At 39.3% G+C, this 288358-nt stretch overlaps 6 protein-coding genes across 11 annotated transcripts in view; 4 read left to right on the forward strand and 2 right to left on the reverse strand.

Moving 5' to 3' along the window:
* The window catches only part of MSANTD1 (Myb/SANT DNA binding domain containing 1), a 20108-nt gene extending 8329 nt beyond the window's left edge, over positions 1–11779 (forward strand). The window contains exons 3-4 of the mRNA XM_054295592.1: positions 1909–2193; positions 10777–11779. Coding sequence (XP_054151567.1) covers positions 1909–2193; positions 10777–11017 — 526 coding nt within the window. The 3' untranslated portion in view covers positions 11018–11779. The remainder of the gene's footprint in view (positions 1–1908; positions 2194–10776) is intronic.
* An 18788-nt stretch (positions 11780–30567) lies between these two features.
* RGS12 (regulator of G protein signaling 12) lies at positions 30568–111383 on the forward strand. Of its 4 annotated transcripts, XM_054290099.1 has the most exons (17): positions 30628–32499; positions 47978–48097; positions 68253–68274; positions 76471–76640; positions 79695–79787; positions 80910–81053; positions 84622–84801; positions 86026–86179; positions 87431–87507; positions 89235–89435; positions 90245–90318; positions 92476–92602; positions 93545–93641; positions 95134–95198; positions 95722–95875; positions 98470–99081; positions 110749–111383. In XM_054290099.1, exons 1-17 carry the CDS (start codon positions 30643–30645, stop codon positions 111108–111110), a joined length of 4509 nt encoding a protein of 1502 aa, XP_054146074.1. In that variant the 5' UTR covers positions 30628–30642; the 3' UTR covers positions 111111–111383. The 4 variants fall into 4 exon arrangements, with proteins under 4 accessions (XP_054146075.1, XP_054146074.1, XP_054146072.1 ...); XM_054290100.1 differs by lacking the exons at positions 95722–95875; positions 110749–111383 and having other exon boundaries at positions 30568–32499; positions 98470–98625; XM_054290097.1 differs by lacking the exons at positions 30628–32499; positions 47978–48097; positions 110749–111383 and adding an exon at positions 57701–57796 and having other exon boundaries at positions 98470–100615.
* Positions 111384–126516: 15133 nt separating this feature from the next.
* HGFAC (HGF activator) lies at positions 126517–165485 on the forward strand. Its single transcript, XM_054295616.1, has 14 exons — positions 126517–126585; positions 128148–128202; positions 130025–130121; positions 135141–135211; positions 139679–139795; positions 140443–140574; positions 141901–142011; positions 153628–153802; positions 156119–156204; positions 156655–156895; positions 159369–159508; positions 161604–161744; positions 162762–162910; positions 165286–165485. Exons 1-14 carry the CDS (start codon positions 126520–126522, stop codon positions 165454–165456), a joined length of 1752 nt encoding a protein of 583 aa, XP_054151591.1. The 5' UTR covers positions 126517–126519; the 3' UTR covers positions 165457–165485.
* Positions 165486–169155: 3670 nt separating this feature from the next.
* DOK7 (docking protein 7) lies at positions 169156–228684 on the forward strand. 3 transcript variants are annotated; one of them, XM_054295773.1, is made up of 12 exons: positions 169156–169256; positions 169383–169428; positions 171524–171769; positions 175628–175828; positions 182262–182381; positions 189833–189940; positions 191417–192291; positions 211160–211202; positions 220403–220468; positions 221537–221608; positions 224466–224618; positions 226627–228684. In XM_054295773.1, the coding sequence occupies exons 1-12, from the start codon at positions 169203–169205 to the stop codon at positions 226752–226754; spliced, it is 2112 nt and encodes a 703-aa protein (XP_054151748.1). In that variant the 5' UTR covers positions 169156–169202; the 3' UTR covers positions 226755–228684. The 3 variants fall into 3 exon arrangements, with proteins under 3 accessions (XP_054151748.1, XP_054151749.1, XP_054151747.1); XM_054295774.1 differs by having other exon boundaries at positions 171539–171769; XM_054295772.1 differs by having other exon boundaries at positions 169156–169428; positions 171539–171769.
* Positions 228685–237533: 8849 nt separating this feature from the next.
* On the reverse strand, positions 237534–247537 carry LRPAP1 (LDL receptor related protein associated protein 1). Its single transcript, XM_054295835.1, has 8 exons — positions 247353–247537; positions 242811–242955; positions 242349–242473; positions 240908–241028; positions 240259–240417; positions 239632–239714; positions 238563–238739; positions 237534–238252 (listed from the first exon to the last, which is right to left on the reverse strand). Exons 1-8 carry the CDS (start codon positions 247530–247532, stop codon positions 238187–238189), a joined length of 1056 nt encoding a protein of 351 aa, XP_054151810.1. The 5' UTR covers positions 247533–247537; the 3' UTR covers positions 237534–238186.
* Positions 247538–249997: 2460 nt separating this feature from the next.
* LOC128950793 (C-C motif chemokine 5-like) lies at positions 249998–250945 on the reverse strand. The gene is made up of 3 exons (XM_054295760.1): positions 250768–250945; positions 250422–250530; positions 249998–250242 (listed from the first exon to the last, which is right to left on the reverse strand). The coding sequence occupies exons 1-3, from the start codon at positions 250874–250876 to the stop codon at positions 250164–250166; spliced, it is 297 nt and encodes a 98-aa protein (XP_054151735.1). The 5' UTR covers positions 250877–250945; the 3' UTR covers positions 249998–250163.
* Positions 250946–288358: the final 37413 nt, after the last annotated feature.

The raw sequence follows: 288358 nt of genomic DNA on the forward strand, positions 1-288358 counted from the left end.
GATGTGGTCACCCCTGGCTTTTGCCACCTCTCCCCTGGGATGACTGACCACAGTGAATGCCCTCCATAATTGCAATTCAGTTTTAAACCTCATAGCTTGAACACATTGAGAGTTTCAACACAGGCAAACAAATATGGCATGCAGGCTTGGCTACTAGCTTGTAGTGGCATAATTGATCTGTTTTTCATGCAAACAGCCTCAGCAATTGAACTAAAAATAATCAATATTAATTGATGGTTGTTGTCAGGCCTGTGTTTAGCTGTTTTCTCTCTGTGCTGGATGGGCGTGCATGTATTTGTAGGCTGTGCTCGATATTCTCTGACTATGAAATTGCAGCAGTAGGTTGTGAAATATGTATGAAATTAAAATTTTGAATGCATAGAGGGCATAAAAGTATGGATGGCTGTGAGGCTCTGCTTTGCAGGACTATGATGTGCATTTCTAAATAGCTGGAAAAGCTCATCAGACATTGCAAGGACAAGGAGAAAAGAATCCTTAAATGGCTTTAAAATCTAAGCAAATCTTACTGCCTTCTTTTCTCACTAGTGGATTTTCCCTTACTCTAGGCTGACAGTTTTTAAGAGGAAGAACTTCAAGTTCTCACTTTTAAGTTTGGCACCATTGTTTTCATGTTTACATGTTATTTAATTCTACCTCTTGCAAGACTGGTGTGGGCAGGATGGATTCTGAGGAAAAACCTGAAAGGCTTTAAGAAAAAAAGGGTGAGCCAGGTGTCCAGGAATAGTGGTTTTTGGTTTTTTGTTGGTTTTTTTTTTTTTTTTTGTTTTGGTTTTTTTTTTTTTTACCTGCAAATGCAAACCTCTAGCCGTGAGAATCAGATTTGGTTCAGCTTTTTGTTAATTTGAATGAAATCTGGTTTATGAAAATGGGGCATTTGTCATTGGTCTTGCCTTTCCTGTTGTGTTCCCTTCCTGCATTTTGATTTAGAGTAACAAGATCTGAACTGGGAGAGGCAAATGAAAAGAAAGTTTGGGACTCTAGTTGGGCTGTGGAATTTCTTTGAGATCTATACTACATCTGTGTACCTCAGTTTCATATTTCTCAGTAAAAGAAAATAAAATAACACTGGGTAACTTCTGGGGTAGCAGTGAACTTGTCTGAGGACTGAATAATAAATCTCATAAGATACACGTGAAAGGGTCATGGTTGATAGTCCACTGTAATGTAATGTTTTTGTGCATGCTGTTTCTAATGCATTATTAACTGTTTTAGGGGTGTTTTTTTGTTTTGTGGGGTTTTTTTGTTTTGTTTTGTTTTGTTTTTTTTTTGTTTTTTTTTTTTTTGGTAAATTAATGAAACTATGTACTTTTCCCTACCCTGATCTTTATTCTGTAACAAATGAACAGATGTCTGTATCTCATGGTTGTTACAAGGATATTTACCAAGGCCTTTCAGGGCTTTTAAGCCATATTAGAAAAAGGATATGCATTATATTTATAGCCACTTGTATTCATTATAGAAAATAAATATTCATTCTTCAAAGCATGAAAGCACAGGGCTGCCCTCAGTTCTGTAAAGGCTGTGGTGCGTTGCTTAGTCCAGTTGTCAGGGACTGCTGTCAAATTGGTTAGTTGGGTATACTTTAAGGGGAAGAAAATTATCCAACCACCAATACAATCCTGTTTCCATTAGAAGTTGTAATGTTCTTTATCTGTATTGAATTTCATTTGGGGGTTACATGAAACTTTTTATAATAGGTCAAACCTAGGAAAAGAACCTGAAAGGCTTCACTGGAAGTTAAAGAAGAAAAGTGTCTAATTTTATTCTCATTAAAAGCATTCAGTTTGACTCCTAAATGTGACCAGAACAAATGTTTTGAGATAGATCTGTATGAAAAGTACTTTTTGTAGGAAAACAAGCTTTAATGTTGTGTGCCTTTTCTTACAGGAAATTAAAATGCATGACTGACAGTGAAACTGTGGCACCTGACTGGCCTTACTACAAAACCATTGATAGGATCTTATCCAAAGTGACAGACCACAGCGATGTGAAAATGCATGAAAATCAGCAGCCAGGTCCTTCTACATCTCAGACAGAGGCCTCGCAGTCTCCATCAGCCAAGTCTACACCCCTCTACTTGCCATATAACCAGTTTACATATGAAGGAAGGGAAGAATGCTTTGAAGATGAACATTCAGAGAGCTCATCAAGCTTGCTTTCTTACAAGCTGAGGTAGCATCTATTTCCCCCTCTTTTTTAGGATTTTGCAGAATGAACCGAATTTGCTGTGTAAAGGGAACACCCTCACACATTTTTCTCTAACAGCTCTTGTATTTTTCCGGTAAATCACAAATGAGATCTGTTCCCCAGTCTCAGTCACTTTGCTGAATTAGGGCATTTTCTTTATTCCTTTATGAAAGACTGGGAGGGAGTAGGAGAACTGGGCAAAAAGTTGTATATTATTGCCAAAACTCAGCATGCCTGTCACGGCTCACATCAGGGAGAGTGTTCATAAAAGGAATACAGGCATGTTCAAGAGAGTCCTGCGGTGCAATCAGAGATATAACATACTGCTTAGATGATTTTTGGCTTGCTCTAGTTCTGCTTTTGATATGACTATGAAATTTCTCTGGCTTCAGTTATTATTAAAATGGTGAAAAGATGCAAAATAAATACTTCTGTGGACACTGAAAAGCTGCTCATGCAGTTTGAAAGCACATTGCATCATTTTAAATACAATTGAGAATGTAATTTTTTTCAAAGTAAATGCTAGTTTGAGATGCAAACATGTGATTCCTTTTTTTTTTTTTTTTTTTTTTTTCGGATATGATTGGAGTTCCCTGGAAGGCAACATTTTAACAAAAGGCAGGGTTGTACTCTTGATATAAATTTCAGACTTTACTGGTCTCATTTTTCACCCAGAGTGGTGTGAAATAAGAGCTGATTACAGTTTTCTGGCAGGAAAAAAGTTGATCCTAGAGATCCTTATCATGAATGTGTGAGGCTTTAACTGTAACAGTAAAATTACCTGTCAGTCATGCAACTGTAAAGATGTTGAGCTGGAAGAAGAACCAACTGAGCAAGTTCGAATTATTGTTTCCAGACCCACTCTTGGATGAATAAACTAAGTTAAATTCAGTCAATCATTCAAGCATATAGTTCTTGGATAACTGATTAATTTTAAAAACTGGGGTTTTTTTTGGCAATGAATATTTACTAGGGTGTATAACTTTTGAACTATAGCAACCTTTTTGTTCACAGGCAACAATTTTTTTATCCTAGTCCATTTTAAGTAGTTGATATTCCTGATACACAAACTTGCTTGACTTTAGGACTTGCAAACTCCACAGTCACATTTCAGATGCAATAACTTTATTCCCAATTGGATTTACAATAACATTATTTAATATTTAATTAGAAGGTCACATTTCCACAAACATTGTGGAGTTTATTCACTCGACGACTTGATAACATCAGGCTTTTTAAAAATATTGGATGTTAAGTTTTTCAGCTTAGGGACAACTCCAGGCCAACACAGATTTTGTACCATAAGAGAGGACAGAGGTTGCTACACCAGGCTTCACTACAGAACATAGACATTCCTCACAGAGATCAAGTTAATCAACCCCAAACCAAATTCTGTTGTGCCCACAGTTTGCAGGTGGACTCTGTCATGTAGATGCTTTCATTTACAGCTAAAATGGAAGTCACTAAAATCAGTCACTAAATTATAAGCTCTGGAAAATTTAGGCTATGATGCATTTTAGTCAACTTCAGGTTCACTGGTTTGTTAATTTATTTGTAACTTTATCCAAGGAAATACCCTAACCTGTTCTAGTAAAAAATATTTTAACTTGGCTGAATTTAGAAACTGCATCTCATTTAAATCTAGCCCCTAGTGGCACAGGCTGGCTTTCAGCTGGCTGCAAGTCTGGGGGGCAATGCCACTCAGCCCCTGCAATGCTGCTGCCTGCTAGGAGTGGCTGTACTGGATGGCTCAGGGGGGTCTGGAAGCTGCAGGGAAGAACAGGACAGCTCTCAGGATGGCAGGACCTCCATAACTTTTAGAAATTCAGCCATGGTCTCACAGTCTCCACTATGAAAGAATTTTGGGCAATAGAATATTGTGCATATCACTGAATAGCAAGAGTTACATGGTCACAAGTTAAAATAGTTCCCCTGTTTTAAAAGAAAAGGAGAAGTTGAGCAGTAGGTGCCACATGAGAGATCAGTGTAATATTCCAGGTGAGCATCGTGATTGGATCAAACATTAGAAACCACTTGTGATAATGGGGCTCATGTCTGGAAGGAGAAAAAGTGTTATTCCAATAGTCCTAGGGGGTTTGAAAAGCTTGTCCAGCTTTGACCTGTTTAATTTAGGCAGATGAATGAGAGCAGAGTAGGGAACCCTTTCTTGGCCAGAAGAAAATACATTCCTTGCTAGTGATACCACATGGGTTAAAACCACTTAGAGCTGCCATGTTAGACAAGGAAGTTAATTATTTTACTAATGGAAAATTATGAACTGAGGAAGCAATTTATAGCTTAAGCAATTAGTGTCTCATCCTGTATTTGAAAAACACTTTGAAATAGCCAATGAGAGAGAAAAAAATAGCATAAAAAATTTGGGTCTATCTTGGCTATTTTATCAACGCCTTTGCCTCTGAACAGCAGACAATTGATCCAACAGATTCACAAAAAGAACAAAAGACAATTCTGGGAATTGAAATCAAAAGAATGTTTTAGGTCCTGAATTTCCCTATTTTGAGAAACACACACTCATGTCTCTATGAAAATACAGATGTGTTTTGCAGCTGTATATTTTACAACTGACATTACAGGGTTTTTTCTTCAGTAATAAAAATCCTAATGTTATGGCAACAACTGATAGGGAAGAAAACTTTCAAACAGTAGTTCTCTCTAAATAACTTTTAAACTTCTGAAAACTTTTCTGTTATTCTTTTAAACTCTCCAACACAGCTTTAGAGTGTCAGCTTGTGTTTTTCACAGTATCTTTGAACATAGCAGGAGTCTACTTGGCTATATAAATTATAGCTTAAAAAAAATTCAATTGAATATTTAGCTTTCATGATAGCAAAAAATGTCACCTTTTGTACTTCAATCAGTACATATATATTGTCAAGATAAAAATAGTTGAAACTCGTTTTCTTTGCATTCTGTTTGAAAAACTTTGAGTTCAAGACCTTCTTACAAAACCCAAATTCTGCTGGTTAGTGATAATACAATTAATGTGAGATGAAATTAACTTGAATTTTTGTTTCAAGTGTGTAGATGAGGGAAACATTTGGAATCCCTTTAAAGGGGTGCCTGTAATTGCTTAGTATTGTTCTAACACTTCTCTGACACTGTTATACAGTACCAAACATCTGACAATAATAGAATTATTCTATTGTGGTCATAAAATATAATGCAATGTGGTGGAGTCTTGTACTGCAGCTTAAGTTTTTAAAATCCAAATTCCTGACACCACAATAAATGACTTTTTATCTAATTGAAAACAGTGTTTTTTCACCCTGTGGATTAATTTATGGTCTTTGTTTTCATAGTAAAATAATGACAGAACATATTTATACAGGTGTGAAAGTACTTCAGACTTCATGTGTTCTGCCATTTCTATTGTACTGAAAATGGGGGTGAAAGAGTTACTTTCATAGATTAAAGGACCGTAATAAAACCACTGTGGTATTTAGTCTGACTTCTTGTTAGATACCACTTGAATGTGATCATTTTTTATGTGGAGCCCAGAAATGTTATGGAGAGGGTCCTTCCCTCAGCAGGGCACTTCTGCACTCAGGTGCCCCCTGTCTCTGCTGTCCTCCACTTCTTTGTTTCTATGATTTGTTTCACTCTGGGAAATACTAAATGTCTGGTCTAGACCTGATAAATTCAGAAGATGGAGAATTCACTCTTCCCTTCTTTCTAGTGATAAGCAAATCCTTGTTTAAACCAGTCCCTTGTTTCTAATGTGAATTTAGTGAATGGAACTTTCAGATGTTATTTCTGCTTACCTTTCTTTTCAGTGTATTGGAGAACCTTTCAGTATTTTTTTCTTTCTGGCAAGGTGGTTGTGTGCCATGATTGTACTGTCTGGTATTTTTTAATTTTTAAATGTAGATGAATGAATTCGCTCCAGAAAGTTTACACAGGAAGAAAAAGTAAGAATTGGTAACATTAACTAGCCAAGACATGGATTAAAAGAAGTGCATTAAAACTTGGTGATGATGCTAATTTGGGAAACAACATATTTGGCAAAGACTTTACTATTTCTAAAATTATGCTATGGCTATTTAAATCTGAATGGGCATCATCTACAAAGAAGTTAGAGCTTTAGGCTATATGCATTATGCAGTGCATCTTAACTCATTATGCGGGCTTGTTATCCTAGCAAGGTGCTTTGCCCAGGCTCCAAGCCATTTGTGGTTCTTTTCTGTGCTTTACTTCAAGGATGTCTCATTAATCCCTGAATGTATTTGAATGATTGAATGAGCCTAGTTTACCAGAGGATCCAGGTTGCCTCATCCTCAGTCCTTATGTTCTGAATATCTTTATATAATCTCTAATATTAATATTGATTATATCCAGACCATTGTTAATTCTTTTACTAAAGACATGGATTACGGAGGTCTGCTCAGATTTATACGAAGCTAAAAAACCCCAAACCAGTGAGAAACAGCTTTTAGGTGCTAAAAGCCATAAATTCCAAGAACTGATGGTACTGCAGACCCGTGTGCCATGAAGTAGTCAGAAATGAGGAATTGTTGCTAGGGTTTTGTGAAGATAATACATTTTGATAAACAGAGAACTCTTTGTATTCAACTCCTTCATTAATTATTCACACATGTCCCTGAAACAAGCTGTATTGTATAAGTGTAAACAATCAATCAAGGAAATTTTAATTGAACAATGAATTAAATTGGTATTAGGTAGGCAGACAGCAAATGCATTTGAGACTTGCCTAATACATTGCCTGATTGCATCTGGAGGTTTTGCTTTGTTCCCCCTCGTGTCCATTACACACAATCATTTCTGCTCAGTCTCCTAGGTGAGATGGAACAATTTCTTTCCCTTGGTTTGCTTCCTTGGAACCCTGCCTGCCTGTTTTAGAGCATAGCAGGGAAATAGGTTCTGATGGAATATGGTCCCAGTGCCAGAGCTCTTCCACACTTGGTTCATGTGGTCAGAGGAATACCAATGCCAATCTCTTGTATACTCTGCCATAGGCACTGGAAGCCCAGCAGAAGAGTACCAGCAGATTGTATTCGAGGTCCTTACTTGCCTAGACTCTTCTTTCCTGAGATTTCCCTCAAAATCTACCTTCAGAGACTAGGCTTGGCAAAGAGGGAGGTGCTCCTTCAGGAGCTTGTGGGTGCTGCCAGGATCTGCTGCACCCCTGTTGTCACAGAGGTGTTGGCTGCACAGGAGCACACCATGGAGCACGGCCATCAGGAACTGATTGATGCCATCATCAGGAGATCCTTATTCTTGTGCCCATGCACTGGCAAAGGAGACATGCTCCTAGCTGGACCTCCTTGAGGATACTGGTGCTGCTTGTGTTACTTGGTGCTGAACCCATATTCCTGCTGCTCTCTTGAATTTGTTATAAAACATTACTGACAGAGAGGGATCTCTGACATGCTGCCCAGGACACCTAGAACTTCTCAAGAAAGATGGCTGAGAATCTGAGGAAACACTTCAATAATCAAATAACTCATCACTGGATGGGCATCACTGGACATTTTACATTGTTTCATGTTGCAAGTGCTCTTTGCTTGTAAATTAGATTCTTTAGAGCCTTCTTTTGTAGGGCCCTTCTCAAGAGCTCCCTTTCAGCAGCAGTTCTGTAGAGGAGATGATTTTATGTGCCCATTCCTTACTGTGAACTTGTGAGTGATCATAGAACCCTTTCAGTATCAGTCAGTGGAGAGAAAAGGAGATTGGGACCATCACCAAAGCTTGGACTTTCTGAAAATTTCTGAAATAAGTATTTCTTTTCAATGAAGGCTAATTATAAAGTTGTGTTTGTTACTGTAAACAAATGTAGGGAGTACTTGGGAGACCTTGAAGAATCCTTGGGCCATTGCTTTTGGGAGCACTTCTCTGTGCTGAAACACAGTTCTGAGCCAGCACTCTTCAGTGAGTATTTTTTAGTTATTAGTAGATTGCAGATACTGCTGACACAGTAAAAATTTGCTGCTCCTTTCTCTCTGGAGCTGTGCAAGGCTGTCTTGGATGTATGGTTTCATGTCCTACAGTTCTTTGATGGATTTAACTGAAAACCAGATAAAATCCTTTACAGACTCTAGAAAAACACGTCAAAGATTCTTTTCTCTTAAAAATAAGGCTTATTTTAGATCTTTCAATCTAAATCATTCCATCTTGGTTTATAATGGTTTTGTTGCTGTTGTTGTTGTCTCAGTGTAAATTGAAATCCAAATGGTGGCTACTGTTACCAAGAAAGACACACAATGCTCAGTGCAGCTCAGTACCATTGACAAGCCTCAGATTTTCTCTCTCATTCCTTATTAAGAACCATCCTCACCAGTGCTTATGTTGGCAACACATAAGCCCTCTTGTGGAGTGAGCTCGTACTGGTTTCAAGACAAGAGGTTTTACCACAGCTATTTTCTAGCACTGTATGGTGAAGAGAACAGAGATTCATCAAGCTTCCAACATTTGAATCCTATGTGTAGACAAGTTTAAATTCAAAAGATGACTTTGGCTAAAATAATATCATCATTTCAGAAAGTTTCTTGCTCTGCCTATCAGAAAGCAAGCATTCTTTGTGATTGTTACTGCAGTGATGGGAAACTTGGAATAACAGATTCAGTGCTGTCCTTAGACAACAGAAGGATCTTTTCCACTTGATTGACCTCTGTGAGAGCCACATTTGAAGTAATTCTGGCCCTTAGAGTTAAAGGAGATAAACAGAATTTAGTGTTATCCAAGACCCATTCTCAGAGGATTGTGAGACTGATAATTTCAGTGACCTGCAGCAAGCTTGACTTACAGTTTGAGCAGACCCACAGTTTGAGCAGAGCAGCATGTATTTATTTTATTCACATTTATTTGATGCCCCAAATCAAATATGCTATATAGAACCTGCAAAGCTGAGATTATTGTATACCTTCCAAAGTAGATAGTATCTCACCCTTTTTGGGTCACTGCACTCTTAAATGTCAAGGGGCTGTGTCTTTTTCTTATATTTGCATTAAGCCTTTCAGGTGCTAAGGATTGTTTATCTCTCCAGCTGACAGATCTGAATGTCACAGTGGCTGCTGCACAAAGCCTGTCAAGTAGGATAAGAACATGAATCAAATTATGATACAAATCTGTCACAGCTGAGTGACCTCACCCCCACTACCCTTCTTCACATTAATAAAAACACATTTCTCAAGAGTTCAAGTTATCCTTATTCAGGGATGTCTTAAAATCTGCAGCATGTTGACATGGCATTCTAGTCACAACTGTACTATCTCATTATTGCTTTTCACCTGGAAAGGATACTGCATTTGGCAGAACATGACTGAGACTGCTGTTTGTGTCAAGGGACTTCAAGACACATCATCAGATATCTTTGATGTTGGGGACTCCAGTCTGGAGTTACAAAAAGTGTAAATGAAGACATGGTCTCTCACTTAAAGTTAGGAAAGGAGTTATCCAGCTCTAACTGGAGGTTTCCCAGATGTGTAGCGCACTTACACATATGCCTTTCTTCCTTTCTCACAGTTTAGCATGGTTCCTTCTTAGGCTGCAGGTTAAGAGACCCAGATCTGTGTGTGTGCTCTCACTTGTGTGCCACATGGGCTGGTTTTGACTGTGTGGCTCTGTCACCCCAAGTTAGAGCAGCCATGTGACGTTTACACCTTGAGAGCACTGTCTTTATTGCCCTGTTTATCTCTCTTCCAAAACAGAAACCCAGCATGGTAAAGCATAGAGGAAATTCTTAAAATGTTCCCCAAATTCCACATGGCAGCTCTGCATATTTCAAATGAGGATGTCCATTGCCCTTCTCTGGACACACTCCAGCCCCTCAATGTTTTTCTTGTCATGAAGGGCCTAAAAATGAGCACAGGATTGGAGGTGTGGCCTCACCAGTGCTGAGTACAGGGTGATAGTCGCTGCCCAGGACCTGCTGGCCACAGCACTGCTGATCCAGGCCAGGTGACATTGGCCTTCTTGGCCACCTGGGCACACCTGGCCCATGGTCAGCCACTCTCAACCAGAACCCCCAGGTATTTTTCTGTCTTTTCATGTTTACAATGTTTTGTGGTGGAATATAAAAAAAAGAGGGTCAGTGCCACTGCTGTGTCTTGGCACAAGGGCAAATTCTGAGGCTCATATTCTGGAGTGGGACCAGCCTTACTGATGCAGTGCTGTAAAAAACAAGCTGTAAGATACCACCACATGTAACCATGCAGCACTTTCTCTGGCTTTACAATTGGAAGTTTCAATGGCCACATAAGCCAAATGTCTCTCCCAGTACACTGTATAAATTCAATTCAAGATTAAAAAAAAAAAAGCCTGGTATTCTCCAGAGAAATTTCTTATTAAAAACAAAGAGATGTAAAATCTTTTCTTTATTCTTTTTTTTTTTTTTTTTAACAATCTGCAACACTATTCAATAATGCATTAAATACTTATGTTTTGGCACAAACTCGAGAGGGAATTTATTGGAGAACACAGGGGTTTAAAAATATGACTAGGTTGTAGCTTGGCCAAGAATATGCTATCAAATTTTGGGTTCTTTCTTTTTATAAATATGTCTCTAATTTCTAACAAATATTCACATTTCAGAGCTGAAGAAAGACCAGTTAAGAAAAGAAAAATGCAAAACTGCAGTTTCCAAAAGAAGAAGCTAAAATTAATGGAAGCCATGTTGGAAGAACAAAAGAAGTTGAGTAGAGCTATGGAAGAAACCTGTAGAGAAGTGCGCAGGATCCTGGATCAGCAGAACATCATTCAAGTTCAAAGCTTACAGTTACAGGAGAGAATGATGAATCTACTGGAGAAAATGATCTCCAAGTCTAATGTGTAGTTTCCTTTGTGAATGCCTCTGAGATAACTATTGCTATTATAGATTACCATTTATTGCACACCATATGTGTGTCTGTCGCCCTATTCCCAGGTTTTCCATGGAAATTAAAACCCTAGTGTAATCCTAGTTCAGCAAAGAAAACATAATGCAGGGTGAGAGCTATCCAGTATGATAAAATTAGTGCAATATATGCCTAAGTTGAATTATTTTTATACAGAAAGGTTAAGGGATAAATAGCTCGGGGAACTGAAGTACTATTTATGCCTAAGTCAGGTATTGTTTTGCAAACAGTGGTGTTGTATATTGCTTCACATCAAGGACTGCAGCTTAATCTGTTTTAGGAGAATGAAATAGTGCATTTCTAAACATGGTTATTGCACCTTGACTTTGCTGATGATTAAACCCTGTTTTGAAACATATGCCTGATTGTATAAGTGACCTATGGTTCTTGTGAAGAGCTAGTTGGGACCATGACAAACATAATTTTAAATTCCATGCCTGATATGAATAGTACTCTAAAGTATGAGGGTAAAAATAGTCTATTCAAATACAATTTTTGATATAAAAACAAGCACCCCAAACCACCTTCCTATATACTGAATACTAAAATGTATAGAAGATACTTGAAGTTGCTTTTGATATTAAACATTTGAATTTTTTTCATTATTAACTGGAATCTGTTGACTTAACGAACAACCAGCAATGAAAACTTTCATTTATTCTCTATCACAAAAGAAAAGTATTGTACTGTGTGTATATACATATATAATGTCTATCAAATGAAATAAAGAAAAAGAAGAAACGTACTGCTTATTGCTGGGCAGATAGTGTGCTTTGGGACAGCAAAGAGACAGAGAATGATGAGCACAGTGAGAGGTTCACAGTCACTGCTGGCAGGGTGAAGATCCGCGGAGCTGGTGCCCCGATGGACAGGGATGCACCACACGAGGGAGCCGCAGGCACGGAGGATGCTACCCAGGGAGCTGAGATGCAGCACCAGCTCGGGATGGCTCCTCCATGAAACGTGACATTTAAATAATCTTTCACTTAAATTCGAAAATTGGCCGGCAGAATTTCCTATATGCCTTTCCTTTTATGTTCTTAAAAAAACCCCATATTTCTGCTGTTTTACTGTGTTGGTAAAGGTTGGATTCCAATATAGAAACTAAAGAATTAGTACAAGGAACTCAGGCCATTTTCCATTTTCACTATTGAATAATGTCCCCTCTTAAAACTTTGTCTTTGAAAGTGTTTGCATTCTCCTATACAATTTAATGTGTTGTTGCCTAAAGGTGAGCTAAAAAATTTTAAATCCCTGACACAACAAATTAATCTCTAATTATGCTTGCTGAACAGGATGAAGGTTATACTCACCAAGCAAATTAATAATATGTGGAAACATTTCTTAGAAAGACCTCCAGGTATGAAGATTAAAAGTTATTAAATATCTAAATGTGGCCCATTCCTACTGATTTTAATTAATGATAACACGATAAGGCAAATGTAGTAGAAGACTGAACTTTGAGAAAATGGTGGCTGCTGAAATATAAACAAAGTAACTGTCCCTCACCCCACCTTTACTACAGAGATTGCATGATTGGAAAAGTGCCAAGTTTCTTTTCTCATTCTGCAAAGATAGTTTTACACATTTCAAATGTAGATCTGTCATGCATTCAGGTAGGCTACATGTTCAGTGCCTCTTGACACTTTAACTTGTTTACAGCAAGAGATAAAGAAATTCTCCCCTGACTCCACAGGAATTAATAGTATTTAACTATCTACTTAAATCATATAGCAATTAAATCCAATTAATGAGCAGTAACAATGGCAGCACAGCTGAACCTTGTACTGCAGAGTAGGTAGCCCCCCCCTTCCTGTTATTACAGCTCCAGATCTGTAGGAACACAAGCATGGAGAAAATCTGATTCCTTGCTTGCTACCACGAGGAACCATGCCATATAATCCCTTTTGTAAATGTGCGAACCTGTTTCTTAAAATGAATTAGGTGTTTTGTCTCCAAAATTATATGAAGACCTGCATTACAAACAGGTAAATGAAGATTGCTATTATTGTAAGATTCTAGGATGCTTCTAGGATTATTCCTGATTAATTTATACCATTTTTTTCTTGTAGCAACACTAATTTTCTTGCTTTATATACCATTTACTCTTGAGAGCTAGAGGTCATGCCCCATGCAACCCTTCTTCTGATTTATAATCCTCATTTATACGGTAGGATTTTGATGACTGTTTTGCTAATTTTGCTCTTTTGAGTTAATCCATTTTAAATGTGAGTGCCCAGAATGACACACAGCATTCCAGATGAGACTCCAAACATTGTCTTACATACTTGCTTTAAAGAAAATGGTGTTTTCTGGTGGGTCTGAGATTTTTTTTTCTATATAAAACATCACTTCTAGTAGTTATATTTAGAAGTTCAAGGTTTAAATCATCATCTCTTTAACAAAAGGCTTTTATCCCATCTATGCAGATTACCTGTGTTCTAGCCCTGATTTTGCCTAGAGAGTGAACACAACAAAGCTTTAGACAAATATTACAAGTTTAATGCATGACAGAACTTTTCTAATGCTTTTTGAATTGAAATTGAAAGGAATTGAAAATTCCCTTCCTACCCATAGTTTCCTTTTGCTGCTATTCCTTTTGTTTCTGTAGAGACTGGAGGTTTACTTGAAAAAACAGGTTGAGTGTTTTTTGCGGAGATTTCTTTATTGTTTTTGTTTAAGGTAGTCACAGCCTTCTCATCTGTATGGGACAGTTAGTTGCAGGTACAGATATTTGAATGTTTGTGATATTCAGACAAATGATAACTTGAAAGACCTGCCTAGGATTAAAATTCTTGGTAGAATTCCTGGTTTTGCAAAACAGAGACAGACACTGCTTCTGTGTCTGTAAGAGTAGGGAGCTGAGTATAATAAGTATTCAAGGGGAGCACGTGAGGAGTTACCCAAGTTTATAATTTTAACTATGACATTGAAGGAACTCCCTCATGGCTTCTAGAGGTGTGCTCAACAAAGAAACTGTAGCATAGGAAAACAAATTTCTTATTTTTAGGGCAGTAAAGGGGCCAACTCAGTTTGATATCGCTTTCACCAAATGAAGTGCTTGTATTACATGTACACACACAGATGGTGCAAATGGAAAAAATTAAATAGGGGAGGAAATACACTGCCTGGAGGCAGGTGACTTTGTAAGTGATGTGACAATAAAGGAAAAGGAACCTGAGGAGGCAGATGAGAAAATGAGACATTGAGAAACATGCAAGCAACTGAGAAGCAGATTTTGATGAAAGATGGGAAAAAGTATGTTGGACAAAAGGGCAATGTGAATGCATCCAAAAAAACCCCGTAATGACAGAGATGAGGGAACACAACACTTTAGAAAGTGAAAATGAAAGAAAAAACATAAAGCTAAAGGAGAAAACTTTGAATATGAAAAGCTAATGCTAGAGAAATTCTGTATGTTTTGAATAGAGAGCCCCTAGAGGTAACTTGAACAAGTCACAAACAGTGTAGAGCAAGGAGTGACAGTTTTTCCCACCAGAGAAAAACAAGGCACTGAGCAAACACTTGGAATCAAGGATATTTTTCACAGAGGAGAGAGGTTAAGTAATTTTTAGGAGAATCCTGTAATAATTAAGCAACATTTTCTCACACTGGTATTAAAAATTTGCTGGGTAAAAATGTTTGTAAATTTTTAAAAACATATTTTTACTCCTTGACTTCAAACTGGAGAAGCATTTTAAGACTTCAGTTTATTTCAGGCCCTGCCAAGTTTAACAGTTATCCACCAGACCAGGAGTTTATGGATGGGGAATATCTTTTATCATATTCTCCATAAACTGCTCTCTCTTGCAAAGAAAAAAAACCAGAACAAAAAGATGTATACAAGATTTTATTTTATTTTTTTCACAGACAGCCTGCCCAAATCGGTGTAGGCAAATAGTTTACAACTCTGTAGACTTACCCCAAGCTGATAGCCTGGTTCTGTGAACAGTCTCCTGTTCTAAAGTCAATGGGACTACCCAAATGAATAAATATATTGAAATCTTTATGTATATGTTTGCAAGATCAGTTCCTATGCTGATAATGTAATGTGAAAGACAAATTTAAAAAAGAAATTTAGGAACATTTGGTGGTGTTATGTCAGCAAGTAAATACTAACCATCTGGTCTCTAGATTGCTAATCTATTTCCCCTGACTTTATGGTAGCATGCTTCCTGTGTCTGCAAGCTTGAGACTACATCATTAAACTTTTGTGTTGATCTTTTTTAATGTTTTAACAGAAACATTTGAAATACTTTGCCATTTTGGGTGCGAAATTTTCTTCCTATGCATATTTCTTCTGGCTGAAAATTTTTCATTCTGTTACAGCTTATTTTAAAGTATTTATTGAACAACATTTCTAATAAGGATGAATAATTTCAGGTATGTTCTTTAAAAAGCAGACCAGTCATCCACAATGAATGGCATCCAGTTATGTAGGGCTGACTAATTACTACCAGTAATTAGGCTGTAAGATCTCAGTTTGATCCTAGCATCACATAGAACCAGGTTGAAGGGACCCTGCTCGGCCTTTCTTGGCTTTCTTTGCTGCAGCAGCAGCACCCTGGTCACTCATACTGAGCTTGCTGTCTACCAGGACCCTCAGGTCCCTCACCACGGAGCTGGTACCCAGCCAGACAGATCCCCACCTGTGCTGCACTCCTGGATTGTATTTTCCCAGGTGCAAAATCTTGTCCTTGTGCAACCTGTGTGCCAAGGAAAATATAGCTTGGATATCAGGAAAACCTTTTTGATTGAAAGAGTCATAAAGCTCTGGGATGATTTGCCTGGGAAGGTGGTGGAGTCACCATCCCTGGATGTGTTTAAAAAAAGACTGGATGTGGCACTTGGTGCCATGGTTTAGTTGAGGTGTTAGGGCTGGGTTGGACTCGATGATCTTTAAGGTCTCTTCCAACCTCATGATTCTGTGTATTCTGTGAACTTCATATGGTTCTTGGCAGCTCTCTATTCCAGTCTCTCCAGGTCCTCCTGCAGGGTGGCTCTCCCTCCCAAAGTGTCCACTTTCCCCCTCAGCTTGATATTATCAGCAAACTTCATCAGGATACACTTGATCCCATACAGATCAATTATGAAGATATTAAACAGATGTGAGCCCAATATCCATCCCTGGGGGACCCCACTTGTCACAGGCTGCCAGTTTGAAAAGGAGTTATTTATTTACCACCACCCTCTAGCTGTGTCTGGCTAGCCAGTTCCCCATCCACTGCATGGACCAGTCCAGATCCTAATGCATCCAGTACTTTAGGAGAAGTCTCTGGGAAGACTCATTGAAAGCCTTGGAGACAATGTCCATTGCTCACCCCACATCAGCTGAGCAGGGCCTTGTGTTGTCAGAAGGTGATCAGGTTTGTCAAGCATGACTTGCCTTTGGTGAATCCCTGCTGGCTTTTCCCAATCATGTGCTTCATTTGACATGTGAGAGCCCCCAGGAAAATTTGTTCTCCAACTTTCCCAGGGAATGGAGTAAAACTCACAGGCCTGTAATTTCCTGGATCCTCCTTTAGGCCCTTCTTGTAAATGGGCTGACATTAGCCTTCTTCCAGTTTTCTAGGATGTTCCCTGATATCCACAACTTCTCCAAGATTATGGAGAGCATCCTTGGAATGACATCAAACAGCTCTGTTAAAACCCTTGGATGCATAACATCAGGACCCATCAATTTGTAGAGGTCAGGCTCCTGTGATAGTTCACAGACAAACTCTTCTTTCACTGACAGTCTGTTGGTGTTTCATAATCCTGGATTTTTGATCCCAGGACCTGTTCCCAAGGTGAAAACAGAGGTGAAGAATGTGTTGGGAATCCCTGCCTTTTCAGCACTATGGGTGACCAGTTCACCTCTGCTGCTGAACAGTGGGCCAGTATTTCCTTCTCTTTGTTGTTCATGTACCTGAAGAACCCTTTTTTGTGTTGTTGACTTCTGGCCAATTTCAATTTGAGCTGAGCTTTTGCTTTTCTAACTGCATCTGCCTACCCTGGCAACGCCCTTGTAGTTCTCCATGGGTTTTCCATCTTTGGTATGCTTCTCTTCTGGTTTTGAGCAGACCCAAAAGCTCACATTTAAGCCAAGGGAGTCTCTTATTCCACCTACTTTCCTTACCCTTAGAGAGCATGAACTGGTCTTGTGCTTCCAGGAGTGTCCTTGAAAAACTGACAGCACTCACAAGCTCCTTCATCTTCCATGGAAGCCTCCCAGGGAATCTGTCCCAACTGAGCTCAGAGCTAAATTTCTTGACTGCAAGCTGTTACCTTAGGGGTAAGCTCTGGATTGCTATGCATTGCAAGAAAAAAAAGAATTGGTGCATACCATTTAAAGGTATAAAATTTCCAACAGGCTGAAATGTTGAGAAGCACTTATCACAGCTTGAGGAAGGCTTGTTTCACTGAGGGAAGCTATAGGAATATCAATTTTCTACAAACTGAAAAGTAAACATATTTTAAAAATTAATTAAAATTACTTTAAAAACTCTCCAGGATCCTCATTCTTCTCCCTAGAGGTTTAACTATAATTTATCTTTAATTCAATATAATCAGATCAAATGCAATCTCTTTTATGAATGCATAAAACCTTGCCCACATGAACTTATGTTAACTATAATGCCTATGCTTTCTTTAAACTTACATGAATAAGATTTTCTGTCTTTCCTTTTCATTTAACTTAATTTACAACTTCACTAAATGAAATATACCAGTGTTAAATCTTTAACAAAACTAACTGTCCACCCAGGGCTTAAATCTACAGCTCATCTATTCAATGATTTAAGCATATTTAGAGCTTGTTCACATTGGTTAACACTCAGTAAATAATGAAACCGAATTTCACCACAGTTGAAATGGCCTAATACAGATTATACCAGAAATGATGCACTTATTTTGTGTCTCCTTGCTGCCAAGTTCTTGTGATTTGGTATGTGCATACTCATGAGAACAATCCAGGGCCTTATTTTAGGAAGCTGGTTAAAAAAGGCATACTGTATGTTGGAGAACTTTATTCTTAAGCAGACTTTCCTTCTGTAAGATTGCCTGGATATGTTCATTCATGCAATGACCTCCATGCAACATCCCACAGGCACTGTGGTTTGCTTGCAGAAGGCACCAGCACCTTCAGCTGACAGCCCTATGCTGAGACACCAGGAACCAGCTACAGCTGTGCCTCTGAATCTCTTAGCTGGAGACACAGCAAATTCTTCTGATCTTGTCTTGCCCACTCCAAACAAAAAGGAATTACTTTTGATGTGTAAGGTATGTGGTTTAAGTCCACTATTAAGATGTATCTTATGAAAAAAAGCATAGGCTAATTTTCTCTTTCAGATGAAATTAGGATGTTATGCTAGGCAATAACTTGGGGGATGCCAGTTATAAGGGAAAGAATGTGAAAATGCTTATAGAAGACCAGCCATGATCACCAGGACTTCAGCAGGAACTGCCTGGGTCACCTGGTTCACACAACTCACAGTTGTTATATACTTAAGAAGGTGAAAGAGGAAGTAGGCTGGCACAGGTTGAAATAAATAATCCATCAGCATTCAACTCTTACCATGGAACTGAAATTTTAATAGGAGGCAAGACCTTAACCTAGTTCTGAGAGGAACTTAAGAAGCGATGTTGAAGGTAGTCAGAAGAATTCCACACATGCTGTCAAGGCCAAAATGACTCTTAACAAATGAACTTTCATTTCAGAAGGTCATTTAGAACAACTGCAAGTCTATTCTTAGATGAAACTAAAGTTTCGGTGAAGCACAAAAAAAAATCCTCTTTTAGGTAAGTATATCTCAGTGCATTTTATATAAGTTTTAATTGCTGAAGTTAATCATGATGGGTTTTACCTGGAATGAGCAAGTATCTTCTAAATTCATTTAAAAGCCATTCAGAATCTAGTTATGAGGTGGGGGAAGATGTGGTGGTGGAAGTCAGTCTGAGCTAAAGCAGATTTGAGTGCCAGGGCAGAATCCTGTCATTCCGTGTTGTTAGGAATGGCTGCTGTTTGTACCAAAACCACCTTTGTGACACTGCAGCCATGTCATGCCTGTCAGCTGAACTTCAGGAGAAGAGATAACCACAAGCACAGCTGTGTCTCTGGCAGGTATCATACACGCAGACTGAACTTGGTCCAACAGGACTTTCTGTCCTCTCCAAAGTTTGGAGGTAAAAAGCTTAGATGAGGAAATGGAAAAATGTTTGGACTTAACTTTGCCACATACTGACTAGAGCAAGGTAAAATGATTCTTGCGTTAACTGCTGAGAGTAGAGGATCCCTTCTCCTCACTTTAATGCTACATAGTTTGTTCTATAGCCAGGGTCCTTTATGTTAAATATGGAGGAATTATGTTAAATAGGAACATGCAAAGTTGATTTCTCTATTACTCATGTTGCCTCTGCAGTGCCTCAGGCTCTTATTTTCCCTCAGTTTCTTTTCCTGTAGTCATATATCAATATGGAGAACTCTCAGCATGTTTTTCCTGAGGTTTAGGGATATGAGGGGCATTTTTGTACTGGCATTTGTCCCTCATCATTAGGACATGAGCTTAGTGATACCTCAGCCAGCAGTCACACTGGAAATGGCTCCAAAGAGAAAAAAAGAGGGAGACAGGTGTCGGATTCCCGGCTGTTTAGATGGTCTGGAAAGGCCCGGGGTGGCCTTGGGCAGCCCGCGCTCCAAAGGACGAGAAGGGACTTCAGATCTTTTCTCGGTGTTTATTAATTGCTTATCTAAAAGATTTTCTCTTGGCCTGACAGAGTTCTGCTCAGCTGTCAGCCATGGGCACACACTGAGAGCCCCCGGGGCGGTCACTTATCTTTATACTCGGAGTTACGTATACAATATTTATCATTTTTCTCCAATACCTTTCACCCTTATTAACCAGTGCACTTTTAGTAAGGTCCGATCCCAAAGTGCCAACATCACCACAGAAGATGGAGGCCAAGAAGAAGGAGGAGAAGGGCACGCCCCAATTCCTCCATCTTACTTCTTTAGACCCCCCTGTACAGAAATCTTAAACCCTGTATCTCACACTCCAATTAACTTATCCCTTCACCATTCACCCCAGTGAAATCCTCCTATCCTCATACTGATGTCGTCTCCCGTGTAGGATCAAAGTCCAGCCACCAGACATTTCTGGCAACATTCCAGGACTCCCGAGCCCCCCAGGGGTGGTGTCGGTCACTCTGCACCTCAGTCCTGAGGGGCTGAGATCCCACAGACAGGAGGAGAACACTGCAGGATATCATGCATGATCCCAATTTAACTTGCTGTTTAGATGCCAGGATAGAGCTTGCTTCCTCTGTGAGTATTGCAGAATAAGACAAAAATGACTTTTTTTGCATGGTACTTAGAACCACGAGGAATAACTCCCTGAGATATCCCTTTCCCTCACAGAACCAAAAATACACAATAGTTCTTCAGAACATGTGAATTCAGCTGCTGGATGATATACATTTTTAAGCCCAATGGAACTGAAGACACACAGCTTACATGAGCTCAAAGGGACAAGAGACACAGTTTTAATGGAGCCACAAAGCCAGGTTAATTAGGCAATTTTGAATTAAAACATTAAAGCTTCAAGGCTTAAAGATCAAATAAACAAACAAAACCAACAATCCCTTTAAAGAAAAAAAAAACACCAGAATTTTTTTTACATTTTGGTGTATGTGTTTTAACAATATTAGAAGGTGAAATAAAAAATGTACACTCTTTTAGACTCAGCAAGGCATTTATCAGGAACTGAGGAATTTCGGGTATAAATCTTTGCCCACAAGAAATAGTGGTGTAGAAGTTTCTGTGCTTTCACTGATGACAAGTAAGACCAAACTCAATTCTTGGGTTTCCAGTTCTTGACAGAAGTGCATTAAGTGTGCTTGTGTCCTTGAAGTAGATATTTTAGCAGATGTTTTGGTTCTATATTTTAGGGTTGCTCATCAGCACTGCAGGTTTAACATGACATCACCTTTAACAACATGTAGCTATACTTAAGGAAAGAAAAATTGACATCAGTGAGCACTACTCTGTGCTTTCAGTTTTTGACTACAGCAAAATGTTTCATTTGAATTCTGTTAGTGAATTTGGGAAAATAAATACAGCACATTCTATTGTAGGGGAATTAATTTTCTTAGGCTATTAAAAATTATATTTATAGTGTGGTGCTTTCCAAAGGCACAGTCAGGACCAGGGCCTGGCTGTGCCTATTTTCACACAGAAAAAATTGTTCCAGACAGTTTACCATTTGAACCTTCAATTTTGCCAGTGGCACCATTCATATATTTAAATGCACAAAAGAACCTTTCCACACAAAATCTATTTAACTATATTTTAATGTTTAATTAAGTATCATAGTAGGTAAGGACACAAGTACAAAGCCAAGTAGATGCACAAGGATCAATCCTTTTAACATTAAATAGAATTTGGGAGGACATGTCCTCTATTGGCCAGTCAAGATTCAACAGAAGCAGTATCCATCCCCCTTTATTTCTACTATTTCACAGCTCCCTGTAATTGTTTTTGTACATCAGCATGCATGGATGGGAAACACTATCATCCAAACCAAAATGCATTTATACAAAAGTATTTTCTTCCATTTCCCACTGCCAGGAGTGTCTCATACCAGGTAGAAAACTACGTTCAAAATAAAAGGAAAAGTTAGATGAACTAGTAGGCCAAGGTAGATCCTGATGGCTGTGTGTTCATACAGTCTTCAAATGTACATGTACAAAACATGATCTTTGCTTTGGAATTTAAAAAATAAGTTCTTTAACAATGACTTTGCTCCCAGCTGTGTATTAACTGGCCAAGCTAACTACACTGTATATGACACATAGTCTTCCCTGCTGTTCAGAACAAAATCAAGCTAGGAAAGTTGGAATCACATTTGTAAACTGAACAAGCATTTGACACTGATCATGTACATTTTTATTATTTTAAACAGGTTGAAAACATTAAAAAGTGATATTTATGTGAGGATTTTTCTGTATGTCTAAAAACCTTTTTAGAATAACCAACACTTCCATTCCTTTAACTAAGGTAATTAAACAATGGTAATTAAAACCACAGACTTTGTGCCAGATGCTGGACTATGTTTATTTTCTGCCTTCTCATCTGGTGCTTGTGACAGCAATGATCACAGTCCATTACAGGATGCATTGTAAACCTCTCCAGATGAAGCCTGACAGGCTGTTTGGTGGCAGCCACCCCTGGTGTGATTGAGACGTCTCTATGCCCAACATTAAGCTACTTAGCCTCACAAGCCAAAGCTTTTCCAGCCCCAAAGCCACAAATCCTTATCACTTTGTTTCACACTTTCTTCCTTTATTGTCTCCAACAGTGGTGAAAACAGTAAGTTACAGCTGAGACCTTGTGTGGATTTTTGAGGGGCCATTAATCACCTTGTTCCAGATTATAACATGAAGTCTTAATCACCATTTCCAAAAGCACTGCAGCAAAGCACCAAATTCATTCTGGATGAGTTGGATTTTTCTGACTGCAAGCAGGGTGTGTGAGCACACCTGTGGGCATGTCAGCCCTCAGCTCTCCCTTCTTCCTTCCTGGGCATGACTTAAATAGGAAATTCTGCTGTGGCACAAAACAACCTTCTGTGAGGCCAGACTAATTACATGCTCCTGTGCTATTGCAAAGTGCAAACAATTCTGTTAATTATCACAAATACAACAGGTTCAGGTATTTGGAAGGGGTAATCTGACACTGACATGGAGCAATTAGTTTAGAGTTAGTAGATTCTGATGGCACATTTTAGCATCCCTCCTCTTCGAAGTAAAATAAAACATAATACCTGTGTATCAACTCCATAAAGATTCAGTGGGAGACCTGCAGTTACTTCTGTGGGATACTTACCATTCCACTTGTCACTTTCCAAAAGATTTCCTTCAGTTTCTTCAGCTGTTTACAAGGTCAGACTGAAATACATCGATCAATTTCCCATTCTATAGGCAAGGAGGTTGTGCAAGCCAGTTCTAGATCTGTTGGGGTAACACAGCAACAGAGACAGTGGCAAAAGATATAAAGTCTCGACAACCTCCTCTGGCAGCTGGAAATAACTGGGCTCTTAAGGGATGGCAACCCAAACCAACACCTTGGATTTGTGGAACAAAATTCTCTACCTGTGACATCTTCCCAGCCAAAAGGATAAAGAATTATAGCTTCTTCGGGCCAACTTAAATCACTGGAGTATTTTTAAAAATTACTATACCTCACCTGAAAGAATCAACTGTGAGGTTTAAAGTCAACACTCAACTTTCTTCCTTGGGTTTTGAATTTTTAGCCTCCCTAAGGACTTAATAATTACTTATATGAGACACAGTACATCTGAAGAAGTTTGGAAATCTGTTACACTGATCTGCCAGGATATCTTCTGTGAGGATGAGAAAAAGACATAATGCTTATTTTATTTGGTTATTTTTTCTTTTCAGAAGCTTTTCGCATAAAACTGGATAAGAGAGATAACAAAACTGGTATCTAGGTCGATCTGAAATGTCTCAGATTGGTAGAAACCTCCTTGGGATGGACTGACAAAGAAAAAAAACCAGCAGAATGAGAAGGTGAAGGCCAGAGTAGAGGAGCAGGATCCTCTGTTTTTCCAAAGAGCTTTTTCCTTTGCCCTGTGTTTTTGTTTTCCCTGAAGACTCTGGTATCCTGTAAGCACTTCTTCAGCTCAGGATGGAATTATTAAGAAACAATTTCCTAGACTGGGTAAGAATTAGACAAATGACTGAAGTTAAACCATTAAGCCACAGTATTACAATTTAGATGCTATCTTACAGACATAATGGCTGTGGGATAGATATACAGCTCTGGAGACTGGGGAAAAAAACCAAAAATCCCCAGAAACAGGTAAGAATTCTCCTTGAACTTGTGCCTGGTAAGTTCAGTGTCAGGTCTCCTGTGTATAGAGAAAAAAAATTAAATACCCCACATACAAAGGATTGCTACAAGTACATGTTAACAATTAAAGATTACATTCTTCTGCTAAGATCACAAAATGCTTTCAGGTTCTGTGGGAAAGTCAAAGAGATTTGGTTAATTCTACCCTTTCTCTGACTCTTACATTCTTTACGAGTTTCTTAACTGATGTTAAATTTTTTCCCCCCTCTTCCTATTTCTCCTATTTAAAATAAGAGTTGTCCCCGGTGTATTTTGAGCACCTGCTGCTTGTGCCCAGCTCCACCGGGCGGTGAAGCTGCCCCCTGGCACACACCTTTGTCCTTTAGGCGTTAGTGACCCCTCAATGCCCGCTCCGCCTCAGGCTGCCGGTGCAGGCAGTGCCCGCCGCCCCCTCGCCCCGCGCTCCGTCTCGCTTTATTCCCGCCCTTCAAAGGCGCGGCACACCTGTCTGAGGCGGCTCCCAGCCCCACCTGCGCTCCGAGCCGCGGGCTGTCGGTCCCTCCCCTCACACGGTCCGGAGCCCGGGCTGCGCTCTGTGTCTCGGGTCCGCCGCGCCCGCGGTGCGGCTGCGAGCGCGAGCCCGAGCCCGGCTCCCGCTCCTGGCCCCGTTCGAACGGCCGCCGCCAGCCCGCGCCTGCGCACTGCCTGCCCCGCCGGAGCCCAGGGCGAGGCGAGGCGGCTCGGGGAGACCGGCGAACTACGCGCCCCGTCATGCCCCGCGCGGCCAGCTCCCCACGGCCGGAGCGAGCGGGCCGCTCGCAAGGCACGCCGGGAGCTGTAGTCCTCCGGCGCGGGGTATTGTCTCTCCCCTTTCTCTGTCCGGGAACCCGACCGCCACCCCGCCGGGCGAGCGCGGTGACTGACAGCGCCGGACAGCCAGTCGCCGCAGCGCCGTGCGGCCGAGCCCGGCGCCGTCTCCCCGGTGACCGGGACAGCCGCTGCCTCGGCGGAGTAGCCGGAGTCCCGGGGGACAGAGGTGAGTGGGTCCGAGCGGGGCAGCGCCCACCGCAGCCCGCCCGGCTCTCCCATCCCCCTCGCCGCCGAGCGCCCGGCCCGGGACCCCGCTGGGATGCGGCGGGAGGAGCGGGGACGGCAGATGGACGGCGGGAGGGGGGACGGGGGGAGGGGAGCGCGGCGGCGGGGGCCGAGGGGAGGCAGGGGGCAGCCGGGAGCCTTGGCCGCCCCTGTGCGCGCCCCTCGGGCTGCGGCGCTGCCCGCGACCCCCGGAGCGCAGCGCGGAGGGGGCGGCGGGTCCGCCCGCGCGGGGTGGAGGCGGGGGGGGGCGCGGGTGCTCCGTGCCCTCCCGTCTTTTACCGCTTGATTTTTCAAATCGTCCCTGCGGGCTCAGGTGCCGCTTCTCCCCTCCCCGCAGCTCCACCCCCCGGGAAGCGGCTGCCCGGGAGCCGGGCAGTTAATGGGTAACCCCGCGGGGCGCTGCTCCGGACCCGGACCCGCCGCCCGCTCCGCCGCCCCCCGGGTCCCCGCCGGTGCCCGCGGGACGGCCCCGCACCCGCCGAGGGCAGCGCCGGGAGCGTCGCCGGGAGCGGGGCAGCGGCGGCGGGGCCGTGCGAGCGGCTGTGCAGAGCCCGCCGGGCCCGTCCCGGTGTCCCCGTCCCGCCCGGGTGTCGCTGCTGCCGCCCCTAGTGCCGCCCCTCTGAGCTGCGTCCCAACAGTTCTGGAACGAATTTGCAAGAAAAGCAGCGGGGAAAATGCCTAACTGCGAACAAAACCTTCCCACCTTCTTGAATACGGCAGATAAATTAGTCTGAGTTGTAGGCGCATGACTGTCTGTACAATAGCTTTAGGAAACTGTGTCCTTGCTCACATGAGTCTTGTCAGACAAAACAGCGAATGTCCTGTTTGTGTTCCTTACACTTTGTACACTGTCTGCAGTGGGAGAAGAGTTTTTATTAACAACAGCTTTTTAGCCTGCTGTTACTAACTGCAGTCAGTATTTTTTGAATTATCACACTAGATACACCTAAAGGAAACATAATGGTCTGTCTTGCCAATTGTGGAATGCTGATGAGATTTTTTTATTAAAACATTGTCCTGCCCAAGTTTTCAAACAACTGGTAGCTGTCTTCTACAGGTTGTGCTGTTACATTTCTTGTGTAACTTGTCTATAAACATGTACCACATTTGAATAGTTAGTGGAATTCAAATGTGACAGCTTCATTTGAGCTTTGTAGGGACTTGGCATCAGCTCTGCCTCAACAACTGGCACCCATGCTGAAGAGTCTTTTGCATTACTTCAAGACCTGTGTGAGAGACGAGGGAACAGTCTCTCTCCTCTGTGTACTTCCACTTTGCATACTTTATTCTCTTGCAGTCCTACTATGAAAAACAAAATAAAGCCAGACAGAATGAAGCCAGACAGTGTCTCTGCACATTAACGTGGATCCTGCAGTGCTGAGCAGCAGCTCATTTCCAGAGGCTTTTTGGGAGGTGGTGGTGGTCAGTCATGTACTCCTGGTCTCCAGGGGCTGCCCCATGCCCTCTGCGGCTGCTCAGTTACAGTTTAACATGGGCTGCAGCAGGAGCGTGCCTCCTGTTTCTGTTCTCTTTGTTGCTATGAGATAACAAGAGCAGGAGCAGGAAACAAACCACCTCTCTCCCTTGGAAGTAAGCAAATACATGTTATTTTCTTTGGAGCAGAGGGTTTGAAAATGACACGAAAAGCTAACATGGATATGCAGCAGCGTTCCATACAGAAATGCAGTGTTTGTGGGATGCAGTACCTTTCAACTGTAACTGGTATTTTTGCTGTATTATACCCCACAAAGAATTGATCCAAATGGTAGACCAGAATGCTGAAATCTTGAATGCTTTGTTTTGTTTTGCAGTTCTGTGTCAAAGCTGATGTGTATGGACAAATTATGTTATTTCAGATACTTGAACAACTCTTAATGTGCACATATTAGTGTTTTTGCCAGAAATGTTCTGTGTAATATTTTGTAGTTATAAAGCTACAAAGCTTTATATCAGTGCAAGTGAATTGGTTTTTTTGTTTCACTGGATATGCTACATGTTTTATAATTTATTACAGGAAAAAAGTATTCAGACAAGTTTACTTTGGAATTGTGGAAGTTTGTGCCACTTCTGTGCCATATCTCTTCAGCTCCAGGTTTCAAGTCTGCAAAGAAATTAGGAGAAAAGTTAGCAATTAGATAACTTGATAATTTAGTTTTGAACTAGTCTGTTAACAGTTTGACAATCAACTAATCTCTGCTTAGGGAAAACATTATTTTCATAATTGTTCTATTTGCCTGTCATGCCATTATTGCAGTAAAACATACTTGGAATGCTGAGGGTTCTTGCAGAAGAGATATATTTGTCCTTTGTCTTGAAGTTTCCTAGATCAATTTAATGAGATGTTGTTTGTCCTGGGTGTAATTAGCATAAAAATTGCACAGTAATATTCAGGTACTGAGGGAGGGAAGAGGTGATCTAGTGAAGTAATACAGTTTTTCTTTGGTTGGTATTTTTTTGTTTTGGGTTTTTTAGATTCTAGACACATTAATAGCAAAAACCCTTTAATGTTGAATTAGTTCCTAATTTTGCACCTACAAAATTTCACAAATATATTAATAGCTGAAAGTCTTTATATCTCTGGAACATCAGTATTAGAGGAAAGTAACATGTTAGCAGCCTGCTGTTTTGTTTTTATAATTGTCAGGTTTTTGAATGACATTTCATTGTCAGTGGCTATCATCTACAATAAATGCTTGATGTGTAAGGGTCATAGGTTAGGAAGGAAAATGGGTAAATTGACTTGTGAACAGAGTTGAAAGGAAAACCTCTCTTAGCAAATGCAGAATTGTGATGTAAGACAATGTTGGGGTTTGCCTCTTCCCAAGAGCAGCCTAACTCTATTTTCATTGTGTGTTTTTATAGTGGCATTTAAGATATTTTTTTATAGATTGGAGAGCTGTATAGATTAGCTGTAAAAAACCTGTTTTTCTTATCAACCACTTCAACATTATGTATTGAATCTCAAGTTTTTTAGTAACAACTGTTTTTTATTATATTTTTAAAAGGAGATTATTTATAATCTCATACTCTCTTAATTATTTCCTTTGCTCTTGGAAGCTAGTAGCACAGTTTTAGGTGCCAGATACTATTGGGCTTTGTGGTGACCAGGTTAACAGCACAGATTCAGAGGGTACCCAGGGGTCACATTAGGCTATTCTCCAGACAGCTGAAAACAGAAATATTCACTATAAGGCAAATTGGAACATGTATGTATTCATGCTCCTAGATAGAAGGTTTTTATTTACCGTTGGGCATTTGTTAGTTCTATTTTTTTTTTTTTTTGAGAACTATATTTTGAAATATTTAATGGCTATTCTCAAAAAGTAATAGACCTAATTAGAGATAGCTGAATGCACAGTGACCTCTTGATTCCCAAGTTTAGCTCCATCAGGAAAGGGTCAAACAACATTTAAGATATGAGACAGGACGCCAATTGATGGGGCTTTCTTACAGCAATGTAAGAGTTGAGTTTGGTAAAATGTTTGCAAAGCACTTCTTATGTTATGATTTCCACTTAAAGGTTAGGTGTGAAGTTTCATTACTTCTTAAAGCCAGAGTGGGTTTTTTTTTTGTCTCAAATTATAGGAAAAGTATTGTTAATGAAGCTGGATAATTGCTATATTAAAACAATTTGCAAAATTCATTCTACACTGAATAGTCACAGCTGCACCATGGAGACATAAAACCCTGATGTCCCTTTGTTTAAAAAAAACCCAAAAAACTAAACCTCAAAAAATAAGGCCAACTGGATCTCTTCTGGTATCTTGAAATCTGTCCTATTTTAGGTTTGGAAGGGTCCTGTGGAATTACATCCTTGAGTATCTAGCACAATATTTGAGAAACAGCAGTGGTTTCTTAAATTTGGTAATCAAGGAGTTCAAATGTAGATAAGTAATTAAGACTATAATTCTAAATTGTATTTAAGTTTTGGTTTGGTTTTTAATTGGTAAAACTTCTGAAGTAATTGCCTTGTTTGTCCTAAGCCAGGCAGAAATACTGTGAAAGTTGTGTGCTGTGGATTTAATCACATTCTGAGTGTGGGTTTTTTATTTTTTCTGTAGCTGAGAGCAATGTCAGTAGGATTTCTTGATCATTTTGACCATGCAAGTAGTGAGTGGGACAACACTAATTTACCACTTTAGATATGATAAAGAAATGTGTTGCCTCTGAGGGTATGTATATTTATATCTTTCTGTGAATGTATTTATCTAAAATGTTGCCTGCATTTTGCCCAAATATGCAAGATACTTGCTTTCAAGTATGTTACAATGTGACTGAGTTAAGGATAAGCCTGTGGACCAACTCAGAGTAATTACTGTCAGATTAGTTCTCACTTGCTCAGATGGAGTTTATTGCAATTTTATGTAGCTGTAGTCCCATGGGTTCTTCTGTCAGTCATCCTCCAGACCCTGGAAATGAGGATTCATATAGTGCAACAAGGAGATAGTTTCAAAAGTTGAACAAGCTGTCGTTTCTTTTATTTGTATTAGTCATTTTCATGCATTTTAACCTGCTTAGTGGGGGAAACCTCTCTAAAACAATGGAATTTGCTCAAGTATATTTAGAACAAGACATCCAGACTTCAGTGCTGACACTAAAATGTAGTGAAATATTCTACTTCTTGCTGTTCATACAAAGCTGTTATATGTTAATTGCAAAGTCATGTCTAGATTAATGCTGGCAGCATGTGTCTTTTTCACTCCTTTTTTTTTCTTTTATTTTTGAATGTTTCAGCTAAACTAAAACACATGGGTGTTGGAATGATGGCCTGAAATGCATTTTTACAGTGTTTGCTATCTGACAAATTGTTTTGAGTAGATTAATTGATGGGTGTAACAGTAAATCTGATCTTGGATCCCTTTGGTCTGATACATGAGTGAATGCCCACTTGTCATTGCATATGTAAGTGAAATGTATGTAAGGAAGTTGGTCAGATACTTATTTTGAGCTGCCTTTACAGTCAGTGGAGAGATACAGGCAACTCTAGGGGTAATTAATCCCTTTTACATGATAGATGTGGTACCTGTTTCTGTATGCTGCATAAAGGGGGTGAGGTACAGCTGAGAAGATGAGCATGAGCTCTCATTTTTGCTTTGCTGGGAAAGGATGTATGAGCTTAAATAAGGATTTTCTCTATGCTGTAAAATGCAGTAGTAGTATAATGGGGCAGTAAGCCAGAAGGAAATTGAATAATAAGCAATGGGGGGGAGTTGGGGAAGGCATAACATGCTTAGTATACAAAAAACACTGACTGTACATCAAAAGACTTGGATCCTGTTCTTTGCCATTCTGTCATGTTGTCATCTTGGACAGCCACTTTATTTACATTTGCAACTCCTTTCTTATCACTAAAATGAACACTGTGGTACCTGTTCTTTTCAAACTGTTCTGAGTATTTTGTTAATTCTCTGGCAATAGTTTTTGGTTAGTTCACTAGCAATTTTTTCTCAACAGTAAAAGGAATACTTGGTGCTAAAAAACCTGAAATATGATGAGAATTAAAATGTCCTTTCTTTCTTTCTTTCTTTAGATCTTCATCAGATGGAGTGGTACTCTTGAAACATGACAAAAAACTGGACTAAATAAAAGTTTTCCTATTTTAGGAAAAAAAAAAAGTCCAAAATGTTCAGACCAGGAGAGACGGTCAAACGTCGGCTCAACATGCATGCTCCTCCACGGATAAGAAGCGTGGAAGTTGCTCGAGGAAGAGCAGGTTATGGCTTTACCCTTTCTGGACAAGCCCCTTGTGTTCTTAGTTGTGTGATGAAAGGAAGCCCTGCAGATTATGTTGGACTTAGAGCAGGAGACCAGATATTTGCAGTTAATGAAATCAATGTGAAAAAAGCCTCTCATGAAGACGTAGTGAAACTTATAGGGAAATGTTCTGGAGTCCTGCACATGGTCATTGCTGAAGGGATGAATCATATGGATTCATGTTCAAGCGATGAAGAAGTTGGTTTTTATGATGGGAAGGGGTGGCTGAAACCCAAACCTGACTCTAAAGCTCTGGGTATAAACAGAGCAGAGAAAGTTGTCGAAGAAATGCAGTCTGGTGGCATTTTCAACATGATTTTTGAGAATCCTGCTCTTTGTGCTGGAAACTCAGATAATTCTGCACCAAAACAAAGATCATTTCCAGTTTCTGCTGCTATGAAATTTGAAACTGGCAATGAAAATGTAAGCAATCCAAATATACTGTCAAAGGAAGAAATAGCCAAAGTTCTGAATGATGATTCAGTTTTTAGAATCGGGCTGGAGAGTGCAGAAGACTTTGGGTTAGATGCAAGCATTTTGAATGTTGCCATGATTGTAGGTTACTTAGGCTCCATCGAACTTCCTTCAACAACTGCAAATTTGGAAACAGAGAGTTTGCAGGCAATTCGTGGGTGCATGAGACGCCTGCGGGCAGAGCAGAAAATCCATTCCCTGGTGATGATGAAGATAATGCATGACTGTATTCAGCTCTGCAGTGACAAATCAGGCGTTGTGGCAGAATATCCTGCAGAGAAACTGGCATTCAGTGCTGTTTGCCCGGATGATAGAAGATTCTTTGGCCTAGTTACAATGCAGACAAATGATGATGCAAGCTTGGCTCAGGAAGATGAAGGGGTCCTGAGGACATCTTGCCATGTTTTTATGGTGGATCCTGAATTATTTCATCATAAAATTCACCAGGGTATAGCGAGACGTTTTGGACTGGAATGTACAGCAGATCCAGATACCAATGGCTGTCTGGAGTTTCCAACATCCTCTCTCCCTGTCCTGCAGTTTATTTCTGTCCTGTACAGGGATATGGGGGAGCTGATAGAGGGAATGCGTGCAAGGGCTTTCCTCGATGGTGATGCAGATGCTCATCAGAATAATAGTACCAGCAGTAACAGTGACAGTGGGATTGGAAATTTCAACCAAGAAGAAAAGAATAATAGAGTTCTGGTGGTTGATTTAGGGACCAATCCAAGTAAACACATTCCTAGCAGCATATGGGAGAATCCAGTAGGAAGGGGACAAAATCAGCCTGCTTCCCATTGGAATGGCTTCTGTCATGAGCAGGAGGGAAACATCCCTTTGGAAGTAATTCAGAACGATAAGTCCCAAAATGTAAGCAAGCACTTGAGCCCTTCTGCTCGTATTGAAGTTCCATTGGTTTCCTCCCGAAATTCAGTGCCCCCGTCCAAGAAAAACGCTGCAGGCCTGGGCAATCAGAGGTGGCTGCCTGTGCACGTTCTGCAGGAGTGGCAGCATGGCAATGCCAGCGACCAGGAGTCCTACACAGACTCCACAGATGGCTGGTCCAGTGTGAACTGTGGCACCCTTCCTCCCCCGATGAGTAAGATTCCAGCTGACAGATACAGGGTCGATGGCAGCTTTGGTCAGCCACAGCTAAAATCTCACAAAAGTGAATGGTCCAAGAAGATGTTCTGCATTCAGAACAAATTTGGCCCTCCACACAGTATCAGGAAATCTAAAGAAGATAAAAAGGTAAGAACATGCTGGTGTTGGTTCTTAACAGTATCAAAAAACCCCACACCCAAACCCATCTGCCTATTGTACTTTTGCACAGTAATATTTGCATATTAAAATTAAAAGGTGTATTATATAATTTACAAAATTTCAGATGAAGAAAATAATACCTTCTGCTCTCGTCTGCAGAGGCGTTTCATATTCCTATTTAATTGAGTGCAGCTCTGGAATTGTACTTCTGCTGGAAGTGTTGTCTGTTAGGGCTTTCTCACTTTTCTTCTTGCCTCTTCATTGTTTCCAAATGTCTCAGTGGCACTGAAATGAAAAGGAGACATGACATTTTAGCAACTTCAGTTTCTTCTGACCTTCAGCTGCAAAAGAATGGAAAGAGTCTGCATCTTTAGTCTGGTTCCTTTTTGTAGAAGGCTGGCTTGCAAATGTTGTTATTTTACTGCCATCTATTTTTATAGAAATGTAGTCTAATCATTAGTCAGAAATCTGGATTATATACTTTTAAGTGAATAAGACTGTTTTATTACAAACTTCACTCCAGCAAACCTCTCAATACAAGTAGCATTAAAAACCGACATAAAAAACGGGTAGTGGTAGGTCACAAATCTAACATTCTGCCAGCAAGCCTCTAATTCAAATTTTATTCCAAATTACTGTTTCTTCTTGTTTTGTCTACTGTTAGACAAAATGAGGAGACTTAAAAAACAAAACAAGGTGTGGGAAGAGTATTCAGGATGATTACATACCCTTTGTGACACACACATTTTGCTGTTGAGGGAGCTAATCTCAGGGGAGTCTGTTGTTGATAACTGGAATTCTGGTAAAGTGGAGGCCATTGTTCTGATACTGAAAGGATCAGCAGCAGTTTTGTATCTGAAATGTTTGCTGACTCCAGGGAAATACAGAATTTTATACTCCAAATTAGCCTTCAGGAAGCTTTGTCATTCCAGTCTTAGTGTTCACCTTAACAATACACCAGTGTATAACTATTATATCTACTAGTTTGTTTGTTTTTATTTTCAGCACAAAAAGCATAAAAAAGACTGTATGTGAAAGTTTTGTGTATTGCTGGTATTATTGTTTCAGATGTCTATTATGCTATCCAAATCTGTTTTGAAAAAAAATGTGTTTTTTTCCTCACTTCATTAAAAATATACAACCACTGGTCAAGGGGATGGCAGTGGAGGTTCATTAGTTGTTTCATACTGTAAGAAACAAAACCTTTCTGGGGATTAGGCTGCAGAATTTAAGAGCATTTTGAGTTTGGTGTGGAAAGAGAGAATATTTTTTATTGCTTTTCCTGCACTGTAAAGCAAGCAGCTTTTGTGTATGTTCTATTGTATGCTTTTTGTGCTGAAAAGAAAAAGAAATAAATTAGTATGTATAATAGTTATACACTAGTGTGTTGTTAAGGTAAATGCTGCTACAGGCAGCAATGTTTTCCAGAGCCACAATAAAATTAAATTTCAAGTGTTCTTAAATTCAAGGTGATTCACACTTTCAAAAAGTGTGAATCAAAAGCTAAACAGCTAAACAGAAACAGTAAATTTGTAAACACTGCCCACCCAACCACTTAAGAGTTAATTGTATCTGCTGCCCTGAAGTCTTTGCTGATGGACCAAGGAAAAGTCCTCTTTTGTGCAGCACCTGGTGCAGGTGCATGGTGGATGCTGGTCCCAAGTGCTGCATTAGATGCTGCTGCAATTCCTTCAGGGTCTCTGTAATAAGTTTGTGTCTGCAGTGTTGTCCACTACAGTAATATGGATTAGATGTTTTTCAGAAACACTTATTTCATGGAAGTCAAGATTTTACTAATTAAAATCTCATAGCAAATTTTACACTTTGAGATGAAACATGCTCTACATGTGGCTAAAGAGTAATAATATTTCACCTACTGTATCATTCAGATCATCATAAACCAACACTAAGTATGTCAATCTTCCCTTTTGAGTCTATCTGATAATAAAATAGGCATTCTGTTCTTTGATTAATGACAAATTTGTTTGCAAGACACATTTAAAATGTTCCTACATGGTTTAGCATTTAATCTCTTCATTAAAGTTACAGACCCTCTTTTGCATTTTAATTTTATTTTTCAGTATTATTGAAGGCTGTTGAAACTGATGAGAAAAGCTCATAAAGAATATTTGGAGTAATTCACAGAGATGAAGTTGTACAATGTTCTCATCTTAAACCTTTCATGTAAATGATCAGAGGACGTTATTACTGATTATCATACCTCTGTTCTTCAGGTGCTGCAGACATAGGGAAAATCTGTATTTGCATCTTAGAGCCCTAGTTCATTTTCATAAGAGAGAAATTCAGACTTTTTTATTATTTTGTGTCAAGGGATGAGGTGAAGCTGCCCATTCCAAACCATTATTCAGGTGGGTTAGCTCCTGTGTTCCAGAAAATTACATGTTCTCAACTTCCTGTGACCTTTTTAAGTGGTAAGGATTTATTTTACACAGCTTGCTCAGACTCATTCCAGTCACAGAATAAAGTGTATAAAGTGGCCACATAGGATTACATTAATATTTTTACAACCTGGTGGCTGAGTCTAAATGCTGTCTTCATTTGGCAGAACAGCACTTTAATTGCTTTTGTCTTTTACATCAATACTGAAGGTAAAACATCCTATGACTGGGAATGTAGAAGCTACTAGAGGGAGAAAAGGTTAGCAGAGGTAGAGATTCTTGTGATGGACTCTGATTTCATATGAAACACTGTCTTCTTCAGAATTTTCATCACACATGAATTCCTGGGTGCAATTCTGCTCTAGCAGAGCTGCTGTGCAGATAAACAGTGATGACCACAGCATGTAATTCTGAAAAACATGCTGCACTGTACAATGCTAGTGGGGGGTAAGATGGGCGTAAACTGCTTCCAGATTTTATGGCTGCACTTACAAAACATTTGTGAATTGTACAGCACGCAAGAGCAGATGTGAGAAAGTGTAAGTGAACATATCTATTTAAAATTGCACTCTCAAAACTGAGCCTGGGAACTGCTTCTTGTGAGTAGGAATAGATATGGCATTTCAGACCTCTGTTACAAGAAGTAAGCACATTCTTTGAGCTGTGTTTCCCCTCTAGTGATGATGTTTTCAGCTCACAGACTAGAATTGTGATTAATTTTATGATAATTGGCAAACCCACTTTTAAAATACTAATTTTCTCTATATGGCGTTTTAAAATTCAATATAAGTGTGAAAATAGAAAATAGTTAAAAGTGCCTAATTTTGTTGTTAGTGGACAGCATGAGGTTTCTTGTTTTCTTTAAAATGTTGTAATTATGAATTATCGCCAAGTTACTGAACACATGCTTTCACAATTGCTGTATTTAGTTTTTTTCTAAAACCTTTTTAAAAGGTTTCTGTGCATGGCAAGAGAAGAACTAAACCAGGGATATTTGGTTCTAGTCCACCTCTTTTGACTGAAACCTACCAGAAGATATCTCTGGCCCTGTGCACCTCTCATATTGTTCCCTGTACTGAACTTCACATTTCTTGAAAGTGTCATGTGAACAGATTTCTGTTGAAGAAATTAGACAAGGAGAATTTCTTTTGAAGAAATGAGACCATCAATATTCTAATGAGAATTTTTTGGTGGCGTCCATGTCTTCTGTAGGTCTTAGATGAAAACAAGCAAGGAGAGGCCTGATGATGTTGCTGAAAAGGCAAATCATGGAAGGCAAGGTGTCTTTTAATCTGAGAACAGCTGAGGAAGATTTCTGGTGACAATGAGCTTCTAAATTGCTCTAAGATTGATGCTGGGTAGGGGTTGGGTATGCTCTGCTGAGGTCTGTGAGACAACATGAGCAGCCTGGTTATGGTTTAAATTGAAATGGAATAATTCCTGCTTTTTTGTTTGCAATTCCAGCTGCACTGTCCTGCCTTTGCTGTTGCATTGCTCTTTGCACCTTCTTTAGCATCCCACTAAGTTCCAATCACTCACCTACTCGCTCCTGTGCATGATTTTTGGGTGACACAAGTGAAAAGCACCATAAGCAATCTGAAAACATCAGGGGATGTTGGAATTGGCAGGGGACTTGAGAAATTGCTGAGCAGGGAAGCATTCCTTTCCCTCTAGACTAAATTAATATAAATATGTTTGATTTTGTTCAACCCTCACTCTCTGTTTTCAGGCTAGTGCCTGGCCAAAAATATGTCTACCCATTACTGTTTTAAATTAAGTTCTACTGGGAAAATACTCTCTTTTCCACTGGAAAGCTTTATAACAGTCAGTTTAGTCCTTGAGTTCTCTCTCCATAAGGACAGAATCCTAGGCATTGACCTCTCACCATTCTCTTTTTTAAAAAAGAAAGTCTGTTTTAATAGTGTGGCAGTGAGTATAACATTGAGATCAAAAGAGGTTTTACAACCTGAGCCTGATAACTGGCATTTGGGTCCTAGGTTTATTCCAAGTGAATATGACAAATCTATTGAAATGTAATTAAAAAGCTTTTTAAAATTTTGGGTATTGGCTTTTAGAAATCCTTTACTGTTTCACACTTATTATACTTCTCTCTCGATCACATTATTGTTTGTGCTGATAAAAAATGTGAATTTGTAGTTGGATCCTATTTGTAGATCTTAGAAGAAGACAAAATAGAAAATCTTATTTCATGAGACTCATTGGACAATAGTATTGCAGATGTGTGGGGTTTTTTAAAGTTGATACATATATATATATAAAATATTTCAACTGCTTGGTAACCTTCATAATTTCAGCTCCTGAAAATATTGTTAAAATGTAGAAGAGAGAAGATAGGCAAGCTGTACTATGGAGTTCACTAAGGCATCTTTCCCTGCTAATCTAGTTCATGGGCAACTATTTTTATTCCTCTGTTCTGTTCAGAAGTTTAACTGTAACTACTTTAGAGTTGTCTTTGTTTCCAAAGCAAGTGTTACTGAAAAAGATATGCTGTTCAAGTTAAAAATGATTTTTCTTTTTGGTGATGAAAATCTGTAATTTGCTTCAGATCCAAGAGTTGCAGTTTTTTACTGTTGGTAACTGGTTGGTGAACTGATTGCAAAGCAGATATTTTAGATGCAGAGACAATGTTGGCAAAGCTTTGTGGTTCCCCTATTTGTTTTTTTGTTGTATAATTACATGTTTTTTTCTCTTTCCTTTAGAATTCTGTTTGCTCACTAGCTTAAATTGTTCCGCCACAGCTGTTTTTGAAGCAGAATTAATGGCAGCTGGATTGCTATTCTTATGCAGTACAATTTAATGTTAACTTTTGGATTTATATAGGCTTTGATCTGATTTGAGATCTACCTCTATACCTTAAAGAGAGCTCAAGAAAAATCCCAAACAGCAAGCTAGATCTGAGAATGTGCTAATGTGAATTAATCTGCAAAGAGGCATCTATAGGAAACAGGTTTTGCTTAGAGAAAATGAAAAACAATTAAATATTTAGTAATTCCATACTGCCTTTTCATATTAATTGTAATATTCTAAAATGATTTTAAAAATGGTTCTAGGATCTTCAAAGTGCATAAAAAAACCCAAATAATGCTGGCTGTGTTTCTTTGAAAAAGAAATTAGATAAAATCTGGACAGTAAATATCAGAGTGATGCTGACTTTTGTGAAATGTCCTCATTTCAAATTTATGTACTAGAAATAAAATGGCATGTAAAATAATATTTAGCACAGAATGAATTGAAATAATGAAAAATGGCTTAATATGTATATTTTAAACATAAAAGCTTTGAGATGGGAAATTATGAAGTTTTTGTCTGTACTAAGAAGAATCTGAATTCCTTGCAGTTGAGAAGATTTAGAGGAGACAAGGAGTTGTAAAATATCCGTTTTTCACTAGACAAGAAATAGGGCCATATAGAATAAAGATCTTTAATTAATAAATATAAATATGGAATTGCTAAAACTTATGTGAACTTGTACTTTTGGCATTCCTGATATCACTTGACTTATATATTCTGCAGTTTAATTAGTGTGGAAAGAAAACACCACATAATTGTACTTTCTGTGTAGTTTCATTTCATACCTGCTAATATTTATCCTGAGAAATACTAGCAGTCTTTCTCTCTACTTTCTCTTAGTGATATCATTTTTGTGTTAAACCTTAATCATCAATTCCTTACTTTCCAATCAGAAGTCAGTTCAGTCTTATCCTTTCCAAAAGTTTTTTCATAATTTTAATATAATTGGTTGCTGTAATTTTATTTTTGAGATGGATTACCAGAGTCATAAGCAGTTTTAAAAATGTGTGGACAGACGATGTATTCATAAGGCTTATTTCTTGTTTGTTTGATCTTTAATTTTTTTTTTTCTTTTATGATGATTCCTGGTCAGAGTTTTGATTGTTAATGATTTTTTGGCTATACTGAATTAATGTTCCCAGCTAATGGCTACCTAATGTTCAAGATGATTTGAAACTAGTTGTTATGTCCTTTTTGTGTATTTTTCTTCACATTTTCCCCTAGTATAGTAAGGTCTTTCTGTGCTTCCGCAATTTCCAACTATCACCTTCCAACTTATTGAAGATACTTTTATCTAGTTTTACTGAGAAAATGATCTTACTTTTTCATATGCATAAATAACATCAACATTTGTGGGGGTTTTTTTGGTTTTTCTTCTTGAAAAGGGATGAGGATGGTACTGAAGTGTAGATGGGTCAATGTTTTATGCCTAATATCCTTAGTACAGGAGACAAGCATTCAATTTCATTTACTTGGATGTTCATGTCAGGACAGTCTCTTTTCTGTGTCCTCCTGGAGTCCCTATAGATTTTATATGAAATCTTGCAACATTCTTCATTGTATCATGGGCCAAACTGGCATATAAAATGCCACTGTAATGATTAGAAGGGAGTGAAATGTGTCATTATCATCTGATCAGCAAAGAAGTATTCTTAAAAGTCATCAAATCTGTTGATCAGCACTGGAGAATGTAGCATTGGAATTATTTGTCGTCCTGGTGTACCCCAACCAAAAAAAAAAAAAGGTAATTAGAGTGTAATTAAAGCCTGCAGAAAAGCTGACACTAAAGTTTGAATGATGATAGACCCATTTAATTAACCCTCTGTCATCTAACTGGGTTTTGTGAGGTGCTGTCCCTCCGTGATGGTGACACAAGTGCAGGGCAGCCTGAAGGGTGTTCCTTCATTCTGGCTTTCTCCACAGCATCTGGAGCCCTGTGTGTGAGCACAGACACACCTGGAGCTCTGTGTGTGTGAGCACAGACACACCTGGAGCCCTCTCTGTGAACACAGACACACCTGGAGCCCTGTGTGTGAGCACAGACACACCTGGAGCTCTCTGTGTGTGAGCACAGACACACCTGGAGCCCAGTGTGTGTGAGCACAGACACACCTGGAGCCCTGTGTGTGTGAGCACAGACACACCTGGAGCTCTCTGTGTGTGAGCACAGACACACCTAGAGCTCTGTGTGTGAGCACACACACACCTGGAGCCCTGTGTGTGTGAGCACAGACACACCTGGAGCCCTGTGTGTGAGCACAGACACACCTGGAGCCCTCTGTGTGTGAGCACAGACACACCTGGAGCCCTGTGTGTGTGAGCACAGACACACCTGGAGCCCTGTGTGTGAGCACAGACACACCTGGAGCTCTCTGTGTGTGAGCACAGACACACCTGGAGCCCTGTGTGTGTGAGCACAGACACACCTGGAGCCCTCTGTGTGTGAGCACAGACACACCTGGAGCCCTGTGTGTGTGAGCACAGACACACCTGGAGCTCTCTGTGTGTGAGCACAGACACACCTAGAGCTCTGTGTGTGAGCACGGACACACCTGGAGCTCTCTGTGTGTGAGCACAGACACACCTGGAGCCCTGTGTGTGAGCACAGACACACCTAGAGCTCTGTGTGTGAGCACAGACACACCTGGAGCCCTCTGTGTGTGAGCACAGACACACCTGGAGCCCTGTGTGTGAGCACAGACACACCTGGAGCTCTCTGTGTGTGAGCACAGACACACCTGGAGCCCTGTGTGTGTGAGCACAGTGTTGGAGATGAAGGGAGAATCGACCATAGTTATGCATCGAAACTCGACTTTATTGATCAATCAATCACCTTATATAACAATACTAACGAACTTCATGAATATTCTGTAATCCAACTCCATGATAGGCTAACAGAGAAAACTGTAACCACACCTTTTGTTTTAGAATACCTACAATTGTTTATCATAAGCAGAAACCAAAACAGAAACCCGAAACTACAACAGAAACTAGTGTTCCCAAAACCTCTGCATCTGTTCCCAGGATAACAGGCCTTCCCAAGGACGGTGTTCTGCTTGCCATGGGAAGACAAGCTGAGAACTCCATTGTTTATAGAATGATGCCTGAGAGAGTCTAATTGTTTACACAAATCAGAAGGCTGAGAGCTGTTAGAAACTGCTTTTACTTTTACCTCTTACTTTTCTCTTAATTGTATGTTTCATGGCCTTTTTCTTTAAGCCATTCTTGAACTAACCTCTCCACAGCACAGACACACCTGGAGCCCTCTGTGTGTGAGCACAGACACACCTGGAGCCCTGTGTGTGAGCACAGACACACCTGGAGCCCTCTGTGTGTGAGCACACACACACCTGGAGCCCTGTGTGTGAGCACAGACACACCTGGAGCCCTCTGTGTGTGAGCACAGACACACCTGGAGCCCTCTCTGTGAGCACAGACACACCTGGAGCCCTCTGTGTGTGAGCACACACACACCTGGAGCCCTGTGTGTGAGCACGGACACACCTGGAGCCCTCTCTGTCAGCACAGACACACCTGGAGCCCTGTGCTCACCACTTGTTGCTTCCTGGAGAGCCCAGGGGATGGGGTCACAGCCAGCTCTGTTCCCAGCTCCCCCCAGATTCCTTTATCTCTTTCAGAACACAAGAAATCCTTACCCAGCATCTCCCATATTTCAGTCTCTCCTGTTCTCAGACCCTCCTTTTACAGAACTCTGAGTTTCAGTGTCAGTTTTGGGTGGGGGGCACGGGGTGCTGGCAGATGAGGGGCAAAGGGGATCAGGACCTGCTCTGCTCCAGAGGGACACTCAGTCAGGGGAGTGGATGCTGTGGATGGGAATGGACAAGAGAGGAGCACAATGCCACACCGTCCAGATCAGCATTGGAGACTACTATAGATGGCAGAATAATATTTATATCAGCTGCTTTTTTTTTTTTTTTCTGTGATCCTTTCATTAATTTTTGCAATTTTGTGTGCATCCCTGTTTCCCATCCCTTTTCAGAAAGGTCTAAATCAGGAACTTTCTTTCTGAAGTCTTAAACCTGCATTCATTATAAAGATGAACTGCCTGTCCAGACCGACCTTCTGCTGAGGGGCTCAACAGCCAGGATTAAATTCAGTAAATTTTGAGTATCCATAAAAGTTTCAAATTATATGGTCAGTGTATCTGGGCTCCAAACTGTTATGCACTTCACCACACAAAGTCACAGAATCAAACCTAAAAACAGTGGGAGTTTTTAAAAGCTTCAAGAGCTGGAAATAGAACACATTAAAATTTGGTGATTTTATAGTTAGTATGATTAAGTTCTGTGACACATAGAACACACCAAATTCTGTTGAGCTCCTTAAACTGAGGCAAGCAGTTCTGTGTGACCATTCTAGCATGTGCACAGTCCTTTGTATTCTCTTAAATGGCCAGGACATAGGGTAGTGTACTCATTCTACCTGAACTGGAGGAAAAACATTTTCTATGAAAATTAGTGCACGCTGGTAATGATGCTTTTGTCTTAGAGCTCCTAGAACTTTCTTCATCACATTAAATTACTTTCTTATGTTTTTTAAATAATTTAAACTTTTATAACTATTTTGCTCAATCTTGTGAGATTAACTTTTTGTTGTGAAACAGTTTTGAAAGCATAGTTCTATAAATGTAGATGATCAGGATTTTTACACATTTTTGATTCGCTTCCCTTCTTATATTTTACCTTTCCTTCTTGCTGCTCTTCCATTGAGCAGGCAAAACCTCTGTCCCATCAGATTTAGTCCCTTTTAGTTTCCTAAACTTAAATTTAGTTTCCTCTCACAATCACAGACCATAATGTGTTTTCCATGAAAAGCTGTAAATTTGCTGGAAGCTGGCCTAAAGCCTCACAGTTTTTCTTTCTCCTTTTCTCCCCTTTCTGGATTCCTGCTGCCAGCTCACTGTATTTTTTTGTTGTCAGGGATGCCAGAACTCCTAACAAAAATTCCCCCCTTCCTGAGTCTCTTGTACTCCAATAGCTGCCTGTCTCCTCCCTTGCTAACCCTTCCTGTACCTCCAGCTTTAGAACTGGTACCAGAGGAGAGGAAATCTATTAGTGATACCCTGGCAATAACTGCAGAGAGGCACAAAGATTATTTAGCACAAAATGGAAATTTCAGGTTCTTGCATTTGTTGCAAAGTTATAATACTGGATAAATGCATTTGCTGGGAGATGAAGGAGCACAGCACAGCTTGTGCTGTAGCTGGTAATTCCTTTAAGCTAATTGAAGATGTTTTCTGAAGGGGTTTTTGGTTTCTTTGTGTTCTGAATAATTGATCAAGTTTCATCAACTTTCTTCTGTGCACTCAGGCTCCAGGTTACAGCCACATACTGGCTGTCATAGTTTCACATTGCATTTCTTTGGTAGTTCCAGCTTGAAAGAGTTCCTGTGGTGCTCAGGCCAGAGTTGGCAGTGAATATCATGAGTTATGCTGGCATGACTGTCTGTGGATCTGCCTTAGGAACAGGATTATTTCATCTTGTAAACTCTAGTTTACTGTTAGTGGAGATGAGGGCACAGCCTGCTGAATTTGTGAGCTTGTAGGAGAGGTCAGGGGTGCATGCAAAACCCTTAAGCTGCCAAAAATCTTATATGGAACTGCTGCCTAACTTGTTTATCTGTTAAAAATACTTTTAAGAGCCTATCCTTTTTTTGTTCTATCTTTAAATAATTAGAGTTGTGCAAATCATCTTAAGTTGGAACATTTTAATTCTTTCTGTCCGTCTGTTTGCAGTCACACATGAGTCACATCCTTCTTTACTCCCTCTGCCTTGCTAATAATGAAGTACAATGTTTTCTGCTTTTTCATTTGTACTTTTCTTGTACACCATTCTTGTTCTCAGAAAGAAACCATTCTCACCTGGACACTTCACAAAATGCTGCTATATCAGTCCTCCCCTGGTGACCTGTTTTCAGTGCTCTCCTTGTCATATTTGCACTTGCCATTTCCTGTTTTCCTAAAAAAAGGTTAACTAGTAATTTATTAGAAAAAAATAAAGGACTCAGACACCATTTAATTGTCCTTATTTTCTTATGATTGTACATTTTACTGGTATTTCAATCCATTCTAGTTTTTACTTTTTTATAAGAGTAGAAAAAGGAATGTATTTTTTTAGAGCATCAGTACCTTAATTCCTTTAATCCTTTGTTGTTTTTCCTCTCCATCTGCCAAATGATAACAGGATAAAGGCTTTTAGAGACATGTTCTTTTATACTTTCACCATGATAGATAGTAGTGGCAGGGTGGCAAGTATCTGCATTGCAAATAGGAGAGGATGTATTGCTGTAGCACATGCTTTTCACTGATCAACTTGTTTTCACAAATTTCTGTGCTTTTTGGTTGGCTTCTGGATTTCTAAAAGTTCTAAGGTGAAGGCACTTAGTAAAATGTCAGGTGAACTTCAGTTTCTAATTCTGTTCTCTGATAGAATTTCTTAGGTTTTCTTGACTATTTAGATACATTTAGAGTTTCACAGATTTAGCAACACTGTTTTTGGAAGAGAATATTTAAGGTAGCATAATAAACAGTTCTAGGGCTTATAGTCAATCTCTGTTAAAAAAAAAAAAAAACCCAAACAACCCTGCAGCCTAATATTCATGCAGCAAATGTCAGTGTTTTAGTTTGGCAGCTAACAGAGAATGTAGCAGCATATTTTTCATAGAGTGGTTTGGGTTGGGAGGAACCTTAAGATAATCTTGTTCCAAGCCCCATGCCACAGGCAGGGACACCTTTCACTGGACCAGGTTGCTCCAAACTGGCCATGTTTTTGGTCATACATGTATTGTTCTGAAATGATTGTGAATAATTTAGTGGGTTTTAATATCTGTTTAATAGTGTAATAAAGGCTTTTAGAAGTACAGAGATTTCTTTATGTCTAACAGACTGCAGAAATGACATTAATATCAGTCATTGCACTAACAATCTCTATGTGCTCAAATACAGTGGATTTCTTTAGCTGTGCTGATTAGTACATTCTAAAAGTTTCAATGGCTGTTTTCTGTTCAAGTCATGGATGCTTTTATTTCCAGCTCATCATAGTCCCATGAAAAACATTTGCCAAAATGGTGCTGTTTGCTTAAGATACGTGATTCTTTCCTTCTTTGTGTACATGTGTGTATGCACAGCCATTTTTTTAATTGATCTGGAGAAGGAGGTCAGCCTTCATAGTCTGAATGTCTGGAATAGAGTCAAGAAAACATGAAAAGGGAGACTTCCCGGGAAATTAAATACTTGTGAATTGCAGTCTTTTTTGGTTTTTTAGTAATGCCCTCCTTAATTTCCTAGATGATTAATTTGATTTTTCAGAGCAAGGAAGAGTTTTTTGTCAGTTGAAAATATTTTCTTAATTGCAATTCTTATCCAGATGGGTTGGGGAAATAGTTAGCTCAGTGCATTTTTCTATTTTGTAATCATTGCTTAAGCATTGTTTTATTCCCAGGGTCTCTTTTTTTTCTTAACCTGTTGTTATCTTTACTGTTCCACCCAGGGCTCAGTAGTCAGTTTTGCATAACAATATAAAAAAACCATTAATAAAAAATTCGATTGGATACTAATTTACTCTCTCTTTTCTAATACCACACAATTTACCACCAACAAGTTGTTTTTTTTTGCTCTCTCTCTTTCTCTTTGTTATGCTTCTGACCACAAATAGGTAAGCAGCATTTATTTCCAAAATGGGACATCTGGTGATAATTAATCTTATCTAGAATCTGCTTCTCAGTGGAATCTAATTAGATTTATCTTTAGGCAGTTGGTTCCTGTTCCTTCAGCTTGTAGTGTTAATGTTTCAAAAAATTTTTGAGTGCATGTTCTTAATCTCCCAGCATCATATATGGCAGTGTCTATATTTAAATAAATGCTGGACAATTTATATTCTTTTTTGGGGATGAAACAGAATGAATAGTGAAAGTGTATTTGTTATTCTGAATAGATATGTCTGCTACTGATAGTTTTTTTCATTTTTTTCCTTTCACCCTTTTATTTTCAATGAAAGCTGAAGTTCTTTCAGGGCATCCATCTACTTTTTAAGAAACACATCAAAGACCATTAAGCATCCGTACCATGTAACTGTTTCATTAGTTTCCAAGTACCAATTAATGATGCCATTAATTTGCTGAGTTGTTGGTAGTCTGATAGTTTTATCACTAATTCTCAGATTAAAAATGAAAAAAAATTAAAAAATCACAGAACTAGTGTGGTCACACTTGACTAGTGGTGAAATTGAGTAGATGTAGATGTACACTCATGTTGTTCTAACAGAAAAATTTATGCAGGAGGAGCCTTGTTGATGTTTTGATCAGCTGTGCAGCAGCAGTAATGGATACAGCAGAATTTAGTCAGGGGTTGGGGTGAAGTTCACTGTGTGGCACAGATTAGGTGTAAGCTTTCCATCCACACAGGAAGGGCTGGTGTGGCTGTAGGGCATGAGGCAGGTGTGAACCACCTCAGCAGCACCTGCCTGGATGAGCAGATGATTTTAAAAGTTGCTCAAAAAGTTGCTCAAAAAGACAGGAACTGTCCTCATTCCACTGGGTGTTGCTTGTTAACATTTACAGAGAGCAATTTTCTTCTCTTCACATTTATTTGATCATTTAGCAAAAGCCACCTAAGCTTGTTTATACTGCACATGTAAATGCTCTCTTAAAACCTTGGAAGCTAATATCCAGCTGCTAGATTTCCAGGCTGCTGTGGCAGAACCTGCCCAATTTACTTCTCAGCCAATAAAAAAAACCAACCAAACCAAACCCTTAGTAAATAGAAAACTGGGAGGGGAAGAGATTTCATAGAAAAAGGGATCACTTTTAATACTGAATGAAGTTGATCTCTCAGGCTTGTTGAGGGGATGAACCCTGATGCATACTTTGGATCCAGCAAAGTTTTGTCTTGACAATTCTTTGAGCTCATAAACAGAGTCTGTTGAGAGCACTGGTGATGGCCAGAGCCCATTGCTGTAAAACAGTGATGTCTCCATGGGAATTAGCAAACAGGCAGACATCTCTGAAGCTGTACAATGCTCTGGATGCTCTTCTCTGCTTTGTATGAGTTGTTGGCATGAGGCTGTGAGGATGTGAAATGTGTGCTTGTTCTTTTGATTAATGTGATGTGTATAGACTTCCCAATGAGTGATCAAAGGGGGACCAAAATATTTCAGAACTTGGAGCACAGAAACTTGCCCAAAGGAAGAAATGAACACAAATAGAAAATGTATTAAATATTACAAATCTGCCAAATGCAGAGCAATTATAAAAGTACTAGTAAATATATTTTTAAGCTTACTGTAATGAAGAAAGATGCTGACATGAAACAGAAGGGAATTTGCTCTGATTTAAAGTCTTTTATTTTCTAAAGCAAAAAAAGCATCAGTAGACAGGGAGGAATTTTCCCCACATTGAATGTAACAGTGAAAGGAATCCAAAATTTCAGGCACATAATCACAAGGTTTTGTAATGTAGTGAGTTTATGTACATCTGCTTAGCACCACTCACCAACTGTGCCTAATTTTAGGTTCAAGCTTACACTTTGCCATTTGGAATAAACTTGATATGTATATGCTGAGTAGCTTAACAGACATCTGGTAACTTTTTAGGGAGAAAGAGTATGATTATAGACATGAGAGAAAGCAGATTTAATTATTGCAGCACCAGTTCTAGTAATGGAACATCCAAGTGAGGGAGTTGCTTTCCTCAGAACAAAAGTTCCTGCAATTTTGTACTGTTGTGATTTCAAAAGTTGGACTTTGCAGTAGCAAGGCTTTTAAAAAAAGAGTAGTGAAAATAAGATTTTTAAAAATGTGGGGAAAAATTTCAAGAGAAGCTGGGTGATATGATTTTAGGATGGTAATTTCCTATAGAAAACACAAATATTTTGGAATTAAATGTTTTTCAGTTAAGACAGGAAAGAGCCAGGATCATCTTGCATTTATTATTGACATGTCTCGTGTGCATTTTAGCAACCTAACTGATGACTCATGTTAATACAGTAAATTAATGTGGAATGTTTAAGATATTTGACTTGAGACTGGAAAAGTCAAATATAATGAATTTTAGTATTTGATTTTACAGGGGCATGGCAAATGACCAGCTTGTTTTGAAATTGTGGTCCTGTCACATTTCCTTACAATTCAGATCTCACTATGATCAGCAATGTACTAAAAAGAAATAAATTAATATATATTTTCTGAAAGGAAAATACATATTAAAGAAATAAATTAATATATATTTTCTGGTTTTTTTAGGGTGCAAAATTTGGACATTCAATGGGATTAAATCAGGCTCCTCCTCCACGTTCCTCTGCTCGAAGATCATTTGGAAGATCGAAGCGATTTAGCATTACTCGCTCTCTGGATGACCTCGAGGTAATTAACTTTCACTTAACATTTAGAAGTGAGTCTTAGAGAACTTATAGTATAGATAATGCTGATAATTGCTGAAAGAAAGTTAATAATGTATTAGTTTAATAAAGTTATTTGCTATCATATGACATTTTTGTGAGGGGAATACAGATTTCAGGTATCAACCTTTTTCAATATTTCTCTAATAGGCTACATCATGGCCATTCTTTCTGTGGAAAATTCCGACTTTATTTTTCATATCATAGTTGGTCCTGTGTAAATCCAAACAACACACTTTTGGTGATCAAAATGTTCATAAAGTTTCAGAAATGAATGTATCATGATATATAGAAAAATCAAATGTTCATCATATTCTGGTTTTTGTTCAGCTGATGAATTTTGACAGCAGTTGACAAAAGGGAATTCCTAACCAACTTGGTGATTTTGACTCCTTTTAAGAGTAATATTATGCTCTTTTACATCTGGTTTAGCATCAGCTGATGTCTGGCTCTCAAAACCATACTGGCTTTGGAGAAAACAAGGAATGAAAAGCCATCCTCCTGTTCTCCTGTAGGAATATGGCTTCATTATATCTTCACTCCTAGTGTGCCTCCTCAGGAAAACCTGAGCCACAGTGATGTGAAGGTGAATGCAGAGATTCTTCCCTTAGCCCTTTACCATGCTTACTTGGGGGAAGGCTGGTGACTGGGGAGAAACAAAAATCTGTGCAGAGCTCTTGGCACAGGAGCCATGCAATGCATTCTGCACCACCTCAGCAAGGGAGGGAGTGTGGCACACTGAGCCCTCCAAATGGGAAGGAGGTGTTTAAGCAGCATTTGAGATGGGAGGAGGGAAGAAGGAGACACTCTGAGTTTTCTGCTGTGGGAAAATGTAGGAAGAACAGCATTTCACTCTGAACTGAAGGAGAAGGGAGCTCAGTGCAGGGGATGTTTAGGGAGCAGAATATATGGAGGAGCTTCTGGCATGCTTAGGGAATGCAGGTAGGAACTGTAATTACCTATTTCTCAGATGTTTTTCTATTTTTCTGTTTTTCATGGTGGTCTATATTCACTGAACCTTTTAGAACCTTTTAAGTGTCTTGCTTTTTTTCTAGTTATAGAAAGTATGTGATTTCTTTGCACTCATAACTTTAATACAGTAACTGCATAACTTAAACACAACAAGAACTTCTGGATAAAAGTGTTTGGGAACCATCCAGCTACATCTTTCTTAATCAGAAAATGGTGATACTTCTAATTTGAAAAAGTTTGCTGTTACATATATCCAGTTTTGACAGAATTTCTGATTGCAGTAAGAGTGAATTCTCTCAGAATACCAAAGACTCTAGTGCTAGCAATTCACATGCAACAGGAAAAACATGGTTCTTTCCTCTTTCCACAGTCTTACAGATCGAAATTTCATGCAGGTTTTTTGCACATCTCATGTTTTGAGTGTTTTAAACATCAAAAATAAAATTTAATTTCTGTTGTTGGAGCTGTTACACATTGTGTAAATATTCATTAAAACAGGCAGTTGGGACTTTCCATTAATTTCAGAAAGATATGATAGTTACTGGCCTAAAAAGTCCCTTTTTGCCCCTCATATTCTAGCTGGTATTCATTAGTGACTGTAAATGGAGTGGCACCAACAGGAGGGATTGGGTCAATCTGTGTCCCAATGTTCTCATCATTACTGAGTTACTTTGGAAGGGGAAAATTTCATTCTAGGTCACACGATGAGCTGGACAAAGGAATGGTCTGAATTCAAATCTGTATTTGGATGAATGCCCTTACTACATGTAGCTGTGTGGGTGTGGACTGTTCTCTGTCCAGCTACTTCTTTGCACTTTGAAATCTTTCTTTTGCTCTGCATGCTGTAAGAGAGTGATATCTCAGATATCCCAGCCACCAGGAGAAACAGCAATCCAGAGAAGAGTTTAAAAAGCTTTGTATGTCAAAATAAAAGAATGTTGGGGTGTTTTAATTTTGGTTCAAACTTCAACACTGCTGCTTCAGCACTTGTCCCAAGTACTCTTACACTATGTGGGGTAGAACATAATGTTGTTAGTACATGTTTAGTTTATTTCAGGCCATCTATTTAGGGGTGGTGGAAGAGGAAATAACAATAGCAGGAAATTCTTAGAGACTCCACCTTTGGAATAATGACCATGAGTGTATTGTATAGGCTGCTTGCTTGCTTTTGTGTTCTTTTCAGTTGTCTTGGCAGACTGGATAAGGTAATAATCCAAACATGAAATTTGGAAGTTAGTATGCTTCTCTGAGCTTATGAGTTTGATTCCTGCTGGCATCCAAATTAATCTTCTAAACTGAGCAGTGTAAGTAGGTTCCATGGAGTTTTTTTATGGGCATTTAACACTGTTCATTGCTTACAGGTCCAAAAAGGCTGTGTTTGGATTTTTTGTTGAAGTATGAGCAGTGTGTGAAACAGCAGCTGTCAGTGTTGCTGACTGCTGCCATAAGGTGGCGTGATTTCTTTGAAATTTGTTATTTATTTATTTTTTTAAAGTATCTGTCAAAGAATACAGTGTATTCATAGATATTTTAATAAATAAAAACATGATTTCATGAGAAAATGTCACTTTTTCTTTTAACTTGTTAGATTACTTCTGGCTATATGTGCACAGACAGAATTATTGTAACATTAGAATTAATGGTATAGTTGCCCCTCCTTAAATATTTTCCTCTTAACTGCAGAAGCTGTATACATAGAAAAAAACCAGACAAGTTTGTAGGATTAACATCTTGGTGCTGTTTTTACTGATAGAAACTGTATACAAGATTTTTTTAAAAATGCAAGGATCAAGATGGGACAAGAGGGGAAAATTAATGGTGCATTTGTGCTATAGTTGTGGTAAGGAGAATGTCTCACAAAATAGAAAATGCACAATTTTATTTCTGAACTGTGGAAATTGTGCTTGTTCACAGCAGGTCTGATTACGATTAATTAGTCTTTAAATTTGAACTGAATTCAGAAAATGAGCATGTCTAGTATGTGCCCTAGTTATGTTGTTTTCACAAGAAATGTATTTAGAAAATTTTCTTTATTGAATTACAAGAAACCTGGTTTTGTTAAGAACAGATTTATCTTTTATCTAGCAATCAATTTTTCTATGTGAACAATTTGTTGTTATGAAGAAGTGTCTATAAAAACCATGTTAACATTCTGTGATTTGTACCAATTTTACTTTTTAGCATATTTGCTGATTCATATTTTCAAGGTGTAACTTAAGCTAAAAGTGCCTTATGATTATTTAATATTTGGCTTAATGAGAGGGTGTGATCCTGTCTTTCTTCCCACTTTTCTTTCCTGTAAATAAATGCCACTACTCTCATCCTCTTGCACAATTCTGTTCTGGAAAAGATGTTTATGAATTTATAAACAAGTTAAAGGTGTCTCTGTGAGACTGCAGACAGTAGAACACTACCTATGTAAAAATTTACCTTAAGCACAGTAATTGTAATTCTTCTATTCATCACCAGTTTTGGTAACACTTTCAGCTGTAGCCATTCCACTCATCTTTTAATTTTTGTTGAAGTCTGTAAAAATGGGGGAACCTTGCAGTATTTTCTCGAAGTCAAAAAATTTAGGTTCCTCCTCACCAAGAAGAACATTCCAAAGCTGTTTTTTCCTGAAAATAATTTTGGTACTTGTACTTTTTGCATTTCTCTGTGGTTAAAAATAGGGCAGAGTAGTATAATGAGAGATATAATCTCTTAGGGAAACAAGTGTCAAATTCTGTAAGTATTGTTAATTGATCATTTAATGCAGAGATATTTTTAAAATTAAAGATGATTTAATTCTTTGAACTAAGTATCAGGACAAGAAAAGATGGCTGCAGCTTTTCTTCTTGTTCTCATCCTGTTTAGGAAAGCTTAAAGCTATGTTTTATATTATAAACAACATTTGTTGTATCAAATTTCTAGAGTTTAGTAATGTTTTCAAAGTTGGAATGTATCATGTATTCCTTTTAAAAATCAGTGTGAGGGCTTTTGTTAGAATGTTCCATCTTAATTATAACCATTAATAATGTAGTATTATTAGGTGTTATTATAGATAATAATGCTTGATTTTTTTTTCTGTTTTGTTAATTCTACTGAATCAACTACTTTTTGCATTTCATCTGCTATTTGAAAGCATACAGCACATCTCTTTGGTATGAGATTTTATACTAATGGATGACATGTCTCTGCTGGATATTAGCTTTGGCATCTGTGGGTGGCAAAACTCCCCCTAAATGCTCATTTGACTTAATAAGGAGTTTTTAAGTGGGTACCTGTTTTTGTTTGACTGATTTAAATAATCAGACAAAGCTTACACAGGGAGATAATAGCTTATATTAGACCTACTAGTATACTAGGAAAATCAGACAAGAAGATCTAAACATGCCCCAAACTTTTCCCACCCTCTCATATGATCTAATAGAAAGTGTTAACTCTCCCTGCAGAGGTTGATTTATTGATGTTCTTAGATCATCACCATGGCCACAATGCCACCACTATGGCAAGTATATGTTTTAAATCAAGAGACCTCTTCATTCCCAGCTTTTCACAGTGATTTCAAAATTTGAAAAGAATTCAAAATTTGAAAAGAATGTATAGCCTCTTGGTTAAAAATATGTTCTACTGTGTACCCTCTTTAAGAACGGCATCTTTGGCAATATTTTGTCCAAATTTTTACCTAAGATACAACCAATCAATTGGCAGTTTTGCTGTCAGCTTTCATGGAAGGGGGAGGAAAGGCCAATTGTGAAATAGCAGTGCACACATGAGAAAATCTCCATTCTTGTATGTAAAAGGCAGTATTGTATTTTCAGCATGCTGATAATGAGTTCCTAAAGGTTTAATCCAGTCTCATGTGTGGGTACTCTGCAGTCTGAGTGCTAACACTGAGCAGCCCCTGAGGCTGCTGTGTTGGAAGCTTCATGGATCTGTGCCCACAGATGAGGTTCTTGTTTCTCTTCTCCCTTTGCACTGCTTCTGGAGCAGGGAGAGGTGTGCTTAGTGATTTCAGACTCCCTCACTAAACTGGCCCAAACCCTCCTGCAGGCCATGATGTCTGGCTGTAAATAGTGCAACTCAGTCATGGCATTACACATGGATGGTTTTACCTTGAATTACTGATGTGCTCATGGAGCTGATCAGTGAGACTTTGAAAACATCCAGTGGTTTGTGCCAGGCATTCCTCTGCTTTGTTCAGGCCCTGTGCTGAGCAGTCCTGGCTGGAGCTGCTCACCTGCTGGGCTGCACAGTGGCCACACAGCTGTGCTGTGCAGTGAAACACTGCCAGGACATGGGGACTGCACTGTCTGGGCTGCCATGCTGTCCAGCACCATTTGGTTTCACATTTGCTTCTCTAGACTGCTCTATTTAGAATTTCAGACTCCCTAGAGGACCATAATCAGGCTTTTACTTTGGTATGTGGGATCTTATCAGGTAGTTTATTTATATCTCTTTAAAGAAGGAAACATCATGCTAGTAGTATACATTTTATTTTTCTTCACAAATTGTGGTCTAGCATTACTGTTAGGTTTTTGTGGTATTTTATACTATACCATAATTTTAAAAAGATTTTCACTATCTGCTCTTAAGTTTACATTTATAGACTTTTTCATGGAAAGTTGTTGTGCTCCTGACACTGTTTTGTAGTATCTGACAAAGATGGGTTGGTCAACAGATCAACACAGTTGTGTGCAACCTCTTAATTGTGAATTTGAGGTACTTATTTCTCTATATAGTCCAGAATGTTAAACTGTGGGGTTTTTTTTCCCCAGACACTGAGAATAATGGGATTTATTTTCTGTTACTTCAATTCGTGAAATGATCATCCTTCAATAATGTTACTGTTTACTGTTTTCTTCTGCTTTTGTGTTATTTTCTTTACTTCAGATTCTGGAGAAATTTGCCATTTAAATTTGCATGTAAGAAGCAGAATAGCCAGAGAATGTGCTGAGAGCTGGATCTCATCTCTGTGTTTTTTGTGAGGTGCATAAGGGCAGTGCTCATCACAGCAGTGCTCACCCCATGCTGTGGTGCTTGAGAAGAAACCAACAGTATTGCCTAGGATGGATTCCTTAGGGAATGAGGTCCCCATCTGTGCAAAGGCAGTTGGAACAGTACAGAGAAATTTCTTCTTGAGGAGGCAATCAGTAGATTGTCTGACCCTGCGACTCAAGTGCTTGTCACTGTCATATTTGCTGAAAAATCCCTTTGCCCAGGATTTTTCTCCTGGGAAGCTGAGAAGCCTCAGAGAAAAAGGAAAACAATATTATCTCATTTGCTTCTCCTGTTTTTGCTGCTTTGGAATGTGGTTGGAGATTGTTTATGCAACATGTGAATTGTTTTTGGCTTAATGACCAATCACGGTCAGGCTGTGTCGGGACTCTGGAGAGAGTCACGAGTTTTTCTTTAGTATCTTCTAGCCTTCTGTAGGCATCCTTTCTCTATTCTTTAGTATAGTTTTGTATAGTATTCTTTTATATAATATAGATCATAAAATAATAAATTAGCCTTTTAAGAACATGGAGTCACATTCATCATTCCTCCCTTCCACAGGGGTCACAGAAAATACCACAAGTGCTGTCCCAGCCTTATTGCCTCCAGGCTTGGCTCTCCAGCACAAGCCCATTTCTGCCACAGAGCCAGAGACACAATATGTGCTTTCAGGCACTAGAGATAGACTTGTATTCTGTATAAATTAATTTTCTTGTAGTATCCAGTACTGCCATTCTCAAGATGTGTGTTTAAAGGGACACAGGTGAATTCACAGGCTGTAAATACCTCTGCAGTTTGTGGAACTACAAGGATCAGACAGAATGAGCAAGTTCAAGTAACCACCTGCAGCTACAGAGGGGTTGCATTCCTTACCTCAGCAGTGTAAGATACTGGGATTTGGCTTTGGCTCTGTTATTTTGGTTCTGGTTTCCTTGAGTAGTGACAGAACTGTCAATGCTCATACAAATGGAGCTCTTGTTAGGTTGGCAATCTCTCAGGCGTGTCTTTCTCCCCAACCTAGCGTTCTTCAAAAATGTGGCTTACTCTCTTTGAACTGAAACTGTTCCCTCTTCTGGGTCTGAGGCATGTGACATTAAGGCAGAATAGTGCTACTGTTTACTGCACTGATTCTGAAATGCAGAACTATTTGCTGCTTAAGGTTGATCCTTACTGCAGTTCCTTATATTGCATTTGTTGATTCAAGGGCATCTTTTAAGGCTCCTCCCAAGAAGGTGAGCAGTGAGGTGATGTTACTCCAGGTAATGAGGATGAGAGCAGTCTCTGAAGATGAGATCAGGCTGCTTTTATAAGTCTGAATGACTGGGCAACAAAATGGCAGATGAAAATGTATGCAGATAAATGTAAAGTAAAACAAATGAGGCAAAATAGCTCTAGCTTCATATAACAAATGATATATATGTTTCTCAGCAGACTGTTTTTTCTCAGAAGTGAGGTCTGTGAGTTATAAGGGAGAGTTGCATGTAAACAACAGCTCAGTACAGTAGCAATGAAGCAAAATCCTGTATTACACATTATTACAGAAGGAATAGATGATTCCATTGCATACAACTGTGGTTTGTTTTTCCATACCTGGTCTCTTTATTTTAAAATGTTCTGATATATTAGGAGAAGAAAAGATTTAGAAAAGTGTAAGGAAGAGTGGAAAATCATGGGTGGCATAGGAAAAGTAGTTGGGATTGATTGCTCATCTCTCCTTTGGGACAAGAAGTCGACACCATTAATTAAAGATAGCTGGAGCCAGGAGCAAAACAAACAGGAGAACACGACTGTTCATGTGGGAGGTGAGCTGGTCTGTGGGATGCCTCACCACTGAGTGCTGTGGATGCAAGAAATTTGCATGTCCTGGAGGGAAAGTGGACAAGTATTTGGAAAAGAGAGCCACTGGGGGTTATTAAGGAGACAAGCCACACCAGGCTGAGGAAATCTCTTGAACTAAAAATACCTGGAGTCTGCGAGAATGTCATCAGGGAAGTGTCTGATATGCTGCCCTGTGCTGCTCGTTGGTAGACTTCCATGTGTGGCCACTACTGGAAACATAATCCTGGCTTTGATAAACCCATGTTCGGACCTGATTGTGTGCGGAGATGTGAGGGTGGGCAGTCCTTTCCCTGCCTGTGGGACTGGGGTGTTCTCTTGGCACAGGAGCTGTGCTGCCTTTCCCTTGCTGGGAGGTTGTTGTGCAGGGCTGCAGTACCTGCTAGTGCTGGTGCTGGTGCCTGCCCTGGGCGCTGGGAGCATTCCCTGTTTGTGCTGCAGTGCTGTGGGGATGGCTCTGGCCACTGCCCTGCCCAGAGCTGCTGCTGCTGCTGCTGCTGAGATTGTCCAGGCAGCTCCTGGGACGAGTGGGAATGAGGAACTGCCTGACTGGTTTGGCGCCGCCGTCCCTGCCCTCCCTCGCTGCTCTTCCTGTTACCTGGTGTGTCTTTTGACATGACAAAATAATAACTAAGGAGGGGTTTTTGCTGTATGATGAGACCTGGTTGATGTTTTTAAGGCTTTACTAAGTGAACTGGATTGGTTTTTCTAGAGCATAATCACAGAATAGGTACAGCACATATTGATAGCATCTGCAAATTGTTTCTGATTCTCTCTCATGCTTAAACTGCTGGGATTTTGGGTGGTAGTTTGTACCACCTAATTTTCACTGTCCTCATGCATTTATCTGTACAGTGAAACTACAGAAACAAAAAGGAGTCAGCTAGAACTTTTACTAGAAGCTTTTTATTTACTTACTAGTATTTCTTATTCACTATTAAATCATTAAAACATTTCACTAGTACTTCTAAAACTTAAAATATACAGCAAAAAACCCATCCGCAACTTCCCTCTGGACAAAGGAATTGCTGAAGGATGATGTTTAAGGATTATTTTTGGGCAGAAAGTGCATGAATTTTTTTTCAGAAAATGCACAGATATTGCAGGTCTGTCTGGAGAGTAGGTGTGGTATTGAAAATTATGAGAGTAATGTTACACTTGGAACATGATCCTCGTAAATGCCAATGCTCTGCTTACTCACAAGAACACGGAGAGTTGTGGTAGGATGAGATAGATTGCACAATCTGCATACATGTGATTGTAATCACTCCAAGACACGTACCTACATGCCAGAAACTGCAAGAAGTTTGCTGTGAGTCTTACATGTTTTAACAGTGTATTTTTAAAAGTATTTTTAGATTACATTTTAATTATTTTTAGTAGAGATTGGTGACTCTGTTCATTCAGGTAATATGCTCATCAAAGGGGAATGTATTAAAAAAGGGAATACTTTGGATGAGAAAACGATGTTGACTCAATGCTGAAACAAGTTTGGACAAACCTTTAGGACAGAGTCCTGTTGGCCCTCATTGAATGCATTTTACATTAGCAGATTCCTCAGCAGGGCTGTTGTCTTTACAGAAGCTTTATTGTTACGCAGGACCTGCCTAAACACCATTTTGGAAGCTGCCTGTTCCTTTTGATGAGAAGATACAGAACCAGTGCTGAGGGCGGGGAATGTGCTGGGGAGGGAGGAGAATGGGAGAGGTGTTGATAGGGCAGCAGGCAGAGAAGCCTCATTTTTTTACTGGACTCTGGAAGAAGTAAATATGTGTTCAGAAAGAGCGTAATAATAAAGTTGAAGGGGCTGTTTCTTAACAATGAGATATTAAACCATTTATACATGGAGAAAACTTTTACTGATAGTCAAGTGTCTGTAAGTATAAAGTTTTGTTTGTCTAAAGCGAGCAGAAAACAGGAATATGGTTTAATGAGTAGCCTTCCGAGCTAAGAAATCTTGCAGTGAAATATGATAAATTATGCTTCTCAGGATTCAATGAGGTTTTAAAGAGACGAAGTTCGTAAGTATAAGTATTTAAGTTGACTTTCTATATAAGCTGTTATAAAATTAAGAATACACCATTTTTCTAGCCATGTTTAAAGTTCTTTTGCATTGTATTGTTTTTAAAGTGAGTGTAGTAGATAAACTGATATTTCTCTAAGTTTTTTTATAAATCTTTCACTTAATTTTTATTATTCTTGCACGTGTTTCCGTAAAGCAAAAATGTCTTTACAGATATGTTACCTTGTAATTGTTACACTGCTTTTTTATAAGTTCTGCAGCTAAAGGGATTTTTCTTCTTCCATCTGGAATTTTATTCAATAAAACAGAATCCAGATGGTGTAAGTTATTAGAATAACTGAAAATAAATGAAAGGTATTTATAGAATACAAAATTTCTGAGGTGTAGAGACTTAGATCAGTTTTGGCTTGTTGTTGCTCAGAAAACATTTATTTTGCAAGTAAACATACTAACTGTTATCAAATTTTGACATTATAGTCTTACTCTTTCTGTTTATATATCTCAGTATAAAATTGTCTTAAATGCTAAAAGTATGGCAGCAAAATTTTCATATTTTAAAATCAGGAGGGAAATAAATAATTGCAAAGCATGGGCAAAATATTATATGCATTATTTACTTATAGTATAGTAATTTTCATTCTAACTTTTACATTGATTTCCTCAAAATCTATTATTTTTTTTTTGGGCTACATCAGTAGTAGGAAATTCAGAAGTGACTAAATGTGTTTCAGTGATCTGTCACTTAATCATATCCTCTTTAATATGCAGTTTAAATTTAGTTTACTGTTGGACTGCAAGTTACCTTCCATTTGGATGTGCAAGTGACGCTGTTTCTGCATGTTTTTATTATTGGAGAGAATTCAGTTGTCTTAAAATGTTGATTAACAGAAGGGGAAAATAAACCCAGGAATTGTTCACAAACATTTTTGCAAAAGTATATTTTTAAAATTTTCATTTAGCAGTCCTGGAGAATTATTTTTCAAACTTTGAAATATGGATCATAGAACCATATATTTTTTTTTAGAGTGGATTTCTGGATGGCAAACCTTGAACTTAATACTTGAGAACGTGCACAGGAGTGTGAGCAGTGTGGCAGACAGCAGAGGGCACTGGAGCAGTGGTTTGCATCATTCCCTTTGCTTTGCAGGATTTGCTGTGGGGGAAGTCTCAGTGTCTGACAAGGCAGCTTGTACTTCACTTATTTATACACCAGCAAGTTCCAGCTAGTTCAGCTTCAAAATATTTTTGTTAATATTGCATTGGAATAGGAAGGGCTCTTATTTCAAAATTCATAGAGGGAATCCACAATGCTGTAAATGAGAGAATCTTTCCTCTTCTCATCAGTAGCGCATATGGGGTCTGTTTATTGTTGAGTAGCTGGCAAATCGTTGATGAAAATATATTTAGACATATTACAGAAAATTTGGAGAATTAGGGGAAAAAACATTTTATTTTATGGCAGAGTTTTCTTAGTTTAAGTATAGGCTTTTTGATGCTTCTGCTTTTTATTTCAGTAACTGGGATCAGTGAGCTAAATCATATTCTTAAAATGTGGCTGTCATGCAAGTAGTTGTTACTTTAATATGACATTAAAAAATCAATACTTGATGAGATTTAAGATTTTTGGTGGTTCATTCTGCCAATGTCTCATTTAATTTAGTACTCTGTGTGATGAGGAGCCGGTCCAGGGGATTGCCTCTTTCTGGTTGCCTGGTGGTTTTTGTGCCTATTTTCTTCTTTTAGGAGTCAGGGATATAATAAATCCCATTAATCTTCTGACAAGTTAAAACTTATCCAGGCTCCCTGTCATTCGGTCTTTCTCTTCAGCTTTTTCTGCTCTGAAAACAAATGTACAAAAGCAAATATGAGCAGGAAGTGGAGGGAGGGTAGGAGAGAAAAACAGATCAACCTTATCTGGGGTCGCTCCCCCTTCCCACAGTTTAGCTCCTAAGCAGATGGATGTGGGTTTACAAATGTCGTCTTTGGTGGAGCTGAATAAGGCTTTTAAAGCTGTTGTACCATATTTTAACACTTCCCATTAATAGCTTTGCAAATTAGCACTCCTTCTGCTTTTGACCTTTGACCTCTGAGTTGCCTGCCCAATTTACAAATATGCTACTCAAAATCCCAAGATTTTATATCTGTAGCTGCTGAAATAAGCTGTGAAAATGTAGAGGGATATGAATTTTTTAAAGGGCTTTCAGTGCCACATGACACTTCATAGCCATGATCATTAAGTGCTGCTGCCTAATTGCTAGAGCTTATTTTTCAGTGTTGGTAGAGCTGCTGTATGGAAAAAATGGGGATGTGTAATGCTTAGTTCAGTGAAACAAAATCAACAATTCATGTCTGTTTAAAGGAAGGGATTATGAGGTTTACAGTGCCTAGAATGTGTAAAACATTGCCCACCCACAGTGTTCCCAACAATGTTCACTGCAGTGGCTCCAGTGAGCTGCTGGTCTTGCAGCTGCATCCCACTGTTGCATGAGGGGTCAGTTTCCTCTTATTCCTTCTTGTGGGTAACATTCTCTCCTGTTAAAATTGTACAAGTACTTTTGGTCTTTCCAGATGATTCCTAGAGGATTTAGCTTGGGTATTAAGTGTAAGTGCTATTGATAAAAGTCCTATTTTGTGTTACCCCAAAGGGATGTTCACAGGAAAGTTCTTCAAGCACTTCTGATTGTGATTATTATGCACCTGATTGTTTGTAATATTGTTGCTATTTGATTAAAGTATTGACAATGAAAATATATTCTGCATCCCACTTGGTTTAGTGTCAAACAAAATGCAGTATTTAAGCAGCTCTGGCATTTTTTCTTTATGAAGTTGCACATTTTTAATACTTTTCCACACACAGTAAAACTGTTCTGTGCAAGAACCATAGGGCACTTGCTTCTGAAATCCTAGAATAATGGAGGGTGTAATTTGTAGTTTTTAAAAGACATTTCTTCCTGTCTACCCAGCCATTTGTTTCCATTGCATTTGTCATGGTATTAAATGCTTGGAGGAGCATTCCAAACTGCAGTGGTGTGCCTATTCAAACAAGTAATCAATCAAAAAATTAACTTTCCATCACAGCAATTGGCTTATGTCTCTAAAATTCTAGTTAGAATAGGCTTCATCTGCAAGGAAATTAAATTTATTCCCTGATCACTCTAAATTAAATGGAGAAGATTAAGTTTTTCTGCTAACCAAGTCTCTTCATCCTAAGTGCAAAATGAAAAGATGTGCAGGCTTTCACATATTGGATGTAGCAAGTCAGTCTCACCATGAAATATTGAGTAAAGGCTCTTCTCTTTCTCATTTTCTCTCTTTGTAAGTTCCAAGTAGCATTTGCCTTTTTCACAGGGTGGTTTCTGTATTAGGGGCTCGACCTGGGAGCTGCATGGCTGTGGGGTGTTCCACATGGTGTACTGAACAAGGGAGAAAGTTCCTCTTTCCTAAATGCACGTCCACCTTGGGCTTAAGGACATCCCACTGGCGTAAAAATGCCCAATAATCTCTCCTGGATTGCCATTCTGGTGTTTATTTTTAGCAGAAAATTGTGTTCTGATTGCTTTAAAAATAACAGCAGTGAATGATTTAGGTACTGTCAGTGTTGTGGACAGCAGCAAACTTCCTGAAATGCTGTACTTTCCATATAGAGTCTCTTGAAGACACCGCTGTCACAGGCAAGTGAATTGCACTTCCCTCTTTCATTACAAGGAGCCTCTTTTGCTCTCTGTTCCTCAGGCTCTGTGCACAGAACTCTCTTGACATCAGCTGAGCACAGGTTCAGGTCCTGAGGGAGGAAGGGCAGAATAGAAGTTGGTTTCTGCAAGAAGAATTTTGTCTTTAGTGACAAGAGGCTACTCCTAGGTTTAATGAAATGTGCCAAGTCTCCTTGTATAGCAGATTTTTATGTGCAGTGTTAAGCACTGAAAAGTTAAGCAGAATGGACTATTTGAGGTCCTATTTTGTTCTGGCTTGCATTATGTAAACCTCTGAAAATAGTGATTTACTATGTAAATGTTTCTCTAACTAATGTTAGGGTGATTAACTAGTGTTTTTTTGGAAACTGTCTTGGAAATCTGTTTTATTGAATACAGGACTACCATAGGGTTCAGCGTCGTTTTATTTTCCTGATTTGTTATAGGAAACGTTCTCAAATACAATCAGCATGATTTATATAAAATGATCGAGCTTTTCTGGTGAGAGATAATTGAGATCTAATCTGAATCCCTGACGAACCACAGCTTCCTGCATTGGCCTGTTGCTATTGGTAACATAAAGGGAGTAAAATAGAACTTCATACGAAATGCCTTTAAACTTTACTGGCATGTACAGGCATGGAACAGCGTTGAATTTTTGAGTTTAATCTTTGAGAAGCCGACGTGTTAAGGAAATGCTTTTTCCATATTAAGTGAAGATGAATTTAGGAAGAGTGCTGCTAGGAAAAATAACTGCTGTTTCTTATGAGGAGCGGGTAAGTGATATGAATTATATTTAGCTAAAGCAAGGCATTGTTGTAGTGAGAAATTAGAATAGGCTATTGTTATTGGCAAGAAATTAGAGAAGAATGGGATCAGCTTCAGAATGCTTTTTGCTTATCCTTTAAGCTTTTTTACTTTGAAGTATTTGAGTTAAAATTCCTTTGTAAATGCAAACATTGGGTTTTATTCTCAGAGAAAAGTAATATTGTTATACCAACTAACACTGAGATTTTCATTTGTATTTATGAACTATGCACAGTATGTATAAAGCTAAAATCCCAGTATGTTTATAATATGTGCCTATTATTTAATTATGTGCAATATATTTTGTATATACTTTCTGTACCATTATATCAATATTATATCTTTAGGTAAGGCTGTATATATTTTGTATATATCTTTATAAAATAATTTTAGGGATGGATTTGGCACTTAAGGTGCTGTGTTTATATGTGCTAAGATTGGTTTTGTTTGGGGTAAAAAGTTGAACATTTATTTCTTAAAGGAATTCCAAATGTCACATCATTTATTCTTCATATGTTGTTTTTATAGATTCAAATATTTGACAAAATTATATGGAATGTATTCAGTAAGGTTATTCTACAGTAGTTGTACAGTATGTTTTTCTTCAGAACTCTTACATATAGAATGCTTTTGTGTTAACTGTTATAAATGCAATTTGGTGGTAGAGAATTGTAAAGTGAATTGTGTAATTGTCCTCCTTTAAGTGGCATTCTGAAGGGGCACTTTTCTCAAAGAATTCTAAATCATTACATTAATTGCAATAACATTATGAAATGGGGATAAAAAGCCTGTAATGTTATGCTACTTTTTAGGTGAGAAGTGCATTTGAGATTTTTTATTAGAAGGAAAAACTAGCAATAGTTGATGAGTAATGTGGCTTTATTTTTTTATTTAAAGTGTTAGAATTGTATATACCATATTTTGAGGCACGATCTCCCTCCCCATCGAGAGTCCACTGGAGTTCATGGCATGAACTATGTTGATGCTGTAATATATCTGAAAATACATATATCTGATGTAAATCCTGGAGTGATATTACTGAACACCTGGGGATCTGCTTATAATTCATACCTTGGCAAAAGGAGAAGTTGATTCAGTTTTTTTAAGAAGTACTTTGAACAAAGCTAGATGCAAGCAGATGGTGAGCTGAGTGATAGGCTTTCCCTGAGATAAGTGACAGAATGGTTGAAAGTTGGCTCTTTGTATTCAGCCTGTAAATCTTCAGATCCCAGCAGATTTCCTAGCATTATCCTCTATACTGAAATCATATGAGAAAATTAGTATAGAAGATTGGTGGAGCTAGGTGTGCTGTTCTAACCTGAAAAGCTTATTTACAGAGGCTTTAAAAAATAGTGTGTGAAGTGATGTTGTGCCGGGTAAGTAACAGATCCTGGCAGCACTCAGAGAATTCTTTGGATGCAGCAAGAAGTCGATGCCTGCATTGCAAGAAAGTGTGCTTTGGAAAGGCAACAGAGAGCTCATTTTTAATCCCTTTTATTCCAAATCTTTCTGGATGCCCAGGAAAAGAATAGATATTTATTTTTAGTCTGTGATTCTGTCATTGTTAGAATAGGAGAGAGAAATAACATCTTCACTCTCCTTACAGATTTCACCCTGTGTGTCTCAGGAGGAGTGGGAAACAGAGATGTTTCTTGGCTCAGGAAGGCACTCACCCCCACTGTAATGGCACAGATGATTTCATGTTGCTCCATTTTATTGCTAAGGCCTGGCATTTCCCAGTATGTGTCACCCCTCAGTATCCCCCTCTTTCCCTTTGTTCTACTCCAGTATTTGAGCATGACTTCGACTTGAGTAACAAATCTTGAGGTGGAGAAGAAGGAAATTTTTGTGTTCTGTTACCTGAGTAGTTGTGCACATGGATTTATGTGCTCAATATAATCTCTGGGCTATAGGTGGGGTATTTTTTGGTTTCTGCAGGATGTTGTTATGGCAGAATTGGACAGTACCAAGTCACTTCTCTGGGACCTGATCCATGTAAAATGGAACATTTAAGATGGAACTAAGTGGATAGGAGTTTCTGTCACCTAAAGATGTCAGCAGACAAGCTTCATGCAGGGGTGCACACATCTAGCAGGTTATAGGCCATGAAAGCTAAAAGATACAGCCTGTTCCAACCTTATGAACTTTCAGCCTTATGAATTATTCTCTTCTATGCCCTCTCTCCCTTTGTTGTTGGTGCAGGGTACTATGTTGTCTACTTCTGTTCTGGGAGAAAAATTAGGCACTCACAAAGTAGTTTTCTCCCTGATAATTACTGTAAGCTTAAAGTATTTTAGATTTGTTGCTAGCAGATCCTGAACACAACATCAAAAGCTCTCAGGCCTTTCTGGTTTTTCCACCTAGCCTAGAGAGATGATGCAAAGGGAAATGTAACATGTTTTCTCTTATTCAGAACTTTGTGCTATCAAATATATGCTGCAGCATTTGCCAGTTTAGAGAGACCTAGAGCATCTTTTATTGAATGGTAACTGGGAAGCCACTCTTCAGCTTGCTGGCCCTGCCACTGAGCTTCCCTCTCAAATCCAGCCCTGAAGTCCCTGGAGCAGAGTTGCATCCCCCAACTTTGTAGGGTGTGTGTCTGTAAAACTCAGCTGCTAATCCAGCTAGATGAGCGAGCAGAGTTCCCATTAAGGGATATACTGGAAGGCATTTTAGCTTTCCTAAATTAGATTTTGTTAAATTTTGGTAATTTTTTGCCATCAGATTGCTGGCATATATCATGGGCTTCTTCCTAAACCAATTTGGTAACTGGGGTAATTGGAAGAACCAATTTCAGTTCTTATCTGGTTGTGAAAGATTTGATGGTTTCATGCAATTAGATTTTATCTCTTGATGATAGCTCATAGGTACATTCACAACATATATGTTCTGGCATTTTAATTAAATGCTTAAATACTTTTAAAAAAATCCTCACGTTAGCCCTGACTGGCACAGAGTCATGCCCTGCCCTTCCCCCTCTTTCAGAAATGGCTGCCTACAGGAGTAATTAAATTTTATAGCCTTCTCATACATATGTTTTTCAATAGGTGGTTCTTAATATGTGTGCAGCGTTACATTTCATCAAATAATCAAACTTTTTTGTGTAGCACATCAAATTTTGTCCTGAAGAGCCTCCAGTGGTGGGAAACATGAGTGCTGAAGAATGAAAAAAAAGCCCCCAACATAAACTGTATTTTTAAAATGAGATCATCACAGTATTTAAAAAAATCTGGTCTTGCAACTTATACCTTTCAAAGACAAATCTAGACAAGTTTCAGCTGAACAGTTTAGAAGAGAAACTTCTTTGTCTGAATGTGGATTGCATGCAATTTCTGACAGGTTTAAACTGAGATTTCTGAGTACTCACAAACATAGTTTGAACATATTACTGTGAATTCTTGCACAGTAATTACAAGCTTTAGTTTCTAGGCTTTATTGAATTAGGTGGATTTAGTTACACAGATGAATTGAAAGAAATGTTCTCAAGATATATTTTATTCTGTGATCTATAGAAATAAGCGGATAATGCCTGGAACACGATAGGTATATTTACTGACTCTGTAATGCAAAATATATTCATCCTATAGGTGCTTTTCTAAAATGGTCTGACATAAAAATTACTAAGGCCCTGCTTGGAGAGATTTTAAGATGCTGATATATGTAATGTAACAAGGCATTTAAAATAAACAAGCAAAACCAACCTGTGATGTGTTGAAAGTTCACTGCATTAACTTATGCTAAATGGATTGAGATAAAACTCTCAGTGTCCATTCGTGATTGAGCTTTTCTATGTAATTGCACCATTTTCTCTCGAACATTATTTTTTATAATTGTTAACTTCCCAGTTTTTGACAGAAGTATTATGAATATTCTTTCTGCTGTCATGAAAATCCTAATAATTTTGCTTCATACCTTTCAAAACCATGAAGAATTTTACTTAGTGTTTGAATCTAGGTTAATGAAAGCTAACAAAGTATATGAACATTCCTAAAATATAGATATTTTGAAAGGACTTTGGGGTTTTTTTTCTGTCTAATGTGTAAACTGATACTATTACTTTACTTTGAGTTGTCATTTTCTTTGTGCTTTTAGAAATGACATTGAAGTTGTTTATTCATTAACTGTACTGTACAGTGCTGTGCTGAGAAATTAAAAGCAATCACATTTATAAACCAGATTTCAGTAATGCAAATTAAATTTTCTAAATTACCAACATTAATTAAATTATGCCTTCTGAATTTATAACATGATCACTAGGCTTATGTGCAAAATAGAAGTAGAAAAGATGTCCTAAGCCCCACTGAAGGATTGTAACCAGAACCATATTTTTGATACCTGAAACAAAGCTACTAAAGGGAGATGCTTGGAGATACTTTTTGTTGTATTATTATTCTTCACAGATCCAGAAGCATTTATGTAGTTATTTTTTAATTTATTTCCATTTTTTCAATTTTTTCTTTATAAATTTTTTTTCCATTTTTTTCATTTAAAAAATCATTTTCATGAGAAGCGTATTTGTGTTTATATGAGCTAGCACCAGGGGAATGATGCCAATAGAGGTTAGTTTAGACTTTGAAAGTCCCAGAATAGCTCAGATCCTCTCCTGGTGATGGGAATGGTGAGGCCACTCCACTTTGTAACAAGTTCTTCAGAGAGTGTTAGCAGCAGGGTTGAGAGCCTGCAGTGAAAGAGAGAAAGAAAGGAGAAGATATTACTAAAGGTTTTGTGGATTTTGAAGAAGAGTGCGAGTGTTTATTGCCAAGGCTGAAAAATACAAACTATGGAGAGGTAGCTGTTAGCTTGAGTTGTGTTTATATTTGTGCTTTTCTTCTTGTGTGTGTTTCTGACCTTGAAGAAGTTTTAGATACTGTAGGGCTTTTTAATGAGCCGTACAAGTGAAGAGAATATTTTTTAAATATTTAGAAGGTTTTCTAAAGGTTCAAGGTCGCTTTCAATGACCAAGAAAAGATTGGCCAAACTAAAATAAAAATACTTTCTATTAGTCATTAAAAAATCAATGCAAACTTAAATCTTAAAAATCATTTGTCCTCCAGACTTCACTCAGCTGAAGCTGAATCCAAGCATTGGAGTACCTAATTGGGAAATGGTCAGTACTTGGATTTAATGAGGTATCAGATGCCTTGAGGCCATTTATGATGAAAGTTGGGAAGTTTAGGGTAGATAAGCATATAAACTTCAACATTTCACTAGAATACTAATTGTCCTTGAAAATCTGATGTACAATAGGTAGAGGTGGTGAGGAGTTCTTACTTATTCCAAGTTCTTGCTTATTGCAAGCACCCTGAACATTCTTTTGGTTCTGTGACAGTCAGAAGTGACTGACAGGGAAAGTTTTCAGTCACCTGACTGACAAAACACTGAATTTTCATTTTAATGCCACGTATTTCCAAATACTACAGCAAATTAAAAATTTAATTAATATTGTTTTCCAGTCTTTGCAGGTCAGTTTTAGGTATCTTCCTTGTCACAAGTACCAACTGATTGTCTCTGCCCCTCTGAGAGGGACTTTTGGGAGCAGTGTAATTACCACAGTAGGAAATGCTTCTTCCAGTGAATATTGGTGGGATCAAGTCCTTGGACAATAGTGGTTTAAAGGGATGAATTTCATGCTGGGGATAAAAAAGCTGTCAGAAATAACAGCTGGCTTCTTTAGATTTACCTCTCTAATATTATCACTTATTTATAAGATTGCAAAAGTAGCTAACACTGCAAATGCTAAATAAATCTCAGAGATTTTTGATACTTGCCATGAAACTTCAGTAACACTTTTCTTTTTTTCTTTTTTATTGCAGTCAGCAACTGTTTCTGATGGAGGTAAGCTGAAGCTTGCTTTTACTTTTATAATAAAAAATAATCAATTTTCCACATTAAGCAACATAATATGTGGTAAATTATGTGATATATTACAAGATGTAAGTCCAAGGTGGTGCAGAACTCTGTGGCTGCTTTAGGAACTGTGCCAGAGAAAATATTGCAGGCTTGTGTTCACATACTTTCACTGGTTTATTTGCATAATTTTTTTTTTGGTACATTTATATATGCACATTTTTATTATAACTAGGCTTCTTCATTCATAATGATAGAGGCAGAGCTGATAGACTTCTGTGTAATTGGATGGTAGATAAAATCTCATTTTCTGTTTTATTGTCCTTTACATACCTTGGTTGCTTTTAAAGAGGTGCTGTAGCTTCTAAGTTGTAAGCTGTGTTGGTGCATTTGCTGAGGTTGAACTTTGTTAAGTGTGATCCTTTTTGAGAAGGGGGTAAGTAATTTGATATTTGTAAAATCCCAGCATGGAGCTTTTGCACTTCTGGAATATTCTAAGTAAACTCATCTTTATTGCACATAAGCTGGTTTGTTTTGATTTTAACATGCCTTTAATGTTTTAAAGGATGTCCACTCTTTGTTAAACATTAGAAAATTATTTCTCTGAAGCTTTGAAGTTAATTGAAACAGTTTAAAAAGGGTTCCTTAATGGAATAAAGGAATTTGTATAGTGGGGGTATAAAGGAGATGGCTTTTGCCCTTGTCTGCTCTGGCAGGAGTTGGTTCACTTGATCCTGCAGAAAAACTCATGTATTTTTGTGTTTGCTGTTCTTTGACAACATTACAAGACAAATTTATTAAATAAAAAGGGCAAAGGGAACAAGATGTGTTGCTATAATCAGTGCAGTGAAATGGAAAAAAATATTTGGAATGCTACAGATAATTTTTTTATATTACATGCAAATGTAAATGAAAATTAGCAATACTATTTACAAAACTTCTTCATATCCTAATTTCTGATTCCTTGCAAGACTAAAACTGCATTTCAGAAAAAGATTGCTGTTTTGGTCCTTTTGCTGGACCCATTCTCCAGTGGCTGACTTAGTCAGGTATTCTCCTTCTCTACTGCTGACACAGTCTGATGCTTTACTGTACTTCTGTCTGGATGAGAAGTAGACTCTGTGTAGTATCTGTCTTGTCCACAAAGTGATAAAACAGCAAAACAGAAAATAATAGTGCTTATTCTGCTTTCTATTTCTAAAATGTAGCCTGTGTTTTTCTGGGAAAAATATGGGGTTTTTTTCTCCCCACATGTTACCTTCTTGACATAAAAATCAAAGCAGACCACAGATTTTCTTATTTTGTATGTAGCTGTTGAGGACCAAAAATTTGACTGATCTTTTTTTAGGTAAAATGCAATATACTTGTGTCTTGTTTCCACAAGGGGTCTTGTTCTGTGTTGTTGAAAGTTATTTTGTTGCCTATCCAGACTTGGGAATTTCTGTGATAGTACTCATACAATAATTATCCTGCCAGTTGAAAATTTATTTTAAAAATTCCACTTATTTTCAGTTCTTCCAATATGATTTGTGTCTAATTCCAAATCTTTAGGTAGCTGTTATCACAATTAATTCTATACAGTTTTTTTAACTCATGAAATCTAAGGGCCATGTAAAGTCACAGAGGTGAAAAAACAGCCAAGAAATTATGTGCTATTTTCTGCTGAGTTGTATTCCCTGTTGTTTTAGCTAGTTCAGAATTTAACATGAACTCTCTCTTCATTGTTAAGTACTGTTTAAGAAGGAGTATAATTTGTGCAAAAAGTGGTAGTTGAACTATAGTGAATAATATCAAATCCATTGAATAATATTGAATCCATGCTTAAATACCCAGATAGCGGGTTGGAAAAATAAGAACCACAGAGACTGTAACCAGAAAAAGTGAAATTAAATTAATTCCTAATTCATCTTTAGCTGCATTGAGTAAAAAGTTGTGATTCATGTGTGAATTATATTTTCTAGCATTTACTTTCATTGAGTATGGAACAGCACAGACATTTTTTCAGTTTTCCTTAATCTCACTAGTACAGAAATAGATCCACAGACTTAGACATTCTAGGGTATGTTTAGTTTAGAGAAATTTTCCCCATAACCATTGGTACAGCGCTGCATACTTCCCTTCCTAGACTAAATCTTTGTCATCACAGAATCACAGAATGATTTGGGTTGGAAGGGACTGTAAAGGTCAACTTGTTCCAGCCCTGCTGCCATCCAACCTGACCTTGACACTTCCAGGGGTGGGACATGTACAGTTTCCCTGGGCAGCCTGTTCCAGTGTTATCATCACTGTCAGAGTGAAAAATTTCTAATATCTAATCGAAATCTACCTTCTTTCAGTTTAAAGCTCTTTGTCTGCTCTTGTCAGAAGTCTCTCTCCAGCTCTCTTGTACCCCCTTTAGGTAATGAAAGGTGCTCTAAGGTCTCTCCTCTTCTGCTTGGTATTATTAATTAATATTATTATTTGTATATGTACCTAGATACTATCAATACTAGTGTTAAGCTTTAGTTTGGGGAGAAAACTAATGTGTAAAAAGCAATTATGTGTTTATATAAATGTCTTCAGTATGGTGGGAGGCACAACAGTTCTTTGTACATTTTCCTTCCAAAGTCAATGAAGTTTTATGTCATATGGCTTTTATTGTGTTAGAGCCTGGCCCTGGAAACCATCTAGCGCGTTGTGTTTATTTTATATTTTACATTCCAGCTTGTGCAAGGCTGGGATGTTCTTATCAGTCAAAACTGCACTTGGGCATTGCAAGATAGCTGATGTGTAAATTAGTGTTGTTTCCAGATGTGCTGACCAGTGGCAGCTCTTAACTGTAATTGATTTGTGTAATGAATTGCAGACAATCACAATGCAAACTGTAATAATGCTTAAATGCAAGATTACTGCTGTAGATCAACTAATCTGCTGTAGGAGTAGCAGGAACCATTTGATGTTACTACAGTGACCTGTAATGAGCAGGTTCTCTTATTTCCCACCTCAGCAGCTGTCCCTGGCTGCTGACTGTGGGAGTGTGTACACAGCACGCAGGCTGTGCCTGATGTTCTGAGCACTGTGCCATCTGAATTGTCACAGGGATGATCAATAGGCCCCTGCTAATGACTGACTTTGCTATTTATACCTGGAAGGCACTTTAGAAAGGAAAAACCTTAAGGTCAAAGGATCTATAACAGAAGTACCATCATCATTCATCTCCCAGACAGAGGTGGTGAGGTATCTGAGCTAGGGAGAATGTCTGAGTCAGTTCTCACCTGCTGTTCCCTGCAGAGATCAGTTCCACAAAGCTGAAATACTTCAGCCTAACAAATACTATATGCACACATTTCTTCCTAAGATAGTACTTTGCTGTAGTTTCTGCTGCTTTTTGCTTTTAGTGTTCATCACTTGGAAAGAATTTTCGTAAGGAAAAGTGTTCCTAAAGACCTTTCTGAAAGGAATCTGATGTTTGCAGTAATAAATAATGTAAAACTGTGTTTTAAAAAGTAACTGAAGAAGGTAAAGCAAAAAATTAGCAATGAAGTGCAAAATAAAGCAAAACACTGTTTATGCTTTTTGCACTATAACTACAGATGGATTGTTTCCTCTAAGAGGTATATGACTTATTTGTCAGTTCTGCTGGTGGTGCATGCTCACTGTAGCTGTGTTCCACTGTAGCATCAATAATTCAAGTTCCTTTAGCAGCAGTGGCAAAAGGTCTTTCCTTTAAATTATTTATGTAGCATTTTATAATGCTTTGTGTTAAGTATACTATTGCTTCCCTCTGCTTGAAGCAGCAAGGGTAAGGAATAAATTTGTTCAGAATAGAAGCTCCCAGGAGTTGCTGTGAGGAACTTTGCTAGCTTCCCTCATCCCAGAATTGCAGAGGAACAAACAATGTGCTGTGCAGTCAGACTAACCTGCACCCAATGGGTTCCGGGACATTGCGGCTGAACTTGGTATGGATTCAGAAGGATGGCTTTCAGTGAAGGGCTTGAAGTGTTTCATTAAGTGGCACCACAGTGGTTCTTACCAGCTTTATCCAGGTAAAGTATTTAGTGATTATATGGTTTGTGTGCGTTCCTATGATTGTGAGGAATGTGCTTAGCGTCTCACAATAAAAAAAAAAGTACTTGTAGGCTGAAAAATACATACAAATGCATACAAAATAACCTTCATTTAATGTGTTCAGGCTTATGGCTTTATATTATCTAAACCAAAACTTCTGAAGCCATCCTGTCCTGAATGCTTTCAAGACGTAGTTGATTAAATGTCTGTATTTTCTTACATAATGCTGTTTTTGTAAAATTAATAAAACCAAGACCCTCCATGGAATGTGTAACCACAAAACGTGCAAAACATTGTATTTTGAGATTTTTTAGATAGCATTCTGTGTCAGTTCTGTATTTCCAAAAGATAATAAATTAAACTGAATGAGTTTGAATTCAAAGTAGTTTTTCCTCAGTAGGTATGGTTGCTGTCAAGCAGAACAAAAATGAAGTTAGGTCCCTGGGATTTGAAATGTTTGATCAAGGAGCCTCCTTTTACAGGTAATACAGGATAAGTCGGTGCTTCCAGCAGTGATGACAAAGGAAGGCAGGCATTTGGAAACTTCCCAGCACTGCTGTAGTTCATGTTGTCCATGCAGAGCTGGGATTTTTCACGTTAAACTCCTCTGGCATCCTGAGATTCCCAACTGCTCCTTTTATTTTTTAAAATATTTTCAAGGGAGAGGAGGAGGAGTCCACTTTGCACAACAGCCCTGTGGTGAGAGCATGTGAGGGTGGGAGTCAGGGCTCTGTGTTTCCTCTGATGACCATCACAGAGGGCTCATTAGATGAAATATGTGACTGGGTTGGAAAGTTTCTCCATTCCTGCTTTCCAAGGTGGGCTGCATGTACCTAGGAATGCATGAGCTGTGAGAGTCAGGAAACCTGATGCTGGAGTCTTTCATTGGGAACATTCCTCTGCAAGAGGAGTGGAGCAGGAATTATGCCTTATACAGTCTTCATTTAAGTGTGATTCGGATAAATTGGGTACTAATGGTAGAATCAGGGATGTGTTTTTCCTTCTATATGACTTTCTTTTTCTCCAGCTCTCAATGGTGTATCTGCACTAGGCTGTGACTTTTAATTGCAACTGATGATCTGGGTGTTAACTAGAATAACCAAGCCTTTTTTGGCAAACAACCTTTTCTGTATTGTTTTCAGCTTGATGGGTACCACAGCAGAAAACTCTACAGATTTTAAAAGCAAACCGACTGCATTTTTTCATTAAGGGAAACCAAAGCTGTGCCAGGGTTAAGTATAAATTAAATAGTTATTTTTGAAAAAAGTCTGAATTACCTAAATTAAATATACCAGAACACAGAGAGTTTACTGGGAATGAGTAATCCCTTAATGCTATGTTAACATATTGGAGGACCTGTGCTAGTAGCTCTTTGGTTGTAGGAAATAGAGTCTTATTTTGGATCGTTTGTTTTCATGGGATCTCCAGAGCTGGGAGTGTATCAGAGGAGGGAGAACCCTGTGCAGTTTAGAGGAGTGTAACTCTGAGGAGCTGGAGAGAGCAGGCAGCTGGTAGCAATTAAAGGTAGTTAGCAGTTCCCCATGGTGTAAACATTGGAGGCTGTAATTGCAGTTGGGTTTCCCGGCTGCCATGGGGAAATTGAACGCCTGCCATGGGAGGGAGGTGATGCTGACTGGCTGATGATGGCTGTGCCTGCCACTTCCCAATCCCTCCCGACTCCTGAGGCACTGTGACTCCAGCATCCAGAGCTGAGCTCTTGGTGTGGCTGCTCCCTAATTCCTCTCTGTCAGCCTAGGAGGTTTCAGGGGCTTGGTATGTGGGATGAGTTTGCCTTTCTGACTTTGCCTGAAAGGAACAAGGAAATTTTCATCACTGGGGATTGAACCCTCCAGGAGTGAGGCAGTATCTGAAACTGTTCCAGATCTATCAAGAAGTGGGTATTTATATCCTGGACTGTAAAATAGAGCACATGCACCTGTGGAGTTAAAGCAAAATACTACAGATAGTAAAGTTAGATATCATCCTCTTCAGATTCACATTAACTTCTTTCACAATAGTTTCACTCTGGTGACAGATAACTTCATTAGAGACTAACAGTTGACTTGGTTATGCTCTTTCACATGTCTTAAAGGAAAAAGTGAATAAATATTTGTATAAGAAAATTTGTCATTATTTGCTGACTGTTTGTAATTAGCCTTGATTAATGTGATTGGAATAATAATTTTTTATATACCTGATTTGTTACTAGTGTCCTTAAAGATTATCATTATTGAAAATACAAAGTTACGTTTTGTTTTTCTCTCATCTAATTTTTTATCTTTGTCTTGTTTTATTTTTGTCTTAAAAAATAGTTTTGCTTACAGAAACTCAGAGTAGTTAACTGTTACATCTCAGTGAATATTTCTGAGCTAAGAATATGTTTAAAAATGAAGTTTTTTACTCTTAAATTTTTTTTTCTTATCTTTACGACTATCTTTATCACTTTTCCCAATGCTTGTATCTGTTTTTGAATGGTGCATTTTTTCAGAGCTCTTACTTCCAGGGGGGAACAGTAATGTTTTGTAACATGAAGTTTGGAAATGCAGAATGCTTTCAAATACTTCTAACATAAAAGGAGACCTTGGGAGAGCGTATAAAGTACCCAGTGTCTTTTTGGTGAAATTACTCATTGCTTTAGTTAGTCTAAGTGATTAACTGAGGAAAATCATAAAAATATCCCCGTGAAGCACAGTCCATTTCTGACTGGTTGTGAATTCAGTTTTTTCCAAGAGATTGCATTTCTAGTGAGCTGCATACTTGCTTTTCCATTGGCATGAAACTGCTGAATATACCATCTATTTAATTTGAGGGTATTATTTTCTCACATCTGTTACTACAAGTTTTCCAAATAATTGAATGTCTGTGATTTTTTCATCCCTTCATCAAAGAATCTCATTCAGTTTGACATCTGTCTGTGTGCAACCTGTCCTGCTTTGAAGCAGGGAGATCAGACCAGGTAGCTCAGGCTTTAGTTGTGTCTCCACAATGAATTAAACCTCACATCACCTCTATGAAGTGTGCAGCTGTGAGTTCAGCATTACCAAGTTTTACATTTGTGTACGCGGGGGGGTGGAGGGACCATCCTGTAAAAGGGTATGCAAGAAGTAAATGATGAATCTGTGAATAGAGCCCTGCTGTAAGCAGTTCCCTCTCTTAGAGCAGCCATTTCTTTCCCCTTTCTACTTCTGTGAACAAATGGTCACTTTTACATTTTTTTGTGTGCCTATTTTGATTACTGACATGACAAAGATGATCTGGGGTTAATACTTGAGATTTTTAGCCTGCTACACGAGGGGTTTTTTTGTGTTTCTCTGAATTCTCCATGGGGTCTTGTTAATTTGTTTCTCAGAATGAAAAATCACTTCTGTTTTTTCAAAATCTAAAGGATCTGTTAAATTCTCATCTTGGGGTCTCTAGATTATTCCAGTATGTTGGCTGAAGTCTGGAAGGGATCCCTGTTTTTATCAGAAACCATAATAAATGGAGGATCTATTGTTAGATGTCTCCTTACTTCCTGTGGATGAGGAAGGTATCCCTTACTATCTAATTTCCCTAATGTTCTTTTCCACAATTGACTTCTCTCCTAAATTTTCAGTATGAATGGGAATCTTGTATTTCCATGCAAAATTTCACAAATTGCTTGTCTGCCAATTGAAGTGTATATGAAATTTTTCTGCCCCCTTTCACCTCATAGGTTTTTGCCCACATTCTGATGAATAGTGGGTGCTCGAAGGTCAACTTTCCTTGGATAACCTTCTGAAGGAGTGCAGTCTATAGTGCAAGAAATATAAAGAGGAAAACATTTTTTTTGTGTGGAACAAGAAAAAAGATTTTGTTTTAGACCTGTCCCTTCTGCTTCTGTCAAGGGACTGCTGTTAAGACACTCATTCAGTTTTCTTTGCAGTAGAACAGAAGAAATTTGAGAGGTGTTTGGGGTGGGTTTTTTTCCTATGCAGGTGCTCTTAATAAAAATGGAGAGGGATATTTAGAAGTCTGCACCACTGCAAGCTTGAGCAGAAGGCGTGATAAACCAAATAAACAATCCTGAAGAGTACAAGTATAATATATATAATAGTACTTAATAATAGTACATATATAATAGTACTTTATTGACAGCTGTGGTTTCCTTTACTGCAGAGCTGAACAGCACTGAGTTGAAGGACTGCATCAGTGAGAACAGCCTCAGCAGCAATGCCAGCCTCCCCAGCGTGCAGAGCTGCCGGCGCCTGCGCGAGCGGAGGGTTGCCAGCTGGGCCGTGTCCTTTGAGAGGCTTCTGCAGGACTCTGTTGGTGTTAAATATTTTTCGGTGAGTTTTGAGGGACAGTGAGAGGCCTTCCAAAATACCTAATACTGCTGCTGTAATTTTCCTGTATTTTTTTTTTATTGACACTCTCCTTGCACAGGGCAAGAGACAGGAGTTCATTCGTGCTCTGTTGTTACCTGAGCATCTTTCTGAGTTTACACAGGTTCACAGTTGAGTAATAGTAATATTCAGATTGCCATGCATCTCTGCATAGCTTCCATTTTCACCTGAAACTTCTGCTATATTTGGCATTGTCTGGGAACTTCTAGAATGCTTCCCCATTTGTAAAATACTTTTTTTTTTCCTATCTGTAGCCTTTGTACTAGAAGAAGGAAGTACTTTTGGGTTGTTTTTTACATCTATCTCCTGAAACATTGGAAGCCACATAGAAGGTGTTTTCAATGATAGAGTGGTTTATTTTCCTGTGAAAAGTTTTTAGAAATACTTTTTGGAAGTAGTTATGGTAGTTAAGAGCGCTGGTTAAAACCGCAACTTGAAGGAGTAATGCTGAGTATTTTCAAAGCATAAATACTTCGCAATACATAAAAAATGTTCTGCACAGCACATTTATGAGGTAGTAAATACCATCATCTCTATTTTGCAAGGAAGCTGAGGGTACACACTTTTGCTTTGTTGCACTGTAGTGTGTTGCTTATTCTGAGTGTGTTACACAGGGACAGTGTGCTGCCCAAGTAATTTTCACATTGGGAATATAAAGAAACGTCTGGTACAGGAAAGGTAGATTATTGAAATTGCAGTAACTCAGAAAGACTCTTTTGCTTGATATAAAAGTATTAAGAGATCACAATGGTCAATAAGAGAACTTCCATGTTAACTGGTGGGGGAACCCAAAACCCATATTAACAGTGAACATCTATTTGTGGAAACAGAGAAGAGGAAAGCAAAATAATACATCCTGGATATTGTGTTCCTTATTTTAGCAGAGTAGTCTGAGAGTTAATAGCATTTCTGCTTTCATACTGAGACTTCTTGTCAGACTGGAAAAAAATTACAGTTCTGATCTGATGTTGGAGTCCATCTAAAAAATGATGCAGTTCTTGGGGCTCCTACTGAAAGTTCAGTTGACTTGGTTCTAATTACTTGTAAACCTTTGGTAAACTTGTGTACACTTAGGAAATTGCTGCATTAAATTTTTTGGCCGCTATGATACTTCAAAGCTTACATTATAAATGTAAAAAGTAGCTCATATAATTTTAATAATTGTTCAGATTAAAAGGTTAAAGGTACGCTTCATTTCAGCAAAAGCCAGCCTCAGATATTCTGTAAGTTTTACTTTTTGCTCACTTTTTTTTCTAATTAGAACTTTTTAAAATGAATATTGCAACATTTCAAGTCTTAAAGAAATACCAACTTTAAAAAACAATTAGGGAATGTTAAAGTTTATTGTGTGCACCACCATTTTCTTGAGGCCCAGGAGATGTCCAGAGCCATTGCTTAGATCTGTTAACCTGGTTGCCATAACCCTGTGCAGTTACAGATTGCTGCCAGTATCCATGAACACTGAAGGCACCAGCATTTAATTTAGGGTTCCACAGCAAGTGTCTTGGTGCATGTGGAATCCAGCATCTGCCTTTCCTGAGGACAGCTTTGTCACAGAGCAGGAATTGCTCTCTCAGATGGATAGATTTTGCATGTTTTGCAAATAGTCACTCTTTGCATAATAGCTGCTGCTTGGAGCAGTCAGCCAGGAGGTGAGAGCTGTTTGCAGGTGCCCCCACAAGGGGTTCAGAGCAGCCTCTGCAGCTTCCCAGGGATGGGTGGCACCTGCCTTGCTGCCTGGTGTTCCAGCTGGGGCACCCCTCAGCCCTCCTGGAGAAGCTGAGATGCTGGACAGCTGTGCCCAAGCCCTGTGGCCACGAGGAAGCCAGGGGAGATGGACTCTGGGGTCACAGGGAGTGTGCCAAGGGGGAAGTAGGCACTTGTGTTCTGGTTCTTGCTCACTCATTTGGTTCTCTTTAGATATGTAATTGCATGTAAAGTGCAGAAATGTTCTCCTGGCTGCTCTCAGGATTGTCTTTTATGCATTTGGTGTCTCAGCTTATGTATCCAAAGAACTTTAAATTCAGAGCTTGCTTGGGCATTTAGATTCCCTGTATTGTAGTTTATCTTAATTGTTTTCTTACAGTGGACTCCCTAAACTCTTATGTAAATCTGAAAAGCATAAATAAACTTAAGTTTATTTCTGTGTAGATTCTTCTTACACAGCTTTCTGAGGCTGCTTTGTACGATAAGGAAGCTTCACTGATACCCCTGTGATGATTGAGTGAAGGTTGTGGTGGATCAATTTGTTTCTTTAAATCTTTTTTTTATTCCCTGATGGTTAAAATTCTTTAAAGATGCTGACAGAATATTGAATTATACAGATTTTAATATGGGACAGTTTGTGATTGTAGGGTTTTCCAGCTGAATCAGTACCAGTGTTCATTTGGACTTTAGGATTCTGTAATATCAAGGTCCTGAGTATTCTGTGTTGTACTGGGAGATATTTTATTTTCCTCTCAATGAGTATTTTCCAAAGAGAAACAATGTGGCCACGTCAAACACAGTGAACAGTGATAGATTTTTTTTTTTTTTATAGTTGCCATGTGATACAAAAATACACTGTGATGAATCCAGGATTGGTTATGGGCACTTCTTGATAAACATCTACTCTGTTATATCGGTAGAACTGCAATTAAAGACATTTACAGTGTCACTTTTAAATCTAGTATATAAACTATTTAAATTTTTATTTAAAGTGTATTCACCAGTTTATGCACTACTTAGCATGACATTTCAAATTTTGTACTTGCAAATGATTTGATTGTAACTTGATGTATTCTTCTAAATGTATACATTAAAAAAGACAGGAGAAAGAGGGGAGCACCAGGTATGTATTGGACATATATTGATTTTTACTTTAGGAAAAAACTGGATTGTGAGACTGATTGAAAACTTACATTTATGCAAACTTTCCAAGCATTATATATATGTTTTTTAAGCTGACAAGTAACTTTTCTTTGAGATATTTATTTATTTGCTTATTTTTTCCCCTAGGAATTTCTACGGAAAGAATTTAGCGAAGAAAATATTTTATTTTGGCAGGCCTGTGAATATTTTAACCATGTACCTGCACATGATAAAAAAGAGGTAAGTTAGTGTTGTATTTCAATACCTTGTGTTGCTTCTTCAAAAATTATTACTCCTTCAAGATTATTGAAATGACTGGAGCTGTGCCTGGTCTGTGTACTGTGACATCACTAAAATAGGGTGGGATGACCTAAGCTTAAGATGTTGGATATGTTCAAACTGCAGCAAAATGCAGAGGTAGCTCTGTGAGAATGAGTTAAAGTATCCTGGATGTTGCAAATGGCCAGCAGTGATAGCCCAGTGCATGGAAGTGCAGAGCGAGTTAATTGTCCATGTCAGGGAGAGGCCTCTTGTACTCTTTGAGCTAAACTGCCTCCACCAACCAAAACTGTGTTTCAAAATAACTTAATAATCTGCTGCTCCGAGGGCAGGGCTCTCGTGTTTGTTCACAAATTATGAGAATCTCCATCTCATCCTTTTGAGGGAATCCTACATTGGTCAGGCAGTTTGGGTGAATTTTGAACTTTATGCAGGTTGGCAACACTTCTGTCTACACCACAGCCAAACCTGGTCAGGTTTATGTGGTGGAAACAGTTTCACCTTCCAAGTCCCTCTTAATTCTTTTGTCTTCTAATAAGGATTTTTTCTTCTACTTTCTTCTGTCTTCAAACAAAGTATTTTCTGAACACCACCCTTAAGGGCTGTGGGCTCTGCTTGGTGGGTTTTTCATTATTTTCATGATGTGGGTGTTTGAAATAAACAAGTTAAAAATAAGTGGTTTTGACTGTAAATATTCATATATATACTTACCTTTTTTTACTTCTAGAAATTTAATCTTAGAGGATGTATTTAAATAGTAACTGTTATGTAAAAGGTCTAAAAATCTAAAAAAATGTACTCTTCTTTTACAAAAATACTTGCTGTGCTTAACTGCTTGATTATTTTTATTTTTATTTGGAGGACAACTACTGTTCAAGAAATATTTGATGAATATTTGTAATCATAAAGAAAAAAAACGCTATTTATGTGCTTAAAACTCACAAAAGCTGCTATATGAAAAATACATATATAAAAGATTCAGGAGTGGCTATCTATTTTTGGGTGGAATGTATCAGTGTAAGAAATGCCTAGCTAAAATTATGGTTTTAAAACCAAGATACATTTAGCATTTCTTTTCTGTAGCTTTCTTACAGGGCTCGGGAGATCTTCAGTAAGTTCTTGTGTAGCAAAGCTACAACCCCAGTTAATATTGATAGCCAGGCACAGCTGGCAGATGATATTCTCAATTCTCCCCATCCAGATATGTTCAAGGAACAGCAACTTCAGGTAACCATAGTAACCATGAATGCTCTGTGTTTATGTCTGTTATCTTTTCCTTTATAATCTATAAAAATAGTTTTACATGCTGTATATTTTAGACTCTGTTAGAAGAATAGAAAAAAGGCTGCTTGGCTGTTTTTCTGTAATGTGGAGAGAAGATTTTCACTTAATTAAAAAATAATCTGAAAAGTACTATTATTGAAATGAGGGTTAAGTGCAAGTAAATATTTCCATGTGTTGCAGCACCATTGCATAGAGGATTTGCATATGGCTGCTTTTCTTTTCTTTAGTGGAGAGCTGAGTACAAAATTGTGTCTAGTTTTGGTTTTTAAAATGTTACTGTATTAAGGGAGTTCTTCTCTTAGGCTTTAAATACTACTGTCAGGCAAGGAGATTTAGAACTGTTGTAGTCTGAAGACCTCTGAAGTGGATGTATTTTAAATTATTGATAATCAGTGCAGCAACATGATACACTTCACATTTCCTGTAGAATTTAAGTTTCTAGCCTTTTTTCCCTAAGTCATCTCTTTGGTAACTCTTCCACCCTACCAGTTTATTAGTAGAAGTAGTTTTGATATCAAAATTTTGGAATCAAGGCCATGGCATTAGTGATCCAGGTCACAGTCTTGGGACACAGTCTCAGACCATGTGCTTTTGGGCAATCTGAGCAGCAGGGCATAGTGTCACCCTCCTGCAGAGTGCAGATAGAAAGGTAGGTCTGGCTGCTGCTCTGGTAGCTCCCAGCTTTATAACTACTCCTTCTGCACCTCCCAAGCCTGAGCCTTCTGTGGGAATTACCAGTCACCACATTCCCAGACATTTTTTCATGCATTTGTCATCCTGGTGTTGTGGAGACTGTGCCTGAATTCCTCCTTATCCTCTCCCATTTTTTTTTGGTGGAGTACAGAGTGTCCTTATGAGTCAGGTGACAGGGTTGATGCAGGTTTTGTCCCTTTGAAAATGCTGTATCCTTGGTAGGAGGGTTCATAATGGGGGAGAAAAATGCTCGTGGGAAGTGCTGCTGGGGGTCCAGTCCCAGCCACAAGGCCTCTCTGCGCCTGACCTCTTATCTCAAATTGTCAGTGCCTCAGTGAGACCCCTCAGTCAGACCCAGTCCTTTCACTGGAAAATGAAGTGAGGCAGGATGAGAGCTCCTTCTGCTGCAGGACATGGCCTTGGAGCCTGGCTGAGGGCAGGGCTGGGCAATCAGCTGCTTGCTGGCCCTTCATTCCTTGGTTTCAGGGAGTGCTTCTGCAGGCCAGCTTGTGGTCTTGGTGGATGGCACCGTATGATAACACACAGCTGTGGGTTGTGTAGTTACTGCAACACACCCACAAAGTTGAGCTCATGGTGGTGACACAACCTTAATAAAGTGAAAGCTCTGCATTTGTGGTCTTTCACAAGATTTTTTAGATTTGAGCACTGACCACAGAGTGGGTGCTGCTCTGTGGTGGTTGTTGAATGAGTGTGGTGCTGGGGAATGGGGAGTGTTGCTGTAAGGCTGCAGAGGAGTGGCAGAAGTGTGTGGGAAAGTGCCTTGGAAACACTTTCAGACCATTCTCTTTCAAGCACTGTCTGTTGGGAATACCCCTGGAAGTTGCTTTCTGTCCATGTCCTGACAAATTTGTCCATGATCTTGTTTTTAGAGGTTGTAATGGCAGTGTGGATGCAGCCTAAGTACCTAGTTAGGATGTTGTTCCTTTTTGTAAATTGAATCAGAACAAGCATTTTCAGTGTTTCTGGATGGAGGACAGTGCAGGTCACTTAAACGTATTAAAATAAGAATAACATAGCATGTACTTCATGAAGATTTGATAATGGATGTAAGTTTTTCTGCTCTTGTTTATCTGAAAATTTCAAATTATGCTTTTAAAATATATGTTTCTCATTTGTAAGTACAAGAACTAGCATCTGTAGCCTTTTTCTAATAAGCAGAAATCATTAAGATATGTAAATATGATAATAATTCTAAATATAGAAAATTGTAGATGTAGTGTGGGCTAGAAACATGGGGCAGATGATAATCAGCTCAAGGTAAATTAGTTACCCTCTCATGGCTCTGTCCTGCAAAGTTAGAAGGTAGTAATTTTTTTTACTGTATTAAATATGTTTAATTTGCAGACTGTCAAAGCTGGCATATACAGAAGTATTTTTCCATAGCTTACCATGTGGAAAACAGTGCATTAAAAGGCAGCACCTAAGCAGGAATGGGAATATACAGAGGGGAAAGTCAAAAACATGGAAATTTGCATTCAGTTTGAGTTGGGTTTCTGTGACTCTGCAGGATCAAGTTCTCTCTGCTCTGTCTTGCTGTTTACAGGATAGGTTTTGGGCTAAAGCCTGTTGGGAAGGGTGTGTCTGCACAGTCTGAAGCATGGTTTTCATCTGCAAATGGGCCACTCAGTCTCAGTGATGGACTTTCCTTTACACTCTTGGGAGTGCCATAACCTGCTCATGGTTCCTACCTTCCTTTGCTTGTGGGGAATTTGTCATGTCCAAAGAAGTAGCCATTCATACTGCTTTTTCAGATGAACTGAATCATGGGAGAAGATATAGAGCTAAAAGTATGGATTCACTTAAAACAGCAAATTTGCAAAAATGGAACAAAACCTTTAAACCTTATTTAGCATTTAAGAAAAAGCTTGTTTTCACTTTCATAAAATTAGCTTTGTTTAAATTTGCAAAAATGGAACAAAAACTTTAAACATTATTTAGCATTTAAGAAAAAGCTCTTTTTTACTTTCTTAAATTTACCTTTGGTTAAATCAGCCTCAGATGTTTGCTCCAGGCCTGGTATAGAGCTGCTTTCTTCCTCTGTGGTTAAAGATAAATGTTGATCATTTAATGTAAACTGTTCTCTTTTGAGATCTACAGCACCTTGATTATTGAATTTTCCAGAGATACTGATGGGATTTTTCCTTATCAGTGGATACATGACTGTAGTTTACTGTTAACACTTGTCAGTTCTGGGTTAATGATGTGATGATCTTAGAGGTCTTTTCCAGCCTAAATGATTCTATGACTATGATTCTATTCTATGTGAACATTTTATTTGATGCAAAGGACTCTCAGCTTCTCCTCACATCAGCAATTAACATTGTGTTTCTTGTATCATTGTGTTATTGCATATTGTGATTATATCATATTTCTGTGTTTTAGAACATAAACTTTTCTTGTTCACAGCTACCTTAAAACATACCTGCATAACTTAATGCTGTCACATACAGTGCCAGTGTAATAACCTTTAAAATGTTTTAAATGGCCAGATTGCTGCATGCTCCACACAGAATGGCATCAGCACATTAAAAAAGGATAGTGTTGTCAAGACTCTACATCATCTCAGCTTGCAGTTTGCACAAATCATAACTTTTTTTCTGAACCTGTAATAAGGGAATAGATCAAATTATATTTCACTTTAAAATGGGTGCAGTGGATTTAGCCAGGTCTAAACAGTGTCATACCTATGCTGCTGATATCCTAAATTTTGTGGGAGTTTCCTGTTGCAAAGTAGCTTCATTTTCTTGATGTGCTACTGGAATGTATGTACCCATTATCCATTGTGGTTTAATTTCAGATATTTAACCTGATGAAGTTTGATAGCTATACTCGCTTCCTCAAGTCCCCCCTCTACCAAGAGTGCATCTTAGCTGAAGTGGAAGGACGTCCTCTTCCTGATCCTCAGCGTGTTCCCAGCAGCCCCACCTCCAAACACAGCGTCAGTTCAGACAAGTCCAACATGTCCACACCAAAAAAGGTGACTTTTGCATTGTTGTTATCACAAAACTGTGGTTTTAAATAATGTTTTTCAAGTTCTTTGGAAAATCAAAGATAACCTATAAAATAAAATGTGTGGATAGAGATGTTGGCAAATACAATTGCAAAATTTTGTGTACTCAGGAATATACTTTGAATCAGTTTTCTAGATATTGAATTGCTGAATATAATTTAAAATCTTCATTATTATTTAACTGTATGTATACAAATAAAAAGTAAGTTTTATTTTATTAATACACCAGTTCAGAAGCTTATTTTGGTTGACTATGGGAATTAAGATGTGATAATTTAACCTTTGCTGAGAGGAGACATTTTATCAGAAGTTTTGGAGAAGGCTTAACCTAAACTAGCTCATTTTGGCAAAGGGTAGTTTTTAATTTCTTAGCTCCTACTAAACTGAGATAATTCTGTGTTAAATAAGTACAGTTGCTTAAAAATTAGACCAGTAGTCTTACTGACTGATCCCTTGACATTATTTAGGGTTTATTTTTTCTTCTTGTAGATAATACACCATGGCATTACATAACTGTATGGGTAAATTATAACTTCTCATTTTTCATGTCAATCACTACAGATTACCCCATCTGCCATTATGTATTCTTATGACTAGGAACCTTTGAAAAGTAGCATTTCAAGGAATATTCTAATAATCTAACAAGAATACTAGCTTGTTAAAAGCAAGTTTAGTTTAATATCAAACATTCCTGACATTTGTATTCTTCAACTCTAATAAATAGTTGATTATACTTGTAAATGTTAAACAGTACTTTGTCATTGTCTTTGAAAGCTGTTCATATTCAAGCCTAGCCTAGGAAAAATACCAAAGTGAAATTCAGTGTTTTAAAAGCAAGGCAAATGGCCTTTCCACATTAACTTAGGCATTACTGGTGAGCCGGGGACAGTTCTTTCATATTTGCTGTAGCTCTCCATGGCTCATTTCCAGCTACTGTTTTGTACTCCCTACCAAGCAGCACATTTCTATCTCTGTATTTCTTTCTGTTGTCACTGGTGAGGTTTTTTTGGGTTATTTTTTTTTGATTGCTGCTGAGAGGGATGCTGGCACAGACACTTGTGCGTGGGGTAAGGAAGGCAGCTAACCTGGCCATCACACTCTTGTTTTGGGAAGAAGTGTGGGAAGGTTTATTTTAGACAATATACTCACACCTGTGATCAAACCAGTGATTTAATTGTGTTTTGGTGATAGCTAAGTGGTAAGTCAAAGTCTGGAAGATCTTTAAATGAAGAGTCAGGAGAGGAGGACACTGAGAAGAAAAAGAGGGGAACATTCTTCTCATGGTCAAGAAGCAAGAGTTTGGGAAAATCACAGAAGAGAAGAGAAAATGGTGATTATCCAAACGGTGAGTATCACATTCTGCTTTGTTTCAAGGTTGTTTCAGCAATAGATATGACTAATCTCACCATGATTAGTTGCTATCTCAGTGCATTCTTGGGAGTGACAGAGGAAAGGAGCTGTCAAGTCAGAAGGCCAGAGTGTGGCTAGTATTGCTGCAGTTTTGTGGAAGATGTACAAGTAAATAGATAAAAATATGACAATATTTAAATTTGTTTTTACTGACTTCCACAAGACTTTTTTTTTTACGTTTTGGAACATTCTGCCTTTCTGTGTGCTGGTAATTGCCTTTTCAAGCAGAGAGCTGCTATTTTTATAGAAAGATAATTTCAAACCTTTACAGAAAAGTCCAGAATCAGTACAGCAAATAGTGCTGTAGTTACAGCTATTTAAAAATTCCTCCATCTGTGTTATCCTACTTTTCTTTCTTTTATCAGTAACACACAGGTATGTTCACTTTTGAACAGTCACCATCTGTTTTCACCTTCCCTGACTAAAATGAAAAAGGAGAGTCAGAGGTGTGAAAGCCCTTGTAACCTGCTGTTTTGTTACTTAATTGTGTTTGAGAGTTTAAGGAAGAGTTCCCTTATGAAAGCACCTGTTCATGGCCTCTAGAGGAGATGAAAGTTTTGCAGTAAATTATGCTGTTGAATTAAAAATGATGAAAAAATTCCAGCAAAGCCCCAAGTTTGGTCCATATTTTATAATGCAGTTTTTGCTTCTGATAAACTCCCAGACCTACAAGATACCTTTGATCATTTGGATAATTTGGGCGTTCTTAGTATATTCATATGTGAAAAGACGTCAGTGGCATTTGCTGTGATCATGGACATTTCCTTCTGAAAGTGACTAGTAATTGTCTTAGATTTTAGTGTTCTAACACCTTACTTGCACTTTTAAAAGTATTTATCTGCCTTGAGAGTATCTGAAGAGGTAGAATAATTTTTTTAAGATGAAATATTGAAATCATGTTGCATCTAGTTAACAAAACTAATATTTTTAAAAAAATATTTTTCCCCTTTTTTTGATGTAAAACAAATGGCTTTATTCAGGGGTTACATAACCAAGAAGCACTTGACCAAAAGTTACTTTGGTTTCCATGCTTCTGTGCACAGTATGAAGATTTGGTGGTTTCTTTCCTTTTAATGAAAAAAGAAAAATTTGTGACTCAACAAGCTGATATTTGAAATAGTTGTCTGTATTAGCATAAATAATGAAATCAGCCTCTTTACTGATTGCTGGTTCTTTGCACAAACAGATTCTTTTCAGTCCAATGGATTGTCCTACAGACGGGAATCTCAAGGCTCCATGTCATCCACTGCAAGTCTCGACCTGGTAATGGCTGCCTCCTGCTCATGGGCTACTGGGGGAGCAGATGAAACAGTGAAATACTGATTTTCTAAGTGGTGTGATGTAGCTTGTTTGATGTAATGCCTTGGGAAAGGGGTTTCAAGTGATGCAGCTGCAGCACAAGATGTAATATTAGGCAATTTCAGAGTGTTGGAAATGCAAGAGAGGTTGTGTTCATATATAATTTCTTATGCTGTCCTTGGATATGCTTTGCATTTTGTCTGTCTTAATATCAGGCACCAGTGAACTACAGAATAAAGTTTCCCTTTTAATGACTGTAGCTCTTTAAAACTAGTTTGTTCTACCTGCAAGGATGAGAATCTGTTTTAAACAACCACAAGTTAAAGCTTTTCCTCTTCTTGGCCTCTGCAGTAAGGGGGATGCAAGTTGCATTAGGTTGATTTTTGTTGTGCCAGTGTCTGTCTTGCTTCTTCTCTGTTTTCTTTAAAGCTGTGTGTTTTTGTCATTATGATTTAATTTGGTCCTAAAATCCTGAGAGGTTTGTTGTGGACACTTTGTCATGCTAAGAAATTAACAAGTGAAGACACTGTGATTTCTAACCATCAAGTTTTGCCTTCACAGTGTAAAACTAATGAGGGGCAAATTTAAAAACAGTATTAATAAAACATAGATGTAATACTTTATTTATCTATGTTGATATGGAGGAAGACTCTAAAAAAAGGAAATTTTCGTTTTTTTGTGCTGTTGGTGTCCCTCTGATAGAATAGATTCTGTGTAATTAACCATCAACTAATAACTATGTAAATTTATCTATGCTAAAAATATTGATCAGGGAAACAAGCATGGTGAAGTCATGTTTATTTCTGTTGCAAAAAAGTCTTGTCTTAAAAAATAGAAAATGCAAAGGCTCCCTAAAGCAACAACCCCTCATATCTTTCCCACTCCCACATGATTTCTATCAGAAAGTTACTGGGATTTGAATGAGAAGCGCCATGTTAAAGAAGAGAGAAAAAGCATGATGAGTACCCTAAAAGGCTGTCAAACCCAGTATTTTTTAGTGTCCTTTTAAGTTATAAGTGAGCTTTTTGTTAAATTCTCAAAGATACTTTTGATATTTAGTGGTAGTGTTGCTATTCTGCTGTTACTCTAGAATAAAAGTTAGTGCCTAGTCTGTAGCATTGTAGTTCTAATTCCCTTTAATAAAAACAATTAATGATTATGAAGCAAATAATTTTAAAATTTCAATTTCTCTGTGGTGTATTTGTGCATAGAATTCGTATTATGTTGAAAGAAGAGGAAATTTTGTGAGGAAAGATTGAGCAACCTGATGTTTAAAGACATTACTCTTCACTTAAATGTTGATTCACAGGATGCCAATGGTAATTTTTACATCAGCAGGACATTATTGAGCACAGACATTTAACTATTTGGATGCTTAATGAGATTTAATTTACTTTTATAGTTTTTACTTAGGAATCCTTTAGTAAATCTTATAACTGTTTTACACACTTGCTGTGTAAAACTTCATCTGTTCTTGAAATAAACTTAGATTTGTGATTTAGATTTATGATCTTTATCTAAATTTTTTCCCCCGAGATTTAAATGTATCTAATATTTGTGGTATTTGGAAGGATTTCTAAAGCATGGTAGAAACTATGGTTGTTGGCTTGGTTTGATCTGGGTGGGCTCCAATAGTTTATACCCAGTCCTCATTTTCCCATTGGGCACTGACCTTTCTTTTTCCTTTCAAGTCTGAAACCTCAAGATTGCCTGCATTTGTGCCAGATAAAGACAAATCCCCCAAGTACTGCTGTGTAAACCTTCCGGATGGCTCATCCAGCAAAATGGCTGTGAAGTCAGGGTTCTCCATCAAGGAGGTGCTCGCTGGGGTCTGTGAGAAACATGGCATCAACATAGCTGCAGTGGACCTGTTCCTCGTTGGAGGTGATAAGGTACTGCGTATTCCTGGGCTTTTTTGGAAGTGTTTTCCTCCCCATTTCACAGATAAGGAATTCTGTTCTCTCCATACTGACACACATCTCCTGGTTCTGCCCATAGCTTTACATTGGCAGTGCTGGTTAATTGAAGGAGAATTGAATTATCCATGAAGAAAGCAAATGTCTGGTAGTAGATGCTACTGCATTAAAGCCCAAAACCATAGTGACATTCGGTTGCTCAAAGATGAATGAGATGCATTAATGGTAGAAATGAGGTACAGGTTTTAATATTGAGGAAAATTTCCAAGACAGCAATCTGTGGGGATGATGCAGTGTGTGTGAGATGGCTCTTAGTCAACAGAAATGTTCTCCAATTCAAAGGGAAGTTGTGGACATGAAGTATTTATTCTCTTAAATTCATGCTTTTGATCCATCTAGATGATTGCAATGACAAAAATCAATGAATGTTCATAGTTATGGGCTTTTAAAGCTTTTAAAGACTGTTAGGTGGCTGTATTTTCTAATGCATTATTCTGTGTTATTTATATAAGTTGAAGAATCTAGGTTTATTTTAACAACCAAGTTCCTGAACACCTGCTGACTCCAGTGGAAATTGAATTTTGGTCATTGTTTCACACCTAGCCAAAAGAAAACATGCTTTAATCATGCTCCATATTGTAAAGGAGCAGTCACTGGAATGAGAGCAGCCTATATTAATAATATTCCGAGTTACCTTAAAAAAAATTTAACAACACAGCTGCTCTTTTTTACATAGTTTAGAATTAATTTGCTCTCTCTTCTTTCATCCCTGACATGTTCTGCAGCCCCTGGTGTTGCACCAGGACAGCAGCATCCTGGAGTCTCGGGACCTGCGCTTGGAAAAACGCACTTTATTTAGGTAAGAGTCAAAAATAAAGCCTTCCTCTGGCCTTTCCCTCCCTGCTTTCCAGTTTGCTTTTTGTAAGTGCAATAAAGGAGATGTTGCCAGTTCCCTGTGCAGTGAAAGAGGAGGCTGTGCAGCTGCAGGAGGGGGCTTCCTGGATTGCTCTTAGGATACAAGTGAGATTTTGATGCCAGTGTTCCAGTTTAGGGACATTTAAATATTATTATGATGTCAAAATGCTCAAGCTGAGGCAGCTCTGAAAGCACTGGACAGATCTGTGGGTCCAGAGGGACCTTCCACATCAGAAAGACATGTTAAGTAGGTTGGAGTAGCACAAGAAAGATATAGAAATTGAACTGTAAGTCTCCTAGCCTTAAACTAAATGGATGTATTTATTGATGACCTGTTCCCATTCAGTTTTATCTGTATATATTTGCCCACCTGGAAAATTACAGTAAGACTAATTGTATAAATAAAAATCCTCTGATGAACCCTGAATCTTAAAGTCAATGTTAAATTATGAGTATGGATATAATATAATGCAGTACATTATACATTTAGTTTTATGTAATATATTTGGTAGCATGTGTTTTTTTCAAAATAACATTTGTAATTTTTTCCAAAATGAATCCAAACTAATGCTATGAAAACTCCTGAAATAATAATTTCAGGAAAAAGTATTGAAGCAAAATGTATTACATTACTGACCTGGACTTTTGAAGTGAATGAAGTTTATTTTGTGAGGCATTCCTTATTTTGGCTCTATATTACTTTTCCTTAGGAAGCTAGGCTAGTTTCTATTTAAAGGTACTTCAGGTTAATAAATACTGCATGGCATATTCAATTTTTAGATTGAGATTGAGCAGTCTTTTATTAGGTGTGAGCTTGTTGAGTCTCCAAGTTAAAAAGGAACTTGAAGTAGGCAGTACCATATGTTATTTGTGTGTTAATTAAAATGTAGAAATGTTCTGCATTATTCCATTCTCTGGGTAGATACTATGTAAGCAAATATAGTCAAATATTTGGAACATTTTCAGACTAAGGAGATATACTATGTGGGTATACTTAGTTACCTCAGTGTTTGCCACTTTTGTATCAATTACCATCTAATGATTAAAATTGAAAATTTCAATTTAGTAACTGTTGAATTAAAAGAAAATATAAAAGACAAAGTTTTAGTTATTCTGGCTTCTTGAGAAAGAGAAAAGTCAACATGACTTACCATCTTGTGTTTGATTTTTGTGAGATAATAATATCTGATGATGATGTACATTTCTTCTGATTATTTTGTTAGTAATAAGCTTGTCCTTGATTTCATACTATAGTAGCATTGCAATTAAATGAGGTTTATGGAGGATTCAGGGCATAGATGGAGAGCATTTAAAAAAAAAAAAAAAGCCAAAACCAAATCAAAGCTGGGCGCAGTTCTGTGCAGGGACATAGATGCTAATGAAAGTTGTTTGGGTTTAATTTTGTAAAAAAAAATTGTATTTAATTATTCTTTTACCATTTTAATAATGCAAAATTGTAAAATATGCTCTGAAAAGAACTGTCTTTAGCCTGTAAATTCTAAGGTAATTACTTTTACACCGTTGGTATATAAGTTTCTCTTATACTGATATTTCATCGTATGGTGGCCCCAACCCAAAGAAGTAACACTGGAATTCCACAGTGTTAGTCTGCTTAAAAATTAAAATATTTGTCCAAATCCATCTCATGTAATTGCATAACAAGTTGTGAGTCTGTCTTGTGGAACTGAGAAGAAATGTTTTTCTTGCATCCAAGTCTATAGTTGAGGCATGGAGTCACTTGGGAAGGACTCCTGGACCAAACTGGTCAGAGAAATCTCCCTGTAAATATGGAAGTGCTGTGGAATGCTTTTCCTTGGTCTGAAATAGACTGCCTCAGGCCTTCACTCAGTTCTGGCAAGCGAAACAGTAGAATTTTTGTGTTAAATAGAAGTAATAATAAATTAAATATAATAATAAAGAAATAAAAATAAAATAATAGATTCGTTGTTGCTTCAGTTAACATACATTCATGCTACTGCAGTTCCAGCTAGCTACTAGCTGTAAATTGTTACAACTGTGTTGTAGATTTGATTTGGCATATTTCTGTTCACTTTATTTACTGGAGTATTTCACACTTGATGTTGCAATTGCTATGTTTCAGGCTGGATCTTGTTCCTATCAACCGGTCAGTTGGTCTGAAGGCAAAACCCACCAAACCAGTAACAGAGGTCTTAAGGCCTGTTGTTGCAAAATATGGTTTAAATCTTAATGAACTTGTGGCAAGACTAGTAAGTATTCTTTGATGTAATTCAAGCAGCAATATTATATTTTCTGTCTGCAGAAGATCATATGATAGTCCCTGGAATGATTCCTCTCCTGAGAATTAGGCATTTAAATATCTACAGCTACATTTTGAGATAAAATGCATTGTAATTATAACCATTATGCTTAGTAGTATAAATATTTAGTCTACATCTGTTTTATATTCTCTTCATAATAAACCCAACATCCAAAATAAGTAAGCCTGAACTTTGCTTCTTTCAGAGCTCAGCTCCCATTATTAGCCAGGGAAAGTTGGTTGGATTAAAGCTTTTGTTCCATTGTCCTGGGAATCATGAAAGTTGCCACAAATCCCCTTGCAGAAATATTTTGTTAAAGCAGACTGATTCAAGTTCTCTACTACTGAACTCTTGGCTGGCATGTTCTCCTTTCTTTTGTGCTGGAATACCTAGGAATGTAAAGTTAATTTTGTGGTATTTCTAGTATGTAAGCTGTCTTGGCTGAACCAGTCCAAGTTTTTAAGATAACTGAAAAGCATGTTGGTATAAAGATAACTTCATTTAATGAAATTACAAAACTAATGAAATAATACAATCAGTTTAGAATAAAAAATAATCTAAAGTGTTCTCTGAAAAACATGACTTGCTGAGCATACACACACTAATGGTGCTAGAGTATTTGAGCACACTCACAAATTGGATGATTTTTTTTTTCTCCGTGCATCATTTTCCCAAATTCCATTCTTCTCACAGAATAGGGTTACACTCATTGAAATCAAGGTAGTTTTGCACCACTGGAATAAACGTTTTTATAACGGTAGAAGGATAGATTGAAGCTACTCTGAAGCATAAAAATGCCTTGCTTGTTTTCTTTCAAAAATGTCAGACTGCATAAATTTGTTCTGAAAACAGCTTTTTCTCTATTACATACAAACTGTGATCCGACTTTAGAGTGGTGAGCAGGAGCCCCTTGATCTTGGTGTCCCTATATCTAATCTGGATGGCCAGCGGGTTGTTCTAGATGAAAAAGAACCATCAAAGGGTAGAGGTAAGTTTGTAGAAAAGCTTTTGTTTGTGGCTCCAAATCCGTTTTACAAACCCTGACTATGGTTTGTTTTTCCTGTTGCTGTGAAGGTGAGGTAAATGTGAATAAATTTGTATCTATCACATATAGCATATATTCTTTTTAACTAAAAAGCAGTGCAGTTTCTGAAGATTGAAGATTAATGTAATCTGTGATAGCAGGTACTTTTACTGTTGCTGTAAGAAATTTTGCAGTAGTAATGTTTGAATTTTTTGCTTGCACTGAGCCACAGATGCACCCACAAACTTAGGAACATAGCACCCAGTAATAATAATGAGAATCAAGTGCCAAATATCTTTGGTGCATTTGGCAATTATTCAGCAAGGAACATTCTCTGTGTAAGGAAAACAGATGCAGTTTGTACAGCAGCTGCATATGCTGCTATCATAATATCCTTCTTAATATGAGAAAGTACCAGAGCCTACTTCTCCAGTTTTAAGTGATGATTTTTGAAAATAACACCAAAAAGGATAAAAACTCATGACCCTAGGCAACATAATCGTAAAAATAAAAATTTATCAGCTAAACAGTTGACAATCTCTTGGCACAATTAACACTCTAGATTAATGTAAGCACCCTTATGAGTAAAGGTTTGGTTTCATTAGGAGACCTTTTTAGAGATATCAAACACTTATTTTCAAAAACTAAATTAGATATGGTTAAATTAAATAGACTTAGAGCAGAGATCCTCTTCAAGGAAGAGCTGGGATTATAAAGATGGAGGTATATATTGAGGAGAATCAGATTTGTCATTTTCCTAACCAACAGAACCAATTGTTATTTTGAAAAACAGTTTCGATCTAAATACTTTCACACATAATTAGGTTAAGGATTACAAGTAAAGCCTAAATCCAGTGTGCTGCCAGCATCTGTAAAAGCCTAAATCATAGAGGATCATTCTGGCAGTGGTTCTGTGGCAATGTACCAGTGAAAGGGGGCAATGATTCTGTGTCACTAAATTTGCTGTAGGCAGATTTAATTTGATGGAAGCTTTTGATTACTTAGACAATGGCAAGGAGCATACAGCAGAAATACAAAATAATTGATGTGTGAAACAGGATGGAAAAGATTTAACATGGCCTTTCAATGGTCTTTTCTGCTGATTTTCTTTTTCATTTTTAAATTATATTGTTGAGAATTGCGAACTGAATGATCAGATTTTACGATTATTTGTTCTAAATCAACTGAAAATTTAGCGCGTAAATGAAACTTCAGCATCCTTTAACTTTAAAAATAGTGGCAGTGTGAGGAAAATCTGAAGATGAGAGGCATATTCTGGTGGGTTTTTACTGAAAGATATCAGGGTTATCAACTGTGCTCACTATTTTCTGAGTACTCATTAGAGTGATTTTAAAGCAAAAATCTGTTGTGTCCATCCTTGTCCCTTAAGTCTTGCTTCTTTAGGGCATTATAAATCGGTAGTTACAGAAGATATATTTATGTTCAATGTTTACAGAGAAACAAAGAGGCGTGTTAGTAAAACAGACTGCAACTGTATCTTCAAGAAGTCAAGGATCTACTGTAAGTCTTCTGCAACGATTTTTCTCCATTAGATCATCTTCTGTTTCCTTCTAGAATTCTGTATCAAAGGCTGCATTCACACATGGTTTTGAATCGGCCAAATTCTGTAACTAGATTGAATATAGCTGTTATCTGTCTGATAGTTTTCCACTGTCAACAGCATTTATTTGTGAAGAACTTTGTCTTCATGATGAATCAGTTAACTCTTTCACTGTGTTGTGTTTGTTGTTTTGTGTCTCATTGGCTTATCCGTGTTTGAAAATAACTGAGCTACTCTGTAGTTCAAAGGCCATTTCTGTCACGTGAATTCTTCAGAGTAAACAATATTATATTTATTTCTACATTTTTTTGGGAACTGCTATGGCAAATGTTCTTTGCCGTAATCAAGACTAAACTAAAGCATTTATTGTGATGTTAGAGAAATGTGTTTCCAAAATAACTTTCCTCATTCCTTTAGGCCATATTATGTATACAATGATAGAGCCTGAATGTAAGTAGTACCTTAACTTTCCTTCTAATGCAGGGAGAGGGAAGAACTCTAGGAAAGTCTAATTCTATCAAAATGAAAGGCGAAAATGGAAAAAATGCTAGGGAAGTCCGGCTGTCAAAGAGAGAAGACTCTATTGCAAAGATTGGGAAAAAAAAAAGTCACAAAATAAATTTGGATGAAGCAGAGGGTATGTGAACTTTATAGCTTACATATTAACATAAGTAGTCTTAGAAAAAATTTGTGTCTGTGTAGATACCACGTGTTTAATACTGTGTTGTGAAAATCATAGTCATGACCATTATATTTTTGTTTGGTGTGTTTGAATTGTCAAGTTTTTATAAGTTGAAAATTTAAAAATACCTGAACACTGATGTAGGTGTCCAGTGGGATTTTCAAAAGTGAGGGGTACCTAATTCCTGTAAAATAAAAGGGGATTAGTTACTCCACTGCAGTTGAACATCCCATTTGATACTCTCTGTAAGCTGTGTAGAAGCTTGGCTTTCTGTTCACCTCTATATAAGTGTTTGACAGGCACTGCACAGTAGTGTAGACCCAAATGTACTCAGGTAAGAATTTTTGTAAGTTTTCTGCTGAACTCTGTAACAGCCAGGGCAGGGCAGTCAGATTGTGGAGGAGATGTGATGGGCAACAGAAAAATTTGCATTCAGCAAAAGTTGCTTAGAAGTAGAAATAAGCAAAGAGGTTATTGGTAATCTTGCATTTCCTGAGTCCTATTTTTACCTTTTTTACATCCTAATAGTTCTGGCGATATCATTGGAAAAAAAACTCATGAGAGAATTTGCTTTCTTATAGAAAGACGTCCATGGGCAAAAGAGAAATAAAAATTATGTAGCACTAGAAATTTTGGCATAACACCCTGTGCCCTAGGACGTGAACTGAAGTGATGACCTGTCTGTCAGCCCTACACGCTCCTCCCTATTTTCCCATGTAGAAAAACAAACCTCAAAGGACCATATTTGACCCACAGATTAAAATTTACTGCTGAAGTTACCCCGTATGCATATCCAAAACCTGGTTATGCACATTTATACAGCAAATGAATGTTTACCTTTGAATGTTCATCTGTGAATAAATATCCACTGACTAGAACTGAAAAAAACATGCTATGGCTAAAACTTCTACTGCAAAATATATGTTTTTTTTCATATAAGTGTTATTACAATATATTAGTGCATTTTAAATTATTTTCTGTTTCTTACTCTTTTGTTAACTTGTTTTCCACATTTTAATACTTTCATTTTTTTTCCTAGGACTGAGTAAAACATTAACATAATTTGAAAACTTCAGAATTCGAGGCTTTCACATTTTATTTTGAGTTTTGTGATATTTGTCAAAGTTTGAAAAATGCATACTAAATGTTGTAGACTGTTTTTTAATGCAAAAACAAACAACTGTTCTATGAACTTTGAAATTTCAGAAACATTTTTGTATGACACATCTTAGAAATGTTGCATGTTTTAATATGCCTACCGCCATTTTGCAAAACTTTGGCAATAAGAAGCATTTTGAAGCTTCCATCTTGGCTACTTTCAGATTTTACAGCATTTGAAAAAGCATGTTAAAAAGTAATTTTTATGAATACATTGCAAAGCCTGCCAAGTATGAGTAGAGGATTTAGGAATAAGGTCATACAAGTGCAAGTGTACGACTTCACATTATGCTAAGTTAAAATGATACTAATGTTCTGTTGCTTTATTTCTTAATGGCTTTTGCTTCAAACAGTATTTATAAGCTGGGTTGGAACTGTTGATTTTATTTAATTTGTTGGAGATGGCCTTTTAAAGCGTCTTTTAATATTCTGTAGTTAAAGTGCTTTCTTCTTGAAAAATTAGGACATGCAGAGACCCTATATTAAGAATTACATATTTTTATATGTCTATGTTTTGTACCAAAGAGTTTGTTTATTGTTGCAATGCTTCTTTTTTGAGGAGTGGTATAATTCTTGGCTTACAGTTGATAAGTTTCTTGTTGCCAAGTTTTGAAACTTTTTAGAACAGTGTTGATCTATTATGAGTATTATTTATAGAAACATATTAAACCATTGGATATCATTAGGGACATGATCAGAAAATCACTTCTAATTGTGTTAAAGCCTCTTTAAAAAGCTGCCCCATCACTTTTGGTAATGGCTCCTTGGATGGTTACTGACTATCTGTAAGCTACTGATTCATTGCAGCTCCAAATAAAATGGGGTTACTTAAATCATTATCTGATCATACCCTGTGATGATAACATCCTGGTTTAAAACTATGCCATGAATTGAATTGAAACTGTGATAAAATATAATTACTCTGAGAGAAAGTCAATATAACGAGGAAGTTTGCAACATTCTGAATCTTTGAATGTTCAAATGGCATGCTATTTTTGAGTTAAGATGGGTAAAACCCATCCAGAATATAAAAATGTGCACCCATTGTCTGTAAGACTAGAGCCTTGTTTTGTATAAAGAATTAAAAAATCCTGCATGTGTGTACAGATTTATTAACTGCGTAAAATTGAAGACGTGTTCAAGGCTCAGTGAATTGCAGCTGTTCTAAACTGCAAAACTCTTACAATAGCAATGCTGATGGTCTTAATTATAGTGATGCTAGTGAACATTGCTGCAATTGAAAAAGTTCCTAATTAACATGGGATCTTATTTCAAGGCAGCATTGAAAGAATTGAAGATCTTCATGGAAAATAAATGTGCTGAAAATGTACGTTTTAATAGCATTGCACTTTCTGACAAAAACTTGTCAATTTTGGGTTTTTCCCCAATAGAATTTTTTGAACTCATATCCAAAGCACAGAGTAACAGAGCAGATGACCAACGTGGACTGCTAAGGAAAGAAGACCTTATTCTTCCTGACTTTCTTCGTTTACCACCCACTGGACCAGAACCATCCTCATCTACACCCGCAGGTTCTAAAGGCAAGCGAGCTTCAAAAAGCGATGGCAGTGATGGATGTACATCACCCAGTGGAAAACAGGAGTCCCTGCAAAACTCTAATGAAAATTCAGTAAAGAAAGTGGGTTACTCAGAAAACAAACATAAGTCTGCTTTGGCAGCGCTCCACAGCCAGAAGACTTTCAGTGTCCCTTTCAGCCCTCCGTTGTCTCCGATTCCGCACGCCCAGGAGAGCAACGCCGCGGTGTGGAAAAGGCAGTCCAGAGAGCTGCAGGCTGAAGGCATTCAGATGGTAGATGATGAGAATGTGGCAGACTTGACTCTTGTGGCTGAAGGAGATATTAGCAGCCCTAACAGCACTTTGCTACCACCACCACCACCAACGCCACTGTCAGACATCAGTAAACTCACGGAAGCCAACTATCCGCCCCCAACTCCTTTTGCAGGTAATCAGGAAAAATCTGGATTTCAAAGATCCAATTCAGGTATTTCTAGATTTTAATAGTATTTCCTTTTTGTGTAAAACTACTTTTCCTTGGCACTGTTAATCAGTATTTGGCACCCATTAAAACAGCAAAGAAAATTCTCTCTGCACCTTAATTTTTATTTTTTTTAACCAAAAAAAGTAGGAAAAAAGATTTTAATTGCCTTAGTCTGTTCTAACTGTTATACTTCTGGTTGCCTTTAACAATGTACTTTTGTTTGGATTTGGCATGTAACCATAAGTGGCCACATGCAGACAAACCTTTGAAATACATCCACATGCTGTAATTATCTCATTCACCCTCAGAGTACAAAACAGGATATCAGCATTTTGAGCTCCATAGCACTGTTGTGTTCCAGATTTTCTGATCCATTTCTCATAATGAGATACATGATTAGGATTTGGAAGTTTAAGTACTTTAACAAAACCCCTAATTATTGAAAATTGCAGTATTGTTTATGATTAAAATTTTAAATGGATAAGCCTCAATTTAGGATATATTTCACTAATAAATTTGATATTTGTGACAAAAATAAAAATGTTATTTTTTTTAACCCATACTTTGCTACATAGAGAAATAGATTGCATCTATCACACTTTCTCCCAGAATATTCACATATCAAGTAGCTTTCTAATAGACAATTTTAAAGAAAATATGTAACTTTTTTAGGAAGTAAGTTTCATGGTCTAGCAATATCACAGAGCAATATTAGCCCAAGGCTGAAGTATGGAATTTCTTTATAAACATGGACTCTACTAATAATTGCTGTTACCAGAAACAGGATTTTGAAGACAATGGGTGTCGTGACATTGACATTTACAGTCATTGTACTGTGCATTTTAATGTAAAATATAAGAAGAGGTATCTATGTGCTACATTTATTTTTGATGTTTCACAAACATATGGTGCCATATTTGTATGATCACATTTCTTTGTGATGTGGGAATATACATTTTAATTATTTATCTTTTTACACAGAGTATTTGATACTGTTCTTTATCTGTATGGTTGATGATTTGTAAATACTTCTTTGGTTGTTGGATGCTTATAAATGGCAATGCAAATTATTTCATCCTCTTGGCATTTTAAAAGCCAATTCCTTTATTAGTAGTATCTGAGAAATGTTCTATTAGCGCTACCACTTAATTTCTGAAACTGAGTATTAGACGGACTTGTAACCAGTGCCTATGAATAACAGAACCACAAAATGTACTTCAGACATATTGATGTATATATGCATAGATTTGTGTTGGTGTCTTTCTGATAATATGTCAAGTGTACAACATAGGTATCAATTTGCATATTTTTCAGTGAGAACTGTTTAAAAAAAAACCATTTGCACTTAAAAAAAACTTCATGAATTTACAATATTTTAATGCATGCCATAAGTTTCTGTGTAACCACTGAGCTGTAGCTTTCCCTTTTCCCACTTTCTACTTTTTACTTTGTAGAAATCTTTGTGTAGTTTTCACATGTATTTTGTATCCTTGTTCTCTCAGGAGTAATAAATTCTAGCTCTAGTTACGCAAACTGGTTTTAAGCTTTCATTTTATTCATTATTTTAAAAATTCTTTCAGTCCCGGATTAAGAATTCTGATTGAAATTACCTTCTTACGACAAACAGATAAATAGACATGAACAAGCAATTACCATGAGACAAAGCTGATAAACATTAGATTTATCAATAATTTAGACATCCAAGGGCAAATGCTGTCTTGAGATGCTGATGGGTCACATGTGAAATCCATAGCATTGGCATGTGCTCCAGAAGGCAGATAAGACAGGAGTTTTCTTTGGAATTAGTCATAACAGGAACTCCTGAAACGAGAATTTCTTCTGTCTTTGGGTTCTTGGGCTAAACTTTATATTCATTACTTTCCTTCTTATTTTAAACTAAAGCAACTCTTCCCTGGTCTTTAAGAAGTGAGCTGGAGATCTCAGCTCGTTTGATGTGGAATAACCAAAGTAACCACCTCTTTATTTGGTAGACTTGGGTAAGAAAGGAGGGGTTGGTTGGGTGCTGGAGACCACACTACTCTTTTCACTCTTTGAGATGGGTCCTACATAACAGCACTGTGAAGCCTAATTAAAAAAGAATAATTCTGCAGAGAGGCGTGTCGTGCTGTTAACTAGGTCTCATTGTGTTCTGGGGAATGAAAATCCAGTTTTTCCAAAAGTCACTGTGTTCTCACATATTTGTGGGCCTCCAAGAAAAAAAATAAAGCAGTTGAAAGTCCTGTGGCAGTTCCCCTTCTAAAATGATTCAGACTTTTTCACAACAAATAAGTAATACCATTCATATTTAATTTATTTTTTAAATTAATTTTAATTAGCATGTATTTCAACTAGTGTTCTATACTTTCAGTGGTGATTGCGCCTTATTATTTTGTCATAGTCACCCATGAGTAAGTAATCTAACTGATTTTGCAAAACTGAAAATCTAAATTTCTTTTCACTTTCTGACAAACCAGATTTTTTTTAGATATAACAAAAATTTAAAAAAAAAATTAAAAACCTTCCTTTTTTGCTACAATCTTACTGCATATATTAGCTGCATTCTACATTCCTCTCACACTACTATTTAATGGGAACTGTATTCTATAAAAGAACGGTGATTTTATGGAAAAAATGTGGGGTGAATCAAAACTTTTCTATTTTCATGATTGGAGTTTGCATGGAAAGGCTGTTTGATGATGTACATAATTATAATAAAGACTTCTGGAAACTCTCTCCAGTCAAGAATTGAAATCTCAAAGGACTAAATCATTAATAATGGTTGCTTTTTTAAGTGCTTTAATGGTTGTTCATTCATAACCCCCATCAATGGAAATTGCATTTCTGATTGGTTTATTCAATTAAAATGTTGGGATATAAAGACAAATAATGACTTCATAATTTGCAGAGGTCTCTGGTCTTGGTTCCAAATTGGCCTAAAGACAAATGACGTGTGTGCTTACCCTGCACATTTTGGGCTTATAAATGCTGGGAAAAGGACTGGGAGGAGTGAAGGGTCCCTCATGTTCTGCAGGGGACAATTTGCTGGTGTAGGAAAGCCAGGTCAATGTCCATCCCTCTAATGGGTAGCACTTGGGGTTTTTTCACTTGATGATCTAGAAAGGAAAATATGAACAATGGAAGTCAGCAAAATAAGGTTTGCATCACTCAGAGCTATTGAGAACACATTTTCAAGCTCAGTTCTTAACTTTCTGAAATAATTGAAATGTTTTTATAATGTATTAATACTTAGCTATGAAGTAAATAGCAAATAAATTAGCAACACAAGAATTATTACTGATTCTAGTTGCGTTACTCATCAAGAGAAAATGTCTTTATTTTGAATAAGCCTGCTAGTTCTGGCAAATTTCCCACTTTAAAAACCAGAGGTTGCTGGAATCTGAAGACATTCTTTCATGTCTCTGCATATAATGGTGGTCCCATCTGTGGAAGAAATAATTACTGTGTGGTGTGATTGGCTTGAAGTGATGCATTCATTTTTGAAAGTGTCAAAACGCTGACTGAATCCCCTTGGCTTTTATTTTGTTTTATTTTTCTTTTTTAATTGCCTGGTATAGTCTGGGTACTTTGAACATTGCCCAGTTTTTCCCAAGAGGCTGGACATGTGTTGCCCATGGGGAAAGGCTGCCTCCCAAACCTGTAGTCTCCTCAAGAGCTGTATTAAGCCACAGGCCTTGCACTGAATTGTTTATTTGCAATATTCCACAAGTCTGAGTTGTTCATGATGGTTTTTGCCTCTACTACAAAGTAGGTGGGCATTTTGTCATGATAGCAACTGGGCTGTTTCACTAAATACCATTTCAGCCTGAGATAGGACAGTTTGCAGCAATCCAGACTGTAGGTATGAGTCCATCAAATTGTTCTTCTTTCACTTAAAAAAGACACCTGTTCTTTTTGGGGCATTTTTTTTTCAGCTAGAATGAGAATTATTCTCAGAACGACACTAGAGTTACAGTCAGTGGAATTGTCTGCCAAGTATGAAGGTCTTTTTTTTTTAAGGAGATGTATAGACTGGATCCAGCACTGCAACTGAAAAGTTTATTCAAAACCATCTTTTAGCAAGCCTATGGTGCCATTGGTTAAGATAGAAAGCCAGCTAGGGGAAATAAAAGCATGGCAAACTCTCTGTAATATTGCATAATAGAATGTCTATGGAAGCTAAAGAATTAATTTAGTCTAAAGTTATATAGCTTTTTTTAAAAGAAACTGCTGTTTTTCTGAAATAGATTTGTATCCTCGAAATAAACTTGCTTACTTTCTTATTGGAAGAAATCTTTCAAAAATGGAATAGTTAGTACCAGTGCTAGGATGTTTTTGTTGTGAAAGATAAATGATGCAGAAATAAAATGCAGAATAGTCTATCAGAGTCTGGTATAGGCTATGGTTCGAAAAGCCCCCCCAAAAAATCCCCAGCTGATCTTTTTTATTATTCACAAAAAGGATGCAGTACCCCACAGCTGAAGAATAGAGATCAGATAATTAGAGCAGAGATCAGTGGTATTTCTGTGACTTTTGCTTTTTTTGGCTACTAAATGTTTCAATTCTAATGGTAATGAATTCCAAGTGGAAAAAAGTTTGTGGTAGTTAAGGAGATTAAGAGGTCATTAAAAGAAATCACATTTCTATCTTCAAAATTTGAAAATAAACTTTTTTCTGTAACAAATGATACGATATGTATGTAACTAAAATTTTATATAATCTCTTAATTCATGTGGCATATTTTAGAGACAGTCCAGTCGTGTTCCCTATGTAAATCAGGATAACCACATGAATGAAAACATAAATAAAAAATCAAGAAGAGGGGGTGATCATGATGTAAAAGATGTAAGAATAATTTAAGTAATTATTTTTAACAAAGGCTGTTTTCATGTGGTAACATATCCTTTACTGGTTCTGTGTTAATTTATAGAAGATAATTGGATTCTGGATCAATATAAAGAAGTACCCATGAGAATCCAGAAATACTAAGGCTGGGATGTGTTAGTCCTCTTTCAATCAGAGCATGATTCAATGAGAGAATTACATGTAGTACATGACTGATCCACAACAAACTGAGGAGAAGGGGAGTTTAGAGTAGACAAATGGGAAGCAAGGGAGACCTTGGGGGATGATTATTTGAAATGTAAACTTATTTTGATCAAGCAACAGGATAAACATTTTAGAAAGAATTGCGAATTTTATCACTGACTGGATGAAATGTTAGAAAAATGGCAGCTGCCCTTTGAGCCAAATGCATGTGGGCCAAACCCAGATCTATTCTACCCAAAGTTCATTTCATCATCCAAATGGCAGCATTTGGATGATGAAATGAACTTTGCTGAATTATTGGTGAAATGTACCCAGTAGCCCAGTGAAACCACATTTTAGACATTCATAATTGAAAAATAACCTAATGAAGGGCAGATTAAATTAAAATGGATTCAAGTAATTCAATCCAATATCTCCCAACACAGGACTCTGCAATAATTAAACCTGCTGTTACTGACCACTGATGGAAAACCAAAACAATAAATGCTGGAAGATCACACTGAGGGCTGAGTATGTGCAGGCTGCTGCAGAGTTGTTTTATCATACCTACTGCTTGGAAAATAGTCAAAAATGTTTCAGGTTTAGCAGTGGAGAAATGGAAAGTTTGAGCAAACTGGACAGTGTTATTGAGGGCACACATGTCTGCCTGGATCAAAATTCAGAACTTTCAAATTTATTTGTGGAGTGCTCCTGGATTTTAAATGACATTGTGTGCAGTTCCCTTCACTGCTGTTGTAGCTGTGCACATGAAGGGTCCCTGCCTTCAGCAAACACAGATTCCAGTGCTCTCTCTTTTGCATCTGTATGCCACTGGTGAGCTCCCTCTTCCATGTGACATTTCAAATTTGTCTTTCTGAATAATGTTTGGTGCTTTGTTCTTCTTGTGAATGCTTTGGAGATGAGTGCAATGAAAGAATTTCCATCTGCCCGTTTCTAAACTTAATGCTGCAAATGTACTCACAAAATTCCCAGGAAAAAAGTAAATAAACTGGTAATGTAGAATACTGCTGCTTTGTAGCACAACCCATTTCCTGGCTCGATGCCTTCATTTTACTGAGTCAGATTTCAAGGCACTGAGCATATGCTGCAGTTGCTGTTTCATCATGCAAGTGAAATTCAGCATATAAAGTCAAATTTTCTTTGAAAAGATTTAGCATAAACTGTAGGTAGGAATCTTTTATTAAGTCTGCTTTCTCCTTGGTGCTGTATCAATTACGAGATAAAAAGAAGGAAACTGCCAAAGAAAATTTAACCTCTGGTATTCTAAAACTTTGATGTAAAGTATCCTTTTCCCTTCAGAAGCATAAATCACTGTACAAACTTTAAAAAAAAAAAGATTCCTGCAGTAGTAACAGTATGTCAGCCAGTGTGGAAGTCATTCATCTACCACTTAAAAGAATCCATGTGTGGGAGGGCTAATATGTAGAAGTAGCATTTCCTAACAGTTTAGGACAGAAAGGGATAGGTGTCTGTCTGAGAGTGAAACTGACAGATAATGTCCATGTTAAGGAGAAGTTATTTATATTGATGTATTTCTAGGACTCTGAAATAGAAGTGACTATCTATTCACCCACTACAGAAGTGACCACCAAAGGGCTCCTTTTCTCAGTCTCATGTAAGAAAATGCTCTCTCAGGCAGTGTGGCACCACCTTGGGGCAGGCTCCACGGAGTCAGAGGCTGGAGCAGTGTCTGCCCAGGCTCCCGTGTCACAGCACACCCCGAGCTGCCTGGGACACTGATTGCATCTGGGGATGGAACAAGTCTGTAAATCTCCAGTCCCAGGAACTGCCCCTGAAAACTTCAGGCTTCTTTTCACAAGTTATATTCTAAGATTTATGAAATACTTCAAACAGATTTTTATCTGCTCTAAGTCAGTACAAAATCATTAATCTGGAGCTCATTTCCTTTAACTGAGATCAGATCCTCTCTGGCATTAGAAGTCAAATGCCTGGGATCAATGGTATGAAAAGCAGTATATTCTTGTTATCTTTCAGTAGAACTTAGAGCCATCTAAATAGTTAATGATTTTCACAAGAACAGTAGGATTTTAGCAAAGGTAGAATGATGAGTGAAACACTCAATTTACATGAAAGAGATTTTATTGAAAATCGTAACTAAAATTTAGCACATTGAAGACAAATGCGTTTATTGATTATGGTATAGAAACAATATAATTGCAAGGTGGTGTGAGCAGGCCTTTAAATCACCAAGCAACCGCATTAGACTTAGAGTTACATGATCCTCTCATCTACATTTGGCCGTTAATGCTGCTCCTGAAATTTCCAGGTTTTTTCTGACCTCGTCCCTGTGTGGAATTTGGCCACATGCTTGCTTATTCCTAAACTACCTGGAAGACAGTGTCTTGTGATCTTTTGCTTAGATCTTAAAGTTGGAGGATTGTTTAATACAGAAGAAGATTTCCCTTTGTCTTTATAAATATAATTCTCCATAATGACAATATTAAATTTAGAGTGCTTGAGAATAATACACAAAATCCAAATATCACAAAAAGAGAAATGTTGATAACAGAAACCAGGAGATCAGCCAAAACAGTGCCTGATTGTAGTCACCTTTGGAAAAATGCAGGTGGGTGCAGTTAAGCCTTCTAAGCAGTCATTTGGCTGTGAGTCTGTAACACAGCAGATCTCTGGTTTAAAGAAAAAGGATGACCTGCATCTTCCCATCTTTAAACCAGCTGGAACACATCAACAAGATCAGATGCACAAGAAAATTTCTCAAGAGCTGTGTGGAATGCTTAGCAAGGGAGGAGATTACCAATAGGGATGATATAGGCTGGAAATTCACCTGTGTGACTGCTGCCATAAGCAGTGTCTTCCTTTCTCTACTGAAGTTATGTAGGACATCTGAGAGATTAGATTTGGGAATGTAATAACATTCCTGACACGCTCCATACATGGCAAAGCATCTGCAGAGTGTTCCATGGAGGTATTCATCACTTCAGTCAAGAATACGTGCAGAGGAGTTTTCCCTGTGAAGGCCCTCTGCACCTTAGATGGTGCCCTGCACAGCTGGGTGTCTTCAGGCATTTGTTACTCAGAAAACATGAGAAGGAGACCAGTGTAAGAGTGTTACAAACTGCATTGAAACCTCATTATAAAGCTCCACTAAGTACATGCAAGTCTTGAGTCTACTTAAAAACTTGTGCTATACGTTTATGCACAAGCTGGTTTGGCAAATCTCGCCTACTATTTGTGTTAAATAGCCTTGCTCCATAAAAGATTTTTCTTAAAAAAGTGAGGAAAAAAATTACATTGAAATATTTTTTCTGTGTAGTGCTACTCTTGAAATCATCTTCCTATTTGGTGAAGATGAGCTAAGATATTTTCTACCCTGACAGGAAAAGTGAAATCATCTTCACAGTATCCTCCCTTAGTAATTCCACATTCTTTTGAACTGGTATTTTAGACAAGATGTTCTCTATTACTGCCCTGCCTCTAGTAGTAATTTATTTGATGCTGCAGAGAGATTGCTCCTAAAAAGGACATTAATGGAAAAATATGCCTATAATGTGGATATGTTCTTGTTCAGATGAGCTTATGTCTTGTGAAGCCTGGGAGCAAACATTGACCTTATTTCTGCTGTGTTCCTATTGGGCAGCTTGCACACCCAGTTGCTTTGTGTGCTGACTCAGTGACACCATAATTCCAAGACTTAATGGCATTTCTTATATTTAACTGTAGAAGGGCTTAGCACCCAAATAAATTCAGCAATACTTGCACCTTCCATGGTGTTCCTCAACAAGAGTTTCCAGCTCTTTCATCTCTTGTGCCCTGTTAATGCAGGCTGTGTCTTTTGACTGTGGAAAGTGTTTCAACGTAGTCCAAGTCAACAGATATGAGACCTTCCACCTCAATCAAAGATGTTCCTTTGCATGACATTTCATAGGAGGATGTATTCTGAGTGCTAGGACAGCTGGGTCTGTCATGCTCTGTCAATGCCATGTATTTGTGGGAATTTGTCATTAGTAGGCATTTCAGCAATTTGTAGCTCTTCTAAAGCAACTTGAAAGGAGAGTCACAGGTCTTCCTCAAAGGGTGTAGAATAGTAAAGAGATCAAGAGAACAATTCAGTACACTCATGTTAAGATAAACGTTCCAGAACAGAATAATAGCATTTTGCAGCCCAGCCAGGCAAGCAGCAGTTAAAATTAAGGCAACGTTTAGTTTCAGTAGGGAGATTTAAACACAAAGTCTAATACAGTCCCATTAAATGTTAGCTGCAATTTAGTAGGCTGAAGTCATGCTGGGCTAGCAGGGCTGGGAGCTTTCTGCCTCTCTGCTCAGCTGATTTGTTTGGAGTTTGATCTAATTCCTCTGAAAACACAGCAAGCATTACTGATGCAAAATACTCACATTACTCATGTGGGGCTTCACTGTAGCTAAAACACTAAGCACTGCACTACTGAGGATTTTAACTTATTTTTCTTAAATAGAAAGCTTTAAGCCTCAAGAAGACCCTGGAGTGATTTGATTGAAAGTGTGTGAAAGTGCTTTTTTGGTCTTTTTCATTTGCATTTCCTCCATTCTCCATATCAAAAACTTCTTGATTGTGCTGATTATACATGGAAATTTCTTTTCCTTGCATAAAACTGTACCAATCACTTCATGGAATAAACACAAATAAAATATTTGAAAGACAGTTATGGGATTTAACCACACCAGTCTCATGGGATTTGTGTGGCTAAACATGCTGGTCAGGCACTTGCATGTACTGTGGCACAAAATCTGAGAATGCTTTGGGTAAAGAATGTCAGATAAGATGGTATATTTTAAAGATGGATAAGAAGATATATGGAAAAAGGGAATTAAATATGAAATTGAAGTCCCTACTCAGGCCTGCTTTTGTGCCTTGAAAGTTTCTCTTTTTTTTTTCTTGGCTCTCAGTTGGATCTAATGAAAGCAGTTCTCTGTATCTGAAAATGTTGTCCCTCTTTATATCATTATGGGGGGAGCCTCAGTTCCAGAAACCATGTTGCTAACTGTGGTGTGAATCCTGAAATCAGCTCCTTCATCCTTCCCTTCTTGCTGCTGTTGACACAGGCAAATCAGCTTCTGTACATTTGCTTTCAGAAGCTCCCTGTACTTTGCAGGGTCACACCTGACACAAAACTGGCTTTTGGGAGCTCGAGGGTTTGAACTACAGCTGTCTTGGGATAGTGATGACTTTGTGTGAATAGGCCTGAATCTTGGCAACTGTGATTTTAGATGTAACTCAGGTGTTCCTTGAGTGTTTAAAGCCCTCAGACCTCAGAGGGTTGTGCAGCCCTTCAGAAGGATCTCAATAGGCTGGAGTGGTGGGCAGAGAGGAACTTTCTGTAACTCAGCCAGGGCAAATGCAGGGTGCTGCTCCTGGGCAGGAACAAACCCATGGAGCAGCCCAGGCTGGGGCTGACCTGCTGGGGGGCAGCTCTGCAGAGAAGGGCCTGGGGGGCCTAGTGGACACAAGGTGTCCATGGGCCAGCAGAGTGTCCTTGTGCCTGAGAGGGCCAATGGAGTACTGGGGTGGGTTAGGAGGAGCAATGGTGCCAGCAATGCCAGCAGGTCTGGGGAGATCCTGCCCCGCTGCTCAGCCCTGGTGGGACACATCTGGAGTGCTGTGTCCAGTTCTGGGCTCCTCAGGACAAGGAACTCCTAGAGCAGGTCCAGCAAAGTACCACTAAGTTGGTCAAGGGTCTGGAGGATCTCTTTTAGGAGGAAAGAATTGGGGAGCTGAGCCTGGTCAGCTTTGAGAAGAAACAACTGAGAGGAGACCTCAGCAATATTTATAAATATCTGCAGGGAGGGTGGAAGAGGATGGAGTCAGGTTCTGGTCAATGGTGCTGAGCCACAGAACACAAGGAAACGGGCAGAAATTGATGCACAGGAAGTTCCACCTGAATAAGGAAGAACATCTTCACTGGTCTGAGCACTGGAACAGATTGCACAGAGAGGGTGTGGGGTCTCCCTCACTGGAAATATTCCAGAACCATCTGGACAGAATCCTTGGCCATGTGCTCTGGGATGACCCTGCTTTAGCAGGCAGGTGGGACCAGATGTCCCACTGGATTCCTTCCAACCTGAACCAACCTGTGATTCTGTGAAGTTGTTTCTTTTATTCTTGTCCTGTGGCTCATAACTGCTCTGTTGCAGTTCAGGACAGTGACCTGCAACTTCAAATAATCCCTTACTAGTCTGCTAGAGAATTAAGCCCTACCAAGTAAAAATACTATCTCAGCAGGGTCTTGAAGACCAGTTCAACTGAAGGAACATCTCCCATTCTGCCCCAGTGGAAGGTCCTTCTTCTCCACCCTTGGGTTTGCTGCTGTAAGAATTTTTTTGTTCTGGAGGTGTACAAAATTATGCTAATTAGTTACTTTTAATGGAGTATTTTCAAGAACTCTGAAAAATGCTACATTAAGACAGATACATATTAGTATTTCACATTTATCTTTGAGATCCAGTGTTTAGTTAAATTTCCATCAGTAAGTCTCTTTGGTGGATGAATATCCCAGCTGACTACCTTTGGTGCCTCAGAGAAGGCTGCAATACTGAAAACTGCTAAAACCAGAAGATACATAATTCTCTTGTTCTGTGTTTTTTTTTTCTTTTTAATTCTTCTGTTAGGTGCAAACAGAAAGAAAAATGATTCACAAGGGACTTCAGGAAACTCCTATGAGCAGACCTCTCACAAAGCCAAGGCCAGCAGAAGCTTTAATCCTCCTGGTGTGAGAGGGAACCCTGGAATGGAGCTCCCTGTGAACAGGATAATTGATGTGGATGGGGTCAAGCTGGAGGACTCTGGGACACGTTCCTGTGATGATTCTGAAGGGAACCTCAGCTTTGAAGGTTACATCTCTGAACTGAGATCTTGCCAAGGGAGGATGAGGACTGGAGTTTACCGGACATCAGACCTTCCCTCTCTGATAGCTGTAAAGAGTGAGAAGAATAAGGCCACTGAGAATCAGTTCAAAGCTACTTTTGTTTAAATCTCTGCTTTTAATTAAATTTTCTGGTATTTTGCTTGGCATCAGCACAATGGAGATATGTATTAGAGACATGTTTCTGCAAGATGTAAGTGGTTTTCAATATCCACTTGCCTTCAAAGAGCTGGCTAGAGACCATCACTTCTGATATGAGTTGGAAGTCCTAGAATGAAAAAATAGTATTCCAATGAAAGTATTGAGCTATTTGGTTTTGCTTTTTTTTCCATTTCTGTATTATTTTCCCTGGGATGATTCCATTGAACAGTGCAATTAAAATAATTATTTTGACCCCTACCCTTCTTGTCTTTATTCAAGGCACACTTACTTTAAATTCCCTGATCCAAACGTTTTATTTTAGATAATTTCAGTTTAATCTTCTAATGGTATTCCCTGTGTTTTAGTAGATTTTTGAAATGTAAGTAAAATCAGTTACTGCTGTAAAAAAGATTAGGATATTTTCTTAATGTCTTCCTGTCTGTCTCATAACACTTGGGAAGAGGTCCAAGTGGAATTCAGTGTTGTCTAATGCATTGCCTGGTTGTATGCAATAAGACATTGTTATACAAGCAGCAAGAAGCAAACAACAACAAACCAACAAAACCAACAACAACAAAAAACCCTACCCCATCCAACAACAACAAAAAAAACCAAAATAAACCAAAATTGTGAATTTCCTGTGCTGGGAATAATAGCTGCTTTCATAGCCAACACTGGTGATGTTTCCATACCAGAGATATTTGTCTAATTACACAGTGGTGTGATGCTCATTGGGTCCCTCCTCACCGCTGGTCTCAGTGCCTTTTTACTTTGGAGAAAGGCAGTTTGGTTATTGCCCTTTCAATAAGGGTTCAGTGCCTCTCCTTCTTGTCTATTTTCATTTCAGTTACTCTTCTAGCCCTAGGTGGAGTTCTGAAAAGGAAAAGATATTCAAGACTGCTGAACATGTTGGTTTTGCCACCTGCACCTTTTCCTGTGTTACCATTTCTTCAGGAGAGGTTATAAGCCTGGACATGCAAAAGAGTGCACAAAGAATTGAGAGTGTTGGAAATTTGCTCATCATACTGAGTGGATATAGAGAGGCTTCTGGGGGGTCACTGGTTTGAAATGATTGTGAGAATTAAAAAGTCATGCTGCATCTGTCCTGGACTGCAGATCCACACAGTTTTAAAGCATCAAGGTAAATATTGATTAATTTCTCTTTCTCTGCTCCTGAAGCATACCAAGAATAACCAATATTCTGAATAGTTGAGTGTAGGGGGATACAGTATGGGTAAATGAAGGTGGTACAGAAAGTAATCTTATCCCCTAAAGAGTTGCAGCTGAGCCAATTATTAAGGGTTAGGAGCTGGCCTGATGTTAACAGGCCACAGCTGTAGCCAGTCAGAAGAGTGTTGTAAAAGAGTGGATTGGTTGGTTGAGGGGAACTGGAGTCAGTTGGCTATTGTAAGGACAAGGAGGAGTCAGTGTCTAGAGGAGCTGCCTACAAGAAACATCAAGGAGGTAAAAAACTCCAGCAATATGGAACCCTTGCAATGTAATGGCAATAGAGCTCTTGCACTGTAATGACAACAGTTGAGATTACTGGATGCTGTCACTCAGTTTCTTATACTCAAATGTGTAAGGTGAGAAAGAAGGCATGTATGATTTTGTAATAACAAATTAAGATTCCTAAAGCTTAATGTTTAAGTGTTACATCAAATACTCCAGTGAGATTAAGGGATACAACACCCATTAGCTTTAATACTTTATATTTTTCTACTGGTAAGTGATTTTGCCTTTGATATTGAGGAAAAATCTTTGTTGACATTAGACTCAACTCAGTGTGGGCCAGAATGAAGGTATATGCTGTGAAAATAGCTGTACTTTTTTAAACTTTCAAGCTTTGAACTAATTTTAGAGTCATGATAAAATCGTGGTGGCGTAATGCTACTAGAGAGTTGGGAAACACAGCAGGCAGAACACAGCTCAGTGATGTGAAAATACTTCAATATTTATGTATTTTTAAAGAGTTTATTTCTATTTCTTCTTCTTCTTCTTCTTCTTTTTTTTTTTTTTTTTTTTTTTTTTTAATAGTGTTTTGCTAATAGTTGCCCTTAAGCAGCTATTTCATTGCACAGATAAATGGCCATAACTTTTTGGAAAATCTTATCTTCTGGAAAATTCATAGCTTTGTTCGAATCAAAACTAAAATAACAGCAGTCAAACTCAAGAGAGGGCTTTTTGGCCTGGGTCATGCTTTGCACTGTTTTTGTGTCTTGGAAAATAAAGTCCTAGCATCTGACAGATAAAAACTTGAAATTCAAATGCAGTCATTACAGTCTTTATTAATCTCTGATCAATATATTAGATGAAACAAGATTGCTTATCTTAAATTGTGCAAGGGCACTCAAATGACTGGGAGTGAGCAATGCAGAATTCTTCATCTGGAAAAAGGGACAGCTGAGGGGAGATGCAAGAACAGCTGAAAAACCTCGAGTGCCATGGAGAGGGAGCTGACTTTCACACTCCTTTCTAATGCAAGGATTAGGGGCCATCAGATGAAACTAAGAAAAGCCAGGTGTAAATCAAAGAGCTCTTTCTCCACCCTCTCCTGTTTCCTATCCCTGAGCTGCTGTGCTCAGAAAAACAAGCAAATGGAAGTTCATAAATTCTGAGTGCAACAAAATGGATTTTATTGTATCAGGGATTCAAATGGAATTTGACAGCATGGGAGTCAAGTTGTGTGCAGGGAAATGAAGGATGTGGAAGAATGGAGTTTTCTTTAACATAGAGAAGCTTTGGCATAATGCCTGGAAATCCTGTAAACAAAGGGACATGGGAAAAGCTGTTTCTCCCCTTGCTATGCTGTCATGCCAATCAATAGCAGATTGTTTAAAAGAATGAGTTCTTAGCTAGAACTAATAGAAATTAATTCCTTAGACCTAGAAGTCATTAATGATATTAGCTTTCCTTTCAATATCTGGCAGACTATAAAAGCTAAACCAGCTGGAATCAGGAGTTAATAGAAAGGAATGTGGGCAGCCTGTCTGGCTGATGGTTTCCAATATTTTACTAGGGAGGTGGTCTAGTTTTTATTACTGTGTGACTTCAGCATTATGATACGATTTGAAGTTGCCTCCTCATACTGTGATTTACACTACTAATCAAATCTACTTACAGTTAAAAATCAGCCTAATTGAAGCCCTGCTTGATAACTTGATCCTTTATCTTGCCAGCTTGCTCCTGAAGATAATTGAGTTCTAGCTGGCTTTATTTCTCTTCTAGTTTTCCTGGTTTTTTCCATGTGGAAGCTCCACTTGTGCAGAGTTACTCTTTTCTCTTCCTAATCCTATGATGATAAATAAAAAGGGTCTTTCCATCCTTTTAGGTGGAAGAGGGAGGTCTACTGACCTGTGTCAGTACTCAAACCTGGCACTGTAACAACCAGCAATGTAAAAAAACTCCAATCCCAACACTCAGAAAATCCTGCAGCGTTCCAAATCTCATTTAATGTAGCAGTTGTCTTATATTTCACTTGTTGTCATGGTATCTGATTTTCAATTGTAGTAGTTTCAGCCTCATTGGTTCCACAAGTCACAGTTTTGTTGTGGTTTAATTTTAAAGGCTTTGTGAAGAATAGAAAATATAAATCCAGGCAAACTTGCAACGAGACTTCTCCCATAGGATTACTGCAGTTTTGTGCCTTGTCAACAAGTTTGTGATATAACACACATGCAAAATAAATCACTGCACAGTTTAGCTCTGGGGAGCTGTGTGACAAAGAATAAGGGGTTATGAAGACACAAAAACAGGCTTTGCAAAGAGACTTTGCAAGAGCTTTACTGCTCCGTGGGAAGGAGCCAGTACCTGGCTGTGTTGTCCTTTCTCATGGCCCTGGAAGTCTTCTGGGACTATTTAATGTCCTTCAAAGATGCTGTGTCCTCCTGGCACTACTTTTCTTCCTGCAAGTTTTAGTTTCCTTGTGCCTTTGCTGTAGCCTGAACTGCATTATTCCTGTTTCTGTTCTGATGCTGGAATTTAATGTTCTTAACAGGAAACTTCTAGAAGATGTGGCTCAGCTGGCAGCCTCCTTGTCTCATTGTAGCAGAGATAACCAGGACTTATGAGCATATTTTTATTTTTTGGAAGTAGCTTGATTTTCACCACAAAACTGAAATCCTTGCCAGTAGTTGTCTCTCAGCAGCAGCGCTGCTGCTCACCCCAGCCCTCTCCAACACAGATTTGACAGCAAATACTGCAAATACTGTCATTTCAAATGGCCTCTCCCAAGGTAGCTGGGAGACAAGGGAGAGTGTGTGTGTGGTAGTGTGATGCAAACACCTGGAGGCATCTTTTCAGAATTTCTCAGAGATTTTGAAAAGTTTCCAAAGGCTCACTTGGACAGCAGCAGGTCCTTACCCAGGGGTGTGAGAAGCCAAAACAGGTCTGAGGCACCTCCCAGCTCCCAACCACAGCTCGGTGACTTGTGTTTAGAAATGCCCCTATTTTCTGCACCAACAGGCAGATTTCCAAGCCTTGTGGGATTGTAGCAAAGCTGTGTGACAACAGAGTTGCTCTGTGGGCAGTGTGGGTGTTCACCCTGCGGCAAAACAAGTGGCACATCCAGGTGCTTCTCTCTGTGCTCTTGGAATAGCATCCCAGGTTTAGCATTGTGGAGTGATGGAGAACTGTGTGATTTGTGACCCCTAATCCAATGCCAGTTAAAATACAGGAAAGGATTTCATTGATCTTACCAAAATGCTTCCTTTCTGTAGACCAACTGTCACTTTTAGCCAGGTTACTATTGATTTTTTTCAGAAGAAAAAAATTGTTGAGAAGTGCTGGATGATCACATCTGCAAATCTTGCCTGTATTACTCAAAATATTAGCAAATCAAAGATGTTGCACGAGAACCAACTTTCTGAACTGTTTGTGTGAAAGATAAAAAATGGTTTATATTTTTTGTCCCAATTGATAAATCTGTTGTATAGTCTAAAATGCTGCTGCACAGAATTTTATTTTTATCCTTATTTTATTTGTAGTTTTTCTTTAAATATCTATATGATCAGTTTCTAATATGAAAATGCACATTGGTTTTCTTCCTCATTCCTTATCTCCCCAAAGTATTAAGAAATCCTGTACTGCACAATAATGTTTATAGAATCTTAATTGTGTCAAACTCATTAAAATGGTAATTGTGTATGTAGTAAGTAAATAATTTATACCACTAGAACTGATAATGCTTAATGGATATTTAATTTCAATGTTGGGGAAAAAATGTGAAAAATATTTTTTCTGTTATTCTGGGACCTGTTGCCATTTAGACACTGCAGTTTAAATGGAAGTATGAGACAACATAAAACTCACATGCATTTTATTAGATTCTGCAAAAATATCTTCTTAACCCTAGCCTACATAAAGAAATTCCTTTAAAAGGGGATCATTAAGAATTCTTGCCAAATATTTATATACCTTAAAAATAGCTCATCCTCAGGAATTTAATAATAGTAGGGTATGTTTTTAGCCTTTAATTATTTCCTTTTGCTCTATTCTAGCAACACAAAGGGATTGCAAGCCTGAATAGCCAAATGTTTTCCAGGTACAGTGTAATCCTCCTCTGGCTTCTTGTCTGCATAGTCTTGGTGTTGTCTGGCTTTGTGTGGTGATCTGAGGGGACCAGTGCATCAGAGCTGCTCTTGCTGCTAACACAGCTAAAATATACAGATGCTCTATCTGCCAGGGAGAGATAGCGAGATGGATGGAAGGCAGGTTGGTTACAGGGGTTCAATGCCTGTGTAAACTAAGGTGTATCAGTGACACAAGAGTGCTTCAATCCTTCAATGACTCCCTTCTCCTCCACATCCCTCTCTGTGCTTGGAACAATCTGTGCCAGAGCAAGAGGAATACAGAAGTTTAAGTACCAATAGTGGAGAATAATGAATGATGGGAGTGGGATGACACCTCTCTTCCAGGTCCAGCTAGCTATGTATTTCTGTCTGTGATAATCTCATCCCAGTTGCCAGGTAAGTGTGAATCCCACCCCTGTGCATCCGCAGAGCTGCAAATGGAGCATTTCCATGGGTGCCCAGAGCCTGTAGCAAGTGTCAGGGTGGGTGCTGTAAGGACATTCACCCACCTCCCTGGAGAAGGTCCTGGAGTCCAAGTTTGGGAAGTGTATTCTTAAATTCCTTGTGTCTGCCTTGCCAGGGAGCACCAACGTGTTCCTCATTTGCATTCTTTGCTCGCAAAGATTTCCTCTTAATCTCAAAATAGTCTTGCAATCAGTTATTGTGCAGATTCACACCTCAGTTCCAGAGCAGGCTGATAAACAAAAAAAGGCCAGCTAGAAGTTCATCTGAATAAAGCTAATCCTTCTCGGAGTGGCACATTCTTAGGCCAGGGCACAAAAATGAAATTAATGCTTCTCCCCATTCCTGAAAGAGGTAACTTGGGTCTTTCTTAATGCTTTGAGTATTTTCTGGAAAGATGAAACAATGTGATGAGGAGAAATTTAATTACTATTACTTTAGTTATTATTCTCCCTCATTTATAGATTTGCTCATGCATCCTTTTCAGTAGCTATTTGCCATTATTTACCAATATACCAAGAGCATGCACTCCCTCAACAGCTACATAACCTCAGCCTCTTCCACGATTTAAAAATTTCCAGAGGCAGTGCTGTGTGCAGGATGAAGCAATGCCTGGCTGAGATCAGCCCTCTGTATGCAGAGCAGTTAGCTGAAACTTGTTTGCAAGCAGGAGATAATCCATGGTGGTGGGAGCATATCTCTGATCTTGACCTTGCTTATTGGAGTGTTGACTGAAGTTTGTGTGTTAGAAAATCTAGAGCCACACATGCTGCAATTTCATTCCCAGGTGAGATTGTGAAGGGAGGCAGATGTTCATCTTGTGTGGGAAGGTCTGGATGGTGATGCTCTGCTGGTCCTGCACAGCCTCCATCTCCTGGAAAAAGCTGCTTCTCCCATTGCATCTTGCCTGTTTGTTTTATGCTCTTGTGAGAAAGGACTGATGCAGATGTATGAGATTCTGCTGCCATTCACTGCAATGACATCAGCTTGTGCCATTAAAACACCCACTCTGTGATGTCATAAGAGGTATTTTTTTTTCTTGCTTTACACTCTGTAGTCAACAGGATTCAGCCTCCTGTTTGCAAAAGGAAGTCCAGTTTAATTCAAAGTACACTTAGCAGAGCTGATATTAAAGACGTGATTTCTCTTTTGGGAGAACCCAGTTGGGATCTTGCCCAACTTTAGGTGTCTGCTCCAAAGCTGCCTTTGTATCCTAAATACTTTATGTATTTGTTAGGGATGGAATTAATACTGTCTGGGGATGTAAAGAATTGTTTGTTTAATACCTTCCATGTATATAAAGAATGATTTGTTTCATCCTTGAGCTGAAACATGCTTTTGCACAGGTGACTCACACCTTAAATTTAACACTTCTATATTTCAAGGTCTCCACTGCCTAATCTGTGAGCTTTGATAGCTGCCTCAGATGTAAATGCATATTCAGGAGGCCCCTGAAGCTAGGTGGGGTGACTCTCATCTGCCAGTTCCTCCTGATCTCTGAACAATGTAAGTCAATGACAGCTCAGATTGTTTCAGCAGCAATTACACAGAGCAGCAATTACATTTCTGCAGCAATTACAAGGAGTGGCACTGGAAGTACAGGAAAATGGGGGGGGGGGGGGGGGGGGGGGGGGGAAGAGAGAGAAGGAAATACAGCAGGGATATTGACCATGTTGTGAAATCTTTAGCCTAAGCCTGTTCTTGAGCCTGTGAGTTGTACACAGTCACTTCTGAAGTGAGGATTTAGGCAGTGGGGAGAGGGCTGCCCTTCTTCCTGGGGCATCTCTGCCTGCCTTATCTTTAGGAGTACAGGAAAAATGGCCTGGGAGTTTTGTCAGGGACAGAATTCCTATTGATTTGGTGAAAAAAGTGTGCATCAGTGCCCAGCAGGATGAGACCATGGACTGGCAAGAGCAAAGGGAGATAACAGAGGCATCAGTAGTGGGGTTTTTGTATGCAGTGAGAGGGCAGCCCTGCTGGGAACACTGTGTCCCTGCTTCCAGGAGGCAGCTTTATCTCTCTGCCTCCTTGATACATCACCAGCTCTCCCAAACATACCCCAGGGCATGGGACTGAGATCCAAGGGTCCTTTTCCTGCATAGGAACACGACATTGGCATCAGGGAGACTGAAGGGAGAAGCTTGAAGAGTCCCTTAAGCATTTTCCCCTCAATTTGGTATAGAAAAAACCCAGGGAAAGCTGAGACAAACACTGTGCTAGATCAACAAATCTAGGATGAATGTCCTTACAATGATATTGAAAAATGAAGTGTCCAAGCAGCCCTGCTGGCCCCGGGCAGCTGCCTCAGTGACCCTGAGGGATGGGAGCCCTCCCTGCACAGGTTTAGCAGAGGGCACCTCTTTGTCTGGCTTCCCCTGGTCACTGTGGCCAAAAGGCTGATCAGCTGGTGACAGCTGGCTCTTCAGCCCTTGGCATAGGAGCTGCTTGCAGAGCAGAAAAAGCATCTGGTTTATACACACAAACACACACACACATATATATGTATATATACACACATACACACATCAAAAGCATACAGAAAATGTAGCTATATCTATATATACATATAGATGTATACAGGTTTCCATACAGGATGCTATTAGGCCTGCAATCAGAATAATTGGAGCATTACTTATTGAACTCTGCTCTCCATCCTACCATAGGGGATCACCCCAAAGTCAAGGCAGGCTCTGGGGCTGGCATCCTTCCCACGAGGTTGTCCCTTCCTTGTTAGTGCTCTTTCCCCTTCCAAAGGCAAGACTTCATCTGCCTTCAGCTGCACCAGTGGAGCCACTTCCCTCACACATGCCTGACTTTAGACCATTTTAAAGTATGCCATGGGGGCGTCTAATATGCTAATGAAGAAAGTGGGTGGAATTGCAGGAATTTGAGCACAGCTAAAAATGTAAGTGCCTAACAATTGCAAATCAGCCTGTGCTCAAGTTACCTAAATGTGTTGGCATCGGTGGAAGGTGGGTGCCTCCACACCTCTTCTTGTCAGTTTGCAGTGAGTATGCAGCTAAAAAAAAAACCCACACGCCTCTGTATATGGGCCTACTGTTTCAGCCAGGGTTATCAGCAAAGGTTTATACCAAAGTCCTTGAGAAATACACTTACCTGCTTTCCACCCTTATTCATGCAGTGGGAGGAAGAGTCTCTTCATGCAAACACACCCTAGGCTGGCTGCAGCCATGGCATTTTAGATAAATCATGACATCTGGGTGGAACAGAACTAAGTGCTATCCTGAAATGGACTTCTAAAAGCTTGTTTAGATCTGGGTTTGGGATGTATAAATTAAGGTTCTGCATATTGTGGATTGTAGCAGAGCTTTAAATCACTCACAGATTGGTGTGATTAGGAGTGTAAAAGCACAGCTTGGTTTTGTTTCTGCAGCTGAAGCCCAGCTCTTCCATTGCTATATCAATATAATTTGTTTTTTTAATAGCAGAACTGAAGGTTTTTTGGCTGCATCAATAAAAACATCCATAAGCACAGCTGCAGGTAAAGGCATTAAAAAATGTACCTGCAATATAGAGATGCAACTGCAGGGGCTATATCTGGTCAAAGCTGAGATGTCACAGGGAAGTACACATGAAAAGAAGTAGTACAGAGAAGTACACATTACAAAAATGGCCCAGGGTGCTGGGCTGTGGAGGGCCCTGTGCCTGCTCCTGTGTGATGCAGGCAATGAGGACATGGAGGCTGTGCAGCACTGGACTGGGGAGGAGGTGACACCCTCTGGAGAGGGACTCATGGTCTGATCCTTTTAGCTGAGGGGTGGCACAGCTCTGAGCGCAGGCCCAGAGGTGTGGGAAGAGAAGGTGCTGGTGCAGAGCAAGCTCAAAGAGGCCATGGCTGAGGGGCAGCAGTGTCAGATAAACACCAGGGTGTGGGGTTTAAACAGAAACATGCCAAGGCCAGCTGGAGGAACCACGTGGAGAACATCCAGGAGCAGATCCATCTCCATGTGGAGATGTGATGGAAAGGGGAAGGCCTGCAGAGGAGATCCCAAGAAGGCAGTGGCAGCAGGGACACTCAATAACACCCTGAGCCCATCCTGTGCACAGAGGGATGGCATTCCCTCTTCTGTCCTGCTCTCTGAGGGGTTGGAGGCTGCTGGGAGATCATGGGCCAGGATGGGACATCACAGCCAACATGTCTGAGGGGAGGAGAGTGAGTGAGGGAGATGAAAGAAATAACATGATAGATCTGAACACTGCTTCAGTCCCTGGAGAGAAGAGAAAGGAAATCAGTGCAGAAAACCCCAGAGCTGTGAGCTGGTGGGTGAGGGAAGCCAGGAGAGCTGCTAGAGATCCTGGGGGAGTGTGGGAGGTGAGAGGAGTGAGGAGGAGAAAACATTTGGCTGAAGACATATATTTCAGTCCCAGGATTGTCTGCTAAGTGCTGCAGCACCCAATCCATGCTTGCTGGATGCCAGCTGCTCAGCAGCAGCACTGGCAGCTGTGCTTTTCACAGCCTTGTGAAAGAGTTTGTTTGGCAGAGATTATCCCCAGTTTGGGGACAGCAAATTCTGGTGCAGGAGAGGACAGACTGGGACTCCAGTTCTTCCTGAGAGCCAAAAGCATGTAATTTTTTTCCCCTTGGGTTTCTGAAGCTCCCAGGGAAACAAGAGGGATGACACACAGAGATGTTCATGGTGACAACGTAGCTGGATTTTACCCTGTTTAAGGCCCACAAAAATAACTATCCAGTTTGATTTCTTTTTTCTTGCTGAAATAAGCAAACAAGCAAAATGAATTCAGCTTTCTGCCTTTGCTCTAGCAAAAGAAACACAATGGCTACAATGCCTTCTCTCAAGGCACCACTCCAGGAGACATAAGGGAAGGTGGAGGCTCACTTGTCACCCAGGGGTGAAGGTGCTGGTTTTGGGTGTGAGTGACAAGACTGAGGTTGCACCATTTGCTGAGACAGGTGTGACCTGTGCCCTGCTGTGCTGGGACAGCTGAGGAGTTTGAAGGACAAAAGAGTAAGGGTTCCTCATGCACTCACAGTGCTGCTGTGTTACCTTATTTTTTTAAAAAAAGTCACTATGCTTTTAGCCATGAGTGTTCACCTCAGTTCTGGTGATTTGAATATTCATTAAATTTCAGAGACTCAAAGTCTATTATTGTGAGTTTTCGTAATGGTTCCCAGGATGATGGGAATGATATCAAACAGCAGAGATGAAGGAAATCCCATCTGGCAGGGACAACAAAGTCTCTAGTGTGGTTTGCAGGTCCCCCAGAAGAAAAAAAAAGGGAGTTAGTTTGGTTTGTTCATCAGTTTCATGTTAGCACTGAGTCCCTTGTTAGTACACCAGGAACAGAACTGCCACATGTGATTGTTTGCATTCTACACATTCCTGAAAGATAAATCAAAAGTTGTATTTTTAATACCAGAAATAGTTCTAATTACTTCCTGTTCACATGTACTCACCAGGTTGTACAAAGGTCCTGGACAGAGCACACTTGCAGAGGCTTTAGATCCTGCACCAGTTCCTTGTGCTACCAATGCTCCTGCAAGTGTCTCCTTATCTGGGAAGCTGGGTCTGGCCTGTGTAGCAATAATGTCAACTAAAGTCATGAAATCAGATCATCTCAGGCGACAACACTACCCCATCAGTTTGGGTTACTTTATCACCGTGAAAAAGCTTAGAAATTTGCAAAAATACAGGGGGAATCAGTCATGAGAACAGTTTGTAGATTTTTTTTCAGTTTTGCAGTAGCTGAGTCTCAGAAACATTTACAATGGTCAGAAAATAATGAAAAATGGAGAACAGATGAATGTGCAGTTACCAGACAGCCCTCTCACTACCTTGGTAGCTGGTACAGAGGAATGAATGCAAATGGATGTGTGTGTGTGTGTCTAGGCTTGTCTTTTCCACTTATGTCTAGTCAACTCATTGATTAAAAAACCCTCTGCAATTTCATTATTTCATATTGATGGCTGACTCAGTTAATTTATGTTTTGCAGATATTTGATGATTTAGGGTAGTTGTTAATATTGTTTCATTATTATTATTAAGTAGTTCAAAGGCTGGGCTCAGTCTGAGCTTTTATTAATTATTTTTAAATTTTAAGTAATAAAAAACATTGCAGTGTGGGAAATAAGGAAAAGGCAAATGTATGAGGCAGCATTATCAGTATCTGGTATACAGCCACAGCAAGAGTTCTGTCTCTTTCTCCTCATTTATTGTGTGTTTATTTGCCTTTGCTTTTTCTCATGATGTCAGTATAAAGAGGAAAATGACTGCTGAAATGAATGGATTTCAGCCTTTGATACAGAAGGATTAGTCTGCAAATATGAAAAAGAATTCCTACTCTTATTTTGAAACTTATCATTGTCTTTAGTAGTAGCAGAATATGGCTTCAAATACATTTGGGTTCTGTGTTCTGTAGGAAATGTTCAAAATTATGTACAGCAAAATTGAGAATCAGAATGTGCCTTTCTTAAAAGGAAAATGGAATTTTCTTTGAAAACAAGAGCCAGACTCTAGCTGGAATTTTACTGATGGGATGAGTTGCTCCAGGCCTTTTAGCTGCCAAATATTTTATCACTCCAAAGCCAGGTTTTCCTCTAGCCTATTTGTACAGATTTTCTCTCTCTTTTTTATATTTATGTATATGTATACACACATATATTTATTTCCCTTTAGTATTTTACAGAGCCTCATTTGAAATGGGGACAAGATGAAATCTAAAACCTAATGTCAGGGACATTATCTTGAATTCCATATGGATGGTTTCTATAGCTTTGTTATTTTTCTCATGGTTTTTAAGTTATTAGCTCCATAGACGCCTGATTCTTATTTCCTTGAATACAAAGTTTCCATCACCAGGCTGGAAATAGTGAGTCACAGATGAAAAGACTTGAGAAGGTGGTGGAGAGCGGCTCTGCAGGCTCCTCAGCCTGACCCATGGGACAATGCTTTTGGCACAGAAATTATTCTTTGCACCTATGAACTCCCAAAGGCCCAGAGCCCTGTGAAGTTTATAAGAATTCAGTATCAAAACCGAGTCTAGTTTTCTGACTAGTTTCCTGCCAATAAGATAAAATGTTTCTCAAAAACACCCCAAACATTTTAACAATTGTACAAAATGCTTGAAAGAGGCAGACAGAGTTTCTTCTGTTTATAAACGGCTGAAAGATTCACTGATCATTTAACATAATTTACCAAAAAACCACACCTCAAATCCTGCCTTTTTGCTATGGCTGTAAGACCTGTTCAGACACCTCTCTGCTGAACAAAGGCAGCACATGGAGCACTTGGGGATTTCAGTGATTCAGATCCCTCTGAACCCTAAAATCACTGTTCAGACCTTACTCAGGGATAATTCCCATTTTATGGTGGGGCTTCTCTGGCAGCTGTTGCAACTCCTGGGCTTGATGACTTTTCCTTTTACTTTGTGCCAGCCCCATCCTATCAGCTGAAGTGGCTCCTGATGTTGGTATTTATTCCCTTTATCATGTTAAGGAGTCAGTATGAGCTAAAAAGCTTGGAGTTGTGAGTCCCCAGAAGGACACAGTGCAGCTCTTAGTGGAGATCTACAACATGAACTGCAGCAGCTGGGAGTAGACAACACCATCAATAGGTTGCATTCTTGCTTTTCTTCTCTGTTACTTTTAGGCATGGAAAAATGCTTCTCTACAACACACACATTGGTCACCACAGAAACACAGTGTTTCTGGTCCTGGAAGTGGATGATTTTTATTCTGGAAATGGGTAGAAGAGGGTATTTCCACAACCTTAAAGAAGTATCTTCCTTCTCTCCCCACTCCCCTGCTTCTCCCTTTCTACAAAACTTTTGGGAACTCTGGAGTGCAATAGCAGGTAATGGCTTTTCCCCCCACTTTCTATGCAAAATTTCAGTAACCTTGATGGTAAACAGATGTCTACAAGCCATTGAATAGGCATTATTGATTTGAAACCTGATGGCCAGACTGAAAAATGAGGAGAGGAAGTGGAAATCTATGTTTCAGCTTTGCTAGGTGTTCTCAGGCAGATCATACTGTCTGTACATCCTATTTCCAGATTTGAAATGAGTGAAAATAAGGCAGATCTATTCTGAAGCTTTATTTACTTCAAGTATTTAGCAACAAGCAATGCACAGAGGCAAAAATTTTTCTTCTGCCTGTTTGCTGGATTTTGGGAAGGAAATGCCAGCTTTTCCTACTTCCTGCTGTTCCAAGCCTTGCTCACAGTAGCAAAGTTTATTCCATAAACCTATATAGGCCTAGTTGAACTAACAGGAGCTATTGCTGTGATGAAAGGCAGAGCAGTGTGTCAATTCCATGCACCATGATAAACCATCATGTCAAAACTGTGCAGGGATAGCTCTGCTTCACCACTGAGCCCTACTGCCATGGCTTTGTTGGGTCAAAAAAATGAAAAAGAATAATTTCCCTTCCATAGCTGTGCTGGTGAAACTTCAAAGGGCAGCACACAACTTGAGCAAGGACTATGGTATTGTTTCTGTTGTTGTGGCTCTGGGGATTTTGGGTGTGAGGAGGTGTGGTCCCTGATTGACAGAACATGGCAAAAGCCTCAAGCACAGACACTGTTGCACCAGCCAAACCTGTGGATTTTGGTTGTGGGGCAAGGTGGGGCTTCAATAGACTGCTCTGGTGAAATCTCTGTTATAGCAATATCCTCTGCATCTGTAGGAGACATGATTCTGCAGTGCAGCTATCTCAGACAGACACAAAACAGAGATGGCTTTGCTCAGGTGGTGGCAAAAGGGAGCTTTTTAGTACACAAAATGTGTTATCAGAGTAATGTGTATTTTCTTTCTTTTAACTTTCCCAGTCTGTTGCTGGATGGCTGCTGTTACAAGTCACAGCTGGGCAGGTAACCATCTGTTAATGAGTAATCCTTGGTGTTGGCATTGATCTGGTCCGCATTTTGCAATGTGATGCCATCTCCTGAGTGGGCTTGGTTGGAGCTCTTTGCTGTTGCTATACCATGCTTTTAATCAGCTCATGAAGAGAAAGAAGGGAAACATCCAGCTCTAGTTATAAGCAACATTGGATCAGCCGCTCTGGAGCTGCCCTTCAGTGCTTGCTGATGACACCAGGGACCATCTCCAAGGGTCAGGCGCTTTATAAACTCTTCACTCCTGGTGTTTTAAGGAGAGTCTCTCCCTCTGGGGCATTCCCTTCTACTCCCAAAGACATTAATGATTAACAATGATAACAGCTCTGCTTACTTAGAAAACTAAAATACATTAAAGTCAAGGAAATCACAGTCCCTTGTGAAAGCCTGTTCCTGATTCACCCTCCTGCTTCAGCCCAGCCCTGGAAGTTTTCCTCTGCCAGGCAAAACCTTCATGAGAGGAGAGCAAGGATGAGAGTCTGTGCTCCTCTCACTGTTGTCTTGGCTCTGAGTCTGAGCAGTGACTGTACAAGGATGGTAAGTGATTCCTCTCTTTCTGAGTGATGGATCAGCTGTGGGATACCTGGCAGGACCAGGCTGCCCTGGGGCTGGATGAGTGAAGCCACTGAACAGACCCAGAGAAAGGGAGATTCAAAGGGAACACAGCAGGGATGAGCCAGATGAAGGCTGACAGATTATAAGAAGTTTATAAGACAGTTTATAAGGTGCTCACTTGTGGGGGGACTGTGGGACAGCTGGTGCTACACCTTTCTCTGTTTGCAGCATTTGCTTACATCCATGCCTTGCTATGCAGGAGGAATGGGCAGTGAGGAAGGACTGCAAAAATGGAAATCCCCAAAAAATACATCTCAGAAAAGTGTTGACACAGGCAGGTACCTGCAGGAGCATGGAGGGAGAGTGCTCCACTGCCAGACACTGCTGCTGTGTCTGTAACTGAGCAGACCTGCTTAGGTGGCTGTCTTCTTTTCAGACTTGTGTCCATGCCAAACCCCTCAGTGGTTTGCATTATGTATCTTGTGTCTTTTTTGGGGATATATCTGCCAAGCACATGAAGCACTGCTGAGCAGGCTGTGATGGTCTGAATTTGCTAGTTTGCTTAAACCCCACCACAGCCTGGCATCTACCATGGGCTAGCAGGGTAGTTAGCTCACTGCTGCCTTATGGTCAGCACTGGGGCCTTAAGATCAGCCTTATTTCTCTAGCTAGGTTAAAACTAGCTCAGATATACTTGGATGAAGCTATAATCCTAACTATTTTAGCAAATTACAAAAGTATGTCCTCAGATATTGCATGAGGGAGCAGAGAGGAATGCTCATGCTCAAGATAAAGATCATCCCTGGCTGGAGCCCTTGCTTGGTGGTGGCAGTCTGTGTAGAGTGCAAAAACTGTTCTTTCCTCAGAACTGTTCAAGCCTTCTCTATATATCTTAGCAACAGCTTTTTCTTAACCCTCACTTTTATGTCCCCTGTCCAGTTCTATGTTCATGATATGTGCATCTTTGACTGCTTTTGTGATATTTTTTTTTGCTATAGTTCAATTGCCAGCACCTTTGGTGGCAGCAGCACTTTATGTGTATTATTCTCTTTTTATTATTTCCTGTGGCTTAAAATCAGCTCAGCCTAGTGCTCTTTGCTAGCTGATTGGCAAACCCAAATACAGTTAGAAGTTGCTTTTGTTACTAATGCCCTGGGGAGATACAGTTAAATAGCAGGAAAAGGCAAATGTTGGGATATTGTTTGTAACTGTGAACTGGCCCCAGAATGCATGTATTCTTCCTGCTGAGAGAAATAGGAGATGTGTCCCTTGGCAATAGAAAGATAAAATGGAGGAGAGCTTTGGCCTTTGTTGTGTTGTGCTGGGTTTTCCTGGTTTAGCTGGCACTTTCAAGAGTCAACATGTATCTACCCTCCTTCACCAGATTGTGCCCCACCAAAAATCAAAAGAAAATAATAAGATTTTCTCAGAAGCACTGGGAGAAGCACAAGTTCAGGGAACCCTGGAAAGTAGTTTTTGACCAGTAGTATGGTTCCCAGAGTGAATTTGTGTCTCCAATCCACATTCTCTTTTTCTCTTTGTAGCACTACAGATCTGGGGCAGGAAGAGGCTCAAGGCATGGGTTCCCTCGCCCACAAGGTACCAAGTCAAATCCAGTAGGTTTCATGACAGTAAGAATGGTCTGCCTGTCTGTGTCCGTGCTGTGCAAGCTGGTAGGAAGCCTGTCTTTGTTTCAACACGAATAAGGATTATAGAATGGTTATGCCAATATTAATTTCTGTTTAAAGGGGAATTTGAGATTAGCTCAGGAATCTCAGGTAATTTTCCTTCAGGTGAAGATTAATGGGAAGGTGCTGATGGGATTTGAGTTGTCTGAGCTGGCATGGCTTTATATTATTGCACAAGGTGGTGTTGCTGAAGATGTGCAACAACCTTTAATCAGAGCTGCAGCTGCCCTGTAACTTTCAAGCACATTAACTCTTTGTATGTACAGGTTCAGTTTCTACCCTGGCCCTTGATCTCTCTGCGGGAGAAGGGTTTGAGTTGCATGCAGCTTTCTGGTTTGCATTTGTTCTAGTGGCACCCCAATGACCAGACATCCTGGCTGTGGGAGAGTGTTGCATTTTCCATTTTAAAGCTTTTATTGTCCTGTACTTTTGTTGTTAAAGATTACATGCATTGGGCCATTGGGATTTATAGGTTATAACAGTCTTCAGTGGCCTTTGGGATGCAGTATATCTTCTGGATGGGGATGTATTCTCACAACTCTCCTGCCTGTTGTACTGGAAGGTATCAGACAGAGAAAGTTGCTATTTGCAACATTTGCTGAATTAGTTCAGAGAATGAAAACTGGGGTTGACAAGGGGGTGGCAGTGGCTATTTCCTGTTGATAGAGAAGGAGGCAGTTAGGGCAGATGGAGTGACAATAATCCCAACTGATTAACAAGGGGTTGGACCGCAGGGATAGGTTATTTTTTCTGTAATGCCAATAACTGACCTCAGCAGCTCTTTGGGATGTCTGGGCTGATGGGAGTTAACAGATATTGTAAGAGTGTGCAGGAGCCCCAGCCCTCATGGGAGGGGTAAGCTCAGGACAAGGAGCAGTCACACATTGTCTCTGAGAAATGGAAATGTGCTGTACTGCCAGTTTGGTTGGATGACCCGTTTCTCTCTTGCAGCACTGGTTGGCTTCCCATTCAGATTTGGGATTTCAAAACAGATTACTTTTAGTTTAATGGTTAAATAAGCTCTGACAGTTTTTCATTGTCTTTTTTGTCTTCAGGCTCTCTCATTATCAAGACTCATCTTGAAAGATTTTTTCCTGATAGACTCCCACTAGCCTTCCTTAAACTCCCACCACCCTTCCTTAGATTGCCATCACTGATGTGGCAAATAGAAAACTTGCCCTTTTTAGACACTGGTCCCATCGGTTTCTCCCCTCTTGTAAGGAATCTGCTTATCCCAAAGGGAAGGTGTTATGATCAAATTCTCTCTCTACCCTCAACCTTTGAAACTTCTTCCTCCTGACTCTTTCTATTTCAGTTTGTACTGTCTGGTTCCTTAATTATTTTAAACAGATATTACAATATGATATAGAGCCTGAAAGGATACAACTTCAGAAATTATTTTAATATGCAATTACAATACTACATAATTAATAATTATAATTGAAATGAATTAATATAATTGGCATTTGCTGTACCAGAAATGGCAGTATATTTTGAACTGAAATGATCTGAGATCTTTGTTCCACTGCAGAGTCCATTAATCTTTGTTGATTCAGTAATTATTGAAGATTTTAAGCTTCTTCTTATGCCCTAGACATTGCAGAGACACAGAGTCCAGAGTACAGCTGAAAAACTTGCAGATATCTATCTTCATAATTTCATATAATAGTATATAATATAATTTGTGGTTTGGTTTTCAGCTGCATTATGAGCTTTTTATATTTGTATTTCAGTGTTTACAGAGGATGGACATTTATGCAAATTTCCTTTCCGGTTTGGTGGAAGGTTTTATCACACGTGTTTATCAAATTTATTTTCCAGAAAGAAATGGTGAGTTGACATAAATGAAAACAGCATTCAAATGAAATGTCATCCTTTTAGTGCTTTAATCTTGCTTTTGGAGTAATTAAGATGAGCTGGAAGTTGTGCCCAAGGTGCAGTTCTGCTGCTGATGGCCGTGGCCCTCGGCTCAGGGTGTGCTCAGGGGAAGGGAGCCCTGGCACTGGGTTTACACAGCCACAGGAGCCTCAGGAACTGCAGAAATGCTTCCTTGCTGCCCTGCCCATGGAACTGCAATTTACATGGGTGGCAAGAGCTTGTACAGAAACAGCAGGACTGATGGGATGGGCCTGGGAGAGACCCTCTGCTGAGGGAGAAAGGGACACAGACACCTGCAAGAGAGGACACTTGCTTAAGGGACTGTTTGATTTGTGCAGGCTGAACTTTTGCTGCAGCAGAGACCATCTGATTTTTGAGGAAAGCTGTTTTCTCCCCACCCCCATCTCTCTAATTTCTATCCAGATTGGCACCAGAACCCCTTTGGACAGTGCAGTCCTAAGAAGTGAGGTATTACTCCTGTTTGTTGGTTAATGATTTATTCTACTAGTGTGTTTAAGGCCATTTTGCCTTCTTTTGGGCAAAGGTTACTCTTTTACTTTTGCAAAAGCTGTTAGGAGTATTCATGATCCATTTTTGGGGTAGGAGCAGTCAGGGGGGAGCCCTACTGAATTAAAACATTGAATAAAAAAGATTAATTTTGCAGACAAACTCATTTGATAGGCATATATTAACTGAAATCAAGGGCAACAAAGCAGAGAATATGTGGGTACCAGTAATGTGAAAATTATGCCCAGATGAGCCATGTGAAAGGCAAACACTTGCCTGTTTTCAGGGCAGAGATGATATTTTAGAGTTTATTTTACTTGCCCAGGCAGGGCAGAACTCTCATTTTTTATACTGGACTGTCTCATTTTTTCATGATCTGTTGGCGTCTTTCTGATGACACATCTGTTTCAAGTGTAAGTGTTGGTGTAATGTAAACAACACAAAACAAACCTGTTTGCACAAATAGACACTGAGCTTCAGGCTAGGAAACCACTTCAGAATTTCCCCAATATCCACTGATACAACCCAGCTAATAAAAGCCTCTTTTACTAGGAAACAAGAGTTTGAGACTATCTTAACTAAAGAAAGGGAACTGGACTAATTTACCAGTTTGAATCCTGTCTTTGATGAACTTTAGCCACAAAGAGTTTGACCTTAGCACACACTTAATTCCATGCAATGCTTAAGAGGGATCCTGTTAATACATGACACTGTGTATTTGTTTTTAGCCAGTTAGGGCACAGAAATGGAAAAAACCTGTCAATGGATGTGGTCCAAGGTTAGAGAACACTTTAGAGCTGACCTTGAACAACTTGCTCTTATGCTTCTGACTTTTTAAAAGCCATTTACAAGCAGGGAGACAAGGAGGAGGACAGCTGGAGTTATTTGGATTTGACAGACCATTTCACCCTATGGGTGACCTTCTGACCAGTGTTTGCTCATCACTCATAAGCTAAAAGCAACTTAATGTGTGACTTCAGGCACAGAGATGCCAGGAAAAGGGCCCTGAATAGCAGTTGGGAAACCTGCTCTGTGCACTTTTTGTGTGACTTGGCACAGTCCCAGGCTGGACTTACACTGAATAACTGATCCCAGGGCACCTGGAAGGCTCCAGGTGAGGGCAAGGCTCATGCCCTTCCTGCTCCTGCCTCCTGCAAGCTGCTAGGAAGGGATGATGGGAGGCTGGGTCCAAACTGCTTCTGAATTCTGAATTCCAGGAAACCTGACCAGGAGAGCCCTGACTTGTGTGTTTAAGTTCATGTCCTCAGTCTTCAAGTCATATTTTGGGTCAGGACTACAGGCAGGACTTTACAGTGCAGGCTAAACCCCACTCAAATTTGCTTTAGATTTATGTTTTCTCATACTACATATGACACAGCTACTGTGTTTCAACATAAATCTGCTCCTGACCACAGAAAGCTCTCCCTACTTTGAGAGCAACAAACAAGCTGTATCTTTATAAATATTTATTGAAAATACAGGAAAGAAGACAGAATAATTACACTATTTAAATAACAGACTTCCTTTAACAGCATCCTGTATGGCTTTTCCCCTTAATTATAATCTGTTTTTACAAATAAATTTCCATTTAGTGGCCTATTACTAAGTCTTACATGATATCTTGCTAAGGATATAGTGTAAATTTTCCTTTTGTGCTGAGGAGAAAAAAAAAAGTTGGAATTGCTTCCGAGTTTCATTGGTACCTCCAGAGAGACAAAGCAGTGTAGGGACAGACAGAATGGGGGTGCAGTGAGCACTGGTGAGAGCAAAAGGGGAGGGTGGTCTGAGCTGGACCAAGCTGTGGCTGCAGGGAAGCTGCAGCACCCTGTCCCTGCATCCCAGGGTGGGATGGGTTCCTCAGATTCTGCTCTAGGGGAATGGCAGGAGCAGACCTTGCCTGAGATTTTGGCTATAAAAGGGAAGGTGTTGACTCATGCCCTGCAGAAGCCTTATCCTGTGCTTGAGTTCTGCAGGGGCAGGGCCACTGTGCCAGGGTGAGCTTAGGTCTGTGTAGGAAGGACATGATCTTATCATCTTCCTTGGAAACAAGAAGATAACTTTTGATATGTTGGCCACAGACTGAAAACAGTGCAGAGGAAGCTTTTTGGCCAGCTGGATTACAGGATGGGGAGTTTCTGACAGTCCTGGAAAGGAGAAATACCTGTGGGCTGAGCTGGGAGATGTCAGGCATCAGGTTCTGAATTTTCCTGGAGCTGCCAGTGGTTGGTCTGGTGTTGTCAGACAGAGTCTGTCAAGCCATGTCTCATGGTCAGGACAATACCCAAAAATGTCTCAGGCAACCTCCAAGTCTCAAACACAGTGACAACACCAGGTGTGATGGCAAAGCTCTTTCCTTACACCTGTCTGCCTCAGGCCTGGGGCTTTGCTTGTTCTCCAAAACATCCTATTGTTAGGGCTCCCTGTACTCCTGGTGGGAAAAACAGCCTACTTTCCATTGATCCTGCCTGCCAGTTAGGCCTCATCTTCTGTTTGCCCATTCCCATGCTCTTTACCATCTATGGGTTTAAAATGTTATTTAAATCAATCCCTTGTAGTGGACTTTTCTGATACAATTAGTTCAGTATCTCTGTCCTTATGTTTTCACTTTCATATTAGCAATTTTATATGACAAGCTGATGTAAAGATGTTTGCTATCCCATAAATGTTGAGTGTGCGTGCATTTGCAAATAGCATAAAGTTATAATAAAGCCACTGGGTTGGTTTGGCTGCTGGAGGTAACATTCCAGAAGACTGAAAAGTCACCATTTCATTTTTGGTAAGCCTCCAATCAGACAAAACATTTTTAAAAGAAAAGGAGGGAGATCTCACAGAAAGTGAGATCTGTGGTGGAAAATATGAAAGGATTATGTCACTGTGCAAGAAGCTTTGCACCAAGGAGGCAGCTTGGCATCACAAGGGGGGACCAATCTCACTGTAGTCACTGCAAGGCAATAGGGAAGGACTGGCTAGGCAGAGCATCAAGTGGGAGGACCAGTGGTTTGTGGAGAGCTGGTAGAAGAAGCCTCTGTCAGGGTCTCTGATTTGGGACTCCCCTTTGCTTAGAACTTGGCTGCTGCTGGACAGTGACATGAGCAGTGCTGAGGACGCTTTTATCTCATTTCTCATCTTCATTCTTGTGCATACTAGACCACCCTTTAAAGAAAGCACAATCCACTTCCCACAGAAGGATCTTTGAGGAATTTCCATCAGCTCCCAGGAGTTTCACCAGCCTTAATTCCTGTGAGAGAACAGCCTCTTTAAGCATGTGCCACCTTAATCTGCACCAGACTACCAAGCATCTCTTTTAGTGCACCTTTTATAATTGAGGTCACCCAACTTAATATACATGGCCTATTCAGATGCTCCATAGGAATGATGCATTTTGAATACCACATAGCATCTAATTAAGAAGGAAAATAGGGCAGTTAAAATGTAGACATGTGCTGCAATAAAATTTCAGTCTAGCTTGTGACATCCTAGGATGAAAAATTTGATCACACAACTGCTCAAGGAATTATAAAACCAGGCATAATGGAAGTAGATCATCAGGGACATTAAATAAACTCCAGTGCCTTCTAATGTCTAATATAGGCTGATACCTATTATTCTGCATTATAACTGGCTAGGGAGGATGTTTTGGTGGATGGTGCACTGGGACAAGACATGGATCTCCAAGATACAACCTCAGTTCAGCCACGTGCTCCCTGTGTGTCCTCAGGGAAGCCTCCAAATCTGCTCCTGCAAAAGAGGAATAGCAGCTCTGTGCTCATTGGGGTGCTCTGATCCTGAGATAGCAGACTCAGACCAGCAGTGAGGGTGGGCAGGACTGTCCCCTGCTCTCAGAAAAGGAGAGGTTTTGTCTGTGCCTTTGGAAATCACCCCCGTGACAGTTATTTCCTCATTTCATCTTGTAAGTTCCAAAACAAGAATGCTTTAAAGGAACTGAGTGTGAAAAGAGTGAAATATGCTTGTCACTGAAAGTCAGGGAAAAGTCCCTTTGTGGACAGTCTCCTGCCTCTACAGATTACTACAGTAACTGTCAGGCATCAAAAATGGGCTGGGTCTGTTTTGCTTGTTTTGTAATAAGTAAAGAAAACATTATTTGTCTTTGGTTTTGTTTTTATTCTTCTCTTTCTTTTTCTAATCCCAGAAATAGGAAGCATGTTGGGTTTTTCTGAAGGATTCATTGAAAATCTCAGGTCCTGCATTTACATCTTATTTTTAATATGTTTTTAATGTGAGACAAGTGGAGCAGAGCAACTTTAACAAAAGAAAGCATATTTTTTCCTCTGCTCTTACAACAATTTGAATGAAACTGATGCCAATTAGAAAAAAAACCAAGCATGAATTTCCAGGCCACCAGAGTGTGAAGGCCCTGTTGTTTCACTGCAGACACCCAGGTTGTTTAAATATGAACTAAGGCTATTTAAAGATGCACTAAGCTGCACCTTTGATTCTTTTCAGGTGTTCAACAACACATAACTTTGACCGGGACAGGAGGTGGGGACACTGCGATTTGCTGCCCAGGGACCACTTCTCCAGGGACCACCTGCCCAGGGACCACCTGCCCAGAGACCACTCAGGTAAGGCTGAGCTGCTCCAGGTGCCTGGCTCCGACTTTGCCACTTGCAGGAAGGAGGGAGAGTGCCTTCAGTGCAACTTTTATTTGTGCATTTATTTTGAAGCAAACCTTCACATCAGCTGTTTCCATAATCTCTTTGTGACGCTGCACAGCCAGAGCATTAGACTGTGAATATCACACAGTCTTTAATTCACTCTCTGTTGACTAACTCTAAGTCATGGAGAGAAATTATGGTAATGCCAGCATGGAAATCTAAACTCCTGCTGGAGACAAACACAAAGGTGATCATCTTCTCCTCCCTCATGGCTTGGATGTGCCTTTTAGCTTTCCCTGAATTACACAGCTGCATTTTCTGTCTGTTTGACCAGTTAATTTCCTTAGAAGGCACAGAAACATTTGACACCCTGTACAACATACAGCCATCACTTCCAGCTTTCCTTTCTTGAGATCTCATGGGAAAGAGCAGTTCTCAAACCCAGAATTCTTGAGCTCTGGGCTGTGTCAGAGAAGACAAGAGGCCAGACATGTTCATTGCAGGAGTCCTGAGGGATAATGAAAGGATTACTTGGCTGAACAGCTCTGTGGCTTCCTGTGGTCACCACACTCCAGTGCTACAATTACCTCATTGCGAGAGTCTGTCTGAAAGGGGAAGTCAAGGTCTGTGGCAAAGTCACCTTTTATATATAAAAGTCACTTTAATTGACACATTGGGTGAAAGTTCACCTGGGAATATGCATCCCTGTCCTCATCAGTCCCTCAGTGACTGGCTTTGCTTATCTCTGTACCCCTGGCTCCATGAGCTGGATGTTGGGGAATCCCATTTTATAAATAATACATATATATTTGTGTATGTGTATATATACATATATGTGTGTATATATATATATATATATATATAAATTCTCATTTCATACAGCCACCGACCAGCTTGAAAAATCAGGTGTTGAACTGGTCAAACTTGATGCCCCTGAGGCTTTTTTTGGGATCTCTGTCCAATTCTGTTCATGTTCCTCTTTTTGCCGTCTCACAATTTTCAAATGAGACGTTTAGTCTGCAGGATATGACCAATAGCCTTAAATATTCACTTCCCACTTTCAAATGAAGGGCTTTTTCTACCAACCCCTTTCAGGGAGCTCTCCACAGTGTCAGGAGTCTCATTGCCAAGCTGATTGCAATCTACCAGAGCACTTGAAAAGCCAAATTAGCTGAATCATGCTCACAGTCTAGAATTAAGCAGCGCACAGCATCACCTTTTTAAATGTAGCTACTTTAAATTATTTTCCAGCCTGGCTTTAAAACAGATTAACAGTAGATCAGAGGCCAGTGACCTAGCCCCAAAACAAGCAGCAATGTATACAACTTTGTAATGCAAGTGTGCCAGACATGAACATAGACTTTATGGGCAGCTCATGCTTACAAAAGTCAGGTTGTGAGGGCTGCACTTACTCATCAGTGGCTTCCCAGAGCTTAAAATACAAAAAAAAAAAAAAAAAAAAAAAAGAGTTACATGTGTGTGAGAAAGGAAAGGAAAGAGAAAAAAGGAAGGGGTAGCTGGAAGAGATCACCACTGGCTGCTGCAAAATAAAAAGATAACCCCTTTATTTCTGGAAGCATTTAGAATTTGAAAAAAGTAAATGCAAGGTTTTTTGGCTGTTATTTTATTTATAAACATAAGTCTACTTAGGTTTTTTTAAGCAGCAGTTTTTGGATTTGGGAAATGTTTAACAGATTATTAACCATAGCTTAAAGTGAACAGGTCTATGATGAGGTTGAAAGGAAAAGCAATTTAATGGGTGAAGGGAATTAAGCCAAAGAAGGAAAGTTTGCCTGGAAGAAATAAGCAGTCAAACTGAACACTGCTGATCTCTAAAACGTGTAAAATAATACTTTTAAAAAACTCCACTAAAGTATTAAATCTTTGGATGTTTTTTCTTGAAAAACAAGAAAAAAGTTGAATTTCAGGGAGAGAGTATCCTTTGTCCATAGGAGGTTGGTGAGCAGTGTATCCATTGGCATGGAGAAGGAGCTTCTTTAGAGCAAAGGCTGAAGCACAAACTCTCTCCAGGCCAAGATTACCACATGCATGTGACAAGTCAGCTTCAAACTGATGGAGGCGCTTACAAACCAATGTTAAGCAAGCACCGAAAGCTTTGATCCAGAAAAATACATCTGCCAAATTCAAAGGGAAGTTTAACCAGGAGGCCTTTAGCTCTAGGATGAAGTGAAGCCGGGGTAGGAAGTTTCTGCTAGAAGGAGCTGTTAGTACTGCACACACGTGGGCTGTGCAGGCATAGCTCACATATATGTACAAATGTCCATCAATGTGAAATGCCCCTATAGGTGGGAATTCCAGATTTTGGGCAGGCTGGTAGGACTACTTCTCTGAATGTCTGGAAATCTTGGACAAGTGGCCAAACCCCCAGGGAGACCCAAACATGGGGGAGAAAATTGCCAGACAGTATTTTTAAGATCCCTCTGGACTGATATGGAAAGAAATAGTAGAGTGGTTTGGGCTGGGCAGGCAAGAGGAAGAGGCATCATCCTAGGAGGAGCTCTGAGGAAAGTGGATGGCAGAAACAGAAAGTTTTTGTTGGGAAATATGGGCAGAAAGGTGAGACAAGGCTACTGCTCAATCAGCAGAGACTCGGAGAGGTGAAGCTGCAGTCAAGATGAGAGCTAGCAAGCATGGAGTGTTTTATCCATGGATGCTTTAGACGGTGCTGAGATGGATGCTTTAGAGGATGCTTTAGACAGTGCTGAGAAAGTGTGGACTTGGCAATACCCAGTTAATGGACAGTTAATTGTGGGCAGGATTCCCCACTGGGAACTGAGATGTGTCCATCTGCTTATGAGCAGAAGTTGTTCCTGGATTCCAGGAAAGATGTGGAGCAACACAGAACATGCCTGGAAGGTCAGACTGGAGTGGTGGGTGGGATGTAGTGAGGAACAGATTGAGAAAGAAATAAATGAGTGGAAGTGCTTCTTGCAGATTTAACAAGGGTACAAAAATTTTTTTGAACATTTGTTACAGCAGAAGATGGCTTGGAGATCAGATCATGGCTTGGATGTAGTGGGAATAGGAAATACAGGATTTTCCTTTGAGGAAACACTACGGCACTAGAAGTTTCATAACCTTCAACAGCAGGAAGAGTAGGAATGTCACTGACTTCACTTGCTTTCCTTTGATGTTATCCTGGATTGAAACTCCCAGTGAATATACCCAGACCTGCTATCTGATAGGAATTACATCACTCTCTTCTGAAGTAAATATTTTGATCCCTGCAGGGGAAGCTCAGATTTACCCTGCTGTAGCAAATTCAGGATGCACCCTTTGTGCTTCACCTCAGCCCTGCTCATGTGTGCCTGTGCCTCTGCATGTTGCATCTCATGCTCAGGACGCACAGTCTGGCTGAAGGAGCACCTGGATTGAGTAACCCTGGAGATGGTGTAGCAGAGTTTGACTAGCATTAAAAAGGAAGATTTGAATGCAGACAAGCTGTTGGGCCAACTCTGGAGCAGGTGTAAACTTGTTGTGGGTTAACTTCAGCGGAGATCCATCCCTTGGCCCCGTCTGAAATCAGAAACACTGCCTGACCAGCAAGACTCTTACTCCTTTTACATTGCACATTGCCAAGTAAAGCTTCTATTGCACGAGCTGTCGTGGCACCTAACTCCTCTCCCACCACATTTTCCCATCATTCAGATAATTCCCCAGTAAATGGAAATATGCTAGACTGGTCCAGTTTTCATCTTTCTTGGTGTGATTTACTTGGATGTGTAAATGAGGATACAAGCATCATCATGTCACCCCAGGACAATGTGCTTTGTGGTTTTCTTTACAATTTTTTCCTTAGTTCCAGCTGTCCATTCCTTTTAGACATAATCCAAAATCCCATGGCAAATCCTTCTGTCGAGGGCTGTCCTTGGAGCAGTTTGAAAGCGATGCGCGATCCCGGCGGTGGCAGAGGCCAGGCAGTGCTGCAGCCTTCCTCCCTGCAGCCTTCCTCCCTTGCAGCCTTCCTCCCTGCAGCCTTCCTCCCTTGCAGCCGTCCTCCCTGCAGCCTTCCTCCCCGCCCAGTGTAAAGGCACAGCTCCATCTTGTGGGCACCTGGCCCGTCTTCTTCCTCGCCACAGTGCCAGCTCTGGGGGCTGCGGGTGTGCCTGGACCTACCCCCTTCAGACAACTTAGTCTTGGGAGTGAAGGTTCAGCTCAGAACCACATGGTTCAGATCTGCCACATGGTTTTTAAAAGCTGGATAAATATGCTTCCATATTCCCCAAACCCACTGTCAATTGGTTGGACAAACTTAGTTTTACATTATTAGATGGTATTGAACCCACTGAGCATGGTTCACGGAGCCAAAAGGACAAAGCATGACTTATACCATACTTATTAACAACAATTTCTTAGTGGCCTCTCCAGATCACTGCGCAGACAACCCCTGCCAAAATGGAGGGACCTGTTCTCTCACTCACAGCCACAGGATGTACCACTGTACCTGTCCTGAGGAATTCACAGGCGAGGACTGTCAGCTGAGTAAGTATCTTCTGCCACCAGTGTTACAACATGAAATATGAAAAGTAAGTAGAGCTCATTAATGTTTGCTTAATGAAAAGGTAGTGCTGTTGTGATGGGAGAGACCACTGCAGCATGAATGTTTGTGTAGGTGGATTTCCAAATGGTTATGACAGACAATCCTTTCCTGACAGGACAACTGAAAATAGCTCGACTCTGCAATTATAAATCCAAGTATGCTCTGAGCATGGGAAACACAAAAAGCCTCTTCCCCTTCCTTTGCTGTTTTTAAGATTTAAATATCCCTTACATGTTTGGAAATTACTAATATTGCACTAGGCAATGCACAGAGATGTGAAAAAACTGCACAATTTCAGGGGGTGCCTTGTTCCTTATGTACATGCACATGCTGGGGACAGTGATGCTGTCCTGCCTACAGGGCTTTAGGAGAAAGCCACCTCTGCCCTGAGGTTCCTGGAGCTGCTGCTCTACTGGCTCAGTGCCTCCACACTATGGAGGATGGCTAGCTTGAGAAGAACTGTCAACAAACATGGATCTGCTCAACAGGAAAAAAGGGATGAGCAGGGAATGATAATAGAGATTGTGGTGCCATTTCTTGCACGAAATAACATCTGAAAGCTTGTGTTGTTTGTAAAACTTCATTTCAGAGAAATGTTTTGACAACAGCCTCTATGAATTCTTTGATGTGGAAGTGAGCTGGTCAAGAGTCCAAGGAGGAGCAGTGGAGCAGTGCACGTGTGTGCATGGCCAGATGCAGTGTGAGCGCGTGGAACACAAGAGTAAGGCTCTGTTTTGTACCACAGCTGTAGCTCTGCATGGAGGGGGGATAAAGGACAGTGAGGGTATCAAAGTCTGAGAGGTATTACACCCCCTAATGCTGCCCTTACAGCACTCTAAAAGACAACATTTTAGCTTTCCTTTCCAAGAGTGAGCAGTTATACTGACCCAGGAAATCCCTTCAATGTGTCCATCCTTATTTGAGGAAGCAACTATTTTAGGAGGAATTTTAAGGACACACATTGTTTTCTTACAGAGGAAAAAAATATATAAGAATATACAACAGGTTATATAGTAGGAGTGGTAAAATTCTTTCTCCAAAACTACAACCTGCCTGAGAGGTGAAATCTGCACACCAACAATCACTTCATATTGCTGTTTTGCCTCTGTTTCTTCCCAAGTCCATCTCACTCTTGAATTAGCAGCATGTAAATTTTACCTGCCTCCAAGATCCCGTAAGGCCTGCATTGGCTCTAGGGTCCCCATGATTTTTGGCCCATTCCTGGCAGGTATGATGCTTACATTATGAAGCCTCCTCCTTTTTTAAGGGGCTGCCAGGAGCCCAACACCCTGGCCAGCCAGCACTGGATATGCACTTTGGGTTGTCACCCATCTGAAGAAGCCAGCACGGCTCCTTTCATTTGGAGGAGAGATGTTGGGAAGCAAACCATGAGCCTCACCTACACATGTGTTCTGGTATGGCTATTCTGTTAGTCTGGCTAACTTTTACCTTGCCCAGATTCACAAGTAAGTCACAGTACAAATTAGTTTCATAAAAGCCCTTTGGAATGTGTAGGTGCCTTTATTCCCTTATGTAATTGGAAATTAAAGTATGGAGAGTCAGTGGCTTTCTAGGACATTGAGAGTCTGTGTGAGAGTTGGAAAATTTGATAGACTGAATACTTCCCAATCACAGATCTTAAATATTTAACTGAGCTCCCTACTAGATATGTTATTATAAATTCTAATAGAGCTTAGTGGCAAGTCTAGAATTGGCAGAACCCTCTATAGAGGAAGAAATGTTAATACCATCTCCACTAGTAATAATAATCACCACCCCCATTTTACCCATTGTTCACTGATAATATCTTTCAATAGCTGAAATTATCCAATAGCAGGGAAAACAATAGACAGACCTCAGTGGGCAGAAATCATTTGAGTTTCCTTTTCTTTAATTTATCACAAGTGTAGGTCTGACATAAACAAAGAAGAAAAACTTCCCCTAAATGCATATGCACAGAGGAGATGCACTACAGTAAGTTAAAATGGGCTGATTCTCTTGAATAATTTGTACCTTTGGTTTGACCATTCGTTGTGTTTCCTTGTAGGTTGTGTTCATAATCCTTGCATGAATGGTGGAGAGTGCAAGATGGTTGTCTCCACTGAGAAAATAGTATGTGATTGCAAAGAAAATTATGCAGGAAAGTATTGCAATATTGGTGAGTATAACAACCCACAGGCAGAGAGAATTAGGAGTTTTCATCTGGGCGTAAGGCTGGTGGGTTTAGCTCTGTTGTGTTCTGCATTTGAGGACATTTCTTGTACCAACTGAAGAGTCACACAGAACAAGGGTTTAATGTATTTCTTCAGTGTAAAATATAACACACACTTCACCATTGAGACTCAGCTTCTAAAAATATTTTTCACGCCCTTTACTTTATAGAAAATCAAACAGAATTTTTAATCCAATTACACATGCCTATAAAATAAGTGCATGCTTCTATTTTGCAGAATCAGTCACAGAGTTCTACTATAGAGCTACTGCCTCCCTACACATCCACACATCCCCTATAAAGCAGGGATTTACATCTGACAAAATCTAGCAGCCATTCTTTGGTAGCACTCAATGACTGTGGGACAGAGAAAATGCTCACCCTTTGGGTTTTAATTTTAAGTTAATAGCACATTTAGCCCAGTACAGGTTATACAAAACCCCTTCCTTTCTCTGGTGGGTCAGAGAAATCTGTTTTTTGGTATCTATGTGTAAGTCCTGTTTTGTGTTTTAGATGCTACATAGTTTTGATACAACTTTCCTCCAGAAGACTTAACATTTATCCCAGCAGGGGTTAAATCTTGCTTGCATGCTATATCTGCAAGTCGTGCCAGTGGCTACTTTTTAAATAAATCCACATTTTAGGCATAAATTTTAATAGACCTTCAGCCACACAATCCTGTGACCCCATTAATTCACTGGCTGTGTCTTTCTGGGTGCATAAATCCCATGGCTCACCAAAACTGAGGACATGACTCCCAGTGGCTCTGGTGGTCACTTTCTTAATCCAAATGGGTGGTGGGGTAAACAACCTCTTAATGAACACTGCAATTTATATCTGGCATTCTTTTTGTTACTCTGATGGTTAACAAATGGTGTAGTCAACTATTCTAGCTGGGGGAAAAAAATCCACTTGGGAGACCAGCAGTACAGCTGGAAAAGCAAATAGCAGGAGTGAGTGGGTAAATTGGACAATGTAAGAGCTGGTCCTGGACTCACCAGGTATCTGATGAATCATGAGAAATGGCTTTGGGACTCTTTAAATCCTTCAAAAGGAGCACTATTTTAGCTCAGTTGCTCTGTCCTTTAGTTACCCTGGGGAGATTGTTCCAGGCTTTGGGAATGCTGCTGCAGGGATCTGGGTGAGGGGCTGCACAGCACACACTGTGTGGCCTGGAGCCTGGGGCAGGGCTGCCCTCTGCTCATTTTCACATTAAACTGCTTTTCCAGTTCCTGTTTTATTATCAGCTTCCCCTGCCCCAAGCAGCAATGGTGCAAACAGAGACATCCACCCAGCAGGGCTGGATCATAAACACCAGAAAGGCAGTTTTACAGCTGTCATACAGGTTTCTGACTAGCTTTGAACAGGAAATAAGCAGGTGCTCTTTGATTACTTGAAAATAATAAAGCAAACATTTGGCTTGCTAAAGAAGTGGCTTTGGATGCTTACAATCCATCTGTGTTCAGCTTCCTAACACCCCTACACAGAATGGGAACTGAAGGATTGTGTTTGTGTGTCAGGGCCTTGCAAAAAGTCTAAAAAAAGAAAAAACTCTTTGTCAAGATGCAGTCATTCTAAATTAGTGCAAATAAATTAATCTTCAGGTCTACACACCTGGTACTATCACCACAGTAGGGCAATGGCATTCTGGTGAAAGTGCCTTGCATTCTCTGAGCGCTCAGATATGATTTTTAAATATTTGTTGGATTAATTTTTTCTTTAACACTTTAATTTGATGCAGTGAACAGAAATGGCTTTTTTCCTTTGTTTCCTTTTTACTGTCTTGTACAGTTTCCCTCGTCTAACAGGATGCACTTGTGAGGTTACCCTTTAGTTGGAATAGCTGGTGGCTACAATGCTTGATTCAGAGAAAGTGTTACAGTATTTCCTCTCCAAAGTGTACTTTATTCTGAATTATCAGTTAAAGAGGCAACCTTAAAGCCAAGGTGTGATGCAAAAATGTTTTCTTAGATTTTTTTTTAAGCAGAAATCAATTTAATAAACAGGAAGTCTCCCAGACTGTTATTGAGATGTAATATGTTTGAGGTATCCTCTGCCCTTGACTTTCACAGAGAATAACCAGCCTTCATATGTATCTAATGAAAAACCAGCAAATTTATCTTAATATTTTACCCAAAAATATTAAACATTATACTCAAAAATATTAATAATGAAGTACCATCCTTCATCCATCAGATCACAAGCTTTAGTACTGTTGTGCCTCAAGCACTGGTACAGTAGACTGAGGAGCAAAACCAGGAGAAAAGTACTGAAAACATCTCTTGGTTGAGGATATACTTAGCAGATGCTTGGACCATCATATCTGTCAGACCTTTACCTGTTTTCCATGAATTTGTCTAAATTCTTCAGTATTCCTTTATGCTTTCCCCTTTCACAGCATTCCGTGTCAAGAAGTCCCAGATTATAAATAGATGTGATGAAAAGAACTATTTTCTGTTGTTAACAAAAAACCTACTGCCTGGTAATTTTATTCTTCCCCTTTGAACAGTGAGTAACAGAATAATCATAACTTTTGTGATTTTAAAGATACCTATTTATCTGTCCATTACTTTTTGGACTACAATGTCCCTGCGAGTACTCAAAACTCATCTTTGATCTTAAAATTCTCTTGCAAACAACCATAATATATATGTGTGTGTATGTGTGTATGTGTATATATATTTCTGGGCTATTATCATAAATGACCATATAGCTACTGGAAAATCATGAGCTGACTTAAAAAAAAAAAGAGATGATAAAAGTAACAGAGGAGATATCCATCACAAAGGAGATTGATATACAAAAGACAGTTTCTAATATAGATTTCTATTCTTTGTGGTAATACATTATTTTCTTCTTAAAGAAGAAACTTGCAGTACTAAAGAAAGAACTGCCATTTTAAAAAGTGTTCTGAGACAGTTTATATGCATAGGATTTCAGTGAAGTTTAATTTTGAAGGAAATTAGAGGCATCACCAACAAATCTCTTCCCAAAGAGATGCTGTTTAAAATTGTTCAAGGAACCATGTTTAATTAAGTTCAATTCATAATAACTGTCCTTAAATATGCACCTGTTTTCAGAAATAAGAAATAAGGATTTTGTGCTAAAAGAGTGACTGCATTCTCTTTGGAAACAGAAATAAGGATTCTGTGCCAAAAGAGTAGCTGCGTTCTCTTTGGAAACAGCTCTTGCTGGGACAGCTCTGAATCCAGGCTCTAGGTGAAGATTCAGAATCAATTGCCCAATCATGAGTAGCAATGGTTGTCTCACTGAACACAGAAATTTATCAAAAGGGCCCAAATCCAACCACTTTAGCAGTGGCAAATGGGGGCAAGAAGTGAAACCTGAGAAAGATGGGAGTGGAATATTTTATCTCTAGCCCAGGCTGGCATTGGAAATGGAGAGTGGATTTATTTGTAGATAATTAACTTTGTAAATATTTAGCTTCACTGGAGGTGATAATTGATGACAAACAGTTATAAATATGTAATTGTAAAATTACTTTGACATTTTATGTTTCTTTGAACAGACAGGAGCCATGGTGGAGATGTTGGATACAGAGGAGGAGTTATCTGGCCAGAGGACAGATAATTCATTATAATATGCATTTATGGAGAAGTTAAAGGGAATTTAAAGGTAGAGGAAGGAGATGTAGAAATTTTTTTTTCAGGGGGTTAGTGCCTTTAGGTTTCGGTGGTTGAAACCCCACCATTGCATTCACAGTTTTTGCTTTCGTTTATGGAATGTGAATGGAAATTAATATATATTTTGCCAGATTTCCATGTAAAAACATTTCCTTTCTCTTACCACAGCTTTGTTACTGTTGGTTGGATGTCAGTTGTTATTAAATTTGGGGTATTTATTTGTATTTTAAAATTAATTCTTGATGTATTATTATTTATGCTTTATTTATATTCTGATATGTTAGTGGGGTATATTTACTCTCTTAGTCACCAAGTCTTTTCCTGAAGCATTTGCTCACTGTGGTTGTGGGTTGCACTGGGTTTGAGTGCATTGGGAGCACTGCACAGAGGATTAAACATTTTGAGTTTTCTTTGGATTAAGTCTTAGGTAGCCTTAATCCAAAGAAATGGATTTGATAATATTTTGATAATGGTTTTGATAATATTTTGGTCATGAAATGTGAAGTATTTGGTGAAGGTATTTCTCAAAACTCTGCTTGGTAGTGTTTGGGGGTATTTTCCTCATTAGGCTATGGATAATGGAATTAGAGGGGTACCATATCTTTAAAGAAAGCATGGGTTGGAATTCTAATTGTGGAAAGCTTCTGGTTATGTAAGGAGATGTGGTGTATGTCAGAAGTAGGCTGAGGATTTTCAGAAAAGGAAGATGATAGAATAGCTGAATATATAATGACCCACAGGAAAAAAAAACCCAAAACTTCTTGGCCACATCTTTAGGGGTTAAACTGGAGGAGTTTGAGGTAATAGAATTAGCAAAAAATGACAGCAAACCCACCTTTTTAGTGGTTCATTTACTGAAATAGTGTGTTGGCAGTTTTCTACTAAAAAAGCTACTTTAGTAAAGGAAATTCAGCTCTGGAGGCTGGCAGGAAAGTTTTAAATATTTTTTGTTTTCTGAAGAAGACACAAGACAATGAATTTGAACTTTCTGCTTTATATTTACCCTGTACTAGAATGCTTTTGGATTAGTGTTTGATTTTTTACTTTCTAGAAATGCAGAGGGAAACAGGGTGAAGTATAATAACAAGGTCCATTGGCTGACAATGATAAATGGGCATTTAACTGGTCAGTCAGTCCCCCACTGAACTTGGACAGGTGGGTCTGTAAGTAAGACTTGAAAAGGGTTTCTATGTGAGGCTGAGATGATGCTTGTTGCTCGCTTGTGTGAAGCACTGGGCTCAATGATGCAACTAGGCTGGAAAATAATAAAGTCATTCTTTCTCCACAGTTGTGGAAAAATAGGTGGAGCAGCAGATAAAAAAGCAACATTACGTATTAATACATATTTTGTATTAATATGGCTTGTAGAGGTGATTATGTATTTGCACAGGACAAGTTTTAGAGGTCACCATGGAATGTGAACGAGGGGAAGGCATGGGTTAATAATGCAAGGGTGATGAAGAGAAAGCCTAGAGCACCACTGCAGAAATAGTAATGGTGGGTTGGATTTTTATCAGATTTTGAATTATTAAAATAAAATTCTACAATGCTGGAGTTATAAGGATAAAACTATGCCCAGTGGACTGTTGCCTGCAATGATCAGTGGAAGGAGGCACTGCAAGATGAAGAGATGGGTGAGCATGGCATTGTCCACCAAGCCCCCACCTGTGATTCATTGCACTGAGACAGTGCCACTCCAGGGGGATGGTGAACAGGAGACCAGAGACAGCTGTGGCTTTGCAAAACAACCATTCCATGTCATTTATGGAGGTGACAGATGTGAGCAATGATAGGCTCTTCTTATCTCCCAGCCTTCTTTATAATTTTAGGGCCATAATAAAACTTTTGGCTAATATGGAGAAAAACAAAAATGAAGGAAATACTGTTTGCATTGGGGTTATGGATTAGTAATTTATGTTTGACACCTTGGCAAATGTGAGCTAGAGATGAGAGCTAATGAGCTGTGCTGGTAGCAGCATGGCATACAGCAAGGACTGTCTCTGTAAGGATTAGAAGATAAGGCAGATAACAAAGAAGAGGAAAAGATTTCTCAGAGATAGAAGTAGGTTCAAGATCCACAAATTGCTTCTTTATTTTTACATAGATGTGCACTTCCAGATGCTGGTGGGCACTAAGTTTTCTGTGTTTTGCTCTCTATTCCTGCAGTGTTGCCTTTTTAGATGACAAGTCTTTGTTCTAATCCTAGTATAAACTAATATGATTAATATTAGCAGCCTCTAATATGAAGCAGCTGCTTAGTCCTTAGTCTTGTGAGAGTGCCTGACTTGGCAGCAGTGCTACTGGGTGCTGGTTAATTGAAAGCCATTAGTGTGTTTTTAATCCTATTTGTGATGTGTTTGGGATGTGACAGTGGTTTCAGGTCATTATGTGACAGAGGGCACATCTTCTCTTGCAGTACAAGAGGACTGACATCTCTTAACCCATGCAGGCTGTTGTCCTGTGTAATTGTCAGGAAGGTGGTTGAAAGGAAGATGTGGAAGATGCCGCTCATCCTTGGATTACTGCATTGTTTGTTTCTTCAATCTTCTGCTTTCTCAGCCTACTCTGGGGGCTCAAGAGACCCCCATCTCTCATTAAAATCTCTCCACAGAGCAGCTGCTCCTCTGCTGACCATCATTCACTGCTACACAGTCTGTTCCTTTTCCTGCACAGTGAGTTATTTTGGCTCAGTCTCTAAGCACATCAGAACCTACAGGTATATTCAAAAGAATGAAAGCTTTCACTATGAATTAGGCACTCAGATATTCTTCAAAATCCTATATGGCAGGCTGTGTAACTGTCAGAGTAATATAGCACCGATACTGGCTTGTTGTTGCCAGAATTTCTTTCCCCTAGCTCTTGACAGCCTTTTCCTAAATATATTGCTCCTATTAGCTTTATATACCTACCTATTGGATTGCGTTTATGTCTCTGTAAATCTTAACTATTGTACTAGAATTGAACATAATAAATAGAAAAATGAAATGGAAAAAGAGCCACTCCTTCTTCTTATGTAGGATATTACTTTTCTAAGCTATGAGAAAGTACTGGCAGAGTTTATAGATTTCTGAATTTAAACTTTTATATTAAAGAATTCAACTTATTGAGAAGGTAGCTTTGTACATTAGCTCTTATAACAGATATAAATCTCTTCAATTTTACCTCAGATGATCTAAGCATTGGCAAGTATGAAGGGACAAAGAGACTTTAAAGAAGAAATATATTAAAAAATGTCTAGTTTCAGTAAATGTAATGTGCCATCCTCATGTCAGCATGCAACTTTAAGAGGTTTTGTGCATATAAATCACTTTTTTCCCCCCAGTCTTAAATCCATCCTTGTTTTACATGTTAATTTTCTGCTAGATTAATTAATTACAAAAAGATGCCAATTTTCCCACCTTTCTGCCCAGCTTTTAGCTCAGACAGATTGGTTGTGTCATAATCAGGCTGCAGTTTCAGCAGGCATTCCAGTGTTAGGTGCTGTCAGTCCAGAGGTTTTACTGCTATTCAACAACTAGAAAGTGACACAATTATTTGAATCAATTATTTGTTATATATATGTTCAATCTGCTGTTCATGACCCCAAAAAGAAATATTGAAATATAGCTATATATTGTAAGAGTATGATTGAATTATATTGAAATATAGATACATAGGTCCCCTTACATTTCACTTGTGGTAAGTGTTCAATAATTTCTAAACTCTCAAAGCCACAGTGGGTGGCTGCTCACATTCACAGAAAGGCAGGAAAATGTGAAGCAATTTGCTTCAAGCCAGGAACAGTCCAGGTGCTGCTGCCATGCAATCCTCTGCCTCATGTCATCAGAATTCACATTTTCATCATTAATGAGTGAAAAAAAGGGCAACTGGTTTCTTCAGTGGCGTTTGCTCCTTAGATGTTTACAGCGATTTTCAGTGGCATAGGAACACACTGGAAGATAAGTCAAATCTTCCTTTGGGAGCAGTACTGGGTGGATGTCTTTTAAAGATCTCTTCATGGTGTTTGTTTCATTTAGCACAGGAATATTTGCCTTATTGCTCTCAGAACACCTGGCAGGGTGTGTGTGTCTGTGTGTGCTGTGTTTCAGTGAACAATTTGATGGAATGAGATGCCTGGAAGAGCAATCTCCGTAAGTACCAGAGACTCCTTTCTCTCACACATTTACTGCCAGCCCAGAGTAGTCATTGTCTGCCTGTGCAGCAGGGGAAGTGCAGCTCCCTCGAATCAAAGGCTTTCACACCTTTCATCTCTGAGGGCAGCTCACAGCTACCCAGGAAGGGAGATCAGGGAACTTCTGGCTGAATGGAGAAAGGACCAACCCTTCTGCAGGCAGCCCATGAGTCTGAACTCATGGAAAAAGGAAATTTGGCTTATACCCTTGTAAAGGATGGCTTGAAGGGCAGCACATCCTGTAATGTTGAGGTTGTGTAAGCAATAAATTAATGCAGAGGTGTAGAACATCATTGTTCAGTGCTGTTCATCTTGAGGAAACAGCACCAAGCTGAGTCAGGGGAGGTTTAGGTTGGATATGTTCTTTTCCTCTTCCCCCTTCTCTGTTCCTGCCATCAGCTTACATAGAACAATGCAAAAAATTAATCTAACATTGTACTTCATAAAAGCATTACATGTTGGTCGGGGATAAATCAAAGCATTGCTGAATGAAAGGGTTACTTTAAACCATCCTGTCCCAGAATCAGAACCATTGCTGGAAAAACATATTTTTATAAATAGAATGAATCAGCTGATGTGTATCTGGAAAAAAAACCAAAAAACATTCCAAGCTCAAAAACATCAGGAAAATTGATGGTGAGGTGTTTTGGGGAAAAGCAAACGGGAAAGATTCATTGTTTTCTGCAAAGAGTTTCAAAAGAAACTCCCAGAAATGTTCAGGTATGTAACTACAAGACTTGAAACAAGATCTGGAGACATAAAAGTCTTGTGAAATGCTTTCAGAAAGTTAGCAATTAGAACTGCTATTTCAGGTTGCTGTTAATTTTAAGACCCAAACCTGTTTTATTGGAAAAGGCAGAGATTTGCTGTGACTTGCTTATAAAATACAAAATCTTAACATGTGTAATATTTTACATGAGCTATTGAAATACCTTAAACTGAAAAAATAAAACACAACAAAAAATTATAAATAATTTTAAATTTTAATATTTTTTCTGAAAATAAGCTAACAGGGGTGATAGTGGCATAGGACTGTAGAGTAAGTTGAATCTGCATTTGCATCTAAACTTTCATAATCTGAAAATTTAGGCCATTTCTATTCTTAGCAGTGATTTGTGGTAGTACAGTGAAGTGAATGAACAAGAAAACACATATTACATCCTCTATTAATTTCTTCCACATAAAAAAATAAATATGTTTCAGAGTTGTGAGACATTGTGGAAGCCATGTGGATCTGGGACTGAACAGTTCCCAGTCAGAGCAATCCATTAAGAACTGCTGAAAGCAGACCACCTACACACTATTTCTGACAAAGGGGGAAAAAGAGAGTTTTTCAGTGCTGTAACAGTTCAAAAAAAGAGAATTAGAGGCAAAAGGTCTACATGACTGCAATAATTGCAGAGATATTTTTAAAAACTGTTTTTCCTGAATTATAGGTGATAAAATGTACAAAGCATTGCAGATACTTCTCACGGCCTTAGTGGGTACCATGGTGCTGCTGCCAACCAGTCAGGTAAAGGAGTCTGGAGTGGAGCACAGACCAATGGAAAGCTGCTAATGAATGTTAATTTTTCACCTCAGAAGCCTTTCCACAGGTTGCAAATTAACTCAAGTTATGCCTGTTTCCAAAATACTCCTCATAAAACAAAAAAGAAACTAAAAACTTCTTGAGAGATATCACTGTTCCCCTCAACAAGTGCAAGATGTAATCTAAACCTCTTAGCTACAGGAGGAGAACGTGAGGGATGATACAGAAAGAGGCCAAATTCTTCCAGTTAAAATATGCTGGCAGCTTTAGCAATCACTGGCAGACCTGATGAAATCTGTTGGATTTTAAGCCTGACAAGGATAAGCACAAATTGTAAACACCATCTGCAAGACATCCAAACCACAGGTATTGCAGAATATGGCCCTGGGTCTGTGCTGAAATGCAACCCCTTGTTTGGTTCTCATAAAAGTAGCCACTCTAAATTGTTTCTGAATGCAATAAATACAGCACAAGTAAACACAGCACCTGCAAAAATGAAAAAACTTAGCATCCAGCATGATTGTGGTATTTTCATGACACTGTTTCAGGCAAACAAAGCAGGGTAACTTGCAACTTCCTGGAAAATTAAATGGCAGGTTTGCCAAGACATGGTTACTCTTGCTAACGATACAAATGATAGGCAAGTTATTTTCTGTGAGTTCCTAGATTATGGTTTTTAAAACATGAGTTTGATTTAATGTTATTTTTATAGTCATTGAATAAAGGGAATTTGATTCAGGTTGTGGGTGGGAGAAAATGTGATCTCAGCATGTCAGAAGTGTCTGCCAGGCCAAGGTAGAGTGCATTTAGCTAGGTGTTTGTATACTAACTAATGTTCTTCCACCTAACTTCTTGACTTTCACCTCCCAGATTTATGCCATATGCTTGCTTGTGGTTTTGAGGTCTGTCACTCCACTGATGACTTGGCAGGGTAATTAACAGCAGCAGTTCAGCACTGTGGTTCATTATTTCAGCCCTGGTTATGTGCCCTGGTTCATGTGTCACCTTATTCTGTCAAAATAAACTGATCTTTGGCAATAGCTGTCTGCTCTGTGTGGTGTGATGGATCATCCACAGAGGGTGTTTTTCAACAGTTGGTCAATGATGTTATATCTTTAAGTATGCCTATAAGTTTAGAAGGAGATTCCACCAGTCTTGTGACATGTCAAGGACATGTCACGTTGACATGGCTGGGACAAGAAATCCTCTGAGGCTCGGTCACAATTAATCCTTTTTGTGCATTAGATGGTTTTGTGTTTCCTTTGGGATGCTCTTAGCTGTGTTTTGAGGTGTAGGCTTTCTGCTCAGTGTAGCTATTTGTATACAAATGCATCCCCATATGTTTTTCAGCCATAATGCTGGTATGTGCTGTTGATAGATCTTGGCAGCTGAGTATACAGGTCATAGAGTATGTATGTGTCAGACCTAGCTGAAGAAATAGCCCTTATGCAGGTGATAAAGATGTGGGTTTGAATAAGAAAATTCAACCCACTAGTTAGAATTTTGCAAAATTAATGTATCTGTAACATGTAGCTACACATTTGTAATATACATGAGTATAGTGTCTGTATATATATATATGGGTATATATGAGGCCATTAAAAGAAGTATTTTCGAAAATCAGGCCCTTGAAGCACTTGCAGAGCAGTGCTATGTTATTTTCAGTACTTTTTTTCTATTTGAGCTGGTTGCCTTAAGCACCCTAAATTTTCAATGGAGATTCATTCTATGTGGATAGGAGTCTGTGGGGCCTACCTTATCTTAAGAAAGTTACCTTAAACAGGCTGCATCAGTTTGGCACTAGAAATCTCTGTTTCTCTTAATTAACTAAAAAGGGAGCCTCCAGAGATGAGCTCAGTTGTGTCTAAAATTAGACCAGAGGAATCCCAGCCATATTGCTGACTTTGCTGCAGATTGCTGACTGAAATCTTCCATACCCAGTACAAAATTTAGGTCTAATTTTCTGCTATTCTGTCTGTTGATTAGTTACTTGCTCCTGTGTAAAATGAGGTTAACTTACTACAAATTTTAAGCAGAGGTTTTAACTTCTTGGGTTCCTTTTTTCTTTATTAAAAAAATTCTTTGGTGCATTCAGGTCCTGTTTAAAGAGAAAGGCATTACAAAGTTGGGCTCTCATTTCAAACCTCAGCTGTGAAGTGAGTATTTAACATGCATTTAGCATTGATTCCTGATTCCTGACCAGTCTCTTCCTCTGCCAGTCCCGAGCCAACGGTGCTACGTCGGCAATGGCACGGATTACAGAGGGACAGCCAACACAACCATCTCTGGACACAGCTGCTTGCCTTGGAATTCTGACCTGTTTTACCAAGAGCTTCATGTTGACAGCATTGGGAAAGCAGTGGAGCTTGGCCTGGGACCCTTCCCTTACTGCAGGTGAGGAAAGTTCTTGTTTGTCCTGCGTTTGTACATCCAGAGATGGATGTGATGTGGAAATGAGAAGGGCCAGGGATCTCAAAGCAGGGTTCCCCTGTCTGAGGAAAGCTAGACTGACTTCAGTAATCAGTCAGCCTGACAAGAGTGATTGTACAGAAGACAAGATCTGGTAGAAAGGCTCAATCAATACCTGGGTCTGCTCAGAGAAGCTCAGACACAAAATAATGTTGGAAATTCCAGGTCCTTTTCCCCTGAGTAATGAAGTGTTATTCCCAAATGAAACCATAATGCAAAAATTTTGACATTGTTCATTAATGCTTATCCAAAAAGAAAAATCAATGCACTAGCTAAATTGAAATGGCTAAATTTACCTTTTTATTCTTTGCTTGTGAAAGACATACCATAAAAAAATATTTTCAAAAGAGAAAAGTTATTTGAAAATGAAAAATCAAAGCACTATATTTAAATAAGGTTGAAGTGGGATGGGAATTTTTTTTTTGATTTCTTACAAAGGAAAACTATTGCCAAAGAAGATGTCCCAGTGTTTCAATTTTGATTGCACCACATAGTGATAAACTACATTTCTGCTGAAGTTTTCTATATGCAGTTAAGCTGTAATGAAAATAGCTTGTGCTATGTAGGTTTGTGCCTTCTCCTCAGTCACCTTATGTTCTTCCCCCTGTTTCTGAGATATCCATGAGCTCAATGGATATCCACAAATAAAGGAAATGTTTTTGTTTAGAAAGAATATTTTTCATCCTGGAGATGAGTAAATGCTAAACCTGCCAAACTATAGATGATTCTCCATAAATTACTGGTTGATGCCTTTTGTTTGTTTGCTTGATTGCTTGATTGAAGATTTTGTTTGTTTGCTTGATTGCTTATTTGTATGTGTGTGTGTGTGTGGTTTTTTTTTTTAATGGAACTTAGACCAGTAGTTCAGAAAAATCAGAATCTATTGCACTTCTTAATTTGTTTGGTGATAAAAAGCATGCATGAATGCTGAAAGTAGCCCTTCTCTATCTAACACAAACCAACAATAAACAATTCCTACCCCATCCTTTAAACCCTCCCACCTTGATTTCTAGGGCTTGCTCCTCATGCAAACATTTCAATATTTGATTTATGGTGTCCCAGCACAGTGTGGCAATTTACCTGGCACAGATTTTGTGCTTTGACGAAACTTGAGCCCTTTGATTTACATCATTTATGCCCAATATTCACTTCCAGATTTGAAATGCAGAGAACAAAATGGTGTAGGAGCTGATGTGTTCATGTTCTGTAAAGCTGAGAAAAAAGCTTTTCACTTTTTTGTCAGCTTGTTACAATTTCTGGGGATATCTCTGCTGTACTATATAATCCTGCAGATATCTTCTTCTTCAAATAGTCTAATTTAGAAACATTGTTGGCGGAAGATGACTCAACCTGTGTTGCTTCTTCAGTTCTGAGAATTTGAAAGTCTTCTTATCTTTTTCTGAAGAGCAGTCAGATTGAAAAAGAAAAAAAAATAATCAAAGATAGCACTTGTGATAAATCCAACTGAAATTAGAATTACTGCTTATCTGGAGCTCTGAACTACCTTGTCTATTCTTCTTGGTCTAATAAAGTCTCCCTATATTCTTGGAGGTGTAAACTGGGCAGATTTCTGGTCACTTATAATGCGCTGATAAAGACAGGCTGTACCACAGAGAAACCCTAATGGAATCAAACCAAAATCTGTTTAACACCAAGGTAATAAAGGGCAAAATGGTTTCCATTACTCCTTTGTCTTTTCCCAACCTTTCTGAGGAATACAATATTTTCTTGAAATAGTCTTTCATTTCCTCAGACTCTCCAGGGAATGTGAACCTGAGATTTGCAAATTCATTTTTGCTAGCTATTCTTGTTATGGATTTTCTATGATTCTACCTGTGATGGAATCTCCTTGCCTAAAAAATAACCCAAACCAGGAATCTCTCCCATGGGATTTAGTTCTGAAAATAGCTGAGCTGATACCTGTGAAAGCACTTCAGTGTGGGCTGTAGTTAAATGCTGTGAACGTGCTCATGCATCCAAATACTTGTAGGCAAGTTTTACAGGTGTTCAGTCATGTCAGTATTTCATGTCCTACAGAGCCTTAGTCTTGGTTAGTTTTAAGATGAATAATTATGTTGAAAAGCTGCTCACCCTTGTAGGTGAGTACTTTGTCAGATGGCTCAAAATCTGAGAGCCCTGTCAGTGCTGTGCATGGTGCAAGAGAAAAAAGAAAACATTTGGGAAGCCTGGAACAACACTGTGGTTAATGCTTGTAATTCCCTCTTCCCCTGAATTCACTAGGAATCCAGATGATGATGATAAGCCCTGGTGTTACATCATGAAGGACAGCAGTTTGTCTTGGGAATATTGTGACATTCCAAGTTGTGGTATGTAAAGACTTTCTTAAAATCCATGTTATGAATGAATGAAGATTTATTGATACTACAACAAGGTTTCACTGTATAATTTTGAATGCTCTACTGCTCCCAGAAGTGTTGAATATCTTACTGTTTCCAGTAAACAACAGGCTTCCTTTGCATTTTTGGAGTTGTGATACAGTATGTGATTCTTGTCCTGAAATAGCAGCAGTGTCATACTACTGTTTTGGTCACAACCATCTCAATATCACCAAACTTTCTGCTAGAGCATGCAAGGTGCCAGAAATTACTGATGTTTTGGTAAAAATTTTCATCAACCTGGGAATCAGAGGCCCAGAAAAGGGAGTGGACCTGTGTGAGCAATGAGAGGTCTACGTCCTGAAGATGTATGAGACATGGTGTTTAATTCCAAAACATAAAGATTCTGGTAGTCTGAAGCCATATCCCTTTTTATCTCAGCAAGCAGGGAAAGGAGGCCACTAGTTCCAGCCACAGTGGATAGTTCTGCAATCACCAAAAGACCATGTGGAAGAAGACATAAAAAAAGAAGTTTTGTGAGACCTAGGATTGTTGGGGGATCTTCATCTCTGCCTGGATCTCACCCCTGGACAGCAGCTATATATATTGGAGAGAGTTTCTGTGGTGGCAGCCTGGTTCAGACCTGCTGGGTTGTGTCAGCAGCACACTGCTTTGCTCACAGGTAAGCTCACTCCTTAGTGTGACAGTGGCTCCTCACAACAGACCTGAACTGAAACAAGAAAAAAGATGAGATTATAAAAGACCAATGTGTCAAAAGGATTTTCTGGCAATTTGAATACTCTTCATGATCTGAAAAATGGCTTGGACTACTATAATCCCATAAGCTCTTATCTTGTTCCTTAAGGAGTCTCAAAGAGTCTAAATACCCTGACTAAAGGAATAAGGTAGGGTGAAACAGCACATAGAATGGGGCATTGCATGTGCAAGAACATGCAGGGGAGCAGAAGTATTTATCTTCTTCTTGGTTACCTTTCTGAATGTTTATGCCTGTTTTGAGATATAACAGAGATGACTGTGCTCTCTGCTGTGTTTTGTTCAGAAAGGCTGAGACAGCCAAGCAATGATTTATTGGAGACGATAAATTACTGTTGGTTGACACAAATAGAGTGGGCTGAGCTTAACAAAAAGCCACATGGAAGAGCTAAACAGTCAAACTTCTGAAGCTGATTTTCTTGAGAGAGTTTTTTGTTTTCTCCTGTGGGACACTGGAGAAAATATTGATTATAGAATGCTCTTACTTTATTCTAAATACTTAATTTCCTACAAATGCTCAACACTTTCCCTGATTTCAGTTTGATCACGTTCAAGGGAAAAATATTACATCATTTGACACCCATTGTTCCTTTGCATAGTAAAGAAGCCAAGAGAAACAGAAAACCTTTTGCCAGAATATAGACACTGATAGCTTTTAGAGCTAATAATACCACTGTGAATGCTGTACTGAAGCATTTGGAGCTCAAGCCACAATGCATTTGTTTTTCAAATGTTGTGAAATGGCTACTAACTTTGGCAGCTGTTCAGGACATTTCCACCCACTTCCAGCTGGTCGTTTGGTACGTACAGATTTTCCATAATTACTGCATTGTAGTCTGTGCTCTTGTGTTTGTTTAGTACCTCTGGTAGTCACAATTCCAACTGTTTTCCACTAGGCGACAATAGATACCTGTGCAGCTCAATTATTTCTTTTTTCTTTTCTGTAACCCCTCCTGTTTTATTTCTTTTCTTTTTTTCCTGAATGAACCATCTGTAAGTTCTAGTAGAATCATTCAGTGCTTCTAAAATTATTCTAAATACTGTTCCAGAAAGTGAACTTTCCACTGTTTTACAGGCCCAAAATTTGATTTTCAAGGAGGTTGATTTACTACTGCAAAAATACTGAGAAAATCATGGCCTTACATATTAATTGAAGAACATTTTATTGTCTTGTATTTTGATAATACAGAATACACTTTGCCCTTTACCTTTGTTAACCTTAAGCACAATTCTTGTAGCATCTCTCTGCACTGCAATTGCCCAGTCTCTTTGAGTCCATGGCTGCTGGACATTGCTGTGCACTCAGTACTGGGGGAGTACTGGTACTTTTGTACCTGTTGGGCACAGAAATGCAACCAGGGAAACTGCAATGATACAAACCACTCTGTGTCTGTGCATGATGTGTGACACCAGATATTTCCTTCTCCTGCACTGGGTAACAAAACACAGGAATGCTCCAATGTTGAAGAAACTTGCTAACTTAATTCATTATAGACTTAAGCAGTTTGAATTGGTTTTAGAACAAGAGTGAAATGTGAATTCTGTTGCTTTCAAAGCTAGAGACTATATTTCCTTTCCTAAACGCTTCCTGATTATTCTCCAATGTCCCTTACTTCCCAGTTGCTATACTTGTTCTTATTAGTTTTCTTTCCTAGGATGCTGGATATCAGAGAACTGTGGTCTTCAAAGTAAAAACCTGATAGTTGGAAAAGATGGTGTGAATTGCAATTACTGTGTTCTCCTTTGGCTGTAAAGTTTCCCATTAAATCCATGTGCTTTTGGGACTTCACCAGGTTGCTCTTGATTCTGGACAACAGATTTAACATAGATAAGCAAATCTCTTGTGATATCTTTTCAGTGGAAGCTTCCCAGATGTTCCTGAATTGTCAATGTTCCAGCACCTTTAAATCTTGGCCCATGCCTGTAATTTTTTTCAGGAGACTGTTTTCCTGGAGAAACGAGATATCCACCACTGACTCATCTTTTGATCCCTCCTTTCTTTCTGAGCAGTTTTTGTATTCATTGGCAAAGCTGAGTTTAAATTGACTCAGTTGAATTTCTAGAAGAGGTGTTTACATCCCCCAAAGATTCTTGCTAGCCAAGCAGCAGCTGGGCACAGTGCCTGTGCTGGCCTTTTCCTTCTTTCAAGAAGGAGCAGCCTTTAATTAGGCTAATCAGGACCCACAGAGCCTGGGTTTCACTGTAATATCTTTTTTCTTGCCCTCTGTAGGCAGGAAACCTGGGGAACAGGTAAAGGCATTTGAGAGGGTAAATAATGGACATAGTGGGAGGCTGAGGTTATAATGGTTCATAGGATACCCAGCCACTGGAAAATCACCTGCATTTGTCCTAGTAATGCTTGTCTCTCTTTTGCATTACAGTCCACTAAAATCCACCATTCGAGTAGTTCTGGGTCAACAAATATTTAATAAAACAACTGATGTAACACAGACATTTGAGATAGAGAAATACATCTTGCATCCTCAGTATTCTGTGTTCAATCCTACTGAACATGATATTGGTGAGTATTTTTCTTCAGACAGTTTTATTTTCCATTTACTCAACCTAGTTTCAAGTTTAGATGGTCTGTTAGAAACTGCCTTTAGAGTAGAAAAATCATAGATACTAGGAGAGGCTTTTGAATGCCGAGGGTTCTTATCTCTACCAGAGTTATAACAGCATCTGAAGGCTAGACAAATTCAGATGAAAAATAAATTGCAAATTTTAAATAATTATGATAATTAGCCTTTGGAGTAATTTATCTAGGTGTGTGGCAGATTGATCATCACTTCAAGTCTTTGTGAGATTAGGCCTTTTTTCAACTGAACCAGAAGCTGTAGGCTTGATGCAGGAATTACTTGGTAAAATTCTATTGTCTGTATTGTATAAAGGATCTGACTAGATGAATGTAATAACCCCATCTGCTCTGAAAACCTGTGGTACTAAGAATCATTTTTTACACTGAGATAGATTTAAAAATCAGCTGTCTTATCACTCAGAAGTTAAATGCCCTTCTGATTGACCTTATAATATTAGTCAGAATGACAATGGAGCAGCAACTTATTTCTTATTTTCTGATCTGCTCTTGTGAAAGTTGTCACGTCACCCCAGGGCATCAAGCTGTGTGAGCACTTTGTGAGATTATTTAATAGCCTGACATTGAGAATATTTTAGGTCAGGCATGTACTAGTTTTTTTTTTTTTGGCTCACAGATGGTGAATATTTTCTACTCTATTGCAAAAAGCATTCAAGTTCTGTGTTGGTGTGAGCTCTGTCACAGTGTACAAGGAGATAAACTGGATTTGAGACATTGCTCTGAAATCTCCTGGTGAAAACCACCCATGATGGTTTTTTAATTACTCTGAAACTAGGTAGGCATGCCTCACCAGTGTGCTATGACCAAATCTAGGGAGAGCTGCGCATGGAGTACCTAAGACAAGCCCAACTGCAAAAAAAAAAAAAAATGAGAAAGCAGAAACTGTGTTGTGGGGAGAAAGATGCAGGTGCCTGTTCTGTCCAGTCAGTGATTTCTTCTGATGCAACAGAAGAGTTTTGTCCTGCTGAAAATACTTTTCTAAAGGAAACAATTATCACATGAGTGTTTGCTAGGAAATTTGAGGGATTCAGAAGCAGAGTTAGCGGGGAAGAGGAGCAAGGTGAGGAAGTGTGGGAGCAAGGTTTGTGTGGGTTTCTCAAGCTGTGAGTTACTGCTCCTATGTTCCACTAAGGCCAAAAACTGTAGCTGGTAGAGAAATAAGACCAGTGAGGTCACTTGCTTTCCACACAGCTGTGCTCACAAAACTTTGAGCTTCCTAAAGGCCTAATGAGAAGGTTTAATAGGTGTGTCCACATTACCTCAGCTCTTTGAGTGCTGTGGCCAAACCAACATGCTGCCCTTGTTCCACCCAGTACAAAGCCCCCTCTGCTGCTTTACAGCCAAATGAAAGAGGGAACCAATTTTTGAAATCTTTCAGTATCAAACCCATGATGCTGCACAGCTATGTATTTATACTGTTTTCAACCCCATGACTGGTTAGTAAAGACTAGGTAGTTGTGCAGGTTATGTAATATTTTGTAGCTTCAAGAAGCTTGGTTTTGAAATGTCCCAAGATTTTATTCCTTAATTTTAAAGATCTTGAATTTTGCTGAACTCAGTTATAACAGAACACGAAATACACCAGCTCATGGAGTAATTAATTTTTTTAATGGAATTGGAATTAGGCCAATGGCCAGGCTTTCAGAAGCAGTGAGTATTTGCACATCCCACTTATTTCAGCTGAAAGTTGGGGATATGTCACTGTTATTTAACTACAAGGTGGGAGGAGACACATGTATTTTCTATCTTCCCCCTTCTCTACAGAGGCAGTGAGGTAAAATCTGCTCAGTGAGCATAGCATAAAATAAATATTCCCACAAGGGGAGTAGTTGAATGTTTCAGCCTTCAATTTGCTGTGAAATCAGGTGCTGTTGAGATGAGTCTGTCTGTCTTTGATTGAAATATCTTAATTAAGAGAGGCTTAGGGGATAATTAAATTTGTATTTGAGACCCATTACTGCCAATCCCATTAAAGAAAGGGAACAGTCACTTTCTTCCTCCTGCATTTTCTGTTCTGCAGCTTTGATTAAGCTGAAGAAGAACGGCCAACGTTGTGCTGTCAAGTCCCAGTTTGTTCAGCCCATCTGCCTGCCAGAAAGTAACACTGTTTTCCCTGACCATTTGAAATGTCAGATTTCTGGATGGGGACACAAGCATGAGAGTGAGTAAAACAAGAGCTGATATTTGTATAAAAAAAATGATGATAATAAAAACATAACGCTCAGATGTATGTTATACAGCTGAGAGTTTGTTAAAATGTTTTGCAAGGGACTTCTGGTGGGATTCTTTATACCTACCTTTAGAGTTTACAACATTTACATCTGAAATAGTCATCCTGAACTTCCTTTATAGGCCTTGGAATTTGGAGTGTGGTTCCTTTGACCAAATGTTTGCACCAATTTCAGGATGGAAGGAGCTATGAGCTAGCTAGACCTCACTGGACTGGGAGGGGAGAAAGTAACTCATTGGAGTGCCAACACCTGGAATTTTAGTAAAGTGAATCCTTCCCCTGATTTCTGACTTTCTAACTAAAAATCTAGAGATTTTTAACTTCACCATCAACAAACTTTGAAAACATTGATAGGAGAAGGCTAGGTAGAATTTGGGCTAAGAAGTGCTTACACCCATCTTGAGAAAAGTGGAAAAAATCATCCCATCCTTTCAGAGGAGGAATTTCAGGATAATGAGGCTCGACCATGCTGCTTCAGTGTTGAGATAGCAGAAACCTATGTAGATAGATGAGAAGGACTGGGGAGCTGGCTGCCATATTTTGGTGACAGATAAAGTATGAGCAAATATCCCAATCTAAATGTGTAGTCTAAAGATAAAAAGAAGTAATAGAGCCTTTGAAAAATGGATGATTTATTATCACATCTGGAAAGAGATGAGGACAGGAATGCTGGGGTACTGTTGCTGAGTCTCTAGAAAATGAGAGAAGCCAAAATGTATCAATGACTGGACATGGCAATACAGTTATTTTATGGAGTCTGACTGGAGGATCAGAAAGTGATCACTATACAAATTATTTTATTTTAAAGGTGTCCATAACATGAATACTACTGAGAGGTGTTAAATGTGTTTATTATGTGTTAAATGTGTTGTGCCTTGTGTTTTCCTGTTACGCTCTTGACATTCTATAAAAATGACTTTCTTTTCCTTTCTGGGACATTTTTTAAAGATATATCTGGTTATTCAGATGTCCTGCAAGAAACACTGGTTCCACTTATTTCGGAGGAGAAGTGCAGAAGTCCTGAAATTTATGGAACAGAACTCACAGAAAATATGTTCTGTGCTGGCTACTTTGATAGCAAATCTGATGCTTGTCAGGTAATGCTGGATCATCTCTAGGCAGGTGATAGAAAAATGTATTTGGGTCGTAAATATTGCAGTATTCAAATTATTAATTTTGATTTTATAGCGTTCCTAAAGAAAAGAAATATTCCTAAAGAAAAGAGCCTTATATGACTGCTTCCAACTTCATTTTTTATCATGTTCAATGTCAATTAAGCTCTACAGAAGGGCTGCAGGATATTACATTCCTCCTACCTTCAAATAGGGCAGTGGCTGTGCACTGGAGGGTGTGTTGCTCCAGTCCTGGCTGAGCCTGCAGGTGGTGGCAATGGATTTCTGCCCAGCTGGCAGGGACGTGCCAGCAGGAAAACCAGCATGAACCTGAGTGGGGACAAATCCCAGAGCTGCTGCCTCTTGACTGAGGGAAAATAAGGACACCTGGGTAGGAGGTGAGGAGCAGTGGTGAGGCTTGGAGGAAGGAGCTGAGGTTTCTATAGTGGATGTGACTGAATGGTGTAGAATGTCAGTCAATAGGAAACTGTGTTATGCAACCTCAGTCTTTCATGGAATGACCTCATGCTCTCACTACTCTCAGTTATGTCACACCTCGGCTCTGAATAAGGATGCAGAATTGTTGTGGTGATAGATGAGACTTCTTAAAATGAAGGATCAGATTATTCCTTACATAAAACTTCAGATTTCATCTACAGCTCATTTTGAAGGAGGAGGGTTTTGCTCTATTAACATAAGTTCGTGAAAAGGCAGCACATAGCTAATAGCTGGCAGTGTAAGTGCAGGCAAGAATGTCATGTATGCTGTGTGCTGGAAGGCCCATAGAGGTCATGAACATATCCAAAGAAAGGTGGCACGAGTGAAATGGCAGCAGCCAGCAGTGGCTCAAGGCCAGGGCTGAGACTGAAGCTGCAAGGGGTCACGGAGCCAGAGGGATGGAAATGACCCTGCCTGCCCAGCTCCCCTTGCCTTTCCCAGGAAGTGCAAATAAGAGACAGCATTACAGCTGATTCTCTCTCCCTGCCCTGGAAAAAACAGAAATCAGGAATGAGAAGGAAAAAAGAAAGTGGAGGGAAGGAGAAAGGAGTTGTACAAAGACAAGTGGTCTGGAGAAAATTACAAAGTCTGAGAAACAGTGATTTTGAGTCACAGATATTGCTGAAGAACAGTGCTCATGACATGAAGTCATTATTAGTGAATCAATAATTCATTTTTCCCTATTGTCGGACTTGTAGTGGGGTCTGAGGGGAAATACTGTAGACCTCTTAATGTAACAACAGAAGTGGCTGACCTCTGGATTTTCTTAATGTACACTTAGGATATAAACCTGTAAATAATCTGTTATGTATAAAAAATATTCCAAGACCAAGAAACATCAAACAGACTATGTGTTTCCCTTGATTATTTTTAAAATATTTTCTTGGAAACTTTTGTAATTTAATTAGTGCACTGATGCCAAAACTGCAATCAATTAGACTAATTGTGAAAAATATACAAATAAGACTTCATCTGATGTCCTTCACTTATACTGAAATCTTCAGTATAAAGGCAACACAATTTTCTTATGTATTTTGGTCTCAAAGAATTTTCTTTCGAGATAGGAAAAAATATATTTCTCCTCGGTCTCAAATAATTAGAGTGATAGCTGCTTTCACCAGTACCATTTACTAAGTCACATTTTTAATTTCTAACATTTTAATTTCTCTAGAAAGTCAATCTAAGAGAAACAATAAAAATAATAAAAAACCCTGTCCTGAATGTTTTCAAGGTTTAATATAAGTAAAAATGTTCAAAATTAACCCTTGCTGTAGTGTAGTTTGGGCTGCTTTTCAGTTTGTGGTTTAACGACAAGATAAATACTTAATAGCAAATTCAAACACACGCAGAACCCCATATGCCACATAAAATTACAGTATCCCACACTCCCAAAGTGTGGCTGTATGCAACACCTTTCTTTGAAAACTCTCATGTTCTCTGCAAGCTGCAATAAACTGCATTGAGAAATTCTCCAAATGCCCCCATGTAACCCCTCCATGCAGTGCTGATATTACAACACAGTGCCAAGCCCCAAAGGCTTGTTCACTTCCATTGAAAATTATCTACATCAATCATGCTTTTCAGTAGGTCTCTGAATCTAAAATGTTCATGTTTTTAAACAAAATCTGATATTTTAATACTTTTGTTAATGTGTAATTTAAAACAAAACACCATTATATTTAAATGTGACTAAAAATGCTTTCTATAATGAAACTTCAGTAAACTGGTTTTTTGTGTTTTTTTTTTTTTTTTTTTTTTAGTTTAAATCTCATGTGCAATAATTCCTATTTTATGACTTTCCCTAACTGATCTCCTGACTGCTTTCTATCTAATTAGATAACCTTTGCTTACTTTTGATGCAGGGAGATTCTGGTGGACCTCTGGCTTGTGAGGAAAATGACATTTCTTACCTCTATGGAATTATCAGCTGGGGAGATGGCTGTGGCAGAGTCAACAAGCCTGGAGTATACACAAGAGTGACAAACTATGTCAAGTGGATTAATGAGAAAATAGGCCCCCGAAAAACTAGCTGAATAGTTAAATGCACTAACATTTGAAGCAGGGTTCTGGAGTCTTCTGGTTTTATTAAAATGGCATATATATTTTATTATAAGCTGGTATGAAAACTCTCGTGGTAATTCTTAGCAGTTCCAAGCCAGGCCACCAAAAGCAGCCCTGCTCCATCTGATGTCAGCTGCCTTGATCTATCATTCAAGAACTGTGGATTGCTCAATGCACATGACTGCCTTTATTTGTCTTAAAAAAATCTCAAACATATTGACACAGTGCACAAAAATCTGCAACTCTCTGTCAGCTTGGTGGATTACCTAAAAAGGGATTTGATGTGTTCTGCAGTTTCTGGTGGAGCTGTCATCCCCCAAACCAACCTGCAACAATATTGTCCTTCCCCAAACCAACCCGCAACAATATTGTCCTTGTATTCTCAGTTGAAATGAAAAAATAAACACGAGAATCAAAAATGAAATTCCCTCTCCCTGAGAAATGATCGCTTGAAGCTCAGGGCAAGAGACAGCAAGAGAACAATGTAGGTAAAGCTGCTCCTCAGCTAACTGCAACAACAAGTCTGGGGAAAGAAACCAGAAGGTTTAGGTTTTATTTCAACCAAACACGTAAGCATATTTTTATATAAACTTATTTCTGTGTTCCACTGACGTAAAATCAGGAACGTGCCTCAGAGCTCTGCTGAATCTGGTGTGCAATTTCCCAGCAAGGTTAATGCAACACCTTCTGAGAGCCCAAAGTCTTCCTGAAAAATGTTGTTATCTGGAGCAGCTGATTTAGGTTGATACAGCCAGGACCTTCTGCAGACTGTGATCTGCTCCTTGCCCTGAGGATAGCAATGGAAACACTTCACCTTGCTGATAAATCCCTCAACGTTTCTTTATTTTGACAGTGTTTTGAAGATGTCTTAGGTTTTGTACTAACAAGTTGTTCAACTATTTAGATAATTCAGAAAGGAGGTTTCTTGTAACAGATTTTTCAACTGGATGGCTGGGGTGCAGCTTGACATTTTCCTTAGGGATTTGGTGACATCATAAACCACAGGCTTTACTGTCATGGCCTATGGAATTGTTATAGGACCAACCAAAGCAATTATTACAATAATTACAGATGTTTAGAGGCAGTGGACTCAGTTGTATGAGCAAAAACAGGCAGAAAATTATTCAACAGAAAAAGTCTGACAAAGAATGGAAAATTCTTTTTTTTTCCTTTAGCCATGTCACATGTGTATATTTAGGTGTTGATGTGAAATGTATTTTTCCCTTGGCAGTGAACGTTTATGAACTCTCTTAAGTTTTCAAGCAAAGTTGTTTTTTAAAGTAATAGAACTTTAAAGTGGTGCCTAGATATTCAGATGTGTTTTTTGTTTGTAGTTTCCTCATGGGTTTCTTAGTAGTGGTGAATGTTATTTACAGTTAAAAGAGATTTTTAAAGGAAAAATAACCAAAACCTACATCTGTAAGTAAAAATATACAACAATGCTAATCTAGACAAATGATGTAAACTGTTTAATAAAAACATTTACCCTCTGTTTCTTGAACTTAGTCTGTTATGTATAAAGTTACAGTAAGATCTTTGCATCCCTCTGTAGGCTGTTCTAGAGGATGAGAGCTGGTAGAAAGATGGAATAACAGTTTGTGCTGGAAGGCATCAGAAAATCTCTCTGTAAGGGTTAATTTCAGCTGGTGGTGCTCTCAGTTTAATGCAAGTGTCACACACATTTCCAGTAGGCAGATATAAGCACCTGGGTATGTTTTTCAGCTATGGATACTGTGAGTCCCAGGATTAAAGCCTTTGGTTTATTTTTCTGAGGCACTAAACACTAGCTTGAAATATTAATGTCCCCCTCTGGGATCTTGATTCCAAACCAAGCTGAAGATTTTTGTGTGGCTCTGCATCCCTGGCCATTTCCAGTATGAGTCTGGCTTGCTTAATGCCCTAAAATGAGTATGACCATGTGGCAGGACTAACTGTACCTGCAGCTGAAACAAGTGCTGTATCAGCAGGAAGGAACTGTTTGCTCTTCTTTGGAAGGGACTCATCAGGAACCGGTTTCCACTCAAAGATGAAGCCACCCTGAATGTCTGTATCTGTTCTGTGACTTTAGTTTCACTTTGAAATTAATATCTATCCACATTGTGCACAGTTTTGATCTTGCAGTTTCATGTTGTATATATTCTCTTGGTCTTCTCTTGCAGTAAAGAAGGTGGCTGTTTGATAGGAAAGGTGTTAGACTGGTGTTTCTGACAATTTGTGTAGAGTTTTTTTAGCTGTCCCGTTTTTAAAATCCATGCTGCTTGGATCAGTACACAGCAACAGCAGTACAAATAATAACACACTTAAAAAAAAATATATTGAATGGTCCAGTTTCTGCCCTCAAAGGTTTAAATGACAGATCTCCAGTTGATTCTAATTTGAATACTTTGAATGCATTAAAATTAATTTTTGGCTTTCAAAGCAGCCTGTTTATCCACTGTGACTGCATTGGCTTGGTGGAACTAAATGAAAATCATTTAAGCCTCAGCTGTGAGGTGACTAGCACAGTATAACAAGCACAGAGTAGGGGTGGCAAGGAGATGTCCAGGTTGGGAGATGTCCTGACCTCTCACATCCTGACATCAGTCAAATTCCTATGAGGCACTCCAGCATCTGCCCCCTGCCTTTCTGTTGAGCATCACCCCATGGAAACTAATTCTCCATATTTTTCACCCCCTTTAAGTGGTTATTGCCTTGGTTAAAATGAAAAATAGACTCAAATATACTAGTGAAATTTTATCTGATATTTTTCCTAACTCTATATTGAAATTGAATTAGAATGCAAAGCCAGTTGAACAAACACTTCCCTAATTCATTATGAAACACACTTAAAAGATGGTTTTATTAAATTGTATGTTATTCCATGCAAACCGACCGATTTAAAAGGAAGAAATAAATGCAAACATCTAAAAAAACCCCTTGTATTATGCTACTGAAAGAAAAATGTGCTGTAGTGCTGTTTAAAAAAAGCTGAAGGACTAATTACCATCAAATAAGATGCAGCAGGAGTATTTTTGGAATAATGGACTCTAATTAGTCCATTGCTCGTGAAAATAAATCTGAGGACATCATTAACATATCTTATTCTATTAATTGTAGCTGTTTCTGGATTGGTGCAAGCGGGTTGTTATCTCGTGGCAGTTGTATTGCAAAGAGGAAAAAAAAAAGTGAGAAGAGTATTTTTATCTGGGGTAGTTGGCAGTGTCTTCTGGGAGCCAAGGAGAGCTGTAATTAGACTTGCAAAGTGAGAATTGGGCATTGAAAGGAAGGCGCGGGAAGGGGGCGTTCGGGCCGGCCAGAGGCGGGCCCCGTTCCGGACAATGAATCCGGTGCGGGCTTTGCGGCCGCCCGGGCGCGGGGCAGCCCCTGCGGGCAGCGGCAAAGTCCGGAGCCGGATCGGGGCGGGGGTCGCGCTCGGAGCGGATCCGCGGTGCTCCGGGCGCCGCGCCTCGCGCTCTGAAACCCTGAGGAAATAAATAATTAAAAAAAAAAAAAATCCAAGTTTCTCCCGCAAGCCAGAAGTAAAACACATGAACAGAGACATTGGGACGGCCCGCAGCCCCCCTTTGCCCAGGCGGCAGGTCGAGGGCCGGGCCGGGCCGCGCTGGCCGCCCGCCCACGCGGGGCCCTAATAAAGCTATTTTGGAAGTGACCCCTCGGGCGGCCGGAGCGCGGGGCGGGCGCAGCGAGCCGGCGCAGCTGTCCGGAATCATGACTGAAGATGACGGATTCCGTGGTGGTGGAGGGTCACGTCAAGTTGAGAGACGGAAAAAAGGTCCCCGCTCCCGGCGCCCCTTCGGCCCGCGGGGGTCCCCGACCGCCGCCCCTTGCCCTGAGGGGAGACAGCCCGCTCTCCCCCGCGCGGCCCCGGCTAACCCTGTCCCTTTGCCTCTCGTTGCAGTGGAAGAGCAGGTGGCTGGTGCTGCGCAAGCCCTCCCCGGTGGCAGGTAAGAGGGGCCCGGCGGTGGAAGCGGGGCTCGGGGCCCCGCAGCTTGCCCGGCTCCCGGGGCGAGTGCCCGCACAGCCCTGGCGGGGCCGTCCCGGAGCTGCGCTGCCCGGAGCCGCGTCCGGCCTCGGAACGGACTCCTGCCCTCACTAAAAACAACGGGAAAAGTGACTTTCGAAAGCACAGGCATTGGATTTGATGCCGGTTCCAAATGCACTTTTTTTTTTCTTTCTTTTTTTTAATTTTAATTTTCTGAGGGTGAACTTATTTTTTCAGGGTGACTGCTGGCTGTAAAAAAAAAAAAAAAAAAAAAAACCAAAAAAACCCCCTGACATTGTAAGCTCGATAGTTATTTTTGATCAGTGTTTTGACAGAAAATATCACTTCAATTTAAAAATAAAATGACATTTTGAATTAAGAAGAAAAAAAAAAAAAAGATCGTTTCCATGCTTCTGAAAGGGAAATTGAAAACGTTACACAGAGCTAATGTTTTACTGCTGCAGAGGGAAATGCAGGCTTCAGGTTTCCCTATCTGTTCCCAAGAGGGAAAACATTTGAGCCCAAAAGTACTTCTTTCTAGGGCTAAATGTTGCCCACACATAGAAAACGTGAATCCTCACTGCTGCAGAATGGATTTTGGCAGCTTTTCTTGGCTCTTGTTAGAAAGACTGAAGGCTTCTTAGTAAATCTTTGTTACCTGAGTTGTTACAGTAATATTTTAGTGTTTGAAATGCCTGCATCTCATCTAAATCTGTGCAACCCCCCTGTGTGAAAGGGCATCTGTCGATCGTAGAGCTAGTACATCGATCTGTGAACATGGGCCTGAGTTTCTATTGTGAGTAAGCCAGCTTCAAAGGCTGTAGATGGTGGAGCCTGACTGATAATATTCCTCAAAATTACTATTTTTATTCTAGCTAATCTAGCCAGGTTTACTAAAAAGCCCCTGGTGATCTTCTTTTCTTGGTATATGAACTATAGCCCTTCTTCAGGCACACAACTGTATTGCAGAATGTTTAAATACTGTAGCTGCAGCTGTTTTTGCTAACAGGTGCACAAAGACAATTGGGAATCCATGCAAAGCTCTGCATTAGTTAGCAGACAGTTCAGTCTTTCAGTACTTTTTCATCTCTGTGGATGGAGATTTTGCCAGTCCCTTGCCCAGCTGAGAGCTGCAGGGCACCTCAGTGGGACTGGGACCACCAGCCCCAGTATTTATAAAATACATGGGGGTTTTTGTCTTTTGTGGTTTGTTGCTCAGCTTAAGCTGTGGATGTTGCAGCTTTGATATTGACCATTAATTTCATCTACATCTGAGTGCTGTGTGATAGGAAATGAATATGGGGGAAGGAGGGCTGCTTTTGTCATAAATGCAAAAGGTGGGAGAGGTGACTCCCCTTTCCTTTTGGGTTTGCTTGTGAAATGCTTGCTTTCCCCATGGGGCCATGGCACTTGAACTGGTTTCTGCCATTGCATGGTTACTGTGTAATAAACACCTCTGGAAAGGGGTTAATAACAACTGGTGACACAAGCAAACACAAAAAAAAAATAAAAGAAGGTGTGGCACATAATGATTTTTAGCAATGGCTGCTGTGGAGCATTTAACCAGGAAACCTGAGCCGACAGGAGCAATCTCGCAGCACAGTCTGCTTGCCATTTAGTGGCTGGGTAATCTGTGAGCTACTGTAAGAATTTCATTTGTGGTTCAGTATGTTCTAATGAAAATACAGACAACAATAGCCCCTCGATCTTTAGAGTCTGTAATGTGAACAGCTATCCTAGCATAGCTCCTAATGCTCTGAATTAATGAGCCAGTCCCACCGGACTCAGGAGAGGATCTGAAATGGCACTGGACTTTGAATAAAAGAGGGAAGCTTTATTACTGACCTCCTTTTTTTTTTAGCCTGCAACTTAACCCTTAAAACACACCTTCAGTGTTTGTTTCCTGAAAACAAGGACTATAAACTACCTGGGGGTGGGCTGGGAAAAGAAATCAGAGTTTTACATTGACTTGATCAAGCCGATCCTGCAGTTGTCTAAAGCTCCTTTGTATTGCAGCATTTGTTATGGTCTGTGCTCTGCATCATCATCTCTGACAGTTTTGCTTCTTTTAGACTGTTTGCTCATGCTGGTGTACAAGGATAAATCTGAGCGAGCAAAAGGGCATAAGGAGAGGAGCAGCATGACCTTAGAAGACATCTGTGGCTTGGATCCTGGGCTGTCCTATGAGGGCCTCAATCACACGCTCGCCATCATCTGTCTGTCCCAGGTTGTGATGCTGGGGTTTGACAGCAAGGAAGCCATGTACGCTTGGGATGTGCGAATACGCTACAGCCTGGGGGAAGGTAACCTTTGTCTTCTCACTCTGGTTTGGGTTTTCCCCCACAGGATTAAAAAAAAAACAAAGAAAGGTGAAACTAAAATGCAAATAAAACAGTACAGTTCAGGACAAGATTGTCACTCGTTTGAGAGTGGACAAACTGTTTTCTCCCTTAGATGTTAAACAGGTATCCCTTCCAATAGGTTTTGGCTACAGTACCACCCAGTACTGATGGAGAACTATAACAGCTCTTAACTTGGGGTTTTGATTTGGACACTGATGATGTGTAGTTTTGAAGCAAAGTGATCAAACTTCTGCTTCTGGTCCTACAACTGACTCAGGGATTCTGGCAAAAGGACTCAGGGGGAGCCTGAATTAAGAGATGCAAAGTCCTGAGTAGAACTTTGCCAATTCATGCCCAGTTTGCTGAGCTGCCTGCTGGGTGTTGTATTGATAATTTTCATTGCTGCTAGTGTGCCATTTCAGAAGGAGACTTTTTGCCCTAAGGAGTGTCATCAAACACATTCTTTCCAGCTAACTTCACCTTTCTCTTTCCTCCTATTTTATTTTCTTGGTTAGTAGCTCTAAAATGAAGTGTGGCGAACAAAGAGGGATAATGTTGGTAATCCATAGTATCTGTCTTATGTTTGTTTAGTCATAACTAGGGAAGGAGGGTAGGTGTGTGGGAGACACACATTAGCAATCTTTATCATTTGTTACATATGCTCTGCCATCTGTTGGGTTTGTGGACTCGTTCCTTTGCAGTACATATGTAGAAAGATGGCCTGGGAATTTTACAGTAAAAATATGTAGAACTATAAGAAGTGAGATATGTGGATGTACCTCTCAGGGCTATCAAATATGATGCCTTACATAACAGGAAAGGTTAGAGTGTTTGCTGAACTATACAAGCATGAGTAGTGGGAGTGGTTGGTGCACTTTGATGATACAGCTCTACAGTCTTCCAGTGTTGGTTTGGTGTTTTTGTTTTAGTTTTTTTGTTTGTTTGGTTGGTTTTTTAAACTAGGTTTGGGATCTATATATAGCATAGACTTATCCTAAAAGCTGAAGGAGTACTTGAATATAACAGGGTAGGTCTGTTTTTTATGATCTTGCACTGATGTAGTGCTGGAGTAATCTCAGTCTGGGTGTGAGGGTTGTGGTTGGGATTGGATGACATAGAAAAGCAGCAAAGGTTTTTTTTCAAGGAAAGCTGTGAATGAGGTAGGAATAGAGCCTATTGGATTATGACATTTGCAGCCATGGAGTAAAGGTGAAGTGGGAGAGATTGTGTGTGTGTGGAAGTGAAGAAATGCAGAAGTAAGAAAACAAGTGTAATTGGTTGAACTGGCAATAATTTGTGTTAAGTTAATTGCAAAAAATCTTAGGGGCGGGAGAATAAACCAAAGCATTGAAACTTTTTTCAGGATTTTGTCTTTCAGTACATGTTCAGTTAGGAGAACAAAGTCAAGGGAATCTAGTTTGAGTAAAGAGGAATAGAAAAGAGAGAAGATGTAGATGAAGAGAGGATGGTGATTGGTGTTTTTTTCCTAAAGTGTAGTAAGGGTGCCTTTGTGTGCCTTGAAAATAAGGTGGCTGGATGATAAAAATAGGCTAGGGAGAGATGACCTCAGAGTCTGGGAAGCAAAAAAAAAAATGAAAGGAGCTGACACTGTTCTTGAATGAGGACCACAGAATGGAGGCGTTCACACTGGAGTTCCCAGTGTTTTCTCTCAGTTTTTAGCAGATGAGGTGGATGTGATTCCTGCAATGTGCTCGGGCTCACAACTCATTTTGAGAAGTTAGTGTACTGCAGGTCAGTGCATAGCTGTGAAAAAGAAAAGATGGGCTGAAGAAAGTGATGGATTTAAGTAGTACCTTTTGTTCAGGGATATACTCAGCTCTCTGTCTTCACAATTTTTTTTTATAGAGTCAGAGAAGTCTGGGAAGTATTTTATTATAGAGTAAGAGAATGCTGGGAAGAATTTTTAAAAAATATTCCAATTTACCAAGAAAGTGGTGTATGGGAAAAGCTTTGTTTTCAAATGTGCTTTTCCTTTTACTTTGGCTTTGTTCAGAGTTGGGTATGCTGTATTTTGACAGTGGTCTAGAACTTGGGCTGGAGCTCTTTGTTTTCAGCAGCTGTTGTAACTTGCAACTGATCGTGTGAAGAGTGGGCTTCATTCTTCAGTTATGAAGCAGAAAGAGTGCTGATGCTGCTTCTCCCATGGTTTAATTGCCAGCAAAATTCTGGGCAGAGGAGTACAAATGGAGTTAAAGATTGCTTTCTGAGCATTATTGATCACGATGGTTTTGCTGTCCTTTTGATAGCTGATGTTTAAGCAGATTGCGTAACAACTGCGTGCCCAAAAGGGGACATGGTGTGACTATTGATTTGCTCCCTAGCAGTGCTGCTGGCAGGGCTGTAAGCAGAGCTGTGGTTAGTTAGATCTATCTCTGTCTCCTTGCACATTTCACTCGAATGACTTTGTGGCTAATTCTGCTGGAGCCTCAGGGAACTTAGCAAATGCATGTCATAGATGAGGAGTTGGCTTACAGCTCGGATCGTGACTAAGAATACAGCAAGCAGTTAGATGAGAAGCAAGACTCAGACCCAGATGAAATTTGTGATGCTTGACGAGGCATGGGCAAGAAACAGGGAAGAGTTGATGCAAGAACTGAGAGTACCTGGAAGTTACCCAGTAGATTTCATAGGCAGGGAGCTGTTTGTGTGATCTTTGATGCATAACCAAAGACTAAGTCTATGTTGCTTCTTGATAAACACCACCAAAAACCTCCTTCTGTAAAGATAAGAGTCTCGATGCTTCTCTCTACCAAGACAGATGTTGTTTGCTTTTTAAAAAATTTGTTGTGGGTTTATTGTTTTTATTTTGTTTGTTGGTTGGTTTTTTGTGTCTAATCACAATATGAAAGAAACTAGAACAGTAGTGGAGGTCAAAACAATTGTTTGAGAATTGTATGCTTGCTCACTTAAATTGTTCCCTTTGAAACACTGAGATTTGAGTGATCCCAATAACTTATTATTCAGAATGCAATAGCCTTGGAAGAGAAAATGAAAGACCAGCCTAGAACAACTGCTTGTGGTAAGGATACTGAATTATAGATGATACTGGGACTGAGATTTGAACCTAGATTTTGTAAACTTGAATGAAATACGTGTTTCTTTTTATTTCTCCGCTCTTTTAAAATTCAGGATGTGAAATACGAAAAAAATAACTGACATCCAAAAGTGTTTGTTACTTATACATCACTTCGTTTCCTAGTAATATAAAATGTCTTGGCATCTACCATCACCAACTCATGAAATAATCACAAAGGTGGAAAATATAATTTTCCTCATTTTACTGCTAGGGAGGAAGTGAAGCAGTTTATTAAAGGTTGCAGATGAGTCAGTGATAGAGAGATTTGTTTAGTTCTTTGAGCCTTGGCCTTTGGGCTCCTTGAGCACCATTTTATTTTTATTGTATGCATGTGGGAAAGGAGAGACACAGGTTAGAGGAGGAGACAAAGCAACCCATGTAATGATGCAAGGATGGAAGAGGTAAGTGAAGTCTGGGCTGGATGATTGACTAATCTGAGATAGGGATTAGCCTGGAGGATTTAGGATAAATTAATGTAGCATTGCAACTTTTATCATTTGTAGCATTAGAGCAAGATATGGTAGATTTTTTTCAATCCTAAACTGGCATAATAGAGGGTAATGGCCTTACAGCTACTTACATGTGGCCGTCTGGGCTCCATGTAGATCTTTATGCCAGAGTCTCATGGTGTGGGCAGGGTTTGGTCCAAATACCACAGCTGAACCGAATCACTTACATAACACTTGTATATCCTGTAGTAATATTTTTTCCTTATTTGGTAGTTCATAGATTTCAAGTCTTTGTAGCCCCTGGCACAAAGCTAGAGAGTGGGCCTGCTACCCTGCATTTCTGCAATGACATCCTTGTCCTGGCGAAAGACCTTCCTCCCAGTGTCATGGGGCAGTGGAAGCTCTCGGATCTGCGGCGCTACGGGGCTGTCCCGAACGGATTCATCTTTGAAGGGGGCACCAGGTGCGGCTTCTGTAAGTACAAATGGAACCTCCAAATGTTGCTTGCTGCCTTTTGCAGAAATGTAAATGCACTCTCATTCCTAGTGGAGACTGCAGAGCCAGCTGTGTTGCTTTGTCAAACAGGCAGCCTCTTATCAGAGGGTCTGTTCTGAGTAGATTTCTGCAGGCTTCAACCCTGGTGTTCAGGAGAAATGTGACTGTGTGCAGTCCTGGCTAAAAATTGCCCTGTGGCTCTCCAGAAGATGTTTAGTCAAAAGCTGCTATTGAAGATGTTTAGTCAAAAGCTGCTATTGAATACATAGCAAAGATAAAGTAATGAAATTTTATGGCTTGTGTTATGCAAGAGATAAGGTAAAATGGCTTAATGTACAGATTATTAAATTATGATTAATTATTGTTTGCTGAGGGGAAAGTGATCCGGAGCTTTAAGGTTACAGGCAGCATCAATGTTCTCATTTTTTAAATGCTAATTTCTAAATCACATAGAAGACTTTTTACTCCTTAAAGTTAGAACAACTCTCTGGTCCCTTCCCTATTAGCAGCTTTGTAACTATGGGGTGGAGCCATGTGATACTTGGGGTCAGAATGAAAGCAAGCAGGCTGAAGCTAGTTTCCACAGCCTAGTAGCTAAGATACAGCTTTACATGGAGATAAATCTCTTGTTCCCATGGGCAATTTAGGACTTCTCAATTTCTTACTTCAGGTAAAATGTATACAAGATCTGAAAGGGATGGTTAATAAATGCACAGGTATAAAAACATATAATTAGGTTTTTATTAATAAGGTTTTAATTTCATAAGCAGAGTTTGAAGCCATGTTGAATTGATGGCCTGTGAGCACAGGTGGATATGCAGATTTCCGGTTTGGGTGTGAAGTTGTTTGACTTGCATACTTTTTTCAATAAATAAACTGAAAAATTAGAAGATTTCAGAGTTGATCCAAATCCAAATATATTCTTCCTGGGACTTGCATACTGTTGCTCTGCATGTAAATTCTGGCTGCTCTGCTTCTATGGAGTGGAAACCCAAATTCCTGACCTCTTTCTGACCTGATGGAGGGTGTGGCCTGGCGGGGTTTGGTCTCTTCTCCCAGGCAACAATGGATATGATGAGAGGAAGTGGCCTCAGGCTGTGCCAGAGGAGGTTTAGGTTGGGCTTTGGGAGGAATTTCTACACAGGAAGGGTTGTCAAGCATTGAAATGAGATGCCTGGAGAGGTGGTGAAATCAGCATCCCTGAAGGTGTTTAAGAAATGACTGGACATGACACTTAGTTGACATGGTGGTGTCCAGTCAAAGGTTGGACTTGATTATGTCAGGATCTTTTCCAGCCTCAATGATTCTGTGAAATGAGGAACTGTAGGTGATGGAACCTGAATTATCTATGGTGATTTTTCTTTTTTTTCTTCCCTTAAACTTACACTAGTTTCTGGTGAGAAACGGGGTCATCCGTAGCTCCCCTGTGTGCATACTTTAAAAAATATGAAATTACTGATTTTTTTAAGGTTACAAGCAAACAGAATTAGAAAAGTGCCTTGGAAAAGGTCCCACTGCCTTGTGGATCATTGTTAAGAAATGTGTGTGTTGGTAGCTGAGCCCTTTCAGTTGCCATGAAAGGATATTTGTCTTTCCCCTGCAGGTGTGCATTCAGAGAGAAGAACAGCACAGTCAATTTGGTACAAAATTGCCTGCCACAGTTGGAAACTCTTTACAGGTTCAAGCTGATCTTGTTAAAGGAGTTGTTGCTCTTAACTAAGCAGTCAAACATACCCACAGGCATAACAACATTTAAATATGTGTTTAGTCTAAACACTTGATTTCATATTGCCACTATAAGAAAAGGCTTTTTGAAAATAGAACCTAAATTAAAATATAACTCTGGTTATTCTTGTCAGAAGTGTGTTGGTAAAGAGAAGGACCATGTTTCTTCAGATAACTTTTACCTCAGTCCTCTGGAATTCTTGAGGCAAATAAGTAGTGTTCAGGAAAAAAATTGATATGTTATTACAGAAGTTGTTTTAATTCCTAAACAAAGGCACTCTCCATTACCCTGTCAAGTAAGTGTAATATAATATTATGCAGACTCTATTATTAATGTTACTTTCCTACAGGTTAAACCATATCTTTGCTCACATTCATCCTGTGGAGGTCTGAATGCAGAGGATTAGTGAGTTTAAGGTTTAAATATCACTGTAATAAATACCTTGTTAAAAGGAACCAGTAATCTTGTGGTTTGATTGCCTCTCCATAACAAAAGACATGAAGCCTGAAACTGAAGCAGAGCTTTTTTGGTTATATCTGTGGTAGAACTGAGGTCTAAAAGGATATGAATTTGTTTTAGCTTTCTGTTTCGTGCTTCCTCACAGAAGTTTTTATAAAGATATAACATTTCATTATGTTCTGTTGCTTAGTACAGGTTTAATTCAACTCCAAAGGCTTTGGTACTCAATCCAGGAAGAGGGAAACCATCTGAGATAATGCTGACATTTCAAACATTAAGTCTAGGTGCATTTTCAAGATGGTTCACACAAATTTATTCACAAATAGGAAGAAGAACATTTACATTCTGAACTCCTCTTACTCTTAACACCACAATTGTAGTGCTAGAGATTTAAAAAATATTTTTTCTGCTTCTGAAAGTTGCAGATAAGTTATTTTCTGGGCCAAAATTTTATTCTCTCTGTAGCTGAAGCTTAGTCACACATCGTTTGAAAAAAGCTGGCGTCTTGGCCTAGCAGGCAATGGAGAGGTTTACCTGGAGGAACAGGCTGGAAAAAAGGAGCCTCTCACTTTCCCACATTCCCAGCTCAGTTAGTGTGCACCAGTTAAAATGACCAGTTGTCAGGAGAATCTTCACTTGGAGGTCAGTGTGAAAAAATTCAAGTAGGGTAATAAAAGGGCACATTAACACCATGAGAATTCAGGCTCTCCATGTTCAAGTGCTTCAGGATTAGCTGCCAGAGCCTGGTTTAAAGCTACCTCATATTTTCTGACAGCATCTCCTTGAAGAAGGGAACTTGTGGGACCCTTAGTGCCCTTTGAAAGAACATATGGTAATTGCAGGATAAGCAGGAATATTTCTGTTATCCTTTTGGTACTTTGATGAAATTTGGTACTTCTTTCCTTCTTTCCTTTCTTGTTTCCCCTTCTGCATTTATTTGAAATTAAGAAGTAGTAGAGATGGTTAAACTGGGGCAAGATCTGGAATTTTTTGAAAAATCCTGGGTTGCATAGATTGAAATGTCTCTTCATATGCAGATATTCTGTGCTGTCTCCTACTTAGGCCTACTGCAGACAACCAACATTATCTCTATTTATCTATTTTTAGTTGTCATGCCCATATCTTAGTTGGCAATAATAGGAATACTGTGTCATTTTCCCCACAGAGAAGAGCAGTGTGAGGGCCCCTCTGAAGGGGCTGCTCAAGGCTGGGGTTGGGATGGACATGCTGATTGCTATGGAATGAGCTGCTCTGGTTCCTGCCTGTCCTGCAGCTAAAAGGCTTCAGGCTCTAGTGTTCTATGTTAGGAGTAGTAATTAATGGGAAAGAACTGACTCTTCCTCCCTACTTTCACACACACTACAGAGATTGAAGTAATTTTTGGCTATTGTCCATTTTTAAAGTGTGTTTGCCCATATGATCAGTTAAAATCAACATTGGCAAGATTAAGTAGTACTTGAAGTTTTATGAAATTGGCAGCTTGTCCTGAATGTTTGAGGGACTGTTCAGTGCTTCACTGCTGATTGCCACAGAGCACTGGCTGAGTGTTTCAGTCTCATGCGAGTGGCTGGAGGCTGCATTTCACCAAGTCTCCTTGGCCATGGAGAGAGCTGAGTGAGCCCTTCAGTCTGGTGAACAGCTGCATGCTATTACATTGTGCATGCCACACATTCCTTGGCTTCTAAATGCCTGTGCACCAAACCAGTTCCAACACATGACTGAGATATGTCATTTCCAGTAGTGAATTTCTCAGTTTTCTCAAGAAAGGAGAAAAGAAATGTAATCACATGCTTTTATGTATGCTTTAGTTAAGCCCTGCCTACTCATTCATCTCACTTGATGTTTTCTGCAAGGACCCTCAGACTTCTTTCTTCCCTTGCAATCTAGTCCTATCTAACAAAACTAGAAAGAAAATGTTTCCTGTGAGAGTCAGTCAGCAATTAAGAATAGAATCTACAAAGAGATTATTGTATTTTTCTGTTGGATTTGTATCCAGATGCACATGGACATACACTCTTTGCACTGGTTATATAAAGGTCATCACATTTGGTTTTGGGATTTCCAGATGACTGATAGTTATTTGCAGAAAAAATCCTTTGAGTTAAGCAGCAAGCTTACACACACACATTTACTTTCTTTGTTTCCATTAAAGTCAAAGGCTTGTAGAGCCTCTTTGGAGTTTAAGTAACTCTTAAGAAAAAGGTGATAAAAGAACAAAATAGTCCAGATGTACTCCTTATGTACAGAAATATTTGAGGAATCTTTTTTTTGCCCTGAGTGGCAACAGGGAGGTGTAGGATTCTGTTGAATTATCAAGCCACATAGTGTATCACTGTGCTTGAGACCTGAATGTCCTCTGTTGTGTTGTGTCTATATCCTGCTTGCTTTTGCTGCATAGAATGCAAAGGTCCTGCTCCTGTAGACTCTCTGTGCTCTGTTCAGGGAGGAGAAGTCAGCTCAAAGAAAAAGCTGAATTTCAGATAATTCCTGAATACATTGCAGCCAGGACTTTTTATCCTAATACAATGTTCTCTGACTTTGGCATCTCCTTTGGCATCCCCAAAGATGGGGAGAGATGGGGCAAGACTGCAAATGAGTCACCAGCAGAAACCTTCATATCTGTCAGGCTGTGTGATTAGTGCTGTACTCTCTGAGATAGCCTCTGATCATGACGCCAGGGTGGCTTCATGTTTCTTTGGCTGAAGAATTCTTGATAGGTAAGATCTGAAGAGATGCAAATGCAGTGGAGTGACAAATCAAGTTATGAAGATGTCTCTAACAATGTTGTCTTGAATAGATTTAAGCAGAACTGGGAGAGACTTAGATGTGACATAAATTGGGAATGACAAGAGTGTGGACCAGAATATGTTTTTCCTAGAGAGATTGGTTTACAGTTTGCTGGTTATACTTAATTTACTCAAGTAGGTGTTGTGGGTTGTGATCCACTTTATATGATCTTTTTTGTTTGAATCACACAGCCCTTTGTCAAGCTGTCAAAAGTGTATAAATTTCTTAAGTGAAATGTGAGTATCCTGTTGGGTATGACAGGGCATATGTTTGGAAAGTGATGGGGATGCAGTCATTCTAGTCAAGATCAGCTGTGCTTCTTTGAGTAAAATTGAAAAAAATACATATGCAACTCAGAATTGGCTAGAGACATGCAGAAGTCAAACATGTCCAAATTAGGGCCTGAGTCACAAGAAAAGTAATGTGCAAAACCCTACTGCAGGTCTAAGATTTTATATTGGAGTTTGCTAGTATGCTTGGCTCTGGTGAAGTGGCAGCACTTCTTCTAGGTCTATATACTAATTTAATTTCCTTTTTTGTCTGGTATTGAAGTTTTATTTCCCTAAAATTGCTGGTTACTGGGGTGGTCTTTTGTCTGATGTTTTAAGATAATAACTTTTTTTCCCGATGTGAGTTATATTTGGACTGACAATTTATAAAATGTTCTGTGGAGCCCTTCTAGTCCTTTGTGTTGTTCATGCAGCCATGTGTCATGGAGCTCCTAACTTGTTTGTTTATTTAGTGAATCTCATTCTAATTTTGCTTGGGGCTATTCTTAATGAATGGAAAGCAAATATCAGAATAGAGCAAAGGGTAAAGATCTGATGACAACCTGTGGAGTTGCATTACATTATGTTAATAATAGACACATAGGACTTAGTCTAGGAAAATTTATACTATAATCCAGCAATATAACCAAAATCTAATTTGTTGGCATATAAAAAGCTCCTCTTGGTTAAAAGTGGAATTAACTTGGTTCATTCTTTTGAAGTCACTTTAAGTATTCTTGACACTTCCTGCATAGGAAAGTTTGACCCCAAAATTTTAGGGGTAAATAAGAACAAAAGACCTGCACAGCTGTTGAGAGTAAGGTGTCTGTTTTGACTTTCAGGGGGGATTGTAAGTAAATGATCCATCCTTAAGGTCCCTTCCAACCCAAGCCGTTCTGTTGTTCTAGGACACTACTTTAACTGCCTGAATGTCATAAAATTGGCATGAAATATTAGATTGCTATTGAATTTATATGTATGTTTGTGGTATAGTGTGTGTGTGCTGACCTGAATTTTTTATTTCTTTTCCCAGGAGAATATCTTGTTGACTTCTTTTCATGGCTTGCACTTAAAACTCTTTTGATTGCTACATTATAAATAGCTTCAGCTAAATATATTTCTAGTGTTTTCAGGTGAAAACCATACATATTTATGTTGTGCTTTCTTGCAGGGGCTGGTGTTTTTTTCCTCTCTTGTGCTGAAGGGGAGCAGATCAGCTTTCTGTTCGACTGCATCGTCCGCGGCATCTCCCCGACCAAAGGCCCCTTTGGTCTGCGTCCAGTGCTCCCAGGTTAATACAGGAAGTCCAGAGTAACCCAGTGAAGCAGGAGCTTGTCATGTCTCACACCCACTGCTGCTGGTGTGAGAGCAGCTTGCAGACACTGAGGGTGTGCAGGGTGCAAAGTGGTTTTCATTCTGAAATGTCACCGTACAGATTTATAAGCTGGATGTACCCAGTTTCCCCCTGCTGCTCTGGTTCATTCATGTTTCTGGTTATATTGCTAACTCCAACCCTCTCTTATTTAACAGTACTAAAAGATGGCTATTTGAATTGAAGGGAATCCTAAATTTTAGTTTTAAACTTAGACATTTAACTTGGATCCATGTCTGCATTGCTATTTTGACAGTTTAGTGGAAAACTAACTTCTGCAACATTTTGAGTTTCTCCAAAACGAAGTTCTAAGTCTTGTCAGCCTTAGAAAACTTTGTCAAGCCTCCACATCATATTTAAGTTTTTCAACTTGAGCTTTTTTCCTTATGTCTGAGGATTAAATTCCTTTTCCTATTTTGTGGTAAGTGTTGCATGTACTGCAGTGTTCAAAGAGGAATTTGGATGGCATCATAATAAAGCCTATTTCCTTTTGATTTCAGCAGATGAAGTAAAGTATTGAGTCAGAATGACTCTGTCAAACAGGACAAAAGTGTAGAAATGAAATTGCAGAAAATTGTCTTTGATTTGGTGCTGGCATACAGTAGGAATAGGTTGCAAGAATGGTGAAGGATGAGATGGGATTTGTGGAATACTTAGAGTTTGTGTGTTAGGCAGTTAATAAGTGTTCAACAGGGTTTTATTGCTGTTATAAGGTTAAGATAATTACAGGAAGGAAATGTGCTGGGAAAGATTAGATCTTTAGCTTATTAGATCATTAGATAATGTGAAGCTTGTGAAAATAAATTATGAAAAAGTTATTACTTAAAAATTAGTAAATTCAGTAAACACGAGTCTCAGTTCATGTTGTCTTTCTCATGGCTATAAGGCAGAAGCAAGTTAAATTATCAAGCAGAATAGTAGACAAAAAAGTCATTCTTGTATGATGATATATGTTTGCATTCAATTAACTGTAGTGTTTAAAAAAAAGAAGCAAACAGAAAAAAACCCAACAGAAACACAAGAATCAATGTTTATGCTTAAAGCTTTGCTATTGCACACATTTTTCTGCATATCTAAAACTATGTGTGTATGTAAATATATATGGACAACCCCGAAGTCTTGCCAAACAAATTTTAGTCAAACAAAAATTTCTGTCTGGAAAAATTAAGCCCACAAACAACTATTCTCTTGTCTTTTTTGTTTTAATTATTATTTTAAGTTTTAATTTTAGCACAATGAATCTTTGCAGATTCATTTTTCACAAGCATCTAGGAGTAAATCTGCTTTCACATGTTAGTTATCACTTCTGGTGTTTGTGGGTTGTTGTGCCACATACCACAATCTCTTCCCTCCTTCAGGAGCTCTGACCTCACTGAGGTGCATGAAGTGGATGTGGAGTGTTCTGGGGAGTATTTGGTGTTTTTTGTAAGAGAAGATCTTTTTCCTGAGGTCTTTCCATTTCTCTTCTGTGCTTGATGTACTTGCCATTAAAATCTCATCCACTTGATTTAATCTCATTTCCCTGGACAGGAGAAGTGTTTTGTCAAGAGTTGTGCTCATGTAATTGCAGACTCTGCTTTTATTTATCCAAGCTACCTTGAGGCCTCTAGCTTTCATTCCTGTGTATTTTACCCTTTTCTCTTCCAGTTTGTTGTTTCTCTCTATGTACATGTTGGGAAAAATATTTGTTTAATGTTCTTTATTTATTATCCCATGCAGAAGCTTGTACAGATCTGTTTAAGGCACACACAGATGTACAGTTCTGGTGATTTATCCATAAACTAATTTTCCTTATCAAGTATGTTGTTACACGGAATGTGCTGTATTGCTTGAAAAGGTCAAGTCTACCAGATGCATACCATGTGTCAGGTATTGAAATTCACTCAGCCTTTGAAAGCATCAGCTTGTAAACAGATTAATTATCTGTACACTTCAGGCAACTAGATCAAAACTTCCAAATTGGAGGTTCTACCAAGAAACCTCTTGTCTATGTAATTCATATTTACTGCATTGCAGAATGCTACACAGCTTCAACTGTACTTTATGTATGCAATATGCTGCTTCTGTGCAATTTAAAAGCTTTTAGAGAAACCTTCTCTTCACAGTTTGCTACTTGAATTTGGCATCTTGCCTTTGCCTTTCCAACTTAAACATGAGATATGCTTGAAGCACTGTGGTATTTTCAAGCAAGGAAAACACACAAAGGGCAGATGTACTAAGAAGGAATGTAATGTGGTAAAAACAGTAACAGTGACAGTGTTGGACACCAACTCCCACAGCACAGATATAATCTGTAGATGTTATGCAATCAATGTAGTCTGTCCTTGTCTTTGTAGGAAGGATGAATGAATGAAGCCAGTTGCTTCATGTATGAACAACTCAACAATATGGTTAAAAGGGGTGCTGAAATATTTATGTGTTAGCATGAAATTAATAGGAGATGGTAGAGGTTTGAAGAAGACTGAAAAATGACCAGTTTTCTTACTTGCCATAGTGATTCTTAAACAAATGTAAAACAGCCAGTATCCCAATGGAATTTGTAAACTGGGTATGCAGGGGATGTTTGCTCAAGAACAATATTCACATCTTCTTTTCAAGTTGTAGTTTTAAAAACAATACCTTGTTTCCTTAAAAGCATGATGCTCTTATCACTTGGATATATGACTGCTGTACATATTTTATGATATCATCTATAAAATATGCAATGAAAATCCAGTGCAGTGGAACTCATGAACTTGACTTACCCTTGCAAAGTACCATAATCTGGTCTAATTTCTCAGCAGAGCAGATTTGAGCAGCCAGTCAGAGAGAACTCCTGAGATCCCCTCCAACCTGAATTATTCTGTGATGTTTTGGAAATGAATGAAATTACGATTCTCACAATAAAAAAATAATTCTATTATGTGTACACCCAAAATAAATTGGAAGAGGAAAAGAAAATTAGTTGTTTTATGGTTTAAAAGTTGCCTGATCAGGTCTCATAAAACCCCCCCAAAGAATAGAAGATGGGAATGTGAACGTCATGTAGGTATAGGTATCTGTAGATATTTTTAGGAAGTGTAATATTTTAAATAAAGGACTCAAATGGGTGATGGCTATGGATGGCTTGTTTTCCACAGCTATTAGTTGGAAGAGAGCTGCTGTAACTGGCTACTAGTGTGATCTCTTTTTTGTTTTTCCTTGAAGAGATATTTAGAAAACAGTCCAGAGAATTTGCATTCTGTCTTCACAGAAGTCTAGATATGGACTTAGTAATGAATCTCTGATTGCTTGGTTTGTAATCTATACTGAATTGCATGCTTATTATTTGAGAAATGTTTGTTTATCAGGCATGTGTTGAACTCCTTTTTTTCACTAGCAAGATTCACATTGAATACCAAACCTGAGCACAGCAAAGGCCCAAGAGCCCATCAGGGATATCTTTGATCAATGGGCAGATCAGTACTCTCTGTATCTGATTATGTGACAGTCTAGTCCTGCAGTCTGGAAAGACCCCGGGTGTGATGTTGATAGTCTGGATGCTCTTTTTTAATTCTGGAAGCTTTTTCAGGCTGCTTTGTGACTGACTGGAGAGTGTACAGTTGCTGCTTGCTGAGGATCCATCTGATACTCTTTGTTTTTGTTGAAGCTTGATACACCTTTGGCCATTGCAAGACAGCCCTGTGGCTGCCTTCTGCAGTATTTGTACCAAATGTATCCTCCTTAAACCTTTAGGGCATCTTTCTATTTCTCCAGACATCTTACAAGGTGTGGAGATGTTAGCTAGAAGGTGAGGGTCCAGGCCTGATTTACAAATGTGCCTACAGTTACACAGGAAGAAAGAAAAGAGAGATTTTCAGCCTAACTTATTTAATTTTGTTTAACAAAGTAATTAACCAGTGTTGCTTTTAAGGTGCATATTATCAATTAGGTAGCTGCTAACTGACTGGATACATTTTTTCCTGACAGGTGCTTATTGAACAGCCTTGGAGCTTTGAATTACTATGACACTTTATTCCTATGTTACCAAAATATTCTAAATCTCCCACGATGAGCAGCTGATGTGGCTTTAATGAATACCCACCAACGTAATGTAAAAATAAAATCTCCAGCAGAGGCATTTTTAGTCCAACTAAATTTGATGTAATCCTTCCCCTTTGCCCCAAAGCAGTGTTTAAGAAGATTTCGATGACTGCCTCACATAGAAGATGATTTTCTTCATAGCAAGGGATCCATGTTTGATTGGAAAATGATAAAAAAAAATATTAATTGAAGGACCTGAATGAGTCACAGGACAGGATCCATTTGTTAACAGTTTGGGGAAGGAAGGTACTGATTGTTCCTGGAGCTGCTCTCGGATGTTGTGTGGGCAGAAGCTGTCGGAACTTCCTTGGACAGCTGGCTCAGTACCGGTCACACTGCTTCTGTCCCCCTGGGCTACTAACGTGGCAATTTGCCCAGTTATTTAGAGGCTGTGTATTGGGCATGCTAAAGGTAGAGGATGATGCCAACAAATCCAACTTTGTGGTATTATGGCCAAAAAAATGTATTAGAAAAAGGGTTATCACAACAGCACTCATGGGAGGTCATAGGTTATGCACTCCAATGAGGACTGGTCCCTAAAAAGTGGCTGCCAGTGACTTCAATCCATAGTCAGATCCTGTAGGAAAATGTCCTGATTAGAGCTTGGTCATCTGTAACCAAAAATACTGATACAAGAATCTGTTACTTCTGGGAAATAATATTGTGGGTGTTTTCCATGGAAGTCTGGCTTATTAGCAGAGAAGATTCAAGGTGAAACAAAGACTTGGTTAAGACTGATAGGTAATTACCTAAAACTTAGACTGTATGTTTGTCAAGTTTTGAAGTTTTCAATAGGTATTTCCTAGAACTTGCTGAGGAAGGTTTTTCTGCTTAATCTTTCACAAACCTGGGTGATGAGAGCAGCACATAACTATGAACACAATTTTGTACAAACATTTTATCCATAAGCAATCTTTAAGGGGAAGGTTAACCAAAAAATTTCCAGTTCTGTTGGACAGACAGAGGTTTCATGTTGTTGGGTGAAACCTGGTGTGTTCTGTAGCTGCGTAGCTGATAGGGAATTTGACTTCTGGAAGCAATTGAACATGTGAAGTGCAAACTTTCTGACTTCAACTTCCCTCCTACCTCATCTTGTATTTTATTATAATTTTACATGATCAATTGTTTGATTTTTTTTTTAATTATGTCTTTTGCTGTCTGTAAGAGGGACATAATTTACTTCAAAAACTAGTTGTTGTGTAGGTGCCCTAGTTCTGAACATCTGTATTTGTCAAGTAGTCATGTTCTGAGGAAAGTGAAAGGACCTTTCCTACTGACAGTTCTTTGGTGTGAGAAGGATTAGTGTCTGTTTGCCTCTTTGTTTGACCAACTTGCTGATCTGTTATGACAACTTTATACTTAAAGTGCTTGTAGAATATCTTTCTGGGACCTTTTTGGACATAAGGAATTTAACTAGATACACTAAAGTAACTGGAGTAGAGGACATAAAAAAATAGGCAGCAGCTTGTAACGCTGTATGCTACTGAGAAGATCTTTTCATGGACATGTCTGGGTTGCACCATAGGTGCTGGTGGCCAAATGTTGTGCTTTCCTTTGGCAGAGGTCCATATGGAAGCACTGGGGGTTACATTTGAGTAAGCAGTCACACAGGTTTGAGGTACTCAATGCCTAATGTAACTGTCTTGCAGTGTAAATAGGAATGGACACCTAACAAAATAATCCACATCAAACATTCCTATTTTCTGTCTGAGCTGGGACACACAGAGGTCACAGACCCTGTTTGTCATAGGCATTGTTGCCTTGTCCCTGTTAGAACACCCTTGGGTTCTAATGTTTGTTGTTATAGGTGGATTGTTTATATCTTGGTTTTTCTGCTCATCTTACCCAGACTGCAGACTGCCAAAGATGGAAACGTCCTTGACATAGGAAAGAAAAGTTAGAAAGTTCAGCATTGTCATTTCTGTTCCTACGTAGGACAGGTCAGAAAGGGAATATGATTAGAGAGGAGAGATGTGGCAGTTTGTTTCTTGGGGCAGTTGATAATGTAGGGAGCTCCCATGGAGCTTCAGCTGAGCTGGCAGTGCTCCTTCCCCTGGTTATGAGCTTGCTTTGACTGCTGTGTTGACAATATGAAAACCAAGTCTTTTAAAAATAAAAGACCTGGGGTGAAAATGAAACTTTTCTTTCATCTTTCCAACTGGTTTTTGTTTTACTAACTCAATCACAACAATGTATAGCGTTTTTCATCCTCTTTTCCTTTCATTAAATGATTCAGTGTTTTTGTGGTTTGCTTCTGCTGCCCATTTGATCAGATATACAAGTGCAGCAGTTGTGAGGAAGCTGATCTGTTTTTGCTGTCATTAATTACTTTCCATGTGTGTTAATAAGAATTACTGAAGTTTCTGATGATGAACAAGTTAGCAGACCTTATCCTCTGCAACTGCTGAGCATGACAGACTCATCACTGCTATTTGAAGGGATCTGTAAGGTTTCTCTTGGGATAATGGTTATGACTACTTCCAACATCTGGTTTTATTGTTGTGCCTTCTGGAAATAAAATGATTTAGAGGCAACTGGCCTGTTTTACTGATGAGACTTCCACATTCTGCTTTTTTTTGGTCTTTCTGCTTTTTTTTTTTTTTGGAATATAATGAGCTGCCTTCAGTGAAATAATCTCAGCTGGAATGGCAAGCTCACTAAAATGTATGGGGAAAATCCATAACAGTACATTTTAGAAGTGGTTTATATCGTCCTAACTTGTCTTGTCTTAAACATGAAGACAGAGAGCCACCAGGTTGCTTATTTTATCTCTGACATCTGAACTTAATGACTGTCTGAACATCCAACTTGAAGGCAAAGTCTTTGTAAATAGATGATCTGGATTGGAAGATGTCAGTTTAATCCCTCTGATTCTGACTTTATGATGTAGATTTGTAAATTTCTAGGATGAAAAATTAGGTTTTTCTGAATGTTAAAAATCCCAGTGAATCCAGTGAATTCAGGACAGGTTTTACATGGGTCAAATTAGCTTTCAAGTTCTCTAGACCTGATGGATGCTAATTATTTCTTGTAGCTATTGTCTTTGGTGCTGTGCTTTTCAGTGTTCTGTCCCTGGTGGTAACTATTACAGACATTGGGTATAATCTCTGAAAATCTTTTATAAGTTACTGTGTAGCACATGCCCAGGATATGCTTGACGTCAGGTTGTGCCATACATTTTTCCAATCAGCATTTAAAGCATAAGAATGTCTTTTTCTCTTTCCTTATTTTTTATTTATTTTCCATATGACCTCATTTATTTATTTGTCTATTTATTTATTTTATTTATTTTCTGTTTCTTTTTAAAGATCCAAGTACAAACCCAGCCTATTCAGAAGAAAGATTGGCGCATGAAGCTTTGCAATTAGAAAAGCGTTTGAGCTTGCTGTCCCATACAAGTCGTCAAGGTAGTGGAGGTAAGAAATATCTTTAATTAAATAAAAATACTATATTATGTTCCTTCCTGCCCAGGCTTTAAAAGTTGTATGGTCTGTGTTATAAGATGTGGAGCTTACAAGAAAAAATACTAGAGAAATGGTCAAGACATTTGATTTGTTATGTTTCCTGTGAGGCATTGTCTGAAGTCCTTTGATGTACATTGGAGGTTTTCAATTCAGTAGACTGAGTTTTGAATCAAGCACTATTAAACCAGGAAGAACATTTAGGATGCTGAGTCCTACTGAATTCTTGCATGTAAAACTTAAAAAGAACTGTCTGCATCAAATCTGATATTTGCTTAAGTACCTTAGTCAATGCAGCCTGTGAGATGGACTCACTTGTATGGTTCACACGTCAGACTTACGGCAGATTTTTGCAGTAACACATAGGACTCCTGTGCTTTTCTCTGCTATCTGTACATGCCTTTTCTGGAGTTGTTAGTGTATCAAAGTAGAATTGGTGTCTAGCACTGGGTTTGTAAAAGGGCCTGTGCCCTGAACTGCCATTTGAACTGTTTAATAGCCAAAGTTAGATCACCAAACATCTGCTTTGCTCTTGACTCTAAAGCCTACAAGCCTAAAAATTGTCCCTGTGAAGATCCTCAGGAGCTTAATTATGTGCTTATATACATGTCCATGGCTGCTTTGGCCCAGACACTGCTGGGTAATGGGGTTTGTGACTGAATTCCAGTGAGACTTCCTGAGGTTTTTCTTAATTTGCACATAACTACTAGACTTAACTGAATGGATAGAAAAAAATGAGACTTGATAGATAAGCATGCCTGTTTTTTTTATTTTATTTTAAATTCAGTCCTTCTGGTCAGAAATTGCGACCCAACTTCATGTACAGTTTCAGACTTTGTGCTACAAGAAAGTGGTTTTGTATTTGTTTGGTTTTGTATTTGTTTGTGATGTTTATGTTTTGTCCTTGTGCTCTTTCATGCCAATGTTTAATTTTGGCATGATGGCAGTAATTACCTGCTAAAATGCCTTTCTTGCAACTGTCATTGAAGAAACTATCTTGCAATATAGACATAAATTAATCACAGAGGACATTTTCGTATATAGATATGTAAACATTTTTATAGCAATATTATTCTTATTTTTATTTGTACAGTGATGTATGATTATATTTTGGTACAGCAACCCAATTAACTGTATGAAAGTAAAATATGTTTGAAAAGGGCAGAGCTTGGTGCATAAACTTTTAAGAATTTAGCCTCGAATGCATGATGTTCCATGGTGTGGTAGGGTTATGGCAAGGTAACATACCATTGCATTTTATTTTTCCTGTGGGGCTGTGAGTTATTGCAGGAATTTCTGGCTTTCTGACGGCAGTTCCACTTACAAAAAGCAGATGGAATCTCTGGGCCCTTCCTGTTAGTGCATACTTGCCATGCTTGAGTCTGTTGATTGTGTTTTAAATGTAGGTTGATGTGTTTCCTTCTTTTGCAGGAGATGACAGGAGTATTTCGAGCTCATCTTCAGATACCAGCCACTCGGATGTCAGCGTTGGGAGCAGGCTGACAGTGTGGCCTGAGCAATCTTCAGCCAGCACCTCTCAGGAGAGCCATGGGCTGGCAGCTGCCAAGGGCATTCACCTGGGAGAAGAGAAGACCCTTCCAGAAGGGGCACGTGGCACCACCAAACCCCCTCCGAAGCCCCTGCGGTCCAGACAGCTGCAGGAAATAGGACGTCAGAGCTCTTCTGACAGTGGAATAGCTACTGGGAGTCACTCTTCCTACTCTGGGAGCTTCTCTTCCTATGCTGGGAGCTTAGACATTTGCCATGGTGATGAGTTTGGATCATTGCTAAGCTTGCCATTGAACTTCCCTTCAGATCAGAGTCTATGTACTTGCCCTCACAGTGAGTCCCAGAGAGGTGTGGGATCAGAGTATCAGGTTCCCAGCTCTCTCAGACACGTTTATGATATACCCAGGAGTGTGTTACAGGCAGCTTCTAAGGAAGTGCAGCTCAAGAGTGCAGATTCCACGCTACCCAAGGACCAGGCCCTGCCAGCTCAAGGTGCCAGTGACCTAAGACTGCTGCTGCCACACTTGGAAGCACGGAGGGGAGCTGAGCACAGCCAGCACAGAGGGAGGCCTTCATCCTTACTCACAGAAAGCAGCAAGGACTCAAGTGATGAGACATATGTGGATTTTGTTTCAAGGTGGTCAGACACAAAACCACAAGGACAGGTGTCAGACTCCAAAAGTAGTGAGCTGTCACCACCTGGTGGGGCCTCAGCTGACCCCTGTGACACATGTAGCCCCCACCCTGGGATGACAAGAGCTCTTTTTTCATCTTGTCCAATCTGTGGTGGACTAAAGGTAAATACCTAACACTGAGCGGATGCTAACAAACCTTAGTTAATAGAGCATGATTAATCTAAAGTTACCTAAGTTGTAGGTCATAAGTAATATTGTTTCCTTTATATTCTGAACAGGTAATAACTTTTTCTGTTGTTCATGCTGAAATGGAGAGGCTTAGCACATGGTTTCCTCAAAATCTGTTCCTAGTCAAGGAAACACTGAACAATAGAGACCACAACCACTACTTTTAAATTGGCCAATTTTGGCTTTGGGTACATGTAAGTGAAAGAGGAAAGTTTTTCAGGCACTGGATTTGTCATATAATGGCAAGCAAACATGAAAGACACTGACCTGTTTTGCTGTGAGTATTTACAAAGAAAGAAGGGAGGTGAAATAGTATGTGCTGCTCTTAAGGAGATCTGAGTGCATACTTTTATTTTATTGATGTTTTCCTTTTCTTTGTCCCTGTAGTTTGAGCATGCCTTGCACAAGAAGCCAGGTTAGACCCGTTTCTCACTGAGGAAATACAAGATAGCCAAGTCAGCATGGCAGTCTGGTTCTGTGACTGGCCAATGACAGGCACTTTAGAGCAAGTACACAAAATTTCACAGTCTACAAACAGGACAGTTTATTTGCAGAAAAATTTATTTTTATCACCAGTCATGTAAAGAATTAATACCTAAACTGTGGAGGTTCACTTGCCTTTCCAAACACATTTGCCAGTATCTAAGACTGATATTCTTATAAATTCTTTTTGGACCTGCTATGTTCTTGTCTTTTTATGGCAGTAAGCTTTATACATCAATTATACATTGTATGAAAATGTATCTGATTTTATCCATGCTAGAGAAGTTTTTTTTTTTTGTGAATGTGTTTGCTAAACTTGAAGTTAAAGCTACTTGTATTAGTGAGCTGTTGAAAGGCTGGGAAGGTTAGAGGGAGTGCTTAATTTAGGGAATGTGTGAAGCAAGGATTCAGCAAGAGAGACTTCTGCCTGAAGAATTAAACACTGCCATTGAAGTGTGTGCATTTAATTAAATATGAGATTACATAAACCACTGCTATGGAAAGGGCTTGAATGCCTAGTAGGTGATGAAAGAAAAATTAAAAGGTTATAAATTTGAGGGATTGTTTTCTTCTCATGAGGTGTTTCATGCATTTGCATCATTGAGTGCCTTCACACGTTTGCAAACTGGAAAGCTCTGTCTGCCTGGGCCACTTGCACAGCCCCATCACAGCACCTTGGATGTTCCTGTGCCATGTGCTTGGAGCACCTGGCAGGTAGGGAGGCACCTGTGGGACAAGTTGTCTAAGGCTGTGGTCAGTGGAATCAGTGATTTTCCAAGGCCATCCTTGCCAGCCACCTGCACCACAAGCCCTCAAAGGCCTCCAGCCCAGTTCTGGAAGTGTGGCTGCAGGCAATGGGGTGCACAGCCAATGTCTGCTGTTGGCTTCCTGTGGCTGCTCCCTGTAGTCAGGGAGAATTTGGGGAAAATAACCAAGACTGATTTCTGGAAGGGCTCTGCTTTGGGGTTAGAAAGCTTAAAAGTGGCTTTGTTATAGGCAGGGAGGTAAGGAGTAATTCAGCTACAATTAGCTCACATGGCCTAAATGTTTCTGGGTGACCAGAATTGTTGGTTTAGATGTGAATTTGTCAGATCTTACCCTGGCTATCAGTGGAAGATGGGAAGCTGAAAGTGAGTGTTCCATTGAATATCTTCAAAATCATTAAGTAAAAAAAAAGTAAATTATGTCATTACAACTGCCTGTTGACCCCAATGACATAAATACCCGCATCTTTTATTAAAAAGCGGTGGCAGGTTTAACAGTGTTTCTAGCTGCCCTAATAAGTTGGCAAGAATTTCAGATATTGTCTATACTTAAACAAATCTAGTCATAAACACTGGTGCAACCTTCTTCCTAACTTTTGTTTTAGCATGAGATATGTACATCTGCTTTTTTTTTTTATCAATCCATTTATAAGCAGTCATGAAAGAAGTCTCATTAAATGGAATGATTCATGGGTTTGTTTTTACTTTTGAAAGAAAAAATAACCCTTTGGTTCACTCTCTTGAACTGTCATGAATGAGTTATTTTAGCAGTATTTAATGGACACTGTCTTTGGCATTTCTCCTGATGAGTTCAGTGAAAGAACAAATCTAAAGGCTGTAACTAAAAAATAATTATTACTCCTTGTACTTTGAACAGAATATATTTAAGTTAGGGCCAGGAAGAGTTGATTTATGGGTTGATGAAAACACCAGGTTTTAATGTTTATTCAAATTCGTGCTCAAAAAGCTTTAATGTGCTGGTGTTTGGAGTTCCTTTGCAATTTTGAGTTAAGCTGTTAATTAAATTGTGTTAATGGCTTTTAAATGCCTACTATTTAAAGTGACCTGAGTGGAGGAGAGTCTGCAGCAGTAATTAAGGCTATAAGCATTAGTTTGTTTGTGCCCTTTGGCACAAAAGGCACATGGAGGTTTGGTTTGTAGTTTTGGGCATGTCTGTGTGCATGTTGGAGTTCAGCATGTGGAGAGCTGGAGGGAGGTTGCAGGGTTGAAGATGGGCATGGTGGGGGTCCTGGTGGGATTGACTTGTTAACAACCACCTGCTCCTCTAGTGACAAAGATGGTGATGAAAACAGGGAGAACAGACCTGGGAAAGTGCCAAGGCTCAAACAGAAAACAGGGCAAGGAAGCCTTTCTGTCACTCTGCATGAAAAATAGAACCAGCATGACAAGAGTTACTAAATATTGCTTCTATTACTTGTCTATTGTATTTCACATTAGACATTGGGGGCTAAGAAGCAAGCATGCAGGGTGATTTGCTTTCTGTTGTATGTAATTGTGCTGTGCTCAGGATGTCCTTTACAGATTTCCAAGGTGTGCTTTTGCTATGTAATTTACCTAGATGATTTCAGTGCTGTAGATGATTGCAGAGGTGAATTAATTGTCTATTGTAAGTATAATTTAAGCTCAGAATTGATTGTTACAATTTCTGAGTAAGCTGTAGAGATTTATTATTAGACTTTACTTATTATGTTTTTAACTACTTAACTAATACTAATTTGATGAATAGAATTTCATTGTATGCTTGTTGCTCTGTAACTTCCTTTGATGCTATAGTTTGAGAAATGTCAACTTTTTTATAGGTTTTTTTTTTTACACCACCATTGTTTGTAAATTTTCTTAGAAGTCTGAAAAATAAAATTATTTTCCAACTGTTTTTGTCCTTTTCCATCTGACAAGTTCTGGGTTTTGTTTTGCTTTGCTTTTTGTCCCCTGACCTCGTTCTTGCAAGTTGAATTAATATGGAGTGTTTATGGCTGTCTCTTCATGCTACTTAGTGTTATACTCAAATAACTGTTGACAGCTCCAAATGTGCCTATTAGTAAGAATTACATTTATGTATGTCTAGCTCATGCTAAACTCATATTTATGTCACTGGGAGCTCTTATTTATGTGGAAATATAGTCATGAGTACTGCTTTGGTGGTTAACTTGCCATGATAGAGGGGAAAAGAAGTTGTGGCTGTTGTCATCAATGACTTTTGGTATTCAGCCACCAACTTGGGTTGATGATTTTAAAATACCAAGGCCTCATTGGGGACAATATGGTCCCAAATTCTCTGTGAGGTACTTGTATAGTTCCTGCTACCACAGTGACTCTGTGCCTCAAACTTTGAATCTCCCAGCATATCTGTAGTAAGTGGAAATACAGAAGTGTGGTGGTCTTGATGGACAAAAGTGGTTTTGTTAGGCAGCAGGATCCACAGCACTGAGGGGCTGAGAACCCTTCCCTACACAATCCAGGGAGGACTGGCAGCTGCCTTGGGAGCTCATGGATCTCAGGTTAAGTGAGGAGTTGGTTTGGTTGGTAGGATATTTAACTCTTTCAGTCTGTCCTGTAGAAACTGCTTTGTTTTGCATTACAACTCCAGAGGGTGGCACGTGCATGGCTCTTTACTGCTGTGCTTGATGCTGCAGCCCCATGTCCCCTTTCAGAGCTGGTTAATCTCCTGCAGCCTTGGGTGAGAGCAGAGTCTCTGTGTTCTAGAGAAACTGGGAACATCTCTGTGTCCCTTGTGCACCATAGACCAGGGAGAGGGACTAAGCCTAGGGAGAAGCACAGGTGATGTGACTTCAGGCAGAGAAGGGGCTTCAGCTCTAGAGCATCCTACACTGACTTGCCTGGTACTAATTTCACCAGGGTCATGAGCAGCCTGTCACTGACTTGGTAATATGGCCTTAATCCTCCAAATCCTGTACAAACCCTTAACCCTAGAGTTAGCTGGTGTTCCTCCTGTCATTGTAGATGCTCCTTTTGAAAGGGGTGAAAGAGAAGGCCTGTAAGGTGTTAACTTTCTTAGTGAAATCTGAGAAATGGCAGCTGCATGACTACATGGCCATATCTGTGTAACTGAGAATGTTTTAATTTTTTTTGGCTTTTAATCAAGTACTTTTCTAATGTAGTACTAAAACAGATACTAAAGAAATCACAATGTACTGTTATCTACAGCCTTAACTTAGCTATTTTTTTTCTGTTGGGAGTCATTACCTCTTTCCCCAGGAGACTGAAAACCTTATGTGTTTATCTTGTACTGTGTTTATTTCCATGCTTTCTCTGACAGTGTAGGAACATGATTATTTGTAATTGCACATCTTTTACATCTCTTTTTTTTACAGTATTGACGTGTGGTGCTGTAACATTTTATGCTTCCTCCCACCTTTAAAAAAGCTACAAGCTGTCTAAATTCTCAGCTGAGAAGGATGCATTTGTCATCTTCTACAGCATTGTTGCTGCTTGTATTTCTGCTCTAATCTCAGAGCTCTGGGCAGTTGGGCAACACTGTCAGAACTATAACAGGAGCAGTTTGCACCTCAGAGGAACCTGGAAGTTAATGGTCATTATTGACCTGAATTATATGTTTGTGAGGTTTCTGTATCTGGGTCTTGCTGGCTTTTTGCATGAATTAGAAAACTTGCTTTTGTGCGCTTTTCTTTCAAGATTTAATTCCAGTTGTTTTTCTTTGAGTCCTGACTGTGATACATGAACCAGCAGTGATATGCATCTCCCAGCATGTGTCAACACTAAATGAAGTGCCTGCACTGGACAATGATTTGGCCATCTGGCATTTTACTTACGTTACTGTTACTGTAAAAGGCTCTGAAGGCTCTGAAATTTTTACAATAAAGCAGTTTTATTCTTCAGACTTCTCAGAAATTCAAAAGCATCTTAAAGCCCACCAATTTTCCCATAGCATCTTTCTGAAATAGAAGAAATCCATGATCATTGCTGCTCTTGACAATGAAATGCAGTAATTTCTGGAGTTGGACAAAAGCATCCAGTGCTGTACAGATCAAAGATGAGCAGAAGTGTCATCACTTCTGTCAGTTTTTCAATCATTTTTTTTCCAGTTGAAGCTGACAGAAAAAAGGGGCATAAAACAGGTGGATTTAGTGTCAGGTTTAAGGCTACATTTGTTTTGTTTTTCTTTTTGTAGTTTTGGCCAAGAGCCCAAGTCTATTGTAGAGATGATCTCCATCCTCTTGATCTCATCTCCCATCTAGGTGTGCTTATGCACTGTGTAGAGATATTGCCTAATGTCAGCTTGCAGGAAAGGAAGAATGTTTTTTCTTACCAGTTCCCCAGTTAACTTGTCCAGTATTTAATGCTTCTTGGCAGCTTTCAGGCTTCACTCCCAAGTAACCAAGGAGAGACCCAGCTTCCTTTTCCATTGTTGTTGCTGGTAAGAGCTCACATAAGTGACCCAGCTCTTCCAAAGGTGGGCATGGAGGAGATCAAGGGGTAAGAATTTGGATTTTAGATGTCACAGGAACACATGAGGCATGCCAACCCTACCAGGGCTGTGCAGATCTGACTTGCTTTCAGCCCTGTAGAGGTTACCTTATCTAGAAAACTGTACTCAGGGTACTCTCCAACTATCATGAAAGAATCCTCATAATTTTTGTGCAAAGAATAAGAGTTTTAATCTAAATTTGGAATAATAACAGTTGGCACATCTTGGGCTCTGGCACTAAGGGGAGAAGACAGCCTGTGGTCTGTAATGGGAAAAGGAGTGCCAGCCACAGAAGCACTGGTGAGTGAAATGATATCAATGTCAAGAGAAGAGAGCATCCTTCCTTACATGAGGGAATGCAGACAGTGTAACTCAGCAGAATTCATGCTTCTGTAACAAACACAAGTGTTCCTGCATTGCTTTTCTGTCAGAGAGCCTTGGAGATCTTGATAAACCCCATTATTGACCTTCTATCCCCATCACAATGAACAAACTAGAAAATTGGCTTCCTCCCCTAAATAAAATCAAGCTGGATAATAGCTTTTATTATTACTAATACCAATGGCTACTTCTTCCTCTGTTGGGAGCAGTAGCTTTTCTGAAGAGAGAAAGAAATGCTTTGAAGGGGGAGTCATATGACAATAAAAGCTGGGAAAAAATTCCCTTTGGAATGTAGAGTTTGTGGGGTTTCTCGTTTTGATCCAGCTGTAAAGGAGACTCTTCAGATTGCTTGGAATGTGGCCAAAATGAGAAATGGAAGGCTTTTAAAAATCTATCTAGGCCCCCCCCCCCCCCCAAATAGAAATCCATTTATTTCTGGAAAAATTCAACAGAATCCTACAAAGTGTTAGCAGACACTTTCTATCTTGATTTTATAAAAGGGAGAAAGAAAAATTCACCTGCAGGGGAAGGAAAGAGAGGAAAAGCATAGATGTAAGGAAAGCTAGATTACATGGAGCTGAACTCAGGGGAAGTGAATAACTCCAGTAGCAGCCCTGGATTAAGATTCCCAAGTTTGATTCCCATATGGCTTATCTCCTTCTGGAAGATCATAAACAAAGTTACTTTCAAAAAACCTCAATTCCTTGACTTACATTTCTGAAAAATGTTTGCAATGTCTGCCAACATTCTATTTTTGCGGTTGTGCATTAAAAAGACTATGCAGGAAATATTTTGTTTTGATTAACAGTCAGTGATATCAAAGTAATTGCATGGCTCAGAAGGAACTGGTGAGTGTCAGTAGGATAGCAATCACTTAGATGGGATGTCTGAAGGGCTGACAGCAGCTCCCTGGGAGTAGATGAGAGGACTGAAAATAGATGCTCAGTAGGGGTGTGACCTTTCCAACCAACCTTTTGTGACAGAACTACTTAAACTGGAAGTATGCAAATTAGAAGGGTGAAATGTGTTCCAACAACATTAAACAAGCTGGTCCACAACTCTGGACAAGACGTAGGAGTGGAATTAGTTTTGGTAATTCAAGATTCCCAATATACTTATTACTTCAGGATAGCCATGGAAGTACTTTCAGTCTAGCTGATAACAGGTCAGCAGAGTTACAGTGAGTTGTAATTACTTGTAATCAGATTATATCTGAAGGTGTTGGTTGTGTTGTGGTGTAGACAAATCCTTACTGTTTGTCATATTCGATCCTATTCCAAGTTACATTACTTTAGTCATAAAGAACACATAATTTTTCCATCTATTATGTTTGTGAAATGTAATAATATGGTAACAACACCTTCCTATGGGTAATGCAATTTTGGGATTTGTTAGCATGAAAATATGTGGCAACAAATCTGCTGAATAGAAAATGGTTTATTACCTACTCCATTGAACCTGCTCCATGGTTTCATTATACTGAAACCAATTTGAGAAATGAATCACTGAAATATATTTATATGTTCAGAACTGAATGAATGCTTCCCATAGGCAAAGAAGGTAATAAATGTGCATAAGCCATTCTGATAGAAAAATGCCTACCAGTTTTTAGGATGGACTGTTTTTAAAGTTCCTTGAGATTTTATTTATTGTTTTGTTATGCAAAGTTCTGAATGTTTCTGCTGAAATGCCAGGGAACTTGCCTAGAGGAGAAAGGAGAGAGAATTCTTTAGAAGCTCATAAGGAGGAAAAGACTGTCAAATTTACCCCTCATGCAATTGTATAGTTCTGACCAAAATGTTCCTCTGAGTTGAGCAGAAGTCTTGTGCAGACTTCATTTCCTTTCCTTTGACACTCCTGGAAGCAAGGCCACTGAATCAATATGGGCAAAATGTTCACTTCATTAGAGATTGGGGCTGCATGTGAGTTAAAACAAATAAGATGAACCTTTGATATCTAAAACAGGCAGATTTCATACCCTGTCCCACAGTAGAAGAGTGGAATTGACTGCTCTGGACCTGAGGGAATACAGAAAGAATCCATACTGCAATCTGGTGTTCTTGCTCTGCCTGGCTTAGCGTTGAGTGCATCTGACAAATCTGCCCACCATGCTATGAAGCTGCTTGTCTATGCAGACAGGCTGCTGGCAGGAGTTTGTGATGGCAGAGTGGTGTTTTGGGCACTGTCTCACTTTATAAAGAGAGGAAAGCAGCTTGAGATTTGGACTGATGCAGGGATTTTGTGCCAGGATTTTCTTGTGACCAGCTTACCTCACTCTATCTGTGATATCTGTATTTCTTTCCCTGGGCTGTTTTCTGATGGGATGATGTTTGTACAGGACTTTGGATCTTGAAAATTCTGTCCAAGTGCTAAAGATTATGTTAAATGCAATGTTGTCCACATGGTAGTGAGAGAGACAGAAAATTTGTTTGCCTTTTTAGAGAACTGTGTACTGAAAAGGAAGTCATTAATGAGAGTTGCTAAAGGAAAAATCAACCTGCCAGGATGAAGCAGCTGCTCCACAATTATTGTTTTAAATTGTGGCAAGTCTATCAATAATTTTTATAACTTCAACAAACAGTTGAAAGCCGTTTTCTATTTAATGAAAAATCAAAAAGCAGTGGCACTGCATAAGTTATTTCAAGAGATTTTTTTTTGTATCTGAAATTGAGCTTGAAGAATGGTGTCTTTCAAGAACTAAAGTTAACAGAAAAAAGTTATGAGCCTTAAACTCAGTTGATTCAGAAAATCTGAGACCGAGGACATGGCAGTTGAAGATCAGTTCTTTCTAAGAATGGGATTAGCCTGAGGGCTGAGTGATTTTTTAGCATTCAGAAAGGTGCAAGGTATCAAGAACATGCTTGAGGATATGCCTGAACTTTGAGCCAAGTTGCAACAACAGAGGGAGGAAAAGACTATACTGGTATTACATTTTCTCAATGTATTCTTTTCTAAAACCCTTATGGAGAAGCATCTTGCGTAAAATGTAATTTTGCAAATTTTTTTGGGTGCAATGACTTCCCCCCCCCCCCCCCCCCCAATTTCTCTATTAGATCAAAAGCCATTTTGCCCAAACAGGGATTAGGTAAAACTCAGCTGTTCCCCATTAGGAGGTGTGAGAGAAGATGACTGCAGGGAACTTCTGGAGCAATGTTTTTGGTAGCAAATTAATCCAAATGAGTTCCCATGGTTCTGGCTAAACTTAGCTTTGAAATGTAGGAACTCTGGGTAAGAACCAAGGTGAACACAGTGAAACCTCAGTTACTTACTTCACCTGACCAACTGAGTAAATCTTTAAGTGTGAATAAAGCTCTTTTTACCAGTTGCACACAAACTTTCTGTTCCATTCTTAAATGACGCTGCAGAGGGAAGTGCTTCCTTGCATTCTGGCCATCCCTGCTAGTGTAACAACATTTTGTGCCTTGAAAAACTATCTTACTTCAGTCAGTAATTCAACCTGTGAGTGTAGGATAGAAGTGTAGGGGAAAATGTAATATGCAGCTACTGTGTGTTTTCTGTCCCCTCTGGTTCATCTCCAGGGAAATCTGATGCATCAATATAACAATGCAAAATTTGTGTATGTGGGTCAAAGTTAGACTGAACTTCCTCGGGTGGGATGAGGATGTTAAAGTCAAAAAAAGTGTTACTAATATGATAAATGAAAGCCAGGATGTGTGAGTGAATAGCAGTCATATATAGGACTTCTAGGCTGCAGTAAAATGCCTTTACTGCATGCAAGCTCTGCTTGTATGTCCTCCTTAGAGTTATCTTCCATGTCTTTCCATGATTTTTCTTCCAAAATCAGGGTAGATGAAAGAAAGCAGACCTTGGGACTTTCTCTGCAGAAGTTCAATCCAACTCAAGTTCAAAGTATAGATGGAAAAGGGTCTCTGAAGTTGACTTTGTGCTCTTAAGTCTTGTCACATGAGGATAAAGGGTTATTTGCAGGATAAAATGCAGCAGCCAGCTGTCAATCAACTAAAATGACTGTTTCAACAGCTGGGAATCAGTGGGACATGAACTCTGGCTGTGTTCCCTCTCCCCTAGCCACATCCTCTGCAGTAGTCTGGATTCTGTGGAATCCTCTGCTAATTCAATGCTGATTGGAAGCAATTCTGGATGTACTAGAAATTTGAGCCTGGAAAATATTAAGGAAATATAAACCTTTTCCAGATCTGGTTTATTAGAAGGACAGAGAAGTGCTAAGTGGGCTATATCAGGGCTGGTAACTGTACACTTGAATCCCCTGTAGCACAAGGAAAACATTTCCAGATGAAGTTTGCTGATTCATCTCATTCCTGGAGACACAAAGTCAAGCAGAACACACGTGCTGTGGAGATAACTACTATAGGAGACTTTGGAAAAAACTACAAATATAATTGTGCCCAATAATTTATTGCACTGCTCTCTGATATAGAAGAAGCCTGGGAGCAGCCCCCATGGATAGTTAAGTATCTCTATCCTTTGAAACTGTGCAGCTTAATTATAGTTTCATTACTTTTGACAAACCATAATTTCAGTGATGGGTTGGGGATAAAGAAAAACACTTGTCTTAATTTTACTATTTTGAGCTTTTCCTCCCTTATTTGTCCTTCTTCTTCCATCCATTTCTTTGTGATGATCACTGCTTATCTTGTTAATATTTTTTTCTGGAAGTTGACTAACTATAGCTCTAAATGTGAGGTTGAAAAAGGAGGAAAATGAATGTGAAGATCATATTGCAAGGCTTTCATTTTTGTTCTTCATAGGCCCATAATTAAGCCCACTCTAGTTCTCTTTGTGGAACAGGATGCACAGGTTATAACAAGGATTCTTTTCTCTGTGTCTTTCTGTGGAATGGGCTGGAAGGAAGGAATCAAGTAACTAGTCTAATGTAAATTGGCATAGCTCCATCAGCTACAAGACAGGCACAAGTGTATTTTTAGTGCCAGCAGAAGATAAGTTCACACTGTGGAGCAAGAGTCTTTGGGGAAATAGAAGAAGAAAAGGACTTTTCTTGGGACTTTCCTCAGGTGAATGTTTCAATATGATAATTAAAGCTTAACTTTCTCTGCCTGTAAGACCCCACAGGGGCAGGTTTAATTTGTCTCTAAGATCTGAGATTTCACTTTGCCAACTTTTGAAATGTTTTCATTTGTGTCCTTCTCTGTTTACTGTCACTTCAGCTGTAGAGTTGAACTCTTTATTTGCAAAAAGTGATCCCTTTTCTTCATTGATAGCTGGCCTGGATTTTAAATCTTGTTGCAAGCAGAAAACTTGGGTAAAGCTATACTTCATGCACCTTTGTGTGCAAATTTTTCATAAATTGCTGCTTTGCTAACCACAAGAGCAAGGCCACCTGAATCCCTTTGTGAGCACATGTGTCCATAGGTCCATATGTTAGTGATGGTCCTTCTGGTTTATTTTCAGCCTCTCCAGGCTTCCTGCTCCATAGTACTTTTGTACTGACTTTGACTACCTTGAAATGGGTTAATGCTCTGACTCAGAACTCTGTGGTTTCTATTGGGCTGTGCTGTTCTGAGAAAATGTACAGCAGTACTTCCCACTGGCCAGGTGTTCACAGGTGTTTCTGCAGAACTGAGGTGCTCAGTGGGGGCACAGTCAGTCTTGTGAACTTGAAAATGCAGAGGGAGTGGATCATGTGAGGGGTTGCATTCCATCTGTGAGCACCTTGCCTCTCCTGCTTGTGTTATGTGCAGAGTAAGAAGAACGAGCTGAGAGGCACACACTGATTGTTTGCACAGAGTCAAATGTGGTTTTCATACCTGCTTGGGCCCATCTGAGCCTCAATTTCAGTGGTGGGGGAGTTTTGCTGGAGTCTCTGCCTTGTGTGGTTTCCTTGGGTGCAGAATGAGTGGAAATTAACAGATCTGTTGTACAAGGAAGCTCAGACTATCGAATGTGGGGAAACTGAGTGTATTCTCAATAACAAATGTTCTTGCAGAAGTGTAATGCTACCCCCTGTTGGAATTTGGGATATATGAAACCAGAATACATGGAATTGAAGCCTCTGACTTTGTGTACATTACTTTGTTTCCATTCCACTTGACAAGACTTTAGAAGTACCACTCTCTCTTAAAAAAAGTATTTTTTAAACATAAATAGGAAAGTTTTTTTTTCCTTCCAGTTACCACTGAATTAAATTTAAAATATTCTTTCATGGTGAAATACAGCTGCAGGCAAAAGTGCCTGTCATTTTACTGTCTTTCTATAAGAATACAAACGTATAACCTATTAATGTTGATTTTTATTGTTCACAAGCATCTCCTTATGAAGAACTTGCAACTTCTAAAAGAGAAATGCAGCTTCTCTCTTTGCGTGGCTAAAGTTAGAGTGTTTGCTGTGATTCAGGTGCTGGCTGAGGAAGGGCACTTGTGCTCACCTGTGGAAATGGGACTGGCTAAAGCAGTGCTGTGGAAGCCCTGCTGGACATGGAACAGTCTGGAAAAGTGTATTTGGTCTCTTGTGCATTGGCATTGCAGCAGGAGTTTCTGTCTCTGCCTCAGGAGAGCTGAGCTGAGCAATGCTCTGGAAAAGGGAATGTAATGTTTCTATGAAAACGTCTCTAAAAAGCTGACAACACTGTTTTGAATTGGAAAATCTGCTATGTGTCTTAATGCTTAAATTAAAAATTGTTCTTTTTCATAAAACTGCAGAACATCATCTGCTACTGTAAATCAGGAGAGCTCACTTGAGGAGTTGGGGAGAACAATGGAGATGATTCTAATTACCTGGAAGAATTGGTTGTCTTTATCTTGGCCCTAAGAATATCTGAAATACTGAACTTCAGATTATATTGGGCTATTTGCCTTTGTTTTTAGATCTCACAGCTGGGGAGAAAGCATTTATCACTTCTGAGCTGAGTGTGGTTTATTTTAATGGCAATTGTGTAAGGAGTCATTCATGCCCTGAATGGTAGAATGATTATTATGAGATACCTGGTGAAAAGGCTGAGGTTAATGCATTGCATTATCTACCTAGCATCAATTCACAGGTGTGTTTGTTTAGGGTTCTGTGCTCTGAAATCAGGAGATGCTGTTAAGTTTGAGGAATATATCCTGTGAAATTTACATATGGTGTTTTTATTTTTCATGAATAATTATTTTTAGTTCCAGTCTTCTAACTCCTCCCACATTCTGCCTGTGTTTATCAAATACATTGGATTAAAACTGGTTTCAGAGGCAATTTGCTGTGTCTGGTGTAGCCATTTTCTCTGGTGGAATTCTTCAGCCTAGTCCTGGCTCCTGCTGTGAAAAGTCCTCCTGTATCATGAACCAGGGGTGAAGTGTTCTCTGACTGTACTTCAGTGTCTTTGTCCTGTGAGGTCTCTTCAGAATCTTAGATGAGCTCATCCCTTCAGCAATATTCATAATCATTAGTGTCCATCTTTCCATCTGAGTTTCTTATACAGCTCTCCCTAGAGGGCTTGCTACTGCAGCCTCTCTCTCTGCAGATTGTCACTATATTTATCCCTACAAAATCTCTATGAAATAATGAAGTGCTTCTACCTGTATAGAAACCAGTGCTTCTGAATTTTACCCATGGTTAAAGAGGAGAGACCCTCAAATTCACAGAAGTATTGAATAATTTTGTTTGATCTGGAGCCATTATATCAAATGAAACCATGAGAAACTCAAACCTTATGAAATCAGTTAGAAATGGTAAGACAACCCCAAACCCTCAGTTTGACAGAGGCGGCAGAGTGTCTTTATTTTATTTATGTGTTATAACTTGTAGTTTTGGGCATGTCTCTGTAATCACAAGACAGCTGATATTGCTGTTAGGACAGTTTAGGAGGGTTTGGTGTTTTGTGCCTTCAGACTTTGCTATTGACCCGGGCTGAGTGATGCTGCTTTGGGCCAGCTGTATATTCTCCTGACTTATATTTTTGTCTAGCAAGTATGCAAGCTTGGCTTGTAGCAATGCCTGGAGACAGACACAAACATCACTAATGTGTTTACACCAGGTATTTTATATGCCTTGGACGGCATTGCATAGCTGCTTCCTCTAGAATACTTCTGTGCATAATGAGATACGTGTGTGATGTTAAAAGGATGTGGTTTAGGTTGGAAAGTTAAGCTCCTCAGTGTTGAGGAATTGACAGATTTACTGTTGCTCATGCCATCTTGTAGCCACACATATGTCTCTCTCATGCAGTGAAGGAAACAGATGTCCCACGGACAAACTGGTATGTGACCATGTAATTGCATTACAGTGCAGTTGTTCAGCACACTCCTAGTGTGGCTGTCCTTGTAGTAATTCTAGGTCTGGTTTTGAAAAGGCAAAGACAAGAGCAAATCATGTGCCTTGCTGCTGTGTCAGTTTCCCTGTGGGCTCATATATTATCAGTAGCACAGTTTGAAATTTGACCCTTCAGTGTTGCAACTGAGACTCGACCTTGTGAATTTCTGCCGCCTGGCAGAGGGATCCAGCTACTGGCTTTTGTGGTAGGGAACTCAGCCCAGCCTCTCTTTCTCTCCCATGAGTGGACAGCTTCAGAGTATGCTCTAGGCAAGTTGCGTCATTTTGGGAGGTAATGATCACGTTCTGATGTTAATGGTTGTGGTCTGGTTGTGTGACTAGAGACTCCTGGCTGCAGGCAGCTGGGAAGCCCAGAGCAGGGAGCAGGAGATGCCTCTCAACAGAAGCATAAAAAAAAAATCACAACTGCAGAGGCCTCTGTAAAAAGCATGAGAAGAAGATACAACACAAATATGGACTAGAATTAAACTGTACTTTTGGTTGTTTCTCACCTCTCGTTTTTTAAACAAGACCTGTACTTTGTAGATGAGCAGAGCTCATCTACATATATATATATACACATATACATATATATAAAATATATAAAATATATATATTTTATATATAAAATATAGAGGGATATATTTTATCAGGAGTATATTTTATACAGGGGTGTATACAGGGGTATATTTTAAGGGGTGTATTTTAATGTATCCCACAGCCCACAGCTTGCCCGTGGCACTGAAATTCCCAGCTTCATGCCTCATAAAATAGCTGATGTTTGGGCTTGGCTGAGCAAGTGGCGATGTTTCTAAACTGACTTCAGCAGTCCTTCTGTAGTTGGCAGTGGGCTTGTGACAGATGAAGTTGAGTAATCAGGAGTTTGTGGCTGAAATTGAAGCCCTGCACCAATGAAACATGCTATGGGCAGGAGTTTGTTTCATTTGGAGTTGTTAGAAATGATCATAGAGTTAAAAATTTTGTATCTTTTGTTCTGAACCTGATCAAATGCTGGGTGAAAGAGCCCAGCAAGGTAGATGACCTTTAAAGGTTGCTCCATGTGACTGTATTTATTGACCTTTCCTGGGAACTTTGTTTTTCTTGTGGCAGCCTAAGCATTCAAGCTTTATATTTTATTATGATTTTGAATAATAGAATAAATCACAGTCTTTAATCCTTACAAGAAAAGTACTAGAACTGTCAGTTTAATTAGAGACTGGCTCCTTTTTGCTGAAATATCTGAGCTTTGCAGAACTTTACACATACTTTTTCTCTTCCATTCTCTAAAAGCACTTTAAAGTTCTCTTTGTGATGCTGATTTCAAAATCTTCACTCAGGATCTCTCATTGAGCCCTTTGCTCCTTTGAGAAGTTTCTGATGGTTCAAGTTGATTGTAATAAACTATATTATGTGACTGTAATCTGCTGCCTCCCTCTGCACACAAACTATGTGAAGCAGTCAGAGGCTTGTGATGATTTGCCATCAGCTACCCACAGCACGCAGGAGAGTGTTTGTTCATTGTTGGAGAAGTCTGCTCACAGTTCCTGGTTTTCAGGAACTCAGGGAATTTTGAATCATGATTTTCATGGTTTCCTCTTGAAAAACTGGATATTTTGTGTAGCCTTGTTACTACATAATAGCTTTAACATAAAGGGAGGGAGAGGAGAAAAAACAATCTAGATCATCTCCTCTGCGAAAATGAAGCATTTGACCAATGTTGCAATCAAGCCTTTGTTTATGAGGGCATTTTTGGAATGTGCAGAATAAAAATCTCCCAAAGTAAATACTTGCTTCTCTTACTGTCAAGTACAAAGTCCTGTTTCATAACAAGACAAATCTGGGAGCCTCTCATTTATGTTGAGCTTTTCTTCTTCATATTTGAGGACTCAGACTGGGGCAAAACTTCAGATATGTGCTTAGACTAAAGCAAGAGAGACCTAAAAAGCACAGACTATTTTGTGCTGCAAGGGACCTTTAAAGGTCACCTAGTTTAACTCCTCTGCTTTGAGTAGGAACACTTTCCATTAGGTCAGGTTCCTCAGAGCCCCATGCAGCCTAATCTTGAATGTTTCCAGTGATGGGACATCCATGACTTCTCTGGGTTACCTGCGCAAGTGTTTCACCACCCAGGCTAAATCTAACTTATTTTATTTTAAAACCATCACCCTTTTTCCTATCACAACACAATCTGCTAAAAAGTCTGTCCCAATCTTTCTTATACTAAAAGTACTGAAGGGCTGCTCCATGGTCTCCCTGGAGTCTTCCTTTTTCCAGGGACAAGCCCAACACTCTCAGCCTTTCCTGAAAGGAGAGGTGCTCCAGCCCTCCCATCATCTTCTGTCCATGCTCTGGACCTGCTCCAAGAGGTTCATCTTCCCTGTGCTGAGAACTCTGACTCTCAGTAGGCGCAGAATAATGGAGCTATAAAAAGCTGCCAAACTTAGATGAGCTGAAAGAAAAGCTTTATTTCTAAAGATACACAGAGGGAATTACATAAGCTGTGGCTGATGAGGTGTGTCTGAAATGTTGGCACAGTTATCAGGTGACTGGCATTTCATTCCTCTTGCCAGTGATCATGGAGCCCTGCTCAGCATTCAAACCTACAGAGCTTTTTCTTGGAAGTGTAGGTTACTCCTTTTTAGGAGGAAAAATAGGAAACAAAAATATTTTGGCTCTGTGAAAAGGCTTGGTTAATATTGATCAGCTATCTATCATAGCCAATAATGGGAAGAATTAGTTTTAAGGCAATTTTTTTGGTCTTTTGTTTTGTTTGGTTTTTTTTTGTTTTTTATTCATCTAACTGGCAAGTTTCTGTCTCCTTTTTATGCCACAGAGGTGAGCTTGCAAAGCTGTTCTGGTGCTTTTTGTCATTATGAATCTGGAAAAACTTCTTCTATAGCCAGGAAACTGTGCAGTGCAGTATCTTTGCTCCATGCAGTGGAGCTTATATTAGATGATCTGGAATTTTTGGGCTAGTCTTGGACCCAAAGACTAAAACTCCCATAAGCAGCACCAAAAGCAGGATTAGGTATGTAATCACTGAAAAGTTGTATAGATATGGGAAGGCCTGCTCTTCTTCCTGAGGGACAGTATTTTTAACTGCTGATTTTTTTTTAATATGAGAACTGGTGTGATCAATCACATATTTAATGAAATTTAAAATGAGTGAAAGTTTGAATATAATAAAATGAAAAAAAGGTGAGAGGAAGGCAAAGATATTCCAAATATACACAGAAAGGGGAAAAGAAAATCCCATTTTGATCATGAAAAGGATTATGTGCCATGGTGGTTATTTGTTATACAGAAAGAAATGCCAGGCTTAAGTTCTATTTAGCTCTTTAGGGAAATCAAGCTAATCTATGAATAATGACCCAGCATATCAAACCACTGGGTTCTCCTAACATCACTCATTGAACTCTACCCAAGATATTTGGAAGCAGAACATAAAAAAATGAATGTCATCTGACAGCAGGCAGATCAGTACCAGAGCTAAAATAGCCCTGGCCATGCGCTCCTGGTGTGTGACACACAGATTGTGCATATCTGCTTGCTGAGGGTGCTGTGCTGCTGGGGTGGCTGGGGCCAGGCATCACAGACCCCAGCACTCAGCTCCTGGGTCACAGACAAAAGATTACATGTTTATATGAGGCTATTTAACTTATATTTATGAGTAATACTAGGAGGCATGCAGGCCTTAGGTAATCATGTTAGTTTTTGTCTGGGTGTCATAGCAGGTGTGACAAAAGCATATGATTTGAGTGAGGTCACTTACCCCTTTTCTCCTCTGATGTAATCACAGGGTGGGTTGAGATCTGCATTATGCTCTGTATTTGAAAACCATGCACTTACATTTGTACATGATGCCATAATAATTTTAAAAAGTCCTCCTACAGGAAAAGCCATGTTTTGCTGTGTTTTGTAGAAATATAAAAGGTATCTTTTACATCTCTCTATTGTTCTTTCTGCTGAGTTGCCTTTGCTGTTGCCACTGTTACTGAAGCCTCTGCCTTACAGAGGATTGCAGCAGGAGGCCTCAGAGTTGCAGAAATAATAGAATATGATGTACTGAAAAAGGAAATGAAAACATTCTTAGAGACTGAAAAAAATCACTTAATAACAAAACACTGCTTTTTTTTTTTTTTCTTATGTCAGGCTCATTTCTTTATCTAATCAAAGGTGATTCTTCTAGTTATTTGTTGTCTTTCCTATAATTTGAATGATACTTTAACTGTGTCCCATATCTGTTGTAATTTCACACATCAAACTTCTGTTGACATTTTTGCATCTTTGTTAAGCATAATCTAATATTTTCTGAAATGCTGTGAGATGTTTTTCTCTTTCACAAATGAAATCTTGGCCACATTTTTGATTTCCTCCCCTCCCTTCTACTTTTATATACCTTCTATACTTTGTCAGGTTTCTACTTGTACAGATATTTCATTCTAAAATTTTCTGTTTTCTTTAGGGAACAGCAGTATTACAGTCTGGAGTCTTACCAGCTATATCAGGTAGGAGTCATTTATTTATTTACTTTTTTTAACAATGGCGTTTTAGTCTCAACTTGTGACAAAAGAAACAGAAGATTTATGGAAGCAGAACTAAATACTATATTGAGAGGTGTGCTGTTTGTGGCTGGTTTTTCTTCTGCAATCCATGACTTGGCAGCTATGAAATACATTGTAATCTGTAATAATGTTGGTTGAAAAGATTTATATATTTTTCTCCCTTTCTTTTGTTAATCTGAAGAGGTTCAAAGTTGTTAGAGTCTTTAAAAAGCTGTTTCGTGCCTTTTCTACTTACATGTTCAAAGAACAACAAGAATTTTTTCTTTTTAGGCTATATTAGCACCAAAGGCAGACATGATTTATATGTTCAGTGTGTGTAGCCAGTTTCCTAAATAACACAAAATCACAGGAATGAATCTTTACCAGAAGCAACTGGGAGATGCTTCTCTCATGTCAGTAAAACTCTTGATTGACCAACAAAATCACTAATGAGAGGACACTGAGTGTCTGGCCTGGAAAGATTATGCAGAGGCACTGGCCATCCTTGCAGTGTAAACCTCTCTATCAGTAGAATGTGTTGGTCACCTGAGTTCCCTTTCTAATGCAGCCAAACTGATCTGGCACTTCTGAATTATCATTTTACTTCAAAAAAAAAAGCATTTCATAAGCATTTAGTTCATAAGCATTTAGTTTTGTGTGATTACTCTCTGTCTTAGGCCTTGGAGAGATCTGTGCAAAGAATTTAGTTGCTGTCTTAAATGTCTTTCCATTCCTTAAATAGTTTACCTGATAATTCATCAGATCCATTAAATTTCATAGGATTCCCACCTCCAATAGACATGGAGCAGCTCTTTGTACTTGGGTTTCTTTACTACTTTAAAAAACCTTGGCCAATACATAAAGCAGTGTGACTGATGGGATTTTGTGTGAACAAATCCAGTGGGATACTCAGGATCAGGAGGTGTCTCTGGAGAAGGTTAAAAGTAACTCCTTCCTTTGTCTGTCTTAGCAGGAGAAAATCCAGAAGCATTTAGCAGATGTTGTTGCAAGTTATTCCACTCAAGTCAGTAGAATTACTCTTGATTTATAGAGGTGTAAGTAGAATCCCAAATTGGATCATTAATTTTATCTTTCCCTCTGGAACTCAAGTTTCTAGTCCTCAACTCAAAGCAAGGAAACCAGAACACTTATGATTCAAGTGTGTGTAAATACAGGGAAACTTCTGCTGCATGTGGTGGGCAGAATGTTATTTCTGTATTAATTTCAGCATCAAGTTAATTTTGGATGCAAACAACATCTGACAAAAATCCTTATCTCAGACTATTCGTGCATATGAGGGAGTTAGCTGTTTTGATAAAACCTTCCATGAAGCAAATTGGAACTGAAGAAATACAGGACAGATTTTTATATCAACAGAAAAAGAAGTTTGAGCAGGTGCATTTTATTGTCTGGTACACTGGAAAAATATAGTTTATGAAAATAACTCTTGCAGGAAAAATATAAATGTTTGAGACAAATGCAACATCTAAAGCCAGTGAGTGAAATTTTGTTTATGGGGTTTGACCTCTCAAATGTTCTAATATACCAGTAAAGTTTTATTTTCAAAGCTAAAACTATTTTTCAGAATAAAAAAGGAGCTGCAGTTTTCTGTGTCTCATTGCATTTTTATTGTCCTTAGATATTTGATGATGATGATGATGATTATTATTTTGTATTAAAGTTTTCTCTTTTATATAGGTGAAATTTTAAGTATAATTAAACTCAGCATAGCAAAGCTTTCAAAATAATTCTGTAGCATTTGAATATTTAATCTAAGGCATTAACTGAAGGTCCCAGGATGCTGAGCAGTCATTCACACTGCTCTGTTGCACTAAAGGAACTGCATTAGAACTTGTCTGTGGTTCTCTATTATTATCCAGAAATAATAATAGAGAGATTATTATCCATTGTTGAGAATAAAATAGAGGCACACTAATTTGAGGTAGCTACTTTCAAAACCTGTATTGTGCATATACATGGCAAGATACCTCTGCTAGCATGGATGACAATGACCAATACCTAGATATAACATTTCCTACTGTAGTAGTTTCCTTACTCACAAGTAAATCTCTTTTCTATCATATTGTCATTTAAATACACTGTAGAATGCAAACCCATTCCTTCCTGAGATACAGGTACCTACATCTTCTATGCAATATTTTTGCTCTTGAATGTCTTGGTCCTGTAGCAAGACATGAAATTAAACAGTCACAAATCAATTGTTTGTGTATTTGTTGGTTTATTGTAGGGAATGTGGGTATTCTCTTTCTCCTTTTAGTTAGATATGCTGAGCAACAGACTCAGCAACTTTAGGGAATTGTGTTTCATTCTAATGGCAAAGTGTTCTAAATATGGCAACAATTCTAAGTTGCATTATTAGATAGAAAAAAACAAGTTGGGGTGAATCATTTAATTCAGGTTTAAATAATTTGGTTGCCTTTGTTATAAATAACTTTGTAAATATTGATTAGAAAGAGAGACTGAAGTAGATTACTTGAGTTTGTAGGAGGAAAATGTTCCCATTGTTATCATAGCTTTGTACTGCAGATAAAGGTAAGGGATTCTATGATGTATGAATGTGTGCTCTTAAGTATAATAGACTGCATTTATAGTTATGATGGACCTCAAAATACCATGACAAGATAGAGGTTCAAAAGTATGATTCAGATTTCCTGAGACTGCTGGATTCTGGAGACACCTCAGTTTGGTACATTTGGTGTGAGCAGTTCTCATGGGACCTGGGCAGATTCTCATCACTGCTTAAGGAATCCTGCAACTTGATCTGGTGGTTGCAATTTCGGAGATATTTATGTAGGGCTTTTTCTCAGGAACTGCTTATGTGCTTTGAGTTAAGGGATTGTGAATAAGATCCACATTCAGTGTTGGGAAATGAAACAATAGACTGCACATTCATTCCTTCACAGAATGGTGAGCTGAAGAGCTTGCCATTATCTTCATTATCTTTCTGGTGCTATTAACCAAAGCACTGTAGGAAAAATAGGACTGAAGCAGTTGTCTAGAGTCTCTGCCCTTAGGTTTGGATGTTCTTATTTGTATGTCTGACAGATGTTTAGTTCTGCAGTGAGAATCCTTAATCCACCTTGAATCACCCCAAATCCTCTGCTATTCTTACATTTACAATGTATTTCCTAGCAGTTGTGCTGTTTCTCATTGAAATTTAGGCCTCTTCTCTCTCCTTTCTATTTCATTGCAACACCTCAGATAAGGAGCCTCCAGCTCTTACTCATAGGGGTGAATGATTTCCTTCAAAATATTTGTATTTTCTCAGTTGAGTAGAAGTCTTCACAGCAATCTTCTTTTATGAATGATGTTTAAACCATGAGGCTGTTCAGTGTGGAGGGGAAATGTCACTATTTTTGTCCTTGGGGAAATGCCACTATTTCTGTCCTTAGCTGCCAACCCCTTCCAAATGAGCTGAGCAGACTGAATCCCAAGACTCCTATTTAGAGAAGAGAGGCTGGGAGCTGGAATAGCTTGCAGAAGTGCTTAAGGACACTGCAGTCCCTGGAGAAGGCATTTAATGCAAGCTCTATGCACCATATTTCAGAAACTTTCATCCATTCCCAATTCCCACAGGGGAGCTGCTTGCCTGGGCATTCCCATGAGCCTGACCCAGCCCTGAGTGTTTCAACACTCAAATTAAACTTTCCTTGAGGGAGATCTGATCTCCCTGCACCCCTGTGCCAGGGGCTCTGGCTTTGCAAAAGCCAGTAGTTGAATGGGCAAGTAACAAAAATGCTCCCAGGGAAGCAGTGCACTTTCAGTTTTGCTTTTTGACTTGTAAATCGTCTCTCTCCTTTTCCATTTTCCCCCTTATTCCAGAGGAGCAGATTCGCTGTCATTGCAGCAGACACTCTGCTCTCTGACATCCTCTTTGCTTGCAATACCAAACCTACACAATGCTTGATGGGAAATGTGCTGAGGAGATGGATTAAGGAGTAAACATAAAACAATGCTGTAGATTGGAATTCAGCTAAAATATCACCTGAATGCTGATTATGAACATTACATTTCTATTAAATTTTTCTTAAGTAGACAGGGACTCAAGGCAGCCAGACAAGAAGAAAGAATAAAATTAAATATATAACAGGTACTGAAAACAAAGTCAGCTGTCTGACAGCTTAACTTTCCTGATGGAAAATTTGATGCTTTTTTGTGCATTTTAAAATATTTTTATTGCACATCTATGCACCTATTGCACATCTATGATGCTTTTATTCCAAGCTTAGGAGTCAGCTTTTAAGGAATTAATTCAGAGCAATGAGAAAGAGGAATCTGGGCCATACTGTGGTGGTTATAATTGCTTAGATTGCAAACAACTTACAATTCTCACTTTTTTTAAAGATTTGTGCTGTCAGTTCTTGAGATGTAGGATGACCAAGTACACTCTGATATTTTTATTGAGCCAGGGAAGGACTCTGTGTTGAACAGTGTCCACCATAGATATGTCATGTCATACTTTATAGGGCTAAACACTGTAATAGACAGACATCATTCTAATGAGAAACTGATTAATGAAAACCTGCCATAATGTGGCATGCTCTTTCTTGGCCCTGCTTTATTCTACAAGTCCACTCAAAATAATTCTGCAGGGGAAGAAATACAGGAGCTCAGAAAAAGCGAGCTTGTTAAAATATATATTGCATTTACAAATTAAATTAACGTCTGAATTAAGAGAATTTCCAGGGGTGAAAGAAAACTATGGGGAAACCATGTCAGAGAATGATCCCAATGCTGCTGCTTCATCCTCTGGGCTGAGCAGATCCAGCAGATCCTGTTCTCTGGACTGGGGCTGACAGAAGGTGGTGAGTCTGTGCCACAGTAACCCTCTAGTCCTGTCCTTTATTTATTTGTGATTTGCTTTCCCACACCTTCTCTGACACTGAAATCTGGAGAAATTACTTATCCCAGCCTTATAGAGCACAAAGGTAAGGACCTTATTTGCACATATAGTGATTATTTCAAATTTTAAAAAAAATTTTTGGTTTTGTGTCTGACCTTCATCCGTGCCCAGTGTAGATTCTGAGCTTTACACATATGAAGATTTTTTAATCAAATGTATGTAAATCATCTTTGAAGGTGTATTTAAAAAACAAACAAACAAACAAACAAAAAAAAAAACCCAAAACCCCAGACACTGAATTTCCTGGCACAGGAAAATGATAATAATTCTAGCTAAACACTTTTGCATTTTTAAGGATAGGAGGCTGGGATGGAATGGCCCACAGCATGAGAAGATGAATAATAGCTAGACCTGGTTAGATCCTCTGTTATTTTTTGCACAGACTAAATAGACATCTTTGAGGAGCAATATTTGAACAGAGTGCTTGAATACATTTCTAATTTTGAGAGATTTTGCCACATTTAAAGTAATCTGTTAGAGAGACAGGAGGCATTTCTGAATATGGAGAAATCTGTAGAGCAAGCAAGCATTTTTAAGTATCCCCCTTCAGCTTTTATGTCTTGCAGGTAATGCCATTTGTATAGCAGAAAATATATGAAATTACTTTGAAAATCGAAGAGAACAAACAGGGAGGTTTTGTAGGGCAAATATACAGGAGCAGGAAGTCTCCTGTTACATTTACATGAACCAACCTCCTGGTGCTCCTGCAGGGTTCCTCCTGCCAATCAGCTGCTGTAGCCTTTGGATGCTCTTTTAAGCAAGGTATCTGTTTTCAGAGGAGGAGATGAGAATGTTGCTTGGGTGAGTGGGTCAAAGTTCTTCATAATGAAGCTAGTTTTAATTCAACAAGCAGCAGGGTTTTATCACAGAATGTGGTGTTTTCTTCTGTTCTGACTCCTTTTCAGGAAATTTAATAGCCCAGACCTGATGAGTTTGTGTCCTACCCCTCGAGGAGGCTGGCAGTGAGAAGTGATCACTTGGTAAAGGCAGTGCAGGGCTGTGTGTGTCTCCTCACTGGTCATGCAAGGATAGGTCAGATGATTTGAAAATGTAAACTGTCTGGGCTCGGTTTATATTTTATATTCCATCTTCCCTCATTATTTTTTTTCATGGCTCTTTCTTGTAGCACATGTGCTGTAAACTGTCCTTATGTTTGAAGAATGGGCATGAAGTAATAACTATAAAGCTAGAAAAATATTTCAAATAGTAGTTGTCTTCACTGAGCTATGTTAAACTTTTGAGTCTAATCAAATGTCAGAATTCAAAATATCCTGCAAATCATTTTCATTTTGTCACATTTTGAGTACCTTCTTCCTCTTACAGATTGAGGAAAGTAGAACAGAAGTAACTCTCTTAATGAGGTACCCAGTTCTGAGAAAGACTTGAGCGAGTCTGCCACACAGACCTAGATGACAGGGGAAACTGAAAAAAAAAATTCTTAACAATCCCTTGTAAAATGAGAAGAATAATGGAAGGGAGCGTCTGTCTCCTGCTGGATACTTTTTTTGCTAGAAATTTATCTTGCTTTTTCCATTCCTGCAAGTGTTAGCCTAGATTCACAAATAAGAATCAAACCAGTTTATTCAGTAGCTGAAAAGAAGAAGGAAGAAAATATCTAGGTTGATCTCTGTTGACATGTGTTTATAGGATGAAGTTCAAAGCTTCAAAAAAAAATTCCCTGGGAGATTTGACTATGTAAATATTTGTTAGTTGTCAGATTTGAAAATGAGGAAAATGCAACAGGTCAAATCCTAAAACATTAACATGGTTCTTTTGAATAAGCCTGGAATGCGAAAATTTAAACTTGACCATAAATGGATTGGACTGTCTTTTTCTTTTAAATCTTCTTTCCTGTCCTGGGTGTTCCTCATAGATCCTAAAAATGTTGCTTAAGAATCCACAATGCCTCTGGAATAATTTCTGCTGAGTTGCAATACATTTCTGAGGGAATAAAAACCCCAACCCCACACTAGTTTTGTGATGATGCTGAAATTAGCATAAGGCTCTAATCTTTCTTCAAAGTAAGAGGAGGCTTTTGGCTTCATAAAACATATTCTGATGTTTTCAATGCAGAGAGAGGATGCACTGATGTGAGAAAAAGGAAGATGAGTTAAAGTGAAAATATAAGTAAATCGGCTAGCCTGGGGCTGTCCTATTTTTGCATTTATTTTTATCAGCAGTCTTGGTAAAAACAAAATTCCAAATAACATTTTTAGTTGTTAAGTCCTCACTAGAATTCTATAACATGTAAAGGTTCTACAATATGACCTTATTTGTTAAAATACAAAATCAGATTCTCAGTATGGCATACTTTAAAATTGAATTTTGTAGCCTTGGATTACCCTTAGATGTATATAAAGAGAACAAACTAAAGGCTTTAGTTCAGTTGTGCCTTTTTGAAATAGTTTTTTTACTATTGTTTTAATTCATTGTCCTCATTAAGTGAAATAATGAGTGGCTTTTTAGATTTATTTTATAAAACTAGGATGAATTTTACGAGCTTGGAAACCCTTAGGTTTGGAATTAAAATTGTGTGTATACTTTATACAGGAGGGAAAAAAAAGAAATTGCCATTTTCTTTAGATTCCCAGGCCATGCAGCTTTCTTAGATACTTCAGAATATTTATCTTACAGAATTTCTTCGTGTTGCATAAGAGCTGTGGTAATTTTTGGACGCTATTTTAAAAACAATTTGCAGAGCAGTGTCTCACCTGCTCAGAGACTATTCATCATCTTAGAAAAGTGTTAATTTTAAATGTGAGCCCCAGCAGGCTGCAGCACATGGCAGCAGGGGCAGGGTTACTCATCCCCACAGCCTCCCACCCGCTCCCCGCTCAGCTCCATCTCCTGCACACGCAGTTCCCTTACAATTACTCATGCCAGGACAGAAATGCCACTGAGCTCTGCTGAGGTGGCCACAGTGACACAGCAGAGGTTCGGGGTGGATGGGGTGAGGTCACCCCGTAGCCAGCAGTGGGGATGATGCTGCTGAGCTTGCTGCTTAAAGAAGGAGCTTGTGTGTGCAGCCAAGCCACCCTGCAGGGGTGCCACCCTGCAGCTTTCTGAGCTGATGGCTTTTGTTTCCTCAAATTTGCCCAGTGCAGCTTCCCGCTGGCCAGACTCGGGCCGGGGAAGGGAGGCTGGCTGTGCCACCTGGGGTGTCCATGGCTGGAACACTGGGAGGGTGTTTCACAAGAACCTGGATTCAATCCCCATGGGGCAGATCCCTTGTGTTCCCTTGCCTCTGTCCTGCCGTGTCCATGTCTGGTGGAGTGCTGGAGTGTAGAAGTTTTCTCATTCACTTGTGCAGCAGGCACAGGGCCTGCAAGGCCTCCCTGGCGTTCAGCAGCCTAAGATAGGAAATGCCCAGTCATGATGGCTGGACCTAAAAAGCCCCTTTTTCTGCCTCCAGACCCTTGCTTATATCTCTGTAAGACTATAGATCACTTCCCTTTTGACCCTTGCTGTTGGACAATTCCTAAAACTCCTGTGCCCTATACAAAGAGCTCCTTTTGCCCAGCTTGGCAGAGGAGCTGTCCCCGAGGCCTTCGCAGAAGGCCAATAAAGACAATCCTGTGCAACCTCACACGGCCTTCTCCTCTCTCTCCCTGTGTCTGCCCAAGGCACTTAGCAAGCCAAGAGCTGAAATCACAAATGAGCTGATAATCACAAAGAGCTGATCTCACTGAGAGCTGAGCTTGCTGAGGTAGCCTGCGGCTGGGACCTGCCTGGGAGCCCAGGCAGGCTGTGCTGGACAAGACTGTGCTCTCCGGAGCAGTGAGGCCCCAAAACCCAGCCAGAGGTCACATTACACTTAGATAGGTTTTGGATTCACTCTGACCAGATTTTAATGTGCATTTTAAACTTTGTAGTTGCTAAAACGACATTATGGATTGCAAAGGCATCTCCCAACTCAGTTCTCGTTGCCATTTTACTTCTTCGCTCAAGACAGCTTTCCCTGTGAAGAAGGAAGTACTTACCACAAACAGGGAGGGACAGCATCCTTAGGTTTTATAGAAGGCATCCTTTCTTGCTAAAGAAAGAAAACACAAAATTAGATTTTAATGCCACAAACTCAGGATAAAGAACTAAGCAAAAAAAAAAAAAAAAGCCTAAATGAAGAATAAAGACTTGTAATTCTTTGTGTTTTGTTTTATTTTTTTCCTAGATGTTTCAGAAACATCTACTAAAAATGAAACAGGTATTCAGATTTAATGTTAATCTCTGTCTTTGAAAACAGGTGGTGCTTCTGTCATGGCAGCTTCTGGGTCTTTGAAAGTGCATAGAGGGCACAGTCTCCAAGCTGGTAAGTAAAAGTAACTATGAGGTGTGTTTGCATGTAAATTGAAACTAATTTAAACTGAAATTATTTTAAGCTTCAGAAAATATTAAAGGTAATGCATGATTTGATTCCCTATTATAAGGCTTACGTATTTCTTTGGGTTTTTTGCTTTGAGGAATTTCTGTCAGAAAGGCATTGACAGATGGGATAAGTTTAGAAGAGGCAGTGACAGATGAGATAACTGACAGAGTATAAGCAGTAATCTTATTCACAGCAGTGAAATGCTGCCATCACTTTAACAAAGGGCACCCACCAAAAAAATTCATCTCAGGTCATGAGAAGTCCTGTACCCTAACTATGATATGCTGGGAAAAAACACCCACCACATTTAAAATATACTTCTTTATGATAATGGAGAATAGAAACACTGCCAGCAGATAGATACGTGTGTTTGTCATTCAAAATTAATTGCAATATGTTCATTCTATGGACACAGCATTTTTGCTTGCCTGGTTTTAACTGGGGCGGAGTCTGAAATTGTGAAGAAATGTGGGCATCTCTTTTCAGCTTCTTGCTCAGGAAAGACCAATAATGTCGTGCAGCCTGACTTCTTTGTAAAGATGGAGATTTGCACTTGGAAAGCAGAATTGTCTTTGGAAAGGGCTAGCTTAAGCATTTTCGACGGTTTTTCAGAAATCAAGAAGTTATCCATCATGCTGGAGGTGGAATTTTAACAAGAGTCTTCCAGATGCTCCCAAGATCACCCACGCATTGCTCCCTGATTCATGCATGCAAGACAGCTCTGCTCCCACACTGCTGTACAGCAGAATGCACTGCTGTTGACTTCAGTGGCCCTCAGTGTGAATAGTTGTAAAAGTGTCTTAAATTTTATTTCCTTGGTGTTACACTCATAAGGAAATGCTGACATCACCGTCACAGAAAAGTCAGCACTAGGCACAGTTTATGCTTTCTGAGGTTATTCTGTATGGTTTAGTTTAAAAGGTTACAAGTCAAAACCAGAAAAGCATAGGCTTTGATTATATTGCACAAATTCCTAAATCCAAAGCCATTAACAGTGTTCCTGTATTCTAGGTCCTAAAGGTGGGTATGAGATGCTAGCACTTCCTTCAGAACCTGGAACTCCAACTAGTTCTGAGGAACTTGGTGAGTACAGATTTTTGTGCAGAGGTCACTAACACATCTTGATTTTTTTTCATGTTCCTTTTGTTTTTAAATTTTGTTTTTTATTGTTGAGATCTCTTCTAAGTGTAATTTTTGAAGTGTTGCCCTTTGAACATGTCAGCTTCACATGCATGCTCACACACACACTTTGGGATGTAGTTATAGTGCTGGTTTTCTTTCTGTGTAATTTATTGCTCATTTCTGAGAACAGTGCCTATATTGGGGAGAAAATATGAATAACACTTCCTGAAAGAAAGGCTGCAACACCAGTTTCAAATATAACTTTTTTCTTCCCTCCCTAGTTAGAGTCTTTTCCTTCCTTTTCCCCTCAGTTGAGGACCACTAAATTTTCACTTTTACTCTTCTCTTGTTACTTGCTTGACTATCTTTTTTGATTCCTACAGTTTCCCCTTTTCTCTTCAAGCAATCATGATATTCTAGGAATTCTTTCAGAATGTTGTAACCATCCATTGTGGTCTGCTCTTCTCTGAAATCCTCCTTTCATAATGTTCTCAAGTATTGGCCTTCTAACTCCTCTTGGAAACATCTCCTATCGCTGTCCAACCAGAAGGGACTGCTGCAAGCAGTGTCCATGGCTCACTCTGTGCACCATGCTTTCATTAGTTGGAACATTTGACTGTGCTTCTTAAATAAATTCTTCTCTTCAAACAAATAAAAGCCAGTTTTCAGTTTCTAATAAGATTTTTTTTTTTGTTTGGTTGGGTTTTTTGAGGAAAAATGGAAACCAAGTATTCCTATTTTTGCAAAGAAAGCACAGTTTCTATTGAGACAGCACTGACTGAACGACAGAAGACTTTTCCTTTCCTTCCATTCCTGTTTGCCCAACTGTTTTGCTTTTTTTATTTGTTTTTCTTTGTTTGAGTTTTTTGTGCATAATTTTTTTGTTTTGTTTTGTGTTTTTTCTTCTTCCTCCTTTGAGAAGAAGAAGAATATTTGACTATTGCCAGGTCTTGTTTTTTTTTTTTTTCCCCTGTGTGTTTCTTTTGTTTTTCTTTTACAAAGCCCTACTAATTCTCCATGTGTAGTATTTTAGTTCTCAGGAAAATCCCTTGGCTTGTTTGCATCAGGTATGATGCTCAGCTTCCTTAAACCTGTTAACTGTTTAGTTCTATAGGGGATCTTGCTAGTTTTCATGCTAGCTAACTTTGAGGATGCTTCACTTAACACTTCTGTTACATCACTTTAACAGAATACAGGAATACTTCAAAAATGATCTTTTCCTTCAGAACTATTCGTGACTCTGTACTCAAAATTGTCACTTGCTTGCAACTTCTAAATTTTGTGATGCAGGTTTTCAATGCTATGATTTTTCTGAGTCCATTCTTGCTCAATCAGGCCAAAATCCTTTGCAATACTTTGGACACAATAATTGAAAATAATTTCTCAGAATGATGTTTGATGAAAATACAAAAATTCCTTCTGCATTCGGTTCTGCATTGATTTTGTCACTTTGTTCTTAACATCTTGCTTTGCAACAACAACTTGAAGTCTGACTGACAGAGAAATATTTGTATACTTTTTGGATTTTCGTATGTTTTAAAATTAAAATCTGTGAGAAAATTGGCCAAATTTCCAGTCTTTCCAGTATTTGGACTGTAGACTCCTTTGATTTAAGCAGCTTAAGCCTGGGGAGATTCCATTATACTAGAACATACCCATATTGTTGCCTAACATTGTATAAGCTATTTCTGCTACTCATAATACTTCCAAAAAGATGAAAAAGTTTCCCTCAGTGGTTATTCACTGCTGCTGTTTTCTGGATATAAGAAGTAATTTTTCTTTATGCTCTAAAATGCCTTGATATCCTACTGCCTCTCTGTTCACATCTCAATAGGGTCTAAATGGGGGAAAAAGGAAAAGCAGCATTTTGGGCAAAAAAAGACTTGATATGAGTTCTTAGTAGGGGTAAGGAAGGTTAAGGAAGGGCTTAAGAGGAGAACTTAATGAAAAAGAATCTCAAAGTAATACTGTTTTCCCTCTGCACTCCTCTGTCTCAAACTGACTTAAGAGTAGAAGGTCTTTAGGGCTAAGGACTCCAACTGGACTGAACAGGCAGATAAGATTAAAATTATTGAAAGCAGGGCTAGATAAGGTCTTGAGAATTCAACCAGCAGACAAAAAAATGGTTTTAAGTCAAAATTGTTTCATAGGGACTGTTTCCTAATAGGTGTTGGTCTGTGTCTTTTTAAAAAAGCTCTAGAAAACTCTGTGGCATTTCCTCTAAAGTTCTTGTGATTTTTACTATTTAGAAGAGTTTTCCCACTATTTTTTTTCTGCAGTGAAAGTCCTTTAATATCTTCTTGTCCTCTCATTATTCCTATCTTTTTCAATTCTGCACAGGGAAACTGTCAACATTGTCTCCTCAAGATCGCCCTCCCTTTGCTTGAAACACTTCTTCAGTCCTTGTTTTTGGGACAGGCTTTAAGAACCTCTACTGATTTTGCTTTCTGTCTTGCAGATGATATAGTAATTCACATCTTCCTAGAACAAATTACTTCCCATAAAGCTCTACTAACCTAAGGTAGTGCTGCTGTTAGAAATATCTGCGGAGTGTTTGCCTTCTGCCACAACACAGCAAGACCCTGTGGGATCTGTGGTCTGTCTGAGGTCTGTGGCCTTCTGCACAGTTCCTGAGACACTTGATCAGTGTCTCAGGATATTTAAAGTAGAAGCTGTAGTTTTCTCAGGTCCCATCTACCACTGAGGAATGTCCTGTTTGGCAAGAGGAGTTATTGCTGCCCATTGTTTGCTTTCTGTGTGTCTGTACGAACATTGGTCACTGCAAACAGTGCCTGCTGTAACTTGTTATTTATTTCAGAAGGGGCTGTAGGTTATTCAGCTGATGTCCCAACACCAGATCGACCCCACAGTGAGACAGCCACTTATGTTAATATTCCTGTCAGCCCTACTTCCAAAAAACAACTTCACTACATGGAACTGGAGCTTCAAGAATCTAGCACAAGCATAAGAGGTAAGGAAATCTGTGATACTTTTAAACAACAAAGAATATGCAGAATGTATGGGTATGTGGAACCCTGATTTCATACAGGATGCAGATGAGGGAGCTGGGGGTGTTCAGCCCAGAGGAAAGGAGGCTCAAGGGGGACCTTAATCCTCCTACAACTACCTGAAAGGAGGTTGTAGTCAAGTGGGGGTTGGCCTCTTCTCCCAGGAAACAGTGACAGGACAGGACACGGCCTCAAGCTGCCCAAGGGGAGGTTCAGGTTGGACATCAGGAAGAATTTTTTCACTGACAGGATGTGACTGAAAAGCACTGGAGCAGGCTTCCCAGGGAAGTGATGGAGTCATCATTCCTGGAACTGTTCAAGAAATGACTTGATGTGGCATGCAGTGCTGTGGCTTAGTTGATGGTGCTTGGTCAAAGCTTGGACTCAATGATTTGGAGGTCTTTTCCAACCTTAATGATTCCATGATCTATCCACAGGCTTCTGCTAACAGAGGAGTTGAACCCTCTTATGTTTCTGAGGCAGTTTTTTTTTTAATTGGCATCTCTTCTTGAAAAAGATTTTTGAGTAATGAAGTTCTATAAGATGTTGCATCCCTTTGACAGGTGATTGTATATGCACTCCTTCTAAAGTGAACATTTCAAACTCTGGAGTTTGAAAGACAGTAATTTGCTTGTGTTCTCAAGATTTTCATTGCATATTAGGACTACACTTACCTCATTTTTCTTGGCTTCAGAAACAGGGCTGTGGGTGTACAGGGCTTGCTCCTGAAGACACTGGCTCTGGAGCCATGCAGCAAGTGATTCAGAACAGAACACAGTGTTCTTCTATCTGCTCTCCATGTGGGCATGTGAAAGTGCCACAGAGAGAATGCAAATGATTTAATTTTTTATGTTTTTTTTTTTTTTCTTTTTAATTATTTTGTTTGGATTGCATATTTTACTCCTATTTCTTAACTTGGGCATTTAGCACATAAACATGCAATACATCTGCTATGTGTTGTCATTTAGAGATGCAGTCCTTGCTACAGCAAGCCTTTCATCAGAATCTGGCATTTAATTCCTTGCATTTGATATTGATAGGTTTTCCATCTATACTTCTCAGCTATATAGACTTTAATTTTTATACTTCTAATTTCAGCAATTTTATTAACTTGAAATGCTAGCACTTTTCCCATGCTTTTTGCTTTTTAAATGTTTTTATGTTCTTCATTATGTAATTCTAAGCGTCTTCCAGACCTCAATGTAGTTCTCTCTACAACCATTGTGTTGAAATGTAAAAGCAATATTTTCTCTTAATTTTAAACACAATGAACCAAGGCATTAAAAATGAAGAGTTAAAGACTCTAAATTTTCCTAAATGTCAACTACCCTCCCAGTCTCAAATTGTGTAACTTTAAAGGTGCCTGTAATGAACACAAATATTTAAATTTTTTCATGTTAAAATTTTCCCAGCCTCTAGCCTTATAGAAGTATTTTACTGCTGAACTCTTAATACTTAAGTATTTTACTTAACTTGTGTTCACTGTTGCCAAGAAAAATGAGCTGAAGTGTCATTCTGTGTGAGGCTGAAGGTGTTGCTCTGGTAAACATTCACGGAGTGCCTAATCCTGACAAAGAACAGTGCCAGCTGCCACAAGAGTTTTCTGTTCAAAAAGCAGGAGCTGATTTCCTGATTGGTAGCTTGGTGAGGAAGCCTCCCAGGAGTGGGAGAGTCAAGTTCAGTTTTGTCATTGACTGGGAGTAATAGGGGTGGAGATTCACACCTGGGGCAGACATGCAAGTGGTTCATTTGCTTATTTGAGGAAAGCCAGACCGCTAGAATATGTAGGTAGCAACGCTTTCGAGGTGTTTTGTTTTAGTGGTGGTTATCATCTTACTCCCTTTACACAGCTTTGTCTGAGACTGGACAAAGACAGTGCAGGGAATCTATGGAGGAAGTGTCACAACAGCTGTTTTGCTCAGGAATATGTGAGGGGTGCAGCCTTTTACAGGGTTCCATGTGGTGTTTCAGGGAGTGGGTCGTCCCGGTACGCCCAGATTGACATCGCAGCCACCGAGACGGCGCACAAGGTGGGCACGCAGCATGCGCAGGAGCGCCTGCAGGAGCTGGAGCACAAGAAGAAAGGAGCTCAGCAGTGACCTGGCCAGGAAAGAACTTTGTTCTCACCACAAATCCATCCTAATTCATCTTCCAAAAGATTCACGTTTGTTGCAAAAATGCACTCGCACAAATGCTGCCATTGCTCCTTGCAGTTATACCAGATTCATTCCGATGTCTTGATTCCTGGTTGGAAAGCTGGTAGCACGAGGGGTGTGTTTGGTCTTTCCTTTTGTTTTGATTTGGTTGTAAAGTCCAGATTTTTTGTCATAGGCAATTAGTTACCTTTCTCTATAATTCTAAAATCATGGAGAACCTGGAACCAATTTCAGTGTTTATTAAATGGTGGCATTTTCTTTGAAAATAAAGAACTTGAATGTGTGTAGATAAGGGAATGGGAGTGTGTGTGGTAAGTGTACACATATGTTTGCATATGTCTGTATGTAAGCACACATTACTGATAAAATATATGTATATATCTGAGTGTATAAAATATGTAAAACCTCTGTTAATACATTAATGGACTCCTACAAAAGCAAGAAAATTCAGTGCCAGCTCTTTTTGCAAGTACAGTTTTGTTCAATTTATGTGCTTATTTATGGACATGCTCAACTATACCTACGGATAATTCAGTTTTATACCTCACCAAGTCCTGCAGTTTGGCTAAAGTTTCTCAGATGTAAAAGCCGGAGTGTCAGGGATGCACATGTGTCTGCAAACAGACCAGAGCACACAAACAAGTTATTTAATTATGTTTATAAACCCCAGTAATGTGAAGGGGCATTTGGGTGTTTCTGTTCTTGAAAAGCCTAGTTCAAACCATGTTGCTGAGTACCTGTAATTCTTAGCAATTTTCCTGGAGCTGAACATATGTATCACTTTGAAAATCAGGTCCCAGTTTTCTCCCACAGCATATTTTAAAACCAAGGTATTCAAGAGAAACATTTGCTTTTCAAAGTTGGGTCTTTAATGTCACAAAAACTATTCCTAATGTAAAACCAGCATCCACCTTAAATCTAAAACTTTATTGAATTATTCTTTGCTGTCCCTAAGTAGCATAAAACCAGTTCTGTGTAAAAGGATGATATCTCCAGAGATGCTACAGCCTTGAGGCACAACAGGATGTTGTCTTGTAAAATAGGTTTACCCATGAATCTGCCATATCTTGCTTTTGTACAGTGAGAGTTTATGATTCAAAACTTAATTCCCCATGTTGGCTATGTAAATATTTTCTTTGTCCTCATATAAAATGTTATTTAAATAAAATGTTATATAAAATGTATAGCAGTGATGTTAGACTAACAAAGAAATGTACTTAAGAAGGAAAGGAATTTTTTTCTGATAAAATATCAGCTTTAGCTTCCAGAAGTTGCCAGGAGTGACATCTTGGGTATTATGATTTTCTGTTTATGTCCTCTTAAGATCCAATGTTACAGCCAAATTCTGTTTTCTAGATTTGATTACAATTTATATTGGTGGGTGGAAGTTTTGTGCCAGTGAGGGTTTCAATAAGTGACTTAAAATGAGATGTAGGGTTTTGTTCCTGAGGCAGGATTTAACCTACAAATTTATTTGAATGTAGCCTCAACAGTAATGTAAAATACCAGAAATCTCTCAAATAAAAAAAACCCCCAGTGTTTGAGAGTTGACAATTGCCATTCTTCTCTGTCCTGTGTTCAGATGTATTTTTTCTGTTGATCCACCAAGCATATTTCTGAAGGGAAAAGAGATCTTTTTATGAGATTCTAAGTTTAAAAGATTTTTCTTTGACAAGTGGACAGTGCTGATCTGCTTTTTAACTTTCAGTACAACTGGAATAGCCTGGACTTCCTGGGGCCAGGTTATCAGAGTTCTTCACTCAAGGATCCCCCACCGGAGGACTTGCAAGGTTAAATCTCTTCATATTTAGGATGAGGCCACCTGGACTGATGCATTGAAATGCAGTGTTTTCCATGACAAAATATTTTTATTGCAAAATTCTGTTTACCAGGAAAATAAATTACCCACGGTCTCTACAAAGGCTGCCTTTCTGAATGTTACTTGCATTAAATCTGGGTCTTGTAGCATGAGTAAGGATTTGACACAATAGTAAAGGTCATCAGATTGCTGCTGGTCTCATAGAGGAATCACAATTTAAAAAAATGTATTTTTTCAGGTTGAGAAGGGCTGTGAATCTGTGCATGCACATGGTTTTCTGTGCACATGTGCTTGTGTATGTCATAGTAATTTCTGTTTCTTTTAAATTATTTTTACTTTACTAGAATAGGACAAATAGATGACTTTCACTTAGTTTTAAAATTTACGTTATATTGTCATGCACTAAATTATATCAGGAGCTGAAGCAGGAGACCAAGCCAAATTGTTGCATCTGTTAAAAAGTTACACACTTGACATTTCTGTTGAAGGAACTGGAATTTTCTCACTGGAACAACAGGAGCTCACAGAAATGGAAACCTTTTTTCCTAGATAAATAAAATCATGTGCCTTCAACTTCCACTAGTGAACCAGGGGCAATGGAAATCAAACCATAGTCCTGTTAGCAGGCTTGTGCTTGTTCACAGACCTTGCATAAAAACATGGGCATGAGTGATCTAAAATACAGTTTGTGATTCTATGGGATGAGTCCAGATACAGAGCTCTTTGCAAAAACCAAAAAAACCAAAAAAACAAATTCTCCCACGCTATTGGAAATAAATGCAACTTGTAACTTCTGATGATAAAAAGAAGGATGTGATCATTTTTAATTTAGCATTTTATCAGAGTCAGATCTCCTGTTTTCACCAGGAGCACAAAGTATTAATTACCAGAAGAACAAGACAATGTGATATGGCCGGTACTTCTGAAAGGTGTTCTTGAAGGACTTTAATGTGGCAGAAGTGCTCTTGGTGATGAGAAAAAGCTCTCAAGCGCAGTGTTTGGGCATAAGCATTAATGTGCTGTGTGTGTACCTCCTTCTGCCTGATAACCTGCTGCCAATTGTAACTGCTGCCTCAGTGGGGCCAATGGCAATGTTCATAAGCTGCTATGGAACAGTTTTACATGCAAATATTTGGCTGATGGAATTTTCTCCAAGGTAATGGGCTGCAGGACGGAGGGCTGGAGTTTGGAGGGATTTAATTTCCCAACAATGCAAATAATTGTCTGGGTTTTAATAGCACTCTGGCACCTAGTTGTGGAAAATGCCAGTAGGTGTCTTTAGGCATGTAAATGTTTGTGAAAATCTGTCCTGAGAGTTGTTTTCAGCAAACGGCTTGGAAAAAATCCTCATTTTTCCTCTCTGCTGTAAACAAAACAGTTTTAATTAGTGTAGCTTGGAAAACTATATTTGAATTTGAATTATGAGTGATTGCATTTTTTGTGAGATGTGGAAACATGCAGCCCTTGGTAAATTTCTCTTCTAGTTTGTCTGGAATAAGACACATACTTGGTACAATCACCACAGGAAAAAGACACAGTATTTTATGAATTACTGTTAAAATTATAAGGATTTTTTTTAAGATGACAATGCTGCTACATTTTTATGTCACCTTTTCTTTGGGAAGATCCTCAGCTCTCATTTGACCAGTCATACAAACAATGCTTACAATCTAAGTTGACAGGAAATGTTAATTTAATCTCATACAGCAATTAGAACAAGCAAAGCAGAGTAAGGCTGGGAGAGTTAAAAGTAATTAAAAGGAATTTTTGTAGGGAGCAGATCTGCACCAAACACAGCACAGACAGCTGGGCAAAAGAGGTGAATGTGTGCTCAGCTTTGTTACAGCCTTATCTTGAGTGATGTTTGCTTGGCCTCACAATTTAAGAAGCAAAGGCAGGTCCCTGAGTGTGTCCAGAGAACAACAAAACTGGTGAAAGGTCTGGGAGTGCTCTGAGGGGAGGCTGAGTGCTCTGGGTTTGTGTTATTTGGAGCAAGAGGCTGAGGGGTGACCTCATTGCTCTCTGCAGCTTCCTAAGGGGAAGCAGAGAAGAAGGTGCTGAGCTCTTCTTGCTGGTATCCAGAGATAGGATGTGCAGGAATGGTGCAAAACTGCACCATGGAAGATTTAGATTGGACTTTGGGAAGCATTGCTTTACCAAAAGGCTGGTCAAACACTGGAATAGGCTTCCCAGAGAGGTGATTCTTGTCCCAAGCCTGCCAATGCTTAAGAAGCATTAAGAAAATACCCTAAATAACATGCTTTAACTTTTGGTCAGCCCTGAATTGGTCAGGCAGGGGCATTAGTTGGTTGATACTGCTCCCTCCCAATTAAAATATCTCTTCTCTCTTCTCTTCTCTTCTCTTCTCTTCTCTTCTCTTCTCTTCTCTTCTCTTCTCTTCTCTTCTCTTCTCTTCTCTTCTCTTCTCTTCTTTCTCCCACCCCACCCCATCCCAAAGATGACAGGTTTCAGAGTAGTCTCACTCTGAGTAATATGAGTTGGTTATTGATAAATCAGCTATGAATTTTCTCTGAAAGGCTGGGATATGAGTGACAGGAAAGTACCTGTAATCTTCACCTGGATTCTGACACAAGGAATAGCTTTGTAAGACAGTGAGCAGGTTTAGGAAAGTGCAGATGACATGTGAACTTTGAATTTAGTAAAAACTCGAGGGTGAGTGAACTTTAAAACTTATATACTTTCAAATGCTCTCCTGCATCAGGGCATCTAGAAATAATTCAAATTTATGATCCCACTGTGTACACAGAGGCGTATGTAACATCACCATTTTACTGAAATAATACGTGTCAACTTATTTGAGGAATATGCAGTAGGGGGGGTGGGATCAGAAAGCAGATTTAGCATGACAGTAATTTTTCTCTACATTATATGGCTGTGAAATCCTTAAAAAGAAAAATAAATAAATAAAAAACCCCTAGCATCTGCTATTGTATAAGTTAAATTTTGCTCATCTGTGGGCTGAGCTGGCAATTTATGGATAGTCCATATACAGAAAATAGAGCTGATTAGATGTGCAGAAAGGAACCTGCTCTTTGGATACTGGAGTTTTGTTATGTAATGAATCACTGAGATCCATCTTCCCCCATGTCTCTGCCACATTTGGAGGATGTACCCCATGGCCTGCTGTAACACTCTGTCCTTTTGCTGCTGACAGCCATCAGTACTGGACACAAATTGGGAAGCACAGGAAAGTGTCTTCCTTGGAATTTGATGAAGTAGGTAGGTGTCAGCAGAGAACCAGAAAGCAGCAGCTGTCCTTTGGCAGCACTGGCAGAAGGGCAGCACCACAAGATGTGTGTGTGTAAAGAGCCAAGTGCTGTGAAACAGAGAGAACTGAAAGGAGATCTGAAAGGAGAGTGCCCCTAATTCTGTGTTCTTTAAATGCACCAGTGTCATTTACAGTGGCTCGGGTGTTTGGTACAGATGGATCAGGTCTGCTAAAAGCCCAGGACCTGATCTTGGATTTGCTGTCTCTGTGCTTTCTATGGTGAATCACAGACCTATGACAGTAGTGACAGTGACCAGAAGTGACCATAAGTGATAGCTGTGGAATGCCTCTCCTGCAGTGACTGCAGTGACAGCCCTGGCTGTGCTGCTTTGGAGCTCTGCAGGCAGCAAACACAGTGGGAACATTTAACCAGCTGAGAGCCTCTCATTGCTGTTGCTCTGTCTGGGGAATTGTCAAGGTGCCAGTTTCAGCCTGCAGCTGGCTACATCTGCAGTGTGGCCTGTGATGGGAGCCCTGTCCCTCTGTCCATCAGCACGGAGCTTGCCCTGAGCACTGCAGGGAGAAACAGAATGAATGGATAACAGAAACCTGGTGGCCAAGCAGCAACACTGTCCATGTGAAGATGCCAAACTAACTGCACCCTGCTCTGTCTCTGCTGTAAGTGGTCAAAGCTGAACAGGGTGAGTTGCTCTGTTCCTAGGTTGGAAGGAGCTGATGAAAATTCATGTTTTTTTCATGGTATGCTTGTGGCTAAACTCCTGTTCCTTCTGTAATCCCAGACACATACTGTGACAGCACTTTGATCTGGAACTCTGACTGTCCTATTTGGTTACATTGTGGTCTTTCAAAAGCTCTAGTACCGCTGTTTGTACATGTGGCATTAAAATGAGAAGGAAAACAATTCCCAAGAACATCTCTGGAAAATTGTGTTCTCATCTTGAATTAATAATCATGAATAAAAACTTCGTTTTGCAGTTCTGCAAAGAATGAGGGTCAATATGTGCAAGGCCTGATTGGTGGCAAGGCTTTAGTGACACCAGCAAACTGAGGCTAATGCAAACATTCTTTAAGACACATCCATCCCAGACCCAGAACTTGGGTCTGAAATGGTGGAAAATATACTTTTTCCCCACTGAAGGACCATTTAGTTAATGGTTTTGGTTCAGATGTCTTCTTGAATTAAAAACTGAAATTTGAACTTTGGACTAAAGAACCCAATGCCAGGTATTGTAAATGATTGGTTTTCATTTGGGAGTTTCCAGTTCTCAGTGTGTTTATACTTCAAATAGTGTAGCTCCCTTCTCTCTTTAAAGTGCTTGGAAAATTACAACTGTAGAACATTAAACAGCATTTTATTTTAGTAGGAGGTTTATTTCAAAGTGATTCAACACTCACTTCCTATAGAAAGTGGCAGTTGTAAATTACAGTAGACAAGTTATTGAGAGGCAAACTTGGAGACTGAAATGGTTAGTTTTATTAAAATGGCACGCTTTTGTGATAAATTAATGCAGCAGTGAAGGAACAAAGTTCACATATTAAGCATTACTATCTGTGTACTGTTTCTGATTTAGGAGAGTGCTTTTTTGTTGAGTGGTGGGATAATATAACATTTGAACATTTGGATATGAAAGTGCTTTAAAGGCTTTTGATAAAAGCACTTGGGTTGCAATTGTTGAAGTAATAATATGGCTCAACTTGAAATATTTATTGTGGAGGAAAGCTTATGAATTTATTTTGGCTCTACTGGACAGACTTTATGAATGCTTCCATTTTATGCCTGTAGATACCAGTAAAAGAATTCCATGCAGTCTTTTTTTGCAGATGAATATCCTGCTTCCCAATAGGCACTAGGTGAATAGACTGAAATACACGTTAACTGTGTGATCTGTTTGGAAATGTTGGTTCTGGTATTTAGCAGCACTTTTTTAAAGAACATAATGCATCCAGAAAATGCAGCACCCAGCTTTCAGTTACAGAGGTAAGTCTGTTTGTATTGAATGCAACAATCTATTCCATTTATTGACTTAAATTACTTTATTTCTTCTATTCTCATTAAATGCTATGGAATGAAAAAATATATTTAAGATATATTTTAGAACTTCCTGTGTAGTACTTACTGTGAAATGCTCAGCCAAGATCAGCTGTTGAGGCAGTACATTCTGGAAGCTCAGGCAGTTTCTCTGTCCCTTGCTTTCTACCCTAATCTGCATTAAGCCTAGCTTGAGGGAACTCCACAGGGAGAGCTGGACACAGCAAGCAGGAGAGCCCAGGCAAGGATCCCACCAGCTCCTGAGCACAGGGATCCCCACCTGCAGAAACAGGATCTGAAAAGGCAGATGCCACTTCACCTGACAAAATGTAAATGATCTCTACTTGGTCAATTTAAATATTCCTGCTACTGCCAGATCTATCATTCATCAGGATCCCATGGGAGGGGAGAGGGGAAATTATTGCAGCAATAAATCTGCTACAGTGCTGTTCCTTATTTGTCTTGGTAGAATGATGCCACCTTAGCTGCTGTACCAACATGTAGGATGGGCTTTTTTAAAGAAAGGCTTCGTTATTTTTGTTGCATTTAATGCCTTATGTACTTATTTCCCTCACCTTTCCACCCCCCTTTTTAACAAATAAAATCTGTCCTACATGAAGTCACTGACATGTTTACTTAAATTGAGGTTCTTTTCAGGGCAGAATTTGACTGACTACAGAATATTAAATGCTCTGATTTTTTTTTTTCCTAAGAAATGCAGCTCTTTTCTCCTTTTTTTGCTCCCCCTTTTGTATTTCAAATTGTTTCTCAGAGTGGTTTAAAAACTTGTTAATTTGAAAAATTACAGAAGGATCAGCTAGAAAACCTATTAAGGAAGAGAAGATTCAACCATTGTATAAAAGAGTTCTTTGCTTTTCAGATGCCTTTTCCATGTGATCTATGAACTCCATTATTCACCTCTTACAGGGTACAGGACTGCAGGTATATCTCATTTATACCTTTTTTCTTGGCTCTGATTTTTTGTTGCTATTTAGAGAAACACAGGAGTGGTGACTCAAGTTATTTTTTAATCTTTAATATCTCAAACACTACCCACTCTTGTTATTTTGACCATATGAACAGTTTTTGGAGGACTAAAACTGCAACAATAAGTGAATTTTAGATACATTGTAGCATTCACATTCCCAGAAAAAATACCTTCGCCCAGGATTTTTCTCCTGGGAATCTGAGAAGCCTCAGAGAAAAAGAAAATAATTCATATCTCATTTGCTTCTCGTGTGTTTTTCTCATGTGGAATGTATTTGGAGGTTGTTTACCCACAGGTGATTGTTTCATTGGATTCTGGTGTGAGTTGTTTTGACTCTGGCCAACTGGGGCCAAGCTGTGTTGAGAGTCTGGAGAGAGTCATGAGTTTTCATTATTATCTTTTTAGCATTCAGTAAGTATCCTTTCTGTATTCTTCAGTATAGTTTAGTATAGTATTCTTTAATATAATATAGTATTTTAAAGTAATAAATTAGCCTTCTGAGAACATGGAGTCAGATGCATCATTCCTCCCTGCCACAGGGGTCCCTGCAAATACAGTTACATTGATACATGTGAGGTGCAGACCATAGAAACTAGAGTGGAATCAGACTTTGCACCTCCCTAGCCTGTCCCAAATTTTAAAAGGCAGGGAAAGCCCTGAGGAACCTTGACAGGAACAGACTATTGCTCATGCTTTCCCTTATGCTGTTGCACTCTAACTCAGCCACAGACTATTCCAATGGGAAGCTGGGTGCAGGGCAGCAACAGCCTTTTTACTTTGTTCTCCTCTAGGTTTGTGTGCTCAGACTCATTAACAGCTCTGCTCTGTAACTGAAATGAGGTGACTCTGCTGACCCCACTCTCCAACCTTTGCCTCTGATGAGCTGTGACTTGTTTCCAGTTTTACATTACTGTGACATGTAAGTATTTTGTCAGCCTCTTGTACTTTGCAGCACCTGCCAAGCATTCTCTCTGCTTGAGCCCACCTGGCCTTTGAGCCCAATTACTGTCATGGTGTGGTAGGTAAAGACACAGCACAGCCACTGCCTGCTTCAGCCACCGCCTCTTTAAAGCCTCTGCTGCAGCACCTCTGCACTTGTTCAGTAACTGATCCGACCCTGGTTATTCACTCCACGAATACAGCACCTTCTGCTGTTCCAGACATCCTCAGAAATTCTTGAATAAGCATATTCTGCTTCAGGTAGACACTGGAATGAAACCCAGCTTTGTGCTGTGCCCTCCTGTGTGGAGCACACAGCTGCTGTGCCTGCCTTCAGTGCAGGCTGGGATATTTTACTTTCCCATGGGCAGCACAGCTCCCCCAGCAGCAGGACCTGAACTCTGTGCCCTGGGAAAGCTGCTCCATCCCCCACCACCCTGCCAGGACTGCCCAGCAGCAGTGCCTCAGTGCTTTGTGTAGCTCCTCTCCTCTGCATGTGTCCAAATTCTTCACCCAGGGCCATTGCTGTGGGACCCCCCACACCCAGGCCACAGCCACCAAACTGACCTGCAGCTCAAAGATTTGGTTCCCACCCTGCCAAAGGGGGCACTGAAGGACACAGTGAAGTCTCTGCTTGCTAACATAATACAGATTACATTTCTGTTCTGCATTCACAGGGAAATTGATGTAGACAAACGTGTAAGATAATACAGCTACTGCTCTGATACAACCCTTAAAGCCATAGTCTGAAGAAGAAATAAGTGTGTAGCATTTGAAAAAAAAAACAAAGCAGTTTTCTCATAAATGGCTTGTAACTATTTTTGGATTTACATTTTTTAGTTTGCCAACCAAAGGTATACCTAAACTACATGAACAGAGCTGCCTAAGGAGATTGCTAATATTAGTGGTGGCTTCTTATTGTGATGGACAATGATTCTCTGCAATATAAATAATTCTAAGCTTACATTAAATTAAAAAAGGAAAAAAAAGACTCTATCTTCAAAATAAAAAAAAAGAAAAAGATTCTATCTTCAAAGAAAATCTCAAAGTAAGACTGCTACCAGAGTTTTGGTTCAGATCTTTTGCACATGAAGATACAGTTTTTAAGTAAAAAAAATCATGTTACTTTTAAGCCATGATGACCCAGGATGAGAGGCCTATTCTGACTGAATGGGTCTCTTCAGTATTCCTCATGGAACAGGCAGGCAGAGCAAGGCTTGAGGACAGCTGCCTGATCCAGCACACCTCAGCACTGCCATCTGTGAGGGACAGAGCTCCCCAACCAAGCTGTAATGATTCACCCACACTGGACCTTGGCCTTGGCCTCGCTCCTGGAACAGTTTCATTCGAAACTTTCATTTGAAATAAAGGGTCAGCATTGTTATTATAGACAATTTCAATCCAAGTGCTTGTGTGTGCCAAAGTTCTGACCAGAAAAATCTGGTCTTGAAAGAAGAAGTGATAATAATCTTTACTGGAGATTGAACTGAAATATACACTCAGAGATAAGCTGCTTTAGAAATCTTTCTGCCTATTCAGAACATAGAAACACATCCTTGTGGTGCAAAACTATCCCTCCTCTCTTAAAAACTGATGTTTGAATGAACATTACAGGAACTAGCAACATGCTCAAAAAACAGGTCTGGTTACTTCTCACTTTATGAAAGGGAAGGTGACAAGAAAAAGCCTCACCAGTATCTTGTTTTGATTTTTTAATGGCCAAGTGTAGCAAAACCAAAGCAACCATGAACAACATAATTGTACACACACATTAGTCAATAACTAAACTGCAAATTGACCTCAGTACTTGTTCCCTCATTACCCTTCCTCCCCCTCTCACATGAAAGATTCATATACAGTGCAGCAGTCCAGCTCTGAGCCACTGCTCAAAGTCAGTAAAAATATTTTTGTAACCTTAAGTTGGAAATGTAATAGGCCAAGGATTGAAATAAAGACTTTTTCTGGCCCCTGTTTAACCTTCCTGTACCTCAGTGGTTGCTTTCATTGATCAGAATACCTTACCTGACTATAAGATTAGTATTTTTTTACTAGCAGGAATCCTTTGATTTTTGCATATTTGTTTCCTTTTGACAAAACTGATTATTTCAAAGGCTGCTACTTGATTCAAAAGTAAGATTCTTATGATCCAAGATGTGAAACCTTAATATTTAATCATTTAATTTTACAGTGCAAATACAAAATTTGTAATAAAGTAGGCAAAAAAAAATTCTTACACGAGACATCTGTTCAATCCTTACTATTTCAGAAGGACTCCTTGGTAAGCCCTGCTCAAAAAACCACACTAACTGCTTTGTGTTAACAGACTGATCCCATGAAGCAGGACAAATTCTTATAGCTCATTGTGTTGGAGACCTTGAGAGATTCTGCTGGATAAGTCTTGCAAGTGCTTCTTTACCTATCAGGAAAAGAAAACACACAAAAAAAAAATCAGGAAGACAATAAATTATCAATAGAGTAATATATTCAGATTTTGCCACAAGTATTTGTAACAACAGTAAGAGCAGAGAGCAGGAAGGTTTCAGGCCTTTTTAAGTCTGTAAGAACAATTATGTGTATGGTGTACTAAACATGGAGAACAGATGTGTCTTGAACTCCCCTTCTGGAAGTCATTCAGCTTGCATGAAAAACCAGCACTGGATAATCTGCTTCCCCTCTGCTACTGAGTTAAACTTTCAACATGTATGTAACACTGCATTTATACAGACCTTATATCCTAGCTCTTTTGTCTTTTCTTGCAGCATGGCATATTTCTCTTTGTTTCTGTTCAGATGATCCTTGTCTCCAGTTTCCTCTACATGCTTCAGTTTCTGGTGTGAAATCTCTAATTGTTTCTGGTAATGATGGTGCTTTTCAATCTTTGCTTCAAAATGTTTCAACTCCTCCTAAGATGACAAACACACACAGCTTCAGAGGAGTTTCTTTCCAAGTCTTCCTTTCTCTTGCCAAGACACTCCTAATGATACTCTACTAAGTCAGGCACAGAAAGCTTTTTCAGTTCCCTGCTTCTTAAAAAGTGTCTGGACAATCCATTACCATCACCACCAGACTGCTGATTTTGAAGGCAGTGCTGAAAACGACCCACTGCAGAGTCCTCAAAAGGAGACTGTGGGTGGCTGTGAGGTGCTACAAGATGAGAGCAGTGAACACCAAGCAAAAATTTAGGCATAAGAACAGCAGAATGAGAGGAGAGAGACAGATTTTTAAAAAAGCCTCTTTTTGAAATCTAATAGACAGAGTCAGATAAAAAAAATTAAATCTTTTCTTTATACAACTTGAATTGAATAAAAGTGGCATGAACTGCACAGGAATGAAGTTCTACATTATTTCATTGAAAAACAGTCTTAATCACAATAGTTTTGTGTCAGTTCAACACAGCTCCAACATGGGAAGTTAACAGTACAGGAGATGGGCATGAGAGGGAAATTGCTGGGTATACAGATTACAGTGCTTCCCAAGGACATAATTAAGACATTGGTAAGAGGGGTACATCTGGTGCCTTGGCAACAAAGAAGCAGGGCCTGATCTTTCAAAGATTCAAAATATGCAACAGCTGTTTTGAGAGGATTCAGAATGTTCATTCTGCTGATTATAACAGAACCAGCATATGATTAGTTACACACATGTCTATAAATCTGAAGAATTAAAAAGGCAGTATGACCTTTTTTATGGTGTCTGGAGGGTAATACAGAAGTGGCTGCAATCAGAGTAACATCAAGGGTTTCTTTATGTGGCAAAATATCTTTCTGCAAGAGAAGTCACTGGAATTCTACTTACTCGAAAAGATTCAAGCTCTTTCTCAGTGAAATTAGCTGATTTGGCCATGTCCCACAAATCAATCACTCTTGGTTCTTCAAATTCTAAACAAATACACATAACAAAATTAAAATGTGGACACAATGCTTTTAATGCTCAACTTCTATGAACGATGAAGAGATGCTTTCTCACATACATATAGTTATTAAATTAAGAACAGAGACATTAAGCACTGCATTTCTAATAGATCTAATGTAGATGAAACTGAGTACTTGGGAGAAGTACCCAAGTACTGGATAAAACTAGATACTAGTACTAGGTAAAACAAGTAGGTTTTTAAAAGCAAAAAACCCCAAACCCGAGGAACGGGATAAAGGCATTGCTTGTCCTGCATGTTGTCTCATTTACTTGCCCTCCTGGGGCAATATCCCTTCTCATGGAAGACAAAATTATCCTCTTAACACAATGACTGTATCCTTTCATTAGGCTTCCAGTGTTTGGTGCTAAACAGGACTGGCTGACTCTGTATCTTCAGCCCACTGTGGCACACAACACACTGTGATACTGTGACTATGCCCTTGCCCACTGATTTTAACTTTTAAAAAATGAAATGAATTCCAAAGAAGCACAAACTCTGCTGTATCATACCACTGGTTGTGTCATATCCCTGGTGACTGACTTTACGCAAACGTTCAAAGCCCTGATTGATGCTCCTTAACTTCTCCTTGAGCTCTCTGTGCTTGTTGTGCAAGATTTCCTCTTTCACCAGGTTCTCCTCAGATGGATTGATAACATTCTTGTGGATATCTGTTGAAGAACAGTAAGTATTGATTGTGGACCAAATCTTGATAGCTCAAAAACTCGAAATAATCCCCCAAATCTGAGGTGAATAAAAAAGTGCTAAGTTCTTAGTATTTCAGTTGAGTGCAAATAAAGCTGGTGAGACAAAACACATATTTTCTGCAGACTTTAAAATTGCATTTTGCAGCAGTGGATTTATGCTTGCTGCCTAATTTCCTGTAAAACTACAATGGCCATCATTGCTAATCTGATGGCATTTTCCCTGCATGAAATGAAGGCAGAATCAGAAAACTGAAATGGCAACAGTTTCATTAGTTGGCAAGAATTTTGGCAGCTAATGCAGAACTAAACCCAGGAGGTATCTGGAAATGCAAGCATCTGCAAGTGGTTCTGACAGAAATGTGAGGAGTTTCAAAGAAATTTGGAAGTGATGGAAACAATGGGCAGAGAAAAAGAGATATACTGATCTTGAAACATCAGAGAAATGTCCAGGCACCTTCTGTTCTGCTCACAGTCTCCAGCAGAATATTGTATTCACGGATCTTTTCTTTGTGATGCTTAAATTCTCGCCAAAGCTTATCCAGCTCCTCATCAGAGAACTTCCCAGAGGTCTTGGCCTGAAAGAAACATGAGCTCATTATGCTTTCCAGGCCAAGTGCTTTAAGTGCCCTCAACTGCCAAAATGTCTTCCCACTTCTCACCACATTTAGAAAATTATTAAATGCAGCTTTTCTTTAGATCTTTTGTTTTAATTCTCTTAATATTTGTATGTGGTCAGGATTTAGATGTTGATGGATGAGATGCCTTTAATCATGTCAAAAGAAGTTTGCTTCAGACATATAAAGCTGGACTTGCTATGGATTACCCAGTGAAAAGTGTCTGGCATTTCTATTCCATGGGAAACAATTTAATACAGAAATAAGGGCCATGGAGCTCCACAGACAACTGTAAGGGAACCATTTGCATAAGGGATGCAGTCTGATATTAAACACAGTCTTTACTGCATCTTACTCTACTGGCATGTGAAGATTTTATCACTGCTGTGCACTTGCTCTCTAACCATTTAAGAAGCACTGCTCACACAGCTGGGGCACTACTCACAAATCTGGGGGGATATTTGCTGCAATGCCTGATCAAAAGTGAATATTTTTGAAACCTATCCAGACCCCTTTTGTTTTTTTTTGCTCAGGGACTATTTCTCCTATTGCACTTTACTGTTCCCCAAAGCACAGGACAACATGTTCCTTGCCAAAGCTGTACCTAGTTACAGTAACATTTAAATATTCAGCAAATCTTTTTTTCTGCTTTTCTATCACTGCACTACACTCATGGGAGAATTCTTTAGATTTACCTGACTAGTTGCTTCTTAAAATTTGAATTATTTAATTGCTGAAGATTATGACTTTGCCAGTTTTAACTGCCCAAATTTGACAGTTCATCTTCCACTTTTTATGCATGAATGCAAATCCTGGAAATTTTCAGTTGAATACTAGGTTGAGAAAGCCCTTATTTAAAACCCTTCCCCACAATACATTTCACTTCAGACAGTCTACAAAATGGTTCTATTTTAAATATATCTTTTAAAAAATATCCACAAACAACAAGAAGAAAACTGGGAAAAACACCATAGATATGCTACCACACAGTGTGACAGTCACACTAAGGGAAGCCATGAGTTCAGGGAAATGTGAGGACCCAGGCTCCACCTTTCAGATTAACCGGGTGTTTTAATTGCCAAAGACAACCTGCCACAGCTGGATGGTCTGGATACAGGGCATGAAGATGTGAGCTACAGAGCAAGGCAGCTTGGTCAGTACTTAACAAAAGAGTAGTAAAGCCATTAATTTCCAAGTCTGAATGCTCACAGAAGACACAGCTAAGAGTTCAATGAAGAAATACTGATTTCCTACAGTCCAGTTCCTGGAAATCTTACTCACCTTACTCCATAATTTCTCCAGTCTTGGATCATCTAGTGTGTCACTTTCTGTGCCATCTTTAATATAGTTGGTATCAACTAGCTGAGAGTCCTTCTTTCCATTCATTCCATATTTAGTCATAATGACTGCAAGGGAATAGAAGATACAGAAACATGAGAACCAACTATGGATGTATGGAAGGTGAGAGATGGGCTACATCTGTGACTTTCAGAGCTGGACTTTGCAGCTCATGGAGGAAAAGCTAACAAACAGTTCAAGACACAGTGGTCCCAAGTTCAGTGACCTCTTCTGGAATTATTGGGAGTAAAGCACTCTGTTAGGCTCCTGCAGCTCCCTACTGACCTGCAGAGAACTTGTGTGCTTAGCGTCCACAAAGACAACCTGTTATGTAACAAACACAAGTGTCTAACCATGTGTGTGTGATGCAAAGTTTAAACTCCTCCTTTCCAAGACAGCCCTTACCATTTAAGTTCCGTCTGAGCTTGGCTTCCTTCTCTCCATCTTCATCCAGCCCTTCAGCTTTCAGTTTTTTCCAGCTCAGTTCATCCTTTTCTTGTATTTTTAGATCACTATGCAGCTCTGCCAGTTTCACAGCAGAGAGATGGAGCTGACAAGAACACAGAAAGGTTTGTATTTAGTTATGTGGAGTCCCCTTTTGCTTCAGAGCTACCTCAGGAACCAGTACAGATAGATAACAACCAGCATGGCACAGCAATTCTTCTCAAAGAAAGTGCCATTGCCATCACATGTCCTTTCTTGTGGACCATCTTCCAACCATACAGTTATAGTGAGTTGGAAAACTTTACTGGTTAGTACAGTTTTTCAGTCTCCCAGGTCACTGAGGATGGCTTTGCAGGTCAGAGAGCCACTTCATCAGCAATTTTTACTATGATCAAAATGAAAAAGAAATTCTCAAATAATTTCTTAGCACAGTTTATGTGCATTAAAACATACAAAACCTACAGGTATTCCTGTCTAACATATTAGAAAAAAAAAAGATATAACACTGAGGCTGAAGATAGGAAAAAAATAGTTTAAATGAATGCTAGGTCAGCTTGAAATTTTTTGAGCTACAGAGAAAACAGGAAAATATGGACTAATTGAAATTTTGTGAGCTACAGGGAAAACAGGAACAATGACTAGTAAGTGGTTGGCTAATCAGCACTGCTGTGAGTTGATCCTGAACTTCCAGATTTTAGTCACCTTAGTTATTCAATTTAAAACAAATAAATGTAACAAACCATCTTAATACTTCAGAACCACTTTTTTTGTGTCTATGTAGTCAAAAAAACAGAAGGTGAGGTGAGGAGAAGCCCAGAGAGGAGAGGAGATAAAACCCCTTCAACTACTGCGTGCCCAGCTCCTGGGAGCTCAGATCCAGCTGGAAACCACCTGGGCTTGTCAGTCCTAACACAAGTTTATCTATTTTATCATTAAAACCAGCTTACAGATTATAAAAATTATCATTTTCAGTGAGGAAGGAGTAGGCTTAATAAACACAAACTCAGAACTCAGTATTGTTTTTAAACATCTGAATGATACTGAAAAGATTCAGCTGTTCCTTTGTGTGTCACTAGGTTATTTTAAAGTAACTAGGAAAAGTGTAATTACTTTAAGCTAATGCACTTCCTATTGACAAGAATTCAGAAAATCATCCACATTATTGTTTATGTTTCCATCATAGACTGTCCTATTAATTAATTTTGTGCCACTGCATACAATCATTTTGATTTTTAAATTTTTTTCTCTGCATTTTGCACTTGGCTTACTGAAATTACTAAAATCTAGAATCACAGGTAAATATAATGCTTACAGAACACATTAAAACTTCTGATCCCTCTAATACTAAAGCAAAGGAGTGTCCCTTTTGTGACCTTTACCATCTACTTTTGGGGAACTGCTTTACAGAAACAAAGCACTTAGAAGGAACCACTTTATTTATAGTTCTTAGGATGTGCTGAGTAAAAGAAAAACCTTAATCATGTACTTATTTACTTTTCTGGTGCAGGATGACGTGGACAGCCCAAGTGTCACTGCTGCAGTGGCACCAAGAATCATTTTCCTCAGCAAGAATTGTGCTCTGAAGCTTCAAGACTGAGTGAGAGGTTTGCTACAAATTGTGAAGGGAATGGCCAAATATCTTGGTACTTATTTAGTTACTCTAAGATTAGTCAGCATTCAAGTAGCATGGACATCACATGTAGTTGGGTTGAGGAAACACAGGAATAAATAGCTATGCATAATTAGATAAGAAGTAGTTTAGCTCCTAAGTACTGCAAATATAATAAAATAAAATCTTTTATGTGGGACCTTGTCACAAGAAACACACTTCTGTGTAAAAGATTCCACAGTGCATTTTATGCTAGAGCCCCTCTGCAGTTAGTGCAATCCCATAAACATGTACAGCTTTCTCTTTTCAAGATGTTATAGAAAAGAATATCAAAACTTCTAAACATAAAGTCTGGAGACATAATCAATCAAACATGTTAAAGTCTTAATAAATACTAAGGAGCTACATTAAGTCCACTATTCCTTAAGAGAAAACAAGATTCTATTCAAATTTCTCCCAATTAGAGCAATATTTTTCTAATTCTCATCATAATTTTAGTAGGAAACTAAAGTAACTGTCCTTGTAAGCATTATAAATCCTTTGAAACCATTTGGAAGCCCCTTGCCTGTCCTATTAATGCAAAACAGAGTGAATACATAAATTAATTTAAAGTATTCAGTTCAAGAACTACTTCCTTTAAGGTTATCCCATGTTGGACCCTGAGTACACCAGGTTAAAAATGTCAGTGGTAGGACTCCTCATCACTTTACTAACATCACTCACATGCTGGAATAACTAACTAGACGCAGAGGTGAAAAGTTAAGTTTAATGATTAAATAACCAAGCAACAAGCTCCTTAAACTCATTCCTTATTCCTCATTCCTTATGCTGCCTAGACATTAACATTCAAGACAGGTACCTGGCATTTCTGGGAATGAGTGCTGGAAATTTATCAAACATGGCAACAATTACATCATTTGCTGTTGGGCTGGCTGCAATCATTACCTGCAACACCCTTACCTACACTCTTGCCTCCAAGAGAAAAGAGCCCTTTACTACAAATTTACTCTTTATGAAAAGAGATTCTGGAGAAAGATCAAGCACTCCCTTCCACTCATCCTCAGGGAAACAAGAAGAAAGTCTGGCTTGCCAGCTCCTGGTCCCACTAAGTAACATTTTGGGGCTTTTTTTAGGGACTGCTCCTCCAGCTGTGTGTTGCAATGCTAAATTGTGGTATCCGACTTTTATGTCAAAACAAAGAAGTCCCCTGTTTTCAGTAGTTTCTCTATCACTACCAAAATAAAGGAATGAAGAGTTCTGCACTGACACACAGAAGTATTTAAATACAAATGCAATACACAGCCAAAGTTTTCCTCTTATTTTATATATTGCCCAGACATACTGAAAAATCACTTTATAAAACACATGCTGGATGACAGTTGTACTCAAAAGTGAAATTCAGATCGTAGCAAATTTAGTTCAAGTAGGTTCTGCATCTCTAAAATCCAGCTCACACATACAGAATTTACTAAGCCTTAGTTCCTTACTGACAAAGTTAATCCATTTTATATTTTAGCATCTTAACACAGATGATGTAAAGCACCTCAAATTTAAATTCCAGAAGAGCCAGATATGAACATGAGAAAAGACTGTAATTGGAAAGGTGAGAGGAAACTGACATTACTATGATTACAAATTATTTCCAGTCTCAGTGTTGTTTCTTTTTCAGCTGTCAGTTCAACAGCTGGAGTTTCATTAACACAATTTCCTATGCCCCATTCCATTCCCACTGAGGAAAGGAGTAATTTTGATACCATCTTTTAGCACATTGGGAGGCAGCAGTATAGCAGGGTCCTAGTTTTTGGCTGAATTTGGGGATGCCCTACCTCCAATTCAATAGCTCAGGCTATTCAGAATACAGAAGATCCAAAATTAATGTTAACTATATTTCATAGCCTGAAAGAACTGAACCTTTGCCAGTCATCACCCTAATTTCCATGGCCCACAATATTTAGGGGATATCTGCAGTACATTCTTCTCCTCCCACTGCAGCTCTTCTTCTTAGTTATAAGCAAATATTTCCACTGTAATTAAATAATTTGACTGTATTTTCACTTTAATTAAACATCTTTTGTAGTCCACTGTGAGAGAAATTCAAGTACTGTTTTGACTCACTGTCAGAATTAAGGCTCTCATCTGGGAATGGTGAAGCCCATTTGCTGGTCCTCCTGCATTTGTCTACATTACTTGACGTGAATGTGGGAGACACAACCACCAGGGTGGAGATTTCCTCTTCTCCCGCAGTGAACTTCTGCCCTGTGCCGAGCAGGAACCGAGGCCACCGCCTTCAGACAGCTGAGAGCATCCCAGTCCTGAACAGCACGGCCAAAGCCCGGGAGCCAAGCGCACATCCTACCCGGCACCAGGGGGGCTTCCCTCTCTCTGGCACTGCCTGGGCATGTGGACTAGCTGCTGCATTACCCGGGGGCAGGGGAGCACCTCCCGGGGCTCGGACACACATCTCTGTCCCGGGAGCCATGTGGTTTAGCTGCTGCATTACCAGGGCGGGTGAACACCTCCCAAGGCTCGGACACACATCCCAGGGCTCGGACACACATCTCTGTCCCGGGAGCCATGTGGTTTAGCTGCTGCATTACCAGGGCGGGTGAACACCTCCCAGGGCCCGGACACCCATCCCTGTCCCGGGAGGAGCCGCTCCCGCCGCCGGCACAGCCGCCGCCGCGGGGCTGAGCGGAGCGCTCGCTGCGTGACGCTCGGGGACAGCCGTGCCCGAGAACAGAACAAACGCCACCGATGCCCCGAGCCGGGGCCAGACAGCCTCGGCCTCTCCTCACACACCGGTGCCCGCTCCTCGCCGTCTCCCTGACGGGGAAGGAGTGTCTGAAGCGGCCGGGCCCGACCTCGGAGCCCCCTCCGAGCGCCACCCCACTCACCCGCTGCGCCTTCTCCCAGATCTGGTTCAGCCTCACCACCCGGAACTCCCCGGCCTCCCGCCGCTTGCCGTCGGCGGCGGCCAGCCCCTCGTTGGCCTCCCGGGAGTACTTGCTGGCCTGGCCGGCGGCAGCCAGGAGCAGCGCGGCGGCGAGGGCCGGCAGTGCCCGCACAGCCGCCATATCGCGCCGCGCGGAGAACTACAACTCCCGAGATGCCCTGCGGGGCCGGGAGGTCCGTGCTGGACGAGCGGGGGAAAAGGCCGGAAATCCGGAAACCCAGAGTGGGGTTTGGGTCTGCAGAGCGTGAGGGGAATGAGGTGTAGGCTGTTGAGAAACGCCAGTCACTTGTTTTTAAAATTTTTAAAGTTTAATAGTAATAAAATTGTTATAAAAATAGTAATATAATGAGAGTAATAATAATTTGAACGATTTGAATTAGGACAATATGAGACAATAGAAACAAGGAGTTATGGACGTTCGGGTACCTTTTTCTGGGCAGCGTAAGCCCGGAAAAGGACGCACGTTAACAGAGGATTAACTCTTAAAAACAATAGTCTGTTGCATATTCATACATCTCATACATGATATATAAATTCCATTCAAATACAGCATTCTGTCTGGTCAGTGTCAATTTCTTCCTCTGAATCCTGAAGGCGTCTTCAGAGCTGAGCGAGGCGGGAAGAAGTTCGTTTCTCCTGATTATGGGGCAATAAATTCTCTTTCTCTGAAAGATTTAGATGTCCTGTGCCTGCTATCTCAGTGCGAGTCCTTTCTTAAAAAAAAGTATCCTACATAGCATAGTTTCTATTTAACATTTTGTTATAACCTAAAACTATATTTAACACACTACTTAAGAGAATTAATGCAGCATAGCTTTCTAACATAACACATATAATATTAATTTTAATATTTGCAAAAAACAAATAATAAAATATACGCACTTTTCAATTCTCATTCTCCTCAGCACTTGCTTCACAAAATATGCTGAATATGGCACATTTTATGATTAGTCTGCCCTCCAACACTCAGTGTTGATGTCAGCTGTGCGGTAACAAGGGGACACAGTGGGTTTGAACACCGCTACTTTCATCAAACAAAGTTTTCAGATATTAACACAATGTCCAAGAAAAAGAAAAAGAAAGAGGCAGCTCAAGGAATGGAAGGCAGGAATGGGAACGGGTTCCCCCTTGGTGGTGGCAGGGAAGAACACCTGTACTTGGGGCAGCACAGAGGGATGGATGGTGGTATGGGCAGAAGGAGGGCTGTGTGAAATGCAGGGACACCTAGGCTGGGTTTGTGAAAAATGCCTGTTTTATGATTGGCTTTTCACAAATATTAAAATGAATATTGTATGTGTTATGTTAGAAAATTATGCTGTATTAATTTTCTTAAGTAGTGTGTTAAATATAGTTTTAGGTTATAGCATAATGTTAAAATAGAAACTATGCAATGTGAGATACTTTTTTTAAAGAAAGGACTTTCACCAAAATAGCAGCCACAGGACACCTAAATCTTTCAGAGAAAAAAAGTTTATTGCCCTCTTATCAGAAGAAACGAACTTCTTCCTGCCTCGCTCAGTCCTGAACACGCTGTTAGGATTAAGAGGAAGAAGCTGACACTGACCAGACAAAATCCTTTGTTTGAATGGAATTTATGCATCATGTATGAGATGTATGAATATGCAACAGGTTATTGTTTTTAAGGGTTAATCCTCTGTTAATATGTGTCCTTTTTTGGGCTTATTTTGCCCAGAAAAGGTACCTGTACTGTCTGTAACTCTTTGTTCTAATTGTCTCATATTGTTCTAATCTCAATTGTTCAAATTTTTGTTACTCTAATTATATTACTATTTTTATAACCATTTTATTACAATTAAACTTTTAAAATTTTAAAAACAAGTGATTGGCGTTTTTCACAGGTTGTTCTCCAGGGGTGAAGTGTGGAATGGCTCTGGGCTCAGTCGTGTGTGCTCAGAGGGCAGCTCTTGGTCCTGATGGTGCCAACCTCCTACTTCAGTGTGTCCTCTTCAAGGAGCCAGCCAAAGGGTGCAGTGGTCAACAGGCATTTTTAGGAGGGGATTAAGTCAAGCTGTATAAAGGTAAAAAACCTCCATGATGCTGTGAAAATGCACAGTGTTTAATCCAGTGTTGGTGTATTTGTAAGAACCAATAGATTGCCTAAACTGTAATGAGATTTGTGAAAACAATGAGCCAGGGAGGATTTTTACTGGACTGTAATTTTTGCCTTGAAAGTAATATAAAAATCTTGTGTTTTCTCTTTCACATTTTTCCTAAGGCAGAGATTTTCAATGTTATTTACCTAGGAGCTGTTGCTATGAGACTGAATTGCAGAAGTGGTCAAAAGCATTGCACTATACATTGCATTGAAGAGCAGTTGAAGTGAGCTTTGAAGTACAGCAAACTGATGATGCAGAAAGAAGTCCATCAGCCTTGCCCAAAACTTGTGCAGCTCTACACATCAATTTTAGGATTTAGAGCTTCTTTTAGTCTCATTATTACAGTGTATATATGTATTCCCGAGTCATTTTGGAATACGTGGTTCTATCTTGTCTGTCATTTCTGTCATGTTGGGGTACCAGCAGAGACTTCAGAGACACTCAAAGGATTTGACAAGCCAACATTTTATTCAAGCATTTATGCAAAAGCAAAGTTTAGTTAAACCAGTGTATGCCAATTGTAATAAATTTTCCTTTTGAAGAAGGATGCAGCTCAAGCACTCTTACTGCAGTCCTCATGGTGGGGGCTGAGCACTCTGCCCTGGAGCAGCAGCAGGGAGGAGTGACTACTGAAGCTACATGTCCTTCAGGTATTCCTGCACCCAGCGAGCATTGGGGTCTGCACACACCTTCGTTCCTTTCCTGGTGACCAGGCTGTTGGGAAAACCAGTATTGAGGCACTCAGCCAGGGCATCAAGGTGCTTTTGCTAGGTCCTGCTGGTAGCCCCTGGTTGTCCCTGTCCATGGCCTTCCCCATCCTGGACAACCTTGGACACCCTTGGGGCACTGCCCTGGCTGCTGCACCCTGGACCCCAGCAGCGTTGGGTACTTACACCACAGCTGGCCTTGAGCAGGTGTTGCTGGTCTTGTAGGCAGAGCTGATCATCCTGGGTGGAATGGGGCGTGAAATGTAGGAGAAGCAGCAGGTGGTGTCTTCAGCTTCTATGAGGGAAGAGCGATGGGCCCAGTGAGACCCCCACACTGCAGCAGAGGCTCTGCCTGTGGCTCTCAGGGGATTTGCCATCACCTATGCTGTGTCCTGTGGGAACACCTCCTGGAAACTCCATCTCTGAGGCTTAGTCCCTGCACTGGTGATGCCCATCAGCTCTCAGCCTTCTCCATAGACACGAGGGTCTAATCGGTGGGGATGGGGCTCTCTCCTGGGGAAAGAGAACCTACCGTTCTGCTTGTAGAGTGCAGCGCTGCGGGGGACGCTGGGATCAGCCTCAGCCAGGGAACAGATGGCCACAAGGAGCAGAACAGCCAGGGCAGCTGCCAGGACCCTCATGGTGCTGGGAAGGCTGAGAGAGCCACGAGTGACGCTGGAGCTGCGGTGTCTGTCGGGCTGTCCTCTGCACAGTAGCCCCTGCTCCTGCTGATCTCCTTTTATATCCCCCACCACTGGGCGGGCACAGGGTTTCACGGAAGAAAATGAGTCTGTCATACCAGCAAAATTATGTGACGTAAATAAGCTGCAGAAAGGGAAGTGCCAGCCACAGGGCTATGATTTTCAGATTTGAGAGAGAACAAGTCCTATGAGGAGCAGCTGAAGGAGCTGGGTTTGTGTTGTAGTTGAGATGGTCACAGTACAAAGCAACATACTCAATTTTTAGAAGGCTTCAGACCTGTTTTTATTATAGTATCATGCTTTTTACACGTTCTTACAAAACTCCTAAGTTTACACTTTACTCATTGGTCACAAAAGACAAACAAGGTGCTTATTGGAACAGACAGTTGCAGTTTTCTCTTATTTATCCTTCTTTCTTTCTTGGTTTCTACGTCAACAACCTTGCTGGAAAATCCTTTCAGGAGTAAACATGGATCCTCTTATCAAACTTCTCTCTGGCCCACAGGTTTCTTTGATGGTAGAAGAGGAGGCCCCCCTGAGGGGCACCTTACTGCTCTCTGCAAGTTTTTGAAAGGGCTGTAGTGAGGTGGAGGTTTCTCTCTTCTCCCAGGTTACAAGGATGAGACAAAATGGCTTCACATTGAACCAGGTCATGTTATGAAAATGTTCTTTTCTGGAAGGGTTGTCAAGCACTGCAATAGGCTGCCTGGGGAAGCAGTGGGGTCACTATCCCTAAAGACATTTAAAAGACAGGTAGATGTGGTGCTTAGGAACATAGTTTGGTGGTGAACTTGGCAATGCTGGATTAACAGTTGGACTTGATGATCTTAAAGGTCTTTTCCAACACAAATGATCCTACAATTTGTTTTTGTCAACTTCATGGTACTGCAGGGGCTGAGGGAGCACAAACTGGGCTGGAGCTGGGGTGGCTGCTGGGTTTTCCTCTTCACAATGCTCAGTCCCTATTCATCCAGGGTTTAAAGGAGAGAAAATGAGTGCAACATGACAGAGAAGGAAACCACAGAAGGGGAAGTGCTTGTGACAGATCTGCAACTTTGAGATTCCATTTGAGTCTCTGGTGGGACTGGCCGGAGCCAAACCCCTAAACACAAGCCCTGCAATGACCTGTTAGCTGAGAGCCAGGATGGGATGTGAACTTTGCTGACCAGGGTTCTGAGGAGAACCAGAACAAGGATAAACACTGGAAAAGAAGAAGGAAGTAGCAAGTTCCATAGCTTGCTTTCTGAGTGTGCACTATCCAATTAGCAGGCTGCCCCGATGAGGGGAGAGAGTGATGCATCTGACTCCATCTTATCAGAAGCTAATGAATTACTTTATTATACAATATTATTCTATACCATATTACATTATATTACATTACATCTAAACTGAATCTACCAAGCACTCAACTCTGCACACACTGCACAGAATCTCGTGACTGTCAGCTGACAGTCCTGACACAGACACACACACTTGGCCCTGACAGGCCAAGGAAACAAAATACCATCCCTTTGGGTAAAAAACATCTCCCTATTGCATTCTACTTTTGCACAAACACAGGCACAGCAAATGATAAGAATTGCTTTTCCTTTGAGGTTCAGAGAATGTGAACCCCAGAAATATTCTTGGGAAGAATTGTGCCTTGCTTTTCTCTGTGAAGAGAAATGGGGTGACAGTGCACTGCTGGGGTCTTTAGGAATTGATTATATCCTACCTTTGTCAAGCAAGAATTTTGCTGCAGTGGTGTTTGAGGTGCCCCCAGCTGGCAGGTGCAGCCCCTGAGGGGATGTCAGTGCTACACTCCCCCGGGGAGCCTGGTTACCCCTTACCCCTGCTAGTGGGCTGCCTGGCTAGTGAGAACCACAGGAACCACTGATACCATCATGTACCCTCTCAAAAGACCTAATTTCTGCAGAAATGAGCCTTTTTGGGTAAATGAAGATCTGGTTGGTGGTTTGCAGCTGGCTACCAGAGCATCCCTGCCTGTGCACTGCCAGACTGGGGGCATGAAGACTCCTAACCTCACCTTCTGTGCCAACTGTGTCAGCTGCTGCTGGCTATTGGGGGAAAGCTGTAGAATCCCTCTTCACTGGTCCCTGTCTGGCTCAGCTTGCTGGCCTGGCACTGCAGAAAGGGAAATGAGGGCTGGGGGCCATGGAGTGTCAGCTCTGGAGACTCACCGATCCATTCTTGTGGACACTGAGCCTGTCCCGCTGGCACAATGGCCTGCTGGCACAATGTCAGCTCACTGGCACAGCCTGAGCAGTGCCTGGAGACAGCACCAGTGTCACCTCCAAAACCATGCTGGGGTGCCAGTGGGGTTAATACCATGAACTGCATGAGGGAGAGACCAGAGCATCTTCCACAGTTCAGGGGCCTCTGCTTGCAGTGGGGCACCAGCTAAAATCTGCTCTGGCAGGTGCTGAGGGGGATGTTCTGCATTGACCTTTCTTCTTGGGGACCTGATACTTCATTTTTGTGGGGCAGGGGTGCAGAGGAGTATCCCACCTGCTGCTCTGGCAGCACCCACATGGACTCCACATGGACTTGGGGGGCTTGTCAATGGGGATGGGGCTGTCTTCTAGGAAGGGAGAGCATACCTGGCTTCTGGGAGGACTCAGCAATGCTAGGTTCACATAGATAGGCCTCAGATGGGGAAATTGTAAGAAAATAAGAGAATCATAATGGGGAAATATGAATGCATCATAACAGGATGTTGTCAGGGGTACCCAGATTTGCTGAGCTGGTAAAGGCAAGGAAACCACAGAAGGGGAAGCACCAGCCACTGTGTTGTGACTTTCTAATTCCATTTGGTTCCTAGCATGGACTGGCCAGAACCTAAACCTGCCAAGAGCCGGGCTGGTACATGCAGCTCCACAACAAGAGCCCAAAGAAAATCAGGGCAAGACTGGCAAAAGGGAAAAAACAAGAGGAAGTAGCAATTTTATCTGTCACTACTCCCTGCTTAAGAGTCCCTCTCTAGCTCTCTTTCAGGGCTTCTCTAGGCACTGAAAGCTGCTCTAAGGTCCCCCAAAAGCCTTTTCTTCTCCAGGCTGAACAAACTGAACTCACTCAGCAGTGAGTTACAGCCTGGTCTCATGAAGAGCCACAAAGGTACCTTAACACTGTGTATAATCCTACTGGCTCTACTTGCACCGGCAGGGTTTTTTAATATTTTGGATTAGAATTAATAGTTTGAAGGCTTTTTGGCCCTATACAGATGCAGGTTCATTCTTGACAAACTCTCCTGTTAATGTTGGGAATTGATAGCACAGGAGCTGTACAAATCAAGATGGCTTTGAAGATGCCTGGTTGTCTTTATTTGGTGACACAAAAGATTCTCTGTGCCTGGCATCCATCTCTCAGTATGGTTTTTTAAACAGGGAGGGAACCTATTTCTTCTTTTAATTTCTCTTAGTAATAAGAGAGAAAGCATCTTTGTGAACCTTATATATTGATTTTTTTAGAGAGAAATGTAATTCAACTTAAATGAAAGAGAATTAAATTAAAGAGAATTTATTCAGCTGTGCTGAGTTTTCCAGGACAAGACAGTTGGAGATATGTATCTGGACTAATTGGGCTGAGCTCTCTCACTGAAGACACAATCCTGTTTGTCAAGGGATTAAGCCTGTTCTTTCACTGTGTGCTGTTCTGTAAATCTCAGACCAAGGTCAGAATCAGCTTTAAGACATCAATTTTGACTACTTCAGCAGGGCTTAAAGGACCTGGATTCCTCTGATACTCCCTTAAGGCAGCTGCAATAGCTCACTGGGATGGAAAGTCACACTTGGTTTAAAAGCACTTTACACACTCATCTCTCAGCGGCCCAGAGACTGAGAGCTGTACCTGGGACATGGCAGTAAACCTGCCTTCTCTGGGAAAACTCCATGTTCAGCTCAAAGAAGAGCAGGCTGTATCACAGCTCCTGTCTCCAGGATTCTCTGCATGGGTCACTCTCACTTTCCTATCCAAGCAAACCCAGAGAATCCAGCATCAGAAATTTTATGTCTGCTTTGTTCCAAGTCTGAATTTAGGAAAACTGCTCTGTTGTAGTGTGAATGAGACTTTTTTTTTCCCCTGTGCATTTAAATTAGGTTAATCTATGTAACTGTTTTCTTTTTCTGAAATAGCTTCTTTATTTTCCTTGGATTTAATTCTGTGCATTCAAGCAGGAAGTTAAATAGTGTCAGACTGAAGAAAATTAATTACATAACATGCTGAAGAGATGAACTGGGGAAGTGCTTGTTTTTACATTCCCTTCTTACCTGTGTATTTAATGTGAATTACTGGAACATCAAGGAGAACTAACCAGTTTGGAATTTATTTTAAAACATGTATTCTCATAAAGTGGATCATTTCCTCTATGCACTTAATTTTAGTAGAAGAAAAAAGCAAGTATTGGTATAATATTACAAAACATCCCTCTAGAGTAGTTAATTTTCAGAAGTTATAGCAGCTTACTATTGCTGTTTTCCTCCTGAAATTACTTCCTCAGCTAAATTGTTTAGGGCTGATGCTGAACATAAGCATATCAAACCAGCTTATCAATTCTTCCCTTTCTGAAATGATCTTTGCAGCTGATTAAAGTGAACCATGACTTGTTTTGAGAGGAAATGAAGAACTCACTGGTATTCTCTTTGATTTAGTCCTCCTGACTGCAACTCTACATGGCTTTTGGTAGAATGCGTGAATCCAGCTTTCTATCCAATTCTCAGCACATACTTGTAAAGGCTCTTTTTCTTTTCTTTTTTTTCATAAGTGTGCAGGGAATAAGGATTTTTTACGTGGGATGGTGACTTGTTTCAAATTTCAGGAAGGGAAACGAAATCTTGCAAAACAGAAAAGAAAGGCTCACAAACACTCTGGAAAGGAGATATGATCAAATAAAATGCACCTGAAAAAAACCCAAAATAACCAGGAAATAAGGAGATTTAGTGACTACACGAAAATAGTTTGGGAGGAAATGAGGTGCCATGCAAAGGACCAAAAGATGCCAAAACTAAGCTCAGAGATGCTGCAAAATCAGGGGAAAAAAATCAAGGAGGAAGACAGAGCTTTGAGGGGAAGATATGAGTGACATGCCACGGATACTGAAAAAAATCCCAAAACAATCTTTGCCAAAGTGAAAGCCATCAAAAGGTATGGGATGGCATGAAGTGCAGAGACATGGACCAAAGCTTGCCCAATTGATCTCCATTGAAATAACAAGATTTCCTTTCCCTTCCTGAAATGAAATTTTATTTCAATGACATGGAGTTTAGGTTCTGAACATCTTCAGGATTTGAGATGAGAGGTGGTGTCTCAAGAACTGAGAATCCCAGAAACCATCTTGGTTTATAATTCTGGTACTCATGTTTTCTAATACATGAGCTCTACTACTGTGAGACTACTTGCATTTTTAATAGTATGTATAGGTAACTTTTAATTGGAATTTGGGCTGTGGCTTATTACTATAAAATAAACAATGGATGTAAAATGAAAAAATGAATTGCTAACAGGTATCTCATGTGCTTGAGTAATGCTGCTCCTCTGTGAGATGAAGCCCACCATTGGAACTCATGGTGGCATCTAATTCAATTTAAAAAAAAAAAAAAAGCAAGAGCTGTTCGGTGGAACAGAACATGAAGTATCAAAAACTATTCTGAAGAGTGCCAAGTGCCATCTCCTTGAAAACCATATACTGAAGTGCTGTGCTTTTCTCTCATCATCCTATTATAGATAATTGATTGTGATTCCATTCCTCCTGAATCATCCTTTCTGGGATTCGACAGCGCAGTGTAGAAACACACCTGGCAGATGCGCTCCTTTACATCAGTTTTCTGCCAGAGCAACTGTGTCCTTTTTGTCTGGAATTTAGTTAAGTATGAATTTCCAAGTATGGCTGCAGTTTCACTTGATCCCCATTTCTCCTCAGAAATGTAGGACAGCAATGCCAATGGCTTCTGCAGTGCTGATTTTCACCGTGAGCTGTGACAGCAGGAGATCTTCAGCAAGGATCTCTGTGTCCTGCTGCCTTGAATCATTTCTGCCTCTTGCTTCTCTGCCTCGCTTACTTTCTTCTTCTTCTTCTTCTTCTTTCCATCTCCTTTAGGTCATGCTGTTCCTTGTTTACTTACCTTCATGAGCTTTAGCATTGACATCACAGCTTTCTAAGTTTATATTCATAATAGGTACATTATTTTTCTCCAGTTCCTTTTCCATTGTGTATATAGCTTTCAAATTTTACCAAACACCTGTACCTTTCAAAACTCCTGGCTCTCTTTTCCTAGATTTGCAAGGAAGAGTTGTATGTTGCAGTTTGCATTATTCAGATGTAGCTCAGTATCTTTTTTTTTATATCTGTTGAGAAATACAGAAGCATCTCTATTTTCTGGCATGTTTGTTATCAGAACTTGTGAAGAGAAGCAGCAATATTGTTCAAGTTATTGTTATATGGGGAATTTAATGTTTGGTGAGCAGCCTTCAGCAGTGGCTTGGCATTTTAGAGTATTACAAGCTCTGGCATAAGCACCTGAGAATGTTAAAAGGAGGAGTTTTCATTCTCATTACTGTTCCTGAATTTTCAGCTAAATAGGCAGAAGAAGGGTCATGGGAGCTGTAGAAAATGAAGCAAATAAGCAGATGGGTTCTTCCAGTCCAGCTGAAATAATTACTCTTCCTATAGAAGTTTCAAAGGGAGGATTTCAGAGCTAGAAGAAAAAATATACATCCCTTGCTATGTTTGAGATCTTAGTGCTTCCTAGTGGGCATCACAGAGAATTCCTCAAGGAGGAAGAGACTGCAGTTGAGTTAGAAGGACTTCAACAGCCAAACACTGATTTCAGGGTATTTTGTTAACCTTGGCCAGGAGGCATTCAGATGTACAAAGCCTGAGTAGCAGTGACTGAACATCTGGTCAAGAGGAATGAACCCAAAAGGACAATAATTGCAGAGGGAGATGAGGTCATGCCATTTTCAGGAAGAGGAGCAATTCTCACAGATTTCTAAGTTCCTGTGTACAATAGCCTGGAAAAAGGACTTAGGAGCCAAAACAAGAGACTTTTTTCCCTTGCCTGAAGTACACAGTATCCAGGTAGAGATGTGCTTTGAAGGAGAGCAAGTAAGGTTTCACAGCACAGCAAGGAGTACTGAGCTTGCAAATAGAAGAGAAATGTGAGTGTGCTGTGGTAGGGATGATGAACGGGCTTCCTTTGCCATAGCTTGGGTCAAAAAGCAAGAGGAGAGGCAGAAAAGCCTGTACTAGCTGGTGGCATCCTCTTATCCTCACTTTTTCAGTTGGATTCTGTTGCTTCTGAAAAGAAGAAGAAAAGAAATCAGGGTAATTGTCAAGAAAATTGTTTTCTAGGGAAAAGTGGTTAAATGAAAAGAATGATTCTGGACAGTGTTACGTGTGGCATAACTAAAACTGAACACTACAGATGACGAATTCAGCAGCCCAAAATAAAAATAAATGGGAATCTAAATATCTTACTAATTTTTATTTGTCTTTCCTAGATAGCATCCAAAATAAAAACTGATCAGAAAAGACGGAAAATTAAAATTATCAAAAATTTACTGCACTTGGGAGTGAGCAGCAACATCCAAATGTGACTGTCCATTCCCATGGGGTTAGGAAGAAGATACACAGAAGGAAATGGATGATGTCTCCAGGGTTCCCAGAAGATATCTAATGTCCTCCTTCCCCTGTCCTACAGGACACATTGCTGAAAGGTGTGCCCTGTGCATGTCCTTGCTGCAAGACTGCCATGGAGCTTGAGCTGGAAAAATGCTGTTTTCTGTACCTCCATCCAGAAGACACAGTTGCTCTGCCCAATTAAACCAAAATGCCAACAAGCCTGTGACTTAACATTGATTACACAGAATTCATCAGCAAGTGAGCTGTGTTCACTTGCTCATCTTGTCATCTTGTGGATAAAACCTTTTCAAATACTCTCCTTCCTTCCAGACTGCAGTTCTGTATGCTTGGTCTGTGCAAACTGTTCTTGGAAAGGAAGCACAGGTAAAAAACCTTTTCAGATACTTCCAAGAGATTGAGAATTATTCCTTATCCTGCTCTCCCTGTCTCTGTGTACTCAGCTGGGTATGAAGTCCTCACTTTTCATCACATTCTGCAGACTCTTCTGGAACCTAATGTTAAGCAGATGCTGTTTCTCCTAGATGATCATTAAAATTAATTTTTCATAAATTAGACAGCAAGTAAAATTTGCTGTCAGTACTTACCTGAAACACAAAGGCTTTTTTCATTTTAACCAGAAAAAAATTGTGTTTTGGAGTGGTCATTGTTAGCTGCATTCAGTGCATTGAAAAACTATGGCTGTGTCCAAGCAAGTCTGTTGTGGCCCAGGATTTGTCCCATGTTTTGGGCTGTTTGTTTTCCAGAAATGACTGAAAATATTTTTGCATATTTTGAACACAGATCTATTCCCAAACTTTCTCTGGCTATAGGGATTATTTGTGACTGGTTTCTTTAATTTGAATGGAGCAACACAAAAATCCAGTGTAGAAGATACTGGAACATATGTATAAATTTAAATCAGACTTGATTAAAGACACACATATTGTGAAAAGGTAGATCATTCTTATACTGCATAGCTGGCAATCAGAAAAGGAAGATGGAGCTGCTTATCCTTTTTTCTTCAGTCTTTGACAGCTGGGCAGAAAAGCTGAGTCATATTAACTGACTGTTGGCAGGTAAAATAGATTGGAAGCCCATTCCATGATGTATGTAAAGTGAAATTAATCTTCACAGAAACTGTATCTTGGTTTTCAACAACGCTTTGACATAATGGTGAAGAATTTAGACTGCTTTAAGCTACATTTGTCCTACTGTTTATGTAAATCCTTTATTGAAAGAGTGTTTTCTCAGGTGTGTGGCTGATCAATATTTAAGAGGTTTTTATTATCTCCAAGTATTTAATGCAAGAAAAAGTTGTAATTTTTCTTGGTTAAGTTATACTTTTGTTGGCTAAGTTATGGGGATTTCAGAGAGAACTTTATGTATTCAAGGGTGGGACGATGTCATCTGCTTTTTGCACTAATTGTGTAGCCTGTGAGCTGGGGTGTTGCCATGGGGAACTGTGTGTCAGCCCCTTTGTAGTCTCTGTTGTCGCTCTGTGTGTCTGCAAACTCTCACACTGTGCTTGCTAAGTCACTCAGGACCAAAAGACTTTTAAATCAGAGAAAATCAGTTTTCTTACATGGGTTTGGGGGAGGTCTGGAAGGTCCATACTTGCTCCCAGTGGAGAAATAGATTGTCTCTTAGTCTGAAAATGGGCACATCCTACTTTTGGATTATTAAACAGGCAGTACATCTAAGGCAAAGAGGAATGATTAATGGCAGTGCACAGAAAGAAATGCTGTCACTATCAAACGTCACCACTGAAGATGAGGCAGATAATAATTTCAGATGTGAAGAGCATCATCAGGAGAAATGTAAGGAGCCAGAGGGACTGGGATGATGGCTACTGCTTATTTTTCTGTTCAGCTTCTGTGCCTTGAAATGCCCAAACCAGCTTTGGATCTAGGTTTGGAGAGGCTTGCAGGGGAGTCACCCAGCTGTCAGCTCCTTTCAGAAAGGTGGGTAGCAGACTGTGCATGAGAAAGAAAGAAACAAATAAAAAAATACAGAGAAATCCTCATAAGATTAGGTTCCTTGGCATAGTCTTTGGCCACAGGAGGGCAATACTGTTCTATAATAAATTTGGCAAGCTTTATTCCATGAAAGTCTGGTTTGTCAGCTGGTACCTGAGGGGGAATGGGATTGATCATAGTTACCAATCATCAAAGTTGTATTGATCAGGAAGTGGATTTATGCCTTTAGCTATGTTTGCAGGGCTTGAGCAGTTGGTTCTCCCATTCCTCCTTTCCAGAAGAGCAAATTGCAGCACAGAATCTCAGAGCTGTGATGACATCTAATGAACTACTGCTTCTGCATCCCTGGTTCAGATTGGTACTGCTTTGTGCTGTCCCCCCTTCCACCACCTGAGCTGGGGCCAGAGCCAGGAGGTGGCACAAGCAATCAGCAGTGACTGTGGCAGCCCCCAGGGCTGGTGGAGGGCTCTTTGTCCCCTGTTTCAAACTGAAGTAAGGAGAATTTTAACTGATAATGGTGAGAATCTCAGGGTGTGTGACTCTCACTAATACTGACAGGAGTATTCAGCTGGGAAAGGTGGATTTTATTTTTATTTTTTCCTTCAGAAACTTTTTATGTTTTCCCCAGAGGCTGAGGCCATGTTCTTCTTTACTAGAATCCAGGCACAGGAGCAGGAGTCCTAACTTATTAGGCTATTGATTTATGCCCTTGCTCTTTGTTGATTCATGCCCTTGCTCTTAGCTGGTCAGATAAATCTCATTAGTTAGAAGATTCTCCAGAGAAGCAAGTGTTGTGGGTTTTAATTCCCCAAAGGAGATGATTGAGTGTGCATTTTGTGGCTCTTAGGAGAATAGGAGATACCACTGTTTGGTCTTATATGAGAAAATGAAAGCTCCACTGTGTTCTTCATGAAGATTAATCTGCCTGGAGTTCTTTGAGACCAGTGGATTTAAGTTTTAAAGGGAGGGGAATACTTGGTTTGCAAAGAATTAGTTTAGTTTGAGAATGGGGTTTGGCAAAGTCAGATATGTGAGTACATTTGAGTACTTAATACATCACCTAACATACTTCAAGTACTGAAACATGAATATCAAAGTAATTTATGCAGTCTGGGTATCTGTTTTGGAGACAGCTGTACTCCCCAGACTATTAGAGAAGAACAGGGAGCCTCCTAAGGACCAGCTTTGTCATCAGTGTTGCTAGTATGAAAGGAATAGTCTTCAAGAAAAATTAAAGTAATATTAAAAGTTAAAAAGGCATATTTATGAAGGATAGATTGCTAGCTTCTAAGCTAACCTTTTAGGTCATCTGGAAATGAAAACGTTTCAGAGAAGGAGTGCTACTGAGCTGCTGCCCTTTTAGCTTCTGTTGCTGAATAAAGTCTCAAAGAGGTCCCCTTCTGAAAGACAATTCTTCCAAGTGATGTTTTTCAGTTTGTAGTTTGCACATTGCTTCTGATGGATCTGTGAATGCTGAAACTCAACTGTCGCCTTTCTTTAGAAAGTGCTGAACTTCAACTGAATGTGTCTAAGGGGAGAAAGACATTTATGTTTTATGTCAGGTTTATGTTAAATGTCAATTTATTTATTTTATGCTTTACATTTTAAAGTGTGGTTTAAACATCATAATCAAGAACAAAATGTTTTGTTTTGCAGGAATAATTTTTAAGGCTTTTGGTTTTAAATTTGTCTGAGGTGAACTGAAGCAAATCTGACAGTTTCAAGGGGATTGACCTGGCAAGGAGGCCAGGAACACCAGGAAAACGGCAAGTGCTTTGCAGGGCTTGTGGCCCAAACTGGCACTTAGCATTTTCCAAACTACTGAGTAATTCTGGGAGCTGGAGTCCTCAAGTGCTCTGAAAAAGAGGAATTCCTTCAGGTAAGTGACAGCCAATGTCTTTGGTAAAGGGTGGGCAATGATGGTACAAATCACAATGGGATGAAGTTTTTCCAGCTAAGTTTTTTTTTTTAGGGGAATGTGCATTTTGCAATTAGACACTGAGGTAAGGCTCCTTTTATTTCATTTTACTTATCAATCAATTTGTAAGTACAATGAAGATAAAACAAATGGTGCCAGTCACCCAAATCTGTTTGCACTTTTGAATGTAATCCCTTTCTCACTTCATAGTTACTTTTTCTGCTCAAACCACTACATTAAAAATCCCATTATTGACTTTACTGTCTTAAGTATTGAAGAAGAGTTGGAGTAGTGCTTTTTTCAGTCTTTGTGTTTTTGAACACTTGAAACATGTGAAAATGGTCGTGTCAAGGATAATTCTGATGTTGCTTTCACCTGAAATTTCTTTTCTGCTCTCTACCACACATGTATTGTATTCCTAGGTAGATTTGCACATATTTTCTGTCACTTCAGGAGAGGTCACGAACAGTCAAATGTCAGCTGAATGTCAGAGAAATGGCTCATATAATGAAGTCTATTAAGGTGTCCAATATCCCTGCGCAGAAGAGAAGATAATCTTGCTTTATGACCTTAAGGACAAATCAAACAAAACAATAAAACACACAGAAAGCAATGCCCTTCCTGGGGTTGAAGTAGATGGCCAAGTGTTGGTAGAAGATTTTGGTTTTATTGTTGTTTATATTTTACTTTTGCTTTTTAAATAATTTACAGTGATTAGTACTCCAAGTGCTTTTTTTGGTCATGCTTCTGAATGTTAGTAGGCAAACCCAACACTTTTTCATTCTTTTGATCCTTTGTTTTTATTATGATCAACCTATTTTTATGTCTAGTTGTGGAGATATTTGCTGTTTCTTTATTCACTGATTTAGAGTTTAGAATAAACCATTAGGATTGTCTCATCTGACCACCTGTACAAGCCAGACCAGGGTACTGAACTCCATAATTACAGCATAGATTCTTATTGAGATAAGAAACACAGCTTTTAAAATGACATTACATTTTGTTCAAGACTTCCAGTGACAAAAACTCACTATATTAACTAGTAGGTCTTTGAAATCCCTAATTACCTTTATTGATGAATTGCATCTTTGGTCTATCCTGGATGTAATTAGTGTCAGTTGGCTGCTATGGCATCTGGATACATCTGGTTTTTTTCTCATGAGAGAATACTTGAGAAGAGTGACAAAGAATAACTTGTCTTGTTCATCCTGGACCCTGATGCCTTTGGCAGTCCAGCTGAGCTATCCACAAATATTTTTGGTTTCAACTCGGAAAACTATCCACACCAGGGTTTTAAAGGTGTTTCTTTTGAAGGCAGGTGGGACAGGAGAATTAGCATTCACAAATACTAACTTTACCCTAAAGTCCAAATGTTCCTCTGTCAGCAACAAAATAGAATATTAGAATATTTGAAGTTAGGCTTCTGATTGTCTACGGCCCAGAAGGATGCTCTATAAATATTCCATAGTGTCCACAATATACTCCTCTAAGAGGTTTAATTTTGTTCCTTTTTTCTTTAGAAATCTTTTGGCTACATGTGGGGGACATTTTGAATGAAGTGTACTTCCAAAAGAGTGGATTGACTTTCACTGAAGAACGTGTCAATAAAGAAAAAAATACTTATAGCTGAAATAAGGGTAGTTTTCTTACCTCTGCCAAATGAATTCCTAGCTGGAGAGTGGTAGGTGCCTCTTTATGCTTTTAGATGAGGGAATAGTTCTACTGAAATAGGTCAAGGACATTTAAAGTTTCTAATAATCAGTTACATAAACTTAAATCACCTCTGACCTCAGCTGCAGAGATACTCTGTACCATTTGTTTAGGCTATTGTGCTTAGTGAATACTTTTATAATTTTTTTCAGAGTGTTGTTGTTATTTTTATTTTGTTTTGTGCTTTCCTCTCATTTGGTGATGATCAAGCACACTGTGTGGGATTGTTTCTGAGCTCTAGAGATGTGGCTGGGCTTTGTCACTTTTCACTTACACAAGGCCACAGTGGATTCAAGCTGGAGAGAAGTATTATTCCTAAACATTGGGACATATGAATCACAGATACATACAAGTTTTGTGAGCCAGCTATTCAACCAAAACTCATCAACTGCAGAGACCAGAGAGCCTTCAGCAGCATGGCCAGCACATCCTGGAGGGGCATGATTTTTTTCTGTGAGGTCTCCCAGAGCTGCTGATATATTCCAGTAAAAGCCTCTCATGGATTCTGTTCAGCTTTGTGAAATCTCATGTAGCTAAAAGTTCCTGAGCAGCGCTGTTTTGGTTATCTAATGGCTTGCTACTGATTCAGTTCTTTTGGATCATGCACAAGGCAATACTGGCTGACAACTGCTGTCACCACAAGTAAACAAAAAGAATCCCTGTAATCCGAATTAGAGGAAAATTATGCTGATGGTAAAATCTTCTTGGCTGTTTTACAGATTTTCAGGGATCTAATGAGAATCTTAAAATAATAGATATTTCAGGAGTTAAGGAGAAATAAATAGAATTGACCACTTCAAAGATGCATGTTCTGTTCCCAGCTCTGGCAGAGATCTGCTCATTATCTTTAGAAAGGCTTTTTCTTTATTTTTCTCTTGCATGCTGCTGTCAGTTAAAAGGGTGAGCCTTTTGGGATTGGAGCCCTCTCCATGTTCTGCTGTTTGATCACACCCACTCTCTTTCTTTCGTGGCTTCTAGTAAACAATGCTAACAGGAAGCTCCAAGGCTGTAGAGACACACAGGTCTGTACTCTTTTGCAATTGATTTTTTTTTCAGGTGTTATTACCATCACAAGACAGAGCCAATGGATCCAAAGGCTGATCCTTGGTGACATACTGCAATAAGGGGTGCTTATTTCTATTTGTTAGTTAGCTATTCCAGGGGAAAAAAACCCAAAGCTGCTTAAGTTTTTAAACCTATTATGTGGTATTCCAAAAGGTCAAGTTGCTGTTCTTTTAAAATACAATTTAATTGAAAATGGACAGTACCCTGGATCTTCTTGAGGCGTAATGAAGTAGACTATTGATATGCACCATGTGTTCCTGATTAAAATCAGAAGGCTAGGAATGTTCAGCCAATTATGCAATTTGTGAGTTCAGGACCATGCAGAAGCAGGTACACAAAAAGATACTTTCTGTGTTCCCTGTAAGCAAAAATTCCCAAACTACAAAGGGCTGAATTATGTACAGGCTAATAAAGGCAATTAATTGTTTGAACTCTCTTGTTGCACTTTATTCATCTCCTGGAAAGATTTTTTTATAGTAGAAATGTACAGTATAGAATAATAATTTACAGTTAAATGTAGCAGTAAGGAAAAACAGATAATGCAAAGAACAGGAACCAAGGATACGGTTTAACATATGGAAAAATCCTCTTATTTTTTTATAGTGAATGTAACCATTTCTGCCTGCTTCATTTTTCCAATCTACCTAAGAGCAGGTGTTGGTGTTGTTGTCAAATTCTCTAGTTAAAAGAATAGCATTTAAAGAAGTACAGGTGTGGTTTTCATGGTTAATGAACTCTTGGATCATCTTAAGCAGGAAAATATTCACTGTGGAAGATGTTTAAAGCACAGACAAATAACTCCATGTATTTCAAGTTTTAGCTTTGTCTTTATGGTTTATCAGTTTGTACAGACCCCTATAAAGTACAAAGGCACATCTGGTGATGTAATATTTTGCAAGAATGTGCCTGAGCATGCATCTATCCAAAATACAGAAAAATCTCCCGGTGTGTTTAAAACATCAGAATTATTTTTTAAATAAATGTTTTTTATTATAGAAAAAGGGAATGTTTACCTATGTCTAGCCTTGGAATCACACATGGGATGTTCAGCAGATTTGTGCAGTTTGTTAGAGCAGCAGTTGTTTCTTAACTGAAGGAAATATTGACACTAGCAAGTAAAGACAGGATAGCAAGCAATTCAGTCTCCCCCATGGAAAACGAACACCATATTGCAGAGGCTTTAACTGAAAATTAAAGCTTTGTGTAGTTTGCTTAGCTGGTTATAAAATGTGCTTCTGAGCTCCAGAGTGTCTGAAAACCAGGTTGATTTAATCATGGACTCTGGGGCTTTATTCCCATGAGCAGGAGAATTAAAGTTCAGCTGCTTTGTTGTTGGGTAATCGTTAATCCCAGGCGGGCTGGTACCCAGGGGCTGAGGGATGGGACTCAGGGTGATGAAGGCTGCTTGGCAGCCTGTCCATTGCTTTTGTGCTGAATAGGGAAGTCACAGGAACAAAAAAACCCAACCATGAATCCTTCAGGGAGTTCATTAGGTCAGAATTAAGGAGTTAGGTTGTTTTTTTGGCCACCAAAATGTTTTGGTGGAAACTGACTCTTGTAAGTAGTGCAGTGGCACGGTGGGATCTGACCAACACCTATGGGATATTTGCATTGCTACCAGGGACAGCAGACAGGGAAACTTGCCCGTGTCCCAGTCCTGTCTCTAAAGAAATATTAAGCTCCTCTGAAGAATTTTGAAGTGGACTGTGTGTTAAAGATACCTTCACAGAGGAGTGGGTAAGCAAGACAAATTCCATATAAGTTAGGTGGATACTTTGACAGTCAGATCAGTGAGATAACAGAGGTTGCATCCTTGTGTGGCTGGGTTTAGCTTTACTAAAAACGCTGTCTGATTACCCCAGTCGCTGGTTTGCATAGTCATTTCTGCTACTTTAAAGGCTGTATGGATGCTTAGAAGGTGTCACCGTCATATTTTCTGGAAAAATCCCTTTGCCCAGGATTTCTCTCCTGGGAAGCTGAGAGGCCTCTGAGAAAAATGAAAACAACATTATCTCATTTGCTTCTCCTGTGTTTTGCTGCTTTGGAAGGTGGTTTGGAGATTGTTTATCCAACATGAGAATTGTTTTGACTTAATGGCCAATCACATCCAGCTGTGTTAGACTCTGAGGAGAGAGTCATGAGTTTTTCATTGGTATCTTTTAGCCTTTTGTCTGTATCCTTTCTCTATTCTTTAGTATAGTTTAGTGTAGAATTCTTTTATATAATATAGATAATGAAATAATAAATTAGCCTTCTAAAGACAAGGAGTCAGATTCATTTATTCCTCTCAGCAATGGGAGAATCAAGAAATACCACAAGAAGGTACTCAGGTATTAACTTGGCTCATTATTTTAGGTATTTTCTGGGCTGTAAAAGCTGAGAGTGACCCTTCCTGTCCATCCTTTTCACTTACTAAATCAAGATATACGTTAAACTGTTCCTTTAAGTAGTTCCTCTCTATTCAGATATCAGAATATACTTTACAAAACCCTTTTTCTTAGCTTTGTACCATTTAAAAATAAAAAGAATTAAAATAGTTTAATAGTTATTAAAATTTAAATTTTTAAATAATAAAAAAGAAATCCCACAGCATCATATAATTTACAGCAGCTATGAAGTCCTTATACAAAACCTGGAAGTCAGCAGTGCAAATATCAGTTTAGATAACAGCAAATTTAAGCATTCTCCTACCCTGCCTGCCATAGTTTGTTTTCAGTGCCATGTGGGAAAAAAAGAAGAGCCCCAGACAGGTCTCTAACTTTGAGTGTTTAGGAGAGAGCAGCATGCAAAGCACATAAACACACAGAACATGCACTGGCACAGCAGTGAACGTGTTACTACTATATGATACACATCTCTCAGTCTGCTGTTACTGTTTCCCTGGAAGGCACTAAAACATTGAAATGCCCTCTTCCAAGGAAGGATCAAATAAATATTTCCTAAATGTTTCACACAGCCAAATGCTTCACAAGTCTATCAATTTTATCAGGAACCAGCACCAGCCTCACCCCTTGGTGGCAATTTTGCATGACTGATACACTGATTTTGTAGGTCTTGTGTTGTAGCATATTGACCATATCTTTTGTAAAATGAGGGATGTTTCTCCAGGACTGGAGACTTAAGTCCTTTGGTAGCAAGTGCTATATAAAGCTTTTCCTACAGCTGGAGATTTTATGAGGTCTTTCTGCCTTGCAGATTTTCTGTGTGAGGTCTTCAAAAAACTCTGCTCTCTTTTTGGCCATCTTTTTTTTTTTGTGATGACAGTAAGAGCATAATCATCTTTGAAATGTCAACTCTTCTTTCTTCTTGGACAGAAAAATGAGCAATAATGCAACAGTTCACTGGGAAAGACAGATGATATTATCTGTCTCATTTCCAAAGAAAAGAAGTCAAAAATAGGTATGAACTGTGACTATGAATGCTGAAGTTACCATTTCCTGTTACAAAACTAAATCAAAACACTAATAACCAAGTGTGTATAAGGCTCTGTTACTGCTTCAGAGCATAAATTTATTAAATGATAACAATTAATAGAATATTAAAAACTGATTTTACTCCCACAGGTACCTGCCAAGTACATATCCTTGTTAGTTTCTGACTGTCATTTTTTTTTAATATTGTTTGCAGCTCAGAAATTTTTTCAAATATTTGTCATTGCCCATAAAATTGTACTTGGTGAATTTAAATTTCTATTTTGCATGAAATTTGTATTTTGCTTGTTTCCTCAAAGTCCCACTGTTTCTCACATCTGATGTGCTCATACATTCTCTTTAAATTTTGTGTCACCAGGAAACCTAATTGATGTAATTTTCTTTTGGTTGTAATGATGTAATTATTAAAAACATTAGCTAACATCAGCTCCAAGACTGATTCTTTAAAAAGTAGAATCCTGCCATCCCTATCAACACTCCAATTCCTTACTTATCTTAGAAAATTTGCCTCGATTTCTGAATCTCACTTTGAAGGCAGTATTACAGGCTTTGCACCATATTCAGTGCTTTACTGAAAGATTAGATCTATCTTGTATCCAATTGAGAAATTCCTGGGTCTTGGCTCTCCCCCCCACATCATCTTTATTCTTTAAAAGACACCTGCCACTTGCCAAGGGCTTTATGCTTTACTTTGACTGTAGTAATAAGCTGAAAAAGTGCGTCGGTGATTATTTACCAAACCTAAAATGTAATTCAAAGGAGAAACTGCAACTTTCTCTTCTAGAAACTCTAGGTTCAATCTACCAGATAATCATGTATTTAGGGCTGTGATAACAGATGCATAGTGTCTATGAGTCACACATATTTTTTTATGTCAGATCCAAAATTATAGCTCTCTTTTGATAATTTGTACTCCAGAGTCTTGCCTCCAGAGGAAAAAGGTAAAGGAACAGCATCTGAGAATTAAATACCATGTGGAGAACATGACAATTCACTTTTCCTGTGTTGGAATTAGAGTTTAATTACAATCAAAGAATCCTTCAACCTAAATTGCAATTGCAGATTTTACAGCCACATCTGATGGCTCATATCTTGCAAGTAGTTTCGTGGAATGATTTGCATCAGTTTATACTCGCTTTGCTCATAATCCTTCTCTGTCACCATCATATTTTCTGAAAAATCCATTTGCCAGGATTTCTTCTCTTGGGAAGCTGAGAAGCCTCAGAGAAAAATGAAAATAATAATTATCTGATCTGCTTCTCCTATGTTTTTCTGCTTTGGAATGTGGTTTGGACATTGTTTACCAACTGGTCATTGTTTTATTGGTTTCATGTGAAGTTTTTATTTAATGACCAATCACGGTTCAGCTGTGTCAAGGCTCTGGCGAGTCACGGGTTTTTCATTGGTATCTTGTTAAACCTTCTGTAAGTATAATTTCTCTATGCTTTAGTATAGTTTTAGTATAGCATAATATAGAATAGAATAGAATAGAATAGAATAGAATAGAATAGAATAGAATAGAATAATGAATTAGCCTTTTAAGAACATGGAGTCAGATTCATCATTTCCTTCCTGCCATGGTGGACCTTGAAAATACACTTCTCTAAGGAAGAGCTCCAGCAGAGATGATAGGCAGTGCTTTTGAAATCTCCAGGTGTTCCCTAGGTCTGAATTTGTTTCTCCTTCAGTTTTCAGATATGATATTGTCCCACAGCTGTGCACCCCTGATAGCAAAAGTCTGCTTTTCACTTCAGCCCTGACTAGAAAAATTTGCAGCTGTAGTTCTAATGAATTGTCACAGCAAATGGTGCAGTTTATCTGGTCAAGCAGGTCACCAGATGTGCATATTCAGCCTATAAGAAACCTGCATTATTCATCTTTGGACAAAATTATAGTGTGCTGTACCAATAAAGAGTTTACACTGATACCAACCTGCACCTACAAGAATACCTTATAGTTCAAATTTTTGTGATGAGAGACTTGGTTAGGATACATTATTTACTTCTAGCTACTTGGCCATCTGGAAGTGTTTCAGCTGTGGATTTGGGGTCTTAACACAAACTGGGTACAGAAGGAAATGACTTCTCTTTGAGAAAAGCCAAGCTCCTTTCTGTATAGTAACAGAACAGGAGAGAAAGTACGAGCAGGCACGGGTAGCATTAACAATAAAACACAAGAAGAGTGAGCATAGCAGGTTGGTTTCATGTAGATAAAACCAGATTTTCCAGCCTAAGATACAAAGGAAATGCTAATTTTTGCTTGCATATATTATGTAATGAATTGTAACTGATTTTGCCCAGCTAATTTGAGAATCCTTCTTTCTGAAATTAGAAGGCAGAAATCCAGGCCTGAATGTTTCATTGTTTCCACTGTGCTCTTGGTTTTGTCTGCGTGTTGTCTTGCATAACAACATCAATAGAGAGCCATCCTGGTTACATGAAGGGCATTGAATTCCTGTTAAACTCATTTTACACCAATATTAGTGAAATACAAACCAAGCCCTAACCTTTGTCTTTTCCCATCTTCAAAACTGGTCTAATCCTCAATTATTTTCATAAGGTTTGATGAGTAATAACTCATGAGCACTTATGCAGCACTTCTGGATCTTCACAAAGAAAGCCTAAAAGAAAGCCCCCAAACTGGATTTAAATTTCCTCTGTAGTTTAAAATCTCAAAGCTTTTTATAAATATTATCAGTGGAGTGCTCAGAACATGGGGGAATATAACCTGTTTTTCTAAAGGCTATTTCAATGGAGAGCTCATGTATCCAGCATCTTATTCTCTCCAAGCAGGGAAAATACTGAGATGCCCTAAATCACAACTGTACTTCCCATCTCATAGTGCTTGCTCCACATCCTTTCATAGCAGGTGTGTTTAGTTGTCCCCCTCATCAATTTAAATTCAAAATGAATACATTTGCTTAGCTGCTTCTTTCAACAAACATCTCCAAAAAGATTAGTATCACCAAGATCACCCTAAATGACTCCCAGCTGATGAGCACAAACATAATATGATTTGGAAGCTTCAATTTTAAGATTGCTTTAATACCTCCAAGCTGATCACAGCCTTTCACAACTACTTGTATACCAGTTATATATTTAAGTGCTGTCCTATTTCTTCTCCCACCTGTTTATGAGAATGCCTCTTTACAGCAATCTTTTTTTCATACAAAATTATCCTGTTTCAACACCCTTATTTCAAAGTGACTGCTGCCAGAGGAAATGCACCAGTGTGAATACTTAGATTGTTATGGAAATTCTGGAATAAAGAGTTTGACTGAAAGCCATCAAACAATTCTGCTTAGTGAGAATTTTTTTTATCTCCTTGCAGACTATGTGTTCTCTTCAATTTAGATCAGAGTGGGCTGTTTAGTAAATGGCATGACATCAAAGTGGTCAGCACACCAAAGTGATTGTTCTCTGTGTGTGTGCCACGGAATCTGGGGATTTTTTAAGATTTGAATGTGGTAGTAGCAGCAGTTTTGAGAGAAGACTGGTTTCTTAATCAAGCTCAACATACCCAACCAAAAGCTCCCTTCTCTCAAAGCATGTAACTTGTCTGAATTTAGTGGGGAGAAGCAGAGAACATGCTGATATAATGAAAATATATAGGCTTTCTTCAAGAAGAAAGAAATGCCAAAAAGACAGCTTTGAGAATGGAATATTAATGAGAATTTGATTGTGTTGAAAATGAGATGTGTAAACTATTTTCCTTTGACACTTCAAAAATACAGGTTTCAACCTCTTGACTGGAACACACCTGAAATCATTCTGCTGCTTGTCAGACTTCTGTGAGATGTTCTTTAAAAAGGCTATTTGGCAGATGTATGAAACAACACATACAAAAGGCTTTAAAGGTTTTGGGGTAGTGTCTGATAGCTGTGTGAGCTACTGACCAAATGGGCAATTGCAAACATCTTGTGGCACATTTTGCTCTCTGCTGTTGTATCACCTCTGCCCTTCTATGTCTGAAAAAAGACTCCTGAGGAAAGACTTGGGTATCTGTGTCAATATCTCCTGTTCTTACAAAGAAGTTTCAACAGCATGGCTGAATCCACTCCCATTTCAGAGAAAAAAAGTGTGGCAAAAATAGATTGCTGATACTTTATATGCATTGAGAGACACTAAGTTTACAAAAATATTAGGCATGCCCATTAATCTGTTATGAGCAATTATTTCTGGTAATTCATCCATTCTACCATTCATTGTATTCTGTCCCAGCCAAATTGCCAGCATTTCAGAACAATGTGCCAAAAATCACCTGGGGCAGTAGTTTACAGCTGTCAGAAAAGGGTCTATTAAATTCAGAAGAGCTTTGGAAATCAACCTACGCAAGTCTAAGTACATCACAATTTCAGAGAGGCAACAAGCATTACAATTTTTTTTATTGCTATTTAATCAGTCAATAAATGAGGTCTCTGGAATATTTGAACTCTTCATAAAGCTTTAGACTGTACTGTCTTGTAGATAACCAGCTTTACTGAAGATCAATGTAAAACCAAATGCACTCACGATTTGTGCTAAAGGCTTTGACCTCTGGAGAATATTTAAAGATATCAAAAGAGAAAACTCAGAATGTTGGCACATTAGATCATTATAGCTCTTCTGCATCGAGTTCAAGGATTTTTTTATGGTTGAAGTGTTAAGTGAAATTTTCAGTCATATGCTTTAATGCATGTCCATTGTTTTATGGCTGCTTTTAGCCAATTGAAAAATTGTGGAGTGCTTATATATGTCCACGAATAACCATGCAAATAAGATAGTTTAATGTAATTTATTTCTTCTAATTTGGTATCACAAAGACCAAAATTGTCGTTATGTAGAAGGGAAAAGTCAAATGAGTGAGGTTCAAACTCAACAACAGACATTTAATGAGATAATACTGTCTAGTAATATAATTGTCAATTCTGACAAGCTGGGTTAAAAACCTAGAAAATCTCTATTCAATACAAAATTCTTCATCCCTGTCAATAGTTATTAACATAACTATGTTTGCTCTTTCTTCTAGGCTTTTGAGACTCTCACTTTTGTTTGCTGTTTTTTCCATCTTGAGGCTTAGTCAATGAGTTCTCAGTGAGCATTTCTATACTGTTAATGTATTTAATTATCAAATATTTGTTATTTCTTTGTCCTAAAGGGATGTCTTACAACTGTACATTTCTCCTCTGGGATAAGTGCATAGATTTTGGATTCTAGTGGATTGCACAATGCTTTTAGAGGAGTTATAATTTAGAGCAGTTAAAAAACTTACACTGTTTTGGCACATGTTCCTATACTAAGAGCAGGCACATATTTTGACTCTCATAACCTCAGTCCTTTAGTACTTCTGCCTGTGTAACAAACAAAGAAAAATGCCTGTGTAAGTGCAAAACCATTTATTACCACGAGACCTCTGTACTTCTGGCCACGTGTGCTGGGGGAAGGTAAAGTGAAGGCTTTTTTCCTGTAATGTGATTCCATCCTCTCCACCTGCTGCAGTTCCCCAGCACAGGATTTGCCCCTTCCTGTTGATTTTGCCTTGCAGAAGGCAGCAGGAGTGCAAGGGACTCCTGCTCTGAGGGTCACAGAGCTGCGACAGAGCAGCTCTGCTCATCCCCCACCTCTGCCCCATAGCCAAAGCGGGGGGATGCAACTCCATTTGGGCTAGATATGAGCATTGCTGCTGCATTTTCAGTGAGAATGTGTGTGTTTTTTACCAAAAAAATGAGGACAACTAGTCAACAGAGCAATTTATGAAGTGTTTGATGGAGTGATCACTGGCAATTGTAAGAGAATGCAGTTTTTCTAAAACAACTTTTCTCAGTCATGATTGAAACCAGAGAATGTTGTCAGCCTGCCTTATGCAGAAATTAGAAGTTGATTTCCCACAGGTCCTTTCTGGTCTTTCAGAGGAGGAGCACCTTTTTCTTGTCATTAAATAAAAGCCATTTCTGCATCAATAATGAACTAATTGTTTTTAATTGTTAATTGCTTTGGCTTAGTGTCTGATAAAATTCTGCCACTTCCAAACTTAATACTGATTTTCCACTTGTTATATTTTGTAACAATGTTCAACAACATCATCCAGGATTATTTTTTATTTCTTTATTTGTCCATCCTGAAAACATCCTTATGTGTTGGTGACTCATTAACCATAATTTGGATGTTTTCAATCACTTTGATGAAGACAACATTAATTTGCAGGTAGTGCCAAAATTTTAAAATCAGACTGCTGAATGGCATTGAGTGATATGCTTTGCAGAAATCTCAACATATTATGTCAACACAATTATATTTATGAGAGAGATTAAAATTTTGTCAGGGACTCTGCCTTCTGTTGGATTCACAACTTCTAGCTTTAGTGAAGAGAAAAAAATCAAGATAGCTTTTCACTTCAATGGTTGAAGTCAACTGAAGGATTAACCTGTCTTTCCCAAAAGGCAGACATTCTTCTGCATAACTATATCTATGGCATGTTCATTTTCTTAGGTGCTTAGACATTTTTTATGCTGCTTCAGTAACTGACAGATGAACTGGAAGACAGGTTTCATTTCACATACTTTAATTATGTCACAGCTCTTGGACCATCCAGCTCGCTTGCTGAAGCAGTGGAACATTGCAGACTTTCATTAATACCTGTCAGAAGTTTTAATTTACAAAAAACCAGTACTGATTCAGAAACAGCCTGCTGGATACTCGCTGTTTTAGAACATATGCTTGTCCAAAATCTTCTCAAAGCTGATGGAAGTGGGTTTGTTTCAGAGGTAAGAAATTTTTCACATCTGTGAGCAATTTCTGCTTTGATAAAGGGAGACAGCACAATACATAACAATTGTGCTCAGACAATGTTCTAGAGTAGCATTTTGGCTTTTGCAAGTTGTCAGAGCTTGATTGACTTCAGTGGCATTGTTCCAATTTGCCAGTCTGAATATCTGACTGCTTCTGACTGCACTTTTTTCCTCCCTTTCTCATGTGAATTCTCATCTAAACGATCTACCTCACCCCTGAAACTGCAGGTATCCAAATGCAGGTGTTACAATTCCCAGCTGTTTGCTTCCTTGCACTGAATGCCAATCTCTGAGAGGAGCCCCGTGCATCTTGTGGTGTCCTGTGCGTAATGCAGAGATACTCTGCTGTGTTTTGTTTATGGCAATGTCTAAAATGAACAGCTATTTTTTTTCACTCATCATTATCACATAAACATACAGATAGCCAGGTTGAGTGCCTGCATTTGTCTGGCATATTCAAAACAGAAGTAATTGTGTTTTCCTGGTTTTGTACTGACAAGTGCTTGGGAGGTTTTCAGTCCTCATTTAGTTAGCATTCAGCATGATCTGTGTGTTTTCCATTTGGCATCACTTATGTCATACACCCACAAAGGCAGAGATATCCTTTCTGTCTGCCTCCCCACACCACAGAAGCTACTGATCAATAAAAAAGAAGGCTACCTTCTCTTCTTAAGGGACTTCAAGCTATGGAGTTCAAGCAGAATGAGAAAAGCAACAAAAACACCTCTACAAAACAGAATCACCACAATCCCCTTCTGACTCAGAAGATAAGGTGTGTAAAACACTTTCTTCCTTAGCCCCTAACACCACATAAGCCAAAAGATTAAATATTCCTTTATTTCCATCTCACAGGTAAAATGAGTTGCCTGTTTGAACATTATTAGTGAAAAAATGATTAATTCCTGTGTAGCTGAAGGTAAATCTGGTTTAGGTAGCTGTCAAAGCAAGAAAGAAGTCCAGCATGTCAAGATCCTTAGTAGCTACCTGTTATTTGTATCTAGTAAGAGTTAAGAAGCTCAGCCTTTCTGAAAACCAGATCATGTTCACAGGTGGCCTAAACCCTTCTCTTAAGCATGGAAATTTGAATGTTTCTGTCATATTTCCTCATTGGCAAGATGATGAGTTCAGACAAACCTGCTTACTTAACCCCATTCCATCCACTGCTCTTAGCTGAGAGGAAAAATACAACTGCAGTGTTTCCTAGCACATACTTAAGCTTTCTTTAAAGAATCCTCAGTAGTGTCAAGCCCCGTTTTCCTGAAAGTCTTTTCAGATTTTTAATTATCCTGGATAACTAAACTTTTTCTCCTTTGCAGCAATTTGTCCTGGTTACTCTCTCTTCTACCCTCAGTGGACATGAATAATGGTTTGCTGCCTTCATTTTTGTTCCAGTCTTCCCCTAATGGACCCCAAATTGGTGTCACCAATTGGAAGGTTGGGGTTCATCATGGTCAGGTTCAGGGAAAGCAAGCTAGGGTCAAAAAATTCAAATAGCTTCTGTTCGAGGGAGAGTTGTGTAATTGGTGAATCTTCTGGCTGGAAGAGACCCTTGGGATGAGAGCCACAAAATAACAGCAACCATGGAGAAAAAGATAGGGCCTTTATATAAATAAAGAAGTAGGAGTATTGAGTAGTAAGAATGGGAACCACAGTTCAGAGAGGAGGAAGCAGTACCTTGCATGTTTGATTGTAGACTTGTGAACACCCTTGGCCAGGACTCTGTGGCTGCTGGATTCAAGGGAGTTTATCATGGACTCAGAGAGATACTGGACAGTTTCACGGAGAAGGGCTTAGAGTAACTAAATATGCAGAAAAGAGCTTACAGCCCAGGAATCTCCTGAAGAGGACAATGCTAGATGACAGGAAATCAGGATAAAGAATTCTTGTACTGAAATTTGGTGCTACTGTTTTTGTGGAAACGATTATATTATATGGAGCTTTTATGTCACCCAATGCCAACTTGATTCCTAAAATCAGACCAGTGCACTGAATTTTTACCAGGTGCAACCAATATTTCTTCTCCCAAGGAGATAAAAATGAAATTCTGGGCTTGTTAAAGACAACAACAATTTTCTCACATCAGCAGATGGGCACTTCATTCCAGGAACTTCATCTACAACAGATTGTCCTGGAAGCAAGTACTGGAACTGAAAAACCTTCCATGCTGTTGGTATTTCTGAGAAAATAGTGCAAAATTCAAGGTGCAGCACAGTATTAATTATCCCAAATGCCCAGAACAAATGTTTTGAATGGCAACTGTCAGAGACAAACTTAATCAGAGACATATTTTGATTTATCATATTTAAGCTTTGAGATGTTATGCTTTCTCAGAGGAACTCAAAAACATTATTTTAGAAACAATGTTTTTTTGAAAATAATATTACTGTGACCATAACAAGGTAAAACTCCTGTTTTGAATTAGAGCAATTGAGAGAATTACAAGATTCTAGTCAAAAGTGGAAGTGTCATGGCAGAAAATGGTGTTTGATTCTAGAAAATATTTTGTAGAATTGGCACTGCTGCCCTGTTAATGGCTGTATTGTAGGAGATAGATAGGGAGTTATGTCTATGTTAGGATAGATAAGGAGAAACTTAATTGGAAGTTTAACTTTTTTCTGATCTAAAAGTGTTTTCTCTGTGCCTGAGATGTGACAAGCTCATCATTTGTTCTGACTGTGGCAATGATCACTGCAGTTTTGCCAGATGTAACCAAGTTTTTCCCTCTAAGGAAGATGCAGAATTTTTATAGAAGCCTATGGCACAAACACTGCCTCTCCTCTCCTGTGTGTACAGTGCTGGGGACCAGATACTGTGTGAAGTGTCACAAATGGTGTGAAATACAGGGAAGTGCTGGATCACTTAACAGCAATTTTGATACTTTATAAAATCTCTAAAGCTTTATGGAATTGTAATGAGGTTACATCAGTTCCCAGAAGGGGCTTGGGCACCAAAAGAAAATGCGTGAGTGTTTTAGTGCCCAGAATAGGATTTCAATTTTCCAGTTAATCCTCTCTCTACAAGAACCATAAAACCATGATTTATATAGTTAGGTATCTAAAGTGAAAACATGTACAGGGATATGTGAAGTAAGCTGCTGTTCTTATTTATTGCTTGTTCTATAACAGTGCTCAGTAATCCAGTTCAGGGCAGAGCCTGATGAATCAGAAGCACTGCATACACAACTGTCAGGGAAGTTGCCTATTTGAAACACAGTATATTCCAAAATTTATTTCAAAGTAATTTTTTTTACATCTATATATTTATCTGGCCTTTAAAAATTAGATGGGAGCATCACTTTAAAAAAGTTTCATTTATTTCCAGCTGAACAGTTTTGAAAGGAATGGAAATACTGCTAAAAAGGAAAATCCATATTTAAATGGTTTAGCAATGTTTTTCTCATGAGACTTCTGAATTCTACTTCCCATTGTAGACAGTTTACATTTGTGAGGTGCTTTCAGCTCCTCACAGAGGTTCTCATTCCAGATTTTAGTTTTTGACAAAGTGACCAAGTGCAGTGATAGCTTGGATGAACATCACTCGGATGAATGCGACTCCACCTGAATGTGCACAAACCTGAATGCTATTATGTAATCTTTTAAACCCAAACCACTCTTTCTGTTGCTGTCAGAGAGAGGTGAATCAGGGTCTAATGTGGCACACTGATGTATATTTTCAATAAAGGTGTGCTTTGTGTATAAGGATGAAGAAAAGTGTGGTGCACGCTTCTGTGGCTGCTAAGAAATCAAGAAGAGACCCCCTTTCCTGTGATGTGTTTTATGCACAGAGGTGACACAGACTGACATTCCCGGGGCTTTTCTTCCAGGTACTTCTAAAAAATGGGTTAATGTACTTGACACGTCTGGTATGATTATATCACATCACACCCTTGTCAAGCAAGGATTTTGCTGTAGTGGTGTGTCAGCAGTTTATGGAGGAGCAAGGGCCCATCAGCCTCAGTCAGGAAATAATTTAGAGCCAGCTTTAGTGGGAATAGGAAAGAAAAGAGCTCTGCAGGCACAGCCACACCAGTGCACAGGGACTGTGTGTGTTACACTGCACACAGTGCAGGAATAGTGGTGAAAGGAGCAGCTGATGACTCCTTAGAGAGTCTCTCGATAATGATCTTCAGACATCACTTTCACTTATCTGCGGGGTGGTTGGGCACTGGAACAGCTCCCGAGGGCAGTGGTCACAGCACCAAGCCTGTCTGGGTTCAGGAAGTCTTGGGACAGTGCTCTCAGGCACATGGTGTGTGATTCTTGGGGTGTCCTGAGCAGGGTCAGGAGTTGAACTTCAATGATCCTTGTGGGTCCCTTCCAACTCAGGATATTCCATGATGTCATGATTCTAACTCACCTTATCCCTTCACAATAAATTGATTCATAACAGCTGACTGTGAAAGGACTCAGAAGTTCAGATTCCTCGTGTTATCCAGAAGACTAAACCCTTAATTAGCATGAGCAGTGCTCCAGTTGTAGGTAGCTCGTCAATCCTGCAGAGAAAGGTATAGCAAGATCCAGGCTGAAACCAGAGGATTTCAAGCAAGAAATAAAGAATATTTTTTATTTGTTTCTCTTTCTTTAAAGCAGTGAACAAACTGGGTTCTAGAACAATTTATCTAAGTAAAAGTATTTTTTTAGCCTTAAAATTGTTGGCTTTGATACTTAAGTCAGGTAGCTAAACAGATTAAGTCACCATCGTTTTCTTGGATTTAATTCTATGTGGTTTTTTTACTATAAAATATATTATAGCAAAATTGAAAGTCTGTCATAATGTCCTGTCAGTTCTTAATTCTTCTTATTTAGTTTTGCCAGCACATTCTCCTGCCTCAGCTGTTTGTTTTTTGATATTAATTTTGAAATGCACATACAGCTGCCAAGTAGATGTACTGGTAAGCATGCTCTGGGGATGGATAAATAAGATAGAAGCTATAGAGCACAGTTCTTCGAGTAAATATATACTTGAGAGGGTGAAGTGGCTTAAATTAGAAAACTGTGCTCAAAGGACACTTGGAGAGATAATAGTAGGTATATCATCAGGGTATAGCATCCAGGTACATCATGCTGTAGATATATTCTAATATTTAATCTGGAGGCTCTGAAATGAGCTCCCTTCAGACCAGTGATGCTAGAAAAGACTGACTGATGATCTGACAATTTCTAAATTCTCCCTTTTAAAATTCTTTTGCAATAAATGTTTTCTCCCCGACACTCAACAATATTAGATTTTTATCCAGTTGAAATGCACACTGAAGTGTCCCATTATCTAATAAGTAAATTTGATAATCTTGCAGGAAAATAATATTTGAATGCAATATATTTTCTGTTTCATAGCTGTGAAAACTTGCATATTCTTTACTGTGTCGTAGCACAGCAGTGTCTTACAGCCTGCCACCCCCCGAAAGAAGTGCTGAGACTCACAAGATTCCTACTTCTCCAAAGTCATTTATCCAAAATGACACATAGGCTTTAAAAGAAATGTCAGAGCTGGGATGGTTAAAATTGTGTGAGCTTCATATAATTCCCTTTTCTCAAGAGACACAAAGCTCTTTGTTATGCAGATCTGTGTCTGTGCCAGTGATGTGCTGCAGATCTCGTGCTGCTGCTCCTTCCTACCTTCAGTCCTACGCTCAGAGAATCTGTCTAATGTGGGAATAGCAATCTGCAGGTGGCAGCTCTGATGTGTATTAAGGTGGGGATAAGCAATTGAAGACATGCTGAGGGTGTAAAGTCATGGCTGCTGAGCTTAGGCCACATTTGTGCTCAGCCTCAGGCAGCTAACTGAGAATGATAGCAAAGACACATATTTTATCCAGTGCTTTTTGAGTGCAGAGCTCTTCACAAAGATGGTTAGAAAAGCTGTATCAGGAACTGCAGCCACTCTTTACCTCAGTGACTTGTCCACCCAGGAAACTTCTAATGGTGCAGTTCTGCTCTGTGAGTTACTTCTGTCCTTTGAGGTCACTCCCTGCAGGAAAGGGGCTGCATTTCATTTGGAACAAAACTGTAGGTGGGAGCAGAGTGAGGTGTGAAAGATGAGAGACCTGGAATAGTTAATGGCAACTGGTTCATGTAGATTTCCTAGGGCAGCCTGGCTGAGCAGAGCCACTTACGTAATGGTTTGAGCAAGTGCCAGATGTAGGTACCATGGTGAAGGTAAGCAGGTGATGGGAGAGGTGTTATCCTGCTGTGGGAAGTGGAGGCAAGGCTGGGGTATTTCTGAGGGCGGTGCTTGTCCCTGAGCACAATGAATGTTGGCTCTTTGTTGTTACCAGGAGCTTTGGGAAATTCAGGTATGATTGGAGTGGAAATGGGAGAGAATTTACCAGATCTTGCTTAGAAAGGATGTATCAGCTTTGGGAAAGCCTCCACCTCTGTCTGGACAAGTCAGGACATCTAATTAGTTATTTTGATCTAGTGACACCTTTGATTGTCCTGACAAGTAATTGCAGGCATGGAGTTAGCATCCCACTTGAGATCACTTCAGCCCAAAGGCAGGCAAGCAACTGCTAATGAATAATGCACAGCAGATGAAATGTGCACCTCCAAACCAGTGCCCTTCCCTTCCCTTCCCTTCCCTTCCCTTCCCTTCCCTTCCCTTCCCTTCCCTTCCCCCCAAATGTCAAGAATTTCAACTCCTAACACTGCAGGTATTTAAAATAGTCACACTGCATGCTGTGGGACCTTTTCATCAGGAGAAAGCTTTCACCAAAGTGAAAGAGAAAACATTTCAGAAGCTAGATTTTTCCTTGTTGGCTTTTTATTATAATTATTTTTCTGCTTTTATTTAGTAGATGATGCTCCCTACTGCTTTTCTCCCAGATAAAACACTGCAAGATTAAAATATATTTGCATGTATGCTCTGTGATACCTTTTTATTCCTGTTTTAGTTGACATAAGATTTCTTTTGCATTGTCATTCAGTGCTTCCAGCAGTCTCAGAGGCAGTGCAGAGCCACTGACTCTTCATGTCTTTTCTGAGACTTCCAATGGTGACAATTTTTTTTTTTTTAGTAGGTTTTGCTTCCAGATGTTAAATTACTCTCCTATTTCATGTTTTTACCTTCATTATTTCAAGGTGAGTGTGACCAAGGGCAATCCTTCCTTTGATCCTGGTGTGCAAAGGGATGCAGTCAGCAGAGTCTGTACCAGTGGCTGGGGGAGGAAGGCAATGAACAATGCTCAGCATTCTTTCCTGTGCTCTGGAAAATCCTCTCCCAACACAATTGCACTGTGGCAATTATCAGAGGGAAGGGAGGGAGTCTCCACAGACCTCACTGTCAAGTTTCTTTTCAGGTGCCTTCACTGCTGCACAATATGAGAGGGGATCAGAGGGAGCTGGGGAGGGGAAGGGACCGTGGGGGGCTTTATTCCTTTTCTGCAGAATAGGAGGCTGCTGCTGAGATTGCCAAAGTCAATGAAGCATTGAATTTGCCATCTCCTGGGCTTGGATCATTAGCTGCAGTGTTATTATAGGTGTGCAGGTTAATCTAGGACTGTTCCAATTCTCTGGGCAATTGAAACATGGGAGAAAAGCCCCATCCACCAACAAGTTCCTTGAGCAGTTACTTTCCTTTGAGCACCAGGGGCTGTTTTCCCTGGAGCATGTTATTGGGGTGTTACTAAGAGCACAAATGTTCTCTAGAAAGGGAAGACTTTTCACAGCAGCTATTTTGGAAAGTGCTGAGCAGAACTTGATGACATGTAAAATTACATACTGTTTGTCTTAAATAAACTTGCTAGTGATCATGATTGATTACATTTCTTTTTAATGATTGCATCCAGAATGAAAATGGTGGCTTGGGGGCTTGGATATGACGAAAAAGATGACTCACATCTCAAGTAGGATCACAGTTTAGGGAAAAAGATCTGTAGTGAAAAGGAAAGCTGCAAAAACAACAAAGAGTGTATATATAAGGAGTAATTTCCTGAGGAGGAGGAGTAGGTACAGCAAACAAGAAAGCAGAATTCTTTCCTAATGGTAGTAGTAAATGGCAGAATCCTTTCCTAATGGCTGCAGTACTGGTTCTCCACAGCTGTAAATATGTTTAGCTCCAAGAGGTAAACAAAAGCCTCTGGAAGGCTGTTTTTTGTTAGCAATAGTAACCTTTTCCAAGAAAGTTCTAGCTAGAAATTAACTTCAAATAAGGTGTTTCAAGAATAGGCTTATTATGTCCAACATGGTCATGGTCTGTCCTTTTCATGGGGCATATTGTACATTGTGATCTAAATATATAGTGAATAACTTTTAACACTTCTGTTAGGACCTTTAAAAAGGGTCTTTTTAAAAAAACCTGACTTTGAGTCAGGTTTAAAAAACTTGACTTGGAACCTGGCTGTCTCTTTGATCATAAGCATTAGTGCTAATAAAAATAATATTGAAATACAGAAATTAGGAACTTGAAACAGTAGAGATGAGTCTGCTGCTACCTGATTGTTGGAACTAAGCACTAGAACAAAATAGCTCTATTTGTTCAACAAAATAGTGGAACAAAATAGCATTTGTTTTTATAGGTTAGTTCTGAAACAATTAGTAAACATAAGCATAAAATGGTATCAAGTATAGAATGTCATAAAACTTAGATGGCAAATATATTCCCAGCAGGAAAACTGGCAAATGTTAGGGAGAGCATCAAGGCTACCAGAAGAGGGTTGTGAGATTGTAGTACTGATAACTTAGGATATTTCACATACTACAGCAAAAAACTTGTTGGGTGATGTTATTAGATGATGATGTTATTTACACCAAATTCAGTGTAAAATTGTTTATAGCTGCTGTATTTTTCTCATTTATGTTGGTATAATCTAGGACAAGAGTTGGCATAGAAAGTCTTAGAGCAATTCTTTTAATGAAACCTCATGATCTTTTTGGGTTTTTTCCAGCATTGACTGGGAATTCTCTGTATGCTCATCTAACATGGATCCTCATCTTCTTCATGAGCCTTGTGTTCTTCCTAATGAATTTATGGCAGAATTATTTCCAGGACTCCAATTAAGTAAGTTATAGTGTTGCCAGTAAGGTTTTAAGACATCCTAAAATAATATAGTGGCTGATGAGGGGTGCTGAAGCATTTACTGTGTATTTAAAATATGTTATTTCTATATATACAACTGTTCCACAAAGTGTAGGCCTCTGGAAATATGTAAATAGTGCATTTGTGCCTTTTACTATAGAGATTAACTAGGTTGCAAATGCAAACACAGATCAAAACTTCATCCCTCAACTACAAAGTAAGACAAGACTGGAAATGTTAACCTGGTTTTTCTTACCAGCTGAGAAAATTGCTATTTGCATTTGGGAACAAATTTCCTACAGGGACAAACACTGCCACTGCTCTGGAAGGCAGGGATGCATCTGCTGACTGTATGTTAGCACAGGAGTTTGTGAAGCCCTACACTCAGTGGAAGAACATGTGACACTCAAAATGACCTTCAACCACCATGTGGGTTGGTTGGAGAAAAGCAATGAAAGATCAGATCCCAGGATCTCTTCATTTTTCTTATTAATCTGTATTTTTCTAAATGTCCCTTTTCACAAGGGAATATTATGCCACATGTTCTTCTTCAAGTTCATAATCACAATGTGATGAATTATTTTTCTGCAGCAGCAATATCTTCAGCAAGAAGGTCTTAAGTTGGAAACGCCTGACCTGATGGGCCAGAAGTGTCAGGATCAACTTGTAAACTTGCTCTAACCATGGAAATTCAATGTGAGTCATACTGGATGAAATAAAGTCTAGAGATTTAAGTCTCTTCACTGGCCAGGTCAAATCATTATATAAAGAAGGAAAATATAAAGAAGGAAAATAAGGTGTAATAAGCAGGAACTCATATTCTGTTTGTGGATTGAATATGAACATATCATTGGTTTCTATTTCAATACCAAATGGTTTGTTGGATATTGGACTCTCCCCAGAGGCATCTAATAAGTGGTTTCTGATTTTCTTACTGCATGTTTGAGATTATCTACAATATCTCAATCTTTTTCTCCCGTGTTCCTAATTAAAAGAAATACATTTTTTAATATAAAAGTTTAGACCCTTTAGAGTCTGTAAAAGCATAGACTCAAAGTTCACTTTTTTCAGTACTAGCTTCATTTCTCAGTCCAAGAATAGCAAGAATATTTGGGGTAGATAAACACAGAAACAGGCACCTAGGAAAAGTTCATTTAGACCCTTGTGGCAAGACTGCTAAAGGAAATGGCAGTCTTTTATATCAACCTTGATCAGGAACTTATTTCTGTGGCCTTCATTCAGTTCTTCAATTTCTATTTTGGATTAATAAACAGGTCCAAAGGGACAAAATTCCCACATCACCCACAAAACATCTCATTCAGCTGTCTCTAGAAGTTGCTGCAGAGCATTTGCTTTCAGCTTTGTTGTTGAATGTGAGGTATTTTAAAATGTCATTACCTTCTGTGTCATTAAGAATTTTGCAGTAAGCAAAATGTCAGTAGGTATGTGAATTCACTCTAATTCTTGCTTTCATACCACTGATGTAGGGGAGTTTGCTCTTTCTGTGTGAACCATGTTTTTTCTTTCAAGTAGCAAGAGGTTTGACTGTTAAAGCATGTATCCCCTAAACTTATTTTTTTTTTCCTGTGGCTCATTGCATCTCTTATCTGCTAGTTAATAAGGTTAAGCAATTTTTTGTAGCCACACCATTTCCTTCTGCCATTTCAGAGAAGTGCCCACAAATTAATTTATGATTTATAAATTTATAAATATTATTATAATTTATATACATATATATATTATATATATATATATATATAAGCTTGTAGATATATATATCTCCTACAAACTTATTTCTTGCCAACAAACCAAACTTTATGATCCTTCCTGGACCTTGGAAAATTATCTGTGGTGAACAACTGTGTGGCAACAGCCTTAATTTGGTTTCTCCATCCCCTATGCAGGTTTTCATATTAAGCTACTCTCAGCTCTATTTGTAGAAACCTTAAGGAGTTTTTCACAGAAGCTTTTCTTATCCATATAAATTTTTTTGCAAAGGATTGTCATGTGCTTGCCCTCCCAGGAGTTTTCTCAGTTGTGTTTCTAACATGGTGTTCAATTCATCACTTACACTCAGTTGCTGGTGATTTAAATTATTTAAACCTCTCCTAATTAAGTGATTCCTGGGGAAGTTTCATGAATACCTCTCAACTATTTATTCCTGAAACCCACTGAGGTTAGGACCACTGGCAGACAGAAGCTGCCATGTCTCCTGATGACTCTGTTAGTTCCACCCATCTGTACCAGAGGTGTTTGTGTCTCTCATTCCTCACCTAACACTCCAGCTCTATATTACTGCAACTGTGACCAGCTTTCCCTTTTTCACTGAAGACCTAGGAAAGAATTCCAACACATCACCACAGCTACCAGGTGCAAGATGATTTACTGCAAATATTAATCTATTGGCTAGTGACATACTCATGCTAGTTCAGAAGCAAAAGGATTTCTATTCAATATAACAGCTTTCACTCATTTCCCAATCAATTCAGATTGTTCTACAGTTGTCTTACTGCATTATTCACTCTTAAGCTGAAGACAGGTGCCCTTTAAATAACGTAGAAAAAATTCTGAATTGACTCAAATAAATAATAGACAAAGAAAGATCCATAATGGAACAAATTGTTTCAATTAACATTTATCTTGTTCAGACAGCATTAATAACACAAGTAGGGCTGGGAAGCCAGAAGTGTTTAGGAAGCAGGATCAGTGGGATCCCCGAGGGCTGTTCTTGCTGTCATTCCTGCTCTCAGCTGGAGCAGGGCTTGGTCTGGAAAGTGCCCAGGAGCTTTCATTCACCAGGCCCATAATCCTTCTCAAAGTGCTTTTTTTTTCAAGGAGTCCCAGTTTCTATCCCACCTGTTCCCTCTCTTTCAGAAGACCTGGATAAACCCAGCCTTGCCTCAGATGAGGAGCAGCTGTGCAATATCTTGGTTGTGCCAAAATTGGGAATTGATTGTCCCATCCAATATCCCATCCTATAGCTATGGGAGCTGCAGGGGGATTCCTGGCAGATCATAGGGATTTTGTGGAAACCCAGGGCATTGGGAATATTTCTCTGTCTGCTCTGGGGTGCCCTGACCCCCAGGGGAGCACTGACTTTGACCCTCATTCATGGAGAAAGCTTCCTAGACTTCAAGATGGACTAGAATCCACAAAAGTGTGAAATAAATTATAGAGAATAGTGTAGGTGTATCACTTGGTGAGAAATTTAGGTTTTGAGAATTTTAGTATGTTGTGGATGGAAGCAAGATGGAGGGCACAGGGTGTCTCATCCTGAGTTTCTTCTTCATGCTTCTTCTTCCTTCTTCCTCATGGGTTTGGGTGGCATTTTGTAATTGGGCAGAAAAGTCTGCACTGGGGGCTCTGTGGGATCAGTTATTGGGTTAAAAGGGAAAATAATCTAGGTGCCAGTTCTTATTTGGATAGTTTAAACGCCCTTGTAACAAGAGATTGTTGGCCATTTTATGCCTTCTAATGAAAAGCTGAAAAACTCACAGTAGTGAGACTGTTTTACTGATAAGAAATAATAAACACTTGAGCCTGAACATGAGCTACTGTCTCAAGTGCCTTCAATCCAGACCCAGAGAAACCCACAACTGGAACCCCAGCAGGATTTCAGGTTTGCAAGGAGAGAGCCCTAGCTTCTAGAAAGCCTGTAAAAAGTCTCTTTTGGTCTACCCTAAGAAGTGCTGGTGAGCAGGATGCAGCTCTGGCTGTTGTGTGGCCTGGTACCAGCTCTTGTGGCATGTGCAGTCAAGGTTTCAGAGCAGCTCTGCAGATGCACAGCTTTTGGTACAAGGACATTGGACTTTGTGTTTTATCACACCCCTCTATTATACCTTACTATTTAATCAAAATACCTCTATTTTACAGTGGAATGTATGTTAGTACACTTTTTTGGTTTTACTTTGTGATATCTCACTCTGGCT

This window comes from Melozone crissalis, unplaced genomic scaffold, assembly GCF_028551555.1.
Source record: "Melozone crissalis strain CALT ecotype California unplaced genomic scaffold, PUWL_Pcris_2 ptg000006l_1, whole genome shotgun sequence".
Classification (NCBI taxonomy): Eukaryota; Metazoa; Chordata; class Aves; order Passeriformes; family Passerellidae; genus Melozone; species Melozone crissalis.

Coding starts and splice junctions, on each gene's coding strand:
- RGS12 (XM_054290099.1), top strand. CDS start 30,643: ATGTTCAGACCAGGAGAGACGGTCAAACGTCGGCTCAACATGCATGCT. Junction 48,098..68,252: donor GCTCTCTGGATGACCTCGAG/GTAATTAACTTT, acceptor TTTTTATTGCAG/TCAGCAACTGTTTCTGATGG. Junction 93,642..95,133: donor AGAACCATCAAAGGGTAGAG/GTAAGTTTGTAG, acceptor CAATGTTTACAG/AGAAACAAAGAGGCGTGTTA.
- HGFAC (XM_054295616.1), top strand. CDS start 126,520: ATGAGAGTCTGTGCTCCTCTCACTGTTGTCTTGGCTCTGAGTCTGAGC. Junction 128,203..130,024: donor TGGGTTCCCTCGCCCACAAG/GTACCAAGTCAA, acceptor TTTGTATTTCAG/TGTTTACAGAGGATGGACAT. Junction 142,012..153,627: donor AGGAAAGTATTGCAATATTG/GTGAGTATAACA, acceptor TTCCTCTGCCAG/TCCCGAGCCAACGGTGCTAC.
- DOK7 (XM_054295772.1), top strand. CDS start 169,203: ATGACGGATTCCGTGGTGGTGGAGGGTCACGTCAAGTTGAGAGACGGA. Junction 189,941..191,416: donor AAGTCGTCAAGGTAGTGGAG/GTAAGAAATATC, acceptor CTTCTTTTGCAG/GAGATGACAGGAGTATTTCG. Junction 192,292..211,159: donor CAATCTGTGGTGGACTAAAG/GTAAATACCTAA, acceptor TGTTTTCTTTAG/GGAACAGCAGTATTACAGTC.
- LRPAP1 (XM_054295835.1), bottom strand. CDS start 247,532: ATGGCGGCTGTGCGGGCACTGCCGGCCCTCGCCGCCGCGCTGCTCCTG. Junction 242,956..247,352: donor TCTGGGAGAAGGCGCAGCGG/GTGAGTGGGGTG, acceptor TGTTCTTGTCAG/CTCCATCTCTCTGCTGTGAA. Junction 241,029..242,348: donor TGGAGAAATTATGGAGTAAG/GTGAGTAAGATT, acceptor TGTTTCTTTCAG/GCCAAGACCTCTGGGAAGTT.
- LOC128950793 (XM_054295760.1), bottom strand. CDS start 250,876: ATGAGGGTCCTGGCAGCTGCCCTGGCTGTTCTGCTCCTTGTGGCCATC. Junction 250,531..250,767: donor TGCACTCTACAAGCAGAACG/GTAGGTTCTCTT, acceptor CTTCCCTCATAG/AAGCTGAAGACACCACCTGC. Junction 250,243..250,421: donor TGCTCAAGGCCAGCTGTGGT/GTAAGTACCCAA, acceptor TTTTCCCAACAG/CCTGGTCACCAGGAAAGGAA.